Here is a 288,358-nt window from a genome sequence, read left to right on the forward strand (position 1 = left end):
GAAACCTTTTTCGGATGAGGATAAACACCTCTCCATGACAAAAAATCTCAGAAACAAAAAATAAATGTCAATACCAACAAGATTAATGTTTATTGAGGAGAACCCGGGAAACACTCAACCAAATAGACACCAAAGAATTGGAGCAAAACGAAGGCTAAACGAGACATTACGTCACTGTTTGTAGCAGCTTGCGTAGATGAGAAATTAAAGTGCCGGTCGATGGGGAAAGCAGCCGCGCCCGCTCCAGCAAATGTCCTTCCTGTAACGTAACACAACCTTTCGACGCGTATTGTAGCCAGTGGAGTCGCATACACTGACATTGTTCCCCAGACATCGCGAGCCGGCAATTAAATTTCGATTTATCGACATGTAGGGAGACGGCACGGAGGGGAAAACCTGACCGTGGCCGTTCCACTCAAAGATCGTTTTTTAGAATTTAATGGTTCCATTGCTACTAAGCAACTTCAGACGTCTCAGGGGCTGACAGACTTCAGAGCGAAGCTTGTAGATGGCTTAGGTGAAACCAAAATTCATCTGTCCTATGTGCGCAGGGACTCCTGGAGTCTATGTGCCACAGAAATTGGGCAAGTCGTACTACTCCCCACAGGTCCACTAAAAATGCAAAAGGGAACGCGCAGGCGGCAGACATCACTTAAATTTCTATGTTTTATTTTAATCTAAATTTCCAGTTTCCTTTAGCCTCATAGCTCTATACTTTTAGTAGTTTCATTTAATAGTTTCATTTAGCCTCGTAGCTCTTAAACATCCGGCCGCCCTGTTCTTGGCCCATCCCCCTTTGTGGGTGAGCACCACCAGGAAGAGGACATCATTGTCATCCTCACTGAGATCTTTAGACAGAGGCGACCAATGGTTGAGAAAGACGTTAACAAAGAGTACGGATTAACCCAGTGTTAAACACCGGGTCGCACGTTTCAGATTTGCTGGTTAATCAGTGCATGGGAGGTGACCGTTTTTTTAGCGTGTGGCTCCTTGAATGACCGTGTTCACATTGCAACTCTACCGGCACAAGCCCAACCATACCAGTTGGGGTTTGAACCCCGATTCTTGTGCACGGCTGCAGACCTCCGTGGCGATTGAAGCCCCGCTGCTAACAAAAACTCAAATACACGCACTTGCGCAGGGATCGTGAGGCAGGGAGCAGGGGTAGGACATCGGCTACAGCAGAGGTCACAGGGAACGCTTCGGAAAATGACATGCCGCCGGTTTTAGAAACAGGTTCCCTCGCAGTTCGTTACGCAGAGACGTACGTCAGAGCGACGAGGAATCCAATTATTCGGTAGCTGTCTAAATTACTCGGCAGCACGCGAAAGGTCGCCGCTGGTGCCGTGGCCCCGTCGAAATTATTGATGTCTGCGAGGCTCGCGGTTGGTGGCGTAGCGGTCTCGGCTTGTTCAAGTGGTAACGATGGTGGCCGTGGTGCGCCGCCCTGACTTCTGACGGACCATGAATCACACGAACAATTAGTGTATACGATCGCTACAAACCTCGCGGTTGAGGAACATGAGAAAAATGAATGTTCAGCGGACGACACGAGCGAGTGCCGCACTTCGTGCTCAGCTAAATAATTGGAAGGCTGCTGACGAGCTGATGCTCGGAACACTCGTTAAACATTGTATGTATGTATGTATGTATGTATGTATGTATGTATGTATGTATGTATGTATGTATGTATGTATGTATGTATGTATGTATGTATGTATGTATGTATGTATGTATGTATGTATGTATGTATGTATGTACGTGCGTATGTGTGTGTGTGTATGTATGTACGTATGCATGCATGTATGTATGTATGTATGTATGTATGTATGTATGTATGTATGTATGTATGTATGTATGTATGTATGTATGTATGTATGTATGTATGTATGTATGTATGTATGTATGTATGTATGTATGTATGTATGTATGTATGTATGCATGTATGTATGTATGTATGTATGTATGTGTACAAAGGCTGAGCAGAGATACTAAAAAGTATTCCGGAGTATGGATATCAAAATACATGTGTTAGAAGTATAAAATACGAATACTCACACATTGTTCTTTGACGTAACGGGATGTTTCCGAGATACATTTGCAAAAAAGTATTGCGGAATAGAATCCCGAAAAAAAGTATGCCGGAATAGAGGTACAGGAATACAAGGAACACACCACAATATATTTAGTTGGAGTTCGTTTGCACCTTAATCATGACTCTCCCAAACCTGCAACTCTATTCAGAACCATTTATCGAGTACGAGTAATGTGACCGCCCAATGTACTGCTCTCGCAATTTAAGTGCGACATGCCACATGTTTGCAGCACTCAATACTGCTCACCCGTGCCTAAGTTTCATTTCTTTTTTTTTTACGTTTCCAACGTGCACCAGAATCTGCAGTACTGAATGCGCAGTACGGCATTACAATGTCCAGCGCTTCTGCTAACTTGTTCCCGAACAAATGATGTAGCAACCAGCCCGGTCAGGAGTACTCTTGCAGTACTGAACAAATCCTAGATGTGCCACGAAATGAACCAGCTGACATTAACTCATTCTAATTCGCTGTGCAAACACACAAGCTTTCCCTTTCCAAAATTACGCACATGGTTAAAGCCACAGTCTTCCTATAACCTTAAATTACTCACATCAAATAAGACGCAGCCATTCTGTTCAGCAGAGGAAACGCATTTGTTAACTAAAACGTAATACCCATGGATATGCGTCTAAATCTCGCATCCTGATGTCTGCGGATCTAATCTGATCGTAAGCGCTGCCATTTTCTGCTGTGCGAATCGCAGGACATGTTCTCCCCTTCTACTGCTGTAGATTGACGACAACTTCAAGCCATAATCCCCGACTTACTGGCAGAATCCCAGGCACGTACAAGACAAAAGTCGATACAAGTCGAGCCACTTCCGCAAGTTCCAAACAGCGAAACGTCGCCTCGTAAACAGTTCGCAGCGGTCAGAGCAATGCACTACTCTGAACAGCAACTCCAACGGGAATCTTTCTGCTCAACACTTTTCGTGCTGTGAACGCGCCATTTACTTACAGCAAAGAACGAATAAGAGAATTACGGGAGCGAAAGGCATCAACGCTCAACTTCGAAACTATGTTGAATGAGTTCGCGCGCGTTTTTGCCCTTCTGCAATTTGCTCCCGAGAGGCGGGAGCTATACGTAGCATACCCCGGGATGTATACAATTTCCTGCGCCCTACGTTTCAACCCTCTGCCTTGCCGTTTACTGGTCGCGTTCATTGTCACGCTCAAAGCGTAAACAAAGCAAGAAACCGAAACTATGCTATTAACATAAATGTGTCTCTTCACAGAGTCACCAACAGCATCCCATGGTACACACTCACACGGTTCAATTGTCTTTTTTTGTCTGTTGAGCACGTACCGTCACCCCTTCCGTGTTCACACGCATGACTGAGCGCCTCCGGTTGCCTCGTCGAAGCGTTCCCGTTAGACAATCAGGCGGGCGTGAATCTACACGGGAGACACGCGTTTAGCGGCGGCAGTTCACGCATGCGCGCTGATTGACGCGTGCAGGCCCGCACGCACGCACGAAACAGGCAGTGCCGTGCGATTTGGAAGCGACCCGAGACTCGCGCTAACTACCTAATGATCCGGACGGGAGGCGCGTGGGGATTTCCCGAAACAGCGACAAGAGAGGACTGTGATTAAGAACGAAAAAGAGCGTTCAGAAATCCCGCGAACACGGTGGGTTAGATTGCCGTTGTTTCGCTTAATCCTAGCGATAAACTAGAGCTAACTTTCATTTAATCGCTAATGATCATTCCTCTTTTATAACCGCGAAATCCGAGAAAACTAATTAAACGAGAAGAAAGTGTGTGACGTTCGAAGCGTTAAGCAGTTACTCAGAACAGCTTCCTGAGCTTTGGTTTTCTCCCCTAACCAATCGGCGCCTTCTTTCACTGGCGGTGCGAAAACACAATTGGACGTTCGTTTGAGGACTGTAGCGTTAGTTAATGCGTAACAAAGTTTGTATTTACATCAGCAATGGCTTATGCAGCTCGTGAAATCAGGATTTTTCGACCGCAAAGACGTCTTTGCCAGAGGAGCCGTGTATAACTATTTAAAATATATATCTGCGTTTGATTAAGTGTCTCGTAACATTTCTACCGAATAAACCAAAGATAAATCCGCTCGGGCTCGGTCGCTTGGATGTGTTATTAATACCATCACTCTTAAAGTATTGTTGATTCAGTGAAAAAGACAATCGTCCTCTAATATCGACAGTCTTTACACGTATGCCGTATGGACGTTGCTATTTGCGATCGACGGTTTACCTCAGAAACAAGCAATCATTTGCAGCACTGATGTATCTGAATAGACGAACGTCAAGCCGCTACAACTGTGGTTCATGAAATCTACACTAATCAAACATCTAATCTACTCGGCTGCTATGAGTAGTGGCCTATAGCAACCTAACGTTCATAGTACATTGCCCTACAAACGGCGAAGGCAGAGCTAGTGTCCATAAAACTATGTTCCCTGCAAAAAAAAATCAGGGAGCTTATAACTAGATTTGCGTCGACGAAGTTATGTATGACGAACTAACTAAAGTTGGCAATTGCGTTCCTTCTGGTTGCCCTGGGAACGTTACGCAGCGCGCTTTCTCTCTCTGCTTGTCTTTTTAACTCGACAGACCACAGATTCCCGCGCCAGAGGCAAGAATTCTCGGCTCGATACACTACGCCTGCAACCCACAATCTTGCCACCTTTTGAACCACGCTAGCTGTAAGCACTCTCGCGTTTGGGCGACTGGAAACACTTTCCTTTTCGCACGCGAGACACTGTCCTATCACGGGCGTCTGGTGTCTGGAAAGCGCGTCGTGTTCTCTCATAACCCGAGTCGATTTTCCCAGTGCCTTATCTTCGCTCGCGCTGGTTTTCACCGTGCCATCGCATATACCACTGTTCCTTTTCTACCCACCCCCTTAATTCTCTCTCGCAGCGTGCATTTCGTTGTTTCGGTCTCCACGGTCGTACCACATAGCCCCTTTTCTCTCTCTCGTCTGGGGAGCACTTTATTAATTAGCTAATTACGGCATTCCTGGCGGGACGCTCATAGAAGCTGCTGCCTCTCCTTTCCTTCTTTGTCGTTGTAATTTCTTTTCAGCATAGACGGTGATTGCGCTTCCCACAGGAGGCGCGGACTGCCTCCTGCCTATGTAGAAAAAGCGCGCACGAGGCTTGCACCGGGAGATATTTTGTATACGGAGCGGACGTGCCCACGTTTTCACTTCACTTCCAGCTTCTATGAGGATCGGTTATCGCTGGTACTGACACATTACGGCGCATCCATGAATATAAACCTCCATGGCATACCGATGGCTACACCATGGTCCTCCATGGTATATTTGGGGAGGTACTCGGATATACAACTTCCCAGTTTACGACCCATTTTATGTTACGTGGTTTTGTGAAATAATTATTAACAAGGTAGTAGCGGTGTGCAACTTATAGCGCAGGGCGCACCGACGTGGAAATGAACGCCTAGCAGCACCAGTGAACAACAGGAATACCTCAGTTTTGCCGCTAAACGTAGTTATCTTTCAATCCTAATGCAATAGCGTGTCGTCTTATCCTGGCGCACAGATATTTACGCATATGTTTATTGTTCCCAGCTTAAATTTATGTTTCGTACTATCTGCTCTGTTTTCTTTCGTTTACGCCATAGACAAAGAAAGGCAAATCAAGTTGCGTTAATGTACGTACACCGCTACGAGTCGAGACGGTTGTGATTAGCTAACCGATTCCCGTGTAGGGTTACCCATCGTTCTGCTAAACGATTCCACTGCCAGTGTCCTTTTCGCCAGCGCCCGCCTCGGTGGTTCAGAGTTCACGGTGCTCGGTTGCTGACCTTAAAGTCGCGGGTTCGATCCCGGCGGCGGCGGTTGCATTTCAAGGAAGAGGAATCGGTACAGGACCTTGTAGTCTGCGATGCCCGTGTCCATTAAAAAACACCATATGGTCGAAATTCCCGGAGCCCTCTACTACGGCGTTCCTCATAACCACATCGTGGTTTTGACACGCAAAACCCCAGATATATCCATTTTTTACAGTCATTCCGTGATATAAATCGTGAGAACAGCCTCTTCACCTCATTTCACGCCTAGTACCGCCACTCCACTCCAATGACGCGCATATAACTCCACCCCGGCGGCGATTCGCGCGCCCTCTGCCGCCGCCGTCGTCTTCGGGCCCGCGCTATACTGCTATTCGTTCCGGTGCATCGGTTTTATTTACGAGTCACGCGTTCTCGGCTCTAATGCGAGTTCGCGGCCCCGCCGCCGCCGCCTTTCACAGGGTTGCCGCATGCCGCCGCTTATTCCCGATTTTTATTTTTTTTGTTCCCCACTCTCCGCGCCGTGCATCCCGTTTTCCCTTTCTCACTGAGGGAAGAAGGTTTCTAGCCCTCTCTCTCTCTCGCTCCCTCTCGCGGCCGTGATTTAAGGGGAGAGTCGGGCGTGAAGGGTTGCGGAAGGCGTCGGCGTCGGGAAGCGAGGGGATGCCGCAGACGTTGTGCTCCGGTGGCATGCATATTGTGGCGACGAACGATGCGGGTGCAGACCCCTGTGCGTATAAAATAGCTGCGGGGTCTTCTGTAAGCACCGTCGGGAAAGAAGGTTCCCCGCGTCCTTGGCGCATTTCGCGCGGGCTTTCAGTGGCTGCGTGTGCTACGAATTTTTGGGTTCCGTTGATGCGTTTGTGTATTGATTCAACCTTTATGGTTTCGTACAGATGTGCAACATGGATCTATGTATTCAGACTAACGAAACAATGTGAGAGAGAGAAAGCGAGAGAGATACTCTTTATTAGAATAACGGAGATTTTTAGTCGGCTAGTATATAACTGCTCGGATGCTACTCTATAAGGATGGAGACGGGTATCAAGAGACTCCAGAAGAGAAGGAAGAAAATATCAATAAAGAAAGGAAAGAATATAAACAAATATAAAACGTACGAGTGCACCTGACACTAATATTTACAACTGGAATGTCAGGCAAGTTTGAGACCTTCTTTATGAAATACTTAATCCTGAAAGCTTTACGTTTAGGCCAATTTCTGAGGGCCATTTGAGTAATAACACTGAACCCCGTCGCTGCTTTTAAGGGCCGAACATTGGAACTAATACGACGCATAACGTCAACGGATCGGGGCAAATCATGTTCATTTGTCGTTCAAACAATAATTGTCTCTCGTCGCGGTACGCGGGACATTCAAGCAACATGTGCTCCACTGTTTCTATGCCGTCACAGTTATCACAGTAGGGACTATAGTGGTACGTTTTCAGGCACTATTAACATTGAATACGTTTTTTAGGTAACACACACAAATAAAACAACGAGCCCTAATCTACGGCTCTTGGTATTCCTCATCTTCGTCCTTCCCTAATGCGAACACCAACTGTAACCAACTGTAACCAAATGTAACCAACTGTAACCAATGGAACACCAACTGTAATGTGAACACCAACTGCGAACACCAATGTAGTGCGAACACCAACTGGTATGACGCCATAAGCCACAAGAAAGGGGCAGCCAGCCAACGCTTAGTTGAATAAGCACAATGTCTTCCTTCTTGTTAGTAAAGACAGAATTGAAAGAGCTGTTAAAAAAAAAGAAAAATCGATGGAAGACAAGTTACTACGGGCACAACAAAAGAAAAGATGTGTCAGTAGAAACAAAAAATAAATAATGTAAGTTGCCGAAGGTATCTCAAAATTATCAAACGATAAGCACACGAAGTACACACACAGGCGCATACACAGCCCGCGCTGAAGCCACCCACCGTTCAAAGCAGTATCAGTCGAAGAAGGACCATGTCGCACGTGGGAAGTCGCATGAGTTGCTTTTCAGAAAAAACACGAGGACATGCGGAATAAGACTGACCGGAGTGAGTACGCATGATTGTGGTGGATAGATTAGCTACATATGGGCAAGTTGGTTCTCACTGACATTTTAAGGCGCGCTCTTTCGTAACTGCCATCTTGTGCTTTGTATTCTGTTCGTCTTAGTCCTTCACGCCGTATTATGGCAATTATTATGGTACCCTTTCCTAGCAGCGCAGATCAGCCCTGCTCGAATGCAGACGTCACTCCTGCAAAATTCTTATAGCATCACGTTTCCTTCTTTATGCTTGGGACAATAAATAAGACGCTGCATTGAACAAATTTACTGTACAGTCGTTTATTTTCCGAACGCTTTGCGTCCTCAACTGCAGTTCTATCAGTTTGTCGTACTTTCCTCAAGTATTGCCTCGAGCACAACCGGCTACTTACCGCGAAACGCCAGCGAGCGAAACAAGAGTTGAAGGACGCGGCTTTAATTTATTTTCTTTTTGAACGTACAAATTGGCGCATTTTAATCTTTCCCGTGCGGCACTAAAACTGTTTGTTATAATGTGTCATTTTTATTTACAAAAACACAACAACAACAACAACAACAACAACAAGCTTTCAGCAGGATGCGATACCTCGAGTGTGTATTTGAGAGAAACCGTCGCGTTTAATTAGGCAGACTCTGAGCTCGCGCAGCTTTCGGGAATTGGAAGCAGCTATTGTTCGAGACTCACAGGGGCTCTTCTGCTGTTTTTGGGGGGGCGGGGGGGGGAGAGGGGAGGGGGTTCTTCCAAGCCTTCTGCTCCCGGGGGCATTGTTGAGAACACTTGAATGCCTGCACGAAACAAGATGCTCGAGGTATTGTTCTTGCGCCATTGTTTCTCTATCTTAAAGCATCGCTGCTTTCGTTGTCATTCTTGTTGTTGTGGTTGTTGTTGTTGCTTCGCAGGTGGCATTGTTTCCAGAAGGGCGCGACTGCCACGGGCGTGGTACTTGTTTCGCAAACGCCACCCGCGTAAGGAAACTATAAATCGCGTAGAAATCAAGCCTGAAGACTTCGCTTGTTCTTTTGTGGAGAGTGGCGCTTTCATTAGGGGCAGCAAGTGAAACACTCATGCGGCAAACAATTTTATTTGGCTTAGTACTGTACTTAAGCTCTCGGCTCTCTTGTATCACAATGTTTGCTGCACCCGTGAAATAGCTCGATCGCTATCTTATCCATCACGCTTAACTTTTTTTTTATGGGCCGGGCTGTTGTTCCCCATTTCAGAGCCGTGCCTAATTGTATCCAAGCAATGCTAATTACTTCCGGTAGCTCTCGAGCGTGAAATGGTAATTATGCACACAACGATAAGAATGATAGCACAAGTAAGCTTTACATCCTCAAGTGATGCAGTCCGGAACTTCTTTACGAGAGCTCTGGTACTGCCCCTGATGGAGTGCCTTAGGCTTTTCCAGTGTGCCAGACCGGAGTGAAAGTAGCACTTCGCAGAGTAAAGCGGCTGTAGACAGATAATTCTATGAGACACGTCCCGCAGTACTGCACAGGGTCAAACAAAAGAAGGCATTGCATGTGAGAATGACATGACTTTTTTATGTCGTGAGCTTACGTGAACTGCTCAGCTGCTGCCACATGAAATCTAGAACTCCGTTCATCAAGGCTCCGTCTCATAAAGATATAGCTACGCATATGACGGATGCGTTCACATCTCTTCTCTTGTTTCTGTAACTGAAGATATATTTGTTCCTTCGCAGTTTTGGGTATATACAGTATATGGTATGTTTAGGCTGCGCTTGTTGTATAAACAGGTAGATAGGAAACTCACACGGTGCTCCGGAAGCAAGTAAATGTTAAGTATATTCTGGGGTGCTGTATGCACGATTTCATCGTGAGGCATGCCGTAGTATCTGGCTGTCACTCGGCCCCAATCAGCCTTGGCTCGTCAAAAAATGGCGTTGGCTGATTGGGAATCTTCAACGTATGTAATTCATGGGCACACGTTGCTTGTTTCGTTTTTTTCTTATTTCGCTTCCATAAAAAATATCCGGTTCACACCCACGGGTCGCACCAGCCATGTTGACCTTAAGCAGCGCCGCACAGTGGACACCATAAGCACTGACCTTCTGGGTAAAGTGCCTGTTCATGTTTCAGAAAATGGGCTTATACTAACAATGTACCATGACCGCTATAGTAATGCCAGAAAGTGAACAACGCCATTGTGTAATGAAAAAGAGCGTCGTCTGTCTACATGAAGCATCGTTACGCGATTTCCGCCCTGTATACTCATCTCTGAAGCGCCGCTAGCGAGACTTACCTTTCTATTAAGGGTGACCTATCAGTAATATCGAAACAGCGTTGTATGAAAACGTTACTTCCATTTGTTTCGCCGATGAATTAATATTAGCTATTACTCGAGAAATTGAGCAGCTGCATATGCCTTGCCTTATTTTTTTTACTTTTTGCGATGAAGGCTACAGGAAGCTAGTGTGAGCCCGTACAAGGCAAGATATTTTATCGTATAATGAACCGCGCAGTCCCCGACGAAGTGTACAAGCAAAGTCCGACAAGGAAGAGTCATAACACGTAGCAACAAAGCACAAACGATGTCGCCCTTATGAATCCGTGTTTGGAAAACTCCCGAGAATGCGACCTCAATCCCGTGTGTGAAAGGTCAGCACAGGTAGGCGGCCGTCGCATTCTTCACCTGCGCTCACCCGGTATTCAATAAAGCGGGCCTTCCATATTCCGCTTGGCATTCAGAACCGTCCGTTCCTTCAAGGACGTCCTCATCTGGAGTTTCAGCGTTCTAGAATTCCCGACTTTAAAACGAAAGCCACAAGCAAAATCCGGGCAGCGTAGGGAGGTCACCGTGAGGATATCAGCCGAGGAACCTGGTGCTCGTCGCTCGACTCCTGCGTTTAAAGCACCTGGGCTTAATCTCTATGCAAATCAGCTTGAGATACGGTGCCAAGCAGGTATACGTGAATGGTATATTTTCAGTTTAATTTTTGCTCAGTTTTTTTTTTTTTTGCTATCTGAGGCCTCGGGAACACTGCAGTAAGGCTGCGGAGTGGTGTGATTGCGGTGCACTCTTGCCGTTTTCAAGGCGACAGCCCTAGATGCTTCATCAAACGCGTAAATTGACCGTGGGCGTCAACCGTTGTACCGCGGCGTCGGCATCAGCACGACTGATGCAAAAAATCATCACTTGATAACGTCACCATATGACGTCCTCTCGACATCACCGATCACTCAAATTAGTGACGGCATCATGACGCCACCAAAAATGTCGCATAATGTGACGTAACGGACCACATGATATCGTGGTTTGGTCAAAGTTGGGCCGATCACGGAGGCAATGCAAAACCGCGTTAGGTGCGCAAAGCTTTTGTGAGGTGGGGCGGGGGAAGACCAATACATTGACTGAGAAGAAAAAGAAGATGTCTTTCGCCTTCAAGTTGGGCCAATCCCACGGAGTGGGTGTGTGCCACAGTCTTGAAGGAAAAACTACAAACAAACAAACAAGCAAACCAGTCGTCTTACGCGAATGTATAAGGGACCCTGCCAGTTTTTTTTTTCTCTTGCCGAGTTTCCTTTGATAAGTCGGATGCGAAAAAGGAAGTCACAGATTTTATATTCCAAAACAACTTGAAGATTATGAGGAACGCCGTAGTGGCTGATTCCAGATGTCTTGCTGGGCGAGTTGATACGATAGCATCATTAAAGGCAGCGCAAAAAACACAGACACGGAAAAGGAGAAAAAGAAAAAGCTCCGTGTACGTGGGCTCCTTTTCTGTGTTCGTGTTTTTTTTTTTTTTGCGCTGCCTTTGACGATGTGGCGGATTCGGCGTCAGTTTTTACCACCTGGGATAATTTAACGCCATAGTATTCTAAGTACGCGGGTGTTTCGCAGTTCTCTCCGCCCCTGACAGACCTGATCACTGCAATGTTACCAACCTGAAGCGCCCTAACTGCTTTGGACCTCATCACGAATCGTCGAAGGAGTGATCCCCCCATTCCAGAAGTGGTGACATTACAGCAGATGGCGAGGAAACACTAGTCTCCCCGAGATTATACCGACATAGTTAGAGAAAGGCACCCGCGACGCTGCCGTCCACGACGATCGTCAAAGAATACTGCAATGTAGACTATGCATTTGCCCCAACCGTCTTCTCCACCACCTTTGCTACCCAGGCCAAGCAGGCACCATATAAAAGACAGAGAAACCAGGGGGACGGAATGTGTGAAGGGAGTGACTTCTGATTCTATTAATGTAGTCCCATTATTATTATTATTATTATTATTATTATTATTATTATTATTATTATTATTATTATTATTATTATTATTATTATTATTGTTGTTGTGTTGTTGTTGTTGTTGTTGTTATTATTGACAGCGAACCTGCACAAGCTCGCCGCCATTTGTGTGTCGGAAACAGAAATGATCATCATCATGCACCAGCACGCCTCTTCTTCATCTCCTCTTCTTCATCTTCGTCCTCTTCGGCTTCGCTCTCAGAACACGTGCGCCGATATCTCCGGCGTGGCCTGTAATAACCCTTGCGGATGAGAGATCGAAATTCTTGCCGAAAAGAATTCTTCACGAGGCGGGATTCTAACCCGCCTACCCTCGACCCGAAGGCTACCTTGCTCACTACTCGGCTACCCAGGCACGCTAGCGGGACACCGCATGGCCTTGTATAGTATAGTGTAGCAAGGGGGTTGGAAAAGGCAGTGAGCGTGAGGAGGAGAGATATGATGGTGGGGAGGAGAGAAAGGAGCAGGGGAGAGAGTAAAACGTAGCACAGAATTAGAGAGAGATAGAAATGCAGAAAGAAAAAATGTAATGATATCTGGGGTCTTACGGGCCAAAAATACGATATGATTTTATGCGGCACGCCGCAGTGGAGGGCTCCGGAAATTTCGACCACCCGGTGTTTTTTAACGTGCACTGACATCGCACAGCACACGGGCCTCTAGCATTTTAGCCGCCATCGAAATGCGACCTCCGCGGCCGGGATCGAACCCACGAGCTTCGGGTCAGCAGCCGAGCGCCGTAACCGCTACACTACCGCGGCGGACAGAGAAAGAGAGAGAATGAAAGAAAAAAGAGAGAAAGAAATAGAGTGAGAGAGGGGGAGGGTGAAAAGGATAGAAAGAGGGAGGACGCAGGCGAGAATAAGAGAGAGAGAAATGGATGAAATAGGAATAAAGATAGAAATAATAATAATATAATATCTGGGGTTTAACGTCCCAAAACCACGATATGATTATGAGAGACGCCGTAGTGGAGGGCTCCGGAAATTTTGGCCACCTGGCGTTCTTTAACGTGCACCTAAATCTAAGTACACGGGCCTCAAACATTTTCGCCTCCATCGAAAATGCAGCCGCCGTGGCCGGGATACGATCCCGCGACCTTCGGGTCAGCAGACGAGCGCCACAACCACTAGACCAACGTGGCGGGATAAAGATAGAAAGAGCGAGAAAGAGTGAGAGAAATAGAAAATTGAAATCAAAAGAGAAAAAAGACAGAAAAAACAGATACAAGAAGAAAGAAATTGAAAATTTGCAAAACTTCCACAGCAGCAAAAGGCAGGGCTGCCCATCAGCTCTGCTGTCTCTTTAGCTTTGCGTGTGCAGTGCAGGCTACACTAATTGTATTATTATTACTTTTTTATTACGTCTGTACTATTATTATTCATTATATATTATTATTATTATTATTATTATTATTACTACTACTACTACTACTACTACTGAAATTTCAGCAAACCTGATTTTTGGCTCTCGCCTTCGTCAATGCACATTATGCGGTGCACGAACATCATCATCCCCAACAGGCGAATTCTCGAGCGCTCGAGCGCCCGTGGCCACGCCCTAAGGCGCCAGCACAGAAGAAGCAGCGTCCGGTTCCAGCGGAAGGGCGGCCAGCAGGATGCACCAGCAGTCGTCGCAGTCCGAGAACATGGGCTCGACGAGTGGACCCGGCTCGGCGTCGCGACGTTCGGCGGCCCTTCCGACCGCCTTCCGAATGTCCCGACGGGACCTCATCGCCACGGCCCTCCTCGTCTCGGGCGCGTCGGCCATCGTCGTCACCGCCACCATCGCGGTCCGCAACCGCCACCGCCCGGAGCCGCTGCCGTCGCTGCTGGACCTCAAGCCACCTCGCGACAACCCCTGGCAGACGAGGCATCTGCCCCTCTACTTCGAGTGTGAGTCGAGCGCGTGCCGAGCCACGGCCGAGGACCTGAGGAAGAACGTCGCCTGGACTCTCAACCCTTGCGCGGACTTCTACGAGTACGTCTGCTCGAGCGACCGGGCGCGGACGAACGTGTACGACCACGCCGTGGCCCACTACCTGCGCGAAGCCCGGGAGGTCATTCGGAAGTACGAGAACCTAGGCTTCTTCTCCAGGACCACGATGTCGAAAAAGATCACCCACTTCTTTTCCGCCTGCAAGACTAGTCGGCTGGACTTGTCCTCCTGGAGGTCCCAACTGGCCCACGTCTGGAAGTACCTCGACCTAGTGGGAGACTTGGCGGGAGTTGAGAGCATGCTGGCCACGTTCTCGAGGGTCCTCGAGGTCTTCCCCATCGTTCACGTCAGCGTGCTCGAGGCTTCACGCCGCACGTGCGTGGTCCTCACGAAACCCGACGGCAACGGCGCAGACCGCATCTTCTCCGTGCCGCACGCGTTCACGACGTCGTTCCGACAGTTCGCGGCGAACCTCTTGGGTCACACGGGAGACGTGCCCGCCAATGTGAACGACCTTGTCGACTCCGCGGTCAAAGTGGAAGCCCTACTGCAGAAGTACTCTGGACCCCAGGGCGAGCGGTACTACCACCTGCACGAGTACGGCGACATCCCGGCTTCGGAGGTCGGCAACGGCAGCTCGGCCTTCGACTGGACGACGTACCTGAGGAACTTCCTCACTGGAGTCGTTTCGGTCAAGGCCGACTCCTGCGTCATCGTCAAGTCTCCGGCGTACGTGAGGCACGTGGTCAAGGTCTTCGGCAAGGTCTCGAAGAAGGACGTGCGTTCGTTCCTCAAGCTCAGGGCAGCCATGGCGCTCATGCCGTTCCGCAAGCTCGCCGACGGTCCCGACAAGGAAGACAGCGAGAAACTCTGCACGCTGGCCACGTACAAGCTCTACCGGTACGCTTTCCTCAAGGAGTTCAACGACACGCAGCTCCTGTCGGTGTTCGTCAGCGCTGGCGAGAAGGAAGTAATCGTGAGGATGTCCTACAGGTGAGACGAATGCTCTGTATTGTGTGTATAGTGTTAAAAGCTTCAAATAAAATTACGGCTGGGGCGGGGAAGGCTTAATAATAATAATTACTGGGGCTCCACGCCCCAAAATCGCGATAGGGCCATGAGACGCCGTAGTGAACGGCTCCGGAAATTTCTGGGGTACTTTAACGTGCACCTAAATCTAAGCACATGGGCCTCTAGCATTATGCCTCCATCGAAAAGCTGCCGCCACGGCTGGGAGTCGCTCGCGTGACCTTTGGGTCAGCAGTCGAGCACCATAACCACTCGACCACCACGGCGGGTGCGGGGAGGGCTTGCAATTGGGACCAAATTAGTGTGATATTGCATATCACACCAAAATACTATAAAAACTTTGAAATCCGTGACGTCACGCCGGGATATTTCGGCGCGAAATTCAAGAATGACACCTTGAATTTCATTTTCTCCTCTATTAATAAAGCTATCATGACGAAATTAACGACATAAGAGTTCTCAGAACACAATTTATTGATCTAAACCGATTCATTGCTTCTTTAGTGTCCCTTAAGGATGGAAAGGCAACGTTTGAGACTCCCCCTTTGCCTCGGCTAGCAGCCGCAGGCGGCGTACGTTCCCTTTGTTTTTCAATGCGTCACACTTGATGATGAGTCCGTTTTCGTCTAAAGCAATGAGTCTCGTGGCCTCTTCCATTCCCCTACAGTAACGGAGTACGATGTCAGTTTGTTGACAAAAAAGTAGGGGCCCATTGAGATGGACGCGCAATCTAAGGGATCGTCTCAGAAAATTATGTGTGTATTCAACTGCCATATTCACTTGCATACAAGGGCTCCTTCGCATTGGGTTGTCCGCTAGTTTTATTTAATCGTCTCTGGAAATTATGTACATTCGACAGTCATATTTAGGAGAGCAGATCTTTGGGCAAGTTGGTTGTTCATGCCTAGAACTAAGAGCGCGGAAACATGGACGGAGATTAACTGACACGACAGACAAGGCGCTGACTTTCAAGTGAAGTTTATTGCAGAAACAAACCGAAATGTAATTAGAGCAGGATGTAAAAAACAGCAAAAAAATTACAAAAATATATTTTTGTCATTTTGTCTGTCGTGTTAGCTACTCTTCTTCGTCCTTGTCGTTTCCGTGCTGTTAGTCTCAAGCATGTCATAGTTACTTGCACACTGCAAGTGCTTATTAGCGTTAAGTACTGTCCGCTGGTCTTAGCTGATTTATAGAATTATGCTTATTGTTCGCTGAATGGCTGCTAAGGTTAACTATCATTGGCTTATAACTCGAGTACGCCACATGTGAATTACATACAAGTTTTTCGGTCTAGCTTGTCGGCGTATCTCAAGTACCTGCTATACGACCTCCGCAGTTAGCCATGGCCAACGACGTTCAAAGGAGCACCTGTTACGGAGGGCATGCGTTCGTGTGAATTTCACTCCATCTCAAAGCGGGGCACCGCAAAAACGCCACGCGATCTTTTCTTGGAATCTTCTACACCTATCGCGCTACAGTCTTTTTATACTTTGCCGACGTGATCGTCACCGAGTGATCTACGCACCGCGCTTACGGTCCTTGCAAATCCAAACCTGGCGCGGGACCCTTCTTTCCCCAAGTAAATTGTAGAATAAAACTCGGCTTATTCGAAAGCTCGTATTTGCTACCTACACAGTAAACCACTTTAAAACCTTAAGGTACTTTTCAAGAGTCAACAACTAACACCTTCACACCCTAGAAAAAAAGGCATTTTCGCAAATCGCAGGCGGTCGTCCTCCTGTACAAAGTGTACAGGAGGACGACCGCCGCCGTAGCTCAATTGGTAGTCGCAGTATAACAGCGCCGGCGAAAAGAGACCAGACGTGGAGAAGGACACGTAACCTTGTGTTACGTGTCCAAAAGTACATCTTGTCAATTGGTAGAGCATCGCACGGGCTATTCGAAGGTTGCGGGTTCGTTCCCTGCCGGCGGCAAGTTGAGTTGTCTTTTCACCCATTTTACTTTCTTCTCATTTATATCGCAATTACTACAAATAACGTCCCCCTATACTTTTCTTGAAGTGCTTGCCTTTTCATTCTCAATAAAGCTGCGTTTATACCTGGCTGGTGCGTTGTCGCACTGTCTTAAGCCTAAGTCATCCATGCTGACAGGAACGTCATCACAGAAGCCCAGCCCACGTCCAACGCCACGAACAGGGTGGAGGAGGCCATGAAGAAGGCGAAGGCCAAGTACTTCCGCATCATCAAGGACGTCAATCGGTACTACTACAGCGACGCCACGAGACCGGACAAGGAGATCGCCTTCAACTACGTCAAGGGACTTGGATCCATGACGCAGTCTTGGCTTCGAGTCGTGGTCGCGTCCGGAGGTAAGATCCAGGACAACCAGCTGAACGTTCGCTGGGACTTCGACCCGGACACGAACAAGCTCGTCGTTCCCGTCTCGATCGGCCACATGAAGCTCAAGAGCGACAAGGAGTTCTTCCTGGAGTCCACGAGCCTCGGAGGCGCCATGGTGCAGTTCTTGTATAGGGCGTTCCACGAGAGAACCCTCTTCTCAGTGGGAGCGGCTGATCAGGACGAGCACGGCAAAAGATCGGCAACGGCTTGCCTCGAGAAGCAGTACGGTTCGAAGGTAGGAAGGAGGACATCTAGGATAAGAAACGATAATTAGCGCAAAGCAACACAAGGTGCACAAGGCAGGACACAACACGTGCGCTACGTGTTGTGTCCTCCCTTTCCGTTCTTTTGTTGCTTTACGCCAAATATAATTTAATTTCTTACCAACAAAGGCGAACTTCTCCCCCTGTTCTAAGATAATTTGTTTTTGTCACGCTGCCACGGCTAATGCTCCCGTCCTCTAGCGGTAAAGTAGCGAAACAGGACACTCTTGAGCGCACACAAACAAGGACAGAAAGAGGCGATGACAAGACAGAAAGTTTGCATTGTCATCACGTCCCTCTGTCCTTGTTTGTGTGAACTTGGCAGTGTTCTGCTATGCAAAAACACAAACAAGGACAGAGGGAGGGGATGACAATACAAAGCACTTGTATTGTCATCGCGTCCCTATGTCCTTGTTTTTGTGAGCTTGACAGTGTTCGGCTATGCAAAAACACTAACAAGGACAGAGGGAGGTGGTGACAATACAAGCGCTTTGTGTTGCCATCACCTCCCTCTGTCTTTGTTTGTGTGCGCTTCAGAGTGTTCTTCTACGCAAGAACACGAACAAGGATAGAGGAAGGTGATGGCAACACAAAGCGCTTCTATTGTCGCCGCCTCCCTCTGTGCATGTTTGTGTGCGCTTGAGAGTGTTCTGCTATGCAAAACCAACTCGCCCAAAAGTAGGCGCTCTTATGTAGCGAAACGTTGCTTGATCTCGCATGCTTTCGTTCTGGCGATACCAGTTGTTCCGGCCCTTACCGAAACGTCAAAGGGCAGCGCAGGAAAATGAAAGAGGAGGATTTATGGTCAGCTAATTAGTAGAACACGACACAATAAGATAAGAAGGATTCCGTCGTGTTTTTCGTCTTTTCGAATGGCCGCGTCTTCCAATTTTCGCTTCACAGCTCATGTCCAACAGCTGGCGTTCGAATGCCACACTGTCTTCAGCCATTGTGAATGGTGCCACACTTATTTATTTATTTATTTATTTATTTATTTATTTATTTATTTACAATACGGCCAGTCTCATGTCGAGACCATAGCAAGTGGGCATATGGTTACACATAAATCCAAGTTTTACACAACGGGCATAAAGAGATGTCTAAGAAAAAACTGAATTTTTTTTTCACAACGCTATGGACTTAACGTCAATAGCGTTGTGAAGCGGAAGAATGCGGCATACGAAGCTACTCCCCAAGGTCTACGCATGAAAGTGATTCCCACAACGCATGGGATCTGCCGCAGTTTTTTTTTTTGCAAGCCAAACACGCCGTTATCTTCTTTTACTTATTGTTGCACACATAACGCGCCAAAGTTCACATAATGGTAAAACCGGGCGAGGTTAACTATAACGTTTCCTGTGACTACTGGCCTGATTTCCTTATAAATAACGCTAAGAGCATAAATTATGAGGAGAGCAAAAAGAACAAAAAAAGATAATGTTGGTTTCTGAACACGTACCCTGGCCTTACTTGTACGTAATCTGTCGTCACTTAAGCTAAACAGACGATCGAGGGTGTGGTTCAATCCTTCGCGCCAAAGTATACGGGATGCCCCAGCCAACATGTTCCAAGCTTTAACAGAGAAAGGAATTAGAAAAGTTAGTACAATACACTATTGCACAGGCAATACAGTGTGCGCTAATCCTCCGCAACCAACACAATTATCACGTACTAAGTACAGGCATAAGAAATATTTGCTTGACATCAAACAAGTTTGACTAACATTAACTATTATACCATCTATAACACACTGGGTACTGATTTGGTTCTTTCAATGTTTTTTTTTTTACTTTTGTGTCGGTTTCATGGTAACCCTACTGCGTGTTTCCAGGCTGTCAACAACACAAAGGTCAACGGACGCCGCGTCTTGAGGACTGTGGCCGCGGACAACGCCCTCGTGCCAGTGCTTCACAAGGCCTTCAAGACATCTCTGTACATCCACAAGATCGAGGTCATCAACTACAAGAGGCTGGAGATGTCGCTGGCCAGCCTTCCGGACGTGGACGCCGATCAGCTGTTCTTCCTCATGTACGGCCAGACGCTCTGCGAACCGCACGAAGACACCGCCGCCGTCCTGGCGCAAGCACCGTGGCCCCCGGCAAAGATCAGACTCAACACGGCGCTGGCCAACTACCCGGAGTTCGCCAAGGCCTTCAAGTGCGCCAACGGGACCGCCATGAATCCGAAGAAGCGGTGCTCGGTTTTCAACTTGAAGTAAAGAGCGGGCATCATTGTCTATTGTCTTTTTGTCTGGCTGCCCATGGCTTGTGTATAAGAGCGGCCCTTCAGGGATCTGAAAGTGGGGTGTGATAAGATAAAAAACGCCAGGCCTGCGCGGAAAGCGCAGCACAGTCACAGCGAAAGCTGGAAGAGCGGCATTTCTAGAGCCCGTCGTAAACTCTCTTGGGGCTACTAATACAACAACACTAGCAAAGTACCCACTACGCTATAAATCAAAATATTTGTGAAGTTGGGAAGCGCCTACAACGCCATTATTCTTCATTGTGCGCAGAAGCGAGGTTTCAGCTACACATATGTAAGGCATTATGTGCACTTTGTTTACGTGACGACTGATGACGATGAAGAATCGTGGCTCAGCCCTTGTAATGGGTTGGAAGCTTTAAACGGCTCACCAGTTACGTAATTCGCATTATGTGACGCCCGGTCGCTATTTCACTTTCCCACCATGCTATATAACATACGTTGACGTGAGAAAGAGAGACAGAGAGAGGAGGGAAGAACTTCATTGAGACCCTGAGGAAATGGATGATGGGCTTATGGGCTTCCTTGGCAACCAATGCAAGTGCACTTGCGAGGAACCCACTACGCTATGACTCATCATAATTTCTGTGAAGTAGGGAAACAGCCACTATGCCATTTTTCGTCATTCAACAGAGAGCCGTGGTACCCGCTGAAAACATGTAAGGCATTATGCGCACTTTGTTGGTGTTGTGCCTGATGACCATGAAGAATTATTGCAGAGCCCCTTATAATGGGTTGGAAGCATCCAACAGCCCACTCGTTGCGCAATTCACATTGTGTGACGCCTGGTTACAGAATTCGCGTTGTGTGACGCCTGGTTGTTATTTTCTCTTCTACCACACTACATTACACATGTTATTGTGGTTCCTTCGCGACATGAAGCATGTATAGGGTCATTTTGCAACGCAGGTTCAAGCACCGGCATGGCTCAGAGGTAGAACATTGGGCTCCCACGCAGAGGGCCCAGGTTCGAACCCCGTTCCATCCTGGAAATTTTTTCTTATTTCGTTTTTTTTTTCTTATTTCGGGCGATAGTGGTTACGGACACCGGCGGCGGCGGCGGAAAACTACGGCACCAAAAACGGCCGGTGAAATGATCTCATAACAGCTTTCGCTGTAAAACGATAGAATATCCAATGGCCCGCAAATGGCCGAACCAGCTGGCGCACAGATTGCTAGGTGAATTATTTACTTCGCAGCCATACTGACTACTGCTACAAAAGATATTTCATATTGTGGGGACAGCCGTGCTCCCGATTGCTGCAACTGCAGCTACACCGCACACTAGCCTCGGTTAGGCTACGATAATAACCGGAAAGCTCGGAACTACACGAGTCTCGATTTCTACGTCATTGGGGAAACAAGTACAATAGGAGATAATGCGCCCTAGATTTCGCTTGCTCGTTTGTCCTACGTGGCATGGCATGCTATGTTTACACCCATCAAGCACGGTTGGAGCCATGGCAGAAAGAGGCAGCGGTGTCGTTTCCCAAAGCAAAGAAACTCTTCAACGACCTGCGTCTAACAATGTAGTGGAAACCAAAACCTAATGTTTATAACTGGAGTCAGCGTATATGAAAGCGTGTGTTAACTAGCAGAGAAATAGCTCTCTTGCACTGGCTGTGAGTGCAAGACTTCTATTAAGGTCAAACAGCAGCAATACATGAAAATCGCTAAGTGCACTGGCGGGCTAGATGACCTTGGAGTCTGTAACATAATAAAAAATTACACCATTTCCCGCTAAAGGGGACCATGAGGCGATGCGAAGCCGGAGCACTTGCACGATCGCGTTCCGTTGGCGTTCGTTGGGCATGCTACGGACCTCGCGTCGTGGAACGCGAAGAGGGACGCTACGCGCGTCTTGTCTTCCCTCTAGCCTGGACGTTAATTCTCACAGGGCGAGCGGGGAACGCGGTCGACAGGCGTGCGAGAGGGGGGAAGCGTAGGAGAGGGGAGAGAGGGGGAGGGGACGCGCATGCGCTGGTGCTCATCGCCGCGTTGCGCAGGAGAGAATTTCGGCATGTCTAGCCCGCGTTTCAGAGCAAGAGTGGAAAGGGGGAGGAGAGAGGGGAAGAGGAGAGGGGATGTGGAGAGGGGGTAAGGGGAGGGCATGTGGAGAGGGTAAGGGGAGAGGGGAATTGGAGAGGAGGTGTGGGGAGAGGGTATGCGCCACCACCGGATTGAACTCCGCCATAAGATACTTCGCATCTAATATATATATATATATATATATATATATATATATATATATATATATACATATATATATATATATATATACATATATATATATATATATATATATATATATATATATATATATATATATATATATACATACATATATATATATATATATATATATATATATATATATATACATATATATATATATATATATATATATATATATATATATATATATATATAATATATATATATATATATATAGGTCTATCAACAGAGGAGCCTACTCGTAAAAATGGAATTCGTAGGAGGATAAGGACGAGCTGGAGTGAATCCGGCAGGCATTACCACATCATAACACGAAAACTCGCTGGCTGTGCTTAGCTGTCCAGGTGGTCGAAGTTGCCGGAGCCCTCCACTACGACGTCCCTCATAATCATATCATGGTTTTGGGACGTTAAACCCCAGATATTATTATGTCCTTAGAACGAAAATTATATAGCCATTGCATGGTTCCACTTCAAACTAATGGGGCTAAAAGTTTGAGGATAACAAACTGGAGATAGAGTTGAGGACCACGCTGCGCAAGATGGAACGTAAAAAAGGCTAGCGCATCCCGCACAAAACTGTGGAATGCACAGTGCACACATGAAATCGCGCCGGCTAACTTGCGACAGTTTTGCCTTTAAACTGCAACACTCTACAAGATCTGGAGACGTCGTACGCCTTCGGGTTTCAGTCGCGACTTAGCTCTTTCTCATGTCTGGACTTATTTTTTATGCATGCAAAAGTAAACTTAATAATTAGAGTGCGGAATGCCAAGCACCAACGTCATCAGGTCCCACCCAGAGTCCTTCACAACGGTGTGGGGAACCGCTTCAGAGTTACGAGGCGACGATAAACACCCCGCATCGATAAATCATGTGAGCCTGAAGAAAAACAAAATCATCTCGAAAGGATCGTCATGAGTTTCCATGAATCCCAACACTAATTTACAATAACTATCAACGCTGATGTATATCGCAAGAGAGGCGGATCGCTTCTCTACAGGTTTTAGTTGGTTTTCGACAACGTTGATCGTTTTAGCGACGTGAAGGGATAAAAAAACAAGTATCTCGCAGGAAGATTACGCACACGGGTGCTCAACGCGGTGAACATGTCATACTGTGTCCTACGTATTTTTTATGCTTGTTTTTTACAGGGAACCTGTATATGGACAGGAGAAACCACAATTCGTTCGTTCTACGTGCGCAAGAACTAATATCGCATATGTGCCATAAAGAATGGGCAAGCCCAACTACTCACCACTGGCCCACTAAAATAAGGAAGCCAACACATGGGCGGAAAACAATGATTTCTGGTCAGACTTAACCAATAATTGAGAAAGACTTCTGTGAACCGTCGCGAATAATCCAGTGATAAACACCGGCATCGCACGTTTGAGGCTCGCCTTTTGTTTTTCTCGCCCTGTGACGCATTCAGCACGAAATAATGTTAAACTCGGTGCAGATCTTTACTTGTTTTGTTTGTTTATGTGCAATTTACACGCACAATAAAACTTGCCCTTTTGTAGATTTTCCCCTGCCGTAGAAGCTCGGCCGCAAAATATTCCCACTTAACGCCTTAACGCTGCTGTACAGGCCCCTCAAGAATTCAGCTTCATCACCTCACAATAGGACTCGGAGGTGCTTATGCTCAGGCGTCTAGATAGAAGAGAAGAAGGGGTCGTCCATTCACCGTAAATTCCTCTTGCTCTGTGATTGCGTTCGTGCCTGCGAGATATACGCGTGCCAAACACACGTTCGTGCGTGACCGTGGATCTCGGCGCGTGCTTACACGGAAAGGCCACTGCGAGTCGTTACGTTCGCTTCCCCGCCGGTGACGTTAACTCCCATCCGGTTAACGGCCCGCCTGTGCCTGGCAATGGGATTTGCCTTTGGGTCTTACGACGTGCCCGGATCTGGTCACGGCACCCGCGGGACGAATAGCGGCGCGCACAAAAGCCAACGGTTATTGCTCGGCCCTTTTTCCCGCTGATGCGGTACATCGCAACTCTTTCCTTCCTCGAGCAAAGTGGTCGATTCGGCGTTTTCTTCGCGCTGATTTTAGCGTTATTTCGTGCGCGCGCTATACACAGCTTGATGTCGTGCCTCCTTCGCATCCTTTCACGTGGTTAAGGAGGAACAAATGCGGAGGTGACGTTTGCAGCCGTTTGTCGTATTAGTAGTGTGCGAGGCCTAACGATTTCAAAAAAACAAGGATTAATAACTCGATCACGAAATAAACCGGTGAACTGCTTTCCTTCTCTTGGCTCAGGTACTATTGCCATCTGTCTAATCAGTGAACCAATTAGCCACATACACATAGTAATCGTTGTGAAGAGCTGTACCAAGGGGGGGGGGTGTTATAAGGGTGGCTCCCAAATTTTTGCCTGCCCACCTTTTGCGCCATCCCCAAGCGCACACACAGTCAAAACACAACGCATAAGTTTGCCGACTCCCTGCTTCTCCGAAGGAATTGTCGTGGGTGCCCCCATCCACCCGTAAAAAAATTCCGGTGCGGCCCCTGGACTAGACTCTGACAGCTTACGCTGTCATACAAGGTTCACTCAAGCGTGGAATGGGAGCCTCGTGTTAAACACTATATACACAAAAGTAGAGTTGGTTCTGACCAGTATAAACAAAATCAGAAACCCACCATTACGCATCAACTTCAAGGGCAAGTGCGTTATATTTACAGAATTAAAAAAAAAAAGGAAGAAGCAGTCCGGTTCGTTTTCAGATAACGGAAGAATATTGGACGCCACACCTGAGAGAATGTTTTCATTCCGATGACGCAGAATCTGTATATCGTCGATTAACACAAATGGGTGCGGAGAGGGAGTCGATATCACGCTTTACGCTCTCTAGCTACTCCATGCTTTTTTATCTCTTCTTCTGAACTGAGGTCATTTACTCTCCAGGCAACAGCTGCAAGGGGTCAAAGTTCATCCTCTCTGAAGCAGCTGCGGCCTCAAGGGGCTTGAGGTACACAACCTCGCCAACCTCCTCATCCCTAGGTAGCTTTTTTATCGGATGGAAGGAAGCCTGAAGTTCTTGTTTGTTCTTATGCTTTACTGCTTTCCTGTGTATGTGCATTGCCTCGGTTGAAGGTTTACACACATCTAACGAAGAGTAGCTCTCAAACCTTTCTTTCCTGAATCTTTTTTTTTTCTTTTTTTTTTCATTTTAGTCGGTCTTGATACAAGCTAAGTTTAATACCCTTTCAAGCACCCGCTTCGGCCTGGCACCTTGGCTGTCAAAACATTTGACGAAAGGTCGTCGCACTTTTCTGGGGGAGTAATTGGTTCCTCATTATCACTTCATTTCTTCAGTTTCTTTCTTTTTTGTCTTTTTTTTCTTTTTTTCCCCGTTAGGCTCAAGAGCGATTTTTGATAGGCCAAACTTTCGACGCAGGCTCCAACGAGAGAAAATGCAGGATGTAGTTTACAAATTTCGGCGTATCGATTGGCGACATTATTTTCACCTTAGATACCAACGTAACGTCCACACATATAGCCGTCAGCAAATAAATATAAGATGCCTTGTCGTGGTAGAGCACTCTTGGTGTCACGCCAACAGCAACGAACTGTCTTCACCTTCGGCCCTTCCTTGTTTCGAGTACACCCGCCACGGTCGTCTAGTGGTTATGGTCCTCGAGTGCTGACCCGAGGGTCACAGTATCGAATCCGGGCCTCGGCGACAGTATTTCACTGGCGGCGAAATGCTAGAGGCCCGTGTACTTCCATTTGGGTGCACGTAAAAGAACCTCAGGCGGTCGAAATTTTCGGAGCCCTCGACTACGGCGTCCCTCATATTCATAATGTCACGGACGAGAAATCTTGCAGGCCGTACTCCGAAGGCAGTCCTTGAAGCCGTCGGCTTTTGCGTAGGCTGTCTGCTTCCGATGAAATTGCACCGGTGTCTAGAGGTTTCAGTTCCTGGGGATCAGAGTACCCAGACGTGTACACACCACCTCCGCCAGTTTGTCACGGATAAAAAGCACACAGGACCCTGGTTCAGTAGAGTTCTGTTTTCTCGAACACCTCGTCGTTGTCTTCCTTAGGGATAGCGCCGAGCTGCTTCCAGTTGTGTCAGGGTCGTGGCAATATCGTGATTATGGACATCAAACCCCTACAATAACATTATTCAGCATACCATAAGGATTTTGCCCGGCTCGCGTCCCTATGTAGACAAGATGGACAAAAAACATACACAAAAGAGATGAAGATGGCGCAGCTGGCGGAACGCGCTCGAGATCTCACATGGCGGCACTTGCGTCGTGGTTAGGTAGCGTGGTTGCGCTACCGCGCTATGACGTAGACCATCGTGAGAAACCGAGGAAGTCGGCACGCCGAGAGGGTGCAGCGCCTTCACACCGAAGAAAAATGGCGAACTAAGCGGAGAGGCGTCGACAGCGACGCGAATACAGAAAACTGAAAGCGGCACCTTGCAAAAGCGGAGAGTGCGCCGGAATACCACCGTCAGCGAGGGGTTGTTGAATTTCGGGAAAATAAGATTAAAAGAGGCTAATTATAAGGAAGGATTTTTGCTCCGCTAAGAACGATACGCCTAAACCCATCTGTTCTTTCGCTTGGCTTTCACTGTACAATTGCTCAAGCCACTCATTACGGCTGGCACTTCTTTATTCTTTCCGTCGTGGTTGGCGGGGCATCCCAGCTCTGATTTACAACTCTCGCGTTTACGCCCTATGACCCCCTCCAGTTTTCCTTTATTGCTTCACTTGGCGCCTTGGAAACCATCTCAAACTTATATGTGCTTCTTACACAGTAGCAGTTCGAACAACTAAAAAAGAAAACAAGAAATCGGCAGTCTTGACTGCGGGGGCGGCATGAATAAAGGGAGTGACATATTGGTGGCTGATACCTTCCCCGCGTTTCCTTTCGAAGCACCCTAAGTCGTTTGGAGAGGCAACAAATTAAAGAGTACGCAGAAAAACGAACACGAAAGAAAAAAAAAAGAGCCGGGCACCGCCCATCTCCTCAAGAACCTTCGTTTTCTTCATCTTCTTCGAAATCCCGAAATGAAACGGCTTCCATTCTTTCGCTCGATGCTTTCTTTTTTGCCTCTCCGCGAAATGACCTTTCGATATTACGCTCTTCATAAATCAAATTGCTTCCTCCCATCTCGCCGTGCCCTCACCCACAGCGGAACCTCCTCACCCAGAACCTGAACCTTCATCAGGCTCACCCCGCACCAATTTCTCGCGCGGGAAGTTCGTCAGTATATATGGGAACAAAGTTCGCGAGGGGTTTCAGAAGAGCTGGTCCTGCTGGAAGGAAGGAAGCTTGGAAGGAGAAAAGAGAGAGTGGGGATTGTGCTATAGAGAGAAGGAAAGAAGAACTACCCTCACCCCCTCCCCCACCTCTGTTTTGTTGGCCCGTATTGATCTGCCGGACTTCTTGTACCGCTCGTGGCTTCTTTTGTAGCGAACCCGCTTCGACATCGACTTGCAGCTGGGCAGGCCTCGTTTCGAAATTGTAGCCCAAGGTGCTGAACCTTCCCTTGCACCCCGCCTTCCTTCTTTCCCCCTCAGCTCAATCCCATTTTGTGTTTTAACTTGATTCTTCTTTTTCTTTTTTGTAATTTCGCGGACTCAGTCGCAATCAGAAGTAAATAAAAATGACAAAAAACACCCGGCGGCTTTCTCACTTTTTTTCAGCAACTGTTCGTGGTTACAACCGTAATACTTCCGTCTGCTACTGGAAGCCGGCCTTCGTTACAGTGACACCACCAGCTATGACCACTGGATACGTCATAACTGGTTCCACGAGACATTGCTTCAATTCGTACACAACGAAGGGCTCACAGCACGCATCTAATACACATATACATGCAATGTATTATGCGTGAGGGCTAGGCTATGCCGCAATAAAAAAAAAAGATACATAGTCTACACATTCGGCAACATTGTTCCAATCGTGCGCTTGCTTTGATACGTGCAAGTCACACTTATTCTTTGTAATTGCACAGCTGTCTTTTCTCTCTCCTTTTTTTTTTTCTAAAACTCGCGGCTTCACGCGGTGACGATGCCGAAGCGAGTATAGCAATGAACGCGCACGGTTACCTGTTCTCCACAGCGTTATTTACAGGAACGCAGGCAATTGTGTTCGGGAATGAAATCACGCGTAGCAGCCAATCACTGGGAAGTACACTTCGCTCACTCGCTAAATAAAATGATTAGTTAGCACTTCTTAGTTACGTATTTCCTTGAGCAAGAAAGAAATTCTTGCTCACATTCTCTGTTTCCCAGAAATTTATCTAGATAAATGCAAAAATTCTAATGCCAGGGCTGACCTGGGCCACATTGTATGGGCATGTCCAAATTTTATGGGCATGAGACCTGGTCGGGTCGCAGCCCCGGACCGAGGTCGGTGAAAGACCACGCTGCTAAGTTCTGCTCCCGAAGTTCAACTATGAGCTATCCAGTAGGCTGAAGACGTCGCTAGGATCCATGGATCTTGGCCCACGCCTAGGCGGTGTTTTGTGTCACCCAAGAAACTTGCCGGACTCGAAACAAGTTGTTTTTCTCTCCCCCTCTTATCTTTCTCTCTTGCAGTGAAAAAGCCCGTGGAAGCCGCTCCGTCCTTTTCAGTAGGACATGCAGTCCTTGTTACAGTTATGTGAGTAGTTTGTTGCGCCCGACGCTCCTTTGAGTACGATTAAACGTTTTATAAGTGTCGCTGTCATCATGATGATGCGGACGGTGAGCGGAAACAGCAAATCTCTACCGCCACTGTAGTCGCAAAAAAAAGAAAGAAAAAAAGAAAGAGACAAGTATTTAACCACATCTACCACTGGCTCCAGCGTGGCCAATATATCATCGCTGTTTGCCACTAAAGTCAACTGTCCAGCTCATCGATTGAATACCGCGCCGCTTTAAACTCGTCCACTCGACACGACAGCCGTACGTGCCTGCCGGGACTGTTTACCCGAGGTTCCCGTCGTCATTCAACATGCTCGGTGCGCCACAGCACTCCCACTGCCCTCCTCTTAACGACCTCCTATCCCGTACACGTCGTCGCCGTGTCTCGACTTTGTATGTGCACACGACGACGACGTCGTCTCGTCGTCGCCGTCGTCGTCCCTCAAAGTCCTCGTTTCGGACAAGTACGTGTGCCGGCCCTCTCCTTGCTCCGGACGACGAGCGACGGCCAGTCACGTGACCCTACCGACAATCCCGCAAACACTCCTCCGCAATCAGTGACCGAAGGACGCGCGAAGAACGAAAGAAACCGAAAGTGGCGTCTGTGTGTTGGTTCGGGAAAAGGAGAGGGAGGAGGTTTAGGGAATCGGGGAGGAGCGTCGGGGAAAACGGCAACCACCGCGCGTACCGCCGGAGTGTGCCGACAAGATGGCGCGGAGCGTGACTGGGGTGCCTGATTGGCGCCGCACGCCACACACGCACGCTCTTCGGCGTACGCACGTTAGCTCTACGCTTGGTCGATCAATGACATCTGCCGCGTGTGTGTGCTTCCTGACGAGCAGCAGCAGCAGCAGATTCCTCTTCTCTGCCACCAGGCGTCAGTCGTCGTCGTCGTCGAATACACCCTCTGTTCACGTCTTCCTCCTTTGCCTCCCCCATTTATACGTCCTCTCCTATACCATACGCCTTTCATCTCGTCCCCCTTCGGGTACGTTTTCGCTACGCCCATCAACATCTGCAACCGGCCTCCCATCACCGGCTGCGGCGTTCGCGCTCAGATATGCGCGTCTCGGTAATTTGTTTTGTCTCGCTCTCCTTTTCCCTCTTCTGTGCGCCATCTGTCCTTCGTCATCTGTCTACTGCGATTCGAGCCACTCATCGTTCGCCGACATGATGGCAGCTCTATGGTAACGAAAAACCTGGCCCGTTGTGCTCGTATCGCATCTGTACTGCAGAGAACACAAGCAGAGCACTTTAGAGATCTGAAGCACAAGTTTGGCTAGTGCCTTTCTCTTTAGTCATCCAAAGGTACCATACTTCAACTCAAGGTCTTATCTTTCGGCATGTAACGTTTCAACACCAGACATTACCTATGTTGCGAAAACATATATCTCAACTTGTATATCTTTGAAGTCTACCGCGGTGGCCTCACACTTGCATAGGTGCATTTAACAGACGCCGTCTTAATTACATGGCAAGCACCCACGCGCACTATATTGAGGCAAAGTTTACACTCTATTCAAAGAGGGAGCCCAGGCTTCAATGTTGAAAAGTATTTCTCTCCAACAAACGCATCTAGTGACAGGAGGCCACGAATTGCGCTGGTCACAATTTTATTATTTTAAAGGCACCTCGCTACCGGCGTGTAGGAAGCTGGCAGGAGTAGACCATCCTCCAACGAACGTCTTAAAAAATAATGGTAACCACTTTTGATGCTGTACGTCAAGGCATTACTGGGTCAAAAGGCACGGGGCCTCTAACGTATATATATCAATTATTTCTAGGACTTCACGTGTAAGAACCACGATATGATTATGAGGCACGCCGTAGCGAAGGGCTCCAGAAATTTAGACCATCTGGTGTTATGTAACGTGCACTGACATCACACAATCCACAGGCCTCCAGCATTTCGTTTTCTTTAAAAGACACGACCGAACCTGCGACCTTTCGGTAAGCAGCCGAGCGCCGTAACCACTGTACCACCGAGGCGGACTTCCAACGTGTATGGGCTGGGCTCACATACTGCTCAACGCACGTCCTTCTCAATGCGTGCTACACCGTGCATTAACTACCGAAAGAACTAGACTCTTAACACAGAGAGAACCAGACTCTCAACCGCGTATATCCGAAACATGGCTTTCCAGGCGCAGCAGTGGAAGCTCGCTCAAAGATGCCAAAGATGCATTGTAGCTTTGCGTGTGTGGTTTATCCTAACATTACTGTTCGCAGTTCGCGACGTGGTGTGCTCTGAAATTATAAAAAAAAAACGCTCGCCGCGTCACCTTTTAACAGAAAGCATCGAATGCGTGCGCGTTGCCATCAGAAACGGCGCCGCATGAATGTGTGTCACGCACTGAAACGACAGTCGTGTCTGTCGCTGTAGCTCTTGGCAATGCGATAGGCGTGTAGTAATGCCATTAGCATCCGATAAACGCAGCAGAAGTTGGAGCGAAGGCGGAAGTGATGACAAACGCCACATGAACAAACGCGATTACAAGTACGATTCGACGTGCTGCGCTCTTTCCGCGACTTGGTAGTGGCACGATGCGAGCGGCCTCGCAAATTAGCTTAATATAGGTTCATCGGACAGAATCCTATTACCCAACCAAATTGAGGCCACTTTGCGTCAGTGAAAAGAAAAATGTTGCGCAGTGGGTGCAATCCTCGCTGCTCGGCAGTGTCCCAACAACTCCTAATACTGCTACTCTTTCGGGCCGACAGGGCAACTTCCTTGTAGATGTCTTCAGATATTTTATCCCGTGAAGATCCCCGCGGGAACGATTGTAACAACCTATAAAAAGTCTTACAAACAAATGCACTAGTTAATGTAATGACGTTAGAAGTCCATTCCCCGCGTCGCGAGGCGGTTCTGATTGCATCTGCTCTCTTAAGCTTGTTAATGTTTATGATAAAAGAAGGTAGGGGTGCAAACACGGACGCTAGAGGAGAGATCAAGAAAACATAGACGCCGGCGTCTGTGTTGTCGTGATATCTCCTCTTGTGTTTGTGTTTGAACGCCTACCCTCTTTTATTGTGAATCGTTACGAACTACTTCAACCATCTGTTATTCCAAGCTTGTTAACGTTGGCCAAGTCTATTAGCGAAGGGAACAACTGAGGTAGAGGGTCCGCAAGCCTTCTACTACATTTCGCTAGTCTTTCATGTCACTACTGCTTCTCTGCTAGTTCTGTGGGTTCACCAATCTGCCGCACACTAACGAAATCTAGGAAGTGTCCCCCCCCTCGACGATCGAATCAACCATCGCGTTTCTCTCGTGTATAACAAGTTTCCAGAGTCACCCGTCACTTAATGAGAAGCCGCGTATACACTGAGCCAACTCTGCACACATCTCATCAGATGCTTGGCCCACCGAGATGTTCGCCTAACGGTTACTTCATTTCCCGTTGACGGGGAATTCATTTGCATGACATTGACCATACGTACGATCAGTCCGGTCCGGTCCGGTCCAACCCGCATGCTAAACATCGTCCGCACAACACCACGCTAGCAAGCGCGGGTCGCGTCGTCTGTGAATGCAAATGCGTGCGCCCCATCCCGTCGACTTCGGAAATATGGCGACGTATACGCAACGATCATGTCCGTCATTACGGAAGCCGTGCCTTACACGTCTTGGACGGTGCCCTCTGTTTTGCGATAACGATCGAAGCGCCGTTCAGGTGTACCTGTACGATCCACTTTTTCTTTTCTGTTGTTAGCTTTCAGGGGTTGTCGTCGCTGGACCTTTAATCGATCTTGTTCTTTCGGGCATCCGCTGTTAACCTCTCTCTCATCGACATGATTAACGGTCTTTTGTTACGCAAACAAGGTTCGATCAAGCGACTAGAGGGACGTGATAGTGGGCGTTATATCATAAAGTAGGGTCGCATAAATAAGGGACACGTGCTTTGTCTTCAATCTTGCTGTTATCAGTCTGCCCCGTAAGCACTAATCGAAGGTGGATCGAGGATTGTGCACACAAGACAACGACCTCGATGTGTGTGACTTGTTTTTTTTTCGTGTCGCTCGGATCCACGTTTGCTTTTTATCGAAGCGGTTCTGGGTCATCTCGGCAGCGTTTGCCGCGCCTGCGTTAATCACGTTTCCCCGTGCCCAGAGGGCGAGACGCCGGCTTTGGACATTCGTTTGTCCACGCTATCGCTTCTCTTGCCTGCCATTGTCGCGCTTTGAACATTCTTACAACTTTTTATTCTTTTTTTTTTCAATGGACGCGGTAACGGCGTGCACCTTGCTTTATTGGCGAATTCGCCATTCTCTTACGTAGATAAGCAGCAGACGACACCAGTAATCTACAGTTTCGGACGAGGCGTGTTATCTGAGCACTGGTAGTATACATACGGACGTGAACACAGGTGCACGCAGGTGAGCTATCTCGCCTGCTTGTGTCAGTTTCGCTCTTGTGAATTGCGCCGTTAATCGTGTTTCGGCGTGATGTACACGCGCCCTGCATATCGTGAATAATCATCCGTTCTGACAGCATCGACTGTTCGCGGCGCTCACTTGTTGTATGACTTGTTTCTGACGTGTCCTTTATCAAACAAGGGTATGCTTTCAAAATGCTACATCTGGTGGGCTGCGGTTCACAAAACACGGGCATAATGTTGAGGTGGGGCAGCACTCTACCTGTCGTTTGCACGGGTCCCGAGCGTTGAGTCTCTTCGTATGCCCTATGCTACCCTTTTGGGAAGGTAGAAGAACTAATCGATTCCATGTTGCACTCGCTGCATCTTTTTCTCCCCTCCGGCTATTGCCTTTGTTTCCAAGTACTTAATATGCAAAGTGTGGCTGTACAAGTCGAAAGTTGAGAGTTGTATTTAGCAGAGTCGAGAATTGCGCGAGTGTAGAGCTCGAGAGTGGAGGATAGATGGACGTTTATGTAGAAGCGAAATTTGGGGCAACAATGCGCTAGTGTTGCGAGGAGTGAGGTAACCTCCTCCCTTTCCTCCTCCGCGCAATCGCATTCCTCCTTCACACCCTCCCTTTCCTTCCCCACCCTCTTGCTGTACTATACTGTGCGCGCCTATGCAATGATCTGCCCTCCCCCCTCCTCCTTTCCGTCGTCCTCACCTTCACTTATTCCCTTTGCAACCCCTTGCTATACTATACTAAACATGGCTATGCTATGCTTTACCCTCTCTCCTCCTTTCCCGTCTGCTCACGCTCATCACTTCTCCTCACTCTCTCTTCGCTTTCCCACCCCCTTGCTAAATTACACAAAACAATGCAATGCTTTACCTTCATCCCTCCTACTTTCCTTCCTCCTCATTCTCACATCGCTCCTTCTCACCCTCAATTCTCTTCCTCTTCCCTTCGCTATGCTATACTATGCTTGGCGATGCTATGCTAGGAGCTGGTTGGCACATAGCTGCTTTCTGTGCCTCGTACCCGCTCAGTTTTGTCAAGTTCCGCTGTTGAAAGAGGTAGGCACTTGAGTGTTGGGGTCGCGGTCTCACAACAAAGCGCGAGCAATGGAAGCTGAGGTATAGCGACCCCGAAAGCGAGGAGAACCGGTCCGCCGGAAGGCAGAACAGGACTTCCTCTTAAATTCTTAATGGCGTTTTTAAAGACGATGGTAAAGGCAATAATCTTTCTAGGGATACTTGAACGCAGATATTTTGGTCTGTCTTTCGGTCTGTCTGTCTGTCACGCGATTCCGCCACCGGACAATTTTTAATCACTTGCTGAACGCCCAGCCATCTTGAACTGGTAGCTGCGTTCATACTTGTGAACATTGTGGATAAAAAAGCAAATATTACGCATATCTGAGGCGCAACGTCAACATGTAAATATTAGGTGGTGTGTTCCTTTAATAGAAAATACATAGATACGCCATTCTAAAGACACTAGTGTTTCTTCCGCTGCGCTGAAAATGCGACGCTATATGCACGAAAAAGCCCTCTACCGACGAAGTGGTGCTGCCCTCTGGCAGTGGCCCTGGGAACAGCATCACGGGTGGCCGCGGGTGAGACCAGGACTCATGTAGTACGGCCGGCAGAAGACTATCGTCTTTCGATGACATTTGCAGCGAAGCACGCAGATACGCGGCCCATTTTTCACTAGAAGATCCACCTGGTTTTTTTATTTCTCTATGATTCACCCAAGGAGGTTAAAAAAAAATTGCTGGAGTGGCGATTATTGCGCAATAGTGAAGCCGTGCCCACCAAAAGATGGCGGCTGCTCCCGCCATCTTACTAGGGGCACGATAAACTATCGGCGTTTGGCGAAGGAAAGCGAGCGTTTTCCACGCACGCCAGAGAAGTTTAATATGGCAACTTTTTAGGGGTCAGATACTGCTGCAAGTGTGTCTTTGTGTTACTAGTTTTCATAAGTAAGCTTCAAAGTCATGGCAGATTTTATTGGACATCGATCGTCAATAATCCTCTCGACGGGTTACTTTTGTCGGCAACAACGATCTTTTATTTCGTAATTAACGTAGCATTTACACCAACAGATCAAAGCCATTTGATCTCTAAGTAGGCACCACCAGAAAAGAGCATGTTTCCGAGCTTTTTGGTGGGAAAAAGCTGGCTTCACTTTCGCTGGCAAGGCGTTTCGAGAGCTTCCACTCCAGAACTTTTTTTTTAACCTCCTTGGATTCACCTGAGCATCGTTCGAGCTTTCTTGTAGCGGCAATTACTACCCGATTAGGTTTGATAGCAAATCACCATTCGCCACTCGTTCACTTGTTGTTTTAGGTAAGTTTGGATGAAAGCCGCGCGTTTTGGGAGATGTCGTTGTGATCATATTCCTTATGTGCATTTACTGCTTTGGAGATGAAAATAAGATGAACAAATGTGGGCTTATAATTTGGGCATGTACACCTGCCTTAAATGTGGGCCTGTGGAGCAGATATTTGCGGGTGAACTTTGAGTACACCAGTCTATCACAACTGTTCAGGACATGAGTTAAAGGGACACTAAAGGACACTAAATAACAATTTATGTCAGACTAAAAGCTCAATGTATGACAACTTCTAAAACGGCAATATTACCAACAGCCGTGCCCTACTTACCGGGAAATTAGGCTAAATGTATCACATGAGCGCCACGAGTGGGACATTTTCGAAGTCATCCCGATGACGTATAAGAGTTTGCCTACAATAAATCACTAGTAATCAAAACTAGCAGCAATAAAAAAAATATCCCCCCCCCCTCCCCGAAAGGAATCGTGAGGAAATGCCAATGCATTTCTTGCGCCGAGAGTACACAGCGTAGTAATTTTAATGGCATAAAGCTGGACACATCGACGCGCTCAAGTGTCTCCCTTTTGGGCGCCTCTTTCAACGAACGCTTCCTACGTTCGCTCGTAATCACCTCAGGGATGTTGCCACCGCCTTCACTGCAGCACAAACGCGTTTAGAACGCGCTGTTTTCAGGCTGCGCCAAGGCAGCACAAACGCTACAAACGCGTTTCAAACGCACTGCATTGAGGCGGTGACGCAGGGAGGAGAGAGAGCGAACGGCGAGAGAAGGAGCGGCGAAGCACTGCACCTACCCTCTCCTACACTCTCTCCACACACGCGGGAGCTCCGCCGAGCTCCCGCGATGCGAGCGCCCTCACACGCCAGAGCGCGCTCCTCCTCTCCACTCACTCTCCGCTACTCCGCCCGCACCACCTGCTCTGGTTGCTAGGGTCGAGGATAAGCGCGCGCGCCCGCAGCTGTTGCTATGGGAGAGGGAGTGAGAGCGGAGATGCGCGCAGACACTCACGCCTGACATAGCCCGACTAAGAAATGCATTTGCATTTAACAAAAGAACCTTCCGTGCTTCAAAAGACGTAGTAAAATGCTGTTCGTTTCCGTTTGGTTCATGGAAAAAAGAACCTCTGTGGCGTTGCCATGGGGAACGGCGCCCGTGGTTCAAAGTTTCCGTTTTTGCCGAACTGCGCTTCGCCCGGCGCCCTGCTTCGCTCACGCGGTCGCGCCTCAGTGGCAGTTTCGGGATTGCGTACTGCCGCGTGTGGTTTGCGCGCTCGTGAAAGTCGCTTTGACAGAAAGTTCGACAAAATGCCGCATGCAACGACGCCGGCACTACGAGCCCTCAGCAGCATACCGCGTTCATCGGGGCTCAAGTCGCTGAATTGGAGCCCAGCGTCGCGAGCCGATGTCTCGTTGTGAAGTGCTCCGTCCACATCCTCTGCGGCGATTGCGGCAAGCTTCGATGGCTTCGATGGCCGTTGTTGCTGCTGTGGGTCCCGCTACTTTCGCTCTGCTGCTACTAGTGTCGGCGGCCGCGCAGTAAAGGCGGGTAACGTTGGGCACGGCTTCAGTGACGTATGAAAGTCTGATTTCAGGCGGGTGACTTGAAGAGCGCTAACGCAATGCGGACCACTGAAACGTGATTTTATTTCAAAATAAGCACTTCCTTGGCATAAAAGTAGCACAACGAGGTTTCTGGACCTCTATTTCAACAATCAACGTCGACTTAATATTTGCATTTAGTGTCTCTTTAAGCCACGTTCAGGCTGCAGTCGCATCTGTCATAAGTGTCGTATCGAGTAACTGCTAGAACGTCCGTTTGCGTAGCTAGCGACCACGTATGTTCACATTCAGCCTTTGAGTAACACGTTTTTTACTACTGGCCAATCACCGCTCTGATGGTGCTTTGGGTCCTCGCTACAGTTGTTGCAGCGTAGCGTTTCACGTGCTTGGCCATGGCCACGGTGTAAGATATATACTACATATCTTAAACAGTGTCCATGGCTGGGCTAGAGGGGAGATGTAACGTGCGCTCTCATTAGCGAGCGTCGCGTCTGGCCTCAAGTCCGGCCATGTTGTGGCTAGGGCGGCCAGTTTGGCTTCTACCAACGCCATGAAGGCGCGGAATCCGGGGAGACCGGAAGCCCCGTGAGCGGGAAGTGAAAACCGAAACTGCTTTACCCATTGGTCGTGCCGTAACGGTCGTATCAGTATTGCCTTAAAAGTTGCGGGCCTAACAACATTTACGCCCCAAATCGTTACCTACTTTGCGCTAAATACAGCAGTCTGAACAAGCTCATTACGTTGCTTGAGTTTACGCTTACGATCAGTACCGACGATCTGTACGCAACGCACGTATTGAACACGGCTTAAGTGTTCACGAAGTGCACGCAGGCTTCATACGCAAGTCTTTTCGCGGGACAGTTACATTCAGCTCTCTCGCAGTACCGTGCAGAGTACTCTCAATCGTTTACCTATATGCTCTAAACATCGGCCTTCCCGCGGTTGCACGAGACACAAGCTTACCACTCTCTCATCGTGCAGTAGACTCCGAATCGTCCTCCTTTTCTTAACGGACGCGCTGGATGGAATGCTAGTCCACCCAGCACGGCTGTATTTTTTGTAGGAACATTTTCAACGGTGCTCAAAGTCGTCTCCATTCTCTTATTGCAATGGCAATTATATGGACACTCTCTGTGAGTTTTAGAGCGCAGCTCTTAGGCGCCAATTCCCATAGGCATGAGCAGGATTCATCATAGGGGGGGGGGGGGGGCGAAGGTTAATCGCAGCGCCCCCCCTCTCCTTACTAACTCAAAGTGTGGAGCAGACTGCGCCACCCCCCCTTCTTAGGTGACGAGGGTGACTACATACATATATATATATATATATATATATATATATATATATATATATATATATATATATATATATATATATATATATATATATATATATATATATATATATATATATATATACATACATACATATACATATGTGTATGTGTGTGTGTGTGTGCGCGCGCGCGCATGTGTACGCATCTTCTTGCTCTCCACAAATTTTAGCAATGTGGCTTTTATGTTGCTCTGAAACGACACTGGAAAGAAATAAAGAGCAGTCGTGTTTCTTTTTCTTCGCAGTGTTCTATTTTCGGAAACCGCAGGACCAGAAAAACAGCCGACCTCAAACTTGGGGACAGCTTATGTGCGAAAACGCAACAGTTAAACTAGCAAATGCGAACGCACCTTCCTTGTTTCGCCCTTGTGCATTGGTAACAGCTTGATGAATGCTAGTCGGTTCATAAATAGAGCAGAGTATAAAACAGCGCGACGAGAACAAGGACAACAAAGGAAGGAAGTTCATGTTCTATCGTCTTCGTTCCCTTCTTGTCCTTGTTCTCGTCGTGGTGTTTCATCCTCTGCCCTTGTGCAGTTCACCCGAAAAATCGCTCGCCTCCCTGAAACAGACGCATTCGCTTTAGGCAGGGTTCTGTGGCGTTACTGTAGATCGGATCCAAAAGAGTCAGCTGCCAGCCTTATTTCGTATAACATTCCAATTTGTTTCTTCGCCTTTGCGGTGAAACCGTGATTTTGCTAAGCACATTTCAACGATCACAGACTGTCAGAGAGACATCGGCGTGGCTGAGTACAGCTCTCCCGTATTTGACTACACAGTACCTTTAAAGAGACACTAAAGAGAAACAATGAATTGGCTTAGATTGATAAAGTGTGCTCGGAGAACTCTTGTGTAGTTTATTTCACCACCATAGGTTTATTATTAGCGGAGAAAACCAAGTTCAAAGTTTCATTTTTAAATTTCGCGCTAAACTTTGTAATTCGTGACGTAAAAGACTTCAAAGAGCATTTAACGTATTTTGGCGCCAGTGGCTAGACGAAATTTCCACAAACTCGTTATGTCAAGTCTCTGGCCCCCTCAGAAGATAATGTACTTCGATTTAACCGATTAGGAACTACGTAGGCCCAAGCAGGCGCCGTCAAAAATATGTGACGTCAGGGCAAATGGTGCGGGAATTCCAAGGTGGCGTCGCCACCTGTATTTTCCTTTTGCGCGTTTTCTCGCTTATTAAGCGTCTTCTCGCAGCAAGCGTGGTGTTTTTGGTATCATGGAAGAGCACTTTACTAATGCGAGAAAAATCGTTTTGCTCTTTAGTGTCCCTTTAAGTACTTTGACTTCTGATCTAGGCAAACAAAATTTTCTAAACACAATCTCGCGGCTTTTACAGTCAGCTTTACAGCGGAGCGAGAGATGCGTTTTACGTACCGCCTCTCTGGATCGTCCTGCGCACGGGCAGACGCGCGTGGCATCGCAGCAGAAAATTCGTTTAGTTTTTCTCGCTCGATACATTATTTTTACTTCGATAAATAGATGGCGCGCACTTTCGAGTGAAAAACACGCACGTATGTTTTCAGCTGTAAAAACTAGCAGTTGTTCTGTGTACGAATATAACCCATGAGCAAAGGTCCTTAGAAGTGAGACGTAAACGACTATGCGCCTGATCTCACTGCTGGCTTTCATGAAGGCGGTAGGATGGGGAGAGCGTCTGCTGCGCTCGGTGGCGGTAACGACTGAGCTAGTGAGTGCGGCACGCGCAGCACAGGGAGAGGGAGACAAGTGAGAGAGGGCTGAGAGCAGTTAGGCGGCGGGGAGCTTCGACGGCGGCGACGAAACACGCGCAGCGTTTCACTGTCTTTTTGCGCCGGCGCCGGGTGGGAACACAATCTGGTGGTTGTCATTTGACAATGCACGATAAAGTTGGTGAAGATGAAGACGACCATTATAACCAGTTGTGCAGAGAGCTTATTTCTTTTAACCTCGAATTTCTGATGCGCTAGAACCAAACCGCTCAAGGCCTAAACATTTCCTATTAAATCACCGGCCACTGCAACGCAAAGCGATGCTTATGAGCAGGGAGCTTCGACGGCGAGGTGCAGGGCTAAGGAGCTTCGCTCCTAAAAAAATGTTCATATTTTAGTAATGGCAAATTTTTAATACAACTTCAGGGGCAATGCATATTACCCTTTTGGTTGAATTTGTCTCGGTTTCACTCCAGTCTCACGGTTACGCAAACTTTCGGCGATAAGTATTACGTACGGGAAAATGAAGTAAGTTTTAATTCGAAATAACTTCATATCACTTTGCTTTACACTCGGCAAACCAGCACCGCGAATCTCAAGAACGTAATCCATTCGAAGCAGATCCGAAGCCTGTACTTCCAATGATTCCCATGGTCGCTGAAACGCCGCTCAAACGGTCCCGCATAGGCACTAGAGCAGATTCCATTCTAGGTTTTATAGCATGGTACTCTATGGTCAGTGGTAAAAGGTGTATATAAACAGCTCGTCGTTAGTACGCTGGAGCTTGTATGGCGCGTGCCAGAACTCTCTAACGCGGCGCGCTGCGGAGCGAAGGGTCGCGTGTTCGAATCCCCGGTCCAGCGCTTCGGATTTTTTCTGATTTATTTTTATTTGGTGCTTTTTTATATGTACAGACGGGTCCACTGTTAAAGGGAACACTTACGAGCAGGGCATGTTTCGATTACGCTCTCTTGCAAAAACATAGTAGCTTAGATTTGCCTAAAACTACTAGTGGTTGACAGTTCTGCCTCCTTTTGACAGACTCGTGCAGTGCATGAACAATGTTTCCATGTCCACTTGCTGTTAAAGGGCCAGCAAAATGAAAGGTTCACATTGGAGTGTTCCGTTTAACAGTGGACCACACTGTACATACATATACATATCCGGAACATGACAGCGACGGCAAAAACCAGTCGAGAGGTTCTATATAATTGCTATCCAAATAAAGGCAATTAGTACAAGCACTTCGCTAAACTGGTGCGAAATTGATGATTGTGGTTGAAGGGAAAAATTATATTTTACGGCAAAAGCCTTACGCCTCATCAAACGAGAAGTGTGGCCGTCAGCGTCGGTGTCAACGCGAGGGATTCAAAAAGTCACATGATCAGAGATTACAGCTTGATGACATCGTCGTGACGTAACAGATCGGCAAATTCGTAATGTCGTTATAACTCACTGCGGCGTCACTATGGTGTCACATAAGATGGAGTACCGTAATGACATTTTCTTGTGTGATATCGTCTAATTACGGCAAGGATCAACAGATCGACTGAGAAGAAAAAGAAGATGGCTCACAGTTAATTACAAGTCTACCAATTTGCGAAGGTCGCGGGATCGAATCCCGGCCGCGGCGGCTGCATTTTTGATGGAGGCGAAAATGTCTGAGGCCCGTGTACATACTCGTAGATTTAGGTGCACGTTAAAGAACCTCAGGTGTTCTAAATTTCCGGAGCCCTCCACCACGGCGTCTCTCATAATCATATCGTGGTTTTGCGACGTTAAACCCAGATATTATTATAAGTTTACCAATTTGCAACACAGTCAGCGAGAGTGCCACTCTAAGGCCCCCGATTCTTTCATTAGGGTCGGCTTACTGCTTCTTAAATTGGTTTCTCTTCATATTCAAAGAAGCTACCACTCGGACTCCCAAGATCGGCCCGGAAACACTCGACAAAGCGGAATCGGTGCTGAGTCATGAAGCGCTACTCTTGCAAAAAAAAAGCAATAACTAAGCTGTTATATTTGACCAAAAACATTCTACGCGGTAAACCTCAAGCTTCTCTTTGGGTTGAAGATTATAGCGCACGAAAGACACGGACGAAGGAAGACGTGACACACACAGGCGCTATCTTCAGTATGACATACCAACACGCCCAAAACGCCACGTTACTAAGCTTCTCTTTGGGACTCTATTCGACGAATGTGAGTCTTCGACTCTTCACTTCATAAGATGCACGCTAGTGCCACGGCCGCTACATAAAAAGAAGGTTTTTTAAAAGCCAAACAGTATTCAGGCATGGTTATCTACGCTCTTTCGCTTTTTATCCGCCTCCTTTTTAAATCCACTTACGTAATGACATTGGTCGATACAACCGCGTCGTCAGCACCTTGTGCTCTGGCTCGCGAAGCGAGAGTAGAAGCCAGCCTCAAGTTCACTCTGTTATTTAAAAGAATAAATCCAATGTAAAACGTGCCCCTCTCTGCATATTTCTCCCTGCAAGGGCTTACAGGGGTTCGCAACCTGATACCATTATGTGCTTGCAAAACGTGCGCTCATGCGGTTTGCCACTCATCGCATCCGAAATCTGATTAGACGCTGCCGGAGGCCCCTGCTACTCGCAGTCAACGCCCCGAGGCCTGGTTTCGAGTGCTTCGTTAAAGTGGTGCTCGCTCCCCTCACCTCACAGTAGCGAGGCTTATTACCGAGAACAGCGAACTCGTGCTTCACTATCCTTTTCTACTTTCTGTTCAGGGATTTTGCAGCACGCTGTAGGCTCTTTAAACAGATCACACCAAAATGCAAGACAAGTACATACATGCTAAAGCAGAAAGCGCGCGAAGTTGTGTAATTATGACGATTTGCCTCGTTTCTGGCGCAAGCGCCAAACACATTGAGCCGTGTTTTCCCGCCCTAAAGAGCGCAGTAGCAGAACTTCCGATTGACGTCACGTGTGGGATGGTCACGTGACCTTAGCATCAACGTCACGTATGACGCCGTAACACCGACATGATTTGAATGAAAGGGAGTGGTTAGGCCTATAAGTGCCTCTATTTTTCCAGTGTCAGTGGTTGGCCCTCGTCAATGGGTTGAGGAGAGGGGGGGGGGGACCTATGAAGCCCGACTGATGAAACGAAATTAAAACACCTTAAATGCTCGCTTGCTTTCCCGCTTATCTCGTTTTCTTTTGTAACAAGAGAAGTTACTGCACGGAATCCATCTTCCGCGTTATCAGGTAAGTGAGATATTGTTTTCTTAACCTGGTGGCTAAAGATATGAAGAAGTTCTAAGTGATTCGGTATTTTTCCCTCTTTCGTTCGGTATTTACACATTCCTAAATTTTTAGCAGTAATCTTCGAGAGCCGCTTCTCAGCGGAAAGAGCTTTCACCGGCGGTTTCCAATTAAATGTCAGGGATCCAATAACGATCCACTGCCGTAATGAACTGTTATTCCTGTGCGCCATTTTAACTTCACACCGTATTTCGTTTCTTTTTCTTCAGCACAAGGGTATATCAGCAATGGTGTGAAGGGACCAGCTGTAGTGCTGCTGCGCTTGATCATTTATATTCGCTGGCGAGGGGAGATCCGAGTCCTTAGCTCGTTAATGCCTTCTAATCTTTCAAGAAAGGTAAGCGAAAACTCCCGTAGCGCTGCCCGCGGTCAGTTACTAGGTTTAGATTTTATTTTCAACAGTCCGCGGTGGCGTCGACTCAAGCGGACGTTATTGATTTCATTGATTTTTCTCCCCCTGGGATTACAACTACGGAGTTGCTGCAAGCTGATTCGAGGATAGCAAACGGTAGAATATTATTTTCTTTTGTCCATTAGAGCGGCCCCGTCTGAGAGCAAAGTTGCTGGGTCTCTTTCGGAAAAAAAAATATTTGACTGAGAACTCAATCACTGATTGACATTAGCTAAAAGCAACCGTACTCTTATAACATCGCGCAGCAACTTGACTGCTAACAATTTCTTTGATATTCCCGCCGAGCGGCGCAGAGGCCACACCTTAACACCCCTACGTAGGAGACCTAGGGCGTATCCAATGTGCGGTAATGTTTGCCATGATTTAACCATCTTTAACCAACCATAACAAACACTAGACAACATTAGACTGTCCCAGACAGCATTCCTAGTATGCAAGCAAATAAGGTGGTTTAATTCATGTGACCAAGCAACAGATTCTCTTAGCTTGCGGAAGAGTCTACTTGCATTTTTAACTGGTCTTGGTCACGTGACCTGAGCAGAAGCGTCACTAGTGACGCATACCCCCCCCCCCCCCTCTTCGTACACATCGCCAGGATTTGTGGACATCTGTACGTGGTGCCATCTTTGGCGGCAGCTATAGCGTCCTGCCGTAACTGAATGGGAAATAGGCGAAAAAATCATATCTGATGAAACTAAGCTAGTTAACAAAAATTACTCACGGTTCTACTCAGAACAGACCCACTGGAATATTTTGGTCAAATTTCAGTTTCCCACTACGAAGCGTGTGGCTTCCCAGGACAGTTGAACACTGCCCACAGATACACATGGTGCCGCATTGTAAAGTATTGAACACTCAGGGAAGCCACGTGATTTGCTGTGCGACACTGCAATTTTGCCAGAATGTTCCAGTGGGTTTCTGCTGTATGGAACCTGGAGCACTTTTTGGTAACCAGCATTTTTCGTCAGACATGATGTTTTTTCGTCTATCTCCCTTCAGTTACGGCCGGCCGCTGCTGCCACCGGCGAGATTGCGCTACGTACACATATCTCCAAATCCTGGTCTGTATAACTTATCCACTCCTGCTATAGCCCTGCATTAGGGCTGCAGTATATTTAAATAAATAAATAAATAAATAAATAAATAAATGACTTGAATGAAAGCCAAGACTTTGATTGGCTCTCATAAGTATTGCTAATCTGCCAGTGTCAGTGACTGGCTAGAGTCACTGGTATGCCATAAATCTACGCCGTCACCTCGCGGTTCTCCCAATTTTTTTGCCAGTATCGTTACTGCCATAGCCAGAGTCGACAGCGAAGTGCCGCTCTACCAAGGACGTCATACCTCACGTCTCCGTTTAGGTCACGTGACTCTCCCGAAAACGACGGCGACTGGAAGTTCCGCTATGGCGTTTTTTTTTTAATAATATGAAAGCAGGCGTCAGAAAGACTGTTAGCAACCAGTGGCTTTGTAATTGGTCTACATTATTGCCCAAAAAGCTTGGATGACGCTTGAGCTTCAACTTCAAGTGTAGAACGCGATAGCGTAATCGGGCCTCATGCGCATATCCTTACCGTGCCGCAAGGGGAGAAACTTTTGTGCGCGTGACAATGGCCGTTTTAAACTATGCTAGAATGGCTACCGTAAGTACAGCGGCCAAGTGCCCACTACGCCATAATTATTCCTATAGCAAAATGAAGAAGTACCCACTACGCGTCCGTAAGGTGCAGCGCGCACCTGTGAAGCTGCACACTTTGTAATGGGTTGGCAGCTTTAAAACACCCACACCTGGCGCAATTCAAACGCTTTGACGTCTGGTGCGATTCTACGATTCTGCCACACAATGTTACATGCGTTAAGGGCATTCCGCGAGCTACGTAACATTTTATAGAGCTTTTTTCACGAAGCAGTTTAAATCAGTGGTGTGGCTCTGTGGTAGTAGAAGCCCTGCTCGTCACGCAGGACTCGATTCGATTATCACCCGGACAAAGCATTTTACAGCGAAAGCTGTTATGAGATCACAACAAGGGCCGTTTTTGGCGCCGTAGTTGTCCGCCGCCGCCGCCGGTGTCCGTAACCACTATCGCGCGAAATAAGCAAAAAAAAAACGAAATCAGAAAAAATATTCGGGATGGAAGGAGATTGGAACCTGGGCCCTCTGCGTGGGAGGCCAGTATTCTACCTCAGAGCCCTGTCGGTGCTTGAAACTGCTTCGCAAAAAAGACCCTGTACAAGCTGCGTGTAGGGAAGGAACCACATTAACATATGTAATGTAGTGTGGTAGAAGAGTAAAGTAACAACCAGGCGTCACTCAACGCGAATTCTGTAACCAGGCGTCCCACAATGCCAATTGCGCAACGAGTGGGTTGTTGAGTGCTTCCAACCCATAACAAAGGCCACTGCGATAATTCTTCATCGTCATCAGCCACAGCGTGAACAAAGTGCACATAATGTCCTACAGGTGTTTAGCGCGTACCACGGCCCATAGAGTTTCCTAAAATTAACTAGAGGGAACTCTGGCGCTGCGATCGTTCAGCCACCATGGGAATGATGGGTAGTACACGGATTTGCCTAGTCTTCGTGCTTGTGGGCTTCGAACGCACTTGTGGCTTTGTTTATTGCTATGTTTTGGTTTTCTTTCGGATAAAAGAATCGATCGTTGTGAACTTCGTGACCAGATTTGAATCGGTGAGCCTAAAGAAGTTAAAGTGGTGAAGTGAAACTGCTGATTTTTGCTGAACTTCCTTTTGCGACAAAGCGGATGCAGGCGACGCGGAGCCAAACGGAGCCGAAAGAACGAAGTTTAGACAAATCCGTGTACTACCCATGATTCCCATGCTGGCTGAAGCGCGATGCATTGCAGCTCCCATAGACACTAGCGCCAGAGTTCCCTCTAGTAAGTATTGTAGGAAACTCTATGCCACGGCCCACCTCATAATGACGAAAAATAGCTGCTTCCCTACTTCAAAAAAAATGATGAGGATTTATAGCGTAGTGGGTTCCTCGTAAGTGCACTTCTATTGGTTGCCAAGGAAGCCCATAAGGCTCCCATGAACCATTTCCACAGGGTCTTAATAAAGTTAATTCGCTCTATCTCTCTCTTTCTCACGTTACCGTATGTTATATTCGCCGCGAGATCGGGCTACAGGTGTCAGCACCATCGCCGCGCTAGTGTGGATAGTAGTGATGCAGAACTATCGGTAAATTGACTATCGATAGTATCGATAGTTTTCTTGAAACTATCGATAGTGTAAATGAACTATCGATAGTGCTAGTATCGACAAATTATCGATAGTGCTATCGGTAGTACGGTAGTACCATCGTTAATATTACTAGCGATATTACAGCCCCGCGTGTTTATTGCTTTGTTTTGACGTATTCGGGTTTCACCCACAAAGACTGTAAGCAACGTTTGACGCAGACCACGCCGTAATGTTTGAGAAGCTTCACAATTGTTTGAGATCATTCTGTTAAGATTAAGCGCCGGGCGCGAAAAGTCAAGTTTATTGGAGAGCTTACGCGAGCACCAGCGATAACGCTGGAAGGTTCGATGACGGATGTATAAAGGACGACGCGTTCCACACATGATCAGAGTATTCAACGGCTGACGACTGCTCCCGCCGCTGTCAGTGCGCAGCATGTATCCCTTGTATTTTGAGTTTTGATTTTCTGGGCACAAGTTCGCCCAAATAAACAGCTCCGTATTTCCCAGTCTTCCTGGGGCATTCTTCACCGTCACAACCACGTGACAATACTATAGATAGTGGTGTGAATAATGATGCGGTTGCTGGCCGGCCATATTGCCAAAATGTTTGCGATAGCCTACTACCAGCTTCGCTTAATTTATGACCAATTTTTGACAGAGAAATTAATTATTTCCGCAGTGAAAATGGGGGATATATCCATCAATAAATTCGTACCCAAAAGCAACCAGTTACACCTTACGATTAACTTCTTGATATTTCTTTTTATTTTGAAATCGTAAAATGCAATATCAATTTGAAGCCGCGCACTTCCACCTCAGGTAACGGCTTCCTTTCCGCTACAGCTGAACAGTTTGACTTTATGATCATGTGTCAGCAAAGCACTCTGGTGAAGAACACAATCATGCCAACTTTCTTGCCCTCCAGCCTGCTCCTCCGGCTCCACTATGTACCACACGAACGGGGAACCAAGTTTATTCTGCAGTGAGTCCGCGCTGTTGATTTTATACTATTGATAGTACCATCGAATTTTTTACTATCGATAGGACTATCGATAGTATTTTTCACCATCGATAGTTCGACAGTGACTCAGCTATCGATAGTATCGATAGTACCATCGATAGTTCTGCATCACTAGTGGATAGGCGGTTGTCGGCGCGTATACAAACGTGCACAACAGCGCTTCGTTGTGAGCAATGTGACCCGATTTCCGGCAAACAAAATGCGTTGACTGCAGCTTTGTGGTAATATGTGCGCTCTTCATTCCCGAATCAATGCACGAAGCGCGCCTAACGTTACAATTACTTGTGAGAGAAGCGCATTCTACCAACGAACGGGTTGCTCGCCTTCGGCGACAGTCGGCGTTTTCGCAATCGGTGACGTTTTCTTGTTGTTTTATTTGTACATGTTTAGCTTGTGTTCCACCTACTACGCACTGCTGTATAGCGCGACTGAAATAACTATTTACTTCTTGTTCATTTGGGTGCCCCTCAACAAAAAGAAAGCCCGTATTCCTGCACGATGAGTTCAAATAGCACTTTGTGCACTGCGTGCTCAAATATTCATTCACATTTCTTATTCAGTTCTCCATGAAATGTGGGACAGTTGATAGGTTTATCGAGGAAAGCTACGTGGCTGACAGCGCTTTAGCGGGACGACACGCTTGTTTTTATTCCAGTAACAGTACACAAAGGTAACCGTACAGCACGGAAATTTCTTCGATTGATTACTTGCACGACAGCAATGGAACAAAGGTCTGGTTATTTCACGGCACCAAAGTAAGTTTTCTCAAACGAATAATGTCCGCTGCCTTCCGTCAATCTGAACAGCGCAACACAAACGCTCAAGATAATGTAAAGAAAAAAAGATGCGGCTTCACGTGAAATTACTATGACATAAATGTAAACTACGCCGTTTGGATTAATTTTGACCATCAGCGCTCTTTCACGCGCACCTTAATCTAAGTACACGGGCGTTTTTGTATAAATTTCGCCACAAGGTAAAATTGCGCAAGGCAACTCAGTTTTGCGATTTCCGAGTCATTTCATTTTCTGTTCTTTTTAGGGACAATATAAGTACCGAAGTGTCAGACGTGACTTAACAGAAATATTTCTCTCTAGTGAGACCAGGACCGTACACAACTAAAGCTCTTCGCGTAACGTATGAACAACACCAAACCACAACGCTCAAGTACATGCGAGCCTTTTTTTTTACCACCGCGCCGCTAAAAGGCTATATTCACATGAGATTTAATAATTCTCATTTTTAGGGCAACGCCAAATGCACTTTGCAATGCGCTTGAACCACAGAGCGGCACCTACACTGATATGACTTTCGTGGATGGAGGGTAGGACAACCACACACAGCACTCTCGACAAGTGCACTCAATGATCTTATTACAGCATATATACAGCCGATCAAGGCCAAATGCTTCTTTGCATCGTGTTAGGCATACGTACGAGCGGTTAAAGTTGCGCTAACGCAACGGAACAAACCGCCTTTTGAGGATCTGCATGACGTACGCGCACATGCAAACACAACGGGGCTAGCAGACGACGCATGGAGCAATCCACACTAGGCGCGGTTCAGCCAGAAGCCGCTAGGCGGCGACTCCGCTCGATCTCGCGGCCAATAGCGTGGTGGGAGAGTTAAATAACGACCGGGCGTCACAAAATGCGAATTACGTAACAAGTGGGTCGTTTAAAGCTTCCAACCCATTACAAAGGGCTAAGCCATCGCTCTTCGTCGTCATCAACCGTTGCATCAACAAACTGCACATAATGCCTCACAGATGGTACCTCGCTTCTCCGCAGAATCACGAATAATGTCGCGGTGGGTGCTTCCCAACTTCACAAAAATTATTTGTGGCGTAATGGCTCCGTTGCTAGTGTACCTGTATTAGTAGCTACCAAGAGAGTTTATAACGGGTTCTGGAAATGCGGCTCCTCCAGCTTTCCCTGTGACTGCGCCGCGCTTTCCGCGCAGGCCATTTTTATTACTTATTTATTTGCATCTATCTCGAATTTTCCCCCACGGACAACGCTCATTTTTCGCTCACGACCAACGACGCCGACGCAATAGGCGAGCTGTGGGAATTCAGGAACGTTTTCAAAGCAGAAAGAAATATAGAATTATTGTAGCTGAACATGAATATCGGCAGGCATTGTTCTTCAAAGCTTGAAATTGAAGATCACGATGGCTTTAACAAATTATTTGTGTTAATATCCTAATTGGGCGCTAGGTGGTGTCGAAAGTTCACGAGACGTTCGGTAGTGGGGTCTGATTGTGATTTTCGCAAACTATCGGCGCGGGGTTGGAGTAAGCCAGATACAAAGCGGGATAATTCGATTATCCGGCCCTAGCTCTTACGTTTTGATCCAATCCAAATCGTCCGGAGGCTGTTATATATCCGTTCTGTCGGACTGAACCATGCCTCCGTCCGTCCTGTGCCGGTTCTTTGCCAAAATGAGTGACAGCACTTCCGTTTCTCGTTGCTATTCCCACGCCTGACCGTAAGACGGGACTCGACCAATCTCGTGCGGCTTCCTCTCGTCCTCTCATGACGTTTCGTTCCGTTCTATCACAGAACGCGTACGAAATAGCTCCCCATTTGTTATAAACCTCCTCAGGGTAACCTCGCTTGTCTCCATTTGCACAGTACGTGTTACTCTTAATCATCACTCTAAGAAAAAAGCGAGTATATGGGGAGTATTTCTGCTACACAACAATAATCGTCATCTGGCTTGCTCGCGTTTCCTTTCTTGAAAACCCGGCTCTCGTCACTTGCCTATCAAGAATGCTATGTCACGCTGATAGCGCGCGCGCCGTTCGTGACCGGCAAGTGCCGGGACCGCGGTGATAACGTGAGGAAAGTACGCGAGGTGGATGACGATTATTCACTCTAAGAAAAGATCGAGTAAAAAGGGCGTCTTTTTGTCCCACAACAATAATCGTCATCTGGCTTGCTTGCGTTTCCTTTCTTGAAAACTCGGCGCTGGCCACTTTCCTACCAATAATGCCATGTCACGCTGATAGCGCGCATGTCGTTCGTGACCAGAAAGTGCCGGGCGCGCGGCGATAGTGCAAGGAAAGGAAGGCAAAATAAATGACGATTATTGTTGTGGGACAAAAAGACGCCCTTTTTACTCGATATTTTCTTATAGTGTTATTGTGTAGCAAAAATACTCCCTAAATACTCGATTTTTTCTTAGAGTGATGTACACCCGTGGGTAAATGTAAACGGACCATTGCCGTCCGTGTACCTTTGCCGTCTAGCGGCGAGCCGTCTGCTGTCGAGAGCATTTCTCTGACAAATTCCGTCAGAGTAATGCTCTCGACTGCAGATGGCTCGCGACTAGACGGCATAAAAAGCGATTTTGGCTCGCGCTTCCGTAGACCGTATACTTTACTCCCTGGTGTACCATTTTTTTTTAAAGCACACATTTTCTGTGCCACGTTTTAGAGCCACTATTTCTTTGTACGTAGACGAGAAAACAATGCGGACGATTCCGATGCTCCCTAGAGCAATATTTGAGCGCCGCTACGCGCGTGCTTTCAAGTCTTGATTTAGGAGAACTCTTTGTTGGGCAAGTTAGCGAACGTTCATAATTGATTTTTAAGGCGCAAAGGAGCACATACACAAGGCGCAAAGGAGGACATACACACTGCACCCCGTGTCCGATCTTGTGTATGTCCTCCTTTGCGCCTTAAAGATCAATCATGAAGTTTTGATTTATTTAGGCCGAGAATCTGAGATAGGCATGTATGCAAAGTTAGACAATCTTTAACCTCTACACATACCCTTTCTTCAAGAAGCACTCGTCTCCAAAGTCATGAAGGAAGCCTTATGGTCTCAGATATCGGTGGATACCAGTTCGACTCTCTTCACAAGCGCCCGGTTCTAAGAGACGCGGTCTGTTCAAGTGTCTCACGAAGGCGTCGAGCAGTGGGATGAGTTACGAGTGAAGCGAACGTTACGTTCTCGAGCATACGTGATGAGAGTTGCTTGTTGGGCAAGTTGGTACATACTTAGTTAACTGAAAGAAGCCACAAAACGTCGAAAACGGAAAAAGCAGAGCGGCAGAAAACAGAGACAGAGCACAGAGACGTGGCCACGTCTCTGTCACGTCTCTGTGCTCTGTCTCTGTTTTCTGCCGCTCTGCTTTTTCCGTTTTCGACGTTTTGTGGCTTCTTTCAGTTAACTGAGCATACGTGATTTGGCTGCATCGCTCGAGCAGCACCCGCGAACTTTGATCACAAGGGCGCGGTCGCGGGCACTGGCGACCGGTCTACATCGGCACACATCATCAAACGGCTCGTATACCCTTCTACGTGCTGTGCTCTGACTGCTCCGTGTTGAGACGACAGACTGCACGAAAACCGCTTCTCTCCCTGGAGCGGCCGTATTCCCTTTCACCAGCGTTTTGTAGAGTTACGCGAGATCGGACCCAAATGAGTTAGCTGCTAGCCTTACTTCGTATAACAATACAATTTGCTGCTATCGCATTCATTGCTTCACCCTTGAGGCCAAACTGTGACTTTTTGTTATCAATGCTATCACAACGTGCAAAGAGACCATGACACATGCACCACCTTGTGTGAGAGCCGACAATCACTGTCCTGCATTAACGCAAGGTTCGCAATTTACGCTACTCCAGTGATCAGGAGACCTAAGATGACAACTAAAACCCAACGAAAAAAAAAAACAGTGCATCAGCACATTTATTGTAACAATAGTGTGGCAACAACGAAAGCGAGGCAAAAACAATAAATACCGTTACCGGCATGGAGCAGTGACAAGCAAACAAAAAAGTTACAAAAGACGGCAAAAGATGAATGGGATCTAAAATCTCAAAAACGTGATACGCTAAAAAACGTTAAAAATGTTATAAAAGATGGCTTCTGCGCACATGCGGATGGCGTTTGTGATATGCACGTTTATATACTGGCTTCTAGATTCAGGAAATAAACAGTTGGTAGTATGCGCTATTTTCTTCGTTCCTGCTTTTTATTTCTGGTTGCGCAGCGCGTCTGACGCTCAGGCACACGTGTTAAGGCCCGACCACACGTACGCGTTGCAGCGCGTCAACGCGTGACTTTTTGACGCGGCGCCGCGCACTCTCCTCATAGGTAGAGGGAGTGGCGCCGCGTCAGAAAGTCACGCGTTGACGCGCTGCAACGCGTACGTGTGGTCGGGCCTTTATCTCCTCACCCCTGCAGTCTATCCCAAACCACCATTCCCTCCACCATTTTCTCCTCTACTGGCGCTTAGTCTGGCTCCCCTCAAGGGCAGCAGAAGTCGTATCTTTTTGTCAATTTATTGAGACCTAGGGATGGTAAAATCGATGAACGATTAATCGATTAATCGATTAAATGTCCACAATTAATCGATTAATCATAATCTATTTATGCCTTTCGATTAATCGAATTAATCGATTAAAACTATTCCATTAATCGATTACGGCATCCCCCACTCCCGCCCCCAACCTCGCCCCTTGGCCGGAGCGCATGACTGCGAGGCGCGCTATCCTGAGACGCAGACCCTGAACGCTATCCTTAGACGCAGGAAGTTGAAAAGCCGAATACAACTACTTTTTCTGGTTCTATTTGGGATGCCGTTGATCGCGCACTTCTACGCAATTGCGTTGCATTGGAGTACGATCCGATGAACTAAATGCCTTCTCAGTTCAAGACACGCTATAGTAACCCTGTAGTCTATCGCCGCACCAATCCGAACCCACTTGAGACTTGGCACAGCATGCGAACTGGCCTAGATCATGTGTTTGACGTTGCAATGGAGTATTTGCCAATTCCTGCAACGTCAGTAGCATCCGAGCGCCTTTTTTCGCATGCTGGATGTGTGGCGACCCAAAGGAGGTGTCGGTTGTCGCCCGAGCATCTCGGGCAACTGACATTTCTTCGCTCAGTAGAAAAAAGCATGTGGCTCAGAGCAGCAACCCCATGAAACAAAACAAAAGGGGACTGTTGAGAAAGTAAGCAGCATGTGAATTCGCCAACTTTCAAAAGAGAAGCTTATTCTTTTCTGTAAATTTCATACGTGCCAGCGCATCGTCTTGTAGCTTATTTTGTTCGTGTTTGTTTTTTTGCCGCGCTGTTTCATCGTGTTGCCGCATAAAAGCATGTCTGCTTACATTTGGTAAACGAGTAGTTTTCGTCACCTGTAGTGTCAATCGCAACTTTCTTTGTATTTTATTCAACCCTCAGATTTTACTCGTTTCTTGTGTGAGTGCGGCATTGTAATATGCGCTGCTTATTTACTCACTGGTTCTTAGTGCCGTTCTGTTACACTCTTTAGCAAATAAAATATTGTTTACCAATGAAACAGAGAGACAAAATGTGTTATAAGGCAGAGAGGGTGGCCTGAGCTAGTACGCCCCTGCCTGTTACTCTGCACCGGGGGAAACGCAACGGGGCAAAAAGAGTGATGAAGTACGATGATGGGGAGATGATTAGGTAATCCGTATATACATAATAAGATACGTTTGCTAGCGTAAATAGGACAACGACGCTAGTAACCGTCTTTTATCTGCTGTATACCAACTAGCCCTACTGTCCGTCTTATAGGGTATATATACCATTTTCAAAATTGTTGAGCTAACTTTTCTACGATGCAGTTAGCCCAATTAATGGCAGCTAGTCACTTCTTCAAACAGTGTTCAAGCGTAGTTTCCTTGCGCTGGGATGCGGAAAGTGTAGACTCGGCTCTCTAGACACGAACACGCATAATAGACAAACGCCAGCACGTGAAACTGCGACCTCGTCTTCTCTTGAAGCACGAAAGTTGCTGCCATTAGTTGAGAGAAAATGTAGTGCAGGAATGCGCACTCGCGAATTGTGAAAAGGCCCTTATAGAGCCTTTATGTAATCCGCAACTTTACGCGTCGGTTTACCGAACGTCTAGCATCCAGTGCATTACTGTTGAAGAAGTGACCTTGTAGCACTTAGTAATACTTTATGGTCGCATATTTAGGGAGAAATACAGCTTTCAGCTAGAGGCCCCCGTCTTCTGCTGTGACAAAAAAGGACAGTCGCGCAATTTATGTTGTAATGTCTGGTACACTAGATAGCGCTCACAGTTCAGGATGTACGCACAATTGAAAAGGTGTGAGTGGCGCCGTGTTACGGCAAAGATCAGGTGAAACCTGCGGAGTATACTGGCGCAGCTGCTGTTGTTTCTAGCCGGGAGACAGAAACTCATGTCGCTCTATTTCCCGCAATATTTATTAGAACTAACAGACAATAATGCCAAGGAAAGTATAGAGGATGTTATTTGTAATAATTGGGATATCAGTGTGAAGAAAGTAAAGTGGACGAAAAGATAACTTGCCGCCGGCAGGGACCGAACTTGCGACTTTCGAATAACGCGTCCGATGCTCTACCACTGAGCTACGGCGGCGGTCATACCCCGTCCACTTCATAGGGTACACATGTGCATTTAAACCTAGGAGTGTTAGTCAGCGCCGATCACAGCCATGGCGGCGAGTGTGGAACACTCTTTTTCTGCCTTTTGGCGTCACGTAGCAAGTGACCTTTTTTTTTTACGAGCTGGCAGCTGACCAATAATCCCTCGCATACTACCTGAAGGCACCGAGTCTGACAGAACGAGACCCTCGCTATGAATGAGGGAAAGAAGGTGACTTTTAGGGGCTCGTTTTTCTTTGTCATACACCCTTAACCTCCCCTATACTTCCCTTCGCATTATTGTCTGTTAGTTCTAATTAATACTGTGTCTAACAAAGAAAAACCAGCCCCTAGAAGTAATTCGAAGGTCGCAGATTCGGTCCATTCCGGCGACACGTTATCTTTCCGTCCACTTCACTTTCTTCAGATTTATATCCCAATTATTACAAATAACACCTCCTATACTTTTTCTTGGCAATATTGTCTCTTAGTTCTAATTAATATTGTGTCTAACAAAGAAAAACGAGCCTCTAAATGTCATCTTCTTTCCTTCTATTTCCCGCAGTTGCCTGTACGGATGGTCTGTTTGAGGCTGTGTAATCTCTGCATAGGTGACCTCAAGAAAAAGATCGCGTCAGTCCGCAATTATAGTATTATGTAGGGCTTCCACAATATCTAACCGACAAACCGAGAAAAGATGACTTGCTTAAGAGCGAGCGTCTTATTTAATTTCTCTTCGTCTCTCTTTTACCTTTCTCGGGATTCCTCACCCTCCGCCACACTGCATGTTTCAACAGCGACTTTCTAACCAGTGTGGTCCCCGAACGCGCCTCCGGTTTCGATGACCTCGAGTAGGCAGGCTTCGAGAAAATGCGACCTGCTGCCGAATAGTCCAGGGATGATAGCCACAGATGCTTGATTCCGCGACATCAACCAACGACGACGGGCCCCTTGTGTCCAGTGTGCGAAAGTGTAAATTTTCGCACACTGGACACAAGGGGCCCGTCATCGACACTTTCGAAAGTGGGAATTTTGGATCGTCAGCGCGTCTAATGAAAAGATTTGGGCCCATATTAGACACGAACGATGCCTCTCAAACAAAGAGATATCGGTTTTAAAGCACCCATTAAAAATGTCGATTAATCGATTAAAAGATTCCACCGAAAGCAATTAATCGATGAAAGGCTAAAGCGATTAAAGATTAACGATTAATCGATTAAAAATTTTAATCGACCATCCCTATTGAGACCACGCTTCCAGGCACTCCAAGTTTAGCCAAATATCAAAGTCTAAATAAGCACAACGAATTCGCAGCCTTCCTCTATAGTCTCTCCTAAAGGCCCAGCGTCGCTTTTAGAGAATACGCTCTGAATGAATCAGCCTTTTCAGACGAGCTTACCACAGAAGGCACATACATGTTATTGCCGTATGTTCTCGGCTATTTGTGTTTTAAAGGCTGAATTTCTTGCGAATGTGTCTGCAGTGTCGTGCAATACACGGAAGTCGATGTTTTTTGGGCAACAGCAGTTATCGGTACGTCTCGATCAGGCGTTTATTGCTTGCCTATGGTTTCGGGAAAGCGTTGGAACACTGTCATCAATGTGCAGTTAATACGGGTGAATAATTTCAAACAGGCCTTATATAACTTGGAATTAATTTGCGTTGGTATGCGGGAGGTTCTCGGCTGCTGATCCGAAGATCTCGGGTTCGATCCCGGCCGCGGTGGTTGCATTTCGACGGAGGCGAAATGGTAGAAACCTATTGACTGTGTGATGCCAGTGGACGGTAAACAACAAAATTTCCGGCACCCTGCACTACGGTGTGCTTCGTAATCATATCGTGGTTTTGACGCGTAAAGCGCCAGATTACATTAATTACGCGGGAAAAGGTCTGATGCATCGCTGCATTATAAGTTTCTCCAGATTACGGTAAAGTAAGGATGGAAAGCCTGTGTCACAGCCAAACGACGTGGAACTCATGAACCTGAAATAACGTCGTGCAGGCGTAGAACACGGCGATGCCTCTGGCGACCGTTGCATAACGTTTTGACTTTAGGCGGCTTTCTTTGGTACCCGTACTTTCAAGAGGTCGTAAAAACTTTTATTATGCCGTGACAATCACATTTGCTTCCATTCGCACCCCTCGCCCCTCTAGGCGCGCGTTATTGTCACATTAGCATTTAGATGAACTCTGGAAGCCAACCTTTGGTGACTGAAATAAAGGCGCGCGCAGTCGCTTTTAGCGTTCTTCGCACACTCGCTCTACAGCCATTACTGGGAGCAACGCGCGCGCAACTACCGACACACTCTTTTACGTTAGTTCGCGTCGTTAACCATGATTACGAAAGCGAATAAATTTACCAGATTTGATGCAACTTCGCCTCAAAATGAATCGCTTGGGGAATACCATGAAAGCCGAAAATTGCCTTTTGTTTTTTTCCCCATACAGCAAAAGTGGGGGTATAACCAAAGGTGAAAAGCTCGAAACGTGTAGCTTGAGCGTGCCCGTGGCCAAACATACGAGTACTACGTCGTAATGCTGCCGACAGCAAGCCCTATGGTACACATATTTGAATAATCCCTGAATTGAGATTCTCAGACGATACAACACGCGCAGTATTAGTCATAACAGCATCCGTATTCGATAGATAGATAGATAGATAGATAGATAGATAGATAGATAGATAGATAGATAGATAGATAGATAGATAGATAGATAGATAGATAGATAGATAGATAGATAGATAGATAGATAGATAGATAGATAGATAGATAGATAGATAGATAGATAGATAGATAGATAGATAGATAGATAGATAGATAGATAGATAGATAGATAGATAGATAGATAGATAGATAGATATTCCCGGAGATGTTAGCCTGGTTTATCGTAGGATGGAATACCGAACGAGTTGGTTCAGATTCATCCTGGCTAACAGCACGAGTAAAACGGACGAAACCGAGAAGTGAGCACGGCACAGCGCTGAGCCGCGTCCATTTCTCGTCTTCATCCTTGTTACTCGCGCGGTTAGCCACGATGAATCTAGTGTATAGCCTGGCTTGCTACTCCAGGTTTCGGGTGATGACTATGATATATGCGATGATCACATATACACACAAATAATACCTACAGTTACAAACGCACACACGTACTATCGGTGTCAAATGAAACCCGAACAGCGGCAAGCCTTCGCGACGGTATAGTGTGCGCCGTCCAGTCATCACAACGGAAAGGCGTGCGCATCCGGTCTGGCAGCACTGCCCATGCACGCACCTGTCCACGGGGATGGCTGGACTGCGCGCACTGTACCATTGTGAACGCTTGCTGCTGTTCAAGTTTCATTTGACACCGATAGTACACAAAACAGTCATTCATAAATTTTTGTTAAGGCGAGCAGTCCCCCCTAAAATCAAGGCAGCTTCGTACTAGTGGTGCCAAGGGTGAAGGAAGTGCAGAACTGGGTGGCCTTCTTTGTTTCTCTTTAGTTTCTTTCTTTCTTTCTTTCTTTCTTTCTTTCTTTCTTTCTTTCTTTCTTTCTTTCTTTCTTTCTTTCTTTCTTTCTTTCTTTCTTTCTTTCTTTCTTTCTTTCTTTCTTTCTTTTTCTGTTAACAAGAAACTCCAGCTGCGCCAATCTTGTGCTAAAAATAGCCAAGCCGCCGCCGAGCCGTCGTCATAACAACCGCTACAGTTTTTTTACACCGTGGCTCGGGGACAACGATTTCAACACATTCATAGTGACAAAAGCTTTGCGCGTATTCCGGATCCGCCCGTCGCCGTCTCTTGGCTGCCGCTTCTTCGGCCAAGCACGCTGGATCCAATCGCTACCAGCGTTGTGATTCCCGTGCTGCAGCACGATGAGCTAAGGATCGACCAGGCTCACTGAGCCAAGCTTTTCACAACCTAGTGCAAAGTTCCCGCGCTTCTTTTTCTATGTCTTTTCTGTCTTTGTTTATTTCTATTTATTTCTCTCTCTCTCTCTCTCTCTCTCTCTCTCTATATATATATATATATATATATATATATATATATATATATATATATATATATATATATATATATATATATATATATATATATTTCTTTCTCTTTCTTGCTCTTTGTATATTTGGTTCTCTTTTTCTCTCTTTCTCGCTTTCCTTCTCATTCAGCCTTTGTTTTTCTTCATTTCTTTCTTTCCCATTCTTTTTATGCCTTGCTTTACTCTCTCCCCTCCTCCTTTGCCTCCTCCTCACCATCACTTCCCTTTCCCACCCCTTTGCTACACCATACAATACAAGGCTGTGCTATGCTATACTATGCTATCCTGCCTGGATAGCCAAGTGGTGGAGAAGCTCGTCTTCGGATCGGTACGTGCGTTCAAATCCCGCCTCGTCGAGAATTTTTACTCGCCAAGCCTTTCTATCTTTCTATTTCTTTTCTTCTCTCTCTTTCTCTCTCTATGTGCACTCGTTCTCTAACCCATCAGAGTTATTACAGACCACGCCGAAGAAATCGGTGCACGTTTTCTGGGAGCGAAGAAGATGAAGAGAGCTCGTACCGGATCACGATGATGATCATTTCTGTTCACACGTCGCGGACCTAAGCTCGGCTTAAATAGCTCCGCTGTCAAAAACCCAACAGCGCTCTTGTGTTGCGCATTGCATGAACACTGCTTCGCCACGGGCCGAGAAGGTGCCGCAGCTCCCAGCTCAAACCGCGTTGCAAATTCAGTGCTGCCTTCAGAATCTGTCGTTCTGCGTCGTAGCAGGAACAGTGTTCGAAATGGCTATGCAGGGTGCCCGGTAAACACTTACATTAAGAACTACGCATTTGCTTGAAACTTCTTCAATTAATTGTTACGCTTATTGTAACCTCGTTTCAATTTCAACCCGTAGGCGTTCGCATCAGCTTAGGAGGGAGCAGAGAAGGGATACCTACTGCACAGTTTTGTTTGCGATTGACCCGCCACAGTGGTCTTGTGGTTAAGGTGCTCGACTACTGACCCGCAGGTAGCGGGATCGAATCCCGGCCGCGGCGGCCGCATTTCCGATGGTGGCGAAATTGCTTGAGGCCCATGTATTCAGTACTAGGTGCACATTAAAGAACCTCAGGTGGTCGAAATTTCCGGAGCCCTCCACTACGGCGTCTCTCATAATCATATAGTGGTTTTAGGACGTTAAACCCCAACAATTACTATTATATTTGTTTGCGATTGAACACATAGTAAAGTGTTCGCATAGGCGGGCCAGCAATTTTCGATTAACTATTTGTGATTTAAGTAAAATTGAAGTAGGAAGAAATCGCCAGCAGGCATCGGCCACCTCACGTAGCTGCGTGTTTCGATATCCAAGAAAGCGCAGTAGCAGAACTTCCGGTCCCCGTTATATGCGGGAGAGTGACGTGGCCCAAGCAGAAGCGTCACGTATTACGTCACTGGAAGCGTGGCAAGTCTGACTCTAGAGGTGGTTCTGACGGTAGTTATGCGGGCAAAATAGTGAAAAACACGAAGTGGCACGTCTTAAAGGTTACTGGCAAAACCCAGTGACACGGGAGCAACCGCTGATGCTGGCAAAATAGAGATACTTATGGGCAGAAACCTTCCCTTTCATTCCAATTTTGTCGATGGTATAACGTCATCATCATAATCATCAGCCTGACTACGCCCACTGCGGGGCAAAGGCCTCTCCCCCGTACCACCAATCAACCCGGTCCGGTGCTTGCTGCTGCCACGTTATACCCGCATACTTCGTAATCTCATCTGCGAACCTAACCTCCTGTCTCCCCCTGGCGCGTTTGCCTTCTCTTGGAATCGATCCAGTTACCCTTAATGCCCAGCGGTTATCTCGCCTATGCGCCACATGTCCTGCCCATGCGAAATTCTTCTTCTTGATTTCAACAAAGATGTCCTTAACACCCGTTTGTTCCCTGACCCACTCTGCTCTCTTCCTGTCCCTTAAGGATACATCTTTCATTTTCCTTTGACCTGAGTATAGATGTCATACGTGACGTCTATGCTGAGGTCATGCGACCCTTCCGCATGTGACGGCGACCGGAAGTTCTGCTACTGCTCTCTTTAGGAAACGCGTTCCAACGTATTTGGCGTTTGCTCCAAAACAGAGCAAAACATCATCAATGTACAGTCTTTTGCGCTCTGCCGCAGCTTACGGGTCTCCACAAGGATGCATCACGTCAACGAGACTTCAAGTGCATCGCAAGCCCTGACCTCGCGCACCAACTCCGGGCGGTCCAGGGAGCATGTGAGCGGTCGGGAACCTTTGATTCCCGAAGCTTTCGCAGGCGATGCCCTTGGCAGGTTCTTAGTAGGACGCAAATAAAGTTCATGTGTCTGTCTGTCTTTTTGTCTGCCTTCTTTTGTATGAACTGTTCGTCTATTTTCATGGGATCTGTTTACACAGCCTTAAGCGGGCTGTGACAGCCTTGAAACGAACGTAGAAGAAAGATGGCGAAGCGCGACTTCGTTGTTGAAGGAAATAAACTTTGCTCGTGCAACGGAGAGGAGTGAGTACCAACTACTGACACTGGCAAAATAACGATGCTTATGCAACGCGAGGCACAACCCTTGCCTTCCGTTCAAGCTTTACGCGGTTTTATGGCGTGCCGTCATGCGACCTAACGTCACATGATGCCGTCATCACATGACATCGTAGCTTGGTAAAAGGTGGGCCGATCACGGAGGCAGTGCAAAACCGATCCTGGAAGCCGCGAAAAACCACGCTAGCTACGCAAAGCCTTTGGAGGGTGGCGGCGCAGAATCAGTACATACATCGACTGACAAGCAAAAGAAGATGGCTTTCGCCTTCGAGTCATCTTAGGTGAACGCACAATGGACCCTGTGAGTGTTTGGGTCACGTGACTCTTCAGCAAATGAGAAGCGCTCTTTAGTATACGGAAACAAGCCACGTAGCTAGACACCGCACCACGATTCACTTTAAGTGCAGTTAATAAATTGGTTCCGCCTCGTCCTCCAATTGGGAGATTTTTTTTTCGTTCGCATTTACTCCAACAGGGAGATCGCACTAGTTTCGTTGCAAGTTACGTTTCTTCCCGTAAATTTACAAATGCCGGCCATATCTTAGAAAAAGCGTAAGGTGTATTCGAGGGCTGATGTTTTGCATGAAATGCGAGAGGTTCCTTCACTTATAAACGCGTGTCGTATACAACACCGTGGTGAAAATAACGCTGAAGTTACACCGGCTTGAATACTGGCGAGCCTTTTTCCTGCAGAATAATTGATGTCTGGGCAAGTTGGAATTGGTTATGCATCTTCGAAATGGTCGACGCAAAAGGAAAGACTACAAGGACAAAGGAAAGGCGCTCTGTGGTGTGTAGTCTTTCATTTGTCCTTACTTTTACGTCGCCCGTTTCGAAGATGCATAGCCTTTTTCCACTACTTGCGGGTTACATTGACGGATGAAAACAAAAAATAGTGTTGCCTCTATTTCGTAGCGATGGCTTTTCTGGTGCTATTCCTTTTCGCAGTTTTTCGCTTCCTGATTGCTCAGAGGAACACGACGCGCACTTTAGTAGTGACATATGGAATACTATGCCGTGTTGTTCCTCCCTGATTGGTCAATTCAGCCTGTCAGTTAATTAAGCGAGTGTATCCGGCACTACGTCACTACGGCCACTTTTCATTGGTGACTTTGAAAGACGTCAGCCCTTGCAATCATGCAGCACTCAAAGCGTGACGACACGGAGCAAACGGAATAGAATTGCGTATTTCGTGGAATGGTATAGGCCCCGAGCTGCCCGTTAACGCTGGACGCCAGGAGAGCCTTAGAACTGAGCGAGAAACCATTCGCTTTGAAACCACGTCAAATATTTTTGGTCGCAGGGGCTCGAAGATAAGGTTCAGCAGCGTAGAATGTCTTCATATCCATACGTGTACGTTTGCTTGCTTGCGTTCATGCGTACGTGTGTGTGTGTGTTTTGTGTGTGTGCGTGCGTTGCGAAAACGTCACAACGAAGATCTGGCATAAGTGTCACTTGACTAAAACAAATAAAAGAAATGCACGAAGCCATAAACGACACACTTTTTATTGTCATGGTAAGAACAGATTGTCTTCAGCCGCCATGGACAACTCATCGACACATAAAAAAAGCACGCTCAAAACAAAACCGCAGAAAGCAAAAACCCCTCTTGTTACGAGCATGTCTCCCCCACTATTCGCTATATCTCTCACTATAGATTCAATGAAAAAATCCGTAAACAGGGAGTGGGTGCTCGAGCCAACGTTTCGACAAGTGGACTTGTCTTCTTCAAGGTCACTGGACTAAAACAAACTGCAAGACAAGTCCACTTGTCGAAACGTTGGCTCGAGCACCCACCCCCTGTTTACGGATTTTTTCATCGCAGCTTCCATCTTCCACTTCCTGCCGTACTATAGATTCAAGATATTTAAATATGAAACAAACGAAGATGCCGCAAACTTAAGTTTCCTGATATCACTAATACTGACGTCACCTTGTGCACCGAGAACTACACCCTTATCGAGGTCCTCGCTTACAAATGCTACTTCAACCCAGAGCTACTTAGAAAAGCTTCTTCAAGCAGGGCATTAGTGAACCTTCAGATAGTGTGTGAAATGTTCTAGTAAGCCGAAAATGTCCCCCGGTAGAAAATATCCCCGTCTTGAACACGGAAGTTTTTCACATTATGAGCTGGGCTTTTCACTGTGTAAGCAAAATTCAGCGTAGCATTTTGCCAGCGTCGATTATTGCGTCGTTTCACCGTGCGTTTATTATTTTAGCTAAACTTGTACACACCCGCTCTTGCGTAACACAATTGAAAGTGTCTTGAGAGAAAATTTAGTTGCAGTTCGTTTGTTTTTGTATTTTGTCTGTTCTTTATTAGTTAAGGTACTCCTCTGAGCTGTCCAAGCTGGACATTGCGTACTTACCCGGTGCGCTCGTCAAGTACAGTTTGCACGTCTCAAATACGGATAGGCTCGCTTCTTTCAGCCAACATGTTGGCCCACTCACTATTAAGGGTCAATTTAGGGTGTCCTTTTGTCCCAGGACAATAACCATCTATCTCCCGTGACTTTCCTTGTGCTATCTCGGCGTGTTAACTCCTGATAAGGTAGTAGGGAGCCCCCAATCTTCCAGAAAAGAGATGCAAACAAGTAAGTCGGATAAGGGCTGTTGTCGTGTGACAAAAAAGACGCAAAATAAATACGTGCTTTCTTGCTTAGATTGTACATACCCCCCCCCCCCCCCCCCTGCTGCTTAACGGAAGACCGGAACGAACGTCCAGTAGATGTTATGAGTTCAAGCAACTAGGAAGAGATTACAATATATCATCTCTTCATGCAATTCGAATCTAATTCCGGCAGAACATTTTCAAAGTAGACTTCTCGCACCAAAGAAATTTTCTGTTCTCCAATAACTCTCCCAATTACGCTCGCAGAATAACCCCAGAAAACGAAATAACAAAGGGTCCCAACACGTAGACATTCGAGAGACAAACGAAAATACATTCTGATATCACTGCCTTCCTGTACCGTGCTCTCAGCCGAACAAGACCCATTATAGATTAAGCTTCATTTGAAGAAACGTGGTGGACTGATACTGTGTTCTGCTGTATGCGCGCTACCGAAATGTGCTATGCCTGGCGTCCAAAAATATGCGGTACCACATTTCTCACACAGCACAACTAGCGTGAAGTGCCCAGCGACTACGTTCAGTAGAGGCTGGGGCCGGCCATTTTAACACGTCAAGCTCTCCGTTGCTGGCACAAAGCTGCTTAGTCATGCTTGAAGCGTGAAAGCGTGGGCTTAAATGTGTAAGAACCTGTTAGTCGGGACAACGCCTCGTCTAACTATATGCCTGGAACGTTTCTCTCTTTTCCGTACAAAGCCTCCTGTCGGAAGCCATCGCAGAGGCCGTGCCTCCTGCCACATGTTACCATCACACGGCGTGGGAGAGCGCTCGCCACCGCACCGCTTAGTCACGTGACATGGCATTGGCAGCTGTTCGGATGCAGCTCCTGGAGCTGTGCGTGACTTCAAGAGAACGCCGCGAGAGGCACTGACCACTGTACCAAACAGGAGGAGAGAACAGGCGATGGAAAGGCAGCGCGTTGGCTAGTGGTACCATGACAAGTAATGCAGCACGTAGTACTGTTCAATGCCGAAACAACGATTCGTCGGGCTAAGCGAATGACTTGAAAAGGAAACGAGAAAAGCACTGTGGAGTGTGCGCTGAGATAACCTCAAGAAATATGCACGCAAGGACCAAAGTTAGCCGATGAAAGACTGGGGTAACTCCGGTGCCTAGGAGACGCCTTCTCTTTGGTGTAGATTTCAACTCGCTTATTGCAGTGAAAACGATGCTGACCGCGATGAAGGGGATGATGTACTGCTGCTTTTGATAGAATTACACCGCGTCAGTCAGAACCGTGATTAAGTTGGACATTTCACGATTTGATCATTGTATCATAACGAACGCCCTCATCAACTATACATTCTTTTTCTCTGTGTCCACTCTTGGTTTAATAGTAGACCGGCTATTTACTCTTCCTGTGAGCGGCCATTCATCGATGGCAGACTGAAAGTTATCTGGTGACACAGTCTATTATAAAATAGCGGCAATAATGATGGTGCATTCATAGCACGATACACAGAGTAGAGTAGTCGCACAAATAAAATCTGTGCCAGTGCTTCTACCGTGGACATCGATACCTTTCAGACAGTCTAGAGAGGTTGGGGACAAAATGAAAAAAAAAAATGTGCCATCTTCATGTTATTAAAAATGTATACGAGGCGAGGAGCAAGCTGAACTGATTTGAGTCGCAACTTCGAAGGCGCAACTTCGAAGACGTCACTTCCTGCTATACCTCTGACCAACAAAGTTAAAAGACTATTCGGTTTTACTGATACTACTACTACTACAACTACACGAATTCGTCCTAGCTAGACATCTCAAAACGGCCGCGTTAATTGTGCCACACGACATAACAGTGCGAGGACCTTAAATATTGCTGTGAATGCTTAGCGATAAAGATCACCTCGAAATGACAATAATGAAAACGGCCACAAAGGCAGTCTGTATTGGCGTATAGTTATTTGCACGATAATTGTGGTGGAGGCGGGGGATAATGTTTTTTCGATCTGAGCTACAGAACGACTGGCTGCTGCTGGGCTTGTAATCCTCTTAAGTTAGTCCACTGAGCTCTACAATGAGTACTTCTCGCCGCTCCTGTGTATCTTTCGTGATGAGAACAGTATTCGATCGATTTACTGTGACCTATTCCTGGATTAACAGCGGCTTATGGAATGCAAGGAGCCTTATGATTACATTTATATGATATTTAAATGCATCCAGCAGCGATAGTGCAGCTGCGAGAATATACCACATTGCCTACAGCGGGACATTCGCTGATGTAGCATAGTATGGAGGGTAGTTCTGAATGAGCGAACTGGCGCGTGTTCTATAGAGTTTTGAATAATCCTTGTATGTTCAACAAAGTCAGTCAAGTACCTTTACTGTACGGCTCTGTCACAATGTGCCGACGCATAGAGCACATGATATGTTGGCAGTGACAGGCGTAGCCTTCATCTGATGCTTTGGTGTTACGGCAAGCTTTGTTTTGGCTGCTGCATTTACTCGCGACTTCTCCGTAGCATCACGTATCCTGTCAGCAGTGTTTGCGCATGCAATCCATGTTGTTGCCCGGCTGAAGTGTGCTCGACTAGTCTGGCTTGAACATTATTATAAAAAAATCGAACAGCGTTTCAAACAACGCTATGTATGTCGTCCTCATTTCACCCTGTCTGAAACACTTATAGATCACGTTGTTGCCTTGCCAGAAGAACAGCGGGAGACGTGAAATGCACCAGGGGCAGTTTTGGTAATCCTGAAACTCCCCAAGTAATATCTTTGGAGCACGAAGAGATAAGATAGGATCACGAAGCGGAGCAAGTCTTATCTTTGTATCCACAGAAGCCTATATTAGGATTGGCTGGAGCGCACGGGCGGACGCTGAGAACATCACTCCTCAATGTTTCATTCTTTTTTAAACAACTACCATCTAGTATCCTCGACGCTCACCTCGCGCGTTCCCACCCAAAGTCACGTCCCACAAGTTTGTAAAACTTCACGTTGTGCGGCTCGAAGAACTTCCTCAGCCTGCGCACGTTCTCCTCGCTGAGCCGCGGGTGGGTGCGGCCCTTGGTTTTGCCGAGGCAGTGGGGGCTGCCGCTACCTTCGCTTTTCTTGAGGCAGGGAAACCCCTTGGTTCGGTTGAAGTAGAAATGGTCCTCGGACACCAGCCGCCTGAGGCCCAGGAAGTCCTGGACCATGGCCATCTCTCGGGCCGGGTTCCTGACCAGCTCCTCGCCGCTGACGACGTGAATCTGGGACTGGGGGAAGTGCCTGAGCCAGTGAGCGAGGTGGTTAGCGTACAGGCCGATGCGTATGCCAGACCACGCCTCGTCGACGTCGTTGCTTGCGTTCCAGCACGTGCCGTTATTGTTACTGCGACCGACCGGACCGCAGTCCCTGTTGGTGGCCTTATAAATGAGGTCCTCTTGGTTGGTCATCTTGTTGTCGTCACTTCTTGCTTCAGTCCGTAGGTCCTTCGATGATACAGATGTACTTTTCTTCTTAATAATAACGTAAGGAACGTCTTTGGGAATGGCGTTGTCACCGTTACCTTCTTTATACCGATGGTTTTGGCTCACCCAGTCTTCACCATATTTCGTCATATTTCGAGTTGCGTACATACCATTAGGTATTACACTTCGCCTGTATGATATAAAGTTGTCTTCTTCGTTGTGAAGAGCCTCTTCGTTACTGACAGTGACTTGGCGATCTTCAACGGCTTTCTCACTGTACTTATATTCCTTGCCATGAGGTAAATGTCTCCTTTGGTGATCTTCGCGGTCATTCGGCCTATCGACGAAGGTTCTTCGAACGCTATCGCGTGTGTTGTAGCGAGGTGCTGCCGAAACTTTGCCGGAACCTCCAGAAGTCCAGGTTCTTCCGGGGCTCGAAGAGCCGTTTCGTCCCCGGGTTCGCCTTCTGTGAAGGGGATGGTGGCCAGTGTTTGAAGTGGAGTCGCCGTCTCTCCTCCGCCTGCGCCTACGAAACGCTAGCACTTCGAATGGCAGCGTGGTGTCGGGACGCTTGGATGCCGTCTGGGCGTAGTCGGAGAGGGCCCGGGTGACCGGGTCGCGAACGACGACCAAGAGACGAGCATCGGGCAGGGTGCTTCGAATGCGCGCCGGCACCTCTTCGGTGACGAAATAGCTGGGCGTCTTCTCCATGGTGATCTGCTCCGGTAGTGTCAGCGGCATCTGGAGCCTGCGTAGTGGAAAACGGAGAACAGATGTTTGTTTTTTGTTTTGAACATTACGAAAAAAACCCGTAATACCACAACAATCATTATGGAATGTATCTTATGTCGTGGAGGAAAATTCTGGCTTACTGCACCAATTGTGCCAATGTTTGAAGACGTAAACATAAGAGATGGAAATGGATATAGAGTGAGTACATAGTGAAGTATCCAAAGCATTCGTAATCAAGCCGAAGAACCGTCAAAACTAATACAGATAGACTGCACACAGCCGTCATCGTCACTAGCAGCGCGTACAGTGGCGCTTCTTGGTACATCTTATCAGACAGCATAATATAGAGCAGCATGAACACATGGTAGTGAAGAGCGCTGCTCAAAATCACAAGACAGTGCTCTCTCCTGTTCTTTTCTTCCCCCGTGGTCATCATCATTAGCCTGTCTACGCCCATGCAGGGCAAAGGCCTCTCCCATGTTCCGCCAATAAACCCGGTCCTGTGATTTCTGCTGCCACGTTATACCTACAAACTTCTTAATCTCATCTACCCACCTAATTTTCTGTCTCCCCCTCACGCATTTGCCATCTCTTGGAATCCAGTCAGTTATCCTTAATGACCACCGGTTATTCTGCCGACGTGCTACGTGCCCGGCCCATATTCATTTCTTCTTCTTGGTTTCAACAATGATATCCTTAACCCCCGTTTGTTCCCTGATCCACTCTGCTCTCTTCCTGTCTCTTAAGGTTACACCTATCATTTTCCTTTCCATCGCTCGCTGCGTCGTCCTCAATTTAAGTTGAACCCTCTTTGTAAGTCTCCAGGTTTCTGCTCCGTAGGTAAGTACCGGTAAGATGCAGGTGTTATATACCTTCGTCTTGAGGGATAGTGGTAGACTACCATTCATGATTTGATAATGCCGAATGAGCCCCATCCCATCCTTATTCTTCTAGTTATTTCACTCTCATGGTTCGGATCCGCTGTTATTACCTGTCCTAAGTAGACGTACTTTTTTACAACTTCCAATGTCTCGCCCCCTATCGCAAAGCGCTGTTCTCTGCCAAGATTGTTCCACATTACTTTAGTTTTATGCATATCAATTTTCAGACCTACTCTTCTACTTTCGCCCCGTGTTAGAGCTGCTCAATGTTTCCTTCCATGAACGCTTTGTGCACATTTACCACCTGAATAAACGTTATTGCTCTTAGCCTAGGGTTCTTAAATTATTGGTAACTTTACATTAACCAATCAATATTCATCCACTTTATTCGGTCTTCGAAACAAATCGGCACTGCCAATGAACTAAATTACATTTGAAGACATTTAGAACGTTTGAAATTAACGACCACGCGTGATCAACCATGAGTTTAAAACAAACGTTTCATAAGTGTTATCCCAGTGCCCACAGAACACGTACAAGATCAGCAGTACATGGGATAGTGCTAACAATGCCGTTCCTATAATGCTACATTTTCAGCTACGTCGCCGTCAGTTCTACTCACAAACTAGCCTTGAGTATGCGAACCAATTGCTTATTTGATCCTGATGCACCCTTTGTTTATTTATTATGAAAAACTTAGTGAGGCTCAATGCATTCACACAACCTTCCTGACGTCATTTATATACGAAGACATCAAAATTAGTTTGTAATCGTCTGCTGAACATTTTTTTTAAACTGCCGCAGAAGTCCTCGATATTCGATTTTATTTTGTTTGCTTCTGGCTACACTCGGTTCACGTTCGATTGGGCCTTCAAAATTACTGTTGGAAAACAACTGTGACTGTGTTTTGAGGTTTGTTACACTACGGTGAAATGCTACTAGACACAAAATAAAAATTTGATCACTACATCATTCGTTAAGCTGCCAACCCCACTTCGGGTACTACTTCGTAATACTTTCCAGAAATCAAGACAGTAAGAAAGCAACGGCTAATGTCTTATCATCGAAGCAAAGGAATTCCTTGAATGCCCAGGTGTAATGTACAGATATCCAAGCTTACTAAAGCCATGATTCATTCGCAGTATTACAGTCATAAAGCAGGAAGCTTCAGCACCTGGTTGCGAAATGTCAGTCCTATATCTTGTGGCTTTCATATAAATAATCGAACGGCACAAAACTATGCTGCTGTTTTCTTCACTACTTCAACGGCTTCCTCTGCTGTTTAAAACAGAAAATTTTCCTAAGGCCAATGTTCCATCGTTCCTACATATTGGGGTCTGTTTTAATTAATCACTCCTTACACCACACCATCAATTCTTACAAGGCGGAAGCATTTAATAATGTTTGGGTCTTCTAGCAGAATCTAAAATGTTAATATGCAGACCTGAGATTCGAAACCCCCGGAGACGGAATTGGAGCACCAAGTTCGTCGTCTCAGAAACGTGGCTTCGGATTTTGTCGTGCGCGCGCGGAAAACCCCGCCTTAGACATGCGGACGGACTTCGGCTATGGCATCGGGCGGTCCTTCCTGTCAGAACAGGCATCGATTCGTTGCTCAAACAGCCATTCTTCTACCTTCTATCGGCAGCCCCGGATCGACTCGCGGAGTCGATTTCCCTCAACCGTTATCGATTCTCCCGTATCGGAGATCAATGCGACACTTCCATGGACGCCTAAGCCCTCCCACTACGCCACGCCAGCCACATGCGTCCCCCGCACGCCGTGAGTGTCAGCGACAAACAAGGGCCGATGGATATATGGGCGAGGCTCTCAGAAAGAAAGGCTGTGATACGACACAAAAAAGAAAGGATAAGTCAGCGAGGCTTGGGTGCTTGTAATGCCTAGGGTTCTTTTTTAAGGCATCCAGTGGGGCTAAGAAGTTGACACCCCCTTGAGAACGCTTAGATGGAATAGCTGTGGCGTTGTACTAGTAGACGATGAAAAAGAAAGAAGAAAAGTTGGACAGTTGGCTGAGAACATGGAGTGCCTGCTGTCAGGAGCACGGAAAGTTTTGAGAGTCGCGAAGGAAAGCGATGGATGCAAACGAGCACTCTGTGTGTGGTACACTACGAGCGATGGAGAACAAGCTTCTAAGGAGGACGAAAAAATAAAACGTGGAAGAGTAGAAAAACTGCGTTCTGACAGGGCCGTCCACTATGCTGGGGAACGTGTCTGCTTATGCAGAATAAGGCAACAGAGCGTGCAAAAGATCTGTTTCTTTTCATATCTTCTGCTGCCCACATTTCATGGTATGATAGGGGTCTTTCGTTTGAGCACGTCGAAATGTCAGGGGTTCTTACAACTGTCGATTAAATAGGATCTGCGTGACGGTCATGTATAGTGCTTTTCAGTGGTATCATGAGTGATGTACTTACCAAGTTTTGCGATTGTATCAACGCGTCACATCTTCTCACAGAGGGCAAATTTGTCGTGAGGAACCCGTTGATAGCCTATCTTCTAAATTTATGGCGAATTACAACACGCACTACCAGGATTTCACACACGCACTGCTTAGGCAAGCCAATTTATAGAAAAACTTAAAAAGAAAAGAGAAATTCTGGAAAACGCATTCTAAAGAGGTGAAAGAATGGGAGGTCATATGCAGCAAATGACATAGGTCATTGCAATGCGTCCGAGAGGCATATGTCTGCAACGAAAACTATTCCCTTCAACTACTTAATTGATCCATGTTTCTTGGGAAACACTCGTAAGACGGAGAAAGTTGGGCATAGGAGTCTTCGGGCCGGGGTTGCGCTTAAACTGGCTGCCATCTCAATGCAGAACTGGTCGGGTTTACTACACGGTGCTGTGTGTTCATAATACTCTGTTCCAGTGAAGGAGACAGATGCGTACCATCTATTATGAACGTGTGCAGGTTTACAATCGCTACGCTCCCGTACCCTGCTGAAAGTCGGCCTCCGCTACAGTGTCACGATTAGCCATGACCACTGGATACACGATAACGGATTCCACAAAACACTGATTCGGTTTATAAACAGCACAGGACTCACAGCGCACAGGCCTCAGGCCTGGCCGACCACCCGACCTTGACCGCTGGATTATTGGACCTCACCACCGCTCGTTACTGGACTTCATACACGAAGCAAATTTATATGTGTATTTCTGAATAAATATTATGCCTAAGGGCAGACTTTCGAAAAAAAAAAAAAAAATATACACACACAGTGTTATGCCTTAAAGGCGAGTCTATATTGCAAGAAAATAATCAGTTGTATGAACCGTAAGTGTAGAGTGGCTTTAGATTTAACCCAACAAATCTAATTAAAACCAGTTCACCTCCACCCCATGTTACCTTTTTTTTTTTCGACGGTTCCCACATCCTGACCTGTCAGCCAGCGCACTAACAGTCAAATAGAAGCTATTATAACTTAAACGTTTGCTTGTAATACAAGCCTTAAAAGTATAAAAGTCATATTGCCTTCTCACACCACTAAACACAATTGTTGGTGATCCTTGCTAGTAGAAGACTGAAAATAGGCTAATAACGCTGAAACCACGCCGTAATATGAAATCATGTGAAAGTCTGTCTTTTCTACAGCCTGAGACAGGGCACCCTTTTAGTTTCGAACACAAACTTCTCCAACAAACGTGACTTCTTCTCGTTTGCACGGTACAGCACAAACGAAACTGGCGTGCCCCTCACTTCTACGTGGTACATTTCTGAGCATCATCCACGGAGGCAACAGTCGCTAAGCTACCAAACATAAACCTAATCACTCGAACAAATATCCTCTTCTGGTGCTAAACTCGTAGAGTTCAGGAAGAGACCGAGCAGTCCGCGGCCAATTCAATCAGTCCATCGACTCGAAATAATGTTGTCCATCAGAGCACTGACACTGGTGCTAGCTTCTTTGCTTTTTTAAAAGTAAAAGAAACTTGTAAGGGATGTCCCGAGACATTCGCTTGTACTTTGAACGCCCCTGCGATAAGCCTTCACATTTAATTTTCCGCGCCGTCAACATTATTAGGTCTAAAAACAAGAACCACAAGAAAGAAAGGGACAAAACGGACACGATTCCAGCAAAATTGCTTCGGCCGTATCTATATATAGGATCAAGCGAGCGTGCCAGGGAACCAGAAAAACCATTTGCGACGATACTGACAGCCGGAAACCGACGACGACGATGAGAACAGCGAGAAATAATTTCGTCCGCAACCAACGACGGACCAGGAACGGTTTGAAGCTCGAACAACGGCACCATAAACAACAAAGCTACAACAACAACAACAACACCAAAACAAAAAAAAAATGCAAACACGTTTTCGGAGACGCTGAGGCAGCAACAACGCTCAGATACGACCTGAAGAATTGTTTTCGGGGTCCCGACATGTCTACGCTCAGAACGGAGGATGGGGGGGGGGGGGCGACCTCTGAAAAGCTGTATCATAACACTCAGGCCAGAAGCTCACATAAAAACTGTGAAACGTGGCACCAAACAATACGAATTTTGAAAAAATACTGAAATCGCGACGCCGAATTTGAGAAGAGAGTAACAAGCATCGCGAGAGAACTCCATTGCCAGCTCCGCATTTTTTTTTTGTCGTGTATGGCGTTGTTGTTTTTGTGGATCTGTTATATTTAGTAGTCTTTCACGCGTTTGTGAGAATATTTCTTTCGTTACGCAACGGCGATGATATGTGACGTCATTGTCAAAGGCGCCATGTCTCCCTTCTCTCCAATTTTTCCTTCTTTCTTTCTCTCGGCTTTTTTTCCTCCTCTCTCTCTTTCGTTCCACCACCCGCCTCCGTTCGCGAAACAAGGAAACAGCTTTATTAGAAGACGTGACCCTGCATTGATTGCGGCACACAAGCCACCCTACCTTCCTGGTTTCTTTGTTCTTTTGTTTTTTTTTAATATATATTTGCTCGAGCGCGCATTTCGTGTCCGTGGCGCGCCTGAAAATGCCTTTTCCTTTACGCCCCTATACGCTTCCTGCCCTCACCTCTCCCTTCCCCCTTCGCTCTTTACCTCCTTCGGTGCCACCCTTCATCCCTCCAGGCGTGCCGCGTTTCATTTTATACGGGGTGTGCTTGTACATACATCGCTTTGAGCTTTTGTTTTAGTTCTAATGCTCCGGATGGCAGGGGAGGGTTCGATACAGCTACTCTAGGTCGCAAAATATATACAGAAAGAAAGAAAGAAAGAAAGAAAGAAAGAAAGAAAGAAAGAAAGAAAGAAAGAAAGAAAGAAAGAAAGAAAGAAAGAAAGAAAGAAAGAAAGAAAGAAAGAAAGAAAGAAAGAAAGAAAGAAAGAAAGAAAGAAAGGTGCCCCGACCATGAAGACGCGAAATACTTCGCCCACGAAGGGTGGCGGAGGGGCAATGATTTATCCCTCTTTTTCTTTCTGTTCATCCACGGCGTGCTTGCCATTATTTTATTACTGGTATCACATTTTTTTATTATTGTTTAGTCACTTTCGACGGCTTTCGTCTTCGTTGCCTTCCTCGTCGCTAGCTGGCTTTGTTTCGCCTTGCTGGCCACATTTTCGCGATTTAGTTTTCTTTTTTTTCCCGCGATGCTCACGCTTCTATTGCTTGCAGCAATGCTACGTCGTCTGCTAGCTTCCATCTTTATTTTCGTCTGCAACACAATTTTTGTTTGCAGTTGTCTTCGTCTGCGTGTTTTAGCCGATTCCTACCACCAGGGCTTTTCCATCTTTCTTATATATTGTCGTTTAGAACTGTACAGCCCCCTCTTCCTTTTTTGTTCATTGTCACGTGACATCTTTCTAAAAGCCACTTTATGATACGCTACTTTTTTTTCCCTTTCCGAAGCAACCACGTGGAACAACCGCGCCCTCTGGCGAGAAAGGAGGGCATTTCCCGAATGGCTCTTCTATTGCCTCTTATTTATAGCACCCCCCGTGAAGGAAAAGACGAACGAAGTAGCGACGGGTAAAACAAGTTAGAAGTCCGCCCTCGCATGCATTATTCACTAACGTCTACCACTAAACGTTCAGGCTTTGTTGGGGCACGCCTCTGCTATTATTAAGGCCTACTCCGTCCCGTGTGTTTATTTGCGTCGATGTGTTTCATTTGTTATTTTCTTATATTAGCAAAACACCGGTTACCTTGATGGTGTTTCTGTAACAGTTATGCATAGCCACTGGGCTCCCTCTTCCACTTTTGTTAAACCAGCACACTGTTAGCACTGGAGCACCTTATTTTCCTTCTTTGTAATAGTGCTACACTAGCTTTCCTTATATAGTTCCTAATGGAAAGCCCTGTGTAAATGCTGCCCCAGATTCTTTATACATCTCCAAGGTGTTTTCATTGTTCGCACCTTTGATGAAAGAGTTGTGCCCTGTACTCCCCTCGAGGTCGAAAATGTTTCTAGCCTCATTGGCAGCCTTCCGTAACCGAAGCTCTCCCTAAGTGAAATTTCTTTTATGTGCACGAAGTAACGGGCAGCATCGTTTTTTACTTCAATGAGCTGCAAAAATGAGGGTCACGTTCTTTTGAATTTATGATCTATGTTTAGCTTTCTGTAAGACTTGACCCTTGATGCCGTGTACGCCCCACAAGCAGCCCGCCAACGCAATGTGGCATCTTATTGCTGAAAATAGGTTTTTCAGCCAAGGAACTCGCTGGCAATGCGCAAGGCTATGATATTCTAGAGGCAACAGGAACAGTAACTAAAACAATGTTATAGCTTGATTGGAAATCATGTTACGGCGCGTCAGAGCGCATCTATTGGTAAAACAACTCCCTCAACAGCCAACAGAAATCGTAAAGAAACTATTCGCGCACGAAAGGCCATCATAAGGCCAACGGAAATTTCTAAAAGATAAAAGAGCTGGTTCGAGCCTGAATGAGCCTGCAAATACATGTTTCCTGACAGATACGTAATAGAAATACATCTGCCGCCACACCGAAGCTAACGACCGACCCTTTGCGATGCACATATTCTTGAGGCACATCTTATCCCAGAAGCCAGAACGCGGCCTTTCATTATCAAATGTGGGTAATTGCGAATGTCAGTATCGTGACAAAATAGTGTATTGGACATCACACGATACTTACAAGTGAGACAGGCAGACTAAAGGAAGAAAAGAAATATTACCTGCTTCTCAATTTGGCGTGTTCTGACTTGCCACAAATATAACTCTTTAAACGCACATGTTAACTCTCATTTGGAGATCATTAAACTGCATTTACTCGAATGTAATGCGAGTTTCTTTTTTTTTTTCAGATTCTCGCTATCTAAAGTCCATTCTCGCGTTGCAATCGAATAAAGAAATTTTATTTTTTTTTCTTCCTGGACGCAACGAAAAGTCGCCCCGCGTTAAATTGTGGTCGCGTTACAATCGAGTAAATACGGTACTCTCCAATAGAGAGAGAACGTTTATTTTTGAAAGAGAGATATATATGTGGCGAATCAGGACGCACCAAAATGAGTAACAGGTATTCTTGCTTCTTTTTCTTAGAGTCTGAGGTAAATATTTGTCACAAGGACATTTCGGCAATGTGCAGACACTTTCTTGTGGCAGCGCGCTAAGCTGAAGGTCTGTTCGTGTCTAAGCGTTCCCAACACTTAAACGAATTATAAAGAGTGACCATATCCCAACTGCAATTAAAATTCCTTGTCTGCGCAGCAAGACCCCTTCAGTGTAGCACTTCGGGATTAGACAACAAACGTGGTTAAAACTGCCGGAATTTTCATTTAGGTTACTTAAGTGCAAGTATTACTACGCCGCTTTGCGTACAACGAAATGAAGATCCAAGGCGTACGATTCGATGGTTCTGCCTCAATCACTGACATCACTTACTCCCCCAACAGCTAAAGGCACTCGGACAGTACAGACAAAAAAAAAACATTTATCGATTGCCAAACAGTAAGTAGGTGTATGATTCTTCCTCTTTCACATATGTACCACAGGTCTCCTACGAGCGTCTAGAAACTAAGAGCACGAGTAAACGAATTACAGAATTCTTCAATCCCGCCAATTCCCGTTTTAGCGTAGCGCGCCTCCCCGTAAATGGTTCGACTAAATAACTACCCCTCGGGGTCGAAAGAAAAAAGACAACAATCAGTTCAGTGCTCACGTGACAGCTAAAAAACAAATAGCGAAGCGGCGCAGCTCACTGATTGAACAGGAACAGGAAAAAAGGACCAAAAACAACGACTCGACGAGGACAATAGAAAGAAAGCACGGGTCGTCAGTGTTGGCGAGACTCATAAAGGCCAGGCTTCTCCCCGTTCCGCTTACGACCTGTCGCGCTCTCCCCTCTAATGCGTGTCATTTACTGTTTATTAATCGCCTCCCAAGCTGGCGGCCGCTACACGCAACGCACCTTTTGATTACCGCCCCAGCTCCCCCCAACCTCCTTTATCTCCTCGGCTGTCTCCCCTAACACAGGCAGACATTGTGACAACGTAGAGCAGCTCGGTGTCGCCGCCGCCGACTATTTGATTCCCCGTGTGTTTGTCCTCCTCCCTTCTCTTTCTTTTCCCTGCTCTACTTAATCAGGGGCTCGCGCCGCCTTAAGGAGCTCGATTGTGCGCGCTCGATGTTTGCTTCGTGCTATGCTACTGTCGCGCCGTTCCCTTTGGGGAAGCCGTGATTTCTTTTTCATTGCCCGACACGCGTGAGGTAACAGGACGCGGAAAAAAAAGCGGGGTGTCGTTCCGTAGACCTCTGGTCCTATGTGATTTGAAAGGCATTTGTTTGTTTGGTCGTGCACTGAAGACGGCGTTGAAGCGTAGTTTCTTAGATACGTAGCGTGGTCATGATGCCGCTGCGTAAAAAAAAAAAACAAAAAAAAACACCGTTGATATCTTTTTCGTGTGCTACAACCCTAGACGCAGGTATAAGAGAAGTTGTTAAGTTTGTTCTTGAAAAAAAGTAGGTGAACTAAATTATAATGTCAGGGACAGAATTCGCAGCTGATTCCATATGTGCCTTATCCATATGAAACTGGGATCAATTTTGTAAGGGTAATGCAGCAAAGAAACTTGTTTCCTAGATAAATTGGGGTACAAATATTTAAACTCAGCTACAGTTTTCTTTATAATGCTGCAACTATGTTTGTGCTAATGGCAAATTCGCGAGGGAAGCACATAGATAGGAATAAAACGCATGATACAGCAAGCGCGGCTGTCACAGAAAGCATTTAAGGTAAAGGCCAGATCTCCCAATGCTTCTTCTACACTTTCAACCAGTATAACATTTGCTTAAAGAACGAACAACTGGAATAATACGTATATTTACCTGATGCTACAGAATCACATGTTTGTGTTGTCGTCTTATTTTGCGCTTCAGTACCATTAAGGAATCGTGCAAACTCACTTAGCTTGAAACTCTTGCAGGTCTAATTTCAAATACAAGGAACTGTTTTGCATGTTCTAAGCATTGGTTCTTTGTAATCCCGCTGGTTTGCTGGCCCTCTTTCTGTTCGCCCTAACTTCTTACGTCGCCATCTTATTTAGCCATTTAGTGCCATCAGGAAAGCGTCAGCTTCTTGGTTTTATTTATATAGAAGTTGACGGCTCAACGTTTAGAGAAGATTTTTATAGAAGGTTATCGTTATTGCTAATCAGAATGTTATGCGGAGTTAAGCTCATGGACGCCCTTTTTCATTAAGTAGCAGAAAGAAGTGGCATCACGTTTTTACCGCTGCTACAAATCACCCGCTTTTATTAAGCATACCACAACGTGGCTTTGTTTTCAGTCTGCATTTTCCCTTCACGCACTCTTATACTGTGTTGAATAATTCCAGCCCTAGTTACCGGGGTTAAAAACATCTCTTTCTTTAGTTGCACCTACTTGAATGAGGAAAAAAAAAACTGATTCGGAAAGCCTGAAGCATAATAGACATTGAACACGCGAATTGAGAGGTACCTGTAAAGCGTGCTTTGCCTGTAAGGCAACATGGTACTGCGAAGAAGCACAACTTGCGGAGACATTCCTGTCAAGGGCAATTTTTCTGGGCGTGCATTTTCCGCATTTCTTCTGCGCAAGCATCCCCAATGCCAAACAGTCGACGTCACAGCGATGTCCGAGGCCAGCTAGTATGTGAGGCTTCGGTAGTATTCCTTAGCTTGCAAACAATTATGGCCGAACACCTTCAGGCGAACACAACTATCTCGGGAGATAAACATGTGCAATCAGCGCAATAAAACCCTCCGTTATTTTTCGTATTTCGATAACTACAAGCATGTTTAGTAAAGTCAACATTTTCTGCGCCTGTTTCCTTCCTGCAGCGATATTTTATTGCCTACAGCAAAATTTATAAGGCTTTGCACGATCATTCCGCTTTACTCATTTTTCATTGTGGCGCAGATTGTTTTTTTAGTATCTGGTAAAATGTGCATTCCGGTCGTAGAGATGAAAATACGCGAAATCCGCGGCAAGCGATCAGCTAGATTGCTCTGTGGCGTTGCTTCTACCACAATCAGCACGTAATATGAAACACCGGCAAAAGAAATAACCGTGCCGATTCGAGCAGAAACTTCAGCTTACCTGTACCACTCGATGCCCTTGTTGTAGTGGCGATCGAAGAAATGGGTTTCGGGACCCGTAGCTCTGACGTCCGGATGCAACCTCAGGAACTCCAGCAGCGCTCGCGTACCGGCTTTCTTAACACCGATAATGAGGGCTCTCGGTAACCGCTTCTCCAGTTTCTCAAAATCGCCGCTTCGTTCCGACGATGGTGGCCCGTTTCTTTTCTCCCCGTCTTGACGCTGACCAGCCGGTCCATCTGCCGTCGTTTCGTAGCTACTGACGTCACCAGTCTCGACACCGTCTGCTCCATCAGTCAGCGTCGTCTGCTTCCGCGTCACCGTGAACGACGACGCCTCTCCGGTTCCTAGGGCTAGAAGTAAACAGCAGCAAAGCAGCTGAAACAACTGTCCAGAACATTCACGTGTCAACGGCATGTCCAGTTGCAGTAACGAAACTCGTTTTTTTTTTTTTCTAAATGTTATTTCGTCGCGTTGTCATTTCCGTCAATCCAGCAGATGAATCCCGATATTCGGAGATGTTTCCGGGTCCAACGATTGTCATTGCTTATGCTCATCAATCACGCTAATGCTGTTTTGACGTTGTCAAACTCTCTGGCCCTACAGGGATTCTACAACCAGTCGCACATGCGAAGTTCAGGTTTCTAGCGTCTCTACGGAAAATACGGCGATAATCCAGCGTTTTCTAACGCTCTTGACTGACGAATACATCTTCGTAGTCTTATCTTATTCGCCCCGTCTCATAGCAGCACGACATTCTGCTCGGCGCATCACCGCATCTAAAGAAGACGTCGCTCCATGACCTTCCTCGGCGCCGAGCAGAGCCACGACTGGCACAGATGCTGAGCTCGGAGCGAAACTCGACTGGCGCTCCCCAACGCCGCCCGTTTTCCATCGTCTGCCTCTTTACCTCTCTTTACGTTTATTCCTCCCTCTCATCTCTCTATCGGGAGAGGAGGGGAAGCGCCGACCAGCGCGACAGCCGCGCCACTTCCGCTCCTGCCGTGCATCGCGGGAAACAGGACTCCCCGCGCTCGCCGTAGCAGTCAATATTTTTTCGCCCTGTCGCTTCGTCACCGCCGCGCCAAGGAGGGCTTTGAGTTGCAGCGTTGTTAATCCGTTTAAAATACACCGCTGAGGTGACCGTGATCCTTCTTCTGGAAGCCAGCAATAATATTATTAATAAAACGCTGCCACTCAAACTAATCACTGCGACTGCGCGAACTTCACGTAGTTCCCATTCGATAAGTACTCCAAAACGATCGCTAGGCACTTTAGAGGGCTAGACATGACAGTTAGCATCAGCGTTTCAGCTCTCCTTGTTGACGTTATGATTTACGAGAAGTCATTTTCTCATGTTTATGTGCCCGAGCTTGTTCCTGTCTTTCTGCATCAATTAAAATCTGCGTTCTTTTATTGAAGTCACATTCTTTATTTTAGGAAACGCAGTCAATGCAATTTCTCATCGCATTTGCCACATTTCAGATAAGATAGGATTCAAATTAGTCTGCGTGATTAGAGATCACGCGTAAAAAAGGGGTCATAACTGTGCTTCAATTTCTTGCAGCCTTCAGTGAACAGCGGTCTTCAGTGAATAAAATGGCCGCGTATCTGCGTGCTTCGCTGCAAATGTCGTGTAAAGACGATAGAAGAGGCGCTGTGTGAGATATGGACGCCATCTGGCAATACGTCGGGAAACATGAGTGCTGTGTTGCGTGCTGGTAGTCCCGGCGTAGCAGCAGGCGAAGACCGGCGGTGACCAACGCGACCGGCGGGGACGCCAGCCAGCCCCAAAACGCGGTTTGGCGCGAAGCGCTGAAGCAGAGAAACGTCCGCACTCAACGAGTACACTCCACACACTCTTTTATTTACACGTCGCCTGGGTAAAACAGGAACGCCAGAGCGGCGCCCACAACCGGCAGCCTGAAGGCCGCCCACAACGCTGCTTTTTCATTTTTTAAATACTTTTTTTCACCTTCTTTGCCTTCTCAAAACTAAAGTTTTTCAACACCAACCCATGGCATTCGTACAGTGCAATACAGAACCGAAACCGAAACACAACCATGAGTTCGTGCGAAGGGCACGGAGGAAGGCAAATTTCAGCGCAGTCGCATTTTCAGCTTTGTTGAAACAGCGCTCACTAGACGACGACGAAGTAAAAGAAGGCACAGGACAGGCAGCGCCTGTCCTGTGCCTTCTTTTACTTCGTCGTCGTCTAGTGAGCGCTGTTTCAACAAAGATGAACGCATACCAACTCGCTCAAGCTTCCATTCTTATGCATTTTCAGCGCAGCTTAAGAAACTAGGGTCCTTAAAATTACGTATGTATGCATTTTCTATTAAAGGAAACTCGACTTACTGCGCAACCAGCAGGAAAGAAGAAGGGAGACAGGAAAGAGCGCAGACTACCAACTCCTGTCTCCCTTCTTCTTTCCTGCTGGTTGCGCAGTAAGTCGAGTTTACAAGTATGAACCAACTAGTCTGCAAAGAAGTTTTGCTATTAAAGGAACACGCCACCTAATACTTACCTAGTGATGTTGCACCTCAGATATGCATGATATTTACTTTTTGATCGACAACGTTCACAAGTATGAACAGCCGTACCAGTTCAAGACGGCTGGCCCTTGGGCAAGTGGTTCAACTTTGGCCGAGTTGCTGAATCGAGGGACGTGCCGACAAACAGAAAGACAGAAAGACAGACCAAAATTTCTGCGTTTAAGTTCCCCAAGAAAGACTATCGTCTTTAAAATAATATGCTTATCAGTGCTCACATGCGGTGAAATTTTTGATGCAGGAAATGTAAGACTCATATGCAATTATTAGATTACTTTGTCGTTAGACCTTCGATCTCTGAAGAACTGAAATGAGCCATTTATCAGACATTTCGTTGGGAAGAACGCGTCGAATAAGCCTTAACTCTTATTAGTTCATAGCGAAATGGAAAGTTTAATTCCTAACGACAGCGTGACAAACAGCGACGCTCAAGATTTTGCAACCTTCACAAATGACCGATGTATCATTATTTCAATTGTTCTCTATGTTTTTCTCCTAGATAGGCAGTTCTTTACTGCTGACTTCCATTCAACGCTCATGCCAGAACAAAACAAATACTCGACAAAATATTTGTGCACTCTTCACAATGATGGTAGTATGATCGAGGAGTAAGACTTCAAGAACGTAGCGCTTTTCTAAACCGATCTCCGATGTCAACCTCACACCGCGACGCGTCCACGATGTCTTCCGTATGAAGCGTCGGCTTCGTTGTCCTCTGTCATTAATCACAACGGCATCTAAAGTCTTGATCACCCTAAAGGTTCAGAAATTTCTCCCTCGCGCGTTCTTTCGTACTTTAAGTTTCCTTTTGAGCAAACATAGGAAAACTACATCACATGCAAATGGAGGGGTAAAGCAACGACACGCGATAGCAGACGACACGTATCGTCGTCTGCTTGATCGTTCCGCGGTGTCGTATGTTGGAGAAACGAAAAACGCAGAAGCGCTAGAGAGCCAAAATGGCGTGCTTCAGTAGCGTCATTAGTCTACGTCACTTCCCTTTACGCATACATTCGTCCATTGTTTGCACTGCTTCCACCCTTTCTCTCTCTCCACCATCATCCCATTCACTGGGGGAGCCATCTTTTTGTTACTACCTTTTTGCACTTGATGCCGCGAGCGTAATCTGGGTGTGCACTTGCCGAGTGTGTTGAGAGGAAGCCCCGCGATGGGTTCCGATACGGAGGGGGCGTTTCCGGAACGCATCCGCCATTGTTGGCACGTTTCCCCTAATCTCCGCGGATTAAGCCCTGCAGGCGGACGGATACGCATCTCCTGGGCGAGCCATTTGCATGGATTAGCCATTGACCCTGACTCATCGTGGCTTTTTCGCTTTGCGAAGCTAGACGGGCTGTTTCCCTTCCTCGCTATGCCCGAACCATATCCGACGCAATCTGCGCGTACTGCCTGGCATGTTCCTTTACTAGTGTTCTTTTTTACTGCGTTTCGAGAAATTGAAGGCTTCAGAACCAACAGAAAGTAGATTCCCGATGTTGATCTTGAATCAGCGACAATCCTTCAGCCGGTCCCCGTCATTCTCATTTTAAACGCATTTCTTTTTCGCCAGGCGGCACGCGTTTCGTTGCTCTCGTTTTTTTTTTTTTTGTTTATTACTCGTTTCTAGGTTTATCTCGGCTTGAAAGTGCGTCCTTTCGAGGCGGTGAAGGTATTACCAAAAAACCAACAAAGCAAAACAAAAATGAACGCATTGCGGCAGAAGGGGGATCCTAAAACGATAGGCGAATTTCCGGTTTGGGACCCCTCTAAAGGGTACGCACTGGCTTCCTATATAGCTGGAACTCATGAATGCAAATGTTGATACGCGTTTTGACCGCAGGCTTATTTAAGTAAGCGCCCCCTGCGCAGTCTATGCGACGTCTTTTTGCTAACGCTGTTGCCGCAACGTAATTCACACCGCCGCTCATTCTTCGTGATTTATTGCTTTCAGCGCTGAACGTAGTGAATAAAGTTGGAACGGGAGATAGCCTCAGCACATCCCACGTCGTTTTTTTTTTTATTCTGTGTGCACTGATAGATATATCTGCAAAATGGAGCAGTAGAGCCACGTTTCCTTTTCTTGTTTTTCTTTATTTTCAGGAGCCTGCCAAAACCCAGACCTATGAAAGCTTTTTTTTCTGCGTCATACCTCAAAGTCTAGGCATACATCAAAAGCCCAGAAGCGGTATCTTTATTAAATGCGAGACATTTCTTAGCGAACCTCTGGCACTTTGAGCGTTTCTATCTACGTATCTATCTATCTATCTAGCCGCCTACGTCTGGATGCTCTCATGATTGCCTCCTTAACTTGGTGTAGACCAAAATCGGCATGGAAGGGTAACATGATTTGACGAATATGGCTGTCGGGTCATGACATGAATAAAGTGAAAATCCTGTCGCGTACGTCGTCAAACCCTTTCCTCCAGACACGTGTGGCACATGCCCGTTTACCACGGGCCGCGGTGTACGGGTATGCGCCACAGGGGATTGACAGTTTATATATACCCAGGAACGGCGAGAACAGACATTAAATGCGAGAGCGTTTAGAAAAACCGACATCGGCAGCGTTGACCCGACGAATGGAAAGAATGAAAATTGGGATCCCAGCAGGAATCGAACCCAAGCATTCTGCGTGGCAATCAGGTATTCTACCACAGAGCCACGCCAGGTCTATAAGCTGGTTTGGAAAAACAGCCTATGCAGGCGTAATGGCGGTGCAACGTCATTTGTGGTTGTGGTGCTTGCTATCTAATTTTACAAGAAAGCAATAAACACTATACACGATACTCTTACGATGCCCGTACTCCTGCGATACAGACGTCATATCAGATTAACGTCTGTGGTTCCAGTGTTGGCTCCGCTTTTATAGCAGTCTAATAAACATTACATTTGTATCCCTATTATACAGCAAGCTATATTCAAGCAGTGCTCGACTCCGGAGGAATACATTAACGAAAGTTACGTATGATATTCACATCATCGCACCGTAAAGTGCACTTAGACCGCCAGAACGACGCAGTGTCTCCTTCATTTCCTACGAGGCTGGGCGATGGCCTCATGCTGACCGAGGATGATGCCAGACTGATTGACAGCCGCTTTGTAGACTAGGCTACGTAGGCCACATACGCCCATGTAGTCTACGAATACGACTAGCACCATCCACTGATGTTGGTCTACGTAGCACTATCCAGGCCTACCAGCCTCGATGGCCTATACCTCACCAACGCGAAGAGTGACTTCAGATTCCAACATGTCGCCGGCTCTATCTACAGACAATTTGCCGACGAAATGACAGAGGCATCCACGATTTCCAATAGCTGTATTATACCTCATATTTCACTACACATGGACCCCTCGTCACCGCGATCACGACTTGATCCGACAACAAGTCATGACCAGCTGCGGGTGCTCACTGATCACGGGGATGATGACCTTGTTCAAGAACTGCCAAGAACGTCTTCCACACATGCACACGGGGTCGTGAAACGTGCGTGCGTTCTCTATCATAAGGAACAAGTATAAGCACTACATATCAGCTTATGGCTTTTGGTGTTGGTATAATACTCACGTTGCCGTTGCCAGCGTTACCCAACTGTAAACAACTGATTACATAACACATATGCGGCTCTTCAACATATATGTGTGCGTATAAAATTGATACAAATCTTTAGCGTCATTTTGTGACGTTTCGCGGAGCAAAAAAAAAAAAAAATTACGCCACAGTCACCTTCCCACCGCATGCTTCGCATCACATCGACTGCCATGGTACGTGGGATCAGCCGAATTTTTCTTTTTATTTCAGAAATGGGGTTGAATTCGGATATTTCTATGTACAGTCGACACATTTCTATGTACGCATATTTTTATACACGTGGTGTAGTGGCTTAGAGACTGAGCTGTCGCGCTGCAAATTTCGGGGACACGGCTTTTTTTCCCGGACACCCCAACGACCGCACTTCGATGGGGGAGTGGGGTTGGGGGGGGGGTGGGGGTCGGATCATTTAAAGGCACCCATTCACTTACACTTACATGCACGTTAAATAACTCACTGGTTAAACAACTCGCTGCAACCGTAACTGGTCATCCGTTACGGTTGCACCAATCGGAGGAGCCAACGTACAAACTATATCAGTCCGCGTGCATCGCTTCAATCCGTAGTACCATAAGTTGACGAAACTGTGCCGAGTGTTGCGTATACGCCAGACCACCAGGACAAGCGATTTTGTAGAATAAGTGGATCGTGTCTATTAAAACGCCTCACACCTTAAAGACCTCTTAAGGCAGCCCGGTGAAGGCACGAGCGTAGCATAAATTTTGGAATAGGAGCCAGGCGCTTTATGCGAGGAGGCTCGGTTTGCTTGGTGTGCACTCGATATATTCCCCCCTATGGTGATTGCCGCAAGACATGAGTACGCGGTAAGTACTTCTGTTGTTCTATTAAGGCGAACTATATTACTCTATTAAGAGTAACAGACTGGATTCCAAGGGAACGCAAGCGTGCGAGGGGGAAGCAGGGAGTTAGGTGAACACACGTGAGATCAAGAAGTTTGCGGGGATAACGTGACCGCAGCAAGCCCAGGACCGGGTTGATTGGCGAAACACGGGAGGGGCCTTTGTCCTGCAGTGGGCGCAGTCTGGCTGATAGTGATGATGATGTTGATTAAGGCGAAAGTCCTAGATGCCTAATCAAACGCGAAGAGTGACCGGCGGCGGCGTCACCACGAACAATGCAAAAAGACACGTGATCAGAGAGTACACCTAGATGACGTCACAGGTAGCGAAAATTTTGTGACGGCATTGCGGCGCTATCATGGCCTCACTATGAGGTCACATAACATGGCGTCACATGGTGACGTCATCACACTAAATGATCGCATGGTCAAAGGTGAGCCGATCCTGGAGGCAGTGCAATACCAGGTGAGGTGTAGAAAGGTTCCAATGCCTGGGATCTTGGAGGCAGTGAAAATCATTGTGGGTGTCGAAAGATTTTGGGGAGGTGGGGAGCAGGATTAGTAGATCGACCGAGACAAAAAAAAGAAGTGGCTTTCGCCTTCGTGTCGCCTTTGTGTCGCCTTCGAGTCGCCTTCGAGTCGCCTTCGAGTCGCCTTCGAGTCGCCTTCGAGTCGCCCTCGAGTCGCCTTCGAGTCGCGTTTTGGCGAATGCATAAGGGACCCAGTGAGCTTTTGAACGTGCCGCGCCGCAAAGCGAAGGAAGCATTTATTTCAGATAACCATTTGTTTTTTGTCTTGAAGAAGTGATTTCATTTATCTATGTAAAGTTTTTGTTTTCCATTTATTCGACGTGCAGTGTCGTAGCTTTGTAACTCAATTCCTCATGAGCTGTAAACGCAAACCTTCTTCCGATGAGAAATATTGATTTTCTGGCACAGCAGATACGGACCCAGTGTACAGCACAGGCTCCGAGTCTTTGAAAAGCCATCTTCAGCTTCGCGTTACAATAGGCCAGCTGTTACAACCCGCTATTCACCATCGAATGTCATCAGGCTTGATTTAATTACTCCTGCATCCTCCTCCCCCCTCCCCCCATATTTTTTTCAATCGCTCATTCAACCTCAATTCTAGCTGTCGCATTCTCTTCAACCGAATCAGAATCTCTTATAGAAAAATCTGAACAACTGAATCGACCACGAAAATCACAGGTCCCCGCTCGTTTCCTGCCTTGATTTCTCCCTCCATTTATATTACATACTTTTCTTTTTTTTTTTTTTGACGCCACCACGATCTCATTTGTCACATAAATCAAAGAGTAACTGACAGTTCCTCGTGCTTCCTTAGACACGTGCTGCGCGTTCATAACAAAAAACTGCGTTCACTGGCGTTAACTTTTTTTCTGAAATCCCGGATCCAACATAGTCACACCGGGGAACCATGTCGTATCCGTGATCTCGTTGGCCCATTAGGCAATCGCGGGGTGTAGAACTGTCCCAGGGGAGCCATTGACAACCACTCGAATGGAACGACACGCGCCTCGAGCACGTTTCGGGGAGACGGTGCGCAGTCCTCCCCATCCCAGCCATAGACGCGTGCAAAATTTAATTTTACATTTTTTTCGTCCTTCTCCTTTTCATTACCGATGCTATAAACTGATCTGTCCGTGTGAATCTCCTGCTGCGGTGATTGGGAAACTGGATTACTCGAGTTCATTGGCAAATAAAAGAAAGAAATAGGTAGAAATAAGTGAGGTACTTCGTACTACATGCATGTACGCTGTGTGTCATTTCATCTTCAAAGCAGGCTTGCTTTGTGTCTCCCTGACGCTTTTTTTTTATTGATGACCACCACTTTCTTCGATGTTTACTAGCTCGAGAGTTGCGTGGTTTATTATAATACCACGCATGTGTCGCACGCAGTGGCCTGGAGTATGTCGCACGGTCTCATATTTATTTATTTATTTATTTATTTATTTATTTATTTATTTATTTATTTATTTATTTATTTATTTATTTATTTAAGGTGATCCGAACCACGCAACTGGCAAGTGAACGAGAAATGTTAGGCATAACTTTAAGAGAAAGAAAGATGGCAGACTAGATTAGAGAACAAGCAGGGATAGCCTACATTGCCGGTGTCATTGCAGTTGTCATTACGTGGCCTGTGCAGGCCACGCAATGCTAAGGGCAGCAAACCATTGATCACTTATAGCCACTGAATTGATACCGAGAGATGTGACATGTAGCTGCGGACAGCAGAGGGTTAGATGGAATCCGCAGGTATAAAACAGAACCAGCTCGCCCAGGATACGGCGAATTGGAGGTCATTGGGAGATGTCTTCGTCCGGCAGTGAACATACAAATAAGCTGAACAGGATGGTGATGATAAAATGCAGTCATCAAGCACTGCACCTACTGCGCTCCCTTCGTTAATTTCGCGAATTAAAGAAGATTGTAAGCAAAGCGAAGCCTTCCGGCTACTTTGGTACGCAAAATACGTGCGCTGGCAAATCTCGATTAGACATATAAGGGGGCGTTCACAAGAGAAGAGAAAAGACAAATAGTAGAGAAGAAAAGGCAGGGCGGATAACCAGTTTAGGAAGACCGATTTGCTACCCTACACATGGGAACACGGTGGGGGAGATTAAAATATGGAAAGGAAAGAGAGAGAGAAAGAGAGTACATAACACAGCAAACTATACACAGTCAGTCACAATCCGATGAGTTACGCTTCAGGGACATAACTTGAAACACAAATAGTAAGATTAGGTTCAGCAAAATTTGAGATACCAAACCAAAGAAGGAACAGGTAAAACAACACTCGGACACTAACGCGGACACCGAAGCACATGCATGCACTAGCTCACGCAAGCGGTCGCAGCACACGCGTAGAAACTCACACACGAACAAAGACGTAAACCGTACAGGGGCTCAGAAAGCTCTATGACCTTTTTCTCGTAATGTTCGGCACAACGCGGGGTTGCTCGTCGTCGTTAAAATGACGGCGTCACACCGACTACAACTATGCTGCACTGCTACAAGAACTACAGTCGGTTACAACGTAAGAATAGACATATGCTCCACCCCCAAAACTACGGTGCTCCTCTCCGAGAGCTCTGTAATAGATAGAGTCGAGTGAGCTGGTTTTCGTTCGAAGCGCAAGTACTTTCCCTCGGATGTAAATGCTACGCACATTCGAAAATAAAATTTTGTCGCTTCTGACTTAATCCTTTATTTTTGAATGATTACTGGTATGGTAATCTCAGATAAAATTAGTCGGGACGTTCAAGTCGCTCGTCTAAATTCAGGGACACAGACGTCTACTTGTATGTGAAAATTCGGTGATCATGAACATGCGGAAGTGCCTGAAGTCACAAAATCTAGCGAACGTGATTGGCCGGAGCATGAATGCAAGTTCTCTTTTGCATGGGGTAGTGACAGCTGCTAGCGGAGATTATACACGGTGTGTCAAGAAAAAGTGTGCAAAATTCTCAAAACTAAGGAAAATGCGATATTGGTTACATGTCCTCACAACTACTTCTCCTGCAGCCGCAGGCACCTTAAGATGGCTCAAGACGACATTAAGTACAGTAATTAAGAAGGTTAAATTAATTAACGTTTTAATCAGTGGTGTTAGGCGGTTTTGTCAAATGGGAGAACTGAAGTCCTTCACGCGAAGAACCCCTTGCAGCTTTGAGAGTTTGAAAAAGTGGCGTCTAGTAATAATTTCGAAGTAATGAAATTCAACCAAATTCTTCTCAGACGTCCAGCATCAGTGAGTGACTCTTTAGTGGCAAGCATCTTATGATGGTTAAAGACCGATTTAGGACAGTAATTAAAAAAAGCTAAATAATGAACTTTTAAATTAGTTGAATTAGGAGGTTACGACAAATGGGAGTATTGAAGTTCTTCATGTGAAGAACCCGTCGCAGCTTAGAGATATAGAAAAAAGCGGCCTCTAGTAGTTATTGCGGTGACATGAAATTCCGCCAAAATTCATCGGCTAACGCCGTTGAATTTCTTGAAACACCAGGTATATATTGTTGCGCACATGGAGAAGGACAGGGAAGACAAGTGAACGTTTGTAGCGCTGATACTGCATGCAGCTGGGCACAATATCATTATGCTTTAACCGACTATACATCATAAGTTGTGAGGCGAGGGCGGGCCATCGTCAACGGCGCGCAGAGAACGCGAAATCGCGGATAGACCAAGTTGCCACGAAGCAGAGGTGAAAGTTCACTGTAGCCATTGAAATGTGCTTATGCACGCCACGCTTCCGAGCGAGGTGCCACCTGCATGCCACGCACGAATATCGCTGTCAGGACGCGTGGAGCCAGGTTGAGCAAGGTGCCTGAACGCAGCTTACAAGAAATCATCGACGCCGCACGAAAACTCTCTAATGTGCTGCAACGAGTCGAATTTTCATTCACGTCACGGCACCTGAACAATAATTTAAGCCAGAAAACAGAAATACCAGGAACGGCTGACGCCAAATTAACAGATGGCCTTTAGACGTAGTAGAGGAACGTGTCGTGTGTTGTTTAAATAAAAATTTTATTCTGGGATCTTACGTACCAAATTCACGGTATGATTATGAGCCACACCGTAGCGGGGGACCGCGAATCAAGTCTGACCACCTGGGGTTCTTCAAGGTATGCCTAAATATAAGTATAAGTGGTCGTTTTTGCAATTCGGCCCCACGTACACGCGCTCGCCAGGGCCGGGAATCGAACCCACACCCCTGAACTTAGCAGTGCAATGTCTTCTTGTTATTGTTAATCCTGAGGAAGGAGGACATCTCTTAGGAGACGACTTTTATTCTACGGGAACTGCTGTTGAATTGAGTTAGCTTCACCGACACCATGTTACCTCGCTTTAGTATCGCATTACTTGTAAATGGTGCCTGTTATTTCAGCTTATTTGACGCTGCTCTATTTTCGTTATTGCTAAGTTCTCTAAAGCTGCAATCTCCTTCATCGGTTTAGCATCACCTTTCTGTTTTTGTTTTTTAGTGGTCACACATCTTGTTGCGATTTCAAACGGTTTGGCCCGCGCATTGTGGACGAACTTATTCAATAATAACGCATTACCATTTTGCTGCGCGTTACCTCTAGAGTAATTTGTCGCACCTTTTAGAGAGAAAACTCTATTACGCCGTGTCTCCCAAGGTCATTCATCACGTCGCAATGACCTTGAGCCGCCGGAGCGCAAGTGTGGCAAACGTCACGTCACGCCACGTGATCAACTGCTGAGTGGCGTCGCAGATGCGCTCAGCCAGAGCCTCACCGCTTGGGTACCACGTGACCAGGTGGGGGTTTCGCCGTCACCTGATCGTTCAGTTTCGCCATGGACGACGCGCTGGCTGGGCCAACTGTGCGCGAGCTTCAGCGCAAGCGACACGCTGAATTTCGTCATCCAGTGGATATAGCTAAACGGCAGGCTGCGAAATCTCAAGCAAAGCAATGTTGCTTCTGAAACACAGCAGCAAAGGCAGGCCAGATTAGCACGTACTTATGGAGAAGCTTACCAAGCACGGAAGCTTGTGAAGATCGAAGCAACTGCAGCCGCCGCAGTCATTCAGCAACACGAATAACGCCAAGAAGAAGAGAAATCCTAGCTTTAATGAAACATTGCGTCCGCAATCTTTGGGAAGCCAAGCCAAAGATGCAATTCACTCGTGACGTCTAGATTTACAAGAGTTAAACCTCAGCCAATTTTTTTAATGCTTCACTGTTGTTTCATTTGTTTGAAGCACACTAGGAGGCCTCGAACCGTCTCGTACCTGCGACACTCGTCAGAAAGTAAAAGCTGCATTCCCAGATCCAATGATACAATGTAACTGATCTGGAGTCGTCGAAGAAAATACGGTCTTGAAAAAAAAAAAAAACTCGTAATCGTCATCGACGGAGGGTGGGACGGGACAGGGGTTGATCTCCTTTTCCACCGCCTCGCCTAAAGGAAACTGCCGGACAAGTTTTAAATAAAGTTTATTCATTCATTCACAAAGAAAAATACGAAAAATTTTCTATCATGACATCCGCGTCACTTAGCGTTACCTCGAAAGTGTAATGGGAATATTTGATTAGCGCGAATCCGACTGAACCAAACTAAATTGAGTTTAAATCAACCCGCGGCCGACCGCAGTCTTCGACGACGAGCTGTTTCTCTAACCCCGTGTCCAAAATCTTTGTTGCGCTCAAATCTCTTCACAGACTTTTGCTAAACCGCAAGAAAACGTAGCAGTAATGTCGTTTAGAATATATTTTTTTTCTCTTTCCTATATCGCAGCAGAATCACGTGCAGTTGCGATATTGACTTTCGTGCCACCGCGATATCGTTTTTCCTCGTCATCCCAAAATTCGATACCTGGAAACGTGACAGGAATTGTTCCAGGGGAAAAAAAAACCCTCTTGCTCACGCGTTCAGCAAACGCTATATTTAGCATAGAAATGAACGCTTAACTGTAGCGAGGACGACAGCGATCTATACAGCACGAAGCACCGTCGCGATCTTTGTTTCCTTTGTATCATTTTCTTACTTCTAAAGCCTGCTACGGCTCCACCATCAAACGCGAGTTGAAGGGGTCTTTGTTTTGTTGTTTAGTTTCATCTCGCATCATTTTCCTTCTCCAAAGGGCAGCTAAGGTTGAAACATCAAACGTGAGATTGGGGAATCTTTTTGTTTTGTTGTCGCTCTGCATAAAATCGGCCACCGGAGCCGAGAACGCGTTCAAACAAGGGTCAGCCGTTGTTTCGGCTGTTCAATTCGGAGCCGTTGAATTCGGCTCCCTCGTGTCCTGTTTTCATAAACACCTACTTATCGTCCGTTGCGCCAAAAACGCAGCCGGCTTCGTAGCCGACCGCGATCCGGCTTATATGCAAGCAAGAAAGCCGAATCGAAAAGATGCGCGGGGTATCCTCTATAGGCAGGCCTAGAAAAAAGAATCGTCTGCATGCAGACGATTCCGGCTCGTGGCGCATAGAGCAGACGACGAACAAAACAAGCCATGCGTGGCGGCTACGGAAATCCGAAACGAAGAAGCGTACCGACTTTTGGATTCAGAACGTAACCGCGTGTGCGTTGCGTATGCACCCGCAACTCAGGACGTGATCGGAGGCCCTCGACGAGCTTCAATATATAAAAAAGAAAGAAGAAAAGAACAGAGAGGGGCGAGATACGTTGGGAGGGAGGGGAGGGGGAGAGTTGCGTCTAGACTTGGTGGCTTTCCTCGTTTCCTGAAGTAAATCCCCCGGGGGGATTGTCGAGAGTTTCAATGTTGCCTTAGCGTGGCCAATATCGGACGATCCCGGGGATTCACCCCTCCACCTACTCCCCCCCCCCCCCCCCCCCCCCCCCGGCTCTTTCTTTTCGAAACCAAGTGCTAGGCCACGGACGGCGTTGTTCCCTTTTCGACCACACTGCCATACAACACCCCCCAGGGGAGAAGGAATCCCAGCTCTGACCGTCCCGACCTCGCTCGAGCGAATCCAAGCCTAGCCAAAGTCCAATCCGTAGCAGCGCGGGAGTAGAAGGGAGGTGGGGGAGGGGGCAAAGCTGGATTTTCCCCGGCCACCCACGGCGCGCGGTAGCTTCCCATAACACACCGCTCTCACTTCCACGTTTGCTGCCGCGGGGCCATCTTCACCCCCTCGCATGCTCAATTAGGGTTGCAGAAGTTGCGCCTTTTCCTTTCCTCAACCTCTCCTCCTCCTCCTCCTCCCTCGCATGCTTCTTTTGTTTCGCAAAAACAAGACAGGTCTTATTTGGACCGGAGCATTCGAGTGGCGAGGATGGGTTTCTCGGCGGGATTGACTGGAAAAGTAAACGGCAGTGATTAAGAAGAAGAAGAAAGGGCGCGGGCTGCCCCACCACGTCGATTCGCGTTCGATATAAAACTCGTCCCGAAACCACAGTTGCTGTGTGCGTGCGTGTATATGTACACTTCGGAGCTGGGAACGAGCGCTCCCCGTTGCTCGCCAGTGTGGCCTCGCTAATGTTTTTATTTTGGCCTTCGCGAGATTTACTTCGCGACGAGCCGGTACTCAGAGGTAGTTTGAAACACGCCGGAGGAGAGGAAAGAGGAAACATTATCTCACGTTGTGCGACGAGATAGGTTGGTACAAAACAACAATGCATACATAAGTTTAATGCAACTTGCTATTGGGCAAATTGGTAGGTGCTCATAATGAAGTAACCAGGCGCAACTTATCACTTGCTCATTAACTCAGACATCCACACACACCTGTACTGAAGACCACACCCTGTTTGTTTAAGCGCTGTTTGTGGGGTGTGTTCTTGAGTACGCGCGTGCGTGGATGTGTGCGTGAATAAGGGAGTGCTTAATTTGGGCCCATCGTTACTTCATTATCACATAGGTAAGTGCGTAGCGAATGTACGCTTAAAACGAAAGGAGCCCTTGTCGATGTCACCTACGCAAGGCTTATCAGAGTTGTAGGTCCCTTCCTGAAAGGGGTGTTCGCTGTTTCCGAAGAAGTACAAGTGTCTTTCGTTGATATGCACAAACGTAAAAACGCAAGAATGTGGGGCTGGGAACAGCCGCTGTCGTAGCACAACTAGTAATGTAAAGCACGAGTGATTCCGAAGTCTTGAATGCGGCTCTCGGTAGCCGCAGCATCATTTCTAGCCAGTTTTATTTCTCTTCCAGCTACTATTTGTACAGATGAAATGCAACAAGAAATATCCTATTCGGTGTTTTGGTAAGGCTTATTATTGGTTGACTCCTTACGGCTGGATACGCTGCCGCGGCTGCAAAATCCACGTCCGTCATGTACAGTTGCGAGCAGATTGATTAGATCGGACGCTGTTGCAAACCCTGTACGTCATTGTTAACTATGAAAGGTCAGCAAGTTGTGGACCTGTAGTCGCGCCCACTAGCAGTTCTACTTCAAGAAAACACTGCATTTCTTGCGTCAGGCATGAACGCTTATTATACATTGATAGGTCCGCTAACAAGTGCTCTTATAGAGTCATGTCATTTCCATTACAGCTCACTAAAAAAAAAGCAAGATTAAATCATCTTCGCACCAGTGGTGCCAAGCGTGAAGGAAGTGCAGAGCTGAGCGGCCTTCTTCGTTTCTCTTTTTATTTATCTCTCTTTCTTCATCTTTTTCTTTCTTTTTCTATCTTCCCTCTATTTTTTCTCTATTCTTTGTCTCTGTTTATTTCTATTTCTTTCTTTGTATCTCTACATATTTCTGTCTATTTCTCGCTCCTTCCATCTCTCTTTCTCTTTGTTCCCTTTCTTCCTTTCTCTCTCTCTCTATTTCTAGCTTCCTCTTTGTTTGAAGAACTGAGCGCCACAATGTCGTGGCGCCACAATGCATGCGTCTCCTTCGAGAAGCAAGACTAGAGCTCATTTATGTAAATGGGCTTGGCTGACGAGTGAAGTTTGCGAGCACATACAATTTTTGCAGAAACTGACTTCAGGGACGCTATATAACACAAAATGACTGCCACTGTGTTTTTCAATACATCCATTGAGTGTTTCGCTGGATCGTTTGACAAAGTTTAGGTTTTCAGAGGCGGGGACGAGCATTTGGCTATAACGACTAACATGGGTAGACTTGGAAAACTATGATACCTTAGAGAGACAGAGAGGATGCAGGAAAGGTAGGGAGGTTAACCAGACTTCGTACAGTTTGCTACCCTACATATGGGCAGGGGAACAAGGGAGAAAATCCTTAGAATGGCGCTGACATGAAGTAGGTTATTTACTTCGTCACGTCCATGGAATTTAAGTGATTAAGTGATACTTTGAATGATTGGTAATCAGTGAAAGCTTAATCGTATCAATGACTACGGAATATTTAAAACAAGTCACGTAGATGGTATACTTACAGTCATAAAGAAAAAACTCACAGTTTCGCTGCAAGGGCGAAGCAATGAATGCGATAGCAAGAAACTAATGCTATACGAAGTGAGGCTCGCCAATGGATACTCTCAGTTTGAACAGCGCTCCTGTTGCAAAGGCGGCCGAAGCAGCGAAGGAAACTAGCGTGCTTCGAGTGTCGAGCTGTGACACTTGATAGTGCGCGCTCATCTTCTGTTTGTTTGTTTAGCGGCGTCGTTTAGAGGCGCTCCGTAACATGAGCGCGGGCATCACGGTGAAAGCGTGAAACATTCCTCTTCCCCTCACCACGAGAAAACCGCGCGAGCAGACAGCGGAAGGCCAAGGTTCTCCTTGCGCAAATATAAGAAGCGAGCGAGCTCGCCGACGACATTTAAATGCGCCCGTCGGGCTCCTAGCGCCATCTCGCTGGTAATGAAGAAACGCTTATAAGCGCCGGCCATCTCTGAGTCCGTCCAGCGGTAAAGGGTGTGTATATAACGCTCGCCGTTAGCTACGTGGAGGACCTGCGTTCCGTGGCATAGTGGTTAGCGCCACTCGCTGCCAAACAAGAGGTCCCTGGTTCGATTCCGCGCTTCGGAAGCATTTTTCTGCATTATTTTTCTTTGGGGCTTTTATATATATATACATACTTATACATATACGGTACATGACGGCGACGGCGACGGCAAAATCCAGCCGAGACTGTCCATATAATTGCTATCGCAATAAAAAAGCACAAAAAGAAATGGCGGCGAGGATTACGAAGGCGACAACACGAGCGATGTCCTTTCTTTTGCACTTTTTCATTATGACGTACTAACTTGATCAACAATCCATCCTTCTAAGACACTTTAGTATTGGCAGCGCCATCGCGCTGAATTTTACTAAGTAGTAATTCCTTAGTAACGTCGCTGTTCTTGCGACTAGAAGAAAAACACATTTTTTCACCCCATTATATTGCTAATAGACAGATAGACGAACTTCATTTTCGTCCTGGGAACACGGTTCCTAAGAACCCGCCGACAGCATCACGCGCGACGGGATTGAGAACCAAATTCCCGATCACTTCGCAGGCCTCCTGGACCGCCAGGAGTTAGTGCGCAAGGTCTGGACTTGCGATGGACCTTAAGAAGTCCGTCTCGTTGACGTGGTGCTTCCTTGCGGAAACTCGCAAGCGGGGACACCGCCTTGATCCTCCAATATTCGTTAACAGGAGATATATGTAGAACGTTGTCTTCCCAATAGAAGCCGTGCCAGCACCAGCTGACACCGATATAAAAAAAGATGGCGCCACTCACAACGTCTGGCACGACTATTTCCCCGGTATCCTGTAAGCTGCCTTATGTTTATAAACCGGCTAGATGTCTGTACGATCACTTTATATAGCTCGAAGCAAGCTGTCCCAAAACAGTTAGCTATTGCCACCACACTGACACAACCAGGGGCGTAGCGAGAAATTTTTTTCGGGGGGTGGGGGGCACCTCCTTGATCTGAAGTGGGGGTCGGCCAAGCAAATGTGATAGAGTGTCATTTTGGGCTATGTATGCCATGGCAAAAAAAAATTCGGGGGGGGGGCACGGACCTGGTATGCCCCCCCCCCCCCCCCCTGGCTACGCCACTCGACACAACCACATAAAAAATACCAGAAAAAAGAACGAACAGAAACGAACCGGCCAGTATATTGAGTTTCATTTCGTATTTTCGCTGCATTTCTCCAGAAAAGCCTACGTTCTCATTCCTCCTCTCTCTTTTCTTTCTCTCCAAACTACGACAACTGTAACGTACAAAAGACAAACAAACCAACAACATTAATAACGTTTAAAAAAAGCCAGCCAGAAATGGTATTACTGTAAAAACCAGGAGCACAACAGGGCGACCCCACTTTAGCGAAATCCGAATCGCATCGACGCCCCGTTGTTCAATGCGACAGCAAAAAGCGAGCGACAAAAAGAAACATTCGGCGCGAGCGCTCGGTCTGCTGTCAAGCAAACCGCAAGCAGCCTGCTCCTCGAAATTCGCGCGAACGTGACGTGCTTGCAAGATGGCTCGTGATTTCCGCTTTTTCGGCCACCGCTCGCGAGCTCTTGCTTGCTCGTCCACATTCTACAGCGTTTCGCGCACGCGTCATCGCTGCTTTAGCGTTTGCCCACCTCTGTTTTCCTTTGTTTCTGGTTCCGTTTTCCACCGCTTGATATTTTCGCACTTTGAACCAGACAAGCCAGAAGAGGATTTAGAAAAAAAAAATCGACTTCAACAGGAAGACGACGGTGCACGTTTCTCTGCCGTGCTGAACCGTTATTGGCTGAAGAACGCGAACTCGTGAACGCGGTACAGGGCGTTGTTTCTTTTGGGAATGAAAGACAAAAAAAAGAACGGCTAGCCTGAGGTGCGATTCGCTTTACGCGAAAAATATCCCGTAGAGATTCTCGTCCGTGAAGAACTGCATTGTAAGCCCTTTGTCGCATTTACCAGCCGTGAGTGATTTCGCCTTAGATATTGCGTGGCTTTCCAAAATAAATGCACTAGAATTTTTTAGTCAGCGCCTATTTCTGTGTTCACTCATCTTCATAGGCGTGAGCACAGGAACGTTAAGGATTGGGATGGGGGAGGGGGAGCGTGTTATGACGTTGTAATATGCCATCATCATGGCGTCCTCAATGACGTTTTGTTATCGCGTCATCTGACCACATCCTCGCTTGGTCAGAGCTGGGCCGACCACGTAGGTTGTGCCACGTTGGGTCAGTTGCAGAAAGCTTCAAAGAAGGGGGTTGGCGAGATGGAAACAATTCAATCGACCAATAACGTCAAGGTAAATTGCTGAACGTGTCGTGTAATTATATGCGTTCGGCTGCGCTTTCATCAGCGTTAGCTAAAAGGACTCAATTTTTTTAGCACGCACGGGCACCCGTGCGATCTGCACCCATCGAAACGCTGCTGTTGTGGGGCTGTGATGGAAACAATGACCTTATCCTCAGTCGTCCAGTGCAATCTCCAATGATGTATAAAGTCGTGTAGTGCACAATTGAGGAGTCTTCCAGCTTTACAAAAGGTTTGTGGGACGAACTTAGAACACCGGGAAAAGAACTAGAAGACAGGATGGCGTCCTGTCCTGTCTTCTACTTCCTTTTTTTACTTGTTTTCAGTTCGCCCCACAAATATTTCGGTAGCTGTGCACCAACTCGCCCTTTATACTCTGTTATAGACCCTTCCAGCGTTCTGTTCGAGCTACCCCTATATTAACAAACAAACAAATTTTACCGCCTAGAGTTTTGTTTTGAGTAACAGGGAGCACGAGTGCTGGCGCCTTTCGCCTGCGTTAAAATGCGGCTGCATAGACTGGTATCGAACCCGCTACCTCCAGCTGAGCTAGAGAACGGATAGGTGCTGGGACACTAAATCGACTGCTACACTCTAAATACAGTCTAGGAACTCCAAGGCGTACGGCGATTATACTTACTCAAGTGGGCATACTTCTACATTCCGTCTCTCTATATAATATAATAAAGCGGACTTAATTGGTTGGCAGAGACTTTGTCTGGGCACGTTGGTGCGACATTTCGTCCCGTCCTTCGTGCTGTTCGATTTTGCAAATGGGCTTAATTGATATTGATGTAAGGGAGCGGCGCCAACGTTGAGTTTAGACAAAGGGCGCCGCACAATTTCGCCTTCGTTTAATTGATCGCCTAAATCGGAGTTGCAGTATTCACAATTGCCTCCCGCCTACACGACCCTCTCTACTGAGAGCGCTCAAGCCTGCTAATGTGACAATAGTGCTGAGGACCTTCCTCGTTCGACAGTTTCTTCAGAGTATCCGAATCGACACTTTAAAGGAACATCGCAGGACACTCGGGACGAGAACGTCATAGTTCGTATGTTCCATTGTACAGTATTGAACTCTATAAGTGCCTCCGGGTTTAAGGGCTATTTCCGACAAAGCCGTAGACCTACGCGGGACACATCTTTAGCTTCGAAAACTGCGGGCCCATTCCCGCCGAACATTCAGTGAGCTCGTCGGTTTAGTCGGCCCAACTATGTGCGGACTCGTCCTCTTCGGCTATTCCGCCATTTTATCGGGCTTCTACATTCCGAACTGGGCTGTATGTTTAAGACCCGCCATGAAAGAAAGAAAGAAGGAAGGAAAGAAAGAACGAAAGAGTGAAGAAAGCTTACGGAACTAGTGCTGTAGAAAAAGCTGTACTAAAGTGTACCGAGAGGTTCCTCTCGAGTTGAATCGATGAAAGCGCGGGGTGTTCTCGGAAGATATAAAGCTCACGGAGGCACTTACGCGGTCGTTAAAAAAGGGCGAAAATAAGTCAGGCGTTCCTCAATTACCCATTTCCTCGCAATCTCGAGCAGTATATATACTGTGGCTATGAAGCGCCCTCCATACTGCGGGAAGCTGCAGGCTATAGCGGCGGTCCTCTCTACACTCCAAGGGAGGGGAAAAGCGAAATCCAATTCTCCCCCGAGAAAGACAGACCGGTGCCAATAATGGTGAGACAGAAGGAAATTCTACGTGGGCGTCCACTTATTTCCTCCTGCCCCTTTTATATGTGCGTGTACCAGTGTGAGTCGCGAATTCAGGCGGATAAGTGTCACCTTAGCACGACTATTCTTCGTTTTTCTTTCTTTCCCTTTTTTTTTTTTTTGCAAGACGTCCTGTATAGTGTATACGGAAAAATTTTGTCGTCGCTACTGCATTTCGCAGAATCGAAGTCCGGCCAAGGAGGTTTAAAAAAAGCTGGACCTAGCTTGCACTAGTGGCGAAAGGCATTAGTACACTAGGCACTAGTAAACTAGTGGATAAGCGGAGCTGATCGGCCCGTAAGCTGGTCCCGGCCTTCCGAGGTTTTGCAAAGTTTATGCTAAGCTTTACGATATTATGCTATGTTTTGCGAAGTTTTTCGAGGTTATGGTAACTTTTGCTAGGCATTGCCAAGTTTTGTGAGAGCAAAACTCTAGGCATTGCCATAGCAAAACTTGGCAATGCCTAGCAAAACTCAGCAAAAACATAGCAATGCCTAGCAAAACTTAATGAAACTTGGCATAACCTCGCAACACTTGCACAAAGTATTGCGAGGCATTGCTAAGTTTTGGCTAAGTGTTGCCAAGTGTTGCGAGGCGATGCCCAGACTCGCCAAGTCCCACTCTATCACTCTAAGTCGGCTTTCAATCTCGGTAGGTGTCCCCGCATCGGAGACGAGTGTAGCGTTGCCGGGTGGTAGGCAGTAGTGCTCAAGTTGGGGCGAGGACCATCTGGGTGCCGATCAACTCCGCTATGTTTCCAGCTTTGCGTCACTAGTACAAGCTACGCCCAGCCTTTTTTAAGCCAGGCAAGCGGCCTTGCCACGCAAGGGCTAGATAGCGAGATAGCGAAGCGTGCGCGAAGCTATGCACAGATGCGCCTCGGGTCGCTAGGCAACGCGAGGTGACGTCATCGCTCCACGAGATTTCTTGTCCACGACGGACGGACTAACGCTAGGCTTAAACGGCTCCGCTGTTAAAAAAAAAAACTCCTTGAGTAGAAACTATGTCTGGAAAGCGAAGCCAGGCTTACTCCAGGCACGATAAAACTTTAGCCTACAACGAAAAAAATTAACGTCTGCCTCATACACTGTACACATTTCATATCAGTAATTTTCCCGGACAGATACTCTTCAACGGGTGTCTTAGTAATGATAATATTTGTGGGAGTTTAACGTCCCAAAACCACGATATAACTATGAGAGACGCCGTAGGGGAGGGCTCCTGAAATTTCGACCACTTGGGGTTCTTTAACGAGCACCTAAATATAAGCACACGGACCTCAAGCATTTTCGCTTCCATCGAAAATGCGGCCACCGCGGTCGGGATTCTATCCCGCGACCTACGGGTCAGCAGTCGAGCACCATAACCACCAGACCACCGTGGTGGGTAACGGGTGTCTCAGTATTACTGCTCTCCTGACACTGTTAAAATTTACCTCGAAGTCTTGGCAATGTTAATAGAGATAAAATTGCCAATGCTCATCTAGATATATAACTTTTGCGGGGAGCAGCGATCTTTTATTGTATATTTAGGCTAGCAAGCATGTACGTCAGCTGAACTAAGGCAGTTTATCTTTGATCGAGCATCACAGAAGAAGGCTATGTTTTTGATGTAAACTCCAGATAAATGCTGGCTTCACATCCTCTCCTAAATGCCTGAACACACGTACGCGTTGCAGCATGTCAGCGCGTGAACTTTTAACGCGGCGCCGCGCCCTCTCCGAGACTATGGGGAGAGAGGGCGCGCGGCTACGCGTAGCCGCGCACCCATCTCTTCCCATAGGGAGAGGGCGCGGCGCCACGTCAAAAAGTCACGCGCTGACATGCTGCAAAGCGTACGTGTGTTCAGATCTCTAGGTCTCGGGACGGCTTCCACTTCAGGAATATTTTAAATGCGAATGCATTTCTTAGTCGGGCTCAATGGTCGGGCTATGTAAGGCATCCGGCGTTGTCCGCGCGCCGGCAGGTGTTATATCTCCGCTCTCACTCCCTCTCCCATAGCAACAGCTGCGGGCGCGCGCGCTTATCCTCGCCCCTTGACACCGGAGCATGTGGTGCGAGAGAGTGTAGGAGAGGCTAGGTGCAGTGCTTCGCCGCTCCTTCTCTCGCCGTTCGCTCTCTCTCCTCCCTGCGCCCCACTCTCCCGTCCGCTCGCGCCCGACTCTCACCCGTTCGCTGGCTGGGCGTCTCTCAAGAACATCCGGAAATGTGTGCTCGAGACGCCGCTGGGAAACACCAACGGCGACCACAAGGCTGAGATTATGGCCGTCAGGTACAATGACAACACAAACAGGTGCTGATGAATGTGTAAATAAATGGTTACGGCACAAATCCTCGTCTCGTCATTAATTTACGCCATTAAAATTACTACGCCGTGTACTCTCGGCGCAAGAAATGCATTCGCATTTCCTCACGATTCCCTTCGGGGAGGTCGGAGCATTTTTTACACCTCCTTGAGAACGACCAGGGTGATATTAAACATCCTTTCGGGTGTCCCGGTATTTTGTGACATTTTTCTCCTCTTGCTTTCCGTAGAAAAGTCCAGGCTTGCTCAGCAAAAATGCGGCGAATAAAACATAGCAGCTACGTTCAAAAGTCTACGCACTGACAGCGATAAGAGAGAACATGATGCAAGCCCCGTACCCCTATGAGTACTTCAAACTGCCTTATTACCAGGGTGGAATGCGAGTGCAACTGCAGATAAGTTTCCTGAATAATCTGCATTGCTTTGGTTGTTTCTTTAGTGGTTTACGTTGAAGGTCATCATGACTGTAGTCGTCAAAGCTGCAACTGTGTTCCGTGAACTAACGCCCGCTAAAGTCTGCAATTGGAGGTGAAAGACCAAAAAATCACAGCATATCCACGGAGTGAATGATGATGAGTGGGCGAAGCTGCGGGCGTTCATCGGTAAACCGTGAATCTTCCGTGAATTCTGCCCAGTACATCATCACCGACGTGAGATCGGGCGCGTTTATACTAAAGCCCTAACCGCATGCACGCGATTTTCGAGCGACGGCGACGAGCGACAGCGACAAACGGGCTCCGTCGCGATGTCGCGTCGCGACGGGAGCACCCACATGTTCGCGACAAAGTGTCATGGTTGCTAGATTTAAAACTATTGCGTGCACGCAGGTAAATTGCAAAAAAGAAATTACAGAGTAGATGAATGGCAGCATGTCAAATTTATTATTGACTTGTGTGAGATAAGGAAGTCACAGCAGCATTACGGGATTTTCTTTTTTTTGCAATGTTTTGTTTAACTGCGACAGTAGTATCTGCTGTGACCTCGAGTGGGCGCACGGAAGCGCACGCTATCTATCTACTACGCATCTACGACGTCTACGACGCTACGACGCACTTTGAACTGACATTGCAGCAAGCTACCATCATTGCAGCAAGCTACCAACGAGACATCAAAACGAGCCGTCGATCAAAATTAACGACAAAATACGGCCGCTGCCTCGCTCTCCACGTGAGATGGGGTTGCAAAGAAGGTAGGCTATAACTTGCATTCATTGAAGTACGCGCCGATTGGAAGCATCAAGAGCAAATTGCAACCGAAGCGAGGATCGGTGATGCTGCCATGTTGCCGGAAATCGTCACGCTTACTTCCGGGCGACAAGCGATTTTTTCTAGTTTTCCAGAAAGCTGCGACGCGACAAGCGACGGCGATGGATGGCCCTCCGCGACAGCAAATCATGTCGCTCGTCGCTGTCGCTCGTCGCTGTCGCCCGAAAATCGCGTGCATGCGGTTGGGGCTTAAAGGTTCGATGATAGTTATGACGACCTGCAGCTCACTTTAATTTTACATGTACGCTGTGAATTTTCATTGTTTAGAAAACCATTGCTTTAGAAAACTTCTGGCGTCTTTCGTTAAGCAGCTGGCGTCTTTTCGTTTTGCTTTAGAAATATCTGGCGTTCTTTCGTTTTGCTTTTAGAAAACATCTGGCGTCTTTCGTTGGTTTATTTCATCAATCAACGGCGTTTTGAACAAAATTTTTATTGTTTATTCACGCACAGGAGAAATCTCACCAGGCACTACCTTGGAGGTAAACAATGGCTGCTGATGGGAATGAGAGACAGAAGAAGTCGGCTTTTAGCTAACACTTACACTTCTACTTCTACTAACGTTTCGTACTGGAACATGCCAACGGCTGCTAATGGGGAATGAGAGACAGAAGAATTCGGCTTTTAGTTAACGCGCACGCTGCGAATTTTTTATTGTTCAACAACGCACAGGAAAAATCTCCCACCGGCACCACCTTGGAGGTCAAGATCTGGTACTAGCGTTACGACTGGTTACGCACTACGACTACTACGACTACGAGGGGCGAACGGGTGCCGCCTTAAGGAGCTTCGCCCCTAAAAAGTAACGCAGCATGAGCCGACTCCTGTTATACAACAAAATAAAAAAAAGAAAACTGGCGAAGCTTGCATTAAGCCGCGCAAGACTTAAAATGGTGAAACTGGACGATTCTGAAGTCTAATCTCTTTGCTTCTAGGTTATTGCTAGGTTGGTCACTACACGCACGTCCAAACTCCAGAACCCATCGTTCGCACTTCTCATAGATATACGGGCACGTCTTCGTTGGCGTGGGGCTTCCATCGCTTCGGGCTGCTCTCGCAGCCGCCGTTGCCTTTCCCATTCCCTATAGTGTGGCAGCTTCGCACTAGTTGCGCCAAGCCTGAAAGAAGAGCGAAGCTGGGTGACCTTATTAGATGCGAAGTATCTTATGGCGGAGTTCAATCCGGTGGTGGTGGTGGTGTGCGGCGTGACCACCCTTACTGCGCATGCGCATACCCTCTCCACACACATCCTCTCCACTCCCCCTCACCATTCCTCCTGTCCTCTTCCCCTCTCCCCTTTCCCTCTCATCTCACCCTCTCCACTTCCCCACTCCCCTTCCCCTCGCCACTTCGCCTCTCCCCTCCCTCTCTCCCATACCCATCTCCCCTCCCCCTTTCCACTCTTCCTCTGGAACGCGGGCTAGACATGCCGAAATTCTCTCCTGCGCAACGCCGCTATGAGCACCAGCGCATGCGCGTCCCCTCCCCCTCTCTCTCCTCTCCTACGCTGCCCCCTTCTCGCACGCCTGTCGACCGCGTTCGCCGCTCGCCCTGTGAGAACTAACGGCCAGGCTAGGTGAAAATGGGAGCCGACAGATGGATACACGGGATATGCTTGAAAGAGGAGAAAGTGCCTCAGAGCAGGCTGGCCGACGTTTCGATAGGTGGGCCTATCTTTGTCAAAGGCGGTGACAAAGATAGGCCCACCTATCGAAACGTCGGCCATTCTGCTCTGAGGCGCTTTCTCCTGTTTCAAACCTATCCCGGCCAAGCTAGAGGGAAGACAAGGCGCGCGTAGCGTCCCTCTTCGCGTTCCACGACGCGAGGTCGGTAGCATGCCCAACGAACGCCAACGGAACGCGATCGTGCAAGTGCTCCGGCTTCGCATCGCCTCTAGGTCCCCTTTAGCGGGAGATGGTGTAATTTTTTTTGTTTCTCATTATTTTTTCTTTCTTTCTCTTTGTTTCTTGTACCTCTATTTTGTATCTGTTCCTTTTTATTTCTTTCTCTTTCTTGCTTATTTTGATATTTATTACTCATTCTTCCTTTCTTCATCTCTGCTTTCTTTTTCTCTTTCTTTCTCGTCTTCTTTCTCTCCCTTTCTTTCGATAGCTTTCTCTCTCTTAGTGAACCAGGGGTGAGTAGCGGGATGTGCCCAATTTTCGTGGCACACACCCGTGATGATAGCCATTTATTGGGCTCATTGTTGCCTTCTTCATTTTTAGTGGACCAGGGGTGAGTAGCCTGATTTGCCCGATTTCCGTGGCACATAGCCGTTGACGATGGTGATAGTTTTCTGGGAGGCGGCACAATTTACGGCTAGCTTAAATAGCTTCGCTATTAAAAATCAAAACCTTGTTCCTAAAGAAAGATGGTTGAATGAACGCGAACCTTTTTCCTATGCAAGCTGAATCAAATTCATATTCCAAAGCCAACGACCACGAAGCGAATTCAGTAAATGCTGAGCGACCCGATGTGATGTATATGGGATTTGATTGATTCTATAGGATCGTATTTTTGGAACGTTGAAGTTTAATTAAAGCAGATTGCGTAGCCTTCATTTTAGATAACGTAGCCCCTCATTGCACGCACGCACTCACACTTTTACGGGGGACTGTAGATTTGCGCAGTATAGTCTTGTGATCACTGTGGTAGATGGTCAGAGGCTCTGCCATTGTAGCGTGACCCAGCATGCTTGCAAACGGAAGATCAGTGCAAGAGCGGTGTTGCGTCGTGGGTCTCTGTAGCGTCTTCACTTTCACCGAGTAGCGATCTAACATGACCTATAGTATGATCTAGCATGAGTAGTGATCTAGCATGACTTAGCTACGGGCACGATCGCGCTCACGCTTACGTTCGCATACGGCAGCCTCTTCTGTCGTGCGCTGCACCAGCGGCTTACCTCACGGCCGGGAATGCATTGCGTAATGCGCGTAATTCAATGCAGATGTATGCAGTTCGTATCGGCAACATGGCCTTGCAGTTCCCATTGTTCTTATCGGTACAACTGCGAATGTAAACTAAACGCGTAGTGTTCTACAATACGTATGTCGTGCGCCATTGTTCTATTGTCTGCGTCGATGCACCGATAGTTGTTACCGGTACAACTGCGAATGTAAACTGCAAAGTGCGCTCTACGATATCTATGTCGTGCGTCATTGTTCTACCGTGTGCGTAGACGCGCAGATAGTTCCATTGTGTAGGCTGGCTTTCCTGCAGAGCATTTCAGGCACTCAAGGACGAATCAGTGGGAGATAGAAAATTTCGCTTGAAGAACTCGGCAAGAACACAATTCCACAACGACCCAAAGGCACACTTGCGATAGAGGCACTAAAGCAGGCCCTGTCCTGGCTGAACTCCTTTGTTCAATATATCATATTGACGGCATTTTCGATGAAGGCGAAAGTGTTTGAGGCCCGTGTACTTAAATTTAGGTGCACGTTAAAGAACCCCAGGTGGTCGAAATTTCCGGAGCCCTTCACTACGGCGTCTCTCATAATCATATCTTGGTTTTGGGACGTTAAACCCCAGATATTATTATTATATATATCATATTGACGCGAGGTAGGCTGGCATCTGTAGTTGCCAACCTACCTTGCGTTGTCGTGAGCATTAGTGACAGCCTTTGCCTAGAAAAAGAATGAGACGCCGAACGCAGTCGCCTCGTTTCGCAAGCTGCCGCCATTCGAATGGGGCCGATTGCCTTGCGCAAGCGCGCCTTCTGTCCGACCGCCTACTGTCACCATAACTTTTCGATGCTGTCGAGCGCAACTGGCAAGAACAACTCATTCGCTTCTGAGGGCCTACTTAGTGATCTGCGCTCATTCTCTTCATGTGTTCTAAAACACTGGCGTAAATGACTGGGAGGTAAGGGCGGTCCTCGCCCCCCTTGTGTTCAGGACGTGAGGACACTCCTTGCGAGGGTCCCCACTTGAGTATCGCTCAAGGGCATCCCTCAGATATTGGGTATCTCTCAAATATCATATATTCGAATTGCTTCACAGTTAAGTACAGCGCATTCAAAATAATGCCTGTTTATTTTGTAGTGTGTGCCTGTGTTCAATACGCTCAAGCTGTGTGGCACTATTGAAATCGGAAATGCCGCTCCGTCGGTTTCAAAGAAGACACAACAGGACAAGGCAGTTACACGAGCCGGGAACACATGCTCATTTCTTAAAATCTTATTTCAAAGCATGATCTTAATTTTTTATATAAATAAAAATAAAATCTACATCCATAAAAACAGAATGCCCGCCATAGCAAGATGCGCGTGTCCCCTTGTGATTTTTCTGGATTTAAGCCGCTGCTATAGAATAACTACGAAACGTATTTCGTAAGAGTTGCTTGCAACTCATTATTCCGCGCGCACCTGTCGGTAACGAGTATTGGTCGCGAGTAGGCTGGTTGCGCAGAGCCCTACTCGTCGATTGCTTGCGTAAACACGTAGACAGCTCCCCGTCCCATTCACCTTGAATGCGACGGCCAATACGAATAGCAGTGAGGGAGGGGGGAAGCAATGTGAGGCGAAGGGCGACAGATAGAGCAGGGGTGCGGGGAATTCGCTTCTCGCACACAATGTCACAGCCGCGTAGGACACCAGGCGACAACAACAGCGCAAAGCCACGCGCCGACCGGCGGCTATACGAGATGAATGCTCGCTCTTGTAATCGCAAGTGGCAGGTCCCACAATGGGCCTCACAGCCGGCGCTCATCGTGCGCCGCACCCCAGCCGGATGAAGGAGAAAGTAAAAGAACGGATAAGAAATACAGAGAAGAAGGCAGAGGTTATCGCTTCCCAGGGAGTATGCCTGCCTGAGCCATGTAGTCACTTACTTGACCGTCCACCCGCTGGAGCTGTTTCTATAGGTTCCGTTCAATCTCCTCCCCACACGCCGCTGGTCATCTGTGTAGTTGCGCTCGGACAGCACGCATCTTTCTTCCGAGTCCCCGCGTCACATCCGTCCCCCTCCCCTCCGCCATCTCAGAGTACCCCCCGTCCACGACTTCCGTCACCGGTGTGGCCGGGGAGGGGCAGAGGTTTAAGCGGCTGCGTCGTCGACAAGCTAACGGAGCGAGACTGATGCCCTAGCTCCGTGGAGTGTCAACGCCATTCCGGCGTTATGGACCATGGGCTCTTCTGTTGCGACAGAAATGCCACCTGGGAAGAAGGGTATGATTCCGGGTTTGCGTTACAGCCTCCTCAACCATGCATCGAATTGTAGCCATAAGACGGAAACGCGGGCTAGTTGGTTTGGCTGCATACTGAAATTTTTTTGCGCTCGCAACAGGAAGACACAAACGAAAAGTTCACAAGGACCACCGCAGTAGCCAATGTGGCCAATGTGGATTTTAATGTTCTATATTCGATTAAAGCTGAAAGTCTTTTTATTCTAAGGCGAAAGCCATAGATGGCTGATCAAACGAGAAAATTGACCGGCGTCCCACGCCTGCGGCGCCAACACGAGTGATGCAAGAAAATCATCATCACGTGATGGCGTCGCCATATGACGTCACAGTGCGCCGAAATCTGTGCCGTAATTATGACGTCATCGTGACATCACTGGCGCACTGTGACGTCATATGACGTCGCCATATGACGTCACAGTGCGCCGAAATCTGTGCCGTAATTATGACGTCATCGTGACATCACTGTGACGTCACATAATGCGCCGTCATGTTGTCACATCGTCACATGACATCGTTGCTTAGTCAAAGGTGGGCCGATCACGGAGGCAGTGCAAAACAGGGTGAGGTGCAGATAGTTTACAAAGCCTGCGATCCTGGAGGCATTGGAGAGCCACGTTAGCCGCAGAAAGCTTTCGAAAAGGGGCGAGGGAGGTTCAATACATCCACTAGAAAATGAAGATGGCTTTCGCCTTCGAGTCGACTGAGGCGGACGCATAGGGAGCCTGTAAATTTTTGCTTTGTTTTTTAGTGTGTAGAAAAAGGAGTGATGAGGTGCTAGTATATACATATATATATTGGACACAATCTCCTTATCCACCGCTTCGACGCGTATTCCTCGACAATGTGCCATAATAAACGATCTCCAATTCCCGACCAAAACAAGCATCAAGAAAAGCAAAGTAAGAAAACAAACAAAACCGAATGAAGTGAGGAAACAATAAAGCATTAAAAAAATAGACATCGTAGAATAGAAAACCTAAAAATAACTCAAAATGCGACGGCGCAGTCAATACGCCAGTTGTTGAATACGACACTGCCTTCAGTTAATTCCACTCCATTAACGCAGTTTGGAGTTTCTTGAGCTATGCGTACAATGATAGTTCACATTTGCACCAAAAATTTAATTACTTGGCTAGCCCGCTGTGGTGGCTCTGCACCGGCGGCGTGGTGATGCTGAGCGTGAGGCCCCGGGTTCAATTCACGGTCACGTCGGCTGCATATCGACAGCAGTTGAAATACAACAACACCAGTGTGTTTAGATTTAGTACACGTAAAAGAACCCCAGGTATTCAACATTAGTCCGGAGCTCCCCACTACGTCGTGCCTCATCATCACGTCGTGGTTTTCCCACGTTAAAACCCGGTATTTAATATAATTTGTTTCATCGCTCAAACACCGCAGTACGCGGATGAAAGAATTCTACGCACCATAGCAAGATACAGCGACATGTACCGCGCACACTGAAAGTGCATACAGTTCTTTTGTTTATTAATTTTCTTAGTTGTTCGTAGTCGATAGTGTGGATAGCCGGAACGGTCCATTTGCATGCCGTTCAAAGATAGATATGTTGCTTCATTTTTTTTTTCAGGGGGTCTTATTCGATTTCAGTCTTGGCGGTAGTGATAGCCCCATTTACGGAGCCATATGTAGGTAAACCGGAAAGCTGCGTATTGTCAATTCTACGCTTGTTTTGTCATTACGACTTGTACCAGAAAGGAACTTCTGTAAAGCTTTTGTGAGGGCTAGTTGGTACATAGCATTTAAGAATGGAAGTTCAGCGCAAATCAAGACGGACCACAAAGAATAAAAGAGACAAGCACTGGCGCTTCTCTTCTTAAATGCCTTGTACCAGTTGCACTAAACGGCAATCGATCACATTAAGTCAGCGTTCTCCTTCATTGGGCAGCGGTGACCCCGTTCCGTGCATATAGAACGATAAAATGCAGTTCTGCTCCGATCATAATGGTACACAACTCATCCATCCAAAATGTTTGCGTCGCCAGTACATCGTGGGCAGAAAGAGCGCAGTGAACAAACTGCACGTTTATGCAAGCGCGTGTTTATTCTGAATATCGACGTGCCATGTTGGAACAGGCCACGACATGCGCACGGAATTACCGATCGCGCTTCCCTTTGGATTCTATTATAAACTCGGGTTTATAAAACCGCGGTGAGTAGCTTTGCGGCTGCGGCCTTCGAAGCGTGACGTCGCAGGTTCAATTGCCGGGCACCGCGGCCACATTACGATGGAAGTGAAATACAAAAACACCAGTATACTTACAATAATGTGTACATTAAATAATGCCGGGTGGTCCATATTTTAATGCGATAGCGTTAAAGAGCTCGTTTCGCAGAAATTCCGATGTCGGTGTCGGCGTCGTTAATTGTGAGCGAAAAATCAGCGTTGTCCGTGACCGAAAAATCGAGGAAAATGAAAATAAAATGAATATTAAAAATCCTAGGTTCGAGTAAGAATAAAACCCATGCCTTCTGCGTGGCAAGCAGGTGCTCTTCCACAGAGCAACGCCATTGCTTGTAACTGCTTCGGAATAAAAAACGCTATATGAATGCCATGCAGTGGAATGAGTCTCCTTACCGCATGTAATGTTGCGTGGCAAAAGCGTAGAATCGCACCAGGCTTCAAATCAGGGGACTTGCACAAGGTGTGGGTATTTTAAAGGGTCACCCATTACAAAGTGCGCACACATATTTAATCATCATCATCAGCAAAAGCATCAACAAAATCAGCAGCTTCGTAGGTTCGCGTGCTGCCTTATGGTTGCGTAGTGGGCCCTTCGCTGATTCGCCAAAGAATTATGGCGTAGCGGTCACTTCGAAACTGTATTTACGGTAGGCGTGCTAGGATAGTTTGAAACGGCCAATGTCACGTGTCAAGACGTCCGTTTCAATGCGGCACGGATGAGACATCCACTGATAACCAAAACTAGGCTAGCAATTGATACGGCGATGCGCACGGGGTCCGATTACGCTATCGCATTCTACTGTTGAAGGCGAAGCCCAAGCGTCCTCCGAGTTTTCGCACAATCTCCCGCTACGGCGTTCTTTATTATTTATTTCAGATTCGACGGTATGGTAGTATTTGATAACGTCTAAATTAATCTGCCTCAGTTCCGATGTTTTAGTGCGAAATAAAAGAAAGGTAAGTTATTTCCTCAGTTCCTCCTCATGTGAAGCACTCAACTGCACATCATCTTCATTCGCATGGGAGTGATTTAAAATTGGAAACCAAAAATAAATCAAACTGTGCTCTCATCGAAGTAGTTTTCCAAGAGCTAACGAGGCTTCCGTCGGCAGACCAAAACAAACAATCATTTTGTCAACAGCGACCCTCCTCTCTAGGTTACGTTGTGGCAGGTGCTGGCGTGCAAGAAGTTGTTAGAACAAAAACAGAACAGAATACATTAGACAAGTGACTGGCAAGCAAAAAAAAAAAAAGATGAACCTGCACCAACTATACCCATTTCATGTTCAGGTTACTTTCACCTCTTGATCGGCATTATATTTTAATTTTTTGCTGTTTTCAATACATTATTTTGCAAAATTAAAAAAAAAAATCGACGGGCAGGGGAACGGTTTGAACCTTCCGCCCCCCCCCCCCCTCTCTCATCCTCTTGGTGCCAGTGTTGCAGTATAAACTTCTCCTATTCCTTATCTTCAGTGTCCCCTCCGTACTTGCACGAGCACGCTGTGTACACATCGTTGGCCGACGCCCGTTGCGCGGCGTCCTTAGCGTTGAACGGAATTATTATAGCGCCGTCTCGAAGTACAATAATAGCTCCACTGAGCTGTCACATCCGCCGCAGTTGAGAGTTAAGCCCACTTAACGTACAGGCCATTGCGGAACTCCTGGAGACCATTTTTTTGAACTGGCCTCGCGAAAGAAAGAACGGCGGTGGTACGCCCTCCCTCTCCCCCGCTCCTCCATAACCCCCTTTCCCTTGTCCGACCACCCCGATTCGACTGGATAGATACGGGCAGAATGCGCCGTCGTACCCCACGAAGGAAAGAAGGAGGAGGGGAGGGCAGTTGACCATTGTGATTCGGTGGCCCGAGACTCATCGATCTTATTGTGTAGAGGGGGCGAGGGTGGGGGACTCGTTGATCAGGTACGGGAGAAGCCAAGAACGTTCTTTCTTTCTTTATTATTACGTTTATTGTTTAGAGCTCGTGACACGCGCCGTCGGTTCCTTTCGGACGCCGGGGCGGAGGCGGCAGCTGCATTGTGTCGGAGAGTTACCTCGTGAATTTTCGTTTGTGCTTCGTTCGATGTTTCTTTTCGCTTCATGTTACGTCACCGCGTTGCATTACTGTCGGACGCAATGGCTCAAATAAGAAGAAAAGGCAAATAGTTTACTCTGTGGCGATGCGCGCAGATTGATGAGATGCTTGGCTACTATAGCGGGTATGCTTATACAACAGTATGTCTAAATTTAATTTTCCGCGGTCCGCGGCATAGTAGCCGGCTGAGCATGTATTTCTGCCACAGTGCTCCACAAAGCACGAGTTTAAAGAGGTTTAAGCTAATTAGACGACATCACGTTAATAGCGCACTTGGGCTGCAAATCTTGCTGTATATATTTTTCTTGTTTTTTAATACTTCAAATTCCTTACAACGATTGACACTTTGAACATGGCAAAATAAAAAAAAAACCCGCCGGTGGTTACACCACGAAAATACTTCTTTATATACCACTTGGTATTTTGAACGTGAATGTACAATTACGTAAACTTATCCATGCAGGTATTTCACCCTAATTTATATATATATATAATATATATATATATATATATATATATATATATATATATATATATATATATATATAATGTCGCTTATCGTCCTGCTAACGTAACCCTTTGCGATCGATAGCCCTCAACACGCCGGTGTAGCGGAGCGCTTCGTTTGCCATACTTCACTTTCTTTTACCTGCTTGTCTTCGATAAAGGAAGTCATACTGATACAGAAGTCAACGTTATTTACGAACTGTCCTCACTGTAAGAGCTGTAGGTAGCGGCATCGCATTGCCATCTCCTCTTTCAGGCTTTGTTGTCCTTGGTGCTTGTTTGGGGGGGGGGGGGGCTTAGTGATATTGTTTGAAGCCATTTAGTGGGAGCCTGCAACCTTAATGCATCCATAGCCTTTGGCCCCAACTTGATGACCCATTTGGCCTTTACTGGTTTAGTAATAGGCCAGCGTCTTATTCTTATCGAGAGGTTCAGGCGAAGATAATTTTAGCGGTCCCAAATTAGCAGATTGTTATAGAAGGTGGCCCCTCTGCATGAAGCAAGTGATTTCAATGACGCAGATCAGCGCATTTCGCGGATGTCTTATCGACTAAAGCTTTATCTTTTTCGATACTTGCAGACTACTAACGTATTCTCATCAGTCAGATTGCACACGTTCGGTAGATAGCTCGAAAACTGTAAGTGAAGATCTATTCGAAGCAATTGTGAAAGTGAAGCCTCATACTGATGGATGTGTTGGTAAAGTTCACCTGTATTTTGAAATTTTCTCTTTTGTTCAAGTTATTTCGACATAATCATAGAGCTCATGGTGCCGCAACGAAATAGTACGTTGATAAATAGAGGGCTTTCCTCATAACCTGAGAACAGAGAACAAAGGCCCACAAAGACGTCATTTCGAGAAACTTTTTTATACCCATGCTTAAATTTGTAGCGCGCACAGTTGACAGGGACACAAAAGGAGAAAGACAAAGCAGCGCTTATTTTGTGTCCCTGTCAACCACGCGCGCTACAAATTTAACCATAAATACTTACCAACTCGCCCAACTATCAGTAATGCTGCAACTTTTTTTGCACCCACCTATCACCCCTGCTACACAAAAACTCTCACCAAATAGTAAGCTACAAAGAGCGACCGATACTGACCGCAGCAAGTAAAACAATTGCATCGCATCCGCGTAAACTCCGATCCTGACCACCGGAAATTAAGAGCCAAAAACACATGACACGTACGCAGCTACTCTAGCACGAGTTCAGCGAGTTCGACGTTGTGTCGCAAACTCGGAGCTTCAGCCCCCCGCACAGCATCAAGTCAACAAGAGTGCACAGCGGAAGATACAACGCGACAGACAGTTGCTTGGGCGTCCGGAACGGCAAACGGAACAAGGGCGATGAGAACCGGAGACCCTGATTGGCTTAAGTGGGATCCATGTTCGGGAGCCAAAATGGCCGCCGCCGCCGACACCGACTCACGGGCTCCCCACGGGCGCACGTGGCCGGAGTCAGTAACCAGCGTCAATCAAAGGCACGCCGTGTTCTGGACGCCCGTTTCGCGAGGCCTCTGGGGGGTGGCGATGCGGCAGCCGGAAATGGAGCGGGGGAAGGCGTTGGTTTGGGGATGACGTGCTAGGAGAGGACAGCTGGGGTCGGGTCAGTGCCGGGATTCGAAGCTTGTCTCGACGGGCCGAGAGTAACAAGCCGTGAGCGAAGATAGACAAGCCGGGTTATCGCGACTGACCATCGAAGGAGGGGGCGTCGGGAATGAAATGGACTTGACGCCTCTCTTTTGTGTATGATGTTTTCTTTCATGCACTGCGAAAGAAAGTCAGAGTTTGTGTTTCCGCGCAGCCGTGCGAAGGTGCAGTTCTTGTGTAATCAAAGTTGACCACTAGGGAACTTCGAAAGTACTTTGGCGTACACGATGGTGAAAGCACAACAGAGTGGATAATACATTGATAAAGAAATGTACTGTGAACGTTCGGAATGCACTTTGTAGATTGCTTCCGCTGTGAAAGGCAGCTTTCAGTATCCTGCTATTGCGCAGTGCCGAATTCATAGCAAATTAAAGTAAAAGACTGTTGGACCAGTTGGCAATACATGATAAACAGAAAAAGCGTGGGAAAAGACGCTTGTCCTGCAGCCTTCTTCGTCTTCTCCAACGTATCTTTTTTTCGCGCTCTTTCTATTCATCATGGTGAAGGCAGGACTTGGCATGAACTTATTTTGTCCCACGCACTTCACTTGACGAGACTTCAACACAGCTTTTTTAACGCGATAGGGTTAAAGAGCTCGTTTCGCGGAAACTCCGCTGTCGGCGTCGTTGGGTGTGAGCGAAAAATGATCGCCTTGTCTTTGACGGAAAAACTGAGAATGATGCAAATAAAATAAATAATGAAAAACTATGGTTAAAATGAGAATCGAACCCATGCCGTCTGCGTGACAAGCACGTGTTCTACCGCAGAGCCACGATATTGCTTGAAACTGCTTCGGAAAAAAACACTATAATAATGTCATGTAGTGGAAGGAGCCTCCTTAACGCATGTAATAATAATTCCTGCAGTTTAAGGTCCCAAAACCACGCTATGACGATAAAAGACGCCGTTGTGGAGAGCTCCGGAAATTTCGACCTCCTGGTGTTCTTTAATCCTTAACGCATGTAATATTGCGTGACAGAAGCGTAGAATCGCGACAGGCGTCAAAACATGTGAATTGAACAACGAGTGAGTGTTTTAAAGGCCCACCCATTACAAAGAGCTCAGACATATTTAACAATAATCAGCTGCAAAACCATTACAAAGTGAGCAGCTGCGCAGCTTCAAGTGTTGCCTTACGTACGTGTAGTGGACCTTTCGCTAATTCGCAAAAGGATGAATGATGGCGCAGTGGGCACTTAACAACTGTACTTGCAATAGGCATTTTAGGATAGTTTGAAAAGGCCAATGCTACGCGCGCACAGTCGTTCGTTTCCTTAGGGCACGGTTGAGGCATGCACCGAGAACCGAAGGAAGGCTGGCACTTGGGAAGGTGATGTGCACGGGGCCCGATTACGCTATCGCGTTCTACTCTTGAAAGCGAAGCTCAAGCATCCTCCGAGTTTTTTTCTTGATTTGCTTGAATTGAAGTTCCAAATGTACGCTTTACTGTTTATTCCACCGCCTCATGCACGATTATTGAACTATCTCCTGTAGTGGGTTGTCCCATTTCAAATCTAGCCAATCGAGCGACCTGCCAGACAAAGAAGGAGACAACGAGCACCGGCACTCGTTCGTTGGGCGCCGTCCAGCTGACTGAGGGCCATGGGTAAGCGATATCGTGGCGGACCGTTGTGTCTTGACCACGACGTCGTACTTTCTAGTCGATAAGAAAATAGTTCTGGTAGGGCGCTGGAAGATTTATATTTGAGCATCTCCTACAATCTTAAGCAGATTATTTCTACTAGTGTCCCATGCTTATGGTGACTGTAATCTTTGTGCTATTGTCCAAGCAAACGGCCCACACCGACAACAGCGTCCCTTCCACAATGCACTACGGCGCACGCAGCAATGCGAAGCCTTGTTGTTAACCCCATGATGGGGTTTATTACTTCCAGCTCATTTCACGAAATGCTTGGGTAATTCCGAACGGCCGCTCGCATTATCGCGACGTCCTTCTCTGCCCGTGCAAGCTGTCTTGACTCGGCGATGTTGTTGCTTTAGTGTGTCGTGCACCCATCGTTAAATTTGAAGCTCGACCTTGAGCCAGCCGCATTGGTTTTAGCGGCTATGGCGTAGCTCTGCTGAGCACGATGTGGCGAGCGCGATTCCCGACGACGGTGGCCGGATTCTGATGGCCGTGAAATGTGAAAAATATCCTGTTAGATAGGCGTTACACTGCCCCAAATAAGAATAGCGATGTGGGCCATTTGGTTTAGGTTCACAGTGAAGATGAACAGCGTGAAGCACAGAAGTGCGGAAGCACAGGCAAGGAAAGACTGAGGAAGTGGAGTACTGTGTTCTCGCACTTCAGTGCTTCGCGCTTCAGTGCTGGAGACTGTATACATCTTCATCATGTACAGTCCCCAGCTAGTCAAAATTAAGCTGGAGTCCTCGACTACGACGTATCTCATGATCATATTGTATTTTTGGAAATCAGAACCCTAAAATTCAGGGCCCGTAATCACAGAAAAATATATAACGCTAAAAACACACTTACCAAAATATGTCAGCCAATCACGATGCGGGATAAATGATTAGAGAAGGCGGTTGACCAATGGGGAAATGCACTTAGAAAGAGACGTTTCGTGAATTCAGTGTCACTTCTTATGGCTTGACATTGTTAGCCCAACAATTTTGTAGGCTTAGAGTGGCGAAAACACAATCCTAACCGATTGATAAAAGATAAAGAGCACCTGTGTTATGCCATTTTGCGTTGGCATGTGCGTTTTTCCGCCATGTTAACTTAAGCAAGCTAGGTGTATTGTTTCCTATTTAACTTCTGTGCTGAAGCACACACATACAGGAAGAGAAAGTTGTGGTTCACGTGCGAGAATGGGTCTTTGGCAGCAAGTGGAAATATTTTTCGCTGTGTAACATATTTTTTTTTCAATCGACAAAGCTTGTGGATTTTCATAAACATAAAGTTCCCGACGTTTTACAATAAGAAAGTTTGAGAGCACACCTTTTAGGCACCTGCTCCTGTGTTGAGCGATGTCGCCGTTAGCTGGCGTTGGCGTAATTGATAGAGCGAACGAGGGCGAAAGATAGCGAACGCGGAGTCTGTCGACATCACGAGCCACTGACCTCTAACCTCGCTTTCTTCCTCTGTCACTCACGCTGGCCCCTCGGTTGGAGCCAGGCCCTTAGCCAGGAATTTTTTTCGGGGGAGGGGGGGGGGAGATTTGCTGAAAGCCTTGACTTTTTGAGAAAAACACCTATTTTCATTATTTATTTCTGGTAAAAACACGTGCTTCACCAAAATTTGGGGAGGGGGGGGGGGAGGGCGGGCTCCTAGGGCCTCCCCCCTCTCCTGGATACGGGCCTGGTCGGAGCACGTGCGCATGCAGGGCTGGCAGGTGCACAGCGGCTGGCTTCGCTTGTTGTAACGGGGCTGTCAGCGTTTGGCTTGGTTCACGACTCCCGCAATGCACAAAGTGGTGCGCGTAGCTTTCGAGCGCTGGCAGTGTCTGTGGCAATATGTAACGAATGTTACATTGCTATAACTGTGGATAGCCGAAACTTCAAACACAGTTGGCCTTGCCCTAAAAGAAGCTGCACTCAGAATTCGCATTAGGCAGTATCGTAATCGTCGTTGAATTTTTTTTAGTATAATTCAAAAAGGTGAAGTTGCGAGATTGAAAACGGCTCTTTAGGTAGATTGCTACAGAAAATATGCGCATACTTTTTGTGAAAGGGCAGTCGAGCATTACCGGTTAGTTTCTACGCGTTTGACGTGGTGCGCGTACGGAATCACAAAAGCCGCCTGCTGATAGTTATCTGCAGGAGAAAGATCACTACCAGCAACCTGAAATTATTTTCGCACTGCATCAGACAAACTCTTCACGTGTGTGTGCATTAATTGTAATCTTATCACTTCAATCAATCCTCAGTTTGTTGGGATAGCACTTCTCTAGGAAACCTACAATTAAAGGGACACTAAAGAGAAAAAATAATGTTTGTAAATTACTCTTTCGCAATACCAAAATCACCACACTTGCCGCGAGAAGACGCTTGGGAAGCGAGAGAACGTACAAAATAAAAATGCTTGTGGTGACACCACTTTGGTGTTCCCGCACCAATCGCCATGATGTCACAGATTTTGACGGCATCTACCGCGGCCTATGCAGTTCCTAATTGTTAAAAATGAAGTACATTGTCCTCTGAGGGGACCATAGACTTCACATACCGAGTCCAAGGATATTCCTTTTAGCTAATGTGGTGGAAATAACAAAAAACCCGTTTTGAAATCCGTGACGTCAGATGCGGGGATTTCGGCGCAAAATTTAAACATGAAACTTTGACCTTCATTTCCGCTTTCATTAATGATCATATGGTGGTGAGATTAACGACAACAGAGTGTTCAGAGTATAATTTATCAGTGTGAAATGATTCCTTGTTTCATTTGAGTGCCCATTTAAAGTACCTCTACTGGTTACATGCTCTTCACGTAGTAATACCTGGCACTCTAACAATCTGAACCAGAATATCAGCTATCTCTATTTGCTCTAATAAAAATACCGTAATCCGCCTATCTCATTGCGTTATGCCTATTAATTCTCGTGCCGTCGCTGCTTCCTTTGTAATGACATGCTGCTTATTCTTATTTGCAAGTCTACGAATGCCTGGCATGTATTCTTTCTGGCATGCCGCAAAGCTCACTTGTGCGTAAAAAAAAAAAAGGACAGCAAAACGAGAAGGGCTGACGTCGACACAGTCGTACTGTTCATGACTTGTACATTGTCGTTGTATACGTTTCTTTGTTTGTTTGCGCATATGCGGTGGCATTGTCGTACCAAGTGAGACGTCGCAATTCGATGAAATACTGACGCAATCTCTCTTGTATTTTCTCTCTTTCTTTCTTTTTTAGCTGAACTTAGCGAGTTGTACCAGGCGTCCCTGAGTAAGTGCCTCGAATGTCTTTCTACGAGCCAAAATTTTTGTACATTTCGTTACGGCTACCTGTTTTGGCGTCATGCCAATGCACCGCTACTTTCCCTGTAGGCGGACCGAACAACCCAAAGTTCTCAATTGCAGCAAAAAAAAAAAAAAACAAAAAAACGAAACACTGATATAATTACTTCCTTTTAGCATCTGGGCCGGGCATGTGATGAATGACAAGAAAAAAAAAAGCGCAAATAACAAGCCGTTGTTCTAACTCAGTCAGTGGAATTACGTTCTTACTACACTTTGTCGGAAAAAGTCGGAAAATACTCGGTTATTGACGGAACGCTTACTGCTTTACGAACAGGCCAGCTGTAACATTGTTATGCACACATGCTAAAATAAACACCACCGCCACCACCATCATCATCATCATCATCATCATCATCATTATTATTATTATTATTATTATTATTATTATTATTATTATTATTATTTATTTATTTATTTATTTATTTATTTATTTATTTATTTATTCGGTACACAGAGCGCCAGAGGCTAATGTTCTATATAGACGTATTCGATGTGCAATGCTGCCGTTTGCTTACATTAAATGTTCGTTCGCACCTGCGACAAGCCCTGGTCGCAAATGGTCGCAAATGGCCGAAAATGGCCATTTGGCCGCAAAGCGACTGCATTGGCTATTGGCTCATTCACTCGCTGCGCGATTTTAGTCAGGCTGCTGCAATAGCAAACCTCTGAACCAATCACATGCGCAGAAACAGGAAGTCAGCTTATTTTAAGGGGAGATGACAATGCTAGCCATGTGCGAGGAGACGTGAATTCTTTGTGGCGGTGGGTAGATATCACGCGCAGGTGTGAACATCGGTCACGTAGAGCCACTTTTCGGTCGCCATTCACAAATGGTCGTACAACCGGTGCAAGACTCGGGTATGAATGAGCCTTCAGGTGAAGAACGCGAAGCTCGGAGTAGTCAAAATGAATGTGTATTCACAAACTGCTGCGTTCCTCATGCAGGACCATCATTTGGGTTTGTCACGTGAAGCCAGCCCCACAGTTTATTTGAACTCAGCTTAGGAAACGACATATTGGTGAATCCTTTCAATACTGAAGGATTCTTGGCGCTAACATCTTTGCGTTCGGGGACTTTCCCCTGGAATTAATCAGTCTGTGTGTATTAAAGTTAGTACAAAAGGACGTATATTTTGAAACCAAACCATACGCTAGATAGCCAGCAAAGTGAACCCCTAAAAATGTAGGGGAAATAAGAGATAGACACGCACAACGTAGTTAACCTTAAAAGCTGTGTATTACATTCAACATTAACTACTTCCTGTTTATTAAATCTTAATACAGTCCCCAATCTTTTTCTTTTTTCTTTTTTTTTCGCTTTTTTTTACGCTTTGTGCATGCAGAGCCGCACCCGCCGAACAAGCCGCTGCCAGGTAAGTTCTTAAGCCATACCGGTCACGATATTATTAATTATTAACGCGATAGCGTTAAAGAGCTCGTTTCGCAGAAATTCCAGGGAAAGGTGAGAGTGTCGTTTGTACAAGACTTCAGCTAACGTGGTCACTTGAAAGGCCTTTCCCATATCTCAAATATAGGTCATTTCTGAAGTTGATCTGTGGCCAGAATTTCAAGAATATACTAATACCGATCTCCAATATGACTAAAACCTGGACGCCGATTCTGAGTTTTGTTTCGCGGTTACGTATCAGTACGGGGTGACCGCAGGGGCTGCCCCATTAGAAATAAATTGCTTAACACCAGTCAAGCCTGTATAGCTCATTAACACACTTATTAAAAAGCAATAAAAGTGGGAACAAGGGAGTCATGCACGGGCCGCTAGCGAGAGGTCGTCGGTCCGCGTGTTTGAGACCCCCGCTCTACAGTCACTTGACAACGGCTGTGGTTGGCTTGCTTTGGCTCTGGCAGATGAAACCGGCTTCCTCAACTACTTCTCGCCGCCTCCGCCGGGCCAGAACTTCTACAATCCCAACTACTACTACTACCCTCCGGCACCTCAACCGTATCCTCAACCGCCCCCTCTTCCTCCTGTTTACTCCTTTCCTCCTCTCCCTGCTTACGCACCTGCTTCTCCTGTAGAACTCGACCTCCTTCCCCCCAATCCTCCTGCCAGCAACACTGACAGACTTCCAGGTGAGTGTCGGTCTCTTAGAATGGACGGAGGGCTATAGTCGCTGAATTATTACGAGCTGTAAGGTCGAGGTCTGGGTCAGTTGGTACATAACGTACATGTCCGCCGTCTTCTTGACCGGTTTGTTCTTTCAGCGAAACACCAGCTCCGCCTCCGGAACTGCAGTGCACCTGTCAATAAGCTGTGCGAGACAGTCGTTCTAGGAGGTTTCCGTTGTAACTATGAATGCTTTTTCGCTGCTAATGCAAACACTACGCATGGTAATAATTAAAAATTTTGTCGTCCCTACTTCGAGTATTACGCTTACCACAGGAGTGGTGTTGGAATCTATGCTGAAATTTGCCAGGAAGTTCAAGTTTTTTCCACGGAAAACCAGCCATCCGTACATGTGTCTGTGTGGGAAAGTCACCTACGTGAAATACGCGAATGGTGCTTGACGTCACGGAAACGAGCAAACGTGATTGGACGGGGCACCTACGCAACTTTTCTCTGGGTGGAACAGTGACGGCTGTGGGCGGTGCTTACAGTTATTCTTAGGTTTTAACCGAGTGCAGTTAGTAGTGCAGTGCAAACACGGACACAAGAGACAAGTGAGGACAACACAGGCACAGGAATGAAGAAACGCGTCTAATGGTTGGGGCATGGTATATTGATAGTAGTGGCGGCGTATGCGTGAGACACCCGTAGGTTAAATTGCATAACGAACAAGTTAAAAACCTGAACAGTTGTCTTTCACGTAGACCCCCCCCCCCCCCCGCGTGCCGAATTTATCAACTATATTAGGAAAGAACTTTCGTAAACAGGTTTACGCGAACATTTCCGTAAAATTATTTTTTCACGGAAGACTTTTACGGAGGACCAACGTCATAGAGTTTCCTATATAGATACACTAGAGGAAACTTTGGTGCTAGTGTCTATGAGAGCTGCAACGCATGGTGCTTTAGCCAGCATGCGAATGATTGGTAGTACACGCATTTGTCTAAACTTCGTTCTTTCGGCTCCGTTTGGCTCCGTGTCGCCTGCATCCGCTTTGTCGCAGGACGAAGTTCAGCAAAGGTCAGCGATTCCACTTCCCCACTTTAACCTTTTTAGGCTCACCAATTTAAATCTGTTCACGAAGTTCACAACGGTTCATTCTCTAACGCGAAACGAACGCCAAAACGCAGCAATAAACAAAGCCACAAGTGCGTTCGAAGCCGTAAGCACGAAGATTAGGTAGATCCGTGTACTACCCATCATTGCCATGGTGGCTGAACGATCGCAGCGCCAGAGTTCCATCTAGGTAATTGTAGGAAACTCTATGGGCAAGGTTAACAGCCCGCCATATTGGGCGGTTCACTTTCGATTTTTTTATCTTGGACAACTAAACGAACAGCGCTGCAGTGGGCGTGTACACAGGAAAACGGTTGGGTTGGTGTATTCGGCGTTACCTCACGTTATCAGTTCACGTCACGATACAGAAAAATAAGAAAACATTCGTTTAACAGCCCAAGGTGGCGGCGTCCATGTGTTTTACATAAAATATTCTACAGGTATCGCCTCTTGCCTGGGCATTCGCAGGCGTTTTCGTGCATATACTTTGTTCAACACCGCTGTGCGCCGTTGCAGTCGACGTATGTGTTGTGCCGACTTCTCTCTTGTGCCCGTGTTTGCAGGCCTGCCGTCTTTATCATGTCAATGTCAGTTTCTACAAAGAACTTTTAGCCAAGTTTGCTTCTTTTGTGACGAGGCACTAATGAAGAAAAAGATTTCTTTTGTAATAATAAATTGTCTTCTCACAATAACAATGGCCATTTTCTAAGGCATGAGAATATGCTGGGTTAGCCGGAAATCGTGAAAAAAATAAAATACGGCAGAAGACTACCGTATTGGAGTGACGCTATCAGCAGACACAGTGTTGCACTCAACTTGTTTGTTTTTCATAGCAATCCACTTTTTCTTTTTTTTTCACCAGCCTCAACCTCAGGTGACGTGTAAGTATTTGAGCTTTCGTTAAGCATTCGCTTTTATGCACATCTCATATGCTTTCTATTGCATTACGTTGTACATTTGTGCTGATATTCCTATCATCTTTCTATGAAGGAAAGAAGTGTTAATTTCAAGGGCTCGTTTTCTTTGTTATACACAATATTAATGAGAACTAACAGACAATAATGCCAAGGAAAGTATAGGGGATGTTTTTAGTAATAAATGTAAGGTAATTGTGAAGAAAGAAAAGTGGACGAAAAGATAGCTTGCCGCGGGCAGGGACCGAACCTGCGACCTTCGAATAACGCGTCCGATGCTCTACCAACTGAGCTACCGCGGCGGCCATCCCCCCGTCCACTTTATAGGGTATATATGTACATTTAAACGTGGGAGCGTCAGTCAGCGCCACCAGTAGCCATGACGGCGAGTGTGGAACACTCTTTTTCTGCCTGTTGGCGTCACGTAGCACGTGAACTTATTACGAGCTGGCAGCTGACCAATAATCCCTCGCATACACTTCTTTCCTTCATTCATAGCGAGGGTCTCGTTCTGGCAGACTTGATGCTTTCAGGTAGTATGCGAGGGATTATTGGTCAGCTGCCAGCTCGTAATAAGTTCACGTGCTACGTGACGCCAACAAGGCAGAAAAAGAGTGTTCCACACTCGCCGTCATGGCTACTGGCGGCGCTGACTGACGCTCCCACGTTTAAATGCACACATATACCCTATAAAGTGGACGGGGGGATGGCCGCCGCGGTAGCTCAGTTGGTAGAGCATCGGACGCGTTATTCGAAGGTCGCAGGTTCGGTCCCTGCCCGCGGCAAGCTATCTTTTCGTCCACTTTTCTTTCTTCACAATTACCTTACATTTATTACTAAAAACATCCCCTATACTTTCCTTGGCATTATTGTCTGTTAGTTCTCATTAATATTATCATCTTTCTATGTCTTATAAGGTTCGAGTTTAATTTTGGATAAGAACTGCACGCATCGGACGTCGGCGTTGCTGTTCCCTCTTTGGGACCATCTGTCGACGTAACAGTGGGACTATGCAATGTGAAAATATTTCATTAAATGGGTTTCGTTTACACTACTTTAGTTTGAAGAATAGTAGGAAATGCGATTGCTTTATTGGCCGTGCAGGTGATACGATGGAAAAAGGCAATGTAAGAAAGCTCACTGTTGCTGCCGCTGAAGATACGATGCGTACGTGTTAGCAAAAATGTTTGGAGAAAGCAACAACGGACAATGTTCAGTATGTCTGCTCGCTGTCGAAAGGTTTCACCTGCGTAGTCCTTTCTGGGTTACGGCCTAAATTGTCACGTCTGTGACTCTAGGCTTAAAATGCAAGCCATCACATTATATCTGTGCCTTTTTCTTTCCTGCACGGATTACGATGGCAACGCTGATACCTCTTGCATACTCTTTACCCTGTGGACTGCCTATGCCTTGCAAAACGCGATATAGCAATTCCTACCGGGCAGACCCTTGCTGTTACACCGGTCATGGAAGAGGGCACTTTCGGGCTTATAGAGCTGGATGTAACTTACCTATGACATCGTGTCGCTCAGACCGAGGTCGTGAGTCCTTGTCTAGGCGGTCGTACTTTGGTATGGGTCCGATGCAAACAGCGTTAGCATACATATGTATGTACACCCGTGAGCAAAAGTATACGGACCACGGGAGCGCATGCCGATACTGACGTCGGCGGCGCCTAGTGGTAAACCGTCTGCTGTCCAGAACATTGTTCTGGCAAATGCGCGGCCATAGCTATGCTTTCGACACCAGAATGCTCGATAATATACGACGCAGAAGCCAATATCAGCACGTGTTCCCGTGGTCCGTATATTTTTGCTCATAATTCCTATCATCATCATCAGCCTGACTGCGTCCACTGCAGGGCAAAGGCCTCTCCCACGTTCCGCCAATAAACCCGGTCCTGTGCTTGCTGTGGCCACGCTACACCCGCAAACTTTTTGATCTCATTTGCCCACCTAACTTTCTGTACCCCCCTCGCGCGTTCGCCTTCTCTTGGAATCCATTCAGTTACCCTTAATGACCAGTGGTTATCTCGCCTACGCGCTACATGCCCTGCCTATGCTCATTTCTTATTGATTTCGACTAAGATGGCCTTAACACCCGTTTGCTCCCTGACCCACTCTGCTCTCTTTTTGTCCCTTAAAATTACACCAATAATTTTTTTTTCCCATTGCTCGCTGCGTCGTCCTCAATCTAAGTTGAACCTTCTTTGTATGCCTCCAGGTTTCTGCTCTGTAGGCACGTGCCGGTCAGATGCAGCTGTCATATACCTTCCTCTTAGGGCATAGTGGTAAACTACCATTCATGATTTGAGAGTGCTTGTCGAATATGCTCCCTCCGATCCCTTATTCATCTATTTACTTCAGTCTCATGGTTTCGGCTCCGCGATCACTACCTGTCATCTCAAGTGTACAGTACGGTCCACTATTAAAGGGAACACTCGAATGAGCAAATTTCATTTTGTTGGCCACCTAACGGCTATTGGATGCGCAAAGATTGATCGTGCATGTTACTGGTCTATCATAAGGGTTCGGAACTGCAAACCGCCAGTAGTGTTATGCAGATCTAAGCCGCTATGCTTCTGCGGCAGAGCAAAATCCGGACATACCCGAAACGCAAGTGTTCCCTTTAACAGTGGACCCGACCCGTCATGTGTTAAATATTTATTCCTTAGATATTGCTGAGACGCTAAAAAAATTGAAATTTGGTAGTCTTTCATTTAAACAGCCTTACCAGTCTTTTTAGCGCATAGCAAAACAAAAATATACAAAACATTTTCAGAGGGCAGCCCGCGGTGAACTGCCTGGTGTGCGGCGTTCTGCTTTTCGTTGTCCTCCTCCTCCTCAGCATGGCAATCATGTTGGCCTACGCTTTGGCAGGTAAGCCATAGGATTTTGCACCACGTGACACCAGGAAGCGTAAGAGCGGTCTGTAGCATGAAGCGCGAGCAATAAACCTTTTAAGTTAGTGTTGTCAGCATTGTCATGTCTTCTCACTAACGTGGCTATTTCGGTGTGTTGGCAAGAGATGAATGTTAAGCGCTCAAACCAGACGAGTACAATGAAGAACACGTGGTAACCACTGCGACTCTTTTTCTTGGGCACAGGCGGAAAGATTTCCTGTGCCTATTTGTAGTTTAATATACAAACAGATACGCACCACACATTGCATCCAAAGGATAAGCTGTCTAGCTGTCTTGGTGATGCGCTTACGGTAGGGACACGTTACAAAGTACACAGGACACAGTGTTAACAGGACGAGCGCTCGTCCTGTTAACACTGTGTCCTGTGTACTTTGTAACGTCTCCCTACCGTCAGCTCATCACCAAACCAACATGAACCAACTAGCCCTTTTCGTCGCATTACTGTCTAGTGTATTTGAGATTGCTTGCCGATTTTCCTGACCAGGCTCGCCTTGATTTAAGTTTCATCACGTGCTTATTACGAGTAGTTGCAGTCTGACGCAAAAGAGCGGCCACAATTCCTGCGCGCGGGGTGTGGTCAGTTTTGATAACACCATTAAAATTACATGATGAATATATCAAATTACGAGCAACATCTTCGATTGTAAAAAAAATTGGGTATATGCCAGAAATTTTGACGTCCTACAGGTTTCCGACATAAGCAACTGCCCTCAAGTCAATGACTAAAAATTTATTTTTTTATTCATTAGTCTCTTTAGTGTGACTTTGGCTGCGGCTAAATATTTCCGCCTCGACGAAGGGTTCGTGCGCGAAAACGAATGGAGCCTTACTGTCATATTAAATGCGAAGCATTCTTAGCAAACCAAAGGCAATTTGACCGTATCTATCTATCTATCTATCTATCTATCTATCTATCTACTATCTATCTATCTATCTATCTATCTATCTATCTATCTATCTATCTATCTATCTATCTATCTATCTATCTATCTATCTATCTATCTATCTATCTATCTATCTATCTATCTATCTATCTATCTATCTATCTATCTATCTATCTATCTGTCTGTCTGTCTGTCTGTCTGTCTGTCGGTCTGTCTGTCTGTCTGTCTGTCGGACACGATTCAGAGGTCATGGCAATAACGACGTGAATATCATGTTGCGTACGTCATAGACCCCTTTCGACCAGTAACGTGTGGCACATACCCGCATACCATGGCCCGTGGTGTGCGTATATGCGCCACGTGTGATTCACAGTCTATACCAGGCGCAACAAAAATATGCTTTGGAAATCTTAAAGGGCCCCTAAACAACCTCTGAAAATACAAAGAACGAGTGCGTTATTCTCTGCTGGCGCTTCCCGTTTTTTTTTTCGGCACAGGTCGTGAGTCCAGCGGTCTGTTCACGCTACGTCATGAGTTAAGAAGCTGTTGATTGGTCCATATACGAGTGATATCGGTTGCGAATTGTCTCCTATCCTGCTCTGCCCTGCAATCATACGCCCGCTCTGCCTCGTCTCGCATGACTATCGGGCGCGATCAACTGATTTGACTTCGTCTTGTGCGTTTTGAACTGCGCAAGCGGAGATAGCAGCGTTTAGCCGAAACGCGCGAAATCCTGATAGCCCCAATGCTTAGTGTCCACATTGTTCATGTGTTTTATGATGAAATAAGTGGCGAGGAGGAGATAGCGCCTGTAGAAAGGGTAGCGAAGGCGAGAAAGAAACCACTATCTCGTCTTTAAACAGGGAGTGATTTAGGGGCCCTTTAACGTCACAGCTTTAAAGAGCCCATGCCGCAGAATATGCCTGTGCCGACGTCGGCCGCGCGAATTTTTTTAATGAAAAATTTGTACGCCCTAAGAAAAACATACTGTGCAGCAACTCTAACGAGGAACTTTTCCAAATGCGTAGGGTATGGAACCCTCGAACTTCGAAGTATACGTGCACACGAACGTCAAACATTTATATAGCGTGTGGTGTCGAACCTTCGACCTCCGATGTATATGGGGGCTGGAGCGCAAACCTCCGAAGCTTGTAGCTTCTACATGTTTCGCCGTTAGTACGTCTCTATTGAAGACACAAGAATAACTCGATTAACGCATTCATACACCGCAAAGGAATATCGCTTTCATACTAATCGTTTTAAATACTCTTTCTTCCCTCTAGCTATATAAGGTAGTGGAACGACTCATCTCCTAGTCTTACCAACACCTCGTCACTAACTGCCTTTCATTCCCTACTTAAAAATTACTTACATGATACACAAAAATAAATTACAAGCATTTCGTACCTTTCCTTAGTGATTTATATTACCATTAGCATTTGTCCTGCTACCTAGCTTCCACACTTCTATTTTTTGGTGAAGCTTATGTCTCTATGTGTGGCTGATTGTATGATCGTAAATATATTCGTATGACACGATGTATCAGTGTTGTGCCGTTAAGTGTTCACAGGGATGGATAGATGTTTCGCATCTGTGAGTGTTCGTATTTACCTTTAGCTTTCCATTAAAAAAAAAACCTGGTCTGTTATCTTGCATGATTTTTTTTCTTTTAGATTTTGACTTTTACGCATCTGTTGTTCGTGTCCTTCATGCAAAAATCCCGAAAAAGATTCGCAGTATATACTCAATGAATACATAAAATAAAACAAAATAAATGCCTTCCGAACATCTACAGTGGCATCTGCGTAATTTCCATATGCGGTTTATCATTCCAGAGAAGCGCGCGGCGGCGAGAAATGCTGAGTGGACAAAGGAGGACAACGAGGGCTTCGCGACACGTCGGGAAGACGGCCCTGGCCACTTCGTTCGCCCTACGGCCGAGGTTACCTCAACGCCGGTCTCTGCTGAGAGCAAGGCTCCAATGAACCTCAAGCGGCGAGAGAAGAGTGGCAGAGCCAGCCGCAGCAACTGACTCTGGCTGCGTCTTCTCGCTGCGGACGGCATTCCGTGTATTCTTCGTCGCTTCTTCCAGCTAGTATAACACAGCGCTTCAACGAATTAAAGATAATTGTATACCTAAATATTCGCCGCAAGGTTCACAACATGGGGGCTTCATGTCAGTCGCAGATAATCAATGAAGCTTATCAACTTAATCTGATCTCTATACCCACCGCGGTGGTCTAGTGGTTATGGTGCTCGACTGCTGACCCGAAGGTCGCAAGATCGAATCCAGGCCGCGGCAGCCGCGTTTCGATGGCGGCAAAAATGTTAGCTGCCCGTTTGCTTAGATTTGGGCGCGCGTTAAACCCCAGGGGCTCGAAATTTCCGGAACCCTCAACTACAGCGTCCCTAATAATAATAACGCGGTTTCATAACGTAAAACTCCTTGTGATGAGGTGCCCTAACGCCGCTCAGAAGACGACGAAGCGGCGCCGAAAATGTGCAAGCACGCGCACTAGAATAGGCACCGTACAGTCGAGTTTTCCAGTGCGACTGCAGCGCCAGAACGCAAAACCTAGCGGACAAAAAACGCAATAATGAGACGGGGTTGCTCAAAATGGAACGCGATGTGCGCGTCTCCCTCTCTGAATGAGTGGGCGGACTGCGGCCGGGATACATGGGGGACGCGTTCGCGCGTCTGTTTTCTGCGTGCCCCTAACGGCCAATGCCAGCGAACTCGGGCCCGGCCAGTGCGAGCAACGCAGCTCCCTCTGGTCAGTGTACGGTGCCTATAGGAGTGTTCACCCATCTTGAAGATGCCTCCCTGCACGTGCCCGCGTGGCGCGAGAAAAAAAAAAGAAAAGGAACAGGCCACGTCGACCGATCAGACGGAGCCAGGAGCGGGTGCAGAGAGGACGCGTTGGCCTGGTTGGACGTCAGCGTTCGGGAGGCCAACACTGTCGGAGGGACCCGGTCGAGTGCCAACGCCCGAGGGACCTCGCAACGACGCGTCTTCGGTCCCGGCGCCCAGCGGACGCAGAGGAACCTGCGACATCCCGCCTGGCTCCTCTCGTACAAGACCCGCAACGCAGCCACGACTGCCAAGTCAAGGCCCTTAGCGTGAGCGCGGCGTTTCTCGAACTCTTTTCTAAAGACGCTTCGCGTGTTTATTGTTTTGCTGTGCTTTGTATTTGTTTGTTTGAGCATGTTTATGTCAGAATATATGTTTGTGTGCCGTGCCAGATGCGTCCTCTTCCTTGCGGCCCTCACGAGCGTCTCTGACGCCACGCATTAAACCTGCTCCCCGAACCCATATCGTAACAATGGCGTCCGCGACGGAGACTTTCTCCAAGATATACTAAGAAGGTCGGAGCAAGGCAGTCAGAGATTTTAGTGGAGAGCTACACGGAAGATGGACATATTAGAGCTTATAGACGCAGGCGAGAAGCTTGGCTTGCAAGGCGCGCAGCTTAAGGCATGGGCAGAAGCACAAGCAGAAAGAAGACGTGTAGAGAGAGCACAAGCACATGAACTTCAATGCAAGGTACTTATTGCTCAACGCGAAGAGGTGGAAGCTGCTCTACGTAGGCTCGAGTTAAAACGCCAGTCTTGCTCTACTGAAATGCGTATGGTAGAGGGACAGCTCCCCACTTTTCAACAAGAACTGCGTACGGAAGACGTACACGCTAGCCGTTTGATGCTAGACAGGAGTTCCGCGGATAAAAGCAGAAGTCTAGTATTAGGGCGCGGTGTGCAGTGCGATGATCATGTGGAGCACGCTCAATTAGTACACGCCGGCGTTCCATCCCAGCATACGGGAAAATACAAGGGCTTCATGTGTCCTGAGATGCTCATTAGTGAGCACGAACAGCCTTTTGACAGCATTCCTACTCGAAAGGAAGTAGATGAACTGAAATACGACCGAACAGTGGTCCGCACCAGTATAAATCATAAAATGTCCCATGTGAGTGACATTCACAACGCATATGATGAAGATATCGCATCATATAACGGTGAGATTTACCGTTTTAAAAGTGCAATCAAAGCAGACGCCAGTTGCTCTAACGCATCAGATGGCGTGGTTATGTCAACAACAAGTAGTTGCGAACAAGGGTTTGAGAGTCAGCAAGAATCTGAGGTAGTTCACGTGCTACCAAATAATTTGGATAGAAGTGCTGATGATCTTGCGGGATCGAAAGAAACACACTCCACCTCACGCAAAGTAGGTGAGATCGCTCCGAGTAGTGTCAGGGAATGGCAGTATGATGAAGCACAGGAAACGGTGTGCCAAATTTATGGCTGTATTTTAAATGAGGTACATGACACCAGATATTGTTCCCACTATGGTCACAGAGGTAGTGCTCAAGTATCGGACACTTTATCTGCGGAACTGAATCTAGACCGTAAGAATCGTGTTCCGAACGCAAGGAAAGCAGCCTAAGACACCACGGGAAGTTTGAGATTCAAAAAAGAAACGGCTCGGCCCTACTTCTTTGATAGGGGCAAAGAAACAGAGAATGCACGGAAACGCAGGCGTAAATTAATCGCCTCTAAACTCGAGTGTCGGCAGGCAAACTATCCTAAAGTCTGCTTGAGAACATCGAAAATTAAATCAGCGTATTTGCAGCAAACAGCACGACAGGCTGACTGCGGAGAAAATGATAAAAGAAAGAAACATAACTTCCAACACCAGAGACGAAGTAAGGTGCCACGGTTTGCACAACGTGATTGGAAGGCATATGCTCACCATGCGCATGTGCACAAGCATAAACGCTACTTCCACGCGCTAGCGCTTCAGAGTCAGCCTATTTGGTGCGACAGTGCTCACCACAAGTTTGTGAGATACAAGAAAGGTGTGTTGTTTTTGGGGCAGTCTACCAATGGCGCTATGTATGCATGCTAAGAAAAGTTACTTTCCTCATGATATGTCTGTATGTTACCAATATCGTCTGTTTGCACCCCTGTGAGAGGAGTTATTGCTTATTATGTGACCACTAAACCTTTGGAGGTATATCAGACATGTTTTGTGATATTGTATAGTAAAAGTATTTCCATGGTGGCTGCAAAGCAAGGAGTGACTACATTTAGTCAATACCGTGCTTACTGCCACCTGTTTGTGTATTAGTGTGGGAACAGGCTGTAAAATAATTATGACCTATCTTCGTCTTCATCCATTGTATATCTTTCGCGTGTATGTGTCAAGCGATGTCAAAGTGTGTGCTGTCAAGACAGTGTGACTGGGATTGTGTCCACGTTGAAGTGTTCCCCTCGAACACTTCTTCAAATGGGGGCTTATGTGATGAGGTGCCCTAACGCCGCTCAGAAGACGACGAAGCGGCGCCGAAAATGTGCAAGCACGCGCACTAGAATAGGAGTGTTCACCCATCTTGAAGATGCCTCCCTGCACGTGCCCGCGTGGCGCGAGAAAAAAAAAAGAAAAGGAACAGGCCACGTCGACCGATCAGACGGAGCCAGGAGCGGGTGCAGAGAGGACGCGTTGGCCTGGTTGGACGTCAGCGTTCGGGAGGCCAACACTGTCGGAGGGACCCGGTCGAGCGCCAACGCCCGAGGGACCTCGCAACGACGCGTCTTCGGTCCCGGCGCCCAGCGGACGCAGAGGAACCTGCGACATCCCGCCTGGCTCCTCTCGTACAAGACCCGCAACGCAGCCACGACTGCCAAGTCAAGGCCCTTAGCGTGAGCGCGGCGTTTCTCGAACTCTTTTCTAAAGACGCTTCGCGTGTTTATTGTTTTGCTGTGCTTTGTATTTGTTTGTTTGAGCATGTTTATGTCAGAATAATTGTTTGTGTGCCGTGCCAGATGCGTCCTCTTCCTTGCGGCCCTCACGAGCGTCTCTGACGCCACGCATTAAACCTGCTCCCCGAACCCATATCGTAACACTCCTGTACTATAGATCTGCTCTCTTTTGCTTGTCTCTGCAAAAGTAAGTTTTCATATGCAGAGAACTACTGAATATTCGCGTTAATAGTGTCTAAACAAAATCTTAAACCATGAACTTGTTAGACACAACCTAACGAAACGAAAAGATGATGATGCCAGAGAAAGCATGGGAGGGTATTATTTGTAGTTTCTCATTGAATGGTGGTGATTTGGATATAAGGAAAGGGAATCAGACAAAAAATAAACTTGCCGCCGGTGGGGACCGAACCCACCATCTTCAGATTAAGCGTTTGATGATCTACCAGTGAGCTATGGTAGCGGCTGTCCACCCCCTTCCCCGCCCCGTCTTTCTGTCCACGGAAAGAGGGGGCTTGTAATCCTAGGAGCATCCGCCGCGGTCGTTCAGCGGCTGCGGTGCTCGGCTTCTCACCCGAACGTCGCGAGTTCGATCCTGGCCACGGCGTTCTCATTTCAGTGGAGGCGAAATGCTAGAGGCCTGTGTACTGTATGGTGTCAGTGCACGTTAAAGAACACCAGATGGTCGAAGTTTCCGGAGCTCTCCACTACGACGTGCTTCATAATCATATCGTGGTTTTTGCACGTAAAACCCTAGATATTAATAATTATTTATCCTAGGAGTGTAAGCCAAAGCCAGCGCGACTCCTAGCAATGGGGGTGAATGTGGAGAGAGAGAAACTTTTATTGATGAAAGGGTAAGCAATCTCACTGCGGAAAAAACACGTTAATTTGCCACATGGCCTCACGTGGCAAGTGATTTTCGGCGAGACGAAAGCAGCCCAAAAAACCTTCGCATGACACCCTAAAGGCACCATATATGCCATGGCATATTTGGTGCCGAAGTGATCGTCTCAGAATGAAGACCCTGCAGGGTCTTCATTCTGAGACCATCACTTCGGCGACAGTGTCCCTCTGCGTGACGTAGAATCTCGCTTGTCCACTGAATGATGAGACTACTCGCCCGCTAATCCCTCATCCAGCCAATCAACGCTCAGTGAAAGCGATATTATAATAACGGACGAAGCAGTAGGTCGAAGGACCCTTTTCTTTTTTATACGCAGCCTAATGAAGCGGAGGTAAGAACATGCGGATTACTTGTCGCTTTTATTACAGAGTAAGCTGTTATTTGCTCTATAGCTGATTCTGGTGCCATTGCCACACGCCGTCGCAGCTATCGCGCACAATGATAGAAAAGAAAAAAAAAAGGGGGGGGGCTTGACCCGGAATCAAACCGAGGTCATTCCGCGTGGCAGTCAAATGTTCTGCCACAGAGCCCTGCCACTGCTTGATACTTGTTCCGAAAAAGACCCAATGCAAACGTCATATCGGGTGCGAAGAGAGAGGCAACATTTATTGAGAAAAAAAAAAGTGGTTCATTGCGGGTGGGGCCCTTCTTCCAAGGCTCCACTGGGTAGCGTTAACAAACGTAATATTGTGTGGCAGATGCTTAGAAGCGCTTAGGGTGTGCACCACGTGAATTTCATAACGAGTGGGTACTTCGAAGTTGCCGACCCATTACAAACGGCTCATTCATAATTCTACATCATCACCATCATCAGCAACATCATCATCATCAGCATCCGCAACATCAGCAAAGTGTGCAACTCCCATACAGAAGCGTAGTGCGTACTAAGCTGCATCGCAAAATCCTGATGAATTTTCGCAACTGTCTTGCATAGAAGAGCCCTGAGGGAGTTTGCAGCGGGATCTAAGGCAGCTCCTCCAGCTCACGCTGCGACTGGGCTGCATGTTCCGCGCACGCCTAACGTCATTTTTGAAGGGTAGCAATTTCCAACGCTTGGACCTTTTCAGCGCTTTAATATTCACTGCAGGTAAGCAAACTCTTAAAACCTGCTCAGTCTGTGAATATTGAAATTTACATATTTTACTAAAGAAAGCTTTTATCTCTGCAGGCGTAAGTAGGCATTACGCAATCTCTCACTCAAGGCCAGCCAACACATGCTTTGGAGGTACGTGTATTTTCGTCCCCATGAGGGCACAGCGCCAGTTAAACTTTGACCACGACATATTACCGGATTTCATTTAACGGCGAAGCTGTTTAGAAAATAGTGCCTTGTGAGTCGATTGTATAGAAAACTATTATTATCTTAACGGGTATGTGCCACTCTGCGGCTACATGAGAACGAGTACAGAGAAAGAGACAACGAAAGAAAGAAAGGAAGAAAGGAAGAAGGAAAGAAAGAAGAAAGAAAGAAGGAAAGAAAGAAAGAAAGAAAGAAAGAAAGGAAAAAGAAAGAAAGAAGAAAGAAGAAAAGAAAGAAAGAAAAGAAGAAAGAAGAAAGAAAGAAAGAAGAAAGAAAGAGAAAGAAAGAAGAAAGAAAGAAAAGAAAGAAAGAAAGAAAGAAAGAAAGAAAGAAAGAGAGAAAGAAAGAAAAAGAAAGAAAGAAGCAGACGGATGGAAAGAAAGATAGAAAAAAACTGTTGCCGAAAAAATGTTCTTCACGAGGCAGGATACGAATCCGCGTACCCTCGATCCGAAGGCGAACCCCCTAACCACTGAGCGATCCGGACACGCTAGCAGAGCATAGCATAGCCTTGTATAGTATGGTGTAGCAAGTGGGTGGCAAAGGGAAGAGAGCGTGAGGAGGGGAGATGTAATGGTGAGGAGGAGGGAAAGGAGGAGGGGAGATAGTGAAGCATTGCATAGAAAGAATGAGATAGAGAGAGATAGAGAGAAATAAATGCAGAAAGAAAAAGAGAGACAGGGAGAACATCAACGAAAGGAATATAAGAAGTAGAGAGAAAAAAAAGATAGAAAGAAAGAGGGAGCTTGTGCTACATGGTCTAGGCTAAAACTGGAATTCAATAAAAATAACTCTTCATTCTATTTGACACTGTAGCCTCTATTAGCACTTAAACATTTCAGACTATATGATCCACCCGACTCTTGGCCGATCCTCATTAGTGGGTACGTGCCAATCATCCCAGGAGCATCCTCATCGTCATAATCACCAGATACCGCACCACCTGGCCAAGACGCGCATGAGCAGTGGCTAAGCCACGCCTACCGACAGAGACATGGTGCGCAACCTCCGCCCTAGAGTGCATAGCCTGGCTGCGTACTCCCGAGGAGAAAGCCGCGCATCTCGAAGCTAGACGTGTCGGTCGACGGGAAGTACGATGGCGACGGGTCCGTGGTTCGCGATGCCAAGCTTTGCGCGACTTAGTGCAAACTGCCCGCAATTTCTTTAAGGTAATATTACAAGAAACTATGTTCTGCGCGCTGTTCGAGAAGTTCCGGAGTCAGCACCATGATCGTCAGCCTAAACATGTTGGCTTGAAGAGGGACCCATTCTCGAAGATATGTTTTTACCTCTTTCTTGAGCTACCTGGCGCCATCTTACGTGAGGGCACATGGAAAATGTTAGAGATTAGAGGCTTCCTCATTAAACTGAAGTGAATTCGAATGCTCCCTCAATGAAAGTGTTGACTCCTTTTTCATTTATTTATTTTGAGCATTGTAATATGAAAGTCACGTTCTCTCACGAAATAATGAATTACTATTGATTATTTGCTCAGTCACCATTGTAGGTATGCGCCACGACCTTTGACGTCATCATCGTCGTTATTATCGCAGTCACTCAGCATACTGGGAAGCTAGTAATGGAAAAAGAAGCAAACACAGAGCATCAGAAGCCGTGATCGGCTGACTCGAAACGATGGGTAAGGAGCCGTTTAATCAACCTTACTGCTGCATTGCTGCTAGGATTGAAGCTTAGACTAGTCGGTTCATGGTTGTAAAAAAGGGAAAAGAGCGAGAAATTCTGACAGGACACAAGATAAAAAAGGGACGACAAGAGCGCTGCTGCCATCCCTTCTTCGTCTGGTGTCCTGTCAAAATTTTTCGCTCTTTTGCCTCCTTTTGCATTGCTATTGCACCTCGAAGCAACTTTCTTATTAATACAATTTTGTCAACACATAGTCAGTGCAGTATAATTCCTATGATGTTTCTCTTGTGTGTGTGTGTAATGCCCTGCGCGATTCAAACACGAACAGAAAGCGAACGAACAACCACGTCGTGCATCTGCTCAGTAGCATTGACAATTTCCTGTATGAGGTGTAGGTTTAAAATATCGCACTTTTTTTCAACAAGACTACAGACGAAATTGCTTGTGACAGGCTTTGGCTTGCATCTGAAGTTTGTGGAGCTTGGCCTAGTTGCCAGTTTCGACTATCTTGCTTTATCTCCCAAGTTTTCGCTGGTTTTCACAGAATTGTCCCACCTCCACTCTACATATTTGACTTCATTTCACCCAGAGTGACTGTGCGACGCTTAAAGAGCCCGTAGTGCATGAAACTAAATGCGACGTGTCGCAATGATACGCAGTTTTAAAGGGGCCCTGAAACTCTTTTTGAGCATGGTCAGAAAACGCTGCCGATCGGTAGCAGAGGCTTCTGAGAGCATCTGAGCCAAACATTGTATCGCAGCACGTAGCCAGAAATTTACGATTAATTTTCAATGTCAGCTAGAAATCGCTCCCTCTTCTCTCGTCAAATGATGCCGTAAACCCAAATGACCGCGCCCCCCTGGCCGTTGGCTGCTTTGAGCATCGTGGACTGCGTAGTTACCGCGGCCGCCGCGAGATGCCGCGACGTGCCAGCGCGCTTGCTCGCGATCGACAGAAAGCAAGCCGTGCTTTCGAAGATAAAATAAAAAAAAAAGGATCGACTGAAAGAAAGCCGCGCTTTCGAAGAAAAAAAAAAGTGATCTAGGTCATGACGCGTGCTAACGAATGGACGCATTTTTTTATCCCCTTGTCATCCCCTTCCCCCTTCCCCTGCGTAGCTTTCAGTGCGCTCGGTGGTACGAAAGGAGGGAGAAAGCGCTTAAAGCGTGTGGCCAATCCCTGCAACTCTGCTCGTACTTGACGGATTCTAAAAACGTTTGCGGCAGTTGATTCGTGATGAAATAAACTCCTTTAATGAAGCCATGCGATGATTACTTGTAAAAGTGTTGCAGGACCCCTTTAGGACACTGCGGACGCTCTTTTCAACCTTCTAGACTCATAGACTGCCTTTGATGTCAAAGTGCCCGTAAAGGGCTTGACAGTCAGCTGGGTGTGTTTGTTAGGAGATTGTGCAGCTTTAATTGTTTAGCACAACATATTTTGAGTGGTATTTTCATCTTCCCAGAGGAATTCAGCGAAGTGTACCAGGCTTCTCTTCGTAAGTACTGATACCATTTTCGTTGACGCTATGCTGGGTATCAAAGTCACACAGAAAAAACGAAATGAGCAATAACTACGCAGCAGATGACAGCTAATCAAGATGTTTCCTAGTGAGATCTTAAATTTGCACTCTCTAGCGCGTCAAATTCTTTTGTAAAATACTTGGTTATTATTTCTAATACGTCGTAAACGGCTCATTAACGTTTTCTTTCATTCTCAGCGTAACGAAAATACTCGCAATGATCATTATCAATACTGCGCTGCAATTTTTTATTTTTTTAGATGCGATAGTAAAAGTGGCGGCACCGTTTTATCGTCACTTCCTTTAATTTTACTGAACTCGAAAGCATCGCTCAAAGTGATCGTTGCTTTGGAAGTAGTAGTTTTTGCGCTGGCTCCGCAAGGAAACCAAGCCTCTTTTTTGAGACATTCTTCCTTTCTTCTTCCTTTTATTTCGGGATGTGTTTCTCAAGTATGCATGCCTAACCACACACTGTATTGCCTCCCGCAGTGCCTAATGCATTAGTTAGCAGGTAAAAGAAAACCCACAAGTCCTTCCCTTTTAACGTTTTTGATGCATCGTTTCTCGCGTGTGTAATGCATCAGTAGGTCTCGTAATCGGCGCGTGATTCTAAAACATCATCATGCCATTTGCAATAGAGACATTTAAAGGACACTTATGCAGCTTTTGTTTATTAGTTCTTTTTTTTTTCAGGACCTCATCCACCCAACAAACCTTTACCAGGTAAGTTTCATTAGCATGGTGACTTCACACAAGCGTATCTAGTGAATGAATCGAACGCACTGACGATCCGATCAGCCTGGAAGTGGCAGTATCGTGCTTTGACAGCGTATGTTTTTGAGTTATTTGGTGCGCGATACTCCAGCGCCGTTAAGCGCAAAATGTTTGGACGAAGGATGAAATAGACATGGACAGCAGTAATTCATGTCCATGTCGTCCTTTGCCCAAAAGTTTTGCGCTTAACTGTACTGAAGCATCGTCCCGCCTTATTATATGGATGAACGCGCATTGTGGAGCGCATTGTATCAGTTATTTATTGAGAAAATCTGTGCACTTACAGAGCGTTGAGTTAACTTGAAGATAACAGGCATTTGCGTGGTATGCGACTTTTTTTATGAAATAGTAGTAAGCCAAGCAGCCACGAAATTCTCCTCGTCAAATCCACTAAAGGACATTGGATAAGCCCAACATGTAGGCCTAAATTTCGCGGCAACGGTCACATGCGTTTCAATAGAATTAGGTTCAGTAGAGTTTTCATCGCTTGACCACGTGGATTTTCGCGCCATTGATGGCAGCGTCGCTTCGCGAACGGTATGTTCCCTTCATTGGAGGTATAATCTGTTTGGGATGGCAAGCTATCAGTTGTCATTTCCGACGTGTGTGTCCTCGTGTCTTATATCGTACTGCGTCGTTCCCTTACTGTAAACTTTAAACTATCCAGTGCCAACTACCCCACCGGCCTGTTTCGTTGCGACACGCATTTATATGCAGTCGATCATAACGTACGTGTCTCTCAAAGTGATATTGACGAAACACCAATATCGCGCGTCAGGTCTCGGTGTATGAAATGGCGCCTTTTGATGACCAGTGTTCCCAGATGATTCCTAGGCACATTCTGCAACATGTTTTGATGTGTGAAGTCCTACCCCACTGGTTTGTTTCGTAGTACTCTGTGTCTTCACTGTGTTAATTAATGAAGTATATGCATCTGAACCGCCTCGCTCAGTCAAGTGCGACTACCATAACTGTTGCTCTGTGTACTATCCTCGCAAGACGAGAGCGGATTCGCGGACCAGCTTTCGCCGCCAACCCCCGTCAGCCCGTACGGACAGTCCTACTCCACGCCCATGTACTACCCTCCACCGATGCAGGGCTACTACACACCTTTTTACTACTCTCCTCCCCTACATCGTCCCGACAATCCTCCTCTCTCGGAGCGCTACCGTAGGACCGAAGGTAAGCTGCCATCTACGTTTTGTAGCGTAATACGGGTGTTCAAAATTTAGATTTGTGGTTTTCTTAAAATTCAGCACTGGGAGGTGCATGAAAACCACCTTTGCAGATAAGTTATGTATCTAGTGGGAGAGAAAGTGAGACAATAATTATCGCTGTCAGCCGCCCAGTTAACTAAGCTTGAATGGGGAACTTTTTAGTGACTGCAGCGAGCGGGTGCGTTGTCATCGAAAAGTTGGAGGCAGTCGCGTTTTTACGCAGTTCCGCTTTGAAGAATTATTCTACCATGCCTGTGCTTCTGGATATCCCGATGCAATGTTTAATAGCGGTTTGCATGATTACGCGTGCAAAGCAGTGAGCGCTGGCGCGAAGCTCCTACCCGCAGTGTGTCACGGCAGTTGCGTGCGGCGTCTAATCTGATAACGGGTCGAAGGCATAGGCAAAGATGGTAACGGTTAGCCTCTTACTACCGGCTAGCCATGGCAAGCAATGACTGCTCGGCACATCAGGGAGGAACACTGCGCCAATCCTCGCCTTGGAGAAGTTCTGACACATGGGGAATTTCCGCGCTTAACAGTGAATAAAGGAGACCTAAAAATTAAAACAAACGAAACCGAAGAATATTTCAACCAATCATGATGCGGGACATATCGTTAGCGAAGTCGGCTGACCATTCAAAAAACGCACTTACGAAAGGGAAATTTTGTAAACTCGCCCCTGATATACACTAAAAGGTTATATGTCGCCATACGTTTCCAAAAGGAGTGCAATATTTGTGATCACTGGAATAACGTGACAGGAAGAAGAAGAATAAATACCGGCATTTCTCAAGGTGTTCACTCTAAGAAAAAAAGGTGTATTCTTTGCTACACATGTGACTCTCTCATGTATAACTCCCTTTAGAGAGGCACGCTGACTCTCTTAAGGAGGATCATGGGCTGTTTGACTCTTTAAAAAGGCACGCTAACTCTCTTTTGGAGAGTCGTGCGCCCCACGACTCCCCTAAAGAGAGTTATACATTAGAGAGTCACATGCGTAGGAAAGAAGAGTCAAAGGACACCTTTTTAACACGAAAGTGTTTTATGCCGGGGTCCACCAAGACTACAGTGACGTGTTTCGGTCACGGAAATGAAGCCGCAAAAATTTACACGATCACATGGCAAAGAAAAAGTTCCGTCAACGGGCGTCGAACCCACGACCACTCAGTCCGCAACAACAGATTCCGGGCACGCTATCCATTGCGTCACGGTCTTTTTTTTTCTTTATTCCAGGTTGCACATCACACAAACGGGGACAAGAGAATTATGTTACAATACACCACAAACATGTAGGTGCACATCTACCGTCAACCACTGGGTAACCAATCACACTGCGCCACGGTCACAGACTTTAGCGGCTTTACAAACGCGCCTTTTATATCTACCACTCTCCCGGTCGGCGGTGTGGTGTTGCCCTCTGGGAGCAGTAAGGTAAAGTAATTCGTCATTACTGTGGCCTCCGCGATTAGCACCTGCAACTCGTTAGATGTCGGTCCCATTCGGCGCGTTTTCAATAAAAGTTCAATTTTGTCAATGTCTTTACACACCGCGAGGTGCCCACTTTAGCCTAAGTGTCGTAAAAGCGTCGGCCTCGCTCATAGCATCAAGCTAATCCAAACCAAAAATTGGGCGCGTATCTGCGTGCTTCGCTGCAAATGTCGTCTAAAGACGATAGAAGAGGCGCTGCGTGAGATATGGACGCCATCTGGCAATACGTCGGGAAACATGAGTGCTGTGTTGCGGGCTGGTAGTCCCGGCGCAGCAGCAAGCGAAGACCGGCGGTGACCAACGCGACCGGCGGGGACGCCAGCCAGCCCGAACACGCGGTTTGGCGCGAAGCGCTGAAGCAGAAGAAACGTCCGCACTCAACGAGTACTCTCCACACACTCTTTTATTTACACGTCGCCTGGGTAAAACAGGAATGCCAGAGCGGCGCCCCATGGCATTCGTACAGACAGCAGACAGCAAAAACCGACTATTAGAAGCTACACCGACGCGCATACTAGATGACAAGGGTGCGTTTACTCGTCAACAAGAAATCTTTTTAAACAAAGTTATGGCTAACTCTGCATACACACCACACATACTAGACAAATGGCAGCAAGCTACCCGACCTTCGAGTGAAAATATTTCTACGCGATGCACACACTGTCAGAGGCTGTGCCGAGCAGATTTAGAACATCTCATTTGGACATGCGCAGCTTTCTCAAAAGGCAGACGCCACATTGAACACCTGCTGCACGCCGACATGACAGCTCTACGTAACTTAATAAAGTCTGACCATGAAGCCCAAAAAGCTCTCGCAAGATACGGTAGTCAAAGTGGCCTGTTTCGAGTGGTGTAGGAGAGGTCGACTGATTCGTGCGAGGACGTGACGTGAAGATGTTCATCACCCTTTAATCCCCTTACCCCTTTCCCACCTTATCCCCAACAGCGACCAAGAGTCGCCCTTTTATTTCAATAAAGGTCAAATTCATTCATTCATTATCCGGAGGCGGCGCTCGACCCCCTTTAGCGCAGCTTAAGAAACTAGGGTCTTTAGAATTACGTATGTATGCATTTTCTATTAAAGGAACACACCACTTAATACTTACCTAGTGATGTTGCGCCTCAGATATGCGTGATATTTACTTCTTGACCGACAACGTTCACAAGTATGAACATCCGTACCAGTTCAAAATTGCTGTCCCTTGGTCAAGTGGTTCAACTTTGGCCGAGTGGCTGAATCAAGTGACGTGCCGACAAACAGAAAGACAGACAGACCAAAATTTCTCCGATTAAGTATCCCAGGAAAGACTATCGTCTTTAAAATAGCTCTGCGACGCGCGCATGCCTCAACTGGCTGTAACACTGCGTTCCCCGCTTACGCGCTCACCCCTAGGAAAATCGCGGCCGGGCAAAGGGGGCGGCACGACGCGCTTTGAGTTTCCCTCTAGTCCGGCCGTGCTGTACAATCACATTTTAACATGCCGCGGGATGGCGACCAAGTTCTGCGTCCAATATGCGACGGTCTTCTGGCTATCACACCTCGTTCTCTGATTACGCTTTCACCGTTAACTACCACAGCTACCACAAGGATTTGTTTAATCAATTAACATGGACGTTAGTCGTCGAGATGGAGATGTACCATCAATCATCAAAGTGGGTGCATCCACGTTAAACGGTGCTATAGCTGCCAGACATCAATATACATTGTGCCAACTCTCTATATCAATGTACAGTAAACATTGAGTTACTTCTGCAAGGGCACGCCTTACTTTCATATTATTCAGATTCCTATGACGGAGGGATCAACCATCTTTTTTAGAGTGAGTGGTTAATCTTGATTTCTAAAGAAATGCATGTAACGGTCCTCCAACGTCTTAGATTGCATATGCCTATGCACAATAGAGATGGTTATAATTTTTGGACTACAAAAATGATATTCGGCTATGATCTCATCACGGTAATGTCTAGTAAATCTGTGGAGTGTTTCTGTTTTATTTTTGCCAGACAAGCGTTACATAGGCTTCTATAGTTAACACTCATGCTCTCTTTTTTTTCTTTTTAGCGCCGAGCTCAGGCCAGCGGTGAGTATTAAAGGTGTTCTTTTTTCTTCTTTTACAAGTCACACAGCCGAAAGGACTAAGGCATACCAGAATGATCATTATAAAAGGCAGGGCGTGCAAACACGGACACAAGAAAAAAGTCAAGACACCACAAACGCCGACTGAATACTGCTAAGGTGCACAACAGCCGAAAAGAAAGAAGGCACGAAAACATATCTGCGCATGCTCAGGCAACAGGCGAACCTATCAATCAATTTGCACGACCTGTTCATTAGAATGAATACTTACGAACTAGCTCAGCTCTGTTATTCTAAACAGAATCACCCACGTGACAACGGTGAGGACAAAAGATAAAACAAGAGCGTCACGAAAGGGGATCCGAGGATGCATCTGCGAAAGCCTTTGAAGCTGAAGAGCTCTTGCAGTACAAACTCAAACGCACAAAGCACCTTCTGGTGCCCGCGGAGCGCGCAGCGTACGCAGTTTGCTGTGCATTCGCGACATGTTTTCATTCACGAAGCATCCACCACCACCTCGCAATGCATCTAAGTCGCAACTGTAACCACAAATAAGCATCCATACCACTAGTGTCTCAGGATCATAACCTTTCCTGCGACATCAAAGTTGTATTAGCGTTAAAATGAACGCCAGAACAAAAAGGCACGCTGAAATACTGAGACTATGTATTCGTGCTATTTGTACAGATAGTTTCCTCCTATTTCTCATATTAACAATGTTTGATTGACCTAAGTGACTTAACATTCGTAAGCATCGATCAGGTCATAAGAGGCGCCATTGTTTAACGTGCATTTAACTTTCAGTGCTCCAGCGTTTTAAGAGCGGAGCTCTTTAAGCTCCGCTCTTAAAACACTTTGGAAAAAAACGTCGCCATATTCACTAACTAAATACTAACACCTTACTTGTCACAAAAAACATTAGCCTCTTAGTAATTGAAGGTAGTAAAATGCTGGTTAGTGAAATTTGGTACCCAGTTAGTGAATAGTGCTGACTCGAATGGTTTGTCCATTACTAAGTTGTCCATTACTAGCAACTTAGTAACCATATTAAGACTACAATAGGCCAATTTGAGGCTTACGCCTATTTTGTTTATAGGTGCGTGTGCACACACAGAATATCAAGACTTCTACGTAGTTGATATCTACTCTAGCAGCAGCTTGAAGGCTATTTATGCTCCTACTTTGGGATAGCAGCCATAGAATTTAGAAAAATAATTGCTGTTTTTTACGAATAATCGTGTACCCTCCTATTTGCTTGTATGTGTGCCATTACGGAGCACGACACTTTTATTCCAAGGTAATCAATAAAATTAAAGTTAGTCTAAATTTTCTAAAGACTGTCACTATTGCGGCAAAATATAGTGCGGCATCTACGAAAGATCTGGCGACGTGGGTGGATTAGTAGTTACTTAGTTAAAAGCACCAAGAAAGCTTCCCTGGTTATTAACGGCAAAAGTTACTAGCTTTACTAGTTGCTGGCTAGTAAAGGAATGCCGTGAAGGTAGTACAATACGCTCTAAACTAGTAAAAGCATGCGTTTACTAACTGTTTACTAACTTTTTTCTAAGAGTGTAGGCCTTATCTGCACGGTGTTAAATACTAAAACAAAAAGTCTCCTAGTATAGCAAGGCCATGCATAATATGGTGTAGCAAGGGGGTGGGAAGAGAAGTGAGGGCGAGGAGGAAGGAAAGAAGGAGGGGTACGGCAGGGTTACCAGGTCGAAAATACAAAAAATAGCCAGAAATTTTTAAAACTAGCCAAAAATAAGACAACTTACACCAAGGGTCGTGAATATAGCCGAAAGCAGCCACGCTTGTGTGAAAACTTCAAAGTTCTAATTTAAATGACGAAACGCGAAAGCCTTTAGACGAAAATATAAATAAGTACAGCATTAACACTTCCATATCAGAACTGCTGAGATTCAAGCGTAGACTGTTGACTTAAGCAATCATTTCGAGCAGGAATACGAAAGCCAACACTCTATGCGTCTTGCCTGGATTTCTTAAAATGACTCGAAATAACGAAAATACAAATATGCATACGGCATGGGTGTGCTCAATATCGCAGCTGCTGGGATTAAAGCATAGGTTGTAGTAACTTTCGCAATCATTTCTTGAGTGATGACGAAGTGCGAGCAGCTAATATTTCATAGTCGCAGTCCGTACATAACAATATGATACGACACAAGCAGTTCGTCGTATATCCGATTTCAAATGTCGATGAGTGCAGAGCGCCCAGGATGCGGGTGCTTTTGTTTGCCCTGTTAATATACTTACAATTACGGTTTAAAGTAGCGTTAAGCAATAGGCCTCGTGCGCTGCTGTTTCAAATCGGATATGCAGCGCCACTGCAGCGACTGGTGGCGACTGTCAGCGAAAAGTCTCGGTTCCCTCCTCACATCAATGGCCTCTATCAGGACGAACGTGTCTGGGTACATGGCGAAAAGAGTATTTCTACAAACTGTAGCCTGTGTGGATAACATGGCTATAAGAACGCAGCCAGGAAGCTGCTAAAGGTGGAATTAATTTGCTAAATGACGAAGATACCATATGAAGCACCCGTCGTATACCGAGGTTCATCCTAAGTGAGGTTAGCGTGCTGGTGTAACTACTGTATTAGTGTGGTGTGTCAGTTTTCTAGTGCTGCGGTGACCGATTAGTCTGTATGAATTTTTATTGCGATAGCAAATACATGGACACTCTCGGCTGATTTTTGTGGTCGCGGTCGCCGTCATGTCCTGGATATGTATATGTACATACTGTCAAGACGTTTATTAACGGGCACTCAGCAACGGCGCACGGCAGCGACAGTCAAAGCGGGGCCGACTCTCTGCACGAGGGGCGTGCTCTCAGAGAAGAGAACGACCCACTGGAAGGCGCTCGACAGGACGACCCATTACTGAGTAGGAATGCTTCGCTACAATTTCCCCGGCTACGAAAAGGGAGCCGCCTGGCGACCTAGCAACTTGTCACTATGAGCGGGTCATGGTACGGCTTCAGGCGCGCCACGTTGACAATGTCGCGCCCTCGACGGCGCATATCCAAAGATGGGTCGGTGGGTTCGATGAGGTAGTTCACCGGGGATGTGCGTTCGACGACACGGTAGGGGCCTTCGTATTTGGGCAGTAGTTTGGAAGAGAGGCCAGGTGCAGTGGTAGGGTCCGAGAGCCATACGAGCGCTCCAGGAAGGAACGTGGACGCAGCACTGGTGGTGTCACCGCGAATACTTTTCTGCCGCTCTTGGCTATTCGTAGTAAAGGTCTTGGAGAGCTCGCGACACTCCTCAGCAAGTCTGGCTGTGGCAGAAATAGGCGCACATTCAGATCGATCCGGCTTGTAGGGAAGGATTGTGTCAATGGTGTGCGACGGGTGCCTGCCATACAATAAGAAAAATGGTGAGAAACCAGTAGTGCTCTGAGGAGCGGTATTGTAGGCGTACGTGACGAAGGGCAGAATGACATCCCAATTCGTGTGGTCGGCGGCGACGTACATCGAGAGCATGTCGCCTAGCGTACGGTTGAAGCGTTCGGTGAGGCCATTCGTCTGCGGGTGGTAAGCAGTAGTTTTGCGGTGAACAACGTTGCACTCTTTGAGAATGGCTTCGACGACTTCCGACAAGAAGACACGGCCTCGATCACTGAGCAGCTCCTGGGGTGGACCGTGACGCAGCATGAATCGGTGGAGCAGGAAGGAGGCCACATCGCTCGCTGTAGCCGCAGGGAGGGCAGCAGTTTCAGCGTATCGCGTGAGGTGGTCTACAGCGACGATGGCCCAGCGGTTACCAGCGGACGTCAGGGGAAGTGGCCCATATAAATCGATGCCAACGCGCCCAAACGGTCGGTCAGGGCAAGGTAGAGGTTGCAGACCTGCTGGCGACAGGTGCGTTGAAGTTTTGCGGCGCTGACAATCGATGCAGGAGCGAACGAACTTCTCCACGTAGCGGTACATCCCTCGCCAAAAGTAACGTTGGCGAATGCGGTGGTAGGTTTTCGATACCCCAGGGTGTGCACACTGCGGATCAGAGTGGAACGACTCGCATATGTCGTAACGCAGACTGCGGGGTATTACTAGTAGCCACTGGCGGCCGTCGCCGTTGTAATTGCGTCGGTGGAGCAGGTCGTCGCGAACGGCGAAATGGTGGGCTTGACGACGCAAAAAGCGAGTGGATGGTGTGGCCGATGGATCAGTCAGCAAGTCTATCAGTGAGGCAATCCATTGATCCTTGCGCTGCTCGGTAGCGATGGTGTGAATATCGATGGAAGAAACGACAAAGTGAGACGCTGAGTTGTGGGCATTGTCGTCAGGCAAGGGAGAGCGCGACAGGGCGTCGGCGTCAGCATGCTGACGTCCGTTGCGGTACAGCACGCGGATGTCGTAGTCTTGCAGGCGAAGTGCCCAACGGGCAAGACGGCCTGAGGGATCCTTCAATGACGACAACCAGCACAGTGCATGATGGTCGGTCACGACATCAAACGGGCGACCATACAAATAAGGTCGGAACTTTGTAAGGGCCCAAATGATTGCCAGGCATTCTTTCTCCGTGACGGTGTAGTTGGTCTCGGCTTTAGTAAGCGTACGACTTGCATATGCGACAACATATTCCGGGAACCCAGGTTTGCGCTGCGCAAGGACAGCACCGAGGCCAACACCGCTGGCGTCCGTGTGTACCTCTGTAGGGGCCGTAGGGTCGTAGTGGCGTAGAATGGGAGGAGACGTCAACAAACGACGGAGCTTTGCGAAAGCGTCGTCGCACTCTGACGACCACGAATTGAGGGGCCCGTTACTTCCAAGGAGCTTCGTCAGCGGTGATATAATAGTCGCGAAGTTTCGGATGAAGCGCCGAAAGTAGGAGCATAGTCCTACGAAACTGCGCAGTTCTTTGACGGACGTAGGTTTGGGGAACTCTGTCACGGCCCGAAGCTTGGCTGGATCTGGGAGGATACCATCCTTGGACACCACGTATCCTAGTATCGTCAGCTGCCGTGCTGCCGTGCTGGTCGAATAACATCGCGGCGAAGCATGTCTTCGACTTGCTCGGTAATTACACGACGCTCTGTTGGCGACACGCGATATGGACGTTGCCGTAGTGGTGGTTGGGCGCCAGTGTCGATGCGATGCGTGACAGCAGACGTGCGGCCGAGAGAAGTTTGCGCTACATCGAACGAAGAACGAACTTCTTCCAACAGGCATAGAAGCTGGGAACGCTCGACCGACGTAAGGTGTTCAGCAATCGAGGAACCAAATAAATCAGCGAGTGACGAATCAGATGTGGAAACAGCACTGAGCGAATGGGAGTTGGCGCAGTGCGTGTCACCCGGTGCGTCCATAACTTGTGCGTCTTCAAGGGCTTCAGCTCCGCCGAGACATTCCCCTCGCACCAACCTAACAGTGTACGGGGATGGGTTCGTAACAAAAATGTCGGTGTCGCCCTGAATGACTTGCACGGTCGCAAATGGCACCAACAAGCCTTTTCTAGTGAAGACGCGGTCAGATGGAGAGAGGAGTGCAACGGCGTCGGTGAGTCCAGTGCAGCAGACTGACACAGCCGTTGACGAGTTTGCAGGAAGTGTGGTGTCGTCTTTGACGAGTACCTTGGTCGCAGCCGGTGTACTGTCCGCCGGCGCCAAATCTGCGAATGGTGAGAGCTCCATTTCGGCTGGTGCGCAACGAATTACGGCGGCGTGACGGGCGAGAAAATCCCATCCCAGGATGACGTCGTGAGAGCATGAGGAAATTATGATGAATTCGACGGCGTACAGAGCGTCCTGAATCACGACACGGGCTGTGCACACCGCTGTCGGGTGAATACTGTGAGCGATGGCTGTACGGAGGGAGAGCCCGGAAAGTGGCGTCGTCACCTTTCGTAGTAGTCGGCTAAATTTAGCGTCCATAACGGAAACGGCAGCTCCAGTATCTACAAGGGCCGATGTGCTCACACCATCTACAAACACGTCTACTACGTTTGATGGGCTTTGCTGAGGGCTTTGGCTGTTCGATAGCGTCGCAGCCCTTGCCTCTTGGACTGCGACGACTAGTTTTCCTGGTCTCGTGCGACCGGACGAGGCCGCATCGGTGACAGTGAGCGGCGTCGTGGGGACGGTGAACGACGGGTAGATGGACCTGGGCGTGACGTCGGTGACATAGGCGGCAGCGGGTCATAATACGGGCGGCTGGACTGGTTGGTGACGGCTGATCCGACTCGAGGCGGCTGCACGCGGTTGCAATAGCGGGCTACGTGGCCGGCGCAACCGCACGCAAAGCAGATCGGGCGGTTGTCGGCAGTGCGCCATCGGTTTGCCGAGCTAGGTCCCATCCACGTGGCAGGACGCGAGGGACGGGGCGGCTGCTGATATGACGACTGCATGGTGGGCTGCAGTCGGGGCGTAGGGATGATGTCGGCGTACGCAGCCGGCACACTCGCTTCGAAGGCCTGAGGCCTGGTGACGGCTCCAGCGTATGTTAGCGGGGGCACCACAGGGAGCGCTGGGGGCGGCCTGGCTGCAACTTGGGCGTAACTGAGCGGTGCAGACGCAGGAGGGGGCTGGTGGTATTCCGGCATAACCTCCGCGATTTCCTGCTCAATAGCCCGGCGTAGGGGAGGCAGCAGTGTGGTCGACGACTGTACAACATCCTGCGGGTGAGAGAAGGCCAGTAAGGAGAACTGGCGGGCAATTTCCTCCCGGACGAATGACTTGATTTCGGCGAGTAAGACGGAGTGGTCCGACACGGCCGACAAGCCAGCGAGATCGGCGTCGCGGGATGGAGGTCGACGCGTCATCAGCCGCTGCCGGCGTAGCTCCTCGTAACTTTGGCACAGCGTGATGACCTCTGCCACAGTGCGAGGGTTTTTGGCGAGTAGCATGGTGAAGGCATCGTCGTCGATGCCTTTCATGATGTTCCGGATCTTGTCGGCTTCAGACATGGTTGCGTTGGTTTTCTTGCACAAATCGAGCACGTCTTCAATGTAGCTCGTGAAAGACTCGCCGGACTGCTGGGCTCGTTCACGTAACCGCTGTTCGGCTTGCAGCTTGCGAACGGCAGGGCGGCCAAAGACGTCGATGATGGCGGTCTTGAAAGCGGACCACGTAGCGAAATCGGATGCGTGGTTGTTATACCATAGACTTGCCACACCCGCGAGGTAGAAAACGAGGTTGCTCAGTTTGCCTGCCTCGTCCCATTTATTAGGGACGTTCACACGCTCGTAGATCGCGAGCCAGTCCTCGACGTCGGTGCCATCCGCGCCGGTGAAGATAGGAGGGTCGCGGATGCGGGGGACACCCGGACATGGCGTCGGTGCAAGAGGAGGCGTTTGCTGGGCGGCGTCTTGAGTCATGGTAGCAGGCACGGTACGGGATCGAAGCTCCAAGGGCATCGAATGCGGACCGCAGTTGTTTAAAGGGCACAGCACCTCCACCAAATTGTCAAGACGTTTATTAACGGGCACTCAGCGACGGCGCACGGCAGCGACAGTCAAAGCGGGGCCGACTCTCTGCACGAGGGGCGTGCTCTCAGAGAAGAGAACGACCCACTGGAAGGCGCTCGACAGGACGACCCATTACTGAGTAGGAATGCTTCGCTACAATACAAATAAAACCAACAAAGAAAAATAAATCAGAAGAGAAAGATTTTCGAAGTGCGCCACCGGGATTCGAACCTGCGACCCTTCGCTCTTCATCGCGCCGCTTTAAACAACTCGGCCACGCGCCACCGGCTGTGTAGAATACTAACGGCGAGCTATTTATAGACCCCATTTAACGCTGGCGGTATGCAGATGTCGGAGGTGCTTCCGCTTGTCCACCCAGCTACCACAGCGAGTTGTGACTGGTCAGTTGGTCCCCACGCATCGTAATCGTATGACGTCAATCCTTAAACTTTCTAATCATACGCACGTTTCCAAAGCAGAAGTGGTGCTCTGTTGAAGTTGTTGTGGTAGTTTTCATTCGTCTGTAATTTGTGCGCTTGAACCAATTGATCTTTTTGTTTCTTTTCAGACAGCAGCCCTTTATGAGCTCATTGTTGTACTGTGCGCTAGTGATTATGAGCGTACTCCTCTTCACCCTCCTCATTACTACTGTTTTCGCGGTGGCAGGTGAGTCATAGCATCGAAATGTCCTGCAGGGCGCATGCGTGGTATTCTGGAAGAGTGTACTAACAGTGTCTGCGTCGCGAAGCTCATGCGAGACGACGTTCCAGAAGACGTAAAATACACTGACGAAACCTTATTATCTGCACTACCCAGGCTTGTACTTATACGCATAGTGGAACAGGGTGCCAAAGATACACAACAAAGTTGGATTCTTGCAGAAAGTCTGAGAGTGAGTGGTGAATCGGTTCTTGAATCCAATTAGGAAAGCCAGATATTCATTGAAAAAACATTATTACACAATATAGGGTAATAAAAACGAGGATATCTTGGCAGACAAGGTATGCGTCACAAAGGTGAATTTCATACATACATACATACATACATACATACATACATACATACATACATACATACATACATACATACATACATACATACATACATACATACATACATACATACATACATACATACATACATACATACATACATACATACATACATACATACATTTTTATTTCGAAATAGTACTGCAGCACAAAAGTGTAAGCCAGCTAAAGCACGGGCCTGAGTGGTTGCGCCTGGTAGGCAGCAGGAATTCACTAATTATCGCATATAGACTACCATAAAAAATGAAAAACAGATAATGCAATGCATGTCACGCCCAAAAGCAATCGAATGATAACACATATTGGATAAGTTTTACATGCTGGAACTTGCGCGACCAACGCAACAATGCAATAAGTTTCTACAGGCGTACCATAAGAGTGCGACAGCACCACATTGCTGTAAATTTCTTCGTGCATTGTTCTTGCAGCAAGACAAGCCAATGACGGACATCTCATCATATTATGCGCGGTGGGTAGAGTTCATAGAGTGGCTACGGTCCTACAGGTCTAACGATATCGATGAGAGTTTCGAACTGCATTCAGCAACACCTTGGAGGGGTTGGTAGAGGTGCCTACATTTTACCCTGTTGATGGCACAAGAGTTTCCCAAGGTATCGCTGTCTACTTATTTATTTTATTTATTTATATAGAACATACTGCCGTCCGAAGACCAAGCAGGAGGGGCAAAAAAAAGGAACACAGTGAAAGAAGTGAACAAGTTGTACAACAGGTTATAATAAGCATTAATACTGAAAGACAAGTACGTACTAACAAGTATGATTAAATATACATTTGTAGAAAAAATTGCCCAAATTTGTTGAAACAGTTTTATGCACACGAAGGTAAAGCCTGAGTGGACCGATTAACTGAGCCGCTGGCCTTCGCGTCGCACAATAACGACACCAACTTTCCGCAGAACACAGTGCATCTGAAATTTTATTTTATTTTCTTCAAAACTGTAAGAACCGGTGCCGTAACGCGTGTAGGACAGCTCTTGCCGGTATGAACTAAGTTTTACACAAAGGATTAGAGAATGTGCTTAGAATGGAAACAGTGCAATGTCTTACTGTATTGCAGCCCACGAAATGATTTACGAGGCACCTGCGAGTCGAGCGGGTAGTCTGCTTTTGCGCCTCTCTGGACGCTCCGCGCCATCTAGGTGCGAGGTCGTGAAGTGTCCGCGAGGCGCCTGGCGCCAGCCTTTCTTCTCATTTTGACTGTTATAACACGTAGATAGACAGCGTTGAGTTCAGTTCTTCCGTTTGTATTGTGTTCCTTTGGAGATACCACAGTCCACCACGGTGGTGCAGTGATTTCGGTGCTCGGCTACTGACCCGGAAATGGCGGGTACGATGCCGGCCGCGGAAGTCGCATTTAGATGAAAGCGAAATGCTGGAGGCTCGTGTCAGTGCGCGGTAAAGAAGACCAGATGGTCGACACTTCCGGAGCCCTCCACGACGGCGTGCCTCATGACCATATATTGGTTTTGACGCGTAATACCCTAGGTATTATATGAGGGGTTCCAATGAAAAGCTACGAAACGTCGTAACAACGTAACCGTCAATATAGATACCTATGCCGTTATTGGTAAACATAGCGAGGCATCTAGGGATGCGATTGGAGTATCGGCTGTTGATCAGAGCATGCTGCGGTGCCCGCATGTGGTGAAGAAAGCAGAGGCTCTTGTAAAGAACGCCGTCCAACTGACGAGGCAGTGCGTGTGAGTATAGGGTGGCGTTCACATAGGAAAATTATACGATTGCGGAGCAGCGGGGCGTTATCCGATTTCTGACAGCGGAAGGTGTTAAAGCGGCCACAATTCACCACCGGATGGTGACCGTATACGTGGAAGACTATGCGTACGACAAATCCGTGTGAAAATGGGAAGCGCTTCAACTTGGACGACGAGCTCAAGGAAGCCGTCAAGGACTGGGTTTCGTCACGACCACAGCAACCCTGGAAATAAGGAATACTTCGGCTCGTTCATCAACGGAGTCGTTGTGCTCAGGCTTATGGTGTATACTTTGAACAACGTCTTCGTTTGTACCCACAGTGTCGTTTCGTACCTTTTTATTTGAACACCCTTTGTGTTAAGCTACACATAGGTTGAAAAATGCTGCAACGGGACTGGAGTATGCTAGATGAGTCGCGAGAGAACTTAACAGAGGAACAAGCCATTAAGTGTTTGTCTTAACGTCCTGCTAATTTGAAAAACGCTGCAACGGGACTGGAGTATGCACTAGATGAGTCGCGAGAGAACTTAACAGAGGAACAAGCCATTAAGTGTTTCTCTTAACGTCCTGCTAATTTGAAAAACGCTGCAACGGGACTGGAGTATGCTCTAGATGAGTCGCGAGAGAACTTAACAGAGGAACAAGCCATTAAGTGTTTCTCTTAACGTCCTGCTGGCCGAAGTCACCTCCAATACTCGGGATCTGGCCGCCGCCTGAGCGAGGGGGCTCCGGTACGGCTAGTCGCCCGGCCCCCGCCTCCCTTGGCCCAGTACGGACACATAATAAAGTTTCGTCCCTCTCTCTTTTAAGGTCACGTAGGAAAGCGTTCCCCAAGAAGGCAGCACGGGAAGGAAGTGAACGTGGTCCGCTACAGCACGCTTCCAGACCGCCATGTCCGGTTCGTCTCGCCAAGTCCCGTGAAGTTCGGCGTCGAGACGGCCGACGACACCGAGCGAGCGTCCCTTCGAAAGCACGTTGAAAAGGAAGACGTGCAGAACGCGCGATGACGCAAGCGCCACCTCGAGTCGGGGCGGGTGCATGCTCATTTTCGTCATATTTTATTTCTTTTTCTGCGCGTGGGGTACCGTAACCGATAAGGCGTAAATAATTCGAATAAAACGGAGTGAGTGAAGCACTGGCTTCTTTCTTCTGCAGGCGTTGTACGAATGTGTGCTATCAACTGCACTCACAGTCATTCTCTTGAACAAGCAGCTTTCCATAGAAGAGAAAAAATTGAAGGACGCTTCAGCTTCGCCTTCAAGAGTAGAACGCGATAGCGTAATCGGACCTCGTGCGCCTCGCCTTCAGCCATGCTGCAAAGAAACGAACGTTTGTGCGCGTAACATTAGCCGTTTCAAACTATGTTAGAAAGCCTAACTACAAGTACAGTTGCGAAGTGCCCACTATGCCATAATGTTTCCTTTTGCAAATTGGCGAAATGCCCACTACACGCCCGTAAGGTGTCTCGCACACCTGCGCAGCTGCATGCTTTGTGTTGGGCAGGCAGCTTTAAACCTCCCGCTCGTTGCGCAATTCACATGTTTTGACGCCTGGCGCGACTTTCTGTTTCTGCCACGCTACATTATATGCGTTAAGGAGGTTCCTTACACCACATGACACTCTTAAAGCTGTTGCGTTTTCTCAAGGATACCGGACTGATTCGCCGTTTGTGATGTCAAACGCGGAACTCTTACGTCAGCTGAAAGAGTGACTTTTCTCTCCTCCTCTCTAACTTCCCTTCCCCCTCCCCTCTTCCCCAGAGCAGGGTAGCCTACCGGGCTCAGCCCTGGTTAACCTCCCCGCCTTTCTTTTATTCTTATTCTCTCTCTCTCTCTCTCTTAGAGCGCCTTTTTTTTGCGAAATAGCTTTAGCACTGACGTGGCTACATGGCAGGGCACCTGCTTGTCACTCAGAAGAGCTGATTTCGATAAAATGACCATAGGCATCCCGCGGCGTCGGTGTTAACACGAGGGGTGCAAAAAATTATCAGGTAACGTCGTCACCTTACGCCGTCATATTGGCGTCACGGGTCAGAAAAATTTGTGACGTGATCATGACGTCACTGTGACTCAAATAACGTGGCGTCACAAGATGACGTCGTCCCTTGACGTCTTCGCTTGGTCAAAGGTGGGCCGATCACGGAGGCAGTGAAAGGCCAGGCGAGGCGCAGACGGCTTGCAGTACCTCCAATCCTAGTGGCCGTGCAAGGCCACGTCAGCTGCTGAAGGCCTTCGGAAGGGTGCGGAGGAGGACCCACGCATCGACTGAGAAGAAAAAGAGGAAGACGGCATTCGCGTTCAACATGGTCTAATCTAAAACTGGAATTCATTAAAAAAACAAAAAACAAAATAACCCTTCATTCTAATTGATACAGTAATGTCTATTAGCTCTTAAAATTTCCGACTTTATGATACGCCCGACTCTTGGCCGATCCCCCTGAGTGGGTAGGTGCCATCATCCCAGGAGCATCATCATCACCATCATCATCGAGTCGTCTAAGGTGAATGCACAAGGGACCCTTTGAGATTTTGAACTACCCGCTTTGCGAATTCTCCGGAGTAGGTGTGAGCTAATAGTTCCACATAAGTACATCTATATTTAAATTTTAACTGCGGAATCTACATGAATCGGTGCTTCGTCTACGCAGAATGAAATACTAGTCGCTTGAGACTCTCAGGAGAAGCAGTGGAAGAAGAAGCTCTGCGGCGTCTGCTGTGCCAAGGTGACTGAGAACCATGGGTAAGTAGCCGTGCGTTTCAATTCGACGTTGTAGCTATTTCTCGTTCACAAACGTGGCGATTTCCGCAGCGTCAGCTGGTTCTCTCGTATCACAGTGAATTTGAAGGCCGGATCGTTGACGGTGACTTCAGTCAGTGGACAGGAGTTCAGGCCTATTGAACATTGATGTTGAACGTTCTTATCCTTGAGACGGTGCTTTAGTACTTTCACAGCTTGCACTCATATCTCTTGGCTCGAAATCTTCGCAGTTATCATGCCCGTGACTGCGTTCACACCCGCCGGGGTGGTCTAGTGGTTAGGGTGCTCGACTGCCCACCCGAAGGTCGCGGTATCGAATCCCAGCTGCATTTAGATGGAGGCGAAGCGCCAGAGGCCCGTATGCTTAGATTTAGGTGCATGTTAAAGAAACACCAGATGGTCGAAATGTCCGGAGCCCTCCACTACTGCATCCCTCATAATCATATCGTGGTTTTGGGACGTAAAACCCCCCAAATTATTATACTAGTGACAGCGTTGACGATTGCTATGCCTTTACTCGTTGTGGCGTTACGTTTTACTTTACGCACGTAGCGGATTTCGACCGCCACAGTCGGACAAAAAGTGTTCTTGTTTTATTCTTTATTCTACGGTCATAGCAATTATATGGACACTCGAGGCACGTTTTTGTCGTCGCTGTCATGTTCTGTGTAAATCCCAAATTGATAACATCGGCCCGCGCTTCGCACGTTCCATGTACAAGTGAAAGGTTCGGCTGCAGACGGCGCGGCTCAAGCAGGAACGACACGCGCCTACCGCCTCCGTCGGGTGAAGGAGCAAGAAGGGGTCCCGGGGGTGTGGAGAGGGGATATGTTGCTCGTGCAGTAACTCGAAACTCTGATCAAAATGGCGCAGTCGCGCGCTCCCTATCTCTGCAGACGAAAGCCGCTTCGTTCACTGAAGCGGCCGTATCCCCTCGGGCCAGAGCCTTGCATACGGCTAGGCCAGATAGGATCCTAAAGAAGTTTGCTGCTAGCCTTTTTTTTGTATGACATGTGTTGCTATCGCATTCATTGCTTCGTCCTTGGGCCGAAAGTGGGACCTTTTGTTTGTTTGCCGAGTATTCGGCTGACATCTCGCAACGATATACTTCAGCGTTTTAGCACTGTTTCTTTCGGGCCCGTCGTCCTGTGTTGAAGGCTAAACTAAAGGAAAAAGCCTCTCAAGGTCTGACCCTGACGATGGTAACACCACAGCCGCTCGATGAAAACACACTGTTTTCATCGAGCGGTCCGTGGAAACACTGATGTAAGGTCCGTTCGTTTCACCTGCACTTTGTGAGCCATTTCACGATGGCGCTGCACTCCGACATTCCTTTCACGAGCTCAACATCACGAGGCACCGCGGTATTCGTTGCGAAAAAGTCCAGCCATGGTGCAAGGCTGGTTCACAAATTCCCTGCACCTACTCGTGATGTAGTGCCGAGTCCGTGCAGCACAAGATGGACTGAAGCGCAGCAGACGACAAAGCCGACTACTGTGGTGCCTATTTTAACGGCGTCCAACAAGTACGTCAGCGAGCGTTTTCCGGTACTTGCAAATGCCAGGCAACGTAAGCGGCGCCGAATTTCGCGAATCACAAGCTCCACAACAAGCGAGACAACTGACCGTAGCAAGGGCTTGCACGACCTCTGCACTCTCGCATTCGCTTCGGCATCTCGTTAACTGCTGCTGCACTTGCTGAAACGTTCCCTGCACGACGACGGCACCCAGACGGCACCACCATGAAGCAGTTCAGGTAGTGCAGGGTGAATCGAATGGACCTGTAGTTAAGTAGGGCGGGGGGGGGGGCGATGTTGTCACTTGCTTAGCGTCTGACCTAAATTCCTACTAATTCCTATGAATTTTATTCCAGCTGAAATGAGTGAGCTTTATCAGGCCTCTCTTCGTAAGTATTGTTTGTGTAATGTAGTTCATGAAACCACATTATTGTAGAATTTTTAGGCCCACCGAAAACATAACCAAAAGAGAATTCGGGACACATTTATTACAACAAAGAGAGTGGTATGTAGACAGACATATCTTAAGTGGTAATGGGTGTCATTGGAGCATTGTAAATTACCGTCGAAAATGTCATTTTAACAAGTTAATTGTTATTTTTATTTTACTGAAGAGGCTTTTTCACCACGGCCTTAGTGAATGCATGCAATGTCTAAGCATTGCTCCCAGTAGTGGGCATTCTGGCAAATGTAATTACGTAACTATGGGTTTTATACCCATTCTTGATCTGAAAAAATACGTTTAAAACGTACTCGATGATTTTAAACATGCGCGATTTCTACGTCAAAGCGTTTCTCTTATAGGTTGAGTTTATGTTGTTAGCGCAAATTGCAAAATCATCAGTTATATGTAAGGTAATTCCTATTCCTTGTATGGGCCACCTGTATGTCTGTCTTTTTTTTTAGCGAAACACATTCAGACTTTTTACTGACAGCATTACGTGACCCACAGCCTATTTAGCTCCTTTGCAGGGCAAATACGGTATCTTATGGTGTTCCGTAAATGTACCCTGCTGTGTGAACTGACGCCGCCTTATGCCTGCAAATTTACAAATTAATTATTCTTCCAGCGCCTAGTTCGTCGTTTCAGGCATTTGTTCCCCTATGTGCCGGTTTAGCGCTACATCATGGTGATGAAGAACCACTGGTTCGCTGAGTTTTTATTGGACAACGTAAAAATAACTCCTAGGAACCCTTATGCGTTCACCTAGGACGACTCGAAAGCGAAAGCCATCTCCTCTTCCTTCTCAGTCGATGCACTGAGCCTCCTCCGCCCCACTCCGAAAGCTTTCAGAACCTAACGTGCTTTTGCATTGCCTCCAAGATCTGAGGTATTGGAAGTTTTCTGCTGGATGACGTCATGTGACGCCATCACATGACGTCACATGACGACACGTTTTGTGACATCATGGCGACGACATGATGACGTCACAGAATTTGGTGTTATGTGACGTCATGATGACGTCATCATGCGATGATGTTTTTTTGCATCACCCGTGTTCACGCCGTCGGTCAAATTTCGCGTTTGATGAGGCAGCTAAGGCTTCCGCCTTTAAATCTGCGCATATATGTTGCATATATAGTCCAAACAATTCTGGTGGTAACGAACAGCGCGAGAATACCAACTGCCGAGGAAGAACACCTCAGGAGACGTACTGACGGGGCACGGCCTTAATGTGTGTTTCCGAGAAAATTACAGTTATCTGGAATGGCCAGGCTGAAACTTCAAACTGCTACACCACCGCCATCATGGTGGCCGTGGCCCCAGTTTGCTAACGTCTACACATTGTGATGTCACGAGCGAGAGGGGGGCGGTTGGGGGGAGGCAGTTGCCACGGAAAAGTGTCGAAGCAGCGCATATTGGTAAACTGATTTAACGGAATGTGTTTTTAGGCAAAATATTTTGCAGTCAGCACTAGTGCTGTGCCTTCTCTCTCTTTGCTTTGCCTTGTGGCGCTGCCTATTACTAATGGGAGCATACGAATCATACGAGTTTTGTTCCCTACTGATGTCTTTATTTCCTTTGATTTATTTTTCTAACTCTATCACTCTATCGGCTCTATCCAATCGGGAATCTGTCACGCAGAATATCCTAGATACAAGAACACAATATTCAAGGCTTCAAACCCATTCTGGATGAGGTAATCCTTGCCCGTCACCTTGTGGCATTTGCAACTTTGGTTCATCCGCTGTCGCAACCAGTCAAATGCACCTTTTTTTACGCTGGATGGACACGATTCCCACAAGGTTTTCAAATGAATAAAAAAGTGCTGTTGTGAATTGTCTTTCAATACTTATTTTGCCTATTATGCCACTTACCGAGCTCTGAGTCTCGCGCCAATAAAACTATTTCTTCGTTAAAGTCAATATCGCGGCGGCGCTCGCGGTTTCTCTTTCGCTATAAAACGAATGTCACCGAACTTAAGCATGGCAAACCAACGTTCGCACGTAGTTCGCTATAAACTATAACTCGCTGTATCAATGTTTAATATAACGTGGTGCAAGGGCATATTGCAGGTTATATCTTGACATCTCAGTAATGTCGCTCATCAGTGTGTATTTTGGATAATTGTAATATTCACAATATTTACTGCAAATCGGAAGAATTGTTGCCTATTAATAAAGACAACTTGTGACCGTAGTCAAAATGCTGTTATATCATAACTGCTCGCATATTTCTTTCCCGTATTTTTGTGCAGGGCCACACCCACCTTACAAGCCTTTGCCAGGTAAGATGCTTTTTTTGAGAGGGCATTATTTTGACAAAAATGTTGGCTACGTCAAGTTCTATGTCAGCGACAAAATGTGAATGTGAATCCCTTTCGATAACGCAATATATCTCCCGTGTAATCTGTTTTCTTCACTGTATCCCCTTGTCCCGCTGCAGCCTACGAATTTTCTAAATAATTCACTATAATACATTAATAATAATATCTGGGGCTTAACGTCCCAAAACCACCATATGATTATGAGAGACGCCGTAGTGGAGGGCTCCGGAAATTTCGACCACCTGGGGTTCTTTAACGTGCACCTAAATCTAAGTACACGGGCCTCAGAAATTTTCGCCTCCATCGAAAATGCAGCCGCCGCGGCCGGGATTCGACCCGCGACCTTCGGGTCAGCAGTCGAGCGCCATAACCACTAGACCACCGTGGCGGGGCTCACTATAATACATTTTCATATGAACCATTACCTAAGCTCAGCTCTGAAAAATTTTGATGAGGCGTTGTTTCAGTACGTTGGCAAGTTTCATGTTGTCATAACATCGTGGTTTAGCGCTAAAAAAGACAGACACATGTGAGAGACAGGACAGGCGCTACTAACAACTGGTTTATTGCAAGAGTTGCAATGGAATAAATAGCACACTGGTGCGCAGACGTGACGAGCGCGTAACAAGACGTCACCACTTATCAGGCTACAGGCATGTGGCATCAAAAAGCCTAATCTCGTTTCCATGCAAGCAGATAGACGTGTCGCTAACACAGTTAGTACCTTTATTCTTTATAGGGTACGCCTCCCAGAGTTCACGGGTTGATTTGTTCCAGCTTCTTCCTAGAATCTTGGCCTCTGAAAAAATCGCCTCACACATGCACTTTCGGCAGTGGGACGAAAGCTGGGCCCCATCTACTTTCTTTAGATTTTGCGCATACTCCCTTAACCGGTCATTAAGGCATCGGCCTGTTTGCCCTATGTACGACTTACCACAAGACAGCGGTATGTCATACACCACTCCTTGCACGCATTTCACAAAGGGCGAGGCATGCTTCTTTGAGCACCCTTCCTTCTTGCAGCCCACCTTTGTTGTGCGAGTGCACAGCTGTGCAAGCTTGTTAGGCGCCGAAAAAACAAGCGGGACCCCATGCCTATTGGCAACCTTCTTCAGGTTGTGCGAAACGTTGTGCACTTACGGCACAACTTCATGTTTCTTCCCCGGTGCTCCTTCATCCGCTGTTTTTCGCTTGGCGCTGCCCTTCAGTTTTCGGAGTAGGGCCTCAGCCACCGCCACCAAGACCGGTCCAGGGAAACCTGCGGACAATAGTCTTTCCAGTTGTTTCACAAAGGCCGCTTCTACTACATGTGAACACGACCTTCGCAAGGCCGATTCCAGGCAGGATATAGCGATGCCCCTCTTAACAAGCTTTGAGTGGGCAGAGTCATAGGGTAAGAGTTCCTTTCGTGCCCTAGGGGAATACATTTAACATGTGGGACTCTTACAAAACCGCAAATTAAGATCTAAAAACTGCAACATGTTACTTTGAGGCAGCTCTCGCGTGAACGACAAGCCCTTTCCATGCTGTTTAAAAAGGTTGATCACTAGGTCCACCTGGTCTCGGTACGGCACTGTGCTACTGGGTCCTACTGGGTGGACCAGGCCAATAGGCATGGGGTCCCGCTTGTTTTTTCGGCGCCTAACAAGCTTGCACAGCTGTGCACTCGCACAACAAAGTTGGGCTGCAAGAAGGAAGGGTGCTCAAAGAAGCATGCCTCGCCCTTTGTGAAATGCGTGCAAGGAGTGGTGTATGACATACCGCTGTCTTGAGGTAAGTCGTACATAGGGCAAACAGGCCGATGCCTTAATGACCGGTTAAGGGAGCATGCGCAAAATCTAAAGAACGTAGATGGGGCCCAGCTTTCGTCCCACTGCCGAAAATGCATGTGTGAGCCGATTTTTCGAGAGGCCAAGATTCTAGAAAGAAGCTGGAATAAATCAGCCCGCGAACTCTGGGAGGCGTACCATATAAAGAATAAAGGTACTAACTGTGTTAGCGACACGTCTATCTGCTTGTATGGAAACGAGATTAGGCTTTTTGATGCCACATGCCTGTAGCCTGATAAGTGGTGACGTCTTGTTACGCGCTCGTCACGTCTGCGCACCAGTGTGCTATTTATTCCATTGCAACCCTTGCAATAAACCAGTTGTTAGTAGCGCCTGTCCTGTCTCTCACATGTGTCTGTCTTTTTTAGCGCTAAACCACGATGTTAAGTACTCACCAAAACACGCAAGTGTTTTATACCGGTGTCCACCAAGACTTTAATGACGCATTTCCGTCACAGAAGTACGTCAGCAAAATGAACACCATCATCAGATGGCAAACAAAAAATCTATAGGGAAAAGTTCCGTTGACGGGAGTCGAACCCATAACCTCTCGGACCGCGCCGATGGCTGGCGGGCGCTTAGCCCACTGAGCTACCGCCAAACACATTACGGAGGCTACATGTACGCGCCTTTTATCTTTAACACTTTCATCTCACAGTGCTCTTGGATTGATGGATGGATGCTATGAGCGCCCGCTTTTTAAGGGGGCGGTAACATCTGTGCCACCCACTGATCTCCACTAGGAGGAGCTGGATGGCGCATCGCGCGCGCGGGCGTGAAGCCACCGGAAGCCACCGTTTTTGTCCCGGAAAAGAGCTTTTCTCTTCTTTTTTTAAAGAAATACCTGCTTGTAGCGCAGTAAACTGTATGAATCGACCGGAAAAGTCGTCAGGGAAGACATTTCACGCGTAAGTACCTCAAAGTTGCATTACTTTTTACGCATTTTGTACGTTGCAGCACTCCGCCGTATTCGGACGGCGTCGGCACGGCGTTCGTCATCTTTCGTGTAGCGTTCGTCGGCGTCTAAAGTGAGGCGTAATCGCAGAGTTTGAAAAAATAAAAAAGAAAAACGATCATAACAACAGCTGCAATCCGAGAATATTTGAATTGCGCGACTGAGACGCACAGAAGACGCCGGCTTCCGGGACAAACAGGGCACCTTCCGGTGGCTTCACAAGCGCCCGCCTCGCAGAGCGGGGATGCGCCGTCCAGCCTTTTTAATGGAGGTCAGTGGTGCCACCAGGCTCGGAAAAAAAAACGCACCGTTGCTACGACCGCCCCATTCGGCGCGTTTCGAATATAGGTTTAATTTTGTCAACGCTTTAACACACCGTGAGGTGGCAGCTTTAGCCCAAGCGTCGCTCATAGCATCCATCCATATCGAAAAATACCTCTCCGACGCTCGCCTGGCTGTCGCACCGCGTTCCCCGCTCGCCCTGTGAGAAGTAACGGCCAGACTAGAGGGAACACAAGACGCACGTAGCGTTTCTCTTCGCATTTCACTACGCTTTGAAGGAGTGCATATCGAGTATCAGTGTTTATTATGTGCTCGTTGATGCCATCCTTGCGCGGGATTCACCATATGCGGAGTCCACGTATATGTTAAACACTTCACCTACCGCAAGGGTTAAATCATGATCATGGGCGTTTGTCGTCGCTACGGAGATGTGCCACTAGGCGTCAACTTGAGGGCGATGCGTCCACATCAAGCGGTGCTATATCTGCCAAACAACAGTAGACATTGTACAAGCTCTCATATACCAATGCACTATAAACAATAAACTACTTCTGTGACGACACGCTTCACTTTCGTGTTACACCGATTCCTATAACGGAGGGACGAGCCATCATTTTTTTTCTTCTACCGTACATGTCCGTGCATTAATATTCGTCTCCCTTTGTTTATGAGTATTTCCTTTCCACCTCCGTAATAGCCCAGTGGTGATGGCAGTGCAAATAAAAGAACTAGTAATTAATGAATCAGTTCGTTTTGTTTGCCAGTATGTGTAGTGACATCCTGATAGAGAATGAAGGGGCGTGTAAAGAAAGACTTCAATGTTTTGACGGTCGTTCGATCCCACTCGGTGTTGTCCATTCGGCCGCCGCTTATTGGGCTGGGGAAGAAGCAGCTGCATAGATGATGCCTCGGCGAGCCTCAGCGATCGCCAAATAGTCACCGCATGCTTCGCTCCCACGTGATAACTTTGTGTGTCGTGACGCCATCAGACATACACTCCCTGGGACAGGAAATCGAAAGAGATTTCTAGAAAATACTTGAAATACGAGCGCGTAACTATACGGGACACAAGAAGAGAGGAACAAGCGCATACTAAAAACAAAGTTTATTTGCAAAGCAATGGAATATGTATGCCGACAGATAAACATTCCGCAACAACATCCGAGTGTAGAACCAAAACGATAAATATACAAGGGAGAAAATAAAAATAACTGCCACAGCTTGCCAAAGTGTGAATTGCCTTGTAGGAAATAGTGAACTCCTGTGCATGTGCCGCTTTACAAAAACAGAAGCTTCTTATCTGAGAGGGCCTTTGAGGGTTTACCCACACGAGACAGGTGGTCACGCGCAATGCTTGCAGCTTCAACATTGAATCTTGTGCGGTCGTCTTGTTCTTTATCAATCAGTTGTACTGCAAGCATTGTGCATGGCCACCTGTATTTTGTGGGTGAACCCTCAAAGGTCCCCTCAGATAAGAAGCTCGCGTTCTTGGAAAGCGGCACATGCCGCAGGAGTTCACTATTTCCTACAAGGCAATTCACACTTTGGCAAGCTTTGGCAGTTATTTTTATTTTTTCGCTTGTATTTTTATCGTTTGCGTTCTCCTCTCGAATGTTCCGGAAACTTCCTCTGTCGGTATATATATGTCATTACTTTCCAAATAAACTTTAAGTCTGTAGTATGCTCTTGTTGATGTCTTCTTGTGTTAAGTGTAGTACCGCGCTTGTATTTAAAGTATGATGGACCGCCAACTCACCCAGTCAGCCATTCTGATAGGTTTCTAGAAAAAGCTGCGAAACCAGATTCTTCTGACTCACTGTGATGTTTGCATCGATTGCTTTTAACAAGGTTTCTACGTCTAGCGCATTTATTTATTTATTTCACTATACATCACGCCAACATGGATCAAACAGGAGATACAACGAAAAAGGAGAGCAGCACAGGAATAATTGGCAGTACTATTACCCGGACAAATATTCCAAGAAATTTTGCTAAGACGATATCTGACAGCACCAATGTAGTTCGAGGGTATCATCAAAAATAGCGGCCTCGCCCACAAATTCGTATAGAGAGTTCCAGTTCGGAATTGCGAGCGCAATAAAATCTGTTAGAATGCTTCTGCATTGGCGAAAATTTGTTGAACCGAGTGTTTGTAATTGGGGCTGTTGCTATTCTTGGAATGGACTTCGAATAGGATTGGTGAAGATACGGGTGATCATACAATTTTCGGGCTTGACATCTACAACTCACAGCGATTCAAAATGGCCGCCTCAGGCACACAGCGCCAAAAATTACGAGGCCTGCGTAAGACTTTCAACTCGGCGCGCGAGTTTACATGAACTGCACGATGCGATGAAGGAGAAGAGGTGATGGATTTTGATCATGGCGTCCGCCTGCTTCAACTACATCTCTGGCTTCGAAGGTCTATGGCTTCCGGGATATCGACCAGACACTGCAGCCCAAACATGGCAGCAAGTCGCAACTACCTCTTCTTCAGGCTACAGAAAGAGCTTCAAAGTGAAAAAATTGCTCCTGATGATAAAGTGAAGCATGCGGTACGCCGACATGCTGAATAAGGTTCGGAACATTGTTATGAGGGCGTAAATTCCTAGTTCAGAGGTGTGAAAAATGTTTTGAAATGAAGGAAGACTTTATTATAAAAAAAAAGACAAACCTATGCTCGCACATATCAATTTTCGATTAGTGGATTATGCTTCGCTAGGCACAAGTTCGGCCAATAAGTAGTTCTGTCTCTGACTGTCAAAACAACGTGACATTCAGTTCAAGCGGTTTACTACTGACTATTCGCATGTCGCAGATGAGACCGCTTTCGCGAACTACTTTTCGCCGCCGCCCGTGGCTCCAGACGACCGAGGCAACTACGCGCCCTACTTCTACTACGCTCCTCCCCCGCCTCCTCCACCTCCACCACCTCCTCCCCCTCCTCAAGACCTTCCTCCTCCTCCCCAGCCAGCGCCCTACAATACCACGAGAAAAAGTCGCGCCAATAAAACTCAAGGTGAGTGGTCGGAATCATTTGTAGGGTTGTATGACTACCGAGGAGTCGGAAACTCCCCACATTTTGTGCCAAACTTCGAAGGCTGTAACGCAACAGAGAATAAATTTTTTATGTATGTTCTGAAACTTTTCCCATCCACTGAAGTTGTACAGAACTGAAGCCATTTGAGTTCTGTTCGTAAGTGGTAGCTTAGAGTAGGTGTAAAATGATAGCTTCTCGGTATATCCTCAAAAAACGCCAGGCCTGCGCTGAAACCGCAGCACAGTCACAGCGAAAGCTGGAAGAGCGGCGTGTCTAGAGCCCGTTGTATCCTCTCTTAGGGTTACTAATACAAGTACACTAGCATGGTACCCACTACGCCATAAATCACAATTTTTGTGAAGTTGGGAAGCACATACTAAGCCAATATTCGTCATGCTGCGGAGAAGCGAGTATAATGGGTTGGAAGCTATAAACGGCCGACCAGTTATGTAATTTGCATTGGGTGACGCCCGGTCGCTATTTCCCTCTCCCGCCATGCTGTATAACATACGTTGACGTGGGAGAGAGGGGGGGGGGCGAAGAACTTTATTGAGACCGTGAGGAAATAGACCATGCGCTTATGGCTTCCTTGGCAACTAATACAAGTGCACTTGCGAGGAACCCACTACGCTATATAATTGTAATGTTTGAGAAGTAGGGACGTATATAGGCACTATGCCATTTTTCGTCATTCTACTGAGAGCCGTGGTACCTGCTAAACGCATGTAAGGCATTATGCGCTTTTTTGATGCTGTGCCTGATGACGATGAAGAATTATGGCGGAGCCCTTTGTAATGGGTTGGAAGCATTCAACAGCCTGCGCGTTGCGCAATTCGCATTGTGTGACGCCTGGTTACAGAATTCTCGTTGTGCAATGCTTGGTGCTTATTTTACTCTTCTACCACGCTATATTGCATATGTTAATGTGGTTCCTTCCCGACATGAAGCCTGTATAGGACCTTTTTGCAAAGCAGTGTCAAGTACCGGCATGGCCCAGAGGTTTTATACTGGGCTCCCACGCAGAGGACCCAGGTTCGACCCTCATTCCATCCTGGAATTTTTTTCTTATTTCGTTTTTTCTTATTTAGAGCGATAGTGGTACGCACACCGGCGGCGGACAACTACGGCGGCAGAAACGGCCGCTGAAATGATCTCATAACAGCTTTCGCTGTAAAAGGCTACCAAAAAATCGACAAGGTATCTTATGCATTCGCCGAAGATGACTCGAAGACGAAAGCCACATTCTTGTTTTTTTTTCTTTTTCTTCTCAGCCTATGTAATGATCCTCCCCCACCTCCGAAAGCTTTCTATGCATAACAAGTTTTGCACAGCTTCCATGATTCGAGGCATTGCTAGCTTTCTGCACCTCATCTGAATGTGTGACGTTAGGATGACGTCACAAATTTCGGTTATCTGTGACTTCGTGGAGACGTCATATGGTTACGTAATCACGTGATGATTCACTCGTGTTGACGCCGACGCCGCCGACAGTAAATATTGATTTCTTTATGAGGCATCTAAGGCTTCCGCCTCAACGACAACATATAAGGCTTTCGCCTCTCTCACTGGCTCCTCCCAGTGAGAGAGGGGGCGAGAGGCCAATGTGAAATGGGCTGGATGTCCGGTGTGGGACGGCAATGCAGCTTGAGCATAAATAGGCCCTACGCCACCATGGCATGTGTTGTCTTGTTTAAACAGGCATCTCGCACAAAAGTAAAACTCTCAGCGAGAGCTGCACTAGTAAGGTCCAGTTACGTTTCGTAGCTCGAAGATTCATCCCAAGTACAAAAGCCAACATGAACACGGCCCTTTTGACTACGAACACGCTGCGACGGCAGATTACCTGGGTTATATTCTATCTTGCATTTATTTGTTATTTTATTTACACAGTATTGCTAGCCTCCAGATAAGGCTGTAAGAAGGAATGTGTAGCATAGAGTACAGAATAAACTGCTCATGCACAACAAAAATGAAGACAACAATCGTGTCACATGAACCGAGAAGAAAAGAACGTAAATCCAGCGCTTAATGTAGCTCTAATTCTGCTCTAATCCAGCGCTCATGATGTTCATGTGCACCGTCTTGGTGTAGCTCGAAATACTGCACTTAATGCAGCTCCACTATCGTGAAACTTGAGGAAGTGCGTAGCGCAGGCAACCAGCGATTCCCGGCAATCGCGCGCTTGCCACCGCCTCGGCAATCACGCGCTTGCGGAGGCAGTCGTGCCCTCTCTTGCTCGGCGTGGGTATCAGCTGGATCTTTTATAAGCGTTTTTCGCAATTTTAGGCAAATTGTTTCGATTATTTTGTAGTTATTTCTGTAGTCTCGATTGTTTCAGACCTCATTAGTGTATTATGCATTGGTTTTGAACATTTTTAGCCTAATTTTAGTACTGTATTGACCACTGCGGGATCATACAACATGAGACAGCGGATAGACGACAAGCCGGGCTCCTAAAGTTTTGCGCATTTAAAAGGAAAGCGCTACTGAAAAGCAAGGCACAAAGCATAGGCATACCTGCATTGTACATGACGCTGCGCGTTGCACATAATAGTTTCCCTCTACACTAGTGGCTTGGCACTAAAGATTCCTGTGCGTCATTTGTAAATGAATCCCTCACGCTCTATGATGACATTGTGAGCTCTAGGCGTGGGTAATGTGCGAGAGTTCCAAGGCTAGCTACTGCGTTGTCTCGCCCGGCGCAACCACGTCAGCTGTTTACAGGTATGGTCATTTTGCAGGCCGCACCTCAAGTGACACGTAAGTAGATCGGTGCTTATACCACACCATAGCTGACGTATTTTTATTAGCAACGGAAATAGCGTTGCTTAACACACTACTCGCCCATTTGTGAGGACTAGGAGGAAAAACCTGGTGCTTGGCATTCTCGAGTTGTGTTTTGCATGTACACAAGGCGGCAAGGATTCCATTTCAACTAAAGTCATTTCATATTTTATATATATTTTACTCGGTCGGCCCCACCCCATCCGCAGAAGTTCCGCGTTCTTGCGAGAATTTTGGATTTACGATGCATATGGATAAAAAACGCGTGCAATTTGAAAAGCAGTAATGGTAACAGCGCCAATATTGCCGAAAGCAACTCTGTGCTTCCAATCCCGGGTTTCACCGGGGTTAGAAGTTAGCCAGTAATCATCGGTCGAGTGACAGCATTGAGGACTCACAGGAAAAAATTCGGCAGATCCCACGCACTGTGGGAATCGATGTAATGCGAAGCAGCCAGCAAAGAGCTGCATACATCGCCTTGTTTGTCTTTGAGCCAAATGAAATCATTCATGCCATGGCATCTAGTCCACCATATATCGCATGTTTGCCATGCACGCATGCATGAACAATCTAGTGTACAATATGCCAATGAAACGCATATTCTGGTATATAAATTCATGACCTGTCGTTTATGTTCATCACGCACTCGTGTCATGCCATACCAATTTTGGTATATATCACGTTAACAGAACGGCCGGAAGCGCACCACGACAGTGGCATGTAAATCATACCGTACATGACATGCATACCATGATTCGCATGTTAAGACCTCTCATTTATGTTCGTCATACAGTCACATCGCGCAATACCAATTTTGGTGTATATCAAAGGAGCGAAATGGCCGCGAGTGCACCATGAGTAGAGCATGTAAATCATGCCATACATGACATGAATATTATGGTTTTTCATGTTACCACCTGTCACTAATGTTCATCATACAGTCACATCGCGCAATACCAGTTTTGGTGTATATCAAGCTATCGAAACGGCCGCGAATGCACCATGAGCGTGGCATAACGACATACATGGCATGCATGTCATAGTTTTCATGTTACCACCTGTTATTCATATTCTTCATACAGTCACATCGCGCAATACCAATTTTGGTGCATATCAATCTAGCGAAAGGGCCACGAGTGCGCCATGAGCATGACATGTAAATCATGTCGTACATTTCATGCATGTCATGATTATCATATTACCACCTTTCATTTACGTTCGTCATACAGTGGCGTCGCGCAATACCAATTTTGGTGTATACCCAGCTAGCGAAACGGCCGGGAATGCACAATGAGCGCGGCATGTAAATCATGACATACGTAACCTGCATGTCATGATTTCCATGTTACCACCTCTCATTTACGTTCGTCATGCAGTCGCGTCGCGCAATACCAATTTTGGTGTGTCAAGAAAGCGAAACGGCACGAGTGCGTCATGAGCATGACATGTAAATCATGTCGTGCATGTCATGCATGTCATGATTTTCATGTTACCACGTCTCATTTACCGTCGCCGTACAGTCGCTTCGCGCAATAGCAATTTTGGTGTACATCGAGCTAGCGAAGCGGCCGCGAATGCATCATGAGCGTGGCAATTAAATCATGACATACATGACACGCATGTCATGGTTTTCATCTTACCAACTGTCATTCATGTTCTTCATACAGTCACATCGCGCAATACCAATTTTGGTGTATATCAATCTACTGAAACTGCCGCTAGCTTATCATGAGCGTGGCATGTAAATCAGGGCGTACATGACTTGCATGTCATGATTTTCATGTTACCACGTCTCACTTACGTTCGTCATACAGTCGTGTCGCGTAACACCAGTTTTGGTGTATATCACGCAAACGAAACGGACGCGAATGCACCATGAGCGTGCCATGTAAATCATGACATACATGTCATGGATATCATGGTTTTCGTGCTACCACCTGTTATTCACGTTCTTCATAAAGTCACATCGCACAATACCAATTTTGGTGTATATCAATCTAGCGAAACGGCAGCGAGTGAGCCATGAGCGTGGCATGTAAATCATGTCATACATGACATGCATTCCATGATTTTCATGTTACCACGTGTCAGTTATGTTCGTCATACAGAAATGTCTCGTCATACCAGTTTTCGTATGTATCCCTTCATTTAAATGGCCGCGAGCGCCCCGAGACCATGTCATGTAAATCATGCTGCACATGATATGCGCGTCATGATTTGCATGTTAGGACTTGTCATTATGTTCGTCATGAACTCTTGTCACGCCGTACCAATTTTGGTATATGTGAGATTAACGGAACGGCCGCAAGAGCCCAAAGGCCGTGGAATGTAAATCATGCTGGTCATGACATGCGTGTCATGATTTTCATGATATGACCTGTCGTTTATGTTCGCGATAAGGCCATGTTATGACACACCAATATTGGTATACATCCGATTAACGGAACGGCCAGGGAGCCCAACGGCCGTGGAATTTAAATCATGCTGTTCATGACATGCGTGTCATGATTTTCATGATATGACCTGTCATTTATGTACGTAATAAGGCCATGTTATGACACACCAATTTTGGTATACATCCGATTAACGAAACGGCCACGAGAGCACAAAGTCGTAGGCGGCTAGATAGATAGATAGATAGATAGATAGATAGATAGATAGATAGATAGATAGATAGATAGATAGATAGATAGATAGATAGATAGATAGATAGATAGATAGATAGATAGATAGATAGATACGCTCAAAGTCGCAGAAGTTCGCTAAGAAATGCTTCGCATTTAAAAAAAAATGACGCACTGCAAGGGGACACGGGTTGGCGTTCGTTTGAAGTCGGAAAAGCACTGATGGAAAGAACATAAAAGTTTTCTGGGGAAAGAACCCTTTTTTTCACTTGTCCAATCATTGCAAATCATGTCATTGTAATCCTGTTTTCAGTGTCACATACTTCTCGTTCGCTCACAGTGATAAACTTACATGTGAAGTCACGGAAGCGTTCCATATAAGAAGGCGTGGAAAAAAGTGTATCAGTCAACCATCGGTGACGCTTACTGATAAAGGAATGTCTTTTTATAATTGTGGTTAATGTTTTGTATTCTGCTCATATGCCTCATGACTAGCTCTGCGCATGATTTGTGATGATTATATGTGCTTATATGTTTAGTCGCTTTCAAAAAAATAAATCAGCTGTGAGTAAGCGCTCGTTTGTACCTTCTTTCTGTGAGTCGATGAACCACACAGCGCGAGTAAACAACGGGGACACAGGAAGGGAACACACACAGCGCTGACTTACAACCCTTTTTTTTGTAAGTCAGCGCTGTGTGCGTTCCCTTCCTGTGTCCCCGTTGTTTACTCGCGCTGTGTGGTTCATCATGCTTAACCAACACGCCCAAGTTCACTCTATTGCAAATTTCTGTGAGTCTCCGTCTTTTGTGCGCGCTACAAATTTTTTTAAACATGTATGCATAGGTTACATGCTGCATCCATTACCCTTTCAGACGCCACCTATGAAGAACTGTCTGTAAATACGTCAGATCGCTACAGCGTTACTTCAAGGCACTCGACAGTATAATGCAACAAAATTAATTTATGTGGGTTATAGTAATTATTCGTATTCACTTGTAATTAAATATCTTTTTATTGTGAAGTCACTGATGCTTCGTTTTCGCATTAATAGAATTAAATCTTGCGCCAGAAATAATGTGCAAGTTGGTTTTCGGGTATGTCCATTCGGAGCAAAGAGATATTATAGTTCTGACGTGGCTCTCCGGAAAGGGCACGTCGAACAGTAAGTGCCTTCAGCAAACTGGTCGTGTACAACAGTGCATTGCAAAATGAAGTTAAATGAAGACAAACTTATTAAATGCGAAGCATTTCTTAGCGAACCTTTGGCACCTTGAGCGTTTCTATCTACGTATCTATCTATGTATCTAGCCGCCTACGTCTGGTTGCTCTGATGATCGCCTCCTTAACTTGGTGTAGACCAAAATTGGCATGTGAGGGTAAGAGAATTTTACAAATATGACTGTCGGGTCATGACATGAATAACGTGAAAATCCTGTCGCGTACGTCGTCAAACCCCTTCCTCCAAACACGTGTGGCACATACCCGTTTACCACGGGCCGCGGTGTACGGATATGCGCCTCGGGTGATTGACAGTTTATATTGTCACGGGGATGACGAATACACGAGAGAGACAGCAGCAAGTATATTTACAATATTTACAAGCAACTGTGCCACCGAATGGCTGCCAGCATCTCGCGCGGCATACCCGCTTCTTCCTCGTCTCTTCGTCTCCAACGGCGTGCTCATCCACAATGCCTCGTAACATCACCCCCGGCGGACGGAGCGCCGTCACGGCGCCTCCTAAGTCATTCAGCACTGGGAGTGTAGTAGCGTTTGAGGCGCGACACATGAACGACATCAGTAGGTGGTGTAGGAGAAGACGAGAGCGGATGGACGGGAGTGATGAGGTAGTCAACGTCAGTGACCTTGCGGAGAACTTTGTAGGGCCCTGTGTATCGAAGGAGAAGCTTCTCGCACAAGCCTTCGCGTCGATACGGCGTCCAGAGTAGGACAAGAGATTCGGGCGGGTAGTCGACGTCGCGGTGCCGGTTATCGTAGCGCGCTTTTTGCGAGACCTGGGAATCACAGAGCCTGGCGTGGGCGACTCGGCGAGCCTCGCGGGCGCGAGAAGCGACGTCCTGAGCATACACGCTTGGTACGATGGTATCAGAAGGGAGGAGCGTTTCGAAGGGCAACGTAGGATGGCGGCCGTACAGAAGAAAGAACGGCGAATAGCCGGCGGTGTCATGCCTCGACGAATTATAGGCAAAAGTAACATAGGGTAGGGTTGCGTCCCAATCACGGTGGTCAGCAGAGACGTACATTGACAACATATCCGTGAGAGTACGGTTGAGGCGCTCGGTAAGACCGTTAGTCTGCGGATGGTAGGCTGTAGTAAGTTGATGTTCGGTAGAGCAGCTACGGAGTATTTCGTCGATGACTCTTGCGAGGAAGCAGCGGCCCCGATCCGTAAGAAGCTGGCGCGGAGCACCGTGTCGAAGAATGACGTCATTGAGCAGAAAGTCCGCGACGTCTGTAGCGCAGCTAGTTGGCAAGGCCCGTGTTATGGCATACCTGGTCGCATAGTCAGTTGCGACAGCAATCCATTTGTTACCGGACACGGACGTAGGAAAAGGTCCGAGCAAGTCGAGACCGACGCGGAAGAATGGTTCGGATGGAATGTCAATAGGTTTAAGCAGGCCGGCCTGAGGAAGAGCAGGACGTTTGCGCCGCTGACAGTGCTCGCAAGCAGCGACATATCGTCGCACAGAACGATAAAGGCCAGGCCAAAAGAACAGCTGCCGCACGCGGTCATAGGTGCGTGAAACGCCCAGGTGTCCCGCAGTCGGAGCATCATGGAGATGTTGAAGAATGGTTGCACGCAGGTGTCGGGGAATAACTAACAAAAGTTCTGGACCATCAGGCTTCATGCTGCGGCGATACAGAATGTCATTGCGTAGGACATACTGGCGGAGAGAAGGGTCGGAACGTCCCGAGGAGACTTGGTGGATGACCATCTTGAGGGTTGCATCCCGACGCTGTTCTGCGCCGATGTCGCACAAATCAGATATGGCGAGTACACAAGAATCATTGTCATGGTCAGCGAGGATAGCAGGGTCCACCGGATGACGCGAGAGACAATCGGCGTCTTGGTGCAGCCTGCCCGATTTGTAAATTACGTCGAAGGCATACTCCTGGAGACGTAGAGCCCAGCGACCAAGGCGACCAGTTGGGTCCTTGAGTGATGACAGCCAACAGAGAGCGTGGTGGTCGGTAATAACTGAGAACTCACGGCCATACAAGTAGGGGCGAAATTTTGCGACAGCCCAGACCAACGCAAGACATTCGCGCTCCGTGATCGAATAGTTCCGCTCAGATGTGGAGAGAAGGCGGCTGGCGTATGCAATCACACGTGTTTGGCCCCCCTGGTGTTGGGCGAGGACGGCGCCGATTCCATGCCCACTGGCATCTGTGCGAACCTCCGTAGTCGCGGACGGGTCAAAGTGGGCCAGTATTGGTGGTGAAGTGAGCAAGTTGATCAGCGTCGAGAATGCAGCCGCCTGGTCCTGGCCCCACGAGAAGGGGACGTCTTTCTTTAGAAGGTCAGTGAGCGGTCGGGCAATGGTGGCGAAATTGCGTATAAAGCGTCGGAAGTATGAGCATAAGCCAACAAAGCTCCGAACATCTTTAGTAGAAGAAGGCAGAGGGAAGTGCGTGACGGCGCTAATCTTGTCAGGGTCAGGTTGTACACCAGTAGCACTTACAAGATGACCAAGCACAGTGATTTGTTGCCGGCCGAAATTGCACTTTTTGGAGTTCAGCTGGAGTCCCGCTCGACGAAAAACAGCAAGAATGGTCGACAAACGAGTTAGATGACTCTCAAACGTTGGTGAAAAGACAATGACATCGTCGAGGTAGCAGAGACAGATTGACCATTTATAGCCACGGAGGAGAGAGTCCATCATGCGTTCGAACGTCGCCGGGGCGTTGCACAGCCCAAAAGGCATAACCTTGAACTGATAGAGGCCGTCCGGTGTGACGAAGGCAGTTTTTTCTCGGTCGAACTCGTCGACAGAAATCTGCCAGTAACCCGAGCGCAGGTCTATGGATGAGAAGTATCTCGCACCATGAAGACAGTCAAGGGCGTCGTCGATTCGTGGTAGCGGGTATACGTCTTTGCGGGTTATCTTGTTCAAGGCACGATAGTCGACGCAAAATCTCCAGCTGCCATCCTTCTTTTTGACCAAGACGACAGGTGACGCCCATGGACTTGAGGAGGCCTCAATGACGCCTTTTGAGAGCATCTTATCGACTTCTCGTTGTATGACCTGGCGTTCGGAATGGGATACACGATATGGCCGCCGTCTGACAGGACTAGCATCGCCGGTATGTATTTGATGCCGTACGAATGACGTTTGACCTAAAGGGCGCTCATCGAAATCGAAGATATCCTTATAGGTCGTTAAAACATGGCGAAGTTGCGCTGCTTGACGCGGTAGAAGATCAGGCGCAATCATTTTCGCGATTTCGTCGGGGGGTGCGCTTGCTGAGCTGGCTGCAACACCGGACGAGCACTCTCCTGCGTCTAATGCCACGATGTTACACGCATCAAGTGCTGATATGTTGGCCAACGAAATGCCTTGCGGGAGAACTTGGGTCGAGTTACTGAAGTTGAGGAGAGGGAGCTGTACGTAGTTGTCGACGACATTCACGAGGGTATGCGGCACAGCAACATTCCGGGCCAACAGCACGTCAACTAATGGGGACACTATGTAGTCGCCGTCGGGAAGAGGTGGTGATGTCAAGGCCACACACGTGGCGGCTTGCGGTGACAGCCGAACATAATCCACAGAGCACAAGTGGCTTGGCGGTGAAGCTGCGCCGTCAGCAAGCCGAGGCAGTTCAAGTTGAAGAACGCCGGTTGCACAGTCAATGAGGGCGGCGTGAGTAGACAAGAAATCCAATCCGAGAATGAGGTCATTTGGGCACTGCTCAAGAACAGCAAACAAAACAGATGTGTGGTGATCGGCGATCGTGATGCGTGCTGTGCACATTCCTATAACGGCAGGACTTCTTCCGTCGGCGACACGAATCATACCAGGAGCAGCCGGAGTAAGCACTTTCTTCAGGCGGCGACGAAGACGAGCACTCATCACGGAAATATGCGCCCCAGTATCAACAAGTGCGGAAACAGCCAGGCCGTCAACGTCAACGTCGATCAAATTTCGTCGTGTCGGCAGTACAAGAAGAGGATTTGAGGTGGAATTAGAAGATGCAGCATCACCTCTAAGAGCTGCATCTCTTAGTTTCCCTGTCGAAGATTGAGCGGCGAGGTCGGACGTCGTCGTAGAGGAGACGGAGACGACGGGCGACGCGCTGGCGGCAAACGGGACTGGTGACCTCGGGGCGACGGCGAGCGGCTGTGCGGCGTAGCAGTGGCATCGGCGTTGTATGGCTCGAAAGGCTGGGAACGGCGGTAGTTATCGTGGTACGGCTCAGGAGGCTGGGAACGGCGGTAGCTGTCGGCGGGGCTAGCAGTGGCATACCGGGTTCTTAAAGGCGAAGACCAACGGTTGTTGCAATGTCGTGCGACGTGACCTATACGGCGGCAGTTGAAGCAGATCGGCCGATCATCTGCAGTTCGCCATTCAGCCGGATTACGAGACCGTGGAGAAAACCGTTGTTCCTGGGGCGGCGACCTGGGGCGAGGCGGCGATCTTGGGCGAACGTCAGATGTCCGGGACTGAGCAACGGCGCAGACAGCGAAGCCCAAATTGCCGAGTTCCTCCCGCACAATTGACTGGACGAGGGCAACTGAGGGCAGGTGCGAATCAACGTGACCGTTGTTGGGAAGAGCAGGTGCAATTGCTTCGATTTCCCGACGGATGATTCGTGTAATATCGGATGCCGGTGACGACTGCAGATGAGAGGTCAGTCCATCTTCGCATGAAGACGTCGCAGCTGTGTTTGGCAGCCGAGAAAATGGCTTTGCAATACGTCGGCTTTTGGCCTGTTCAAAACGCCGGCATTCAATGATTTCGTCGACGGTCGCACAATTCCGGCACAGTAATAGATTGAACGCGTCGTCCGCGATACCCTTCAGCACGTGGCCAACCTTGTCCGACTCCGACATGTCGCTGTCGACTTTACGACAAAGAGCCAGCACGTCCTGAATGTACGATATGTAGGGTTCAGTGGACGTCTGAGCACGGGTGGATAGCTCTTTCTTTGCGGCTGCCTTTCGACCCATGGGCTTTCCAAACAAGTCGCACAGTTTTCGCTTAAATGTGTCCCAACTTCCGATCTCCTCCTCATGGTTCTCGTACCATACCTTTGCCGTGCCTTTCAAGTAGAAGAGCACGTTGGCCAGCATGAGAGTCGGGTCATAACGATTGAGAGCACTGGTACGCTCATAGTCAGCAATCCAATCTTCGACGTCGACTTCATCCGTACCGCAGAACGTCCCAGGGTTTTTCGGATGCGTCAACACGTACGTTGGCGGCGTTGTGGCCGGTGCAGGCGTTGCCGGGGCCGGTGCACGCGTTGTCGTGGCCGATGCAGGAGTAGTCATAGCATCGGTCTCGTCTTCCATCCTGGAAACTCCGAGTCGACGACCACTGCGGAGCTCCGTTGTACAGCGGTTCTTCTACCCCGCACCTCCACCAAATTGTCACGGGGATGACGAATACACGAGAGAGACAGCAGCAAGTATATTTACAATATTTACAAGCAACTGTGCCACCGAATGGCTGCCAGCATCTCGCGCGGCATACCCGCTTCTTCCTCGTCTCTTCGTCTCCAACGGCGTGCTCATCCACAATGCCTCGTAACAATATCTACCTAGGAACGGCCAGAACATACATTGGTAACTTAAGTGCGAGAGCGTTAAGAAAAACCGACGTCGCCAGCTTTGACCCCACGAATGGAAAGAATGAAAATCAGGCAACCAGGAGGAATCGAACCCAAGCATTCTGCATGGCAATCAGGTGTTCTACCACAGAGCCACGCCAGATCTATAAACTGGTTTGGAAAAGCAGCCTATGCAGGCGTAATATAGGTGCAACGTCAGTTGTGATTGTGGTGCTTGCTATCTAATTTTGCAAGAAAGCAATAAACACCACATGATATTCCTACGATGTGTACTCCTACGCTACAGGCGTCATATTAGATTAACGTCTGTGATTCCAGTGTTGCCTCCGCTTTTTCAGCAGTCTAATAAACATTACATTTCGGTTCGTATGATGCAGCAAGCTATATTGATGCATTGCTCGATCCCGGAGGGATACACTAACGAAGGTTACGTATGATATTCACATCACCGCACAGTAAAGTGCACTTAGTCCGCCAGCACGACGCAGTGTCCGCTTCATTCCTTACGAGACTGGGCAATGGCCTTATGCTGACCGATGAGGATGCCAGATTGACTGACAGCCGATTTGTAGACTTGGCTACGTAGGCCACATACACCCAGGTAGTCTACGAATACGACATGCGCCATCCACTGATGTTGATCTACGTAGCGTTGTCCAGGCCTACCAGACTCGACGGCCTATACCTCACCAACGGAAGGGTGCCATCAGGTTCCGACATGTCGCCGGCTCTATCGACAGACAATTTGTCGACCAAATGACCGAGGCATCCACGAATTTAAACAGCTGTACTATACCTTATACTTCACTACACATGGACCCCTCGTCACTGCGATCACGACCGGATCCGATAACAAGTCATGACCAGCTGTTGTTGTGCACTGATCACGGTGATGATGACCTTCAGGAAATGTCAACAACTCCTTCCACACGTGCACACGGGTTCCTGAAACGTGCGTCCGCTCTCCATCATAAGGGAGAAGTATAACCACTACATATCAGCTTACCGCTTCTGATGTTACCCACATTGCCGTTGGCAGTGTTACTCAACTGTAAACAACTACTTATCTAACACATGCGGCTCTTCAACATATATGTGTGCTTATAAAATTTATGCAAATCTTTAGTGTCATTTTGTAACGTTTCGCTCAGTAAAAAAAATTACGCCACGGTCACCTTCCCGCCGCAGGCTTCGCATAACATCGACTCCCACGTTACGTCGGATCTGCCGAATTTTTATGCAGGAGGTTCATTTCATCCAAAGCTCAATGTAACTTGCTGTCTCTGAGCCCCTAGTCGTTACAAATTGGAAAAACAAGTGGTGTACATAGCGTGTCAAAGGGATATGTATGCACTGTTGGACTTCTTTGTCGATCGAATAGCCACTATCGCCACCGCATTTCACAGTGTTGCCTATCGGGCAGCAAAGTGTGTTGCCGAGCTCGTTTTATAGGGCTCGCTTTTTACTGTTTTGCCTAAATAATTCTTAATTATTTTTTTTCCTCAGAAACAATCCCTTGGTGAACTTCATGGTGTACGGCGCGGTGGTGCTAGGCCTCCTGGCCATCTTCACCCTGGCCGTCATGTTTGCCTACGCGATGGCAGGTGAGCTTCTGAGTCGCGGTTCGCGACAACTCACTAATACAGAACTGTCACGATCGATGGGTCGCTGTGCTCGCCACATTGCTCGAGTGTGTGCGACGTTCCACTGCTGAAAACGTGGTTGCTTGTTCCGTTACAGCCAACGCGAGACCTCACTCCTATGGGTCTTACGGACGGTAGAGTTTTACAATAGTACCCTAGAGGTAAATCTCACGCCAGTGTCTACGCGAGTTGCAACGCACGGCGCATCAGCCAGTACAAGAAAGCTGGATAGTAGATTGGTTTGCCGAAACTTCGTTCTTTTGGCTCCGTGTGGCTCCGTGGGGCCTGCAGCCGCTTTGTCGCAAGACGAACTTCAGCAAAGGGTCAACAGTCCAATTTCACTGTCTTGACCCTTTTTGGCTGACCACCTTAAATCAGCTCGCGAAGTTCAGAACCAGCCATTCTTTTATCCGAAACAAAAGCCAAATCGCAACAATAAACAAAGCTACAAGTCGGTTCGAATCCGAAAGCAAAAAGACTAGGCAAATCCATGTACTACCCATCATTCTTATGGTGGCTGAATAATCGCAGCGCCAGAGTCCCCTTCAAAAAAATATTGTAGCAAACTACGCTAGAGACCACATTATTCTCGCACCCACCCGCATTTAGAGTAAATACGAGGTGTTTGCCATAACTACCAGATGTCGACGTGTGACCAGGATAGAGTCTGAGGATTTGATGACGCAGCGGTTGATGGCAAGCGAACCCTGGTGGCAAGCATACAAGGGTCTATGTTTCAACTAATATAGGCAAAATAAGTATGGATGCAGGTTAATCTTGCATAATGCAGGCTATCCGCTGCTATAACCGCAACAATGTTTTTATTTAATCTCTATCCAACGATGTTATCGCATATCTTGATAGAGTGACTACGGATTTAATCGCTACATCAAAACTTTTAGAATTACGACTGGTACTCGCAGTAGCTCGGTATAACCGCGCCATGTAGCCATGAATTTGGCCGCGAAAGGTGATGTTGGCTCGTATTCAAGTCTTCGAACGAGAATTACGACGATGTGACACCAACTGAAGACGGTGGAAACGCGGGCACGTGCATCACTCAGTCCTACAACTGTCGCGTCTCAATCTCTCAGGGCTGGAGCCACATGTCCGCCTCGGTGGCACAGTGGTTACGGTACTCGGCTGCTGACCCAAAAGTCGCGGATTCGATCCACGCCGCGGCGGTTTAATTTCGATGGAGGCGAAATGGTAGAAATCCATGTACTGGTGTGATGTCAGTGCAAGTTAAAGAACACTAGATGGTCGAAATTTCGGGAGCCCTTCACTGCGGTACGCCTCGTTATCATATCGTGATTTTGCCATGTAATAACATCACTGTGGTTGCCGACCTTATTGTAATCGTACACGTGTACTTTCAAGGAACAGGAATAGAATCGTGCGTGGAATATTTGAAACCCAAAAAATTTCGAACGTCATGACAAGTGTGTCAAGACGTTCGTTAGCTTCTTTTGCTCTTTTGAGCAAGGAATGTGCCCTTCCATCGCAAAGTATGTGATATCGACGATAGGTTGTCTTCCACTGGCTGCAGTTTCGTGTGCCTCATCTGCTTTGTTATTGCTTCCTTTCCTGCTAAGAAGCGGATTTATATAGCTGCAAGCAGGAAAATAAAGCCAGATGAAAATTTAGCGCTGTGCGCTTCGTTTTTACATCGTTCGTGTTGCTCGCGAAGGAAACACATCAAACTATGCTGTGCCAACTAGCCCAGCGCTAAACCTTAGCAAAACCCCAAATATTATTATTACAGCAATTACAGCTTGTTCTCTGCGAGTGCGGTTTTCTGTCTGTCTTTACTCTGTAATGACTTCGCCCCTCGTTATCCCATCAGTTTGACATTGGTCGCAACACAATGCAGGTAGAAATTCTTGGCGAGGAAGAGAGGACCGGACAGAGGACGACCTTGGCGTCTACAGGCCACGTCTGACCGATCACCCTGGGCTTCGGAGGAGGGCCTCAATAGTTGCACCCTCGCCCAACAAGGCGTCGGAGTCACATCTGCCCCGCGGTAGTAACGACGAAGACCATCGTGCGGCCTGATGCTTGCGATACTTTTCGTCTCGGCACGCCAATTTCTTACCAATTTAGGCTTATCGCTTTGACGAATAAAGCGCCCGCGCTGCATGTCAGCGATAGCGCACCTTCTTTGTGCCCATCGGCCTTGCTTCCAGAAGTCATCCGGTCCTCACATAGTCCTCTTCTCGTGGACAAACGCTTTTGCAACTTTCACAGCTAAATTGCGCGTGTGCAGCAATGCTCCTGAAGACTGAAAAGTGCACTAGGCCGGCATTCACATTTCTTTAAGCGCGGCAAGAAAGCATAAATAGATGTCATTTGTCGCAGAGCTCATATTAGGATAATAAAAAGTGTAACCCTGAGTTTTAATGCTATATGTAGTCGTTTACAACTCGAGAAGTCCGGAGACGCCCCGCCCAGTTAACCGAAGCCTGGCAGCCGATCGCATGCACGACTGCAAAAATAGTCCCGCTCATGCGCTGAGCTATGTTCTCCGAAGGGGCCACTGGCCGTCCTGCTGATGACGTCAGTCTGGAGTGCGTGCTCATTGGTGCAGTCTTGTGTACATCCGCCTTTGAGGAGTAGATGTTGGAGACTTCTATAGTTTCACGTGACTATACATTGATCTTTCCCCCTGCCTCTCGTACGTTTTCAAAAATTCCGTACTATTCCAGGTACACAGTCACAATGACTCGGCATCTACACTAGAAGGACTGACGGCTTTCTAAATAGCCTATCATTGTGATTAGGTTTTAGAGTTACCCTATGTGGCTCCAAGAGCTCGCTGCCGCTTTACACGTGCCACTAGAGCGCCGTCCGCCGAGCGCAGCCGAATGGAACTCGAAACGGCTGCAGAGTAGCCCACCTCTCATGCGGCGTACGTCCTGTGTCTGCGACGCAGTTCTCTTTCGTGGTGGCACCAATTACCTCGCTTTCACTATTGTCATCTCTGTCTTCATAAGCGCGAATTCTGTGAAACATTGCACTGGTGAAACAAAGACATCGAGAGGGTAGGAAGAGACACACACCGCCATATTTCAACCAGCGTTGTGCGCCTATACGTGTGACAACTGTGTGTCACAACTGGCATTGTCAACGTTTGTGTCGACATCGTTTGCATACAAATACGTGGTGTTTTGTGAGTCGCCGGGTCGTGAAACTGTTTTATCGACAGTCGTGAAACTGTTTTATCGGCACTAGGAGCAATGGGTCATGAGACCCGAGCAGATTGCCCCCAGTTCATGACTAATCTTTCTTCCGCTATAGCACCGTTAAGTTCTGACTTCGTGCAACAACACAAGTACGCGCGTTTTCACCACCTCACTACTAGAGGCCCCAAAGTAAGAAGCGCATAAAATACTTGATCGTTTGCGTATGCGACGCCAATGGCAGGAAGTACTTACGTAAAAGAACTTGTGACGCCTTGTGCGAACGAAGGACGGCAAACAAAATATCGGACAACCTGAGCACGCTCACAGTTGGCTTATTTCACGCACGGAAAAATCGCTGTATGAGCAGGCATGTGGCAAAAAAAAATGTGCTCGGCTGAGAAAGCTGAAAATATTGTACAAGACCCATTCCCGACCCCAAGGTATACAGGCAAGTCAATGTGAATTCAAAGCTCTCGCACCACTATGAAGAGAACTTCTTTCTTAGAAGTTTAAAAATCTGGAGCATGTCAGCAAAAAGCTACAAAAAATTATGAATCTAAGGCACACGTGGCGTGGACCGATGTCGTTCAACTCACTACCTTGAAACAACGACAATGGGTGGCTCAGGCCGCGGTACACGTAATGAAACGCTATGCATTATGGACCAGGAGCCGAATTCACGAAGTTGTTCTTTTGCCGATGATTCTTGCTCTTGGCTAACTACCCACAATAACTCATATGACGAGCGTCAGGAAGTACTGAAGCATGGTCTTGAGAGCGGCTCTAGCGTAAGATACAAGTGAATTCAGGTCAAAAGGCCAAGAGAAATCGCGGAAGCGTGTCACATCACTCAGAACACCTGCATTATTGTCTTTTTTCTGAATAGCAGATGCGCGAAGGCTTGCAATAAAATCAAACAACGCATACTTTCGCAGAAGCGACCCTATCAAGAAGCTAAAAAGCTCTCGGATTCTCAAGATCACGCATTTTCGAATTTACGATTTCCGTCAATCTATGGGGTGTTCCAATACTTTTAGCCGTAGACGACTAAATAGACAGCTAAGCAGACAGCGGTCATTGTAAGTCGCATTACAATTCTCGCGTAGCCGGTAAAATAGCTAGCTTCGAGAAGACAGCATCGGAGACAAGTACGATGCAGGCTACTTTGCTGTACAAACAAGATGGCGGCTTAGCGAGATGATCGGTTAGCTCGGATTTCACAGGTACGATCGTCTACCCGCAAGCAGATGCTTCTCTGCGCGTTCAATGCAAGCTTCGTTCAAGTTTCCATAAATTTAAACACGAAAATTTAACAAAAGAACAATTATCTTTGTTTGTCGATGCAAGGTGGCGTAATGTCGCACAGACGTCATCCAGGCGCGACGCGTTAATAGGACGACTGGGGTTCGATGCTCCCTCATAAGCTGTCAGCGTAGGCTTCCTACAATGCTGCGTAGAATTTGAACACAGCGCCGTTCACTCAAATTGAGCTCGGTGTTGCCCGTCTCATGATCATATCTGTCCAAAAATTCGGCAGATCCCACGTACAATGGGAGTCGATGTTATGCGGAGCATGCGGCGGAAAGGTGACTCCGGCGTATTTTTTTACATTGTGCTAAACTTTACGAAATGACGCTAAAGACATATGCATATGGTACGCTCACGCGTATATGTTGAACAGTCCCACATGTGTTATATAACCAGTTGTTTAGAGTTGCGTAAAATTGCTAACAGCAACATGGGTATTAACAACACCAGATGCGGTAGGCTGATATGTAGTGCTTATACTTGTCCGTTATGATGAAGAACGCACGCGCATTTCACGAACCCGTGTGCATGTGTGGAAGGGGTTCTTGAGAGTTCTCAAGTAGATGGCGGTGAGCGGAATGTCTTTGATATTGCAATTGACGTGCGCAACGCAGACCTCGCCGATTCCTTTGCTTGTCTGTGTGTGTGTTCTGTGTCTGGTGGCCAGCGCAGTGAGGTGCTGCCTACCTTGAAGTTACGCATCGCCGTGTTCTTATATATGCCCACGCCTCCACACTTGTAATGAAGCCGCTTGTTGTGGTCGACACACTGGGCTCATCGCTCCAGGCTTCGGAAAGTCCTAACAAGCCCGTTTCTGTGAGCATAGCGTCTTTTTCGAGGTGGTGCACGTGCGCGTGCACAGACTGTACTTTGAGAGCGGTGAGCCTGAAATGAGCGTTGTGGTTGTGGCATCGAATGAAGAAGGTAGCCCCGTCCAAGACAATGTCTAGAGGCCTGTTTGCTAGCCTGGCCATGTCATCGACGAACTCTTTCGATGGAGACGGCGACATGTCGGAACCTGAAGTCACCTTTTGCGTTGGTGAGGTGCAGGCCGTCGAGGGTGGTAGCACTGGAAAGTGCTACGTAGACCAACTTCAGTGGTTGACGCTTTTCGTATCCGTAGACTGCCTGGGCGTATGTGGTCCTTTGTGACATATATGTAGTTATGGCGTTTGCTTCCGCAAGCGGAAACTGTGTCCTGTTAAATGAGATATTTTTCTCGCGTATATCGTGGTTATGGTGGTTTGCATGACCACGGCCACCCATTTCAATTTTATTGAGGGGTGTGCGGTAGTGATATGCTTCATCCTGGCTGAGACGACAATGCCTACCGTGGACGTTGGAAATTCACGCCACAGTCGCAAGAGGCTGAGGTGTTCATCAGCTCGATGTACCACAAGGTCCCCTGTTTTCATTAACGAGGCCGCCGCTTACTTCGATGCTAGCCGTGATCATGTACTGCTTGCCGATGCTCAGGTAAATTGAGGCTGGTAGGCCACCCACGTCGCTTGTGTTCATCTTGGCCACCTTGGTTAGGGCATCCCTGTCTACCTGCTCACTCTTATAGCCAGTTATGTTATCGCATGCGTGATGACATAACACGTTGTCCGCAGCGTCGAGGCAACGGCCGTTACAACGGCCGACGTCAGCATTGCAGTAGTATAGCCCGGTGCCGTCAGGGCACTTAGCGGCGGCTTTTTCGCGTGTCAAAATCGTCTCTCAACTAATCTGACGTCATACTCGGTCAGCACGACGCCATCGCCTAGCCTCATAAGAAATGAAGAGAACATTGCGTCATTCTAGCGGAACACGAGGACGAGTGGTTGGCAGTCGGGCGTCTTTCAGGGGAGTTCCGCCTTCAGCTCCCTCACTTGCCTTGCGTTTCAATGTGTATGTTGGCGGTTACTGTGTTGATCGAGACTATGATAGGCAAAAACAGCGCGCACACGGACGGGACTGCCTATTGTGTGTCACCAGCTAGCCCAACATTCAGTCCTGCGAGACTATGAATCACCTGTGGCACATACACGCATAACATGAACTGTGCTCTGGGGGGTATACGACACGTGACTGATGGAAAGGGTTTCATGACAAACGCGTCAGGCGTATTGCGTTATTCATGCCATGACCAGTGAATCGTGTTCGTCATACATTGATTCCTTGGTATGCGAATTTTGGTATATTACAAGTTATGGAGACGACCAGGAGAGCGCCGAGACACAGGCGGACACAGACAGACAGACAGACAGACAGACAGACAGACAGACAGACAGACAGACAGACAGACAGACAGACAGACAGACAGACAGACAGACAGACAGACAGACAGACAGACAGACAGACAGACAGACAGATAGATAGATAGATAGATAGATAGATAGATAGATAGATAGATAGATAGATAGATAGATAGATAGATAGATAGATAGATAGATAGATAGATAGATAGATAGATAGATAGATAGATAGATAGATAGATAGATAGATAGATAGATAGATAGATAGATAGATAGATAGATAGATAGATAGATAGATAGATAGATAGATAGATAGATAGATAGATAGATAGATAGATAGATAGATAGAAGCGGCCAAAGTGTCTTCGCTAAGAAATGCATTTAATATATTCAAATTATTACCTAAGTAATTTTCCTATGAGCCACGCTGGTCAAAAGCAGCGAGGTCCTCCTCTCTGGTCTCAAAGGCCTTGACTGCGTGGAACAGTCTTGGTCCCCACAATGAGAGCCGATGTCTCTGCCTTAGCGTAAAGAACACGTGTCCTTCACATTTCTAACAAACTAATCTAATCAATCTGTGTGAACTTTAAGCAGCTCCCTATTCTTGTGGCTACCGCCAGGTCCCGCATAACCACATGTACTATTGAACTAGACTATGAACACGTCCTTGTACATTACAAAGTTGTTCTCATTTACAGTTCTTTGCCCCAGACGAAACAGACGCGAAACACATAGCCTTGCATAAAACCGTACATATAAACAAAATCGCCCTGTCTTGGTTGGTGTGCTGCATATCATTGCGAAACAATCCGGTTGGATCCCACAACAGAGCATTCGAATAGAACATCTGAAATGTTGTAGTATATTATTTTACTATAGGGCGGTCTATCCCTCTTAGTGACGCTTTCGCGTTATTGCTAGCGCAGAAATAAAGTGTTTTTTTGTTCCCTTGGCTTGTCTTATTCGCCCGAAACCGTCGTAGCTGCATTTACTCGCGCTACGAGAAGGCGACGTTAAAACGTGTACGTTAACACGTGTGCGGCTGGAAGCAGAGCTAGGCTTCAGCACCAGCCGGGCATAGAGCGAACCCCTCAGCTGTAAATATCAATCTGACTCTGAATCAGACAGTAGGGACAACATGAAACAGATGTACATAGATTGATAAGTTCAAAAATCTTTATTTATGGCGAATCTCAATGAAAAAGAGTAAAATGTAGGCTCCGTGGCATTAGTGGTATCTATTTACACACGTCGTTAATTGTAAAACAAATGAAGACATGGTTCAAACCTAGCATCAGTCGGGTTCACGGCATCAAGAGCCTTCCAAACAAGGTTGTATGTACTCCCGAAAGCGCTCGGCTGCTTTGGTCACAGGCCCGGAGCAGACTCCACCCACCAGAATACCCCACTTTTCCATCAACTCCACACATTCTGTCTTATCCAACGGGCAGTTATCTGGTGCCGCCGAGGCGGGTCCCTTGAAGCTGGCGACGACCTGCCAGTTCGGCTTGTGCCGCATGTGAGGATCGGTAAACTTCATCAACTCTGTAAGATATAGGTAGTGAGCATCTCTAATGTTTGACGAGTAGGCTTCACCTTGAGGTATGAGGCCGGAGAAAGCCGTCGTCATCATGGCGGCGGGGTAGTTTGGCACCATGATATTCATCCAAGTGTGCGGCACAGGAAGGTGGTCCTTCCACTCTATGGCTTTGGTAACAGTCAAGGTGCCGAATGTGAGACTGATTCTCGCTAGCGTGAGTCCATTATTCGGCTGGTTTCCAGACCGCAGCTCGTACATTGTTGTCAGTATGTCAAGAAAGACCTTGCCACCATCACACATCTCTGCACGTATCGTGCTAAGGTTGGTGCCACGGAAGAGGTACATGGTGATCATCGCCCTCAGGTCGTCCATGAATTCTGTTTCGCTTCGCTCGCTCTGCCTCGCCCTGCTCATAGCGATCTTGCAGCATTTCCTAGCGTCAAAGCCTCCGTATCCGTACAGGCTCGCAGCCGCCGCAATCTCCAACGTAGCTCGATCGAAGTAAAAGTGTGCCGTGGCACCGCCAGTATACCATGCTTCCAAGGCCGTCGCAAATGCTTCCATGGCGGAAGACCGTGGAGCGCGTGGTACGGCTGGCGATCGGGACCTGCACAAGGGTAACATTCACTCATGACGCAAAAGTGTACTTTTCTTTTGATGCCGCGGTTTGTCATTGTTCTACAGTCGGATAAGACTTTAGATGGACCCAACCTTAGGATACAGTTTACTTCGAAGGAAAAATAAGATCGCTTTCACCTCCGAGCCATCTTAGGCCAATGCATAATGGACGGTGAGACTACTCTAGCAAACGTAGAGCTTGGGTCCGTCCATGACGGCCAATTTACATCGGCAGCACACATCTACAAGAAGGGAGACGATACACTGCACTGTGTGTCGGCTTATTTCTTGTCGTTATATCCTCGCGCTGTAAGTCTACCACTCTAGCAAGAACGTGTAATAAATCAGAAGACAACCTATGTGCTTTCGTCACCAGAATGCCCGTTTGTAGAACCGCCATCAGTGTATGGAAGCAATCTTTTGCAAAGCCGCACGGCTGGTAGTTGGGCTCTGATGACGTTGTGAGACCTTGTGGCGTGATGTGAGATGCGTGGAAAAAATTCTGGCATGAATTCTGGTGCATGCGGTTCGTTTCGCTGATAGGCGGCACATGCCTGACAGCTCGATAAACGCTCCTATAGGGGAGAGGGGGGCGCGAGGTGAAGACCTATAAGCCCTCTCCTGGCTACAAAACTGCAGTTGAGCCTTTTTATAGCTCAACAGCTAGGCCGCGTAGTCGAATCGATGCAAGCAGTGAAACGCGCAGGAAAGACACCCGAACGAATGTGCCCACATCACATGCACACGGCAGATCGATGGGAGGCGCTTTGGGAGTGCATCTCCATTTTATTACGTAGGCAAATGGACAACACTTTAAAGATCATCTCCTTAGAATGATGGAAGCGTGTGCTGGCGCATATCGCCAGTGGCTCACTACACGCTACACCCTGCATCCCACTGTTCATCTAGATTGTTTCACTCCTGTTGAGCACGTGTGCACTAAAACCCTAATAGCACGCAATGTTGCCACAACGATGAAGAAACTTTGTCAATGTTGCGGCAACGTTGTGTCAACATTTGGTCTACTAGGAAACCTGTGTAGTCTTACTGACATGCATACTAGCTACTTGAAGGACGTGGCACTGCGTTAGGAAGAGGAAGAAAGTGGAGACGAAAACAGCGCCGACTCACAACTAATATTGTTTTTCAGAAATACTCACAATAGAAAGTCACTGTAGACACGCGCAGACCTAGTGAATAACCGCAGGTGCAGGGAAAGCAGAACAAGGCACAAAATGCAGGACACAACCGGGCACTACAAAACTATTGATTTCCCTATGTAACAGCACTGAAAATATGCGCAGAGCTCGTTTTGCTCCTTGCCCTGCTTTCCCTGAACTTGCAGTTAATGCTACGGTCTGCGCATGTCTTAAATGTCTTCTTGTTGTAAGCACTCCAAAAAATAATAGTTGTCAGTCGCCGCTCTTTCTGTCCATTCTTTCGTCTCATTCGTAATGTTGCGCCACGTCCTTCAAGTAGCTTTGCACCAACTAGCCCAACGGAGCATGTTGTTAAGCATAGTAATGCTTGTTAACAGCGCATGTTTGGCTCCACTTGGATACATATTGCACGTAGTCTTCCTACTATGTGTATTTTTCAACAAATATTACTGTTGCAGTTTGTGTCCATGTTTCTATTTTTTTTCCTAAAGTGTCCGATAATTTTTAACAACCTTGTTTTGCAACTCAAATGATCTTGATGTACAGGCTTTACTTCTGCTAAAGTGTCCGCTGCTGGGTACTGGGAGGTGGGGCCAGTCAAGCTGCATGTACGTAGCTTTCATCCCACCTTCCCAAAAAAATACACATCTCGTGCGCGAAATAAACCAACTTCAAAGTAGACGCAACGTTTGTATATACCACGTCCGACCCCCATTGCGGAAACCACGTACCATCTAACAGTTCCACACAGAGAACGGTATTCGCTCAAACTGCGGAAGTCTCTCTTCGACGTAGTGCTTTAACGAACATACCGTGTTTTACGCTACAGCAACTGCGGCGCAAGTCACATCAAACCAATCCTTCCTCAACAACCTCATTAATAAGTATTGCTACGCATTTCTGACGATTGATAGGACACCTTAAACATTAGGTTACAGAACTACAAATCGTTAAAGGGCCTCTACACCGCTCCGAGTTCAAAGACGAGAGAGTAGTTCCTTTCTCGCCTTCCTTGCCCTTCCTACAGGCGCTATATCCTCCTCGCGGCAGCCGCGGACAGGACTCGATCCCGGGACCTTCGGGTCGGCAGTCGAGCACTGTAAACGATCTTCAACAACCAGCGCAGATCGGACAAAGGACAAGAAAGGGAACTGAGACAAGCGCTTGTCTCGGTTCGCTTTCTTGTCCCTTGTCCGTTATGTGCCGATTGTTGAAGATGGATTACCAACTAGTCCAATCTTAAACTTTGTTACCGCAACCAAACAAGAAAGTGAGAATGCATTCTAGCTTTCAATATGAGGTGTAACGTGCGAGCCGTGGCCATACATTTGCCCTCGCCAAACAAGGGTAGTAAACGATCCATCATTCCAGGTATACACACATTCTCTTCCGTTTTAAAGAAGGTTCAATACAATGACCTGCAGAACAGCGCAGGCAGGCAATCTTACCTCCTAGAGCAGCGCGTTGTGTCACGGCGCACTGCTGATTCAACTTTTCAATTATTTTATTGGTTTATTTTTAGTGGCATGAGCAAGGAGTGAAACTTGCTTCTCTTCTAATTCCTTTCGGTCGAACACTTGATTCGAGTTATCTGAATATTCAAAAAACCTATTTAAAAATAAATCTGGTACGAAATCGACGATTCTGGTCAAGTTAAGATCTTTGTTTCTTTTTTTTGCAATCAGATCCTCGGCGGGCCAGAGTGAATTAAGAACACAAGATGAAGTTATTGGTTAGGATCGATTACGGAATCGCGAAAGGCCCTCCACTTTCTCTTGGCAGCGTCGCTGCGGAGCCTATTGGTGTTTAGTAGCACACCTTGAAATCGGTATCGCGGGTAACTACATGAATTAACAAAGCAATTAAGAAATGAAAAGCATGGTTCGCTAGGGCGAACCGTCCCTTTGTTATGTACAATCTCGTGAAACCAACTGACAATGAAGCCATGGAAAGTAGAGGGACATTAGTTGAAGTCTTTAACTGTAACGTGGTAGTCATGTTTGAAATGAAAAAAAAATTTAAGTGGACGAAAAGACAGCTTGACGCCGGCAGCACCTACGACGTTCGGATAAAGCTCGCGATAACGATTCCAATAACGCGTCCGATGCTCTACCAGGGCGACGGACGCTCTATGTGCTGCAATGCAGCACCTTACTTCCGTAGGCACCCACGGGTGGCGCAGCTTGCAACAGTGGCTATGCACTGTAACTGCGCGTTTCGGCATTTCAATCAGTGAGTACTGTAATCTAGCGTAAGCGTCTTGCAAGCAATCCGATTAGAAAATTGGCAAAGCTTCCGATGCATGAAGGCGTGGACTGCGCGAACATTTAACACGTGTAACAGTTTAGCCCGAGAAACCAGGCAAAAGTGGAAAAGAAGCAAGTAGGCGTCGCAATATTGACAACCACATGAAACGAACACGCGTTGATACATTTCCGTTGTTTAAAACGTCACCGAACGGAAAGGAAGATTTTTGGGAGAATTAAGTATCCACGCACGAAGAGCTTCACAGGATCGAAAGTGCTCGAGAGCTCGGAATGAACTACGCGATATTGACACTAGTACGTATACGTGCAGCTCGCTTCACTATTTTTATGTTACTAACTTGAACCTACCAGCCATTTACAGCATCAACAACCAGAACGTCAGACCGCGCTAATTCTTCCTACGAGGTAATGCCAGTCGCAGAATCACTTACGGATGCAAGAACGAGAATAGATTCAGCAGTCCGCGTCCCAGTGTCCCTGGCGTAGGCAAGATGACTGAACAACCACGAGCGACGGAAGCCTTGCAGAAGGACTGAATGAGCGACAGCCCCAGTATGGGCATGCAGCTTACAGCGACACCACATACAGGATGCTTACTGTCACGAAGCAAAAGATTAGGTAGAGGGAGCACGTTATCAAACGTAGTTTTTTGCAACGATTGGACATCATCACCGGCGTTCACAAGATTAACTGTCTGTGCCACAGCCCGACAAGGCTCCGATTGCGCAGGATCGCGGACGTGTAGGCACCAGCTGTATGACCAACAGTGAATTCTTCTGCTGCATTGCGTTAGCGTTTCCACTGATAAGGAGAAGCTAAGTGTAGCTAAGGTCAACGCTGCGCGAATTTTCCGTTCCTTCAGCTGTTGCGCAAGTGGAGACTTGGCAAAATAAGATGTTAGGTTTCTTCAGAATCGCGATGTCAGTATGCCGGATGAGACGACGCAGGGTGCTTCAAGAGAATTTGGATATCTCCGTTTGGCATGATTGCCACGAAGTGGGACGCCGCCAAGACTGACACAGTATGTGTGTGCTTTGTAATGAAATCGAAATATTGCGAAATCCTTAGATACCCCATGAAACGCGAAAGTTACTTTCGGCTTCAACAACGAACGTTACAAAGAGTGTCACGCGATGACAAATGACGTCATCATGACATGGTTGCATTACATTGTCGCTTGGTCAAGGGTAGCTAGATCTCGGATGAAGTGTAAGACCACATGAAACGCAGAAAGGTTCGAAAAAAGGCAGGGGGTAGCGTAGTTACTTACCTCGTCGGAAGTACTAGCTCCCATCGGTTTCTTTGCTACGGAATGCCCCGCAGTAAAAACCCTTGAGAGGTACTCAGCCGCCGGGACCTGACGTGTGCTCCGTTTTCACACTGGGTTCGACTTAGTTCAAAATAGGGTATGTAGCCTTAGAACGCCTCAGACGTCAGTATCACGAGAGGCCGCGGTTTTGTAATCGAGAAATTAATGTAAATCTAGGACTCCATGTTTACCATAAGTGTAACAAGCAGAACGACAAGTCAGAACGTCATAGCTCCTCAGCGCACTTTATTTCAAGTACTCAAACTACCCACGACATAACAAAAAGACCACGTCAGTGCATTTCACGACGCAAGAATTCACACGGTGCCATTCACACGGTACCACACGATAACATTCAACTAAGACGACTCGAAGGTGAAAGCCACCTTCGTTTTCTTCTCAGTTGATGTATTCATCCTGCCTCACCACTTTCCGAAAGCTTTCTGTCCCTAACATGGTATTGCACTGCCTCCAGTACCGGAGACACCTCACCTTGTGCTGCACTGCCTCCGCGATCGGCCCACCTGTGATTAAGCTACGATGCCATGAGTTGAAGTCATCATGTGCTTTCACGGCATAGTGGAGCCATGATGACGTCACGAATTTTGTCACTCTCGGGCATCATGATAACGTGTTGCAGTGACATCATCTCTCATCTTCTCCCTACACCAACGGTCAATTTTCGCGTTTGATGAGGCATCTAAGGCTTCCGCCTTGATAATGTTCTACTTTTGTATTTGTGTTTATTTGTGCAACGATACAAGATTGTTATGGGGCTTGCGGCAAAAAGTGACGTTAAAAATAGACGCCTGACTAGGCCTCCTGCACCACGTACCCATTCAATTGCACAGAATAATCACGTGAGTACGATACATAGTATGCAGATGCACAATTTATACAAAAGGCTCTGCTAAGCAAGCAGTAGCAATGCTATATGCACGTATCTTACGTTTTAACGCAAGGAAACACGAGGACGCAAAAGAAGACTCGAGGTCACAGCGCAGGTTGTGGTCTCGTAGTTGGACTTTGCAAGCAAACGTCGCTTAATATCCCCTTCGCTAGCGGGGTCTTTGTCGACAAGTCGCTTCAGGTTCTGTACAGTAGTTTTAACGTATGACGCGTTCAGAACCTGGCCTTTGATACCACACTGGCATCTGCGGTGTGACCTACGTGTCTTGCGCTAAACAGCTTCGCTCGTCCTCCACCTTCACAGAGTGGAAGCACAATCTTTTAACAGTGGAGCTGTTTAACCTTGAGTTCCAGCCGTGGCAGGTGACCGCTCTAAACTCGGCGCACCTGTAAAAAGCGAAGTGGAAACGTACTGTAGCCATGTATAGTAAATATAGCGAGGGGTCGGAAATGAAAGTGAAGGTGAGAATGAGTGATGTGAAGTTGAGGAGTAAGGAAAGGAAGATGGAAGATGGTAAAGCATAGCATAGCCTTGTCTAGTGTTGCACGTGAAGGAGGTGGGAAAAGAAAGTGAGGATGGGGAGGACGGAAAAGAGAAGGGGAGAGGGTAATGCATAGCATAGCCACGCATAGCATATTATAGCAAGGGGTGTTGAAGGAAGTGAGGGGAATGAGGAGAGGACGGTCACCAGCTCTACTGTTTCCTCAGTCTTCGCACCTCTAAAGCATAGCTGCCCATTTTATTTACAGCAGAGCTGTTAATTCGGGTCCAGGTTGGCCGTGTGTCGCAGATTGAAACTTGTCATTATCATGAGCGGGCAGCGCCATGTTCGTCCTCTTCATCTTCTTCGTCTTCTGCTTCGCTACCAGAAGACGCGCGCCGATTTGTCCGGCGAAGGATGCAATAGCTTGATGGGCGAGAGAACAAGTACAGAGAGAGGAAAGAGAGAAAGAGAGAATTTCTTGGCGAAAAAAAATTTTTGTCGAGGCGAGATTCGAACTCCCGTACTCACAATGCTAAGGAGAGCGTCCCAACCATTCGGCTATCCAAGCACGCTGGCAGAGCAGAGCATAACTTTTATAGTATAGTGGGGCAAATTGGTGGGAAAGGAAAGTGAGGGTGGGAAGGAGAGATGTGAGGGTTAGGAGAAGGAAAAGGAGGATGGGTGAACGAGTGCGAAAAGAGAGATATCGATAAATAAATAGAAATACAGAGAGAGAGAGAGGAGAAATAGGAAAGGGAATAAACATAGAAAACGAGACAAGGTAAGAGACCGAGTCCACAGAGAAACAAATAGATGGAGAAACAAAGACAGGCAAAGAAAGGGAAAAAAAGAGAGATAGGACGCGAAGCAAGAGAAAAAGAGAGAAAGAGTGAGGAAGAAATGGACCGGGGGAGAAAGAGTCAGAAAGCAAGAGATAAATAGGTGACGATGAAAAAAATCGGCAGATCTCACTTGTTGTGGGAATCGGTTTGATTCGAAGCAGTCAGCGAGCAGTTCTATGCGGCATTTTACGGCTTTTAGCCAAGCGTTACGAGGTGAATCGACGAGTTTTGGTAAGTGTAGTTGCTGTGTCTACATCCTGGGTCTACAAGGCACGCCGACAACACTGGCGTTCAAAGGGTAACTTATGGTGCGACGTAACGTCAGCTCTAACGCCAGAGTACATACGTGAGTATTATCTAAACTAAGGGCACTTTATGGTGCAATCTTGTGAATATCATGTGTGACTTTCGTTAATGTATTCCACCGGGGTCGAGCAATGCTTCAATATAGCTTGCTGAATCATAGGAATACAAATGTAACGTTTATTAGACTGCTATAAAAGCGGAGCCAACACTGGAAACAAGGACGCTAATCTAATATGACGTCTGTATCGAAGGAGTACATGTGTAGTGTTTATTACTTTCTTGTAAAGTTAGATAGCCAGCACCACAACCACAATTGACATTGCACCGATATTACGCCTGCATTGGCTGTTTTTCCAAACCATAGATCTGGCGTGGCTCTGTGGTAGAATATCCGACTGCCATGCAGAATGCTGGGGTTCCATTCCTGCTGGGATCCTCATCTTTATTATTTCCATTCGTCCGGTCAACGCTGCCGATGTCGGTTTTTCTTAACGCTCTCGCATTAAAATTGCCAACGTCTGTTCTCGCCGTTCCTGGGCATATATAAACTGCTAATCGCCTGTGGCGCCTACCCATACACCGCGGCCCGTGGTAAACTGGTGTGCGCCACACGAGTCTGGAGGAAAGGGTTTGACGACGTACTCGACAGGATTGTCAGGTTATTCGTGTCATCACCAGATAGTCATATTCCTCAAATCCTCTTACCCTCCCTTGTCAATTTTTGGTCTACACCAAGTTAAGGGGGCGACCATGTGAGCACCCAGACATAGGCGGATAGATAGATAGATAGATAGATAGATAGATAGATAGATAGATAGATAGATAGATAGATAGATAGATAGATAGATAGATAGATAGATAGATAGATAGATAGATAGATAGATAGATAGATAGATAGATAGATAGATAGATAGATAGATAGATAGATAGATAGATAGATAGATAGATAGATAGATAGATAGATAGATAGATAGATAGATAGATAGATAGATAGATAGATAGATAGATAGATAGATAGATAGATAGATAGATAGATAGATAGATAGATAGATAGATAGATAGATAGATAGATAGATAGATAGATAGATAGATAGATAGATAGATAGATAGATAGATAGATAGATAGATAGATAGATAGATAGATAGATAGATAGATAGATAGATAGATAGATACGGCCAAAGTGCCTGGGGATCGCTAAGAAATGCTTGGTATTTATTATAGTCAAATTATGAGGGAACTAAGCTTTCCTATCAGCCACGCCCGTCAAAAGCGGCGACGTCCTCGTCTGTGGTCTCAAAGGACTCGAATGCGTGAAACAGTGCTTGGTCCCCACAATGAGAGTGGGCGTCTCTGCCGTAGCGCAAAGAAGACGTGTTCTTCACGCTTGTACCAAATGATTCTAATCAAGTTGTGTGAACTCTAAACAGCTCCCCATTCTTGTGGCTGCGGCCAGGTCCCGCATAACCACATGTTCTATTGAAGAACTGGACTATGAACACGTCCTTGTACATTACAAACTTGTTCTCATTTCCACTTCTCTGCCCCAGGCGAAAGAGAGGCGAAACACATATCCTTATATAAAACCGCAATGATAAACAAAATTGTCCTGTCTTGGTGGGTGTGAGCTACAGCGTTGCGAAACAATCCTGTTACATCGCAAAACAGAGCCCCCGAAGAGAACATTTGGTGCTTCTTAGCATTTTTAATGTACATAGGGCGGTCTATCCCTCTTAGTGACGCTTTCGCGGTATTGCTAGCCCAGCAATAAAGTGTTTTTTGTTCACTTGGCTTGTTGTCTTTATCGCCCTATCCCGTCGTAGCTGTGATTTCTCCCGCTACGGGAAGGGGACGTTAAACCGTGCACGTTAACACGTGTGCGGCGGGAACCGGTGGTGGTAGAAACATTTATTGCCAGTGTGTGAACTTGGGGGCCAAGCCCCCTACACGGCACGTGGGTGCTCCCTCAATATGAGGGGGCACCCTTACACAGCTAAGGAAAACCGGAGCTAGGCTTCAGCACCAGCCGGTCATAGAGCGAACCCCTCAGCAGTAAATATCAATCTCACTCTGATCAGACAGTAGGGACCACATGAAACAGATTGACATCGATTGATAAATTCAAAAATATTTAGTTATAGCGAATCTCAGTGAAAAAGAGTAAAATGTAGGCTCCATGGTATTAGTGGTATCTATTTACACACGTCGTCAATTGTAAAACAAATAAAGACATGATTCAAGTCTAGCATCAGACAGGTTGGCCGCATCAAGAGCATTCCAAACCGGGTTGTATGTACTCCCGAAAGCGCTCGGCTGCTTTGGTCACAGGCTCGGAGCAGACTCCACCCACCAGAATACCCCACTTTTCCATCAATTCCACACATTCTGTCTTATCCAACGGGCAGTTATCTGGTGCCGCTGAGGCGGGTCCCTTGAAGCTGTCGACGACCTGCCAGTTCGGCTTGTGCCGCATGCGTGGATCGGTAAACTTTATCAAATCTGTAAGATATAGGTAGTGAGCATCTCTAACGTTTGACGAGTAGGCTTCACCTTGAGGTATGAGGCCGGAGAAAGCCGTCGTCATCATGGCGGCGGGGTAGTTTGGCACCATGGTATTCATCCAAGTGTGCGGCACAGGAAGGTCGTCCTTCCACTCTATGGCTTTGGTAACAGTCAAGGTGCCGAATGTGAGACTGATTCTCGCTAGCGTGAGTCCATTATTCGGCTGGTTTCCAGACCGCAGCTCGTACATTGTTATCAGCTCGTCAAGATAGTACTTTCCAACATCACACATCTCTGCACGTATCGTGCTCAGGTTGGTGCCACGGAAGAGGTACATGGTGATCATCGCCCTCAGGTCGTTCATAAATCCTCGTTCGCTTCGCTCGCTTTGCCTGACCCTGCTGATAGCGATCTTGCAGCATTGCCGAGTGTCAAAGCCTCCGTATCCGTACAGGCTGACAGCCGCCGGAATTTCCAACGTAGCTCGATCGAAGTAAAAGTCTGCCGTGGCAGTGTCAGTATACCATGCTTCCAAGGTCGTCGCGATTGCGTCCATGGCAGAAGATCGTGGAGCGCGTGGTACGGCTGGCGATCAGGACCTGCACAAGGGTAACAGTGACTCATGACGCAAAAGTGTACTTTTTTTCTCATGCTGCGGTTTCTCATTGTCCTACGGTCGAGTAAGACACAAGAAAGAGACACTTCACAACTGGTATACCTCGTATATGGACAAATCTAGAGCGTATTTCCTCATTACGTCACGCGAAGAAACTTCAGGTGTCCAGAATTTCGCCGAAAAGACGGGAAACGCCGGGAGAGAATGAAGTGCTCGTTCTTTGCATTTTCGGCGTTTGTTTGTGGCTCCTTAAGGGCTAACTTGTGCTAAACGAGACAACGACACTCGATAGAACGATTTCGGTCAACACAGTCATCGGTATCAGAGATTCCGTCTTATAACCGTTTTGAAAAGGAAACCACTAGGTTGATCTAGTGTGGATGGCCAGAACTGCGTTTGCGCCAGCACAACAAAACAAACAAACAAAAAAATCAGATTGGGGCGGCAACGCACTAGTGGCGGGGAGACTGAGGAAACAGCGCAGATAGTGGCCTTCCCCTCTTTCTCACCCTCACATCACTCCTCGCCCTCACTTTTCTTTCCCTATGCTTTGTTTCACCCTACCCCTCAACCTTTCCCTCCTCCTCCTCTTCCCAAAACTCCCCTCCTCAATTTCACTTCGCTTTCCCAGCCCCTTGCTAAACTATATCCTAGAAGGCTGTGCCATGTTCTACCCTTTCCCTCCTTCTTTCCCTCACCCTCACTTCGCTTTCCCACTCCCATGCTATAGTACAATATTCATTGTTATGCTATGCTAGTAGCTGATTGGCACACAGTCGCTTTCTGTGGCGCATACGTGGAGAGTTTTGCACGGACATCATCGACCTTACCTCCAGCTTAGCAAACAGCTCCGCGGTTGAAAAGAAAGGTGATTCAGCCGAATCGTGCAAACGCAAGCGAACGCAAGCGTACGCTTCGCTTCCCGAATTATTACACAACAGCACTCTGACGTGCGGACCTGACGCATCGGTACCTACGCTCGAATTACTTTGAACATTCAAGCATAATCTCTGGTGCGCGCGAAGGTTCCACAAGGCAAACAGCACTCGTGTACCCCATGCAATCTGATAAGAAGGATCGAAGAACTTCTAGAAGGTCTCAATGCAGAAAGGCGTGCCTTTTACACCCCGGTAACGCATAAAACAGCTTTTCGCCAGTTAAACTCGGTCACAGTGAAAAGGGACTACGCGTGGCAACGTCCTGTTCTGTGAAGTCTTCTCCGTGCTGTAAACAGAGCATAAAAATGCAGTTCTTGTAGGTCTTATCGCTAAATCCTGCCCTAATGTCATTCATCTGTAGGTCTTGGCGCAGCTCTAAAGCCTGTGCCTCATGCAGCAACACTGACGTGAAAACTGAGGAAATGCGTAGCACGGGCAACCCCGCGATTCCCTCGGCAATCGCGCGCTTGTCGAAAAGGTGACGCCCTAGCTCTCTTGGGCGGCGTAGGTATCAGCCGGGTCTTTCAGAAGCGTTTTTCGTAATTTTAGGTCAATTGCTCCAATTAATTCTTGGTTATCTATGTTGTTTATATTGTTAAGGCCTTATTAGTTTATTTCGCACTGGTTTGGGCATTGTTACCCTTGTTTTAGGCCTATATCGACCACTGCGTGACCATGCGTCATGAAACAATGGATGGACGACAAGCCATGCATCTAAAGTGCAAAACAGTAATTTAATTCGTTGGTTTTTACGTCCCAAAACCACGATATGCTTATGGGATACGCCGTATTGAAGGGATCAGAAAATTTAGACCACCTGCGGTTCTACGACGTGCGCCTCAGTCTCTAGCATTTCGCACACGGGCCTCTAGCATTTCGCCTCCATCGAAATGTGGCAGCAGCGGCCGGGATTCGATTAGACATGTGCGCAGGACCCCAAATCACCGGCGGCGGCGCGTGAACGCGCTGCGTTCATGAGACCGGCGGCGGCGGGCGCGGGGGGGGGGGGGGGAGGCGAAGCAGTGAATGCGGTAAGTACACAACGTAATGTTACATGAACGAGGGCTAGAAGCTAACTCTTTTTGCTCCGATGTCACTTAACTATACAAAACGTTGGTGTACTACAATACGGCCGCTCCCGGGACAGAGGCGGTTTTCGGTCAGTTTGTCGTATCAGTGGTCCGAGCGCGAAGCAGTGGGATTGCAGCGCTCACAGCACGTAGAAGGTATACGAGCCGTCCGCTGGGGGATGTCTGCCGAAATAGCGCGCCTGCCAGCGCTCTCGACCGCGCCCTTATAGTCAAAGTTCACAGTTGCTGCTCGAGTTACGCAGTCCCACTCCCCAGACAACCCTTCCTGCTCCTTCGTCCAGCAAAGGACGGTCGGGGCGTTTCCTTCTGCTTGAGGAGCAATCGATGGCAGGCCTCGCACGCGGGTTGATGTTATTCCGTGTGACGAAGAGGGCCAGCTTGTTTCATCTCTGCTTTAGCCATGTTGCTTGCCAACGCTCGCGAGCTTTTACTCGCGGGTAGAACATACAATGCGCGGAGCGATGTTATCAATTTAGATTTTATACGGAAGATGACGGCGACGGTGAAAACCTGTCCTCAGTGTCCATACAATTGGTAACGCAATAACAAATATACAAAAAACCGCCAAAACGGGCTCGCCTTTTTCCTGGAAAGCTGCATCATCTCCGCTGTAAAGAGTACGTTCATTGAAAGAATCATATAATCCGGCGCCTTTTACATTGGTTTTGTTCTCGCCTTCAATACCCTTCTCACAGGGGACATCTCCTCGCCACTTATTTCTTCATAAAGCACGTGTACAATGTCAGCACTAAGCGTTGAACCTATCATGATTTCGCGCTTGTCGGCTACAGTCTGTTATCTCTGCATGCGCGGTCGCAAACACGCGAAATGGAGCGAAATCAGTTGATCGCGCACGACAGTCGTGCGAGAGAAGCAAGAGCGGGGGGGGGGGGGGCGGCTGCATAGCAAAGCAGTATGGGAGACAATTCACAACTGTTATTTCTCGTATATGGATCAGTCGAGAGTATGTACCCTCATGATGTCACGTGAATCACTGTTCTGGCATCACGAAGTGCACCAAAAGACAAGAAACGCCAGGAGAAAATAACGCACTCGTTGTTTTAGTTTTCTGTTGTATTTTGAGAGGCTCTTTGGGGCTCTTTATAAAAACAGGGCGCGTAAACACAGACACAAATATTTATCTGCGCATTCCCACGTTGGAGGCCATACCTATCAATCAAGTGCGAGTAGTGGTCTACGTGAGAGATAGTTGTTCACTCTCGACTTTTCTCTTATGTCCAAGTTTCCACGTCATATCTTCTTACATGAATACCTACTAGCTAGCTCAGCTATATTCTAAGTTTGCCATTCTCTTTACTTCTGTATTTATTTATCAATTTACTCGAGTAAGAATGAAAGGAAAAAGTGTACTAACGCACCGAGACATATATATCTTACTTATCTATTTTATTTATTTATGCACAGTGTACTAGGTTCAAGACTCCAAGAATATGCTAACTAGCGAGTTGGGTCGTCGCACTTTAAGGCTGGAGGACGCGGTATCTTAAAGTCTAGCAATACTCGTGATACTTCTGCAGAAGAAAAAGACACTACAACTTCTGGGGAGCCATTCTCGATGCGTTCATCCAAAGGAGATGTCCACAGTCCGTTTCGGCAGAGCGCATTCAGTGATTCGAAAAAGCGGTGAGCCGTGATGTCACCTCGCTCTTGACCATGCCGCCGCACCGATCCCACCAGCACATTCCTAGCGTAAGAAGAGAGTGGACGAAATGCACAGAAACAGGAAATCTTCAAGTCTGAATTTGCACATGAATGTGTCCCAGATGTTTGAGAACGATGCAGCGAAAGCGTACCGGCCTTACAGCCGCTTTAGATGAGCGGCCGCATTAAACCTAAATCAATGGCTAACACGATCAAAAGACATGTGCACCGAAAATCGGACCTCTGAGGACTGCGTTCGCTGCATTGAAGCGCATTCCGTCCCTATCATTTGTGTCGAGAGTGTTTGAAAGCTTCGTGAGGTCATGATGGCGCTGCAGAACAAGAACCGGAAACAGGGGGCACCCTTCTCGCCGAGCTCCCGCTAATCAGCGGCCGCTGAAATGGACACTTCATTACATGGACACATGGAGAAGAGCTCCTCCGGCAGAGTGCTGTATTTCCAGGTTCCCAATTCGAATTAAAAGAAAAGGCTAACGGCGGCGCACCGCAATTATTTCGCGGCGGCGGCGTGACCTCTCCTGGGACTTCGGCGGCGGCGCGAGCGGCGTGACCAAAAACAGGTGGTAGCGGCGGCGCGGCGCGACGGCGCAGACCTCTAGATTCGATCCCACGACCTTCGGATCAGCAGTCGAGTACTGTAAACGAAACAAGAAAGTGAGAGTGCATTCTAGCGCTCAGTATGAGGCGAAACGTGCGAGCCATGGCCATACATTCGCCCTCGACAAATAACGGTAGTAAACAATCCATCATTCCAGCTATACGCACATTCCCTTCCCTTTTAGGAACAGTTTCAATGCAATGGCCTGCGGAACAGCGCAGGCAGACAGTCTTAGTGCCTAGAGCAGCGCGTTATGTCACGGTGCACTGCTGCTTCAACTTCTCAATTATTTTATTTGTTTGTTTATTTTTAGTGGCGCGATCAAGGAGTGAAACTTGTTTCCCTTCCAAGCTCTTCCGGTCGAACACTTGATCCTGGTTATCTGAATATTCAGAAAACTGAATTAAAAAGTAATATTGTCATGAAATTTACGAATCTGGTCAAGTTAAAAGTTCTGGTTGACAGAAGAAGTTTACAAAAGAGCCACTTAACTGTGGGTGCATTAAGAGAAATAATTGAATGAGTTCGATGAAAGTAAAGGCGCTTTTCTTGTGAGCAGCTGTAATCGTTGCGGCGCTTGGCGGAGTAGATCTCAGCCAGGTGCTTCTTTCTATGTGAGCTCTCAGATTCGCTTCGGCAGAGCGCAAAACACAAGCTTAACCAAAGGATTGCACCAGTACACACGAACGCCTACGCGCTACTGCCACCACCAGACGGCACCTAAGTCTGGTGGTGGCAGGGTTCCCCTCCAGATCTTGTTTTCGCGATGAGCTGCTCAGTGGCCTACAGCGAATTAAGAACACAAGATGAAGTGAATGGTTAGGATCGATCACGGAATGGCGAAAGGCCTTCCACTTTATCTTGGCCGCGTCACTGCGGAACCTGCTGGTGCTTAGCAGCACACGTTGATATCGGCAGCGCGGGTAACTACATGAATTAACAAAGCAACCAAGAAATGCAAAGCATGGTTCGTTAGGGCGATTGAACAACCTTAAGCAGGACAACATGGATGGCTTCACGTGTGAATTGGTGCACTTTCAGACTTGAATAACACATTTCGAGTAAGTTCGTTGTTCATCATAAGACAAAAAAAAATGCGGGCACTTTACGAAGATGGACAGATGGAACACGTAAAGTGCGCACCTTTTGACTTATGACGAATAACCAACTAGCTCCAAATGGGTTATTCAAGTCTGAAAATTCACCAAGACACGAAGGTATCTTGTACGGCCTGACATACTGTTGAAGAAGTCTTACACTGAGACATGAGACTTGATTTGTGGCTACTTCTGCGTATCAGCGTAAGGCACAAACTTGGAGGCCGGGTCGGTATTCCACGTAGCATCAATAAAGGTCGTGGTTCTCGCTGTCAGTTTCTGTATATGATCTTCATACGCGATTTTCGAGCTTTTTTGGAACGCTGGCGTTAGTTGGTGACACCTAGGCTGATTTCCTTGTTAAAGTTCGACGGCCTGGCGCGAAACTCCGTCGCCGGATTCCTGCACTGCCGTGCCCTAAGCCGTAAATTGGCGACTGAATGGACAGTACAGAACGTCTAGTGATCAGCGCCGACGCATAACGCTAGAATGTTGCGAGTAGTACTACGTCATGGCTTGCTTTTACATGCTGACCGAAGTAACTCGGCTGGGCGCACTTCGTTGGGGCGCTCGAGCGCCCAACTGCAGGCACAAATGAAGTTTGTTCCAATCGAATCCATTCCAGTCGCACAGCGCAAAGATTGCAACACTCCACTTGGCGTTGCTGTGACCAGAGACCAAAGAAGAGTAACTGATCAAGGGCTCGTTTTTTTAGCAGCGAAGCTTTTTACTAGGGGTGTGCGAATATTCGAGTTTCGAATACGAATCGAATAATACCTAACCGAATAATTCGATTCGACTTTCGAATAGCTAGTATTCGAACTTTCGAATAATTCGAAAGGACGAATATCTAAAACGCGACAAAGCCCAATGGTGCAACTTGGTAGAGTGGGGTGGCTAAAAGTAACGCTAACATCCTTACAGTAGGACTTTCGCTGAAACTTTCAGCGCTGTCTTGGTTTAAAAGCGAACACATGTTTATTTAAAAAAATATATTATGCCATATCCGCACGCAACAAACACGTGAGAAATCTGTCAAGCCCTTTGCCAACTTCGCGTCCAAAACGAAGGCACGGGCTTCCTGCGTAGTTCGGCTGCGCATGCCGCAAGCCCCTTAAAACGTCCCGACTTCGGTCCGCGATAGCCTCGGTGATTGGCTTCACATGTGAAAATTTGTTCATGCTTTGCAGTCGCCACTGCCACACCGCCAAGCAAGAAGCTGAGATTTGTGAATGTATCGCTGAAATCGCTTTGCGATGCCTTCCCATTCCGGCTACTGAGGTGCCCAGTGAGCGCATGTTTTCAACCGCAGAAAATAACGTATCACGGCGAGAGAGCCTGCGGACAGGTCATGTGGAATAGCTTGTGTTTCTGCATGACTATTTGTAGTCTTTCGGTAGCAGTCACTCACCGCGCTATGTGCTCGAGGACATGGTCGAATTTTATCGCGTTGTTTTTTATTTCGATTTTCAATAAAATCTCTTGTATTTGATATTCGATTCGATATTCGATATTTCTGGTCACTATTCGGCTCTATTCGATTCGAATTCGGTTCGTGATGAAATTTCACTATTCGCACACTCCTACTTTTTACCAGAACGTTCCTTGTCCGTCGAACCAAAAAACTGTCATCATCATAGACTGGTATGTGCTACATAAATTGAGTAAATCCCAGTATTCACCACAGGTCCACTAAAAATAAAGCCAACGGTTAAGGCAACCAAGCCGAGTGGTGCTGCGCCATCAGAAGCCCCAACAACGGGGATCAGCTTTGGATCGTCCAGATAATAATAATAATAATCATATCTGGGGTTTACCGTCTCATAAATCATGATATGATTATGAGGGACGCCGTATTTGAGGGCTCCGGAAATTTCGAGCACTTTGGGTTCATTAAGCTGCACCTAAATCACGGGCCTCAAGCATTTTCGCCTCCAAAGAAAATGCAGCCGCCGCGGCCGGGATTCGATCCCGCGACCTTCGGGTCAGCGGTCGAGTGCCATAACCACTATAAGAACGTGGAGTGGCTTGGGCCGTCCAGAGAGAGCGCAAGATGCGCCGTTCATGCCCAGCATGCCCGTCCCAACGTGGGAGGAGCCCACTGCGCGCTAGTCGCGTCTCTCAAGACTACTAATAGAGTTTCGCCAACCAACAGTTAGCCGAACAAATGGCTGCAAAGCGACAGCGCCGAGCCGAAGTCCCTGAGTACGTGTAACGAGAGAATACTAGGAAACGGGAAATGTAACGGCGGCTGCGAGAAGTTCTCGAAGCGGTGGTTAGCCATATATCTATGAGATCTATGGGATCTATGAGGTGCGAACGCGTGGTTTCAGCGAGAGGTGTTGTCTGTGCAGTTTGGAGATCCGTGTCGTATCTGTGACTGTGTGTAGTTTACATGTAACCTTTCTGCGCTGAGAATCATCGTATAAACAACCTAGCATTACCTAGCTAAATCTGCGCAACGACCTAGGAGCAACTTATAGAAACAACCTGCATCACCTAGCGGCTGCGAGAATACCCCGAAGCGATGGAAAGCCTACGCCAGCGACGACGTGCCCGTAAATGTATGAAAGGTGCGAGCGCTTCATTTCAGCGCGAGGTTCTGTCTCTGCAGTTTGGACATGCGTGCCGAGTCTGTGACTGTCTGTGGTTTAACTCGACTATCTCTACGCTCAGAATCAATATAGGAACAACCTGGCATCACCTAGCAAAGGCCTAGAAACAACCTAGAATCAACCAGATTGTTCTTCAGAATCGCCCAGTTTCGCAGTTTCAAGCCTTGCGCGGCTTAGTGCAAGCATCGCCTATTTTTTTTTTTTTTTGTATAAATCCTAATGAGACCAGCAGACAATGAAGCCAAGACAAGTATACGGGAATATTTGTAGTCTTTTACTATAATGTGGTAATTATTATTTAAATGTAAGGAAAATAAAGTGCACGAAAAGACAGCTTGCCGCCGGCAGGAACTTAATCTACAACCTTGGTATAACGCTATCGATAACGATTCGAATAACGCGTCCGATGCTCTACCAGAGCGTCGGACGCACTATGCGCTGCAATGCAACTGCTTGCTTCATAGGCGCCCACGGGTAGCGCAGCTTGTAGCAGCGGCTATGCGCTCTAACTGCGCGTTTCAGCGTTTCAATCCGTGAGTACTGTAATACACCATAAGCGTCTGGCAAGCAATCTGATTAGAAAATTGGCAACGCTTCCGATGCATGAAGGCGTGGAATGCGCGAACATTTAACACGCGTAACAGTTTTAGCCCGTGGCACCCGGTGAAAGTGGACATGAGAATCAAGTAAGCGTCGCAGTATTGACAACCACAACAAACGAACGCGCGTTGATGCCTTTGAGTTGTTTAACGCACCACGGAACGGAAAAAAAGATTTTTTCAAGAATTAAGTATCCACACAATAAAAGATACACAGGATCGAAAGTGCTCAAGACCTCGGAATAAACTACGCGAAATTGGCACCATACGTACACGTGCAGCGTGCTCCACCATTTTTAAGTTACTAACTTGAACCTTCCAGCCATTCACAACACAAGAACCAGAACGTCAGACCAGGCTTATCTTCCAAAGAGGTAACGCCATTTGCAGAATCACTTACGGATGTAAGAACAAGAATGGATGCAGGAGTACGCGCCCCGGTGTCCCTGGCGTAGGCAACCTGACTGGACAACCACGAGCAACAGAAGCCTTGCAGGAGCACTGAACTAATGACAGCCGCAGTATGGCCAAGCAGCTTACAGCGACACCACATGCAGGATGCTTACTGTTACAAAGGAAAAGATTAGGTAGATGGAGGCACGTTATCAAACGTAGTTTCTTGCAGCGATGGAACATAATCACCGGCGTTCACAAGATTAACTGTCTCTGCCACGGCCCGACAGCTAAAGGCTCCGACTGCGCAGGATCGCAGACCTGCAGACGGCTGTATGAAGAACAGTAAATGCTTCTGCTGCATTGCGTTTAGCGTTTCCGCTGATAAGGAAAAGTTCATTGTTGCTATGGTTTACGCTTAGCGAATTTTTCGTTTGCCTCACCTGTCGTGCAAGTGTAGACTTGCCGAAGTAAAATGTTAGGTCTCTTCAGAGTCACGATGCGAACATGCCGGATGAGACGACGCAGGATGCTTCAAGGGAATTTGGATAGCCCCGTTTGGCATGATCGCCACGAAGTGGGACGCCACCAAGACTGACATCTTATGTGTGTGCTTCGTAATGAAATCTAACTAATGCGAAATGCTTAGATACCTCATGAAACGCGAAAGTGACTATCGGCTTCGACAAGAACGCTACACAAAGAGTGTCACGTGATGACAGATGACGTCATGGTGACATCATTGCATGGCATTGTCTCTTGGTCAAGGTTTGGTGATCCCGGGTGAAGTGTAAGATCACATGAGACGCAGAAAGGTTCGGAAAGGGGGAAGCGTGTGTATTTACCTTGCCCGAAGTATTAGCTCCCATTGGTTCCTTTGCTACCGGAGACCCTGCACTAACAAGCGGTGGCAGGTACTCAGCCGGGACCCGATGTTTACTCGCTTTCACATTGGGTTCGACTTAGTTCAAAATATTCAATGTAGCGCTAAAGGCGAACGCCTTAGAGAGCCTAAGACATGTATCATGACAGGCAGCGGTTCAGTAATTGAGAAATTACGGTAAGTCTAGGAACCCATGTTCGCCAGCAGTGGTAAAATCGGAACGACAAGCCCGATGACGTCATAGCTCATCAGCACAATAATCGGAAGCACTCAAACTGCCCATGACAAAACAAAAAGATCACGTCAGTGTCTTACAAGACGTTAAAGCTCACACGGCGCCTTGCGCTTTCACTTAAGACGACTCGAAGGTGAAAGCCATGTTCGTTTTCTTTGCAGATGATCTATTCATCCTCCGAAAGCTTTCTGTCGCTAACGTGGTATTGCACTGCCTCCGTGATCGGCCCACCATTGACCAAGCTACGATATCCTGAGATGACGTCATCATGTGTTGTGACGTCACGTGACTTCACAGTAGAGCCATGATGAGGTCACGAATTTTTTCAATCTCGGACATCACGAAGACGTCATGCGGTGGCGTCATCCCATTGCGATGATTTTTTGCATCACTCATGGTGTCCCGACGCCGACGGTCCATTTTCGCGTTTGACAAGGCATCTAAGGCTTTTGCCTTGATAATGTGCGACTTGTGTATTGTTTATTTGTGCAACGATAGACGATTTTTATGGTGCTTGCGCCACCAGCAGCATATGACCATTCTATTGCACAGAATAATCACGTGAGCACTATACATAGTGTAAAGATGCACAATTTATACAATGGGCACTGCTAAGCAAATAGTAGGCATTGTATATGTACGTATCTTAGGTTTTACCGCAAGGAAACACGACGACGCAAAAGAAGACACGAGGACACAGCGCAGTATATGGTCACGTGTTTGGGCTTGGCAAGCAAATGTCGCTTAATGTCCTTCTCGCTAGCGAGGTCTTTGTCGACGAGTCGCTTCAGATTCTGTACAGTAGTTTTAACGCTGGACGCGTTCGCAACCTGGCTTTTGTTACCATACTGGCCTCCGCCGTGTGGCTTATGAATCGTGCGCTAAACAGCTTCGCTGGTCATCCCCATTCACAGAGTGGAAACTTAAAATCTTTTAACAGCGGAGTTGTTTAAGCTCGTGTTCCAGCCGTGACATGCGACCGCTCAGAACTCGGAGCACCTGTGAAAAGCGAAGTGGAAATATGCATAACGTTAAGTGCAATACTGAATCGACGAGGACGGGACAGGGAGTGACACACACACTCCCTGTCCAGGACAGGGAGTGTGTCACTCCCTGTCCCGTCCTCGTCGATTCAGTATTGCGCTTAACGTTATGCATATGTCGCACCAACAAGGCCAAAGATCCACCCTTGCGAAGTGGAAACGCAGCGTAACCATGTATATTATAGTACAGCAAGGGGTCGGAAATGAAAGTGAAGGTGAGAAGGAATGACGTGAGGGTGAGGAGGAAGGAAAGGAGGATGGTAGGTGGTGAACAATAGCATAGCCTTGTATAGTATTGTACATACAAAGGGTGGGAAAAGAAAATGAGATTGAGGAGGACGGTAAAGAGAAGGGGAGAGGGTAAAGCATAGTATAGCCACGCAGAGTCTATTTAGCAAGTGGTTGGGGATGGAAGTGAGGAGAAGGAGGCGGGGAATGAGGAGAGGACGGTCACCAGCTCTACTGTTTCCTCAGTCTTCGCACCTCTAGTGCTCAGCTGATCATTTTTTTATCTGTTAATTAAAGTCGAGGTTCGCCGTCCGTGGTAGATTGAAAATTATCATCATCATGAGCCGGCAGGCGCCATGTTCGTCCTCTTCTTCATCTTCTTCTTCTTCGATACCAGAAGACGTTCGCCGATTTGTCCGGCGAGGAATGTAATAACTTGATGGGCGAGAGAACGAGTACAGAGAGAGGAAAGAGAGAAAGAGAGAATTTCATGGCGAAAAAAAAATTTTGTCGGGGCGAGATTCGAACTCCCGTACTTACAATCGTAAGGCGAGCGTCCCAACCACTCGGCTATCCAAGCACGCTGGTAGAGCAGAGCGTAACCTTGTATAGTATAGTGGGGCAAGGTGGTGGAAAAGGAAAGTGAGGGTGGGAAGGAGAGATGTGAGGGTTAAGAGGAAGGAAATGAGGATGGGACAACTAGTGCGGAAAGAGAGAGACCGATCAATAGAAAGAAAGGCAAGAGATAGACATGTAGAAGGCGAGAGACGGAATACAGAGAGAGAGAGGAGAAATAGGAAAGAAAATAAACATAGAAAACGAAAGAAGGTAAGAGACCGAGTCCACAGAGAAGCATATAGATAGAGAAACAAAGATATGTAAAGAAAGAGAAAAAAAGAAAGATAGGAAGCGAAGCAAGAGAAAAAAAGAGAACTACGGAGGAAGAAATGGACAGGGGGAGAAGGAGTCAGAAAGCAAGAGATAAATAGGTGACGATGAAAAAAATCGGCAGATCCTACTCGTTGTGGGAATCGGTTTGATGCGAAGCAGTCAGCGAGCAGTTCTATACGGCATTTTACGGCTTTTAGCCAAGCGTTACGAGGTGAATCGACGAGTTTTGGTAAGTGTAGTTGCTGTGTCTACATCCTGGGTCTACAAGGCACGCCGACAACACTGGCGTTCAAAGGGTAACTTATGGTGCGACGTAACGTCAGCTCTAACGCCAGAGTACATACGTGAGTATTATCTAAACTAAGGGCACTTTATGGTGCAATCTTGTGAATATCATGTGTGACTTTCGTTAATGTATTCCACCGGGGTCGAGCAATGCTTCAATATAGCTTGCTGAATCATAGGAATACAAATGTAACGTTTATTAGACTGCTATAAAAGCGGAGCCAACACTGGAAACAAGGACGCTAATCTAATATGACGTCTGCATCGAAGGAGTAAATGTGTAGTGTTTATTACTTTCTTGTAAAGTTAGATAGCCAGCACCACAACCACAATTGACATTGCACCGATATTACGCCTGCATTGGCTGTTTTTCCAAACCATAGATCTGGCGTGGCTCTGTGGTAGAATATCCGACTGCCATGCAGAATGCTGGGGTTCCATTCCTGCTGGGATCCTCATCTTTATTATTTCCATTCGTCTGGTCAACGCTGCCGATGTCCGTTTTTCTTAACGCTCTCGCATTAAAATTGTCAATGTCTGTTCTCGCCGTTCCTGGGCATATATAAACTGCCAATCGCCTGTGGCGCATACCCATACACCGCGGCCCGTGGTAAACGGGTGTGCGCCACACGAGTCTGGAGGAAAGGGTTTGACGACGTACTCGACAGGATTGTCAGCTTATTCGTGTCATCACCAGATAGTCATATTCCTCAAATCCTCTTACCCCCCCTTGTCAATTTTTGGTCTACACCAAGTTAAGGGGGCGACCATGTGAGCACCCAGACATAGGCGGATAGATAGATAGATAGATAGATAGATAGATAGATAGATAGATAGATAGATAGATAGATAGATAGATAGATAGATAGATAGATAGATAGATAGATAGATAGATAGATAGATAGATAGATAGATAGATAGATAGATAGATAGATAGATAGATAGATAGATAGATAGATAGATAGATAGATAGATAGATAGATAGATAGATAGATAGATAGATAGATAGATATAGATAGATAGATAGATAGATAGATAGATAGATAGATAGATAGATAGATAGATAGATAGATAGATAGATAGATAGATAGATAGATAGAAACGCTCAAAGTGCCAAAGGTTCGCTATGAAATGCTTCGTATTTAATAAACTTTTATTTGCCAAACAGTGAAACAGTGTTCCCGACATCGTAAGCTTGGGGTCACCCTAGGTGGGAGTTCTATCTCTGTTTATCTCTCCGCGGCTAGAGGAGAGATAAACAAAGAAAAAAATAGAAGGCGAGAAACCGGCTACAGGGAGATAGAGACTGAGCAAAAATGAGAAATAGAAGAAACAGATAAAAAGAAAGAAGGCGGGAGACCCACTACGCAGAAAGGCACAGAGACAAAGACATAGAAACAGAAAAAGGGAAAGAAAAGACAGAGAAAAAGACAGAAAGACCGAGAAAGAAATACTCCGAGAGAGATAGAGATAGAAAACAACATACAAAAAAAACAGAAAAAGAAAGAGAAAGCATGGCCATGTATCCAGCACAGCAACAATAGTTTGCCGAGTAGCGTAGAGAAACTATCCTCTTCATGAACCGGCACACGCTTTCTTCGTTATCTTTTTCATCTTCGTGCTCTTCATTCTCTTGTTTCGCTCCCAGAACGCGTGCGCCGATTGGTCCGCCACCAGTCGATCAGCCCTACTAGGCAAGCTGCGCTAACATTTTTATGTCAATCGCGTTACACCGTAACTTTGTCGTCTGTTTGCATTATGCCATGTTCACAACTTGCGTCTTCCTCATTACTAGGAAAAAAAATTAAATTCACTCAGGGCACACCAGATCGTGGTGCTAAATTTATTCTCCTCACTGTTTTTTTCTGTAATGTACAATTACGAGCGAATGCTATACACCCGAATCGAGGACCTGTATGATAGGTCCATGGCCACGAAACCTCCAGCACAACGTGATGAAAGTCTTTCAACGCTGTTTCCACGACTCTCAAACTCCATCATATTTGCGCATTCGCCGGCTGTGTGCCAAACATTAAAGGCTTTGTTAAAACTAGAAGCTACGAACTCAGAGAAATCAATGCTACATTTCTCCTAAATTTTATTCTATTCCTCATAACAAAGTAAAAATAGGCAGCCGGTGCAACGAAACGACAACTCCTTTGATTTATTTCTTTTTTCAAGTAGACAAAAATACATTTATTATGACTACGAAAAAAATATATTCCCGAGTACACATGGGAGACAAGCGCGGACTGGCTAAATGAACATGTAACAGGCTAAAGAATATTAAGAACGCCTAAAGGAATGTATGCATAGCAATAATAGCTGTGGTTGGTGTTATCCCTAGCTACATAGGCTCACAAAACATGAAGAGAGACTAGTGCGGGCACGGAGAACACTTCGATGTAGAGTATGTTATCAGTATTTCTTCATTACCGTTTCAGCGGATTCACGGACCACCACGTTCTTCCACCTCCTAGTCATATACAGCCTTGCTGCAAAACAATAGCATACGGATGACCGGATGGCAGCAGCATTTCCATAAGCCAGTAAGTCGACGGCAGACCTTTCCCAAAGAATGCTGGTCAGTCTTCTTTAGATGAATGCGATTTATACGCTGGTTTTTCTCGGGACTTTACATCGAATCACTTCCATTGAGATAGCAGGTTGAGCAAACTTGACGAAAAATGTCATGGACTCAGTTGTAGATATCCACTTGCTATTGTCTGAAACTAGCAATCACATTTTGGACGAGGTCAGGCAGCCGTGACGAGGCTGGCTGGTAATAGACCGAATTAAATGATGCTAGCTCCTAGACCGACTACAAGTCACGCACTGTGTTTAAAAGCTTCTCGTTTTCATGTTTCCCTTCAAAAGAGCGACGACAGGTCTTGGTTAGGATGCATTCGAAGCTCACCTAATTGTCTCAAATTATCCCTAAAAATCTTGGCCGCGCCCTTTTTTAACCAGAGGTATCCCTTTCCAATGTCAAATGAGGTCGCGCACTTTCACTGCACCGAACACACACACACACACATATGCACCGTTGGTTGGACATCTGTTCTCCATTGACAAGCAAGTAAGCAACAGCTCCAGCCTTCTACACGGCGTCATCACATCTTATAGAATGCTAGCACTCCGTGGACCTAGCTATCCACAAAGCCAGAGCAAACTTGTGGATTCTCCGAAAGCCATCCACACCCATGATATCACCATTAACATTACAAATGCTCTCGCGGAGATTTCCGTGCAGTCTTCCCAACAAAAGGCTCTGGGCATTCGCATAAAGGCGGCGCCCACCAGACCTCTATAACATATGCTTCGGCGCTCGATCTCGTACGGCGGGGTGACTGACCATCGGGATCAGTCACCCCGCCGATGTATTTATATCTCGCTGTATTTATATCATTATTTATAACTCGCTATTTTATTCACACGTAATCTACTGTCATGTTGTATGGGGATCAACAACATTCACGAATTTACGAATACTGTACTCGCCTCAGAAAAAAATGTCAAGGTATATATATAACGTGGCTTTTGATCATCCTTCAGCATCGCTTTTCCTTAGGCATCATACTCTACGTATTCCATCACTGTATTCTTACCACCTGTCCGTAGCATACAAATCCGAAATTAAAGATAACGGCCATTTCCTAGCTCGATTAGCCTGTTTAGAAAGGAGGATGCAGACATATTCAGTGCGCCATCCAGAGACTTGGAAAGTACCGTTATGTCGAGCAAATTACGGGACACAAATGCTAAAACACAAGCTTCCGGAGTTACTAATCTTGTTTAGCAACCAAAGCATTGCACCGGAGAGATCATCTACAAAAAAACTGCGTACCTTTTTTTTAAATATTGAAGTTTAATTGTATTCATAGTTTTGCAATTGTTCTCCCCTCATATATCTAATGCTTGTTTTGAAACAATTTTTTATGTTCTTTAAGCACCATTGCCATTTCATAAATCTAACCCATACGTTGTCTCGTTTGCCCCTGATGAATTTCAACACTGGTTTCTCTAGTCACGAATATTTTCTTGTTTTTTAGTTACGAATGTTTTCTGATACCAAATGTTGTGTGATTACATGATATTTTTAATGAAAATGAATTGTATTATTCCCAAATATTTTCTTTCTTCCATCTCTTAATTTTTATTTCCTTGTTGTTTCTTTGCCCTGTTTATGTACACTGTTTAATAGCCTGTCACTTTGCATTCTCATTGTCATTTTGGTTATTCAATATGTTCAGCACAGTCCGCTGTAAACTCGCCGGAGTGTACATTTTGGGGGGCCGGAGCTACTCAAGCTGCTCGTCAGCTTTCTCTCCCTGCCTCCCTCATCTAATGCTTGATGAAAAATAAAGGACCTATTATTATTATATTCTCAATCTTCAGTTATCAGCCTCGGCCACTCCGAGGTATCAGGAGAGGGCACGCTCTCCTGCCTACTGCCTTCTGCCTGAACTCGCTCTCCTGCCTGGACTGGGCCTCTACATCAGTGGTGTCTTGGTGCATCCTCCCGGGGGGTGTGGCCAGAACGGGCGGTGCTGAATTAGGCACAGCAGCCTAATGTCTGTCTCGTCTCCCGGCCAGGCACATGCTGCCTGGTCGGCCTCGCTTGCTCCTAATGACTTACCCATTGACATCTTTTTGCGCAGCGGTCTGAGAACCGTTCCGGTGGCCTTGGTACCAACAAACGGGGATTCCATTCGTATGAAGAACCCAAAAAGCATCCAGGAAGAACTCCGGAAGGCGACTGAACACTTCCAATTGATCACCGAGGTGCGCCAGTTCGGTCGTGGAGGTATTTTGTGCAGTTCACCAGACCAGGCCTGTGTTTCAGATCTCCTCAAATGCACTACATTTGCATCTCTCCCGGTGAGCTGTTTTATACCTCCTCATTTGGCCTGTGTGAAAGGCTTAGTTCGTGGGGTAGACTCGAGCCTTTCTCCGACAGAAATTTTAGAGATGTTCTCTGTAGCAGGAGCGGTATCAGTTTTCCGTTGTTCGCGCACAGTTGACAACAGAAAGATCCCGTCTGAGTCGGTGATAGTCACGTTTGCGGGTACGACTAGACCAACAGAAATCAAGGCGTGGCCACTGATATATCGGGTAGAACCAATGTCTCCTCGTCCACTGCAGTGCACTAAATGCTGGCGTTACGGACATTCCATCAAGGGATGCAGGTCAGTTGTCCGGTGTCAAATGTGTGCAGGACAACATAGCGCTATTGACTGCGCAGCACTGGAAAGGTTTTGTTGTCTGTGCAGCGGCTCTCACGCAGCTGATGATGGTAGCTGTTCTGCAAGGGCCCAGGAAATTCAAATAATGGAGATCATTGAACAAAAGAGATGTTCTAGACGTGAGGCTAGAATTGCCATTGCGGAAAGGTCTCGTGGGTACTCCAGTGCTACGACTCGATTTACTCCGGGCATCGATTCTTCCCTCTCAGAAGTAATAGCCTCCACCATTGAAAAGACGATGACAAAAGTAATGGAAAACCTCTTTATAACACTGACAGAATCATTGGCACAAATAGTGAACGCGCAGATGTCTCAAATCCTGAATGCTAACCATCCAGCTGCGACCTCTCCACTTGCTCTGTCAAGTAAGGAAATTAGTCCAGGGTCACGGGACTCAGCCTCCTTGGAAACCAGCCGCAAGATAATAATAGCTGCTGAAGAGGACTTAAACTCTCCAAAAGCCGGTCCGTCAAACAGTAGCCGTAAGGTAATTATACCTGTTGAACACGATCCAGATTGGAGCTCCGATTCAGGTTCCCAGGACTCACAAATGGAACTGGAATCTCGTAACATGAAACGGCGTGCGTCGCCTGGAGCGCAGAGTTCTCCAATGAGCCCAAAAGTTAAGAGTAAAAAACACCAGAAGGAAACCGCATCAAAAAGAGATTTCTTGAAAGATAGTATACTTGAGAAGGCAGTGAATACTGCCGGAATTTTGACACAATAGGCGGCTTAAAATTTTTGCAGTGGAATTGCCGTTCAATTTTTTCTGCAGCTACAGATTTATTTTACATGTGTAATGAACATTCCCCTGATGTTATTCTTTTGCAAGAAACTTGGCTTTCGAAAGAAAAAAGTTTTCATCTTAAAAATTACCGCATATTTCGTTTAGACCGGCCCTCTCGGGGTGGAGGATTAGCAGTATTTATTTCTTCACAAATTGCTCATCGAGTTAAAATTACATGTCGAATAATGAACTTAGAAAGTGAAATTTTAGCTTTAGATATTTCTCTTCCGGGATGTCTTCCGTTTTCGTTAGTCAATGCATATTTTCCTACAGGTGTTCAAAATGCTACTGTTATGGAGTCGGTGATATCTTGTTGCAGGAAAGAAATTATATTGGCAGGAGACTTTAATTCTCATCACATTTCATGGGGTTTTAAAACAGACATGAGTGGCAAGCGTTTGTGGGATTTGGTTTCCAAGAATAATTTATCATGCATTAACAAAAGAACCCCCACGTTAGTTTGTAATCAGTCCCGTTCTGTGTTAGACCTTACTTTCTGTAGTCCTAGCCTCTGTATTTCTACATGGTCTACATTGAACTCAGGTACAAGTAGCGACCATCTTCCTATATTGTTTGAGCTTGTATGTCCATTGACTTCAGTAACCTGCCATTCGATTACTCATGTAAATTTTAATACATTTCAAAAACTGCTACGTGCTGCTTTGTCGAAACGGACAGACGAAAATGATGAGAAAAATCCCATGAACTTTAGTGATATTGTCAAAGAATCGTTAAATAAATCTAAGTTCACAGTAAAGGTCTCTAAACGAGATTCTTTAAATCCATGGTGGAACTCAAATTGTTCACGTAATTACAGGCTAAGAAAAGCTGCGTGGCGAAAATTGCTTTACAACCAATGTCCTAGAAATTGGATGGATTATAAATATGCGGCTGCAGTTTTTAAGAGGACAGTCGCTACTGCGAAGGAGGGTTATGATAGCCAACGTTCAGAGTTCCTTTCGAAGCCTGGCAACAGGAAACCCCTCTTTAAATTTCTTAGATCCAAAAAGGTAATTCCTTCCCCCATAAACATCGAATCGGTAGTTTCAACGCCAAATGAATTGGCTAGTTTTCTTGAAAATATTGCTAAAGGACTTGAAAATCGCTTCACGACTGCTTGTTCATACCTCTCACGGTCCCCTGTGAAAAGTGATGACTTTGAAGAGGTCACTGCTTCAGAACTAGCACAAGTTGTGCAAATCTTACCTAATTCTGCGCCAGGTCCTGATGGCATTACTGCATCAGTAATAAAAATCATACATAAGGTTTCGCCCCAAGATTTACTAGAAATCGTTAACCACTCAGTTAGAAATGCTTGGATCCCACCTGATTGGAGAATTGCGAAAATAATTCCTTTATTAAAAAAGCAAGGATCTGGATATACTTTAGATAACATCAGGCCTATTTCGCTCACTTCTAATCTGGTAAAATTAATCGAACGAATATTGCACATTCGGATAGATAATTGGTTGAATGAACACATGATCTTGAGCCCATGCCAAATTGGATTCAGGCGGGGTTGTTCCATTTGGTGTGCCCATGTTGACTTAGAAAGCAGGATACAATTAGCCCGTGATCAGAAATACTTTGCCGCTTTAGTTACTCTGGATATTGCAAAAGCTTATGACAGTGTAGAACATGTTAAATTAATAAATTCACTTACATACGTAGGTCTACCACATTACTTCGTTGCATGGGTACACTCCTTTTTGAAAGACAGAAAGTTTTATTGCTCTCAATCTGGTATATCTTCTTTAAATTATAAACAAACTAGAGGTCTTCCCCAAGGATCGGTATTGTCTCCATTACTATTTAATATTTTATTAAGTACCATTCCTATTCAACAGGGCGTACAGGTATATGTATACGCCGATGATATTGCATTTTTTGCTACAGCTGCAGATATACATACATTGTATCAAAACTTACAGATGTATATGAACACCCTTGAAACGTGGTTGGAAGGCATTAATCTGTCCTTGAACATTAGAAAAAGCGCAATTGTAATTTTCCCGCTCAGCGTTCCCGTGCAAATTTCGTTACTTTATCGCCAAGACGTTATCCCGCAGGTGGAATCGATTAAGTATTTAGGGGTTATTTATACTGAAAAACTTAATTGGGGTCCGCATATCGAAGCTATGGCAGCTAAAGGAGCTCGTGCGGTAGGGATGCTTCGTAGGCTCAGCAATAAGCGGACAGGATTACGACGTGATGTGCTTCTTATGATTTATTGCATGTATATTCGCCCGATATTGGAGTTCGGCTGCGTCTTGTTTTCTGGGGCACCTGCCTACAAACTTCGGCCATTAGTTCTTCTAGAACGCGAATCACTACGTTTATGTCTTGGGCTTCCTAAATTTGTTGCGAATAATATTTTATACAAAGAAGCGCGCCTGCCTTCTCTTCTTACACGCTTTCATATCCTGACAGTACGTACCTTCCTAAAGATATATGCATCACCCCTGAGGAGGTCGCAGTATGTTTTTATTAATCAGCCGATGTCATTTTTTAACCATCAGTGGTCTATATTACGGTGTCCACAAGTCATTTTCGCACAAAAACTCTTGGCAACATTACAAGTGAACCTTCGGGAAGTACTTGTGTCGAACAGATCTGTGCACCCAATTAAAATACAATTCGATGACATATTTCCTAAGAAATGCAAAGACTTACCTAATAGATACATAAAGGCCATTTTGGAAGATCATTTGTCAAAATTAGATACAAACATCGTAATAGCTACTGATGCTTCAGTTTGTGAAGAAAAGGCAGGAGTGGGAATTACATCATTATCTTTGGATTGGTCTTTCTCAATTCGTTTGCCTGATTTTACACCTATTTATCAAGCGGAATTACTTGCAATCATCCTAGCTTTACGTAAATTACCCTTATCTATAACAGAAGTAGTCATTTTAACAGACTGTCTGTCTGTTTGTTCTTCATTGACGGCACCTAACATGTCATGTACCTTAGAAGTATTTTATTCTCTTGTCCCAAGACATTTACGTTTTATTCGCTTGGTGTGGGTACCAGGTCACAAAGGTTTAACCCTCAATGAATGTGCGGACGCGCTTGCAGTTGCATCACGCGATGGTCCCGTAATTTCTATTTTACCGACGTTGTCCTTTGTCTCTTCGGCGCGATTTGAAAAGTTTGCCACGTCGGTTGACATTGGTAAATCTCCTTTGTCAACATCCGAATTCCTTCACCTTGACTTTTCGTGGAAAAATCGATGGTGCTCCAGCAGAAGGGCAGAAATATCTATCACCAGACTACGATGCCGAGTTCCCCCACTGAACTTTTACCTGCACAGGTCTGGTCTGTCTCAGACACATTTATGCCACCACTGCAACGAGAGTGAATCTCTGCACCATTTCTTTATAACATGCAGATTGTACAAAAATCAAAGAAAAAGACTGCTAGAGGAACCCCTCCGAAGGATGGGATTAAATTTATCCCTTCCGATGGTTCTTTCCTTTGGGGCAATTGAATTGGGCCACAGCCACAGGAACGTTTTCGAAGCCGTATGCGATTTTCTACGGGAGACAAAGCGAATTGCTTATTAGGTTATTTAATTTCATTTTATTTTTCATTCATACTGGCTTCAAAAAAAAAAAAAAAGAAATATATATATATATATTTCTAATGTTTTTCTAGCCTTGAATATTAGTATTCCCTACATATCCTTTTTACAAACATATTTGAAATGTAAAACAATTGTATCTCAAAAATAAGGTGCCGCCCGTTTCATGGCCGATCCCCCACAGTGGGTTGCGCCAGGTTGCGAAGGTCCAACCAACCAACCAACATTTTCGTCTTCCTTGTTGCGCCGTTCTGAAGCCATGCATCTGTACCAACTCGCCCAATTGTCAGTGTTATCGAAGACATACCAATTTGGGGTGATCGGCAACCCGGCATCAATACGGTTAAACAACTCGCCAAGGTAAAGATAGTGAGCGTCCCTAATGATCGCCGTGTAGGCCTTACCCTGGGGAATGAGCCCAGCGAAGGCTGTCGTCATCATGGCTGCTGGATAATCGCGTACCATTGTAATCATTTCGGAATGCGGCACGGGCAGCTGGTCCTTAAAGTACATGGCAACCGTGACAGTTACGGTGGCGAATGTAAGACTGACCCTCGCCAGCGACAGAACTTCTATGGGCTGCTTGCCAGAGCGCAACCCGTATGCTGTGACAGCTTGAAGAGCATGGCCCTGTCAGCACGCGAAACAGTTACCCTTATCGAGCGAAGGTTAGTGCCACGGGTGAGGTAGGCTACGGCTATCACCGTTACGTCGTACATACACAACGTCACTCGGTCGCTCTTGTTCACAATGGTATTGAAGGCCTTGGCGCACTCGCGAGCGTCGAAGCCTTCGTATCCGTAGAGACCCTCGGCCGCTGTAGTCTCCTTTGTCTCTCCATCGTAATCAAACTTACCCCTGGAAATCAGGTCATGAAAATAATCCACCATTCGGTAGAATTGTTTCCGTGCCGTAAGAGCGGGAGCAGTGTGCGATGGCTTGCGATCGGGTCCTGCAGATAAAGAACGTTTGCTCATTACGTGAAGGTGTACCAAACTCCAATCGGATAGAACTTTAGAAAACAGTGGCGTTTCCTTGCCAGTGGCGGACGAATGTGACCCTGTACAAGTGGGCGTGCACTCTAGAATGACGTCATGAGAGGGGCAACGGTGATTCTACCGCCCCGTGCTATTTCTTTAGTTGTGGAGGCAACTATAGACACATTTAACTGAGAGTCGCTTACGGTCAGCCCCGCGCAGATGTAGCTTCAAGAGACAGCGCAGGCAACTGCATAGATTTTGTGTTTTTGGCGAGCCCGTTTTGCCGAGACGCGCTCAGCTTGGCTGCAAACCGACGTCGCAACCAATTCGACGTAGCTTCGCGCTCCGATCATTCGATTTCGCCAGTGCAACGAGAGATGCGTTTTACGTTCCGCTGCTCGTACGACAGTTCTGCGTACGCCCCCTACTGTTCCTTCCCCTCGTTTGTGTGTAAATCCCTTCACGCGCACTACACTTCCTCCTACGCGTTTGTGTGTAAATCGCACGCGTACGCACGTCCGCCCGCAAAGCATCGCAAACGATCAGCTAAAAGTACGTAGATTGTCTCTCGCGCTTCGGTCTCGTGAGGGCGAGGTCTCTCCTGCCTTCATGAAGGGCCCCTGACCACCAGCAGACGCTCGCCTGCGAACGTCTCGCGTGCATACGCGCCATGCCTTTCCGTTACCCCCAGCTGCCGTAGTGACGTCAACTGTTCTATTAGTGGATGTTGCGAGAATTACACGCTATCAAGAGGGTGAAGAAGAACCTCTTTGCTAGCAGGTGCGCGCATTCCCTGCTATTACTCCTCGCATGGAGAGATGGAGCACTCGGAGAGGTGGAAAGACGAGCGCACGAGGGCAGTGTAGCGAAGGAAAGAGCGAAACGAGCAAGGGCCAGGTTTCGATTATCAAACGCGTGTAACTCTGCTAGCATTCGCTATGGACTCGTACACAACTGCAACGGCAGAACTAAGCTTCGACTTCTGGGCGGTTCAAGGGCCCGTTAAGTTGTATTCCACTATAGATATAGCGGTAGTCCAGTGCCTCCTCTATTTTTCAGTGCCTGGGCGAACGCTCTCCTCGGGCCGTCGAGCGCGCGCTCTGCGTCCGCTCGCCGCTGCCGCGTGGTGGCGCTATGCAAGTAGACTATGGGAAGCTGGCTCTGAACGGCCGCGCGTATCACGAAGCTCACGAATTCGTGTATGCATCCGAGTTTAATTGCATTTGTGCTTCTTGCAGGCTTTCACAGATACAGGGGGATGGAAAGAAACGCGAACATAGCGGCGCGCTGTTTTCATCACGCTCTAACCGTGGTGGCAATAAAAATATGCTAGATGGTCTTTTATTGTGTCATGAATGACGTCGCGTTCTCATCAATCATCCTATAACCACTTGAAAATAGATGCGAAACAGCAAAGAATGCAGATGCCGCATGTTCCCGTGTCTTTCCATTCCCGCTGTAAGTATTGCGCATGCAGACTGTCAGGCCGTGCTGCCGGTTCGATACTTGCACTTCGAGTTTGATAGTATTCGCGTTTTATTTTCTATTTCAGGCTATTGCAACCACCCCAATGCCTTAGTATATCATACTGTTGTGTTCCACTCTGCAAATGGAACTGAAAGAAATCACGATTGTCTTTTTTTGATTTCCCTTTATTGATAAAGAAAAAAATCTCGCAGGGTTCCTTATGCATTCATCTAAGACGACTGAAAGGCGAAAGCCAACTTATTCTTTTTCTTCTAGTCAGTGTATTGAACATTCCCTGCTCCCTCCGAGATATTTCTGCGCCTAACGTGGTTTTCTTACAGCCTCAAGGATCGGAGGCAGTGCAAGCTTTCTGCACATCAACGGAGGCATGCACTGCCTCCGTGATCGGCCCTTTTTTACCAAGCCAAGATGTAATATGACGACGTCACGTTATGTGACGTTACGACTATGTCACAAACGTTTATGATCTGTGACGTCATATGGTGACGTCATCACGTAAATATTTTTGCATCACTCGCGCTGACGCCGCCGACGGTCAATTTTCGCGTTTGATGAGGCATCTAAGGCTTTCGCCTTAATGTACTATTCTATTCACTATTCGTTCTATGAAATTCCAGCTGCCGCTGGTGTTCGGTAGAGGTGGCTTGCAGTAATTAGGCGGGATAATTGGTCTCTTAATACATCTTCAAACTATACTAAAATATGCAGCCGTCGTTTACGACGCGAAGATTGCATTGAATATAAGAAGCGGCGGCTTAAGAAGGATGCAGTAGCGTCACTCTTTGCAGACTACCCTTCACGTTCGCAGCCCAAGGTAACACATCAACCAAGCATGGCAAGTGTCCCTGAACGTGATCGTGTTGCGTCCTTATAGTCAACGAATGCATGTATTACCAGTAGCAATGCTGCGTCGCGATCGCCGCTGAAGCTGAAGAATCGGAGCCCATGGACACTACATGCGCTACCGGTGAAACAACCGACAATCATTATATACATTGTCACTGGAAGCAGCTTAGTGACATTTCATGCTATTTACCGCATGAACTCATGCGACACGCCGTGCCACCGTCTACACCAGTAGACGGTGGCACGCATCAGGGAACTTTAAGCGCCAAAGCTTTCAGTATTAGCTGTTGGCAAATGCTGCTTACGAAAATCGACTTTCAGACAGTCAATAACCGACTCTCAGTCAAGCGAACGTAAAGGTGACAAAAGAATTTTCCGCGCAGCACTGGCATGCGCTCTCTGGAATCGGGCTAGCAGACGACGCGCGAGCGTCTCGATCAAATAGCCGCGAAAGACACATGCCTTCGAAACGGGCTGTTGCCCAGAACGACAAGTGCTTCATGATTCCAGTTTACAAGTTTTCCTTATACTTTAAACAACGCGAATACAGCCGAAAACTGAACCATATAGCAGCTTCGAATGCAGCCACAGCATTCGTTTGCGCGAGCGACGACGCGACGGCTGTTCTACTACGGTGGCGGCGCATGGCGGCTAAAAGCCGCTCTAACGCCAACGGTCGGTTCCCATTGCGCTCCGCTCCTTCGCCCAGGCACAGAAAAATAGAGGAGGCGCTGGGTAGTCCGTTAAAGATTGCGTTTCATTGTGTAGCCCCTCGAACTCGACAACATCATCTAAATCGCAGGGTGGCACATTTAAAGGGGTCATGAACCACTTTTCCAAGTAACGATCTAATGACCTCAGTATCGGAGTTTACTGCCTCCCGAATCGATTGCCGCAAAAATTTCTCGAATCCGTCAAGAACTAGAGGAGTTACGGGGGTTTGGCGCACGCTCTCAACACTTTCTCTATTTTTTCGTCCCAAAGAGCGCACTGGAATCTACACAGGGAGGGATGGCACAGAGGAAAGAAGTTACACCAGCGCGCGTCGTGAAATGCGATCGCTCTCCCGCTGTGATTCGCGTGCGCGAGTGTGGCTGCCGTGTAGAGTTAGCCGACTAAGGAGTGCGGCGCCGGCAAGTGGCGGCACCCCGTGGTAAGAAGCGCATCTGATCTGAACGCCACTCTCGATTTATGTCGGCTATCGACCAATGAGGATGCTATGTCTTTTGTGACGCGGAGAAGCAGATACGCGACGTCAACCTGCAGGCGCTCCGCCCACCGACGAGAGTGAGAACCGGCCATTGTTTGAAAAGAGGGCCCCTGAGAAAACAGTAACTTCGCGCTCTGCTTGCAGCCTTTACGCGGTGCGCACAACTGCAATATTTGGCTGAGCACTTCAGAGCAGTGTCAGCTTTCCGGAGGATGTGTTTTTTCAACAAGCCCAAGGGGGGCTTCATGAACCCTTTAAGGTGGCGATTTCCAACAGCAATCTTTTCTGTGGGCCAAGTAGCTTGCCAATAGAAGCTGGTTATTGCGACATACGCTCGACGTCACAAGATATCGGTTATGCCCGTTATGATTCCGTCTACGTATATTTTCGGCCTCTTGAAGCGCCGGAGAGTGCTCATGCGCTATAAGTACAAAGCAAAAATGACATCGCGGGAATCCATGTTGCGCATAGCCACATTCGTGATGAATCACTTACGTAAGAAAACAATGGTTGCAAAGATCCTGCTTGTTTCTTTTAAATTTAATTTCGTTCTGAACATCAGAAGAAATATCTGGGCAGAGGACAAGAAGCCTCTCACTGCGTGCGCACACGCGAGTCGCGATCATTTTAGGAGAACAACACCATGTGCACGGTAGTTGCTATGCTGCTCTATATGAGATGTAAAACATAAATGCACATATAGCAGGCCTGGTTGACTAAGCAGCGCTCTAAAATGAGGGACACGAATAACTACAGCTGCAACACGCTCGTCCTGTCTCCTTAACTTTTCGAGTGTCGTAATTTGCGCCACTGAGGCAAAGGTTTGGTTGTGGTAGGGGTGTTTCCGCACTGATGCAGCGAAGATTGGAAGCAGGGGTAATATTCACGTACGTTATTCCCGCGTCTCAAATAAAGCGAACCGGAACACATCCACGTGTTCTTCGGCTCCCGCGCTGCGCCCGATTTGACACAAGCGCTCATTATACATTCATACTTATTACCTTGCATATGAATCCATGCACGCAGCTTCCTACCGCACTGGTACTACAGTACAGCTGCTATATCAACCAATCATATCTACAGCTACGATTAATTACTCGGATTTCACTTGCCAAAACTACGATCTTATTATGAGGCACGCCGTGGTGGATAGCTCCGGAAATTTCGACCAACTGCGGTTGTTCAACATGCATTCACGTCGCACAGTACACCGGCCTCTAGTATTTCACCTCTCCCTCGAAGTGCTTCCGCCACGGCCGACATTGAACCCGCGACATTCGGTTCGACAGTCCAGCACACTAGCCACGTACAAAAAGTCTCGCTAGGCTCAACAATTAATCCATGCAAATGGAACGCGCGCGTCAGAAGCATGTATATGTGTGATTATGCTTCACACTGCTGTGCTAGGTAATCGAGGGCTGATCACTTCGTCAAACACGCAATAACGTTGCGTTTAATTACGAGTAATTCAGCGAGACCGTAGCGCAATGCCACACGGTCAGTAAAGTCCCTTAAGGCTCGCAAACAACGAAAGTTAAAAGCGGTCTGCCTACCACTGAACACCAAACATCAAGCTACTCGCAAAAGCTCGGCGGAACATATCAAAACATCCTTTTCGGTGCCAAGTACAAGAGCTGCAAAATCGTTTACCTGTATAGACGTCAGAAAAGTCTAGTGTAGAAGCTGCAACAATCTGTGAGCACGGATTGCTTGCAAACTGTTGCCGTTCTGGAGTAAGCAGCAATCTTCTCGAGAACTGTAAGGTACCCCGATCTTCGAAAACAGCGCATAGGTTTTATTTCGAGTCACGTTATCGGAAAATAATACCAACGCGCCCCCTTTATCGCACCAGGGGCAGTTTGTAGGTAGAACGCGGTTTGCATACGGTTCCGAAATGGCGTGTGCATCTAAACCTGCCCTTCGACATAACAGAGTGCTTTGATATGATCACTGCTATCAGAGCTGCCTGATTGCTCTGGGTCCGTACGTGTAGATGCAACAAAATGGAGCAAAGAAAAAGGAATAAAAAAGCGCCGTATATATATATATATATCCGCTCAAGTTAAAAGCGTGGAAGTTCTAAAATTACTGAGAAAACGTTTTAGGCTAATGTACCCGCCGAGGTGGTCTTGTGGTTGTGGTGCTCGACTGGTGAAACGAAAGCTGCGGAGCGAATCGTACTTAGATTCAGGTCCACGTTAAAGAACCCCAGGTGGTCGAAATTCGCGGCGCACTCCACTACGGCGTCCCTCATAATCATATCATGATTTTTGTGACGTCATAACCCACGATTCATTATTCCAGCCTCATTTTGTGCGTATCATTTGACCTGACCATAACGCGTCATGTGTCGCTACAGGTGGAAACATTTTCTGTGTCCCTTCTGGCGGACTGCATATTGTGTGTTTCGTGTCGTTACATGAATGGACTTTCTGAATATGTGATCATTTTTATGGCTTCACTGATCTACATGAACTTGCTCGTTGACCTGTGCTTCTTTACGTACTTTTTTTCTCATTCCCGCGACTTCTACAAATCCAATTATCTGTGAAAAGGAGTAGCCAGCATTATATTAAAGTGGTAAGAGCTCCCGAGAAACGTAGTAAAAAATAAGTGGCCTTTGCAACATTACGTGGACACTTTATGGACCAGCGGCGCTTCTTTCTTATTTTTCCTTCACTTCCATTTGTATGGAGAAACGCAGAAGAAGCCATCCGCCTGATAGCAGTTATCACATTAAAGACATGTAATGTCTACGGCATGCCTGGGCTCAGGCACGCCCACCGGGTGAGGACACCGCGCCAGCCACGTGTCTTCTACCGGCCATATTTGGGCCCACTGCAGAGGGCGCGCTGAAGTTATCCTCCAATCACGTAGCTCGCCGCTGACCATATCTAGGCCGTTCGCCCCTACATGAGCCAAAAGCAGTTCCGGGCACTTCGTAGTTCACGACAAGATTGCCGCTTACTCCGGAGTGACATTTCTTTGCGAGTAAGCCGTGCCCACATTTTGTGGCTGCCCCTGCGTCCTACTCCTCTAGATTCCGCAAAGGTAAGCACCCGTTTTCGAAATGTCCAGTGTAGGAGAGGAAGAGTGAGTGCTGGCCGTGCAAGTTACGCGGTAGGTGTTACGGTACGCGTTCGTAGCTGGACTCTGTTTGTAGTACCTTGACGCCGTCGTGTTTTTTACATGCCTGACCACCTCGCGCATTTCATATGAACAAAGCTTATTGGCGATAACAACTTGCACTTCCTCGGCAACCTTTGCCGTGTACTTAAAGAAAAGCGCGTTCCTCACTGAATACTGCAACGTGTCTGTCCCTTCGCCATTCCGCCCTGCAGGTTCGGAACAGCTCAACGTTCGAGCTAACGTACTCGCGTTGGACTGATCGAATATAGCGAAACAGTGGTGAACACAACGAAATTAATTGAATGTAATGAGGTACCAATCTAGCAGTTTAAGATGAATTCATGCACGGAAACACTTACCACAAAATTTTAAAAATGGCACGGTAAGCTCCGAGAAAGCGTTAGCGTTAACCTTTGAGGCCCTCACTGAAAAAAATGAAGTCTTGACTACAACTAAAAGTGTGATTCCGCACCGTCTTACCCCCTCCCTCTTTTTTTTAATTTTCATGCGCGTTTGACGTGTTCAATTTGATTCATTGATATATATACGTGATATCAAGTCCCATGCAATCGACTGAGCAAAACGAGGTGTATGCGTGTATTCCTTTGCGCAGATCCCGAGTCCCAGCCCGCCGACTGCGTATTTTCCGCCAGAGAAATATTTCGCCAAAGCATGGCAGAGCAGCGCAATTCAAACGCCACGGGATGCTTTGATTTTGATCGTGAGACAGACGACACTTTCGCAGCTGAAAGCCTATATGGTTACGATGGCTATAACTTTTGTCAAAGCTTCTTTGCATTCAGGATCCTGGCGGCACTACAAGGAAGATCGTTTCATCACCGAACTGCGGACATGGTGCGAATGGCCGCCTTCTACCTCATCCGCGGTACCAACATTAATGTGTTTCGTGGAGCAACTTCAGTTCATGGCCGCATTTTCAACGGTATAATCAAGACTTACTTGCTACAAACAGGCAGACAGCCCACAGATATACTGACTCTGGCGAGAGTCTGTAAGACGTTCCCCTGGGCAACTGTAACGGTAGCCATAAAGGCGAAGGACAGGCTGCCGGTGCCGCACTCCAGGATGCAAGAGATGGTGCCCGGATATCCAGCGGCCATGATGACGACAGTCTTCGCGGAGCTCATCCCGCAGGGAGAGCCCTACACGGCCACCATTAGAGACGCCCACTATCTCTACATTGCCGAGCTCATAAAGTTTGTCGATCTTAAGATGCGTCCCAAGCCGAACTGGGAGGTTGTCGACAATTTCAAGGGACGTGCGTTGGCGTTAGAAAGATGTTTTCCGGCGCCTAAAGCACAACGTGTGGAATACATGCAAAAGTGGGGCATCCTTGTGGGCGGAGTCTGCTCCGAGGCTGTGACCAACGCAGCCGAGCTCTTCAGGAGGGACTACAGGCTTCCCAACCAGGCTTCAGGCACAAATCCACCTGTTCCCAAAACCAAATAGCTCTTCTCCGATTAAGGACATCGTTTGTTTTTAATGCTTGACGGTTGTGAATGCTTTTTAGAAGTGCATTTGTTGTTCAACAGAATAAAAGTTTTTGCTATCACTTGGAAGTTTATGTATTGCGTATTCTCTGCACCATTTCGGGTAGAAGAGTGCAATGCATTCTAATACAGCGAAATGGGGAGTGACACCGGTCCACCATGTCGGCTGTTCCATTCTTATTCGTCAGCGCCCTGTTCTCACAACGAGAGCCCGAGTGCCGCTAACTCTACCAATAACAACGGTTCATACTTATCTTGATGGCTGCACTTCAGTAAACTTAATGTATCACTTTCTCTACCACGCTCGCATCGAAGCTCTGCTGGTTCTTTAGACGTGCTGTCTTCTACGGCTTTATACGCTTAGAAACGCGCATTCGTTTTGATTCAAGACAACCCGTCATGGTGGTCTAGTGGTTATGGTGCTCGACTGGTTGATTGAATCCCGGCTGCGGCAGCCGCATTTTGAAGGAGGCAAAATGCTAGAGGTCTGCGTGCTTAGATTTAGGCGCACGTTGAGGAACCCCAGGTGGTCGAAATTTCCGGTGTCTCCACTATGGCGTGTCATATGATCATATCGTGGTTTTAGGACTTAAAGCACCAACAATAAGATTTTTTTATAACCCCGATAATAAAATCATCAATCAGCGATCGTACCAAGTCTAAGGTATGACTGCGAAGATACTGTCATTTTTGCCCGTAGGTAAAGCCTTCAAAGAGACAGCAGTGTTTCGCGTTCCTTCCGAGCTTCTCAGAGAATTCTTTCAACATGCGTTGTGAGATATTTGTGCGACGCATCAAAATGATATAACGGCCGCTGCGCAGAAGGTTAACTGCATGTCGCATTCTCACATTTTCTTAAGCTACGTATTAATGCTATAATGAACAATATGATGAAGAGGAGTGACTCACTGATGCAAGCAGTTTATCATTGACGCCGTGCCCAGGATAGGCGCTCAACCACAGAACTCACTTAAAAAGAAGGTCTTAAACAGAAAGAGCATGTATTTATAGTTTCGCGGGTATATTACTATCTCTGAGGCACCTGTTTAATAGCCAGCAGCTAGTAAATTTTGCCGCGGCAAACCAGGTAGTCTGTCTGGGTATTTTATTGCGATAGCAATTATATGGACAGTCTCGGCTGGTTTTTGCCGCCGACGTCATGTACCGCATATATATATATAAAGTCCCAAAGAAAAATAATTTGGAAAAATGCTTCCGAAGCACAGATCCTTCAAGCACCTAACGGCGAGCATTAAATACACACCGTTTACCGCTGGCAGGACTCAGAGACGGCAGGCGCTTATAAGCCTTTCTTCATTGCCAGCGAGATGGCGCGAGGAGCGCAACGGGCGCATTTAAAAGTCGTCGGCCAGCTCGCTCGCTTCTTCTAATAATTGCGCAGGAAGAACCTTGCCCTTCCGCTGTCTGCTCGCGCGGTAGTTGCTGCCGGGGGGTAGATGTTTCTGCAGCGTAGGAGCGCGTTCATCACGGGCCGCTTTTCTTGCTATCGAATGCAATGCTTGTCCTTATGGCGAAACTGTGAGTTTTTTTTTACTACGTAACTTCTAAGTCACCTACGTAGCCATATGCTTCGCAGATGCCGTAGTTTATTACAGCGTAGTTGTGGCAGTCTTGTGCAAAATTCAGAGAAAAATTAATTTTTAACACAGTGTAACTGTTTTTTAAAACTGTTTCTAATAAGTTTCCTGCAACTTGACGACCCACATATATTCAAAGAGTAGGGTACACAATACTGGGTAGGAAACATTGATCATTTATTTCTCATTTCTATAGATGCTAACGGGTACGCGGTGTGCTATACCAAAGTAGACGCACAAATAGTCGTCGAACGGCAATAGATGTCGCGTACGTAAAAGCTGTCTTATGAGGTGTGTGTGTTATCGCATGTGTTCATGCCTTTATGTACGTTGTTGCAATGTTTACTTAATCTGGCAATTACTTGAAGTAATCAGTGGTCATTAATTAGTGTAACATGAAAATGTCATGTCGTTCCCTTTTATATTCCATGTTATAAATTCTATTTTAATATATTCAACTCTATACGACAACGCACACGGCATATATAAACTAAATAGGCGTAAACTAGTGAGTAGTTAGCACTACTCACTAGCTAACCAGGTACTGGATGTCACCAACCTGTCAAATAGAAGTAACAGGTTGGTGTTTACCTGGGGGAACTGTGTTAACGTCTTGAAATGGGCTGGTTGGTACATACTGCTTTTTGAACGAAGAAACAGCGCTAGAACAAGGACGAAGACGAGAGGAGACAAACACGGCGCTAACAACCATATTTTATTGCGTTTGCACGTCAATATATACAGGGGAAACACAATCAGTATATACATCGGGGAACAAGATATTGCTGTAACATTGCGAAATGAGCGTTTTGAAAAGTACAACATTTCATTTTTGCGAAGCGATAGCGACGCTGCGCTGACACAACATTCTCCACTTATCTGGATGCAATAAGCCTCAAAGATCTCACGTTGGCGTTGCTCTGCATACGTGCCTAGCCCTTCACAATCTTTAAAAATTGGCTCGCAATCACATTTCCTACAATGATCTACTAGATGACTGCTGACTGACCCTTTTAGCGAGTACGCATGTTCACGTAACCTATCATTGATAAATCGGCCGGTTTGGCCGATGTGGCACCGTCCGCAAGTGAGGGGGATCTTATAAACAACGTTCCCTCGGCATCCAACGAATTGTTGCGCGTGCTTCTTTTTGTAAACCGTTCGTACTTGTTCGCCATTAATCCTCTTGCAGAGGCTAGATAGCTTATGATGGGCGCTGAAGACTATCTTAACTCCAGATTTTTGTGCCACTTTCTTTAGGTTGTGCGACACTTTATGAACGTATGGTATCACCACACTACTTCTATGAGGGTCCTCTTCTTTCTTTTTGTATCTTGGTGATATTAATGTTCCCATCATTTGCTCAGCAACATTAGAAAGGAAGGTTTGGAGAACCTGCTTTAAGTAGCCTCTGCAATTGCACTTGAAAACTTGCGTTCACTTAGTGGTAGCAGGCCGTGTAAGTGCTGCCAACAAACAAGATTTTGCGACGCCACGTCTTACTAATTTAGAATGTGAAGACGCGTAGGAAAGTATACCTTTTAGCGAACGGGGTTCGTACCGCCAGCACACAAGGCCACCGCTGAAATCTATTTGCATAGTTGCGCAGAACGGTGTCCATCATGTGCTCAAAGGTCGCGGGCGCATTCCGCAGACCAAACGGCATAACGTTGTACTCGTACGAGCCGTCGGGCGTGACAAAGGCTGTCTTGAAATGGCACACGTGCTTGTGTTACCTGGACGACGTCGTCGGTTTCGCTCCGGACTTCTCCACGCATCTTCAACGTCTGCGACATGTTTTGACGCGTTTGAGCAACGCCGGCCTCCAACTGAATCTGAAGAAGTGCCGATTTGCAGCACGGCAGCTGACAATCCTAGGCTACGTCGTGTCCAAGGACGGAATCCTCCCCGATCCAGCTAAGCTTCGGGCTGTGGCCGAATTTCCCAAACCTACGTCCGTCAAAGGCCTGCGCAGTTTCATAGGACTGTGCTCATATTTTTGACGTTTCATACGCAACTTTGCCACCATCATATCGCCTCTGACGAAGCTTCTTGGGAGTAACGGGCCCCTACATTCGTGGTCGCCCGAATGCGACGAAGCGTTCGCAAAACTCCGTCGTTTGTTGACGTCTCCTCCCATACTACGCCTCTACGACCCTACGGCCCCGACAGAGGTACACACGGACGCCATTGGTGTAGGCCTCGACGCTGTTCTTGCGCAGCGCAAACCAGGATTCCCCGAATATGTCGTAGCGTATACGCAAGTCGTACGCTTACAAGAACCGAGACCAATTACACCGTCACGGAAAAAGAGTGCCTGGCGATCATCTGGGCCCTTACAAAATTCCGACCTTGTTTGTATGGTCGCCCCTTTGATGTCGTCACCACTCTTCACGCACTATGCTGGCTGTCGTCATTGAAGGATCCCTCGGGCCGTCTCGCCCGCTGGGCACTTCGCCTGCAAGACTACGACATCCGCGTGCTGTACCGCAACGGACGCCAGCATGCTGACGCCGACGCCCTCTCACGCTCCCCCTCGCCTGACGACAATGCCTCCTGCTCAGTATCTCACATTGCTGTTTCTTCCATCGACATTCACACCATCGCTACCGAGCAGCGCAAGGATAAATGGATCGCCTCGCTGATAGACTTGCTCACTGATCCGTCGGCAACACCAACCACTCGCGCGTTGCGTCGTCAAGCCCTCCATTTCGCCATTCGTGACGACCTACTGCACCGACGCAATTACAACGCCGACGGCCGCCAGTGGCTACTTGTGATACCCCGAAGTCTGCGTGCTGAAATATGCGAGTCATTCCACTCTGATCCGCAATGCGCGCACTCTGGGGTATCCAAAACTTACCACCGCATTCGACAAGGATACTTCTGGCGAGGGATGTTCCTTTACGTGCAGAAGTTCGTCCGCTCCTTCCTCGATTGCCAACGCCGAAAACCTTCAACGCGCGTGTCACCAGTCGGTCTACAGCCATTACCTTGCCCTAACCGTCCGTCTGGGCACGTGGGCATCGATTTGTATGGACCACTTCCTCTGACGTCGGCTGGTAACCGTTGGGCCATCGTCGCCGTTGACCATCTAACGCGATACGCCGAAACCGCTGCCCTCCCAGCGGCTACAGCGCGCGATGTTGCCTCCTTCCTGCTGCACCGATTCATGCTGCGTCACGGTCCACCCCAGGAGCTTCTCAGCAATCGAGGCCGTGTCTTCTTGTCGGAAGTCGTCGAAGCCCTTCTTAAAGAGTGCCATACTGTTCACCGCAAAACTACTGCTTACCACCCGCAGACGAATAGCCTAACCGAACGCTTTAACCGCATGCTTGGCGACATGCTCTCAATGTACGTCGCCGCCGATCACACAGATTGGTATGCCATTCTTACCTTCGTCACCTACGCCTATAATACCGCCCCTCAGAGCACTACTGGTTTTTCACCCTTCTTTCTGTTGTACGGAAGGCACCCGTCGCACACCATTGACACGATACTACCCTACAAGCCGGATCCGTCTGATTGTGCGCCTATTTCTGACACAGCCAGACTTGCTGAAGACTGTCGCGAGCTTGCAAAGACCTTTACAACGCACGAACAAGAGCGGCAGAAGAGCCTTCGCGGTGGCACCACCACTTCTGAGTCCACGTTCCTCCCCGGAGCGCTCGTCTGGCTTTTGGTCCCTACCACTGCAACCGGCCTCTCTTCAAAACTACTGCCGAAATACGAAGGCCCCTACCGGGTCGTCGAGCGCACATCCCCAGTAAACTACCTGATCGAACCAGCTTCGGACATGCGCCGTCGAGGGCGCGACATAGTCAACGCGGAGCGCCTCAAGGTTTACTATGACCCAATCATAACGACGAGCTGTTAGGTCGCCGGATGGTTCCCTTTTCGTACCCGGCGTAATTGTGGCGAAGCAATTGGTACTATTTAACGGTTGCGCTCTCCAGTGGCTCCTAGTGGGTCGCCCTCTTCTAAACGCCGCTCGCGCTCGGAGCCCGTGCTTTGACTGTCGCCATAGCGCATTGCCGCCGAGTTCCGTCCAATAAACAGCTTAACAGCATGTCTAGAAATTTTAAACTTTTGTTAGTGGGCAATTCAATTGTCAAGTTTAGCTGCTTCATTTCAGAAAGAAATCCGTCATAAATATTTGCAACACGATGTCGATCGTCTTCTTGTCATGATTATAGAAGACCAGAAAGTCGTCCACGTATCGTAACACCTTAACGGTGTCCTTCGTATGGATGCTGGCCATGAGGCGTCTGTCGTATTGCGCAAGTAGGAGATCGCTAAGTGAATATGCAGACCTATTTTTGTGAAAGTGCAGAACCAGTGTATACTCTTCGCTGCCGACTTCCTAGAGCTACGGTTGCTCGTCAGCCTCGTCCAGTTTACCACATTGGATTTGGCAGAAGCATTGCTCTCTCAACAATGCTTGCGCCCTGGAAATTAGATCCCGCATGCTAGTCGACAGGGCGAGCCGAGGAGAACCAGCCGCACTACCGGCCGTCTTTTGCACCGGAAGGCTTAGCCAACAAGAAACTACAGTATTCACCGTGCCGGACGACCAAGACGTCGCGGACTCCCTCTCGCCCTAAGTCAGACGGAGACGCACAGGATGACGTCAGCATGTTGAGTGGTTGAATGAATGAGGGTGGGTGGATGGATAAAACTTTGTTGAACGAACTTAACAAAACACGTTGCGGGGCTAGTTGGTGATACATTTTTATTTAAAATGTGGGAAGGTTTACGTTGGTCAGACTGGACGCTGCATCAACCAGCGCGCCAAGGAACATGAACGGTCTCTAGGCGATGAGTCGGAATCTTCCCGCCCATTGCAGCGCTTGCAGAAACTTTGAACCACGGCTTGAGAAAATAAAAATCCTAAGCAGAAGTAAAGATAGATCAGCTCGCGAACTATCAGAAGCATTTTTCATCACACGGAAAGGCGACATGTGCGTCAGCACCACATCTATATCATTGCGTGCTAGTGAATTTCAGGTACTAAACAAAAGTGATAGCGTGCACGAATCCCGCCCCAACCTCTGTTCCTCATGAATGCGCATGCGTACCTTGTTTTTTACTGCTATAAATTCTCTGCGGTTGTTTCAATAAAAATCAGCGCCCGTTCAATAAAAGTCAGCGCCAGTTCTGTCATGTACCTTTCTTCTTGTCCTCATCTGATGTAGCGCTACAATTTTTAAATAAGAAAGTTGTTTAATGAGTCCAAAAAATTAGGCGTCGTCGGCGTCAACAAAAACGGTTTAAAACAAAACTGACAAAGAACGAATGTCACATTGCGCCGCCATGATGCCTTACGTCCAGGCAAGTTATGAAGCCGTCATGACGTCATGTCATGACGTGGCATCATGCCTGGCTGTCCTCAGCGTTGTGTAAAGCGGCTGTAACTTTTGGTCATCCAGCTGAAGGTCGGCCAGGAGACTCCAAGATACCCGGAAGCCCCCGGGCGGCCAGTATTCACTTGGAGATGCGAGTTCGATAAGGCTGCAAATATCGTAGGTACAGAGCAACAAATACAGGGAGGAAAACAGATTGGAAGGAGCGTTGAGCTTCGACTAAATGTATTGAAGAAAATCTGGTAGATTTTATAGAAAATTTTACGTAGGATACAGTGGCGCGGCTGCCTTGGGCTGTTAAACGAATGTTTTCTCATTTTTGTATATTGCCACATAAGAAGAAGCGGCACCTTGCACTTTCTCTGGCGTTCTGGGGCGCACACTTGAAGCGAGCGAACGAGCAGGCCGGCAGGTAAACAAGGATGCGCGTGCGCAGTGCGCGCTCTAGAGCTTGGCAAGCAGCCGTCAGAGGGCGCCTCGGTGCTGTCTGCCACGCGCTCCCGTGGTCCGTCAAATTTTGACCGCCACTGTACATCTGCTGACAAAGCCTGAAGGGAAACTAGTGCATGCGCGGAGACCCTCCGAGGAAGACTAGCATTGATTCTTCATTACCGTTCCAGCGTGTTCGAAGACCGCCACATTTTCCCATCTCCTAGGTATACACAGCCTTGCTGCAAAACAATGGCATACCGATGACTGGGTGGCCGCTGCATTTCCATAAACCAGCAAGTCGACGGGAGGCCTTTCTTGAAGAATGCTGGCCACTCTTCTTTAGATGGATGCGACTGATAGGATGGTTTTCCTCCGTAGTTTACATCGAATGGCTTCCATTGAGGTACCAGGTTGAGCAAACTTGACGAAAAATGTCATTGACGCAGTTGCAAACATCGGCTTGCTATTGTCTATAACCTTAATTACCAATGAAAGTTCGGACGAGGACGGGCAGCCATGACGACAATGGATGGTAATAGACCTATTTAAACGATGCTAGCTCCAAGACTAATTAAAAGTCGCGCCCTGCGTTTAAACAGCTCGTTGTCATTGTTCCTTCGAGAGAGGGACGGCAGGTCTTGTTTAGGATACATTCAAAGCTCCTAGTTGTCTCACGTCCTCCCTAAAAATCTTGGCCGCGCCCTTTTTTAACCAGAGGTCTCCCTTTCTAATGTCAAATGAGGTCGCGCACTTTCACTGCACCGAACACACACATATGCACCGTTGGGTCCACATGTGTTCTCCATTGACAAGCAGGTAAGACAGACCTCCAGCCATCTACACGGCGTCATCACATCTTATACGATGCTAGCACTCCGCGGACCTAGGTATTCACAAAGGCAGAAGAAACTTCTCGATTCACCGAAAGCCATGAACTCCCATGATATACACAATAACAATGCCTATGTTCTAGCGGCGATTTCGTTCGGTCTTCCTTGCAAAAGGCTCCGGGCATGCGCATAAAGGCGGCGCCCACCAATACCTCTATAACACATCCTTGGGCGCTCGATCTCGTACCTCGGGGTGACTGATCATCGGGACCTTGTCAATCTTCAGTTATCAGCCTCGGCCACTCCGATCAAAGGACTTTGAGGCTATTATATTAATCAAATAATAACTACTCTCGGTTTTATGTTCCAAAAGCACAATATGATTAAAGGAGACGCCGTGGTAGAGAGTTCCGGAAATTTCGACCGCCTGGAGTTTTTCAATGTGCATCTAAATCTAAGCACACGCATTTAATCCCCATCTAAATGCGGCCTTCGCGGCCCGGATTCGGTCCCACGACTTTCGGGTCTGCAGAGGGGCGTAAGCAGAAAATGTGGTCGAGTGTCATTTTCTTCTCTGTATGGTATGGCAAAAAACATTTCGGGGGGGGGGGGGCACGGGCCCGGTGTTCCCTCCCTGGCTACAACACTGTGTCTGCAGTCAAGCACTATAACCAGTAGACCAAGGTGGCATGTGGCAGCCGCTGACACGTGACAGCGCCCTACCGTGACACATGCACGTGCAATTAAAGATTATACAAAAGTGAGACTTCGTACTTCAGGTAAGAAACGTAGGCACAAGTACCGCGCAGACATCACGCACTGTCAAAGTACATAGTGCATTGAAACTAAGTGGAACAACATAGCTTGGGGTATCACCTGGCCTATTATAGATGTACTGGTCGGGCGTAGACCCTCATAAAGAGCTTTGCCGCCTTGATCACAGCCTTGGAGCAGACTCCGTCCACTAGGATTCCCCACTCCTCCATGAAAGCCACACGTTGCGTCTGATCCAATGGGTAGCTCTCTTGTAGAGCCGAGGCGTGTGCCGCGAAGCTGTCGAAGACATACCAATTTGGGGTGAGCCGCAAGCCGGCGTCAATACGGTTAAACAACTCGCCAAGGTAAAGATAGTGAGCGTCCCTAATGATCACCGTGTAGGCGATACCATGGGGATTGACCCCAGCGAAGGCTGTCGTCATCATGGCGGCTGGGTAATCGCGTACCATTCTAATCATTTCGGAATGCGGCGCGGCCAGATGGTCCTTAAAGGACATGGCAACCGTGACAGTTACGGTGGCGAATGTAAGACTGACCCTCGCCAGCGACAGATCATCTATGGGCTGCTTGCCAGAGCGCAGCTCGTACGTCGTCATCACCTTGAAGAACAGGGCCTTGTCAGCACACGAAACATTTGCCCATATCGAGCGAAGGTTAGTGCCACGGCTGAGGTAGACGACGGCTATCACTGCTACGTCGTACATGCAGAACGTGGCTCGGTCGCGGTTGTTCACCGTGGCGTTGCAGGTCTCGGCGCACTCGCAAGCGTCAAAGCTCTCCATCGTAATCGAACTTACCCCTGGAAATAAGGTCATGAAAATTATCCATGATTCGGTAGCATTGTTTCCGTACCGTGAGGGCGGGAGTAGTGTTGCATGGCTTGCGACCGGGTCCTGCAGAGAAAGAACGTTTGATCATTACGTGAAGGTGCGCCGTACTTCAATCGAATTCAACTTTAGAAAACAGCGACGTTTCCTTGTTAGGGGTTTATCAATGTCAGCCTAGACAAGTGGGCGTGCAGTCAGAATGACGTCCACTACCGGAAAACGGTGACTCCATCATCCCGAACTATTTCTTTAGTTGTGGAGGCAATTAGACACCTTTAGCTGAGCGTCGCTTACGCTCTGCCCGGCGCAGATGTAGTTTCCCGAGACAGTGCTGGTAACTGCTCAGATTTCGTGTATTTGACGAGCGCGTCCTGCCGAGACGCGGTCAGCTTAACTGCAAAACGACGTCGAAAGAAATAGGACGCACCCTCACGCTCCGCTCAATTGAATTCGCTAGCAAAACGAAAGATGCGTTCCGCTGCTCGCACGATCGTTCTGCGCACGCGCACTACTGTTAGTTCCCCTCGTTTCTGTGTAAATCGTTTCATGCGCACTGCAGTCCCTTCTACGCGTTTGTGTGTAAATCGCTAGCGTACGCAGGTCTGACCGGAGCGGATAGTAAACGATCAGCTAAAGGTATCTAAATTGTCTCTCGCGCTTCGGTCTCGTGGGGGCGAGGTCACTCCTGCCTTCTACAAGGGCCCCTGAACCACCAGCAGACACTCGCGCGCTACTCTGCATGCCTTTCCTTTACCCCCAGCTGCCGTAGTGACGTCATCTGTCCCATTAGTGGATGTCGCGAGAAATAGACGCTATCGAGAGGGTGAAGCAGAACCTCTTTGCTAGCAGGGGTGCCCGCTCCCTGCCACTACTTCTCGCGTGGAGATCACGAGCACTCGGAGAGATGGAGTCAGGAGCCGACGAACCCAGCGTAGCGTAGGAAAGAGCGAAACGAGAAAGGGCCAAGCTTCGATTATCAAACGCGTGTAAGTCTGCGAGCATTCGCTATGGACTCGTACACAACTGCAATGGCAGAACTAAGCTTCAACACCTGGGCGCTTCAGGGGCCCAATAAATTGTATTAAGCTATAGATTAGAGGCATTTCTGTTGAATATTTCGTTTAATTGTGTAGCCCCTCGAACTCGACAACGTCGTCTATATCACAGGGTGTTACATTTAAGGTGGCGATTTCCAACAGCAATCTTTTCTGTGGGCCACGTTGCTTGCCAATAGAGGCCGGTTATTGCTACATATGCTCGACGTCGCAAGATATCGGTTATGCCCGATCTGATTCTTTCTGTTTATATTTTCGTTTTGTTGATGCGCTGGCCAGTGCTCGTGCGCTACAAGTAGAAAGCAAAAATGACACTGCGGGAACGCGTGTTGCGCTTAGCCACATTCGTGATGCATCACTGATGTTAAAAAGCAATGCTTGCATAGATCCTGCGTGTGTTTATTTAAATTTAATATCATTCTGAACATCAGAAGAAAGATCTGGGCAGAGGACAAGAAGCCTCTCTTTGCGATCGCACGCACGAGTGCGCGATCATTTTACGAGAACAACACCATGTGTACAGTACTTTCTATGCTGCTCGATAAAAGATATAAAAATATAAAAGTACATATTGCTGGGATGGTCAGCGAAACGCAGCTCAGAAATGAGGGGCGCGAAATAAGGCCGCTACAACAAGCTCGTCCTGTCTCCTTAATTTTGCGAGTGTCGTAGTTTGCGCCCCTTACATAAGAGTTCGGTGACAAGATAAGAGTAAGATAACATAATGGTTTGGTGACGGTAGTGGTGTTTCCGCACTGAAGTAGCGAAGATTCGAAGTAGGGGTAAGAACTACGCGTCTTATTGCCACGTCTAAAATAAAACGAACCGGAACACATCGATGTGTTCTTCGGCTCCCGCGCTGTGCTCTATTTGACACAAGCGGCCATTATGCTTTACTTCTAATTACCTTGAACATGACGATATGCATGCACCTTCCTTAGGCACTGGTACCACAGTACAGCTGCTACATCAACCTATGAAATCCACAGCTAACATTAATCACTAATGTAATTTTTTACGTGCCAAAACTACGATTTGATTATGAGGCACGCCGCAGTGAATGCCTCGGGAAATTTCGACCATCGGTGGTTCTTTAACATGCGTTGACACGACACTGTACACGGGCCTCTGTTATTTCGCCACTCTCTCGAGGTGCTACTGCCGCGGCCGGTATTGAACCCGCTACATTCTGTTCAGCAGCCGAGCACCCTAGCCACGTACAAAAAGTCTCGCTAGGCTCAACAACAAATCCATGCAAACGGAATGCGCACGTTAAAAGCATCTATATGTGTGATTCTGCTTCACACTGCTCTGCAAGGTAATCGAGGCAGATTGCTTCGTCAAACGCGCAATTACATTTTTTTTCAATTTCAGATTAATTCAGCGAGACCGCAGCGCAATGCCACACGGTCAGAGAAGTCGCTTAGGGCTCGCAAAAAGTCAAAGTAAAAAGCATTCTGCCAACGAGTGGAAAACATTCATCAAGCTACGTGCATAAGCTCAGCGCATCATATCAAAACCTCGTTTTTGGTACCAAGTACAAAAGCTGCAAAATTGTTTACCTGTACAGACGTCAGAAAAGCCCAATGTAGATGCTGCAACGATCTGTGAGCATGGATTCATTCCAAACTATTGTCGCTCTGGAGTGCGCGGCAGTCTTCTCGAGAACTTTAAGGTACCCAGATCTTCGAAAACAGCGAATAGGTTTAATTTCAAGTCACCTTATTTGAAGTTCAACGCACCCACTGTATTGCACCAGGAGCAGTTTGTAGGTAGCGCGCGGTTCACATACGGTTCTCAAATGACAAGTGCACCCAAATATTTGCATCTAAACCTGCCCTTGGATATAAAATACTCTTGTGATATGTCGATCCCTCCTATCACATCTGCCTTATCGCTCTGGGTTCCTAAGCGTCGATGCATTGAAACGGAGCTAACTAAAAAAAAAGCGCCGAACCTCCTGAATGCGTCACATAAAGCTGTCAGAAGGTAAACGTGTATATATATATATATATATATATATATATATATATATATATGTGTGTGTGTGTACAAGTGGTATTCGTGGAAGTTTATGCATTACTGAGAAAACGTTTTAGGCTAATTTACCCGCCAGGGTGGTCTTGTGGTTATGGTGCTCGACTGGTGACACGAAGGTTGCCGGACCCAATCGCAGCCGCAGACACCTGCAATTTCGATGCAAGCGAAAATGCTTGATGCATGTGTACTTAGATTCAGGAGCACGTTAAAAAAACCCAGGTGCTTGAAATTTGCGGAGCACAGTCACGCGTAATCATATCATGGTTTTGTGACTTTATACCGCAACAATTATTATTCCAGGCTCATTTTGTGCGTATCATTTGACCTGACAGTATCGCGCTTTGTGTTGCTACACGTGGAAACATTTTCTGTGTCCCATTGTGCAGACTGCATATTGTGTTGTTTTTCGTGTCGCTACGTCAATGGACTTTGTGAATATGTGATCATTTTTACGCCTTCGCTGATCTAAATAAACTTGCTTCTTCACGTGTGCTCCTTTACGTACTTTTTTTCTCATTCCTGCGACTTCCACGAATCATATTATCTGTGAAATGGAGTAGCCAGCCTTCAAGGAAATTGGTAAGAGCTCCTGAGAAACGTAGTAAAAAAATAAGTGGCCTTTGCAACAATACGTGGACATCTTATGGACTAGCGGCGTTTGTTTCTTATTTTTCGTTCGCTTCCATTTGTATGGGGAAACGCAGAAGAAGCCGTCCACCCGATAGCAGTTATCACATTAAAGACATGTAATGTCTACGGCATGCCTGGGCTCAGGCACGCCCACCGGGTGAGGACACCGCGCCAGCCACGTGTCTTCTACCGGCCATATTTGGGCCCACTCCAGAGGGCGCGCTGAAGTTATCCTCCAATCACGTTGCTCGGCCCTGACCACATTTAGGCATTCGCCCCTACTTGAACCTCCAGCGGATCCGGGCACTTCGCAATTCACGATAAGATTGCCGCTTACTCCGGAGTGACATTTCTTTGCGAGTAAGCCGTGCCCACAGTTTGTTGCTGCCTCTGCATCCTACTTCTCTAGATTCTGCAAAGGTAAGCGTGCGTTTTCAAATGTCCAGTGTAGGGTAGAAAGAGTGAGTGGTGGCCGTGCTAGTTACGCGGTAGATCCTACGGTACGCCATATTAGCTGAACTTCGGTGCCGGTCTCTGTTCGTAGTACCTTGACGCCGTCGTGTTCTTCTACTAGGCTGACCACGTCGCGTATTTCAACCGAACAAAGCTCATTCGCGAGTAAAACTTGCACTTGCTCCGCAAACTTTGCCGTATACCTAAAGAAAGGCGCGTTCTTCACTGAATACTGCTATGTGTCTGTCACTTCGCCATTCCGCCCTGCAGGCTCGGGACCACTCAACGTTCGAGCTAACGTACTCGCGTTGCACCGATCGAATATAGTGAAACAGCGGTGAACAGAACCAAATAATTGAATATATTGACGTGCCAATCCAGCAGTTTACGATGATTTCATGCACGGAAGCACTTAGCACAAAAATTTCAAAATGCTACGATAAGCTTCAAGGAAGCGTTAGCCTTAACCTTTGAGAACTTCACTAAAAAAAAGGAAGCCTTGACTACAACTAAAAGTGTGTTTGCGCACCGCCTTACCCCCTCCCTCTTTTTTTTTCATGCGCGTTTGACGTCTGCAATTTGATTCATTGATATATATACGTGATATCAAGTCCCATCAATCGACTGAGAAAAACGAGGTGTATGCGTGTATTCCTTTGCGCAGATCCCGTGTCCCAGCCCGCCGACTCCGTATTTTCCGCCAGAGAAATATTTCGCCAAAGCATGGCAGAGCAGCGTAATCCAAACGCCACGGGATGCTTTGATTTTGATCGTGAGACAGACGACACTTTCGCAGCTGAAAGCCTATATGGTTACGATGGCTTTAACGTTTGTCAAAGCTTATTTGCATTCAGGATCCTGGCGGGAATAAACGGAAGATCGATTGAACGTAGAGCTGAGGACATAAAGCGAATGGCCGCCTTCTACCTCATCCATGGAACCAACATTAATGTGTTTCGTGAAGCAACTTCAGTTTATGGCAGCATGTTCAACGATACATTCAACACTTACATGCTACAAACAGGCAGACAGCCCACAAATGTACTGACTCTGGCGAGAGTCTGTAAGACGTTCCCCTGGGCAACTGTAACGGTAGCCATAAAGGCGAAGGACAAGCTGCCGGTGCCGCACTCCAGGATGCAAGAGATGGTGCCCGGATATCCAGCGGCCATGATGACGACAGTCTTCGCGGAGCTCATCCCGCAGGGAGAGCCCTACACGGCCACCATTAGAGACGCCCACTATCTCTACATTTCCGAGCTCATAAAGTTTGTCGATCTTAAGATGCGTCCCAAGCCAAACTGGGAGGTTGTCGACAATTTCAAGGGACGTGCGTCGGCGTTAGAAAGATGTTTCCCGGCGCCTAAAGCACGACGTGTGGAATACATGCAAAAGTGGGGCATCCTTGTGGGCGGAGTCTGCTCCGAGGCTGTGACTAACGCAGCCGAGCTCTTCAGGAGGGACTACGGGCTTCCCAATCCGGCTTCAGGCACAAATCCACCTGTTCCCAAAACCAAATAGCTCCTCTCCGATTAAGGACATCGTTTGTTTTTAATGCTTGACGGGTGTGAATGCTTTTTAGAAGTGCATTTGTTGTTCACCAGAATAAAGGTTTTCACGATCACTTGGAAGTTTATGTATTGCGTATTCTCTGCGCCATTTCAGGTGGAATAGTGCTTTGCATTCTAATACAGTGAAATGGGGAGTTACACCGGTCCACCGTGTCGGCTGTTCCATTCTTATTCGTCAGCGCCCTGCTCTCACAACGAGAGCCCGAGTGCCGCTAACTCTACCAATAAAAATGATTCAAACTTATCTTGATGGTTGCACGTCAGTAAACTGAATGTGTCAATTTCTCTGCCACGATCGCATCGAGTTCGACAAAATGCCGCACGCGTGTGATGTTGCCGGATGCCCGAATGGTGCACGCCAAGAGTGCACGCCGCCGCGCAAGTAAAGGCGGGCAACGTTGGGCACAGCAACAGTGACGTGAGAAAGACAGCTTTCATGCGGGTGACTTGAAATGCGCTAACGCGATGTGGACCACTATAACGTAATTTTGCTAGATGCGAAGCAGCTCTTTGACTAGCCTTTGTAACGCTGTCCCTCCGTCCGCAAAAATGCGAGGGAACGCGCTTCCCTCGGCGCATGTGTTAAAGCGGTGCCAAGTAGGTCACGCCGCAGCTGGGCGTTGACGTCACGCTCCCCTCCCACGCTTCACTCGCAGGTGCGCGCGTACGTCACTCTCTCCCTCACCCGCCGGAGCGCCCGCAGCTGCCGGGCTCGCCTCCTGTGTCTGCGTTTCAAACAAACGTTTACACCAGTAAACGCTACACCGAGTTTCGCTTCAAACGAATCTTCCAGCGCTCACCGCAGAACCCGCGTTAGCGTCGTTCAACCCGTGACGCCACCCGTGCGCAACGCTGCTGCTTCGCATCCCATCAGGGTTCCCTTCGGGGAGATGGTCCAAATTTTTCAAAATAAGCATTTCCTTGGCATAAAGTAGCACTACGAAGTTTCTGGACCTCTATTTCAACAATCAACGTCGACTTAATAATTTCCTTTAGTGTCCCTTTAATATATTCCACCAGTGTAGAGCAATGCTTCAATATATCTTCCTGAGTCATAGGAATACAAATGTAATCATTGTTACGTTACTGCGCACCACTTTGAGGACGAAGACAGAACCACACGAACACAAGCGCAAACTTACAAATGAATTTATTGGACGGACACATTCGTGTGGTTCGTGTGGTTCAGTCTTCGTCCTCAAAGTGGTGCGCAATAACGTAACAATGAATATATATACCAACTGGCCCAAGCAAGTACCCTTACAAATGTAATGTTTATTAGCCTGCTATAAAAGCGGAGCCAACACTGGAACCACAGACGTTAATCTGATATGAAGCCTGTATCGTAGGAGTACATATGTAGTGCTTATTGCTTTCTTGTAAAATTAGATAGCCAGCACCACAAACACAATTGTTGTTGCGCCGACATTAATCCTGCATTTTTCCAAACCAGTTTATAGACCTCGCGTGGCTCTGTGGTAGAATACATGATTGCGACGCAGAATGCTTGGGTTCGATTCCTCCTGGGATCCTAATTCCTATTCTTTCCATTCATCGGGTCAATGCTGCCGATGTCGGTTTTTCTTAACGCTCTCCCATTTAAATTGCCAATGTCTGTTCTCGCCCTTCCTGGGTTGATATAAACTGTCAATCACCTGTGGCGCATTCCCGTACACTGCGGCCCGTGGTAAACGGGTATGTGCCACACGTGTCAGGAGGAAAGGGTTTGAAGACGTACGCGACAGGATTTTCACGTTTTTCATGTCATGACCCGACAGTCATATTCGTCGAATCCACTTACCCTGCTATACCCATTTTGGTCTACACCAAGTTAAGGAAGCGATCATGAGAGCACCCCGACGTAGGCAGCTGGATATGAAGATAGATGGATGGATGGATGGATGGATGGATGGAAACGCTCGAAGTGCGAAAGGTTCTCTAATAAATGCTTCGCGTTTATAGACGTTTATTCTCTCTACTCTCGACTACGTTAAAATAACAGTTTCCTGCTACATGACGACCCACATATGGTCAAAGAGTAGGGTTCAAAATACTCTTGGTAAACATTGATTATTTCTCATTTCTATCGTTGTATGGATACCAACGGGCACACGGTGTCCTATACCAAAGCAGGCGCAAAACTAGACGTCAGTTCCTATTAGAGCGGATATGGCTGACGTAGAAGCCGTCATATGCGGTGTGTGTGTTCCCCCTTGCGTTCCTTTCACACCTTTATGTACGTTGTTTTGATGTGTTCTAAATATGGTAATTCCTTGAACTAATGGGGGGTTATTAATTAGTGCAACATAGCATTGCAATGTACTTTCGTGTTCTATTTCATCTTATATATGGCATTGTAATATAATCGACGCGGTATGAAAGTGCACACGGCGTATATAAACAAAATAGACGTAAAGATCTTGTTGGGTAACTAAAGCGCACAAATGCTAGCACGCTTCCTTAGTTGCTAGTGTGATTACTAACAACTTTGTAACAAACCAACAATTTGAGTTAGTGCAATTCACTAGCTGAGATGTAGTGGATTTCACTAACCTGTATTTTGCTACCTTCGTTTGCTAAGAGGTTAGTGCTTTCTGTCGCTAGTGCAGGGTTAGCACTTGGTGAATATGCAGACCTATGTTTTGAAGAGTGTAGAATAAGTGTTCTACGCTGCGGACCTCGTAGATCTACAGTTGCTCGTCCGTCTCGTCCAGTATAGGCCTCCCAAGCTCGGCCAGGGGGCGCTGCGTCGCGCGCGTTTCGCCACCTTTCTAGCGAAAACCGGTCGCTCCTCTCTGCCCGCACCTGCCTTTTGACTGCGCTTCAGTGGTTATTCAGGAAAGGAAAAAGGCACCTAATTTCTGTCTGCCTATAGGCGACACGGCGCAGTGCCTTGTAGGGGTGGGGGGTAAGGAGGGAATAAAAGAATAGTAGGAAAATAGAGAGAGAAGTGATAGGAGCACATCCATCCAACGAAGAGAAACGAGGACAGGAAAGATGGGGAAACGGTCACGGGAGTTCGGGGACGGGTCAGCGAAACACAGCTAGAGGCACGGTGCACAACATCGGCGAAGCAGCGAAGGCCCCGTCGATGAGCGGCACACGGCATAGCGGGCGAGGAGTCCATCACGGGGCGCCGGTCAGCGAGAGGTACGAGGAGTAATCCAGGACATCGCGGTCGGCACGTCCGTCTTGCTTGAAATCCAGCGAGCACGTTCCCGCACCCTGCACGCGCTGTTCTCTGCTCGCCGTGCACGTGCAGCTTCACGTGTAGCTTCCTCTGAAGGTGTAGAAAGATCCCAGAGATGGAAAAAACGTTTTCACGGTGGGAATCTCACCAGAGGAGGACGGTTGATCGACCACCTTTTCGGGACCGAGCAGGCCGTCAAGGGCGATGCTGTTTGTGCGAGCGCTACGTGCGTGCCGATGCTGAACGGGCACATTTCTTTGACATGAATAGGGAGGTGACTGCGCGAATTCTGTAATTATGTTACCGGTAAAACGCACATTCGTTGCGGCAGTTGTCTACTCGGAGCTATGAGCAAACATCCAGCACGCTTTCGCGTGCGTTTTCTATTGGTAACTTTTCGATTCCTTGGATGCCAAGTTTATCGTGCGGCTTTAAATTTATTATGAGCTCAGTGTGAAGAGCATAAATTCACATCTGTCCTGTTGAGTCACTGGCTGCATCGCAATGCGCAGTGTTCAGTTTCGTGGGAGTTTCACTTTTTCCGAGGTTTGCATCGAATAATAACAACGTCGGATCGCAAGTTTAATGTCACCTTGGATTTTTTAGAGCTCCCTTTGACAGCATAATGATACGCGCAAAAAAAAATTCATGCCCACTTCGACCATGCATGTTTCTTGCAGAGGCGTGTTTCATTTCGAATAATATCGACGCCTGATCACGCACCGTGTTCGCTTATACGAATGTCGCTTTGGTTGTTTCGACAGCTCGCTTGGCCAGCATCATACTATACAGGGGCGTAGCCAGGGAGAGGGGGGGGGGTTGGGGGGGTTCAAACCCTCCCCGAAAGTTTTCACTTTTGCTTGCGTATATGTACACGCACACATACAAACACACGCACGAACATAAAGTATGGTTGGACCCTCCCCCCCCCCCGAAAAATATTTCTCGCTACGCCCCTGATACTATACAATATCCACTGGGATTACGCATGTTTATGATTATGCCGAGATTTGTGCCCGAGGATAAGCGCATCTGAATTCGCGAAGCCATCGAAAATTTAATTGCCGCCTTGGTGGGGGACTTCGGATTAATTTCGGCCACCTGGGGTTCTTTAACGTGTACGTAAATCTAAGGACGCCGTTGTTACTGCATTTCGCTCCCATCAGCTGCCGTATGCGTGAATCGAACCCATGACCACGATCTTAGCAGCGCAACACTTCAGCCTGCTAAGCAATCACGGCGTGTCGTATGCAAGGCCAATATAAACGCTCAGTGCAAACATACAGCTTAATTCTCTTTACAGGGAGCCGCGACGGGAAATGTACCGCAATCAGCTGAATTAAACACTTAGTACTCACGGTACGTTATTTAAACTGTGGTGTAATAAGCCCACATGCTCCGCTGCTGTCACATCACACATGGTTGACTCGGAAAGCCAGCACGCAATCTCGAAACGTACAGCGGCTGTCTATTTGTTGTAGCTTCGGTTCACAAACGCACTTCCCTTTCAAATGAGCACGATCATCGCGTTTCTCCCAGTTAATAGTTCGTAATACTGTGTACGACAAAAATTGCTTCAAGGTGACAAGACCGCGAAAGCATCGCGGCGAACTGCCATAATCCACTCTTGACGCCTCTGCTCCTCGCACTGCTTACATTGGAAACGGTAGAACTTGACGGGCAGTTTTCGGCCCTTCGTCATTTTTAAACGTTTGTGACAGTTTACAATGCAGCCGGACTGCGTGCCTGCTTTCGAGTACGACGAAGGAACGGCACCCATAGCGTGAAAAATGCAAGATAAAAGCCCCGGGGAGCACGTTCTCCGCGCGAGCAATGAGAAAACCAAGCAAGAGCGACCCGTCCGAGCTACCGGAGCTTTCCCCTCTCTCCGCTGGGGCGGTGGACGGCGCTGCGCAAACTTGAGCGTTGGAGGCCTATACCACATTGGATTTCGCGGAAGCATTGCTCTTTGCGACGCCTGCACCCTGGAAATTCGATCCCGCAAGCTAGGCGACAGTGCGAGCCGATGAGAACGAGCCCCGCTACCGGCCGTCGTTTGCATCGGAAGCCTTATCCAACAAGAAACTGCAGTCTTCAACGTACCGGATGACCAAGACGTCGAGGGCTCCCTCTCGCCCTACCTCAGATTGAGACACACGGGGTGACGTCACAATGTTGAGTGGTTGAATGAATGAGGGTGGGTGGATGGATAAAACGTTGTTTAATGAGTCCAAAGAATTAGGCGTCGTCGGCGTCAACAGGAACTGTTTAAAACAAAACTGACAAAGAACGAATGTCACATTGCCTTACGTCCAGGCAAGTTATGAGGTCGTCATGGCGTCATGTCATGACGTGGCTTTATGCCTGCCTCTACTTAACGTTGCGTAAAGGGACTGCAACTTTTGGTCATTCAGCTGAAGGTCGGCCAGGGGTCTCCAAGATACCCGGGAGCCCCCGGGCGGCCAGTATTCACTTGGAGATACGAGTTCGATAAGGCGGCAAATATCGTAGGTACGGAGCAACAAATATAGGGAGGAAAACAGAGATAGGAAAGAGCGCTGACATTCAACTGAATTGAATAAAATGTGGCCGTACGGGTATGGAACGAAACGGCGCAAACGAAAAAACGCTAAGCTCCCGAATGGGCAACATAAAGATGTCAGAATGTAAACGTATATATATATATATTCAAGTGGTATGCGTGGAAGTTTATAAACCCGCCAGGGTGGTCTACTGGTTGTGGTGCTCGACTGGTGACACGAAGGTCGCGGGACCGAATCGCGGCGGCAGAGGCCTGCATTTTCGATGAAGGCGAAAATGCTTGAGGCCCGTGTACTTATATTCAGGTGCACGTTACAGAACTCCAGGTGGTCGAAATCTGCGGAGCACTCAACTACGGCGTCCCTCATAATCATATCATGGTTTTGTATGATAATTATTATTCCAGGCTCATTTTGTGCGTATCATTTGACCTGACAGGGTCGCGTTATGTGTCGCTACACGTGGAAACATTTTCTGTGTCCCCTTTGGCGGACTGCATTTTTTGTTGTTTTTCGTGTCGCTACGTGAATGGCCTTTGTGAATATGTGATAATTCTTATGGCTTCGCTGATCTACATGAACTTGCCTCTTTACGTGTGCTGCTTTATGTACTTTTGTCTCTTTGCTGCGATTTCCACCAATTCTATTATCTGTGAAAAGGAATAACCAGTGCTATATGAAAGTGGAAACAGCTCGTGAAAAACGTAGTAAAAATTAGTGGCCGTTGCAACGTTACGTGGACACTTTATGGACAAGTGCAGGGGCGTAGCCAGGGGGGGGGCTTATGAGGCTTCAACCCCCCCCCCCCCCCCCGAAATTTTTCGTGCTCTCATACACCTCCAACCAGGGGCGACACCCGGGGGGTGGGATTCATTGGGCTTCAGCCTTATTATTATTTATTTAATTATTTATCTTTTTCAGACCCTCAAAATGTTAACAAAAGCAAGTTTGATATCGGGCTCCACACAGATGACTCAAAAGTGGATGATCAGACAAAACATCAACTGCTAACTTCTCCTTGAATTCTTCCGCCAGGCTACATGCTTATGTCTATGAACCATTTGAAGCAGAAACGAAGGTTTCAGATGGCTTGGCTGGATAGGTACCGATGGCTTAGCTACTCAGCGCTTCAAGAGGGTGCGTTTTGCCGAGTGTGTGTCCTTTTTAGCTGAAGTGAGGTTGGCAAGGGCCAACATGCGTGCACTGGGGCCCTCGTATCCAAGCCATTTCAAAAGTGGAAGCACGCCCTCGCAGTCTTCGGTGCACATGAAGCCACTAAATATCACACTGACGCTCAGCTGGTGGCGGATAATTTTCTTCAAACCTTCTCAGGATGTGTGCCCAGTGTTGTTGCTCAACTGGAACATGGCATGCACATTCAAATAAGAGAGAACCGAAGGAAGTTACAGACTATTGTTGAGACAGTTCTCTTTTAAGGTCGGCAACATGTGGCTCTCCGTGGCCATGGAGACAGTGGTCCCATGGATTCAAGCACAGCCTCCTCTACAAATGCAGGCAACTTCAGAGCGCTGCTTCGCATGCGAGCGGATTGTGGCGACACAGATGTAAAAAAAAAGCATTTGGAAAGTTGCGCAAATAATGCCTCGTATTTAAGCCCAGATGTAAAAAACCAGGTTACAGAAATCTATGCTGCAATCATCAAGGAAAGCCTAGTCGCAAAAGTAAACGCTGTAGGCTGCTTCTCCGTACTTGCTGATGAAACGACGAATATTGCTGGTATCGAGCAGCTTACTGTTTGTGCAAGGTACGTTAATAAGGATGCGAACGGCCAAAATGACCACAGGCCCTCACCGACACCATAATATGGTTCCTTACAGACATTAGAATTAACATGCAGCATCTCCGTGGTCAAGGCTACAATGGTGCAATCTCGATGACCTGCAAAACGAATGGTGTTCAAGCTGCTGTTCGGGAGAAATATCCAGCCGCACTCTACACTCACTGCGCCAGTCACCCCCTTAATCTAGTTCTGTGTGCGGCATGCTCCATCACAGACATCCGAAACTGTTTTGGGACTCTAAAAGCGACGTCAGTCTTTTTCCGCAAATCTTCTAGCCGCTCACAGGTTTTGCGAAAAATGATAAGTTTGAGCTGTCCTGAGTCTACAAGTCAGCGCCTTTTGGGACTATGCGAAGCGCGCTGGGTCGAGAAGCGCGATGCAGTGCTTTCATTTGTGAGCATCTTTGAGCCGTTGATCGCAGCACTAGAGGAGATTAGGTTAACGGAAATGGCGAAAGTCCAGTGCAGGCAAACAGTCAAATGTTGGCACTCTTGTCACCAGCGTTCCTTGTAAGCCCGCATGCGGCGGAGCACGTGTTAGCACAGACTTTGCCACTGTCAAAGAAGCTGCATACGAGGAGTATCGACATGAGCGCTGCCACTGACCACATAGAAGCGGTACAGCAGACAATTGAAAATGACCGCAAGAACGCGAATGCTTCTTTCTCAAACATATTTGCACAAGTGCAGGTATTGGCGGAAAAACTGAATGTGGAGATCACCAGCCGTCGAGCCGGTGTCCGGAAGCAAAACCTTGGGAGCAATGCATTCGAAAGCGCGGAGGAATATTTTCGCAGAACCCTGTTCATTCCGTTCATGGACCACGTACTAGGCCAGTTAAACCAACGGTTCGAGAAGCACAGGGCTCTTCTAAAGGACTTTTCTGTAAGTGTACCATCCGCAGTACCACCAATGCAAGATGATCGGGAGAAAGGAGCACAAAAAATCTCCTGACCGTTTTTGCGCATGACGTCGAAACGAGGGCTGCTTTGGGAGAACTGCGACTATGGTGGACAAAGTGGGAGAACAAAGCAGCAAACCAGCGCCCCAATACAGGAACCGATGCCCTCTCTCATTGCGACAGCAGGTCCTATCCGAATGTGTACAAGCTACGCCAGATTCTAGTCACCCTTCCAGTGACCACTGCCAGCGCACAGAGAACGTTTTCAAGCATGAGGTTACTTAAGAACTACTTACGCTCCGAGATGTCTGAGGAAAGCATGGTTGGCCTGGCACTTCGGTACGCCCACAGAAACGTCGACATAGCGGGTCGGAAGTCATTGACCGCTTCGCTAAGCTTCCTCGCCGGGTCAATTTTGTCCTTTGATAGCGAGCAGGACAAAAATCAGCGCAATCGAAAGGAAAAGACACTGCTGTTCCAGAGTTCAGGTCAATGTCACCACCTTTTAAAGCAGAGAGGATTTTGTACCTTTTAGCACTTAACACCGTGACCTAATATAAGCATACGAATACGGGCATCAGGTGGACATTAACAGCCAATCGACAGCTTCACCTTGTTCACTGAAAGGTCGGCATACGCGGCGTTACCAAATTCAGCGATTGGGAAGCCGTACTAGGAGCATTGTTTGTTACTTTCATTTGTCGTTTTTGTTCTTCATTGCTTTTTGAACTAGAAGCGGCAACCTTCCTTTTACATTGAGTGCACAATAGTGGTTCGCACTTTTAAAACAGTTTTGAAATAGTCTCTTTCGTTATTTCTGCGCTCTTCCGTTATAGTTCTGTCCACATGGTGCGTCCGAGACAGAAGCTTGGCCCAAGGACATATCAGTTGGGCATTATGTATAGGGATCATTGCTTAGTTCCGTTTATTGATTGCATATTTAAATGTACATTTGTGAAGTTTTGCGTAAGCATACTGCGCACTGTTTCCGGTGACTTATGTTTTGCCCGTATTTGAGGTGTACTTCCCCATTCTTGTTTTTCCCTGGCCGCACCATTTGTGCAAAAAGATGAACATTTTGCGTAAACAATCTGCATTAAAATATTTGACCTCGTCATGGCCATTTTGTGGACTTCACTTTTTTTTTTATCAGGCGCTTCTTCGGTTGAAAACTGATGCAGTTCCAAAGTTTACGTGACATTTGCCGTACCTCTTACCCACAAAAAAATGAAAGAATTGAAGGCAATTATTCGTGGAAAGATTCTGCGGGCATGCCAACATAATAATTTTATGAAAAAACTTGTTTCTTCCTCGTTCTTGACAGTGCACAGCATTCAAAAAGAGATTTGCTTGCAGCACCTAATACAAATTGTCGCTGGTAATACATGTTATTCATATACTTAGTCGTTCGAAAAATTCAAGGAGGAGGTCACGCTGCAACGTCAGCCCCCCCCCCCCCCCCGAACAAAATTCCTGGCTACGCCACTGGACAAGTGACGTGTGTTTCTTATTTTTCCTTCGCTTCCATTTGCATGAGCAAGCGCAGAAGAAGCCGCCCGCCTGATAGCAGTGATCACATTAAAGACATGTAATACTAAACGACATGCCTGGGCTCAGGCAGGCCCACCAGGTGGGGACGGCGCGCCAGCCACGTGTCTTCTAGCGGCCATTATTGGGTACATTCCAGAGGGCGCGCTGAAGTTATCCTCCAATCACGTAGTTCGCCGCTGACCACACTTAAGCCCTTCGCCACGATTTGAACCTCCAGCGGTTCCGGGCACTTCACAGTTCACGAGAAGATTGCGGCTTACTCCGGAGTGACATATCCTTGCGAGTAAGCCGTGCCCACAGTTTGTTGCTGCCCCTGCACCCTACTTCTCTAGATTCTGCAAAGGTAAGCATCCGTTTTCTAAGTGCCCAGTGTAGGATAGAAAGAGTGAGTGGTGGCCGTGCTAGTTACGCGGTAGTTGTTACTGTACGCGTTCGTAGCTGGACTTCGGTGCTGGACTCTGTTTGTAGTACCTTGACGCCGTCGTGTTTTTTACCTGCCTGACCACGTCGCGCATTTCATACGAACAAAGCTTATTGGCCATAAAAACTTGCACTTGCTCGGCAAACTTTGCCGTGTACTTAAAGAAAGGCGCGTTCCTCACTGAATACTGCAACGTGTCTGTCCCTTCGCCATTCCGCCCTGCAGGCTCGGGACAGCTCAACGTTCGAGCTAACGTACTCGCGTTGGACTGATCGAATATAGCGAAACAGCGGTGAACACAACGAAATTAATTGAATATAATGAGGTACCAATCTAGCAGTTCAACATGAATTCATGCACGGAAGCACTTACCACAAAATTTTAAAAATGGCACGGTAAGCTTCGAGAAAGCGTTAACGTTAACCTTTGAGGCCCTCACTGAAAAAAAGGAAGTCTTTACTACAACTAAAAGTGTGTTTGCGCAGCGTCTTACCCCCTCCCTACTTTTTTATTTTCATGCGCGTTGTACAGGTCCAATTTCATTTATTGATATATATGCGTGATATCTTGCCGCATGGCACCGTTTGACGAGATATCGCATGTATATCAAGTCCCACACAATCGAGTAAAAAAAACGAGGTGTGACCATAAGCGACCGTGATATTTTGTTTTTTTCCTTTGCGCAGATCCCGAGTGCCCACTCGCTAACAAGGGATGGCAGAGCAGAATAATTCAGTCGCCACGGGATTCTTTGATTTTGATCGTGAGACAGACGACACTTTCGCAGCAGAAAGCCTATATGGTTACGATGGCTTTGACGTTTATGAAAGCGCCTTGGTATTCAAGATCCTGGCGGAAAGGAAAGGAAGATCGATTGAACGTCGATCTCTGGACATAGCGCGAATGGCCGCCTTCTACGTCACCCGTGGTACCAACATTACTGTGACGCGTGGAGACACGTCATTTGAAGGCCGCATGTTCAACGATATAATCAACACTTACATGCTACAAACAGGCAGACAGCCCACAGATGTACTGACTCTAGCGAGAGTCTGTATGACGTTCCCCTGTGCAACTGTGTTGGTAGCCATAAATTCGAAGGACAAGCTGCCGTTGCCGCACTCCCGGATGCAAGAAATAGTGCCCGGCTATCCAGCGGCCATGATGACGACAGTCTTCGCGGAGCTCATCCCGCAGGAAGAGCCCTACACGGCCACGATTAGAGACGCCCACTATCTCTACATTGCCGAGCTCATAAAGTCTGTCGATCTTAAGATGCGGCGCAAACCGAACTGGGAGGTTGTCGACAACTTCGAGGGACATGCGTCGGTGTTAGAAAGAAGTTTCCTGGCGCCTAAAGAACGACGTGTGGAATTCATGCGAAAGTGGGACATCCTTGTTGGCGGAGTGTGCTCCGAAGCTGTGACCAACGCAGCCAAGCTCTTCAGGAGGGACTACAGGCTTCCCAAACGGGCTTCAGACACAAATCCAGCTGTACATGAAACGAAGTAGCTTTTCTCGGGTTAAGGGAATCGTTTATTTTTAATGGCTGACAAGTGTGAAAACTTTTTAGAAGTGCATTTGTTGTTCACATGAACAAAGGCTTTTACTATCACTTGGAAGTTTATGTCTTGCGTATTCTCTGCGCCATTTCAGGTAGAATAGTGCACTGCATTCTAATACAGCGAAATGGGGAGTGACACCGGTCCACCGTGTCGGCTGTTCCATTCTTATTCGTCAGCGCCCTGTTCTCGCAACGAGAGCCCGAGTACCGCTAACTCTACCAATAACAACGATTCATACTTCTCTTGATGGCTGCACTTCAGTAAACTGTCACTTTCTCTGCCACGATCGCATCGAAGCTCTGCTGGTTCTGTAGACGTGCTGTCTTCTACGGGTTTATACGCTTAGAAACGCGCATTGGTTTTGATTCATGACAACCCGTCATGGTGGTCTAGTGGTTATGGTGCTCGACTGGTTGATTGAATCCCGGCTGCGGCAGCCGCATTTCGAAGGAGGCAAAATGCTAGAGGTCCGTGTGCTTAGATTTAGGCGCACGTTGAGGAACCCCAGCTGGACAAAATTTCCGGTGTCTCCACTGTGGCGTGTCATATGATCATATCGTGGTTTTAGGACGTAAAGCACCAACAATTAGATTTTGTTATAACTCCGATAATAAAGTCATCCATCAGCGATCGTACCAAGATTTTGGAAACACTGCTGAAACGTGTGAATGCGAAGATACTGTCATTTTTCCCCGTAGGTGAAGCATTCAAAGAGACAGCAGTGTTTGACGTTCCTTCCGAGCTTCTCGGAGAATTATCTTTTAACACGCGAATATGAGAGATTTGTGCGACGCAGCAAAATGATATAACGGCCGCTACGCAGAAGGTTAACTTCATGTCTGTGGTGAAGTGCGCGGGATTTTAAAGTGCGCGCCGTGAAACGATGGGAGAAAATAAAGAAGAAGAAACTGGCACGGGCGCGAAACAACAAAAGGACAAATAAATGAAACGCCAATTGGAGGAAACCACGGCTATCGTTCCGAGGCACGTGAAGAGAGAAGGAAGCGAGGCGAAGAGTAGCTGGGAAGCAGCCAGGAAGACGGGCCACGCGTCTTGGCCGTCGGGTTTCGGACCCGAGCCATGGGCGTCTACCTTCGTCGACCCGTGTCCTGAGCGACCTACTGGGTACCTGCTGTTCTTGGCTGTGGGTCGCTCGCGTGCTGCTCCTGGGCCAACGTTCCTGTGCCCGTGGACAGGTCCAAGCAGTCGGGCTTTGGGCTCGAGCTCGGACGAGGCTGTCCGGCCGGAACACATCTTCGCAGTTGGCGCTTCGACTCCAGTGTCAACCTGACGTCATCGAGCTGCTCGGCACCGACGGCAACGGCGTCCCTCACCGGCTGCGGTACTTCGCTCCGTGACATCTCCGTGACACCTTGGTGAGACCAGCACCGCGCCTTCACTCCTCCCCGCGACCAACTATATGCTAGGGACTGAATGATTAGGAACTAAGCATGTAGCTTATTGGCTCATAGTGACTTGACCTCAATCGTATAGTCAGTTATTTCTGTAATGTACTCTTCTGTCTTTGTTAGTGTTCTGTGTTCAGGTTTTAGTGTTGCTATTAAATGTTGGTTGCCAGCGGTCTCGTCCTTTTGGGGAGTGTCTTGAGGTGACGCCTCGGACATTCCGAGTAAACAAAGAACCTGCACGTTGTGCGAAACAGAAACCACAACGTAACATTGGCGTCCGCGACAGGACACGGGTCGACGAAGAGTAAAGTGGGCAAGGCGCCTCTGGGTCAAATGCCTCTAATCGACACTCCTTTCGAACGAGTAGCCGTGGATATCATTGGGCCCTTGAAGCCAATTACGAGAAGTGGACATCGATACATCCTGACCATGGTAGATTTCGCCACGCGGTATCCTGATGCGGTAGCGTTGCCAGCAATTGATTCAGCGACCGTGACGGAGGGACTGGTAGAAATGTTCTCCAGAGTCGGATTCCCACGGGAAATCCTATGCGATCAGGCATCATGCTTTACTTCCGACTTGATGCGAGAGGTGAATGATTTATTGGCCATAAAGCACCTGAGCTCTACACCATATCACCCTATGTGCAACGGCCTGGTCGAACGTTTTAACGGAACCTTAAAACAGATGTTGAGGAAGCTCTGCCAGGAGGAACCAAAATCCTGGGATCGACTGCTTGCACCGCTTTTATTTGCCTACCGTGAAGTGCCGCAGACCAGTATGGGGTTCTCCCCATTTGAACTCATCTACGGGCGGTACGTCAGAGGACCTCTCAGTCTGCTCAAGGAAGTGTGGACTGGAGAACACATCGGCGAGGAGGTTAAAACCACATATGGATACGTCCTAGACCTCCGGGATCGTCTAGAGAAGACGTTAAAAGTGGCCCACGAGAACCTTATGCGGGCGAGGAAGGCCCAGAAGACTTATTATGATCGAAGGAGCAGAAATCGTCAGCTCGGAGTAGGCGACCGTGCTCTCATTCTACTACCCACTACGACGAATAAGTTGCTCATGCAATGGAAGGGACCGTTTCGCGTCACTGGGAAAAAAGGCAATCATGATTACTGGCTGGACTTGGGACGCGAAACTAAATTGTTCCACATAAACATGTTAAAACGTTATGAGGACCGCCCAACGGAGTTGACTCCACAAACAGCCTCTTTCGTCGTGATGGAAGAGGACGAGACAGATACACCCCTTCCTGTATGTATAAATGACATAAGGGCAAGTGTAAAGGCAATTCCGATCGGTGAGGCATTGGAGGCGGACAAGAAAGCAGAGATTCATCAAATTTTTACTGAATACCAAGACGTGTTTTCGGAGGTTCCTGGAAAGACCAACCTCTTGGAATGCCAACTTCGCTTGACGACTTCCGAACCGATTGCTACACCTCAATACCCATTACCATTGGCAATGAAAGAAGTGGTAGAAAAGGAGGTTCGAGAGATGATGAAACTAGGGGTAATTGAGCGGTCTCAGTCCCCCTACAACTCTCCGTTGGTTATTATCAAGAAGCCTGACAACACGTATCGGACATGCATCGACTTCCGTCGAATTAATGATGTGTTGGTGTCAGATGCAGAACCGATACCGAGAATGGATATAATGTTCGCGGAGGTCGGAACGAAGAAATACTTCTCCAAATTTGATCTGACTAAAGGATATTGGCAAGTGCCTCTAGAATACACGTCAAGATCCATAACAGCCTTTTCAACTCAAACTGGACACTACCAGTTTATATACATGCCGTTTGGCATAAAGACCGCGTCTGCGGTGTTCACAAGGTTGATGAGAACCCTGCTTCAAGACCTCTCAAATGTCGTCCATTACATAGACGACGTGCTCATCGCCACAATGACGTGGGAAGAACACGTAAAGACTTTGAAGCAATTCTTGCACACAGTGAGAGAAGCAGGATTGACCATCAAGCCCCAAAAATGCGAGATCGCCATGACGTCCGTCGTATTCTTGGGTCATCGTTTAGGAGAAGGAAACATCCAGGCCGTTGAAGGTACGGTTGACAAGATTGCCAAAGCACCGAGACCCGAGACAAAAAAGCAGCTCCGATCATTTCTTGGACTGACGGGATACTACCGAGATCTGATACCCCGTTATGCAGAGAAGGCCCAGCCTCTAACCGAGTTGACAAGAAAAATGGAAAAAAAACAAGATTTGCTGGAATTCTCACCGAGAAGCGGCGTTTGAAACATTAAAGAAGGCACTGGCTTCGGGACCACTTGTGAAGGCCCCTGATCCGGAACGGGTGTTTGTGCTTCGCACGGACGCTTCCGATACTTGTATCGGCGCGATATTAATGCAGGAGCACGGTGATGTCTTGCATCCGGTATCGTATGCCAGCCGCCAGCTGTTGCCTCGGGAGAGAAATTACTCCACCATAGAGCGTGAGTGTTTGGCACTACTGTGGGCTATACAGAAATTTCACATTTTTCTGTATGGAAAACACTTTATTGTACAAACCGACCATCAGCCTTTACAGTACATAGCAAAAGCCAAACACCTGAACAGTAGAGTCCTAAGGTGGAGTCTCGCCTTGCAAGAATACTCGTTTGCCATCCAGCATATAAAAGGGTCAGATAATGCTGGCGCAGACTTCTTAAGCAGGTTGGCAGGCGAGATTATAACTTCAGAATAGACTTTAGTTTTGTGTTCGTAAGGGGTTTCCATATTTTTATTTTTCCTTTTGGTGCATTTAGTCTTTAGTAAATGTGGATATGTGGACAACGTAGTGAACTGTGTGGGGGACATATATGTGATGCATTTGCGCTGTGGTGTAAAACGCGCACTTAACGGCAGTTTTTTTCTTGGAAAAAAAACTTAAATGAAAGGGGGGCCTCTGTGGTGAAGTGCGCGGAGTTCAAAGTGCGTGCCTGGTGAATTGCGCGGAGTTTGAAGTGCGCGCCGTGGAACCAAATCGAAGACAACGAAAAAGGAACTTGCACGGGCCTAGAAGAGCCAAAAGAATAAAGAAGTGAAATGCCAATGAGAAAGAGCCACAGCGATCGTTCGGAAGCACGCGGAGAGAGAGGAGAGAGAAGAGGAAGAAGGAGTAGCTGGGAGGCAGCCAGGAAGACGGGTCACGCGTTTCGGCCGTCGGGTTTCGGACCCGAGCCAAGACCCCTAACCCTTTCGACCGGTGACCTGAGGGTGACCATGGCTACCTGCTGCTGTGCTTGGCAGGGCGTCGCTCGTGTGCTGCTCCTGGTCCGACGTTCCTGTGCCCGTGGACAGGTTTGAGCAGTCGGGCTTCGGGCTCGAGCTCGAACGAGGCTGTCCGGCCGGAACCCTTCTCGGAGCCGACGGGTCGTCATCGTCTCCTCAACAACGAGGCTGCCGATACAGCGGGCCATCGAGCGGCTGTGATTCGACGGCGACGGCAGCGGCATCAGCTCCATACTACGCTCCAAGACATCGTCATCGCTGACCTTGGTGAGACCAGCACCGCGTCTTCTCTACTCTCCGCGACAAGCTGAAGGCTACAGACTGAGGGATTAGGAACTAAGCACGTAGTTTATTCGTTCTTAGTGACTTGGCCTCTGTCGGAGAGTCTGTTATTCCTGGAGGGTACTCTTCTGTCTTTGTTAGTGTTGGGTGTTATGGTGTTAGTGTTGTAATTAAATGTGGTTTGCTAGCGGTCTCGTCCTTTTGGGGAGTGTCTTGAGGTGGCGCCTCGGACCTTCCAAATAAAGAAAGAACCTGCACGTTGTGCAAAACCAAAAGCCACAACGTAACAATGTCACGTTCTCACATTTTCTTAAGCTCCCTAATAATGCTATAATGAACAATATAAAGAGGAGTGACTCACTAATGAAAGCAGTTCATCATTGACGCCGTGCTCAGGATAGGCGCTCAACCACAGCACTCATTTAAAAAAAAAGATCTTACACAGTAAGCGCATGTATTTAATAGTTTATTAGCCAGCAGCTAGTAAATTTTGCCGCGGCAAACCAGGCAGTCTTTCTTGGTATTTTTTCTTTACTACATAACTTCTAAGCCACCTACGTTGCCATAATAATAATGAGAACTAACACACCGCAATGCCAAGGAAAGTATGGGGGGTGTTATTTGTAGTGATTAGAACATAAATGCGAAGAAAGTAAAGTGGACGAAAAGATAACTTGCCGCCGGCGGCAAGTTATCTTGTCCACTTTACTTTCTGTGCATAACGCTGTTTTGCACAGCATCCGGGATCGCAGTAGTTGCAAGCTTTCTGCAGCTGACGTGCATCCGGGTTGTATGCACCTGTGACCAAATGACGATGTCTAAAGGCCGACTGAACCATGGTCAACTGCTGTTCACAAGGAACCCTTCTCCACTTCATTCCTCAAGGTTCTCACTCGAGTATTTGCTACTGCCACCACCACGTTCAGCACCAGCGGCGGCTTCAGGCGGGCTCACGCCCGACACCGTCAGCGCACACCGCTGCGTCCCTTCTACTTGTCGCGGCTTAGCACCCCCACATTTAGTGCTTCTCTACCAGTGACTGCCGGGGATAGGCGCGACGCTAGAGCGCCATCCATTTTTGGGGCTAGTTGCTTCGGCATGTGAGTTGTTACAGACTCCATAGCGTATTCCGACTTCCATGGCCACCGTCCGAATAACCAAATGACGATGTCGTGTGATGACGCCATCATGTGACGCCATGATGACATTACAGATTTCGCGATCTGTGACGTCACAATGGCGTCGTTTTGTTACGTCATCACGTGAAGTTTTTGCATCACGCGTGTTGACGCCACCGATGCCGACGCCGACGGTCAAATTCGCTTGTTTGATGAGGTACCTAAGGATTTCGCCTTATTAAATATGAAAAGGCACACGCCAGCGCCTTTGGCCGGCGCAACGTAACAGGTGCAACGAGTTACCGCCGTAGCGTATGCTTTTCACCCGTGTTCGGTTGCCGTCAGCTCTTGCGTCCCCAAACCCGTAGCACCCGTACTGGCAGCGGCGACGGGTGATAAGCGGAAGAAAGGTTGCGTGTGCTTGCACTACGCACGGACGAGGGAGCAGAGAAATCTGGCCAATGGACGCGTGCAGTTCGTAATGTTGGCGACTATTCGCGTCGAGCACATGTTTCAGGACTACCTCGCATCAGTATACAACCGGTCAGGGTTCTCCCCAATTGTGGGTGGAGGTGCAAATTCCGCCCACCGCCTTCGACAGACCATCCACCCTCCGGCTGATCTCTCCGAAATACGCGCCTAAAAAAACCAAAACAAAAGGCAGCTGTGCTTCTGCAACACCATCGGGTAGAACGCCTACATACGCGACTGGTACTGTTGTGAGCTAGTCGTATGCATGCTGCCTACCAGCAGCCCGTCCATGCCGCCACCTGTTTACCTAAGAAGGCGCCCCTGTGTCCTCAACGACCACCAATTCCAGTGCGAGCGCTCGAACACAAATGACTTTGCTTTAGTTCTTTATGTGTCAATCTGATGGTCAACGCTTATGCATTGGAGGCGGCCAGTGTGCGTTGTAGCTTCCAGAAATTCACCAGCAGATAATAAATGAAAATTGGGGAGTTGTTTGAAAATTTGAAATTAGTAAACTTAAGACCTCTCTTTCTTTCTCTCTCTCGCCGGCCGCTCTCAAAATGTCCTCAAAGCTTCCTGGGGAGAACCCTGGAACTGCATATAACGATCGACCAGGTTCCCATACATGGCGTCGTTTTTTGTGCCAAACAATAACAACCCCCGTTTTTGACCGCTGGAACACGGTCACCGTGAAATTACAAACTAAAGAAGAAAAGGAAAAAAAGAGTATGCGCGCGTCGATGGTGACGGAGCCAGTTTAGTGACTCGAAAGTAGCTTTTCGAACCGTTGCACCGTTTCCAAAACTGCGTTTGAGCCACTCTGTGTATACCGATACCGGATGTTTGTGACGCTCAACGAGGGACTAACTTTAACCTATGATCTCCAATGAGCGTCTGTTACTGGCACTGCCAAGCTTGACTCGGGCGCAAAAAAAAAAAAAAAAAACGTCAGCTGCATTACTGTGGGGGTTGACACCATGGCCTTGGCGTTTCTTTTTGGTAGATGAAAATCAGCTTGAATCATGCTTTCCATGCATCCGCTCATTCTGTTATGTCTAGAAATTTTACTTTTCGTCAACTTTTTGTGGGAGTAAACGAGAGGCAATAGCAATAAACAACTGCATTTACGATCGCAATGGAAGCCTTATGAGCCTGATTCAGTGGATTTCTAGTCGACTCGCACACGTACTCCTGCGTACACAAACGCCGCCTGGCTTGATCGTAAGCCTTTCGAACTCATTCTCAGCCGAGTTGCGGGAGAACACGATATGGCAAGATGATATTGCGACGCTCGTTTGTACTAGAGGTACCTAAATATTGAAAAAATGTTTCTTCAATGGCGCGGAACTGTTCTCCTCATTTAAAACATACGCGGCAGCCTCCTATCGGTGCAATATTGAATGCAATCGGGGCATGTGTTCTATTTTTCTGAACGTGTTTAAGACTTTGGGAATGAAATGTTGCGGTGATTCTTAAATACATCTTTGTATGCGCTAGATAACTCTACGATCAGGGCGACTTCCTTCTATCATCGCACCCCCCGATGCTATGCCATCCTCGACTGTTCTAACGTTAGAACTTCGCACCCTTTCAGTCTCTTTAACAGGCCACGAATTATATGCCTTACACATTTCATATGGCTGACGTCCGTGCCTACTTTGCGCCTAATTCGCTGTTTTACAACAATGTTCAGCGAGAAAAAATTTAGGTTCGCTCCGTGGCTACTTTCTGGCTACTTCGGTACTTCTGTACTGACGCAACGGGTAGCCATTTTGCTTATTGTTTGCAGATAACATAGTTTCCCACAATTACACAGAGGGAACTCTGGCGCTGCGATCGTTCAGCCACCATGGGGGTGATGGGTAGTACACGAATTTGCCTAATCTTCGTGCTTACGGCTTCGAACGCGCTTGCGGCTTTGCTTGTTGCTGCGTTTCGGCGTTGGTTTCGGATACAAGAATGGACCGTTGTGAACTTCGTGACCAGATTTCAACTGGTGAGCCTAAAAAAGTTAAAGTGGTGAAGTGCGACTGCTGACTTGCTGAACTGCGTCTTGCGACAAAGTGGATGCAGGCAACGCGGAGCCAAACGGAGCCGAAAGAACGAAGTTTAGACAAATCCGTGTACTGCCCATCATTCCTATGCTGGCTGATGCACCATGCGTTGACGCTCCCATAGACACTAGCGCCAGAGTTCCCTCTAGTGTATCTATGGGAAACTCTATGGCAGATGACATGCACTGTTAACAAAATTTTGTGCGGGTTCAACCTATGCTGCAGGCTGGTGTGCATCGAGGCACACCAACGCAACGGACTGCGCACTTACAAATATGCAGTGGCGAAATTGCGTGCTTGTCGGCGGATACGTGATTAGTGCGATGTTCACGCTACCCGCACTAACCACGCTGATGCTACGCGCTAGTATAAAATTCCAATGCACGAGCTTTGTGTTCTGCGAACATAACAGAAACAGAGATTGGCCGCCTCAAGATGAAGCTGGCCTGTTTATCTTCAGCGATATTTCTCAATCTGAAGCTACACTGGTAATATGTACACTATATACCGATCAAATTCAGTGTACAGAAAATCTGCTTCAGCGTTTAACATTCCTACTGACTTGTTGACTGACACGTTCGAAAAGTACACTGTATCGCTCTATCGATTCTACACAAAATATACTGAGGCAAACTTATTAGTATAATATAATTTGTGAAGTTCATTTGTAAGTTATCTGCGGCTTGAAAATGAAGCAAGAGGGCAAAAATGGCGTTTTTCCTTATATGCTCTCGCTTATTCGAAATAATAATATTTTTGCTCAATAATTAAAATTGCACTCATAACACCCTTCTGTTAAACCTGGCTACAAGTTTGATAATAAAATTAGGTGGTATGGCTACTTTGGCTACGTATAGCTCGTGTTCTGGCTCCTTTTAAAATCTACCAAACACAACCCTGCATAGACAGCGATGCACCAAGTTCGTAATGTCTTCGTAATGTCCTCTACAGAATACACGCTACCACCGTTTCTTCTGCCATTCACTCCTCGGTATTTAAGTCTGTTGGCGTTAAATCTGATATTTCCCGTGTGATCACTAGTCAACGTGTCGATCTCTATTGCAGGCTTCGGAGCACCTGCAATTCACATAGATTGCACACTTATCCTTTCAAGGATGTGTGCACACTTATCTTTTCAAAGTTGCCGATCTCCCTAATGCTAATCACCGCGTGCTTACAGGAGGTTTTCAGGACCCTAGAATGGGATCAGTCATGTGTACGCGTTAATTGAGAGTACCTTAGTAACCTTCGGTTCGCTCATGACAGTGCCTTGATGAGCAACTCAGGGAAAAATGTGCAAATCATTAGTACTGGATCGGACAAGGAAAGCAGAACGGTAGATCTGAAAATTATTACTCAGAAAGCTCAAATAATGTTCAACCGCCCAGGAAGACAATAGCGCATTGCGATATGCAGAGAGGCACTGGAATTGGTAAAGGAGTACGTCCACTTGGGGCAGGTCGTGATCGCGAAGCCGAATTGTGATACTGAAGTAACTAGAACATTACGAAGGGGGTGGCACGCATTTCGCCGGCATTCCCAAATCATGAATGGTAGTTTACTACTATCCCGCAAGAGAAGGGTGTATAACAGCTTCATCATACCGGTACTCACCTAAGGAGCAGAAACCTGGAGGCTTACGAAGAAGGTTCAACTTAAATTCAGGACGACGCAGCGAAAGAAAAATGTTAGTAGGAACGTTGAGGAACAAGAAGAGAGTAGAGTGGGTCAGGAAGCAAACGTGCGTTAAAAGCATCTTAGTAAAAATCAAGAAGAAACAAGCATGGTTAGGGCATGTAGCCCAGGCAATGTAACTGCTGGTCATTTAGAGTAACAGACTGGACTCCAAGAGAAGGCAAGCGCGCGAGGGTAGACAAAAAGCTAGGTGGGTAGGTGAGATTAAGAGTTTCCAGGGATAACGAGGCCATGGCAAGCACAGGGTGGACAGAACATGGCGGACAGAGCTTACGGGTTTGTCGACAGATGGCGCTGTACATTTTAAATATCCCCTATTCCTTTACGTACTCGAGTATTGCTCCGTCAGAACGAGGGATTGGTGTGAAACATAGTCAAGGCGTCGCCTCTCCTGTGTGAGAGAGAGAGAGATGTGTAATGTAAGAGGGAAGTTACACGTTAATCTTGAACTAATGTGTTATAGCCTGCTAATTACCGTTTGTGTATGAGATAGAAGGCGGAACAAGAAGGGATGAGTGCGTAAGTGATGGCAACGAAGAGAAAAGCATTACATTAAGAACATATGAAACTACTAACTAAAGCATTTATTACAGTCGCATATCCAGTTAACACTCTCTTAAGAACATCACACCGCTCTCCACAATCATCTTTCACTATCTTTGTGAAGGAGCCCAGGTTAGCGTCATACCGGCTTCGTGTGCAGATCGCCGTCGCAACGAACAGACCTGCCGACTCCAAGTGATAAACAACACCGCCATTCGCACATACGGCCAACGCTCTCTTACACGTAACCTTGGACTACGCCGTATATTTCACTGGAATTTCATCCTCGATGACGTCGCGAAAGCTCTCCTTGCTGCTGAGTTCCTCAGTTTTTTCAGCCTTGCAGTGGACATACATGCTCATCGCCTCATTGATCCCAACACGCACCTTTCCATCAACGGTATACTCCGCACTTCCTCTTCAACGGTCCTTCGAGCTCTGACACCCGCTTCGCCGTACGCAAAAATACTCGCCTAGTTTTCCAACGTTAAGAATCCTCACACCAGAGAGTCACCGGTGAAACATTCCATCACTCACCACATCGTGACCACTGGAGCTCCTGTTTTTACACGGCCCCGTCGACTATCTGGAGAACGCCTCGCCATCGCCCGCCACGAGTTTGAGCACATGCTCGAACTTGCCATTGCGCGGCCTTCCTCATACAACTGGGCATCGCCACACCACATGGTGCCGAAGAAAGAGACCCGAGACTGGAGACAATGTGGAAATTACCGCGCTCTCAACGCCCACACCTTACCAGACCCCTGTCCACTCCCTCATGTACAAGACTTCGCATCAAACTTGGCCGGTTGCACGATCTTCTCTAAGATTGCCTTAGTGAAGGCTTATCATCAGATTCCTGTAAAACTCGTCGACATTCTGAAGACGGCCATTACCAACCCATTTGGTCTGTTCGGGTATGTAAGGTTGCCTTCTGGAATATGCAACGCTGCAGAGACTTTTCAGCGCACAATCAACTAGGTCAAGCGAGATCTTGACTTCGTATTCGCCTACCTTGTTGACCTCTTCGTCGCAAGCTCATCCGCCTCCGAGCATGAAGTCCACCTGCGCACCCTGTTCCACAGCCTGGATGATTACGGTCTCGTCATTAATCCGAATAAGTGCCTCTTCGGTGTCGCTACTATCGAGTGCTTAGGCCACCTTGTAACTCCACAAGGTATACAGCTACTCGCCAGCAAAGTGAAAGATATTCAAGACTCTCCACCCCCGACTTCACGGAAAGGACTCCGAGAATTTCTGGGCCAACTAAACGTTCATCGCCGCTTTATTCTAAAGTGCGCCACATTAATAAAGCCTCTGAACGACCTATTGGCTATAAAAAAAAAGATCCGGCTACACCACTGGAGTGGACTGATGGCATTGCATCTGCCTTCGCCACTGCCAAGAAGGCGCTGGCAGACGCTACCATGCTCATACATCCCATTCCTGATACGCCAATTAGTCTCATCACCAATGCATCGAGCGTGGCAGTCGGCGCCGTTCTCGAGCAGCACGTATCCGAGTGGCAGTCCGTTCGGTATTTTTTCGCGAAAACTAAAGCCACCGGAAGCAAAATGCACTACATTCGCCCGAGAGCGCCATTTCCTGGATGGCCGGGATATTTACATCGTTACAGACCACAAGCCCCTGTCGTTTACCTTCCACCGCAGTCACAGCAACTACACTGCACGGGAGATCCGCCAACTGTGTTTTATCTCTGCGTTCACAGTGGATCTCCGACACGTCCATGAACCGGAAATTGCTGCCGCTGATGCACTCTCCCACATCGATGCCTTGACAGCCCAGCCACTCCTAGACATGGAAGAGCTAGCAGCTGCCCCGAGCAACGACACTGACCTGCATCGTCTTCGTTCCTCATCCACGTCTCTGTCGTTCACGGAGTGCCCGATTCCGTTTTCTACTTCGTTCATAACGTGCGAAACATTCACTGGTATTCCTCTACCTTTCGTGCCTTCGGCTTTTTGTCGCGCAATTTTCGATCGACTGCCCAACATGCGCCATCCTTTTATTCGTGCAACCCAGAAGCTAATCACCTCTCGTTTCCTTTGGCCAAGCATCAATGCAGACGTCCGACGCTGGGCGCGAAGCTGCCTTCAATGCCAGCGTGTAAAGTTCGCCGTCACACTGTCACGTGAACATTCCCCTTCCGGCCTCCAGACGCGCGGTTTTCCCATGTCCATATCGACATTGTCGGCTCTCTTCCGCCAACACGAGGGGCCTGATACCTGCTGACATATGTGCATTGCTTCACCAGATGGCCGGAAGTGTTTCCCCTTTACGACATTACTCCACCCACAGTTGCAATGGCTTTCACACGCGGCTGGGTGTCGCGTTTTGGATGCCCTTCTGTCGTAACCACCGACCGAGGTCGTCAATTTTAATCGGCCCGATTCATCGCACTCGCCAACATCCTGGGCATTCGACACGTCCACATGGCCGCCTACCATCGTTCTACCCATCGTATGGTCGAACGGCTTCATCGGCAACTGAAAGCTGTCCTCACCGCTCACCAGCCACGGGAACGTTGGCTCGAGCACCTCCAGTTCGTACATCTGGCCATCCGATCAGCATTGAAGGCGGATCTAGGTTGCTCATCAGCTGAACTAGTCTACGGCGTTTCCCTGCGTCTTTCCGTAGAATTCCTCGAGCCGTCCTCGCCACCTTGCAAACATGATGCCTCCACGTACCTTCGCGAGCTGCGCACCACGTTGCGAGATTTTGCCCCTGTTTTCCTGCCGACCGACACCCCCAGTCTGTCTTCGTCAGCCAGGATCTGCATCACTGCAGCCACGTCTTCGTTCGGCATAAGAACATACGCCCACCAATCACACCGGCCTATAATGGCCCATTTCGAGTACTCCGTTGTACACCTAAGACGTTCATGCTGGACATTAACGGCCGCGAAAACGTCCTGGCTGCCGATCGACTCAAGCCACATACGTCGCCGCTCTCACGCCCGCGGGGCTTCGAACTCCATTCTGGATGCACAGATCCAAGCACGACTGGGCGACTCCTCTGGCTTAGGTTCTACGGGAGGGAGCCCTGTAGCGTCTTGGCATGCTGCGCCCTTCAAAGAAGAAGTTGACTTTCGGCCGCGCGGCGGGCGCACCGCAATAATAAAAAAACAGTTCGAAAACTCAACGCAGTCAGAGCTGGATCTATCTCGTATTAGCTCCGACAAGGTCTATCGGTGAAAAGTACTTCACGTTCTGGAGTCCATCTAGGGCGTCGTCTATTCGTGGGCGAGGGTACACGTCCTTCTTCGTGACTGTTCAGGTGAAGACGGCTGGATGATGTCGTCGCGTAGCATTTCCTCCACACCAAGGTTGCTATTTGGGCCTGTTCGTTTGCCATTACTGGGTATAACGTTGCGCATAAATGACACGGACACAAGAAGACACGTTGAAACACACAAGGCGCGAAACTTTCAACAATTTATTTCGGAGCAGTGTTCCCCTTTTTATACTTGACGAACATAAATGCGCATGTCTCAAGAAACAATATCAAACACGTGCGCACCCACTCAAAAAAGCTATTTCTTTTGCTGACCATTCTATGGAAGCCTCACTGACGCAACTACCTTCCAGGTGTGAGATATGGGCTTCTGTAATCAATCGCGTCGTTTCATTTCCACTTCTTGCGATTCTGATGCTCTCATCGAACATAGGTGTACATCCACAATCTCTGCAATGGATAGCTAACCAACCACCTGACTGTTTTTCAACATTATTCGCGTGTTCGCGCAGCCCGTCGTTCATGCAACGACCTGATTGCCCTACATAATAGCGGTTGCAAGTTAAGGGAGTGCGGTACACAATACCTTCATTGCATGAAACATACTTAGTACTATGCTGCTTACCGCAACACTACATTTCTCTGCCTTTCTTATTAGTTAATTGGCATAGCTTAGCGAGTTTATCGGGGGCGGAAAATAACACTTTAACATCGACCCGGTCGGCTGCCTTCTTTAACTTGTGCGATATTTTGTGAATGCAAGGCGATACCGTGGTTTTAGATGCGAAGTATCTTAAAGGGGCCCTGCAACACCTTTCTTAATTATATTGGAATAGTCTCATTATTGACGTATGACTCTTCACGAGTCATATGCCGCAAAAATTTTTCGAATCCGTCAAGTCTAAGTGGTGTTACCAAATTATAGAGATCACGTTCCGCAGCTTTCTCTCTCAACTCAACGCAGCGAGCGCGCGGAAAGCTGCGCGCGGCGTGAGGGGAGGGAGGGAGGGCGGAGGTGCGAGAAGGCGACGTCAGCGCCGGCGGCATTTTTTTCATTTTTTTCTCTCTGGCGTCTCGGCGCAACCACGTGGTCTGTGCCGCCACTTCCGGTCGGCTTGCGTCGTTCTCGTCGAGCGGAGTCGATCGCGCTGTGTATCGCGCGTGCTTGAAAACTGCGCGTCGGCTTGGTAATGTTGGGTGTGCACCTCGAACGCCGTAGTGTTTTCATCACTCTGCCAACCATGGAAGCAAACGTGCGCGCTCGTTTGGAACGAATGACAGCTGAGATCGGTTTCGGCCCATACTCCGATACACCGCCTCGTAAGACGGCACTGGCAGACGACCCCGAGAGAGAGAGAGAGAACTCTTTATTGAAATGCAGAGAATTTAGCCGGCGTGTGTATATTCGCTGACTTGCTACTCTGCGTGGGGAAGGGGATTGGGGACTGAAAGACACAAAGAGAGAGAGAGATATAGAAAAAAAATATAAAAAGTTAAAATAGAATAAAAAAGAGGTAAAAACACAAACTGAGTTTTTTGTATCTTGGGCGGGGACGTGTGCTGACAGTGACCTTACGTGCTCTCAAGGTGTCATTAAAGTTTGTCGAGCTGACCGATGCTCTCTAAATATCTGAAGAGTAGTTTCATCGCTTGCCTCTGTTGCGTGGCGCAGGGTAAAGGGCCCAAGACACAGTCAATTGATAAGGTTCTTTCGGTCAGCATATGCATGCAATGTTCATAGAGCGCACGCTCTTCGGCATACGCTCGGCACTCCAACAAAATATGCTCGACAGTTTCTATAGAGCCACAGTTATGACAGTACGGACTTTCGGTTTGATCGAAGCGGTGCCGTAAACTGTTTCCATAAGCACTGTTTAGTCGGAGACGATGGTACAGAGTTTCGAGGTGTCGAGGAATTCTGCATGGGAGTCTTGTTCTTAGATGTGGGTCGATAGAGTAGAGGAAAGCATAATGATGTGTCGAAAGGTTCCAGAGCCTCTTGTTTTCTTCGGAAGCAAGTCTCTTAGCCAGCTGGGAAGCATCAGATTTAGTGAAATAGGTTCGCCTATAATTTCGGTTTTGAAGTCCTTTGCGTGCCGCTTCATCCGCTTTTTCGTTGGCCAGAATACCGCAATGAGCTGGTATCCACTGAAATGTGATAAAGTTACCTATGGTAACAGCCAAGTGGTGTAAGTACGCTATATCAAATGAAATCGGATGATGATTTGTTTTCTTTAAGAGGCTGAACAGTATCTGGAGAGCTGCCTTGGAGTCGGTGAGGACCACCCATCGGTTCGGCGTTTGACGTAGAATATAGAGGACAGCTTCTTTGATGCCATGAAGTTCAGCTGTCGTCGAGGATGTCCTCCTCTGTAGCCGATAAGATAGCATTTGTCTTGTGGAGGGGACATAGAGGCCATAGGATGACGTCTCCTGAGTGGTGGAGGCGTCGGTATATATATGAGTGTGCTGGGTATAGTGCTCGGCTAAGTAGAGGAGAGTAGTCTGCAGCAGTGCGGTCTGTGAGATGCGTCTCTTTGCTCCGTTGATGCCTGGTACAAATGGTTTTATATCAAGAGGTGAAAGTGTCCAAGGAGGAAATCTCGGAGGCATTGTTTGCTGTGGCTGTCGAATAGCAGTAAGTTGCAGCTTTTGCACGGCTTGTCCGAATGCAGAATTGCTGTGGGTAAGATGTGCGCGGTACAGAAAATTCTTCTTCCCTTGTATGAGATGTCGAAAATGAGTGCGCATGGTTTCTTGAGTAGCGATAACTTCTAGCGGAAGACATCCTGCTTCCGCTACAGTTCCCGAGGTTGATGAGCTCTTCGGGAGGCCTAGACAGATTCGTAGGCAATTGTTTCGTGCGGCTTCTAAAGTTCTCTTGTTTGCTGGTGATAATCGGTGAAGCACCGGTAGGCAATAGCGCAAGGTACCTTCAATGTACGCTTTCTCAAGTAGTACCATTGAGCGGCAATTGCACCCCCATCGTGTCCCCGCCATGAATTTGAAGAGTTGCGTTGCTGCAAATATCCTCGTTCGAAGCTTCTTCACCTCAGGAGACCAGGAAAGATTTCTGTCGATGACTATTCCAAGAAATCGCTGAGACCGTACATAGGTCAGCGGCCGTCCACCGAGGAGGAGCGGATACTTGGTCATTTTCTTTCTCGTGAAAGCGATGGCTGTGCTCTTTTCTGGAGAAAAGTGTAGACCTCGGGGAGCCAAATACGTGGAGAGGTTCCGTAATGCTTTTTGAAGGCGTTGTTTGGTGATGTAACGCGAAGTTGAAGCGCTCCAGATACAGATATCATCGGCGTAAATCGTGATATGCACTCCTCGCGGCAATATCCTTGTTATATGTATCAGGCTGAGGTTGAAAAGTAGCGGACTGAGCACAGCACCCTGGGGTACGCCCTTCTCTACTGAGTAGAACTGTGTGGGACCGTTTGGAGTGCTCATATATATCTTCCGTTCTTTTAGGTAGCTCTCAATCCATTTGTACAACCTTCCTCCGAGGCCAAGGCTGTCCATGGCTGCAAGAATGGCATGGTGAAAGACTGAGTCAAAAGCTGCTTTGATGTCTAGGAAGACAGCTATCGGTATGCGTCCAGCAAAGAGGCCCTCTTCGAGTGAAGAGACGAGGGTGATGACATTGTCGATAGCTGCCCTGCCTTGGCGGAACCCGTTCATTTCTTGGGGAAATTTGTCGTGGCTTTCTAAGAACCATGTCACTCGTTTATGAATCATTCTCTCCATAAGCTTGCCAACACAACTCAGCAGGGCGACGGGCCGGAAAGAGACGTAGCTTGTTGGCTGTTTACCAGGTTTCAAAATGGGCACTATTTTCGCGAGTTTCCATTCTGCAGGGACCTCGCCAGACAGCCATGAAGAATTATAATATTCCAGAAGTCGTAGGCGGGAGGTGTGGGGTAGTTTTGCGATGGCTTCGTAGCTTATTTCGTCATGGCCGGGTGATGTGTGCCTGTTCGATTCACTGATAGCAGTGTTCAGTTCTTCAATTGTAAAAGGCAAGTCCAATGCTGGCACTGCCGCTCCTGAGTTATCAGGTTGATTGGCTGCGGAAGAGGTCCAAGGCATTGAAGTTGCTTCGGATAGCAGTGCGCAGTATCCTTCTGAGAGTTCTTTGAGGGATTTTCGTTCGTGGAAAGAGAGTGCGGCGAAAGGGTGAAGCTGTTGGAGTGGCGTGCGCATGCCTCTAAAGACCCTCCAGATTTTAGCTACCGGTTGACGAACATCCAGCGTAGAGCAAAAGTCACGCCATCTTTGCCAGCTACGTTTATCCAGGTAACGTCGGATATGACGCTGTGTCCGTCGGCAGGCTCGAAGGTCTTCAAGACACTTTGTGCGCAATACTTTCCTTTCAGCTCGCCTGCGAATGGCACACAGTTTTTCAAACTCCTCGTCGTTTGACGGAAATCTGTCATTCTTAGATGAAACTCGTGTGCATTCTCTTAGGCAATGAGCCATTGTAGAAAGTAATTCGTCGTCCTTGGTTGCAGCAGTGATTCCTTTGCTAGCGGCGTCTTTGTATGCATCCCAATCTGTAAATCTTGTAACTAGTTTCCTTGATGACGTCTTCGCACCCACAGCTGATATCATTATTGGGTAGTGGTCACTCCCACGTGTTTCCAAGTCGGTGCACCAGTGAAAATTACGGGCAACTGAGCTTGTTACGAAGGTCACGTCGATGCTGCTGGTAGACGTAGTGCCTCGTAGGTAGGTGATGCTGCCGTCATTTAGAGGTTCAATTGAATGCTTTGAAAGTAGTTCTGCGAGCTTGGCTCCTCGCGCACAAGTATGTGAGCTGCCCCAGATTTCATTGTGGGCATTGAAATCTCCACAAATGATGTGTGGAGAAGGTGTCCTTGAAATCAAGTTTTCAAGTCTTGAAGCGTCGAAAGGCCTGCCTGGCTCCAGGTATACTCCAATCAGGGTGTATTCTTGTTTACCTATTAATGTAATGGCGCACACATATTCATTGTCGCTGTGGGGTGGGATGTCGATCTCGGAGGCCGGAATATCTCTGCGGAAGCCTATTAGTAGCCTACTGATATTGTCAGGTCGTTTTGAGTGATGAAAATAATATCCGTTCATTCTGAAATGAGGTCCGACGCGTGATTCAGAGATGACGATGAAAGGGATTTGGTACGCTCGCACCAGTTGTCGGAAATCCGAAAGCTTCGAGCGAAGCCCGCGAGCGTTCCACTGTAATATGGTGCATGTGCGAAAGATTGTATGGATGGTCAGTTCAGGTGAAGATGTCGTTGGGGAAGCCATGATTAATACTGCGAGGGAGCGCGCCCCTGCGGAGCGTAAAACGTCGACACCAGCGGCTCCATTGTAAGGATTGCTTCCACCTCTGGGAGACTTCTTGACGAGGGATTTCCGCGGACAAGGGCTTTGATGGCTGCAAACAACATCGGTATCAGTATGCGTGTAACATCTTGGTCGGTGTTTCCGAGTTGCTGCCTCTCGCAGTTCACCTTGTCCTGTTGAAGCGACTGAGACTGTTGACGGCCGTAATCGCTTGGTGGGTCTTGTGAGACCGGTTGCGGTGGTTTCGATGAATGCGACAAGCCCATGGATTTACCACGTTTCTTTTTAGTGACATCGGCGTATGTGTTACCAGATGTCTTTTGGCTTTGTGGTGATTGTTCCTGGGAGACGTCTGTCATACTCGTGAATACCACTTCAGGGTTAGGCGGTGGTTCATTACGCCTCGGTGGTTTTCCTTGTGCTTGCTCCAACGTGCGTGCGAGTGTAGCAGCCTTCTTTTTAATACATCCTCCATATGAAGCAGGGTGTGGACCACCGCAGTTTGCACATTTAGGTTGAGCTCTTGAGGTGCACTCCTTGTGCGAGTGAGGCCCAGCACACACTTTGCAGCGCACCGGGCCAGTACAATGTCTCGATATGTGACCATGTCTTTGACACTTGTAACACTGCGTAGCTGCCCCGATGTATTCGGCGACCGGGTAACTACAGAACCCAAGCGTAACTCGTTTAGGTAATGGTGAATCCCTGTCGAATTCCAAAATGACAGATCGGCGACGTACCTCTTTGACTTTTCCTCCATCTTCGGGTGTAAAGGTGGTGAGCCTCCTCGCTGAAACGACACCTTGATCCCGTAGATAGTCTTGTAGTTCTTCATTTGAGTAGCTCAGAGGAACATCTTGTATTTTTCCATAGTTCGCCGTGTAAGAGTATGGAACTCGGGCCTCTACAGCTACGCCAGCCAGTTCAGTCACCGTAAGCAAACGGTTGGCGGCGGGCAGTGTTGACACTGTAACCATCAGGCTTCCGTCCTTGTTGAGGCGATGGTTAAGAACTTTCTCTTGAGCCGACGTCACGACCGCTGATGCTACAATGTTAGGGTTGACTTTCCATAAGCTCCCTCCATCTATGGTAGGCCGGAATACGACAGGAACACCAGTACCTCTTTTTTTCTTGTAGGACACCACCGTGAAGGATGCCTGGTCCATATCATCTGTATTTCCATCCGAAGGATCGGAGCCGTTTTGTTCGTCGCGTAGTCGCTTGTTTGCAGGGCCATGGTCTGTAGTTCCCACTACAGAGGCTGCAGGAGTAGTAGTTGCCACCGCAGCCATAGATGCGGGACCGAGCGCATCTGGCAGTGATGTTCCGTGTCGTGGTGGGTACGGCGCAGCGCGCCTAGAGGTACGCTTGACGTGTTTTTCCGGGTGGACGAGAGCCTCCAGGTCGTCACGGGGGAGTACGAAGCCCAGGAAAGTGGTAAAAACTGTCAGACTGAGAAAAATCTCGAAAAATTAGGAACTGGCCTAACACAGCCGATGCTTTAGAACATCTTCGTCTTCTTCCGGGCCCCTCCCCGAAGCGCCGCCATTACCGGACGCCAGCATTGTTATCGGAGACACGCTGCGCCCGTGCCTCGGTCGGTCGTGAGAACGTGCCGACGATGCAGTTCTCAGCTGACGAGGCAACACTCGAGCGGCTGCCACTCTCAACGGCAACCGGCGATGGTCAAAAGCACAGAAATATTCACGTTTTCGGCACTGCGCATGGCGAAGAAAACGGAACCACGCAACTACGAGCAGACGAGCTGTCGGTGAGACCGGAAGTGCTAATATTAATGTTTGTTCGGTGTTTTTAACGCGATAACATAATATAAACGTACATATTATCTACTTATTGAACTCAAAATTAACAACGAAAGTAATAATGAGGGTGTTATCGTGATTATAACATCAGCCAATGGTGGAACTGCCGACAATCGCGTCATATTTTGCGGACTAATACATCATTTGTCGAGAGAAGAGGGAGCGATTTTCAGCTGACTTTGAGAATTTATTGTAAATTCCAGGCCGTGCGCATCGCTATAATATTTGGCTCGCGTGTTCTCGAGAGCCTCGACTACCGATCGGCAGCGCTTTTTGAGCATGCTCGAAAAGTGTTGCAGGGCCCCTTTAAGGTCAAGCTCAATCCGGCGGTGGTGGTGGTGGTGGTGTGCGGCGTGACCACCCTTACTGCGCATGCGCATACCCTCTCCACACACCTCCTCTCCACTCACCCTCTCCCCTTCCCCTCTCCACTTTCCATCTCACCTTCCCCTCTCCACTTTCCCTCTCCCCTTTCCCTCTCCACATTCCCTCTCCCCTCCCCCTCTCCCCTCCCCCTTTCCACTCTTCCTCTGAAACGCGGGCTAGATATGCCGAAATTCTCTCCTGCGCAACGCCGCGATGAGCTCGAGCGCATGCGCGTCCCCTCCCATTCTCTCTCCTCTCCTACGCTGCCCCCCTCTCGCCCGCCTGTCGACCGCGTTCCCCGCTCGCCCTGTGAGAATTAGCGGCCAGGCTAGATTGAAGATACGACGCGCGTAGCGTCCCTCTTCGCGTTCCACGACGCGAGGTCGGTAGCATGCCCAACGAACGCCAACGGAACGCGATCGTGCAAGTGGTCCGGCTTCGCATCGCCTCATGGTCCCCTTTAGCGGGAGATGGTGTAATTTTCTTTTTTTCCTTCTGCGTAAGGAATCGTGTTCAGTCTGCATAAGGAATCGTGTTCTGCCAGAAGACGTCATCGCACTGTTTGGTGGGTTCCCGCAATCGGCAGCTCATCGCCGACCGTACCACAGAGTTTTTGTGGCAGTTACATCTGAGTCAGCTCCGGAGCCACATCCCCAGGGGACAACCCACCTTGAGCTGTCCGAAGCTGCTGACGACCTGGCGAGTATAGGCGTGCGCACAGGGGGGGGGGGCTGTGGGGGGGCGCAAAGTCAGCCCCACACATTGACATAATAGGGAGGGGGCGCTGCGACTCGGGAGGGGGCGCAATGTCAGCGCCATACATTGACATAATTGGGAGGGGGGCACTGTGACGAGCCTTCGCCCCCCCAAAAGGGGAACCCTGCGCACGCCAATGCTGGCGAGGACTGCACGCGACCCTGCGGTTCCACTGACAACGTACGCGGACTCCGTAGATTCATCACGCCAGAACATTCGGCGAGAGCTCGCTCACAACCTCCCTGATGCGCACGTAGCCACTGGCTGCCCCCCGCCTTATCTACCGGAGGGAATGCTAAACCGAAAAGCGCTCCCTCCTGATCGCACTGCGGACCGGCTCTGTCTGGCCCGCCGAGCACCGACACTGCCTTCGCGGTGCTCCCTCACCCCTATGCGGCAACTGCAGTGAGGAAAAAACGCTCCAGCATCTCCTCATCTCCTCTACCGCCCTGGCTCCGCAACGGGAGCACCTCGCGCGCGCCTTCAGGAGGCAAGGGTTACCCTGCGCGACCATGAACGGTGTGCTGCACCCGGCCAGAGCCATGGACCGTGCTCGCGGTGCCCTATGCACTGTGCTCGAGTACATTGATGCCGCGCAACTCGCAGACCGCCTCTAGGCCGTGCTCAACGCCTGTTCAACGATGACAACGAGAGATCTCCCTCTCCCTCTGCCCCCAGCCATCTACCTTTATGACCTTCCCTTCCCTCCCACCATCTATCTCCTCCTCCCCTTTTACCCCCCTTTCCCTAAACTGACGCGGTTGTGGTGTCCTCGACTGAGAGCCAGTTACTGTGTCACTGCCTACCTTTTTATTTTCCATCAAGAACCTCTTTCTCTTCTCTCCACATGGTCGAGCAGGTGCACCTTCCAGAGGACGTCCGTAAAATGTTGGGCCATGGTCCTAAGTTTTCCGTGCAAACCAAAAGGACGGCGCCTGAACTGCTCTCCTACGTTAGGCAGGTGTCACGGCTTGCCCCTAATGACGAATCCCAACAGTGCATATCCCAAGGAGTGGACATTCTATCACGAAGTAAGCAGTCAACTTCAATGCTTCCTGTAAAACGTGTCTGGCGATACTTAGCGGACCATGACTTGCATGTGCTCCAGGCCGATAAAGAAAGCGGGTTTGCTGTTTTGAAATCCGGCACGTTTAGTCTTAAAAACAGTCAAACTATTTCGGAATTGTTTAACTGCCATGACGGTATTTCCTTGACTAACCCTTTCAGTCACGAATTATGATGCACTGTCTGCAAATGCATCAAATTTGCATGGCATGATTTCAAGGCACTCAGCATTACGTTCCAAAAAATGAAATGAAGGAATGTGTTGTTTTGTGTTTCAGTACCGAGTTGCAGTAATTAATGTTAATTAGCGTGTAAATAAATATTTATTTATTTATGAGTACCTTACAGCGCCTTCATGGGGCATTTTGTAAGGGGGGGCAATACAGCATGTACAGAAAAGATTAATATACATAGGTGAAATACTGATTATTACAGATGTAACTGAACACACCAACATAGAAATGCAAAATATACTAAAACAATTATATCTATGTATTCTGCAATCTGTCAGCTGCAATCTTTGCATAAAAGGAATCAACTATTAGGACCAGAATGTATGCACAGTTTGGTTTTTGTTGTATACTTTTCGAGCGAAGAAAAAAAATGCTCTTGACGTTGGTCCTGGAAGGTCGCACGTCGAACGATCGTCGAACATGGTAGTGTCTCTAGCAAAGTGATCATCTGCAGCAATAAGCGGCATAATGAAGTTAAATAACCGCTAGTTGTCCACTCAGGAAGCCTGCACGAATGTGTAAACTATGTCTCAGGCCCTTTGAAGAAACACGCGGTGCGTGATGCAACTCCGAAGTTGATGTGTACAATAGTACACACCGTGACTGAAAGGGCTAAATTGAAAAGCGAAGCAAAAAAGATGTACAAGAAGCTGAACCTTTTACAGTTCAGGAAATCCGTTGAAAAGAGTACCAATGACTACCTAGATGTGTTTTTTAATGTCAAAACGCATAGTATTGACGCGCCCCTAAGGATTATTGTTTCTGAACACGACTCATGGCAGAAGCCAATAGCCTTGTATTTGCAGGAGAAACTAAAATCCTGCCAGTTAATGACCCGTTTCTTGTGAAGAATTCAAATGATGTATTGTGCTTTGTAAGCGCGCACCCAGATAAGAATTTTAAAGCGTTTTCCATTGACATTACAGACCTGTACCGCTCACTACCTCATGATGATATTCTTATCTGCGTAGAAAGAGGCACTGACGAATACGGAGCCATATCCTTCCAAAACGAGACCGGACTTGCGAGCAAACACTTTTTAGAGCTTCTTCAATTTTATCTCATATCTACATATATTAAGTGGGAGCATGGCAATTTTCTTCAGAAGAAAGGTATATGCATTGAATCTTGCATAGCCCCAATTCTTAGCGATCTATTTTTATCCCAGCTGGACCGAAACTGCTGGCTAACTGCTATCTACAATGGTGTGCAAGAGCTTCAGATACGTTGATGATTATATGTTTCTTTTAGAATGCAGTGCATCTGATTTTAACCTAGAGGCAGCAAAGCTTTTGTCAATCGCGGAAAAATGTCTGAAACCGTTACAGATCACCCACGAGATGCCCCGGTTTTTAGACATTAGAATATATTTTATTGACAATCATTTGTGTTGGAGGTATGAACCCCGAGCTAACAAACTCATTCTCCCTATACCTCCGTGCATTCCAAATGAGTCAAGCGGGCAATTATAAATCTCTGCTTCAAGAACGCCTAAGACAAACCATGCTCCCACCAAATTGATGATAGGTTCAGCCAACAGTGCACTCGTCTAAATGAGGTTGGTTACCCGAGACAGCTGTTGGTTTCTGTTGCCGAAAAGCTGCTTAAGAATATAAAGGTTACTAGTTGTGCCACACAGCAAGCCCAGAAAGAAAAAGAAAAAGGAAAAACCACGGTATTGCCTTACATTCACAAAATATCGCACAATTTAAAGAAGGTAGCCGACCAGGTCGATGTTAAAGTGTTATTTTCCGCCCCGTGCAGAATCTTTGTGCAGAATCTTAGATCTACTCTGATTACGTGCGAGGTGCACACGTCGCTGGGCCGTGATGTGCTGGCGCCGGCTGCAAAGCTCTTCCTCACGACAAAAAGGCTGCCGGAGCAGATCTCGGCCCCGCACTACAGAGGGGCGCAAGACGTTTTAGGACGGCGCGTGATTTGATTCTTTTTTTTTTTTTCAATATTATCTGCAAAAATACGAATAAATATGCTTGGATGTATATTTTGGAACGCCAATCTATGCGGACAGAGGTGGCTCATGAAAAGAGGTGACGACAGACGAACTGGTGAAGTTCATTGCACATCTGATTTACATAGGTGTTGTTCACATCGCGGGCATCTATCTACATTGGAACAGCAGCAGGCTATCCTCGTAAAAAAAAATATGCGAAAACTGCACGAGTGAACCTGTGTCACGAAAACCAGGAAACGCTTCACTACAATGCAATAGCAGGGGAGCGGTACCTCGTTTCAGATTTTTTTTGTCTATTTTAATGGAAACATTCTGTAGAACATTTTTATTTTTTATACTATTCCTGGGTCCTTTATCTTCGAAATGTGTATTCTGAATGTTCTTTGTTCTGAGTGCTTTTGCATATATGGTGTTTTTTATTGCTCTGTTTATCAGCTGACAACAAAAAGTTACACACTTTCAATTTATACATTCCACAATAATTTGTTGCTTTACAACTTATATTTTTTTGGAAAGGCCATTTCATTATGCATAATTTGCTGTGCTTCAATGAATGCTGGACAACTTTTCAAACTGGCAAAAGCTTTATTCCCGAGACGTATGAAAAGTAACCATTTTCTTGCGGTAACGAAAGAGTTAAATAAGTTCTAGTGCTGAATTGTTCTTACGAATCTATCGAAGCTGACCCCGATAAGAACACACACAGATAAGAAAGACAAAAAAAAGACAGGAAGAGCGCTGACTGCAACAATTGGTCTTATTGTGTGTGCAGATATATATATACATTATGAAGTAACAGCTAACCTCTAGCTCCTTCCCCACTCCTTTCTCTCAATAGCAGACTCAATAGAACTATTTGCTGCCAATCAGTGCTCGGCGTGTTCTTTAGGGGCGAAGGTCCTTGAG

General features: G+C 47.3%; 3 protein-coding genes and 1 long non-coding RNA gene across 6 annotated transcripts; 3 read left to right on the forward strand and 1 right to left on the reverse strand.

Annotated features, from left to right (window-relative positions):
* Positions 1-13,723: 13,723 nt before the first annotated feature.
* Positions 13,724-20,011, forward strand: LOC119399701 (neprilysin-1). The gene is made up of 3 exons (XM_037666532.2): positions 13,724-15,121; positions 17,272-17,755; positions 19,615-20,011. Exons 1-3 carry the CDS (start codon positions 13,809-13,811, stop codon positions 19,999-20,001), a joined length of 2,184 nt encoding a protein of 727 aa, XP_037522460.1. The 5' UTR covers positions 13,724-13,808; the 3' UTR covers positions 20,002-20,011.
* A 46,912-nt stretch (positions 20,012-66,923) lies between these two features.
* LOC119399704 (heparan sulfate glucosamine 3-O-sulfotransferase 2-like) lies at positions 66,924-212,245 on the reverse strand. Of its 2 annotated transcripts, none has more exons than XM_037666534.2 (2): positions 211,955-212,245; positions 66,924-68,878 (listed from the first exon to the last, which is right to left on the reverse strand). In XM_037666534.2, the coding sequence occupies exons 1-2, from the start codon at positions 212,188-212,190 to the stop codon at positions 67,621-67,623; spliced, it is 1,494 nt and encodes a 497-aa protein (XP_037522462.1). In that variant the 5' UTR covers positions 212,191-212,245; the 3' UTR covers positions 66,924-67,620. The 2 variants fall into 2 exon arrangements, with proteins under 2 accessions (XP_037522462.1, XP_037522461.1); XM_037666533.1 differs by lacking the exon at positions 211,955-212,245 and adding an exon at positions 80,287-81,301.
* On the forward strand, positions 169,672-185,807 carry LOC119399705 (uncharacterized). The gene is made up of 3 exons (XR_005184934.2): positions 169,672-169,771; positions 183,518-183,615; positions 185,528-185,807. It is a non-coding gene; the product is annotated as an uncharacterized LOC119399705 (long non-coding RNA).
* A 21,345-nt stretch (positions 212,246-233,590) lies between the features above and the next one.
* On the forward strand, positions 233,591-261,893 carry LOC125759337 (uncharacterized). Of its 2 annotated transcripts, none has more exons than XM_049417824.1 (2): positions 233,591-234,038; positions 261,571-261,893. In XM_049417824.1, exons 1-2 carry the CDS (start codon positions 233,634-233,636, stop codon positions 261,781-261,783), a joined length of 618 nt encoding a protein of 205 aa, XP_049273781.1. In that variant the 5' UTR covers positions 233,591-233,633; the 3' UTR covers positions 261,784-261,893. The 2 variants fall into 2 exon arrangements, with proteins under 2 accessions (XP_049273781.1, XP_049273782.1); XM_049417825.1 differs by lacking the exon at positions 261,571-261,893 and adding an exon at positions 249,606-249,859 and having other exon boundaries at positions 233,608-234,038.
* Positions 261,894-288,358: the final 26,465 nt, after the last annotated feature.

This window comes from Rhipicephalus sanguineus, chromosome 7 (assembly GCF_013339695.2).
Source record: "Rhipicephalus sanguineus isolate Rsan-2018 chromosome 7, BIME_Rsan_1.4, whole genome shotgun sequence".
Lineage (NCBI taxonomy): Eukaryota > Metazoa > Arthropoda > Arachnida > Ixodida > Ixodidae > Rhipicephalus > Rhipicephalus sanguineus.

What these genes read in the sequence shown, in the direction of transcription:
- LOC119399701 (XM_037666532.2), top strand. Translation starts at nt 13,809, where the DNA reads ATGCACCAGCAGTCGTCGCAGTCCGAGAACATGGGCTCGACGAGTGGA. An exon ending in ATCGTGAGGATGTCCTACAG is followed by an intron (nt 15,122 to 17,271) that starts GTGAGACGAATG and finishes CCATGCTGACAG; the next exon opens with GAACGTCATCACAGAAGCCC. An exon ending in AGAAGCAGTACGGTTCGAAG is followed by an intron (nt 17,756 to 19,614) that starts GTAGGAAGGAGG and finishes GCGTGTTTCCAG; the next exon opens with GCTGTCAACAACACAAAGGT.
- LOC119399704 (XM_037666533.1), bottom strand. Translation starts at nt 80,702, where the DNA reads ATGCCGTTGACACGTGAATGTTCTGGACAGTTGTTTCAGCTGCTTTGC. An exon ending in AAGGGCATCGAGTGGTACAG is followed by an intron (nt 68,879 to 80,286) that starts GTAAGCTGAAGT and finishes TCCACTACGCAG; the next exon opens with GCTCCAGATGCCGCTGACAC.
- LOC125759337 (XM_049417824.1), top strand. Translation starts at nt 233,634, where the DNA reads ATGGTGCGAATGGCCGCCTTCTACCTCATCCGCGGTACCAACATTAAT. An exon ending in GTCCCAAGCCGAACTGGGAG is followed by an intron (nt 234,039 to 261,570) that starts GTTGTCGACAAT and finishes CCGAACTGGGAG; the next exon opens with GTTGTCGACAACTTCGAGGG.